This window comes from Leucoraja erinacea, chromosome 3 (assembly GCF_028641065.1).
Source record: "Leucoraja erinacea ecotype New England chromosome 3, Leri_hhj_1, whole genome shotgun sequence".
Classification (NCBI taxonomy): domain Eukaryota; kingdom Metazoa; phylum Chordata; class Chondrichthyes; order Rajiformes; family Rajidae; genus Leucoraja; species Leucoraja erinaceus.
The window spans coordinates 57,974,904-58,263,261 of record NC_073379.1 but is presented as its reverse complement, the minus strand read 5'-3'; the positions used below and the strand labels follow the sequence as shown (position 1 = coordinate 58,263,261).

At 42.8% G+C, this 288,358-nt stretch overlaps 2 protein-coding genes across 6 annotated transcripts; one reads left to right on the top strand and one right to left on the bottom strand.

Moving 5' to 3' along the window:
• Nucleotides 1-48,301: 48,301 nt before the first annotated feature.
• Nucleotides 48,302-99,689, top strand: LOC129695643 (cyclin-dependent kinase 4 inhibitor C-like). 2 transcript variants are annotated; one of them, XM_055632779.1, is made up of 3 exons: nt 48,302-48,550; nt 96,409-96,555; nt 99,238-99,689. In XM_055632779.1, the coding sequence occupies exons 2-3, from the start codon at nt 96,433-96,435 to the stop codon at nt 99,490-99,492; spliced, it is 378 nt and encodes a 125-aa protein (XP_055488754.1). In that variant the 5' UTR covers nt 48,302-48,550; nt 96,409-96,432; the 3' UTR covers nt 99,493-99,689. The 2 variants fall into 2 exon arrangements, with proteins under 2 accessions (XP_055488754.1, XP_055488755.1); XM_055632780.1 differs by lacking the exon at nt 48,302-48,550 and adding an exon at nt 63,604-63,621.
• A 21,068-nt stretch (nt 99,690-120,757) lies between these two features.
• On the bottom strand, nt 120,758-258,720 carry mtap (methylthioadenosine phosphorylase). 4 transcript variants are annotated; one of them, XM_055632777.1, is made up of 10 exons: nt 258,493-258,718; nt 258,366-258,387; nt 257,841-257,939; nt 232,829-232,915; nt 205,382-205,440; nt 204,792-204,959; nt 153,896-153,998; nt 149,601-149,840; nt 129,243-129,365; nt 120,758-121,344 (listed from the first exon to the last, which is right to left on the bottom strand). In XM_055632777.1, the coding sequence occupies exons 1-10, from the start codon at nt 258,693-258,695 to the stop codon at nt 121,306-121,308; spliced, it is 1,143 nt and encodes a 380-aa protein (XP_055488752.1). In that variant the 5' UTR covers nt 258,696-258,718; the 3' UTR covers nt 120,758-121,305. The 4 variants fall into 4 exon arrangements, with proteins under 4 accessions (XP_055488752.1, XP_055488750.1, XP_055488753.1 ...); XM_055632775.1 differs by having other exon boundaries at nt 258,366-258,720; XM_055632778.1 differs by lacking the exon at nt 257,841-257,939 and having other exon boundaries at nt 258,493-258,711.
• Nucleotides 258,721-288,358: the final 29,638 nt, after the last annotated feature.

Here is a 288,358-nt window from a genome sequence, read left to right as displayed (position 1 = left end):
GGACCTACATTTGTTTTAATTAATCTCTTTCTTTTCACATATCTATAAAAACCTTTGCAGTCAGTTTTTATGTTCCCTGCCAGTTTTCTTTCATAATCTATTTTTCCTTTCCTAATTAAGCCCTTTGTCCTCCTCTGCTGGTCTCTGAATTTCTCCCAGTCCTCTGGTATGCTGCTTTTTCTGGCTAATTTATACGCATCATCCTTCGCTTTGATACTATCCCTGATTTCCCTTGTTATCCACGGATGCACTACCTTCCCTGATTTATTCTTTTGCCAAACTGGGATGAACAATTTTTGTAGTTCATCCATGCAGTCTTTAAATGTCTTCCATTGCATATCCACCGTCAACCCTTTTAGAATTCATTGCCAGTCAATTCACGTCTCATACCCTCAAAGTTACCTGTTTCTGAATTAACAATGTTACTCTCCATCCTAATGAAGAACTCAACCATATTATGGTCACTCTTGCCCAAGGGGGCACGTACAACAAGACTGCTAACTAACCCTTCCTCATTACTCAATACCCAGTCTAAAATAGCCTGCTCTCTCGTTGGTTCCTCTACATGTTGATTTAGATAACTATCCCGCATACTTTCCAAGAAATCCTCTTCCTCAGCACCCCTGCCAATTTGATTCACCCAATCCATATGTAGATTGAAGTCACCCATTATAACTGTTTTGCCTTTGTCGCACGCATTTCTAATTTCCTGTCTGGTACCATCTCCAACTTCACTACTACTGTTAGGTGGCCTGTACACAACACCCACCAGCATTTTCTGCCCCTTAGTGTTTCGCAGCTCTACCCATACCGATTCCACATCCTCCAAACTAATGTCCTTCCTTTCCATTGCGTTAATCTCCTCTCTAACCAGCAACGCTACCCCACCTCCTTTTCCTTTCTCTCTATCCCTCCTGAATATTGAATATCCCTGGATGTTCAGCTCCCAGCCTTGGTCACCCTGGAGCCATGTCTCCGTGATCCCAACTATATCATAATCATTAATGGCTATCTGCACGTTCAACTCATCCACCTTATTACGAATGCTCCTTGCATTGAGACACAAAGCCTTCAGGCTTATTTTTACAACACTCTTACCCCTTATACAATTATGTGGCCCTTTATGATTTTTGCCCTGGTTTTGTCTGCCTGCCACTTTTACTTTTCACCTTGCTACCTATTGCTTCTACCTTCATTTTACACCCCCCTGCCTCTCTGCTCTTGCACCCATCCCCCTGCCACATTAGTTCAAATCCTCCCCGACAGCACTAGTAAACACTCCCCCAAGGACATTGGTTCCATTCCAGCCCAGGTTCAGACCGTCCTGTTTGTACTGGTCCCACCTCCCCCAGAACTGGTTCCAATGCCCTAAAAATTTGAATCCCTCGCCCTTGCTCCATTTTTCAAGCCACGTATTCATCTGCAATATCCTCCTATTTCTACTCTGACTGGCCCGTGGTACTGGTAGTAATTCAGAGATTATTACCTTTGAGGTCCTACTTTTAAGTTTATCTCCTAGCTCTCTATTTTCATCTTGTAGGACCTCGTCCCGTGTTTTACCTATATTGTTGGTGCCAATATGCACTACGACAACTGGCTGTTCACCCTCCCCCTCCAGAATGTTCTGCAGCCGTTCAGTGACATCCCTGACCCTTGCACCAGGGAGGCAACATACCATCCTGGAGTCTCGTTTGCGGCCGCAGAAACGCCTATCTATTCCCCTGATAATTGAATCCCCTATTACTATTGCCCTTCCACTCTTTTTCTCCCCCTCATGTGCAGCAGAACCACCCATGGTGCCATGAACTTGGCTGCTGCTGCATTCCCCTGATGAGCCATCTCCCTCAACAGTATCCAAAATGGTATACCTGTTTAGGAGGGAGATGACTGCAGGGGACTCCTGCACTACCTGCCTACTGCTAACGCTGGCTATTGGCCACCCGTTCCCTTGCTGTCCTCTTGCCTTTTACCTGCGGTGTAACCAACTCACTGTACGTGCTATCCACGACTTTCTCAGCATCGTGGATGCTCCAGTATGAATCCAGCCGCAGTTCCAATCGTTCAATGCGGTCTGCCATGAGCTGCAGCTGTACACACTTCCTGCAAACATAGTCACCAGACTCCCAAATTAACTCTATATTAAATATTAAAAAACACAAAACTTTATCCTTTAAACTTTACTAATAAATACTAATAAATACTGTACACTCAACTCCCAGAGTCCTTAACCTGAAGGCAGAAATGTAAAAATGTAAACCCGGTCCTCTTCCAGCAATCAGAGGCTTCCACCAGAGTCCTTCTCTGGAACGTTGCCGATTTTGGTGTCAGGTCCCTGGGCCTCTGTGAAAGCAAGCCCCGCGATGTATTTGATACTTACAGCGCAGGTACTCCTCCCCTCGCACCAACGGCTCCCTGGGCCTCTGTGAAAGCAAGCCCCGCCATGTATTTTGAATCCCATTTGGATATCAAAGACCATGGGATATCAAGACCATGGGATTTGAACATCAAATCCCATGGTCTTAAACACTGCTACCAAGGTCTGGCACCCCGTGTCTGGCACCCCGTGTCTGGCACCCCCTGTCTGGCACCCTGTGTCTAGCACCCTGCATGTTCTCTCCAAGTCACACACTTTCCTGATGTTAAAAAATATCGCCAGTCCCGCATCCTTCATCTACATCCTGAAATTCTCTCCACATCAACACAGTGCAAAAAGGCAGATCACTGCCATCTCCTCAAGGGCACTGGGGATGGGAAATAAATCCTGGGCTCGTGGGCAATGACCAGATCTTGAAAACTAATTTAAAATATGTCAGGTTCCCCTCCCTCCCTCCCTCTAATGAAGCCGACAGGAATTGTTCGCCTGCTTTTCAAAGCATCACATTTTCCATTGCTTTAATTTATTTTCTTTGCAAAAAATCCATGGAACAGCTTCTTCTCTACAGGTTATCTCATGACTAGATAATTGAGAATGAACTTCAAATATTCCTATTTGCCCTGCATCCAATGATGAAATAGACCATAAAGTAAATTAAAATGGCTAACGTCATTTCAATGTTGCTAGCATTCTTTTTTTTTCCAAGCATCACATTGACAATGCCAGGGTATCCTTCCAGAGAGATTAAATTCAGAGAGATAAAGATGTTCATTCATTTCTTCAACTTTTCTTGACCCTGGTCTTCATCTAACTGTCAGTATGGACCACATTCCTGTGGCTTCATCCTTTTCTCCTTGTACCACCGAGACTATTTACAGAGGTATGTTAACAATCTGCTCCCCAACATAGTTTGCGCATTTTAATCAAGACACCATTTTAAGTTTCTTGTTTTTTTCCTCCTATTTCTATTGTTCTTGACTTAAGAACATATACATTTTTGAGATGTTTTAGATTTTCTAACTGTCTTGGTATGTAGACAGATCATTTCATTTTTCTTTGATCTTTTATAGCTAAAAATAACAAATGGATTTAAAAGGGGATGTCATGGACTAAAAGTCCCTGATAGTTGATTTACATGGTAAATCGTCCTCAGTGTGTAGGATTGTGCTACTATACCGAGATCACTGGTCGGCGTGGACTCGGTGGCCGAAAGTGCCTGTTTCCGCACTGTATCTCTAAACTAAACTAAACTCGGAAAGAAATTTAGTTTAGTTTAGTCTAGAAATACATCCTGGAAACAGATCCTTCAGCCCACTGAGTCTGCGCCTCTCATTGATCACCCATATACTAGTTCTATCCTACAGCCGAGGGACAGTTTTAATAAAGTCAATTAACCCACAAACCTGCATGCCTTTGGAATGTGTGAACAAACTGGAGCATCCAGAGAAAACCTTCGCAGTCACAGGGAGAATGTGCAAACTCCATACAGTCAGGATCAAATCCAGGTGTCTGACACTGTAGGGCAGCAACTCTACTGTTGCGCCACTGTGCCACTGTGTCACCCCAGAATTTCTAGAGATTCTTCCTGTTCATCTGAAATCCGGGAAGAACAAGAAGATAGAATTGGAAGGGCTTAGAAATCTTCAGGAATTTGCAATTAGAAGAGATTAAAGATAGAGAGGGAGGAGAGAGAAAGCAAGAGAAACAACAAGCAAGAGAGAATGAGAGGAAAAAGCCCAGGCCATGAAATTGAATAATAATTGTTTTTAATTAGGGTGCAGCTAGGCCAGAACCAATGCAGGTGAGCTAGTACTGGGATAATAGGTGAGGTGGCTTGGTTCAGTTTTGAATAGCTGAGCAAGGATTAGTTCAGGTTTAACGGGGCACATCCCAGTAAAGGCTGACCAGGAGTGCATTGTAACTACAAATCCAGATCTAGCAAAGCCATAGTAGAGGTAGAAGTTAAGCTGAGGTATTCTGTTCTTTAAAAATTATTCATGGTCCGTGATCATCAATTATTTATTATTTATTGCTAATTCCTAATTTGGCCCAAACAGAATGGCTTGCTAGACCTGATAGCTGTTCAAAGTCAACCACACTGTTTTGTGTCATTTTCAATTGTTTCAGTGTAGGCCTCAGTGCTAATTTAATAACTCTGCAACTATAACCCAAGAAGCAACTTTAAGAAGCAGAAGTGGGTAAAAATGGTTGGGAATATTTCATCAGAAGCTCACTACCGCAGCAAATAGAACTACATACTTTGCCTTGAATTGGAGAATGAGCCTGTCCAGATAATCAGAGCTGCACTGGGAGAACATTTTGGGAACAGTGACGATAAATCCATAACATTAGATAAGGACCCCATGGGAAGGAGGTGAGTGCTAAATTGGAATGAAAGTTAATTGTAATAGTATCTAGCAAAAACTGGGGAAAGTTGAATAAGAGTGGCTGTAGGAAGGAACTGCAGATGCTGGTTTACACAGAAGATAGATTCAGAATGCTGGAGTAACTCAGTGGGACAGGCAGTGTCTCTGGATAGAAGGAATGGTTGACATTTCAGGTCTGAAGAATGGTATCGACCTGAAACATCACCCATTCCTTCTCTCCAGAGATGCTGCTACCTGTCCCGCTGAGTTACTCCAGCATTTGTGCCTATCTTAAGAGTGGCTGTAATTGGGTAAATCCACTTGTGATGTATACGAATCGTTTAAAGGCCAGCCGATCAGAAATCATAACACTCGTGTCTCTGCAAAGATGAGAAGATAAAATCTGGAAGATAAAAAACAACAAGTCGAGGTTCGGGAATGTTGGATTGCATGTGATTGCATATGCTCAGTCAAAAATGCACTTAAGGTTAAGGAAGCTGAAATCAGACCAGCCTCTTAAAGAACACAAAGGAACATAAAGGAAGCAGGAAAGATTTTAAACACGTCCTTGGCAAGAAGGATTGGGGGGAAATCCCCAGACATTTTATGCATACATTAAAGACAAGGGAGGAGCACTCAAAGACAAAGGAGGTCATATATGCCTTGAGTCAGAGGAAGTGGGTGAGCAAAGAGAAAAACATGGATAGTGAGAGCAGAGAGAGGAAGTATGTTGATATTCTAGGGCATGTTGGTATTATCATTCCCTTTTCTGGCTTGTGCCTACTGGGAGAAAAAATACAGGCTTGAAAACCCGGACATCTAGACTGAGAATAGCTTCTTCCCAATGGTCATCAGACTCCTGAATCAACCACCTCTGTTTCACATCCACTCCCAAAGATGCTGCTGCATACTTTTACCTCATTCTGTTATTCCATTACACCTCAGTATTTTGTTTTGTACTACTTCAGATTGCACTACAATCTTTGCACCACCTGCTATCCTGCATTTGTTGTATCTATCATTACCACATTTTATTACTAACGCACTTATGCAAATTTCATCGTACCCTGCTAATCTGAATCTGAATCTGATATCAAGGTGGACTTCCTGTCAAAGGATGGATCTGGGTGCAATATATGGAGTGACACATTGGTGAACCCAATTGATGCCCAAATCAGTACGTTTGTAATATGTGTCTTTTATCTTTCAAATTTAACAAAATTTAAAGTATAAAAAGTTCTTAAGGAGCTTGAGAGGGCTGAAGTTACGGTGAGCTGTACGTGGCTGAAGACCCCGGCAAGCTGCAGCATACCCCGATAGTAGTCCTGCCATGCTCACCATGGAACCAGGACAAGGTACAGCAGGAAGAACCGGAAGGTCTTACCTTCTGCGCCTTCAAGGTCGGCTGCGGGAGACACCCCCGAAGCATGAAGATTGAAGATGGCTGGGTAAGGAGAAGGACAACGGTTTGCAGAATAACTGGATGGAGACAATGGCTGCACCAGGCCTTTAAGGCCCGCTGCAATTGGGATTGTGAAATGGAGCCAAATCCTCGTGACTATTGCTTATAGACTCAGTGGACTGTTTCTTTGCATTAGGCGCTAACTGGGGAATGAACTTACAGTATGTATGGCCATAATGTCACTGATCTATATGCCAAATAAAGAATTCCACTGTACCTTGATGCATGTGATAACAACGGAACCATTGAACCAGTGAGAGGGCAGATGTGGACGATGTTCCTCTGGCAGATTTATCCAAAATCAGGCATCACACTCTCAGGATAAGGACTGGTCATTCAGGACAGAGACAAGAAAAGGCTTCTTCACCTACTAATTTGTGAATCTTTTGAATTAAGTCCTCAACATGGAGGTTCAGTCAGTTCAAGGCAGACATTTAGATATCAAGAGAATCAAGGGATTGTGGGGTTAGTACAGGAAAGTGACTCACCCTTCTTTGTTTTCTGTCCATTCACCATCCATGTCAGTATAATGCACACAATTATTATTTTCTATGCATCCTGATATCATGTCACAAAGATAGATTCCACCTTTTCCCAAATAATGATGGAAGACTAACTGGTCTCGGATGTGTAGTTCTCCATTTACTCTCTCCCCCCCCCCCCCCCCCCCCCCCCCCCCCCACCTCCCTTCTTCATTGGGAAGTTACATTTACTATATTTCAATCTGTGAGGATTATCACTTTAGACCCATTACCTGTTACTATTTCCAGGGTTTACTTGAGTCTTCTTGCTCCCACTAATCCTTTCCTTTTAATGCATCTGAGGAAACTAACAAGTATTTACACGACGCACAATGCTCCTGTATAAATGGGGTTCATAAAATTCTCATGTAAACATTTCTAATGGAAGGTTTAAATAATACCAACTCATTCTGTTTAGTCTTAGCTCAGGAGCATCTCTATAAGTTCCATAAGACCAATCAGCAATGAACATTCTGTTGAAGAGCTCTACTTAATTCTGCTTATGTACGTCAACAGGAAATTGATATTATCAATTGGATATAACTGAATATTATCTCCAGTGTGAAATGAGTGCACATAATGTTGTGCATCAGACCATTAAGTCATATTGGACCACACAAAGACAAGAATAGATTATTGTCTGAAACCACATTAAGTGTGTAGGGTGGATCTGGTTTACATCATCAACAACTTTTAACCTTCTGTTTTTGTTAAATTTAAATGTATTACAAGTGCTCCTGAAAATAAAGTCAGCATTCTATTATAATTAGCAGAACCAGAACGTGTATTTTCACTAGTCTCTGCTATTATTATGCATTAAAATGTCATGCCTTTTATTTTCCCATTTGTAAAATAAGCACTTCTGAGTAAATTAATAACTGCTCTTTTAATACAGTAGTATCTGGAAATCTTATTTTTTTTAAGTTGTACTGTGTGGTAGCCTCAATCATCTGTCCAAATGGAAGCAAAATTAATTGACATACAACTAATTGGAAAAGAAGACCTAGCATTTTGAATAGCAGGCAGCCAGTTCAAAATATTTCCCAGTCTTTCTTATTCCTGATTGCCACAAATCTAAAAGAATAGACTAGTTAGCACAAAAGCAATCAAAGTTAATAGAAGAATTCCTTTACTTAAAACCAGCTGGAGTAACTCAGCGGGTCAGGCAGCATCTCTGGAGAAAAGGAATTGGCGAGGTTTCGGGACGAGACTCCTCCTCAAACCCGAAATATCACCTATTCCTTTTCTCCGGAGATGCTGCCTGACCCGTTGAGTTACTCCAGCTTTTTGAGTCTATCTTCGGTTTAAATAAGCATCTGCAGTTCCTTCCTACCGATAAGTGATAAGTTGGAATACCCTGGGCCCAAAATGTAATTGATATTCACAATTTCACATTCAGCTTTATAAGAAGCACAATTCTATCGAGGCAATAGACAATAGCCAATAGGTGTAGGAGTAGGCCATTCGACCCCGAGCCAGCACCGCCATTCAATGTGATCATGGCTGATCATCCCCAATCAGTACCCCGTTCCTGCCTTTTCCCCATATCCCCTGACTCCGCTATCTTTAAGAGCCCTATCTAACTCTCTCATGAAAGTATCCAGAGAACCGGCCTCCACCGCCCTCTGAGGCAGAGAATTCCACAGACGGGTGTCTCCCTGTGAGAAAAAATGTTTCCTCGTCTCCGTTCTAAATGTTGTTTAGAGGCAATAGACAATATAACAATCTTATATGTTTCAATAAGATCCCCTCTCAACCTTCTAAATTCCAGAGTGTACAAGCCCAGCCGCTCCATTCTCTCAGCATAAGACAGTCCCTCAATCCCGTGAATTAACCTTGTAAACCTATGCTGCATTCCCTCAATAGCAAGAATGTCCTTTCTCAAATTAGGGGACTAAAACTGGTCTTATAAGGCCTTATAAAAAACACATTCTGGGTGAGTGATGATATTCCTTTTCTTGAATTTGTTGCATTCTCAATCCAGGAGGGATCCATGTTGTGCTTCAAGTGAAAAGGGATAGGGGAAAAGTAAGTGCTACTAAAGGTTGCATTGCAAGTTAAGATGAGGGCCTCAGGGGATTGAGGAAAAGGTTGTGAAAGATTTTCTGGGGAAGTTCCTGGAGCAGCCGCAGGTGCCAGCCCAGCACTGGTGCTGACTGCAATAGGCCTTCATTATAAACCAACACCCAGAGACCCTCACAAGTAACAATGTCCTTCTACTCATTCTGTGGGGTCAGTGATAGAACATGAAACATGATCCCAGGTCACATTCAATGTTTGGATTTCCATTGGCATTTCTTTGGAGTGACTTTTATTATGCTACACTTTTTCATTCTCATTCCAAACCAACATACTGGGTCACTGACTAGTGACTCAGATATATTTGTAATATTTTCAAGGTCACATTCTCTTTGGAGGAATTTATTTGTCCTGACTAAAACACATTATGATTCTACTTCATCTATGAGTCTTTCAGGCACTCTCCCTTTCTCATCCCAACCAAGCTCAATTCATAACGTGTTAATAGTTCACATGTCTATAGCTCCTGTTTCCTTTTAGATTCCACCCTTTAAACAATCTGATTATAACTGAAAAATGTTGTTCCAATCATTGTTTGATGCACTTTGCTATGCAAGACTAAGCACACAATATTATCTGGCATGAATAATGTTCTGCTGTTGATTTTAGTGGAGGATGCCACAAGAAACATGCCAAAAGTGGAGGGTGCCAAAAGAAACATTCCAAGGAGCCTCACAAGACATCCCTGAAGCATTCCAGCAATATTTTGGAGACATTGGAGAACCATGGTCATAATGGTTGCACCTAAGAACGCCTCACCCATGTTAAAGTCAGTCAATGAGTGGGTAAACGGCTGAGAAGATGCCTAAGCCGAACCATGGCAAATCTCACAACAGCAGCATATATCTCTCCGTGCAGCAGCCCAAACAGCAATTTTTGCTCAGTGTGACAGATAAAAGTACTGTGGGCAAATTTGGGCCTCATATCTGAGGAAGGGTGTGCTGGCTTTGGGGAGGGTTCAGAGGAGGTTTACAAGAATGATTCCAGGAATGAGTGGGTTAGCATATGATGAGCGTTTGACAGCACTGAACCTCTACTCGCCGGGAGATCAGGTTGGTTAATGCGAACGGAGTGGAGGTGTTGGGCGAAGAGACTGCTCCCTCCGTAACTCCCTGGTCAATTTGTCCCTTCCCACGCAAACCACTCCCTCCCCCGTTACTTTCCCTTGCAACCGCAAGAAATGCTACACGTCGCTTTACCTCCCACCTCAATGCCATCCAAGGACCCAAGCAATCTTTCCAGGTGAGGCAGAGGTTCACCTGCACCTCCTCCAACCTCATCAATTGCATCCGCCGCTCCAGGTGTCAACTGCTGTACATCGGTGAGACCAAGCGCAGGCTTGGCGATCGCTTCGCCCAACACCTCCGCTCCGTTTGCATTAACCAACCTGATCTCCCGGTGGCCCAACACTTCAACTCCCCCTCCCATTCTGAATCCGACCTTTCTGTCCTGGGCCTCCTCCATGGCCAGAGTGAATCCCACTGCAAATTGGAGGAGCTGCACCTCATATTTTGCTTGGGTGGTTTACACCCCAGCAGCATGAACATTGACCTCCAATTTCAGGTAGTCCTTGCTTTCTCCCTCCATCCCATCCCCTCCATCCCCAGCTCTCCCACAGCCAACTATCTCCGCCTCTTCCTTTCTTCTCCCCCCCCCCCCACCCCCACCCACACATCAGTCTGCAGAAGGGTCTTGACCCAAAACGTCACCTATTCCGTTGCTCCATAGATGCTGCCTCACCTGCTGAGTTTCTCCAGTAATTTTGTCTACCTTGGAATTGATATTATGTAATTCCCAAGACATGAATCACTATAATTTAATTTGAAAATGCCTTCAAATATTGGGGAATGCTACAGTGGCCTCCATAATATTTGGGACAAAGACCTATCATTTATTTATTTGCCTCTGTACTCCACAATTTAAGGTTTGTAATAGAAGATAATCACATGTGGTTAAAGTGCACATTGTCAGATTTTAATAAAGACCATTTTATACATAGTCCCCCCATTTCAGGGCACCTTAATGTTTGGCACACAGCAATGCCATGTAAATGAAAGTAGTCATGTTTAGTATATTGTTGTATATCCTTTGCATGCAATGACTGCGTGAAGTCTGCAATTCATGGACATCACCAGTTGCTGGGTGTCTTCTCTGGTGATGCTCTGCCAGGCCTGTATTGCAGCCATCTTTAGCTTATGCTTGTTTTGTGGGGTAGTCACCTTCAGTTTTCTCTTCAGCATATAAAGGGCATGCTCAATTGGGTTCATATCGGGTGATTGACTTGGTCACTCAAGAATTGACCATTTTTTTGGCTGTGAAAGACTCCTTTGGTGCTTTAGCAGTATGTTTGGGATCATTGCCTTGCTGTAAAATGATCCGCCGGCCAATGTTTTGAGGCATTTGTTTGAACTTAAGCAGATAGGACGTGTCTATATACTTGAGAATTCATTATGCAACTACCATCAAAAGTTGTATCATCAATGAAGATAATGAGCAAGTACCTTCGGCAGCCATACATGCCCAGGCCATAACACCCCCACCACTGTGTTTCACAGATGTGGTGGTATGCTTTGGATCTTGGGCAGTTCCTTCTCCCTTCCATACTTTGCTCGTGCCATCACTTTAATATGTTAATCTTCATCTCAACAGTCCAAAAGATCTTTTTCCAGACTGTGGTTGCTCTTTTAAATACTTCTTGGCAAACTGTAACCCGGCCATTTAATTTTTGCAGCTAACCAGTGGTTTGCATCTTGCAATGTATCTCAGTATTTCTTTTCATGAAATCTTCTGCGAACATTGACAAATCCACACCTGACTCCAGATGAGTGTTTCTGATTTGTCGGACAGGTGTTTGGGAATTTTTCATTATTATAGAGATAATTCTTCTGTCATCAGCTGTGGAGGTCTTCCTTGGCCTGCCAGTCCCTTTGTGATTAGTAAGCTCACCAGTGCTCTCTTTCTTCATTCCAAACAGTTGATTTTGGTAAGCCTAAGGTTTGGTTAAAGTCATCAATTTTATTGGTGTTTCTCAATCTCATAATGGCTTCTTTGACTTCATTGGCACAACTTTGATCCTCATGCTGATAAACAGCAATAAAAGTTTCCAAAGGTGTTGGAAAGACTGGAGGAAAGACTTGGTGCTGAGAGATCTCTTATACCTGAATAAGGAGGCAATTTGACACACCTGAGCAATTAAAAACACCCATGACACCATGTGTCCCAAATATTATGGTACCCTGAAATTGGGGGGTGGGGTGCGGGGTGGACTATTTATAAACACAACTGTAATTCTACATGATGAATCCAAAATGTATAAAAATGGCTTTTAATAAAATCTGACAATGTGCACTTTAACCACATGTGATTTTTTTTCTATTACAAATCTCAAATTGTGGAGGACAGAGGCAAATAAATAAATGGGTCTTTGTCTCAAACATTACGGAGGGCATTGTATGTGGATAAAATCAAATTAAATAAATCCTTCTTTAAAAAAAATAAAAATACAAAAAAATGTGAATATCCTTGTACCTGTTTTTCATAATCTCTGCATCCCAAAACATTATTGCAGTAAATTAGTATGTTTTAACTGTTGCAGCATAGAAAATATAGCAGCCAAATTGTCCACACCAAGCTCCTTCAAACAGAAATGGAAACAATTGATGTTGGTAGAGGAATCAATGTTAGTCAAGATGCCTTCCCTTCTGCTGCCATGGGATATTTAATGGCTGCTTTAAAAAGGCAAAGAAACCTCAGTTTAATATTTAATGTTTAATGTTTAAGGCAGTACCTTTGAAGATAGACACAAAATGCTGGAGTAACTCAGCGGTCAGGCAGCATCTCTGAAGAAAAGGAATAGGTGATGTTTCGTGTCAAGATCATTCTTCAGATTGAGTCAGGGGAGAGGGAAACTAGAGATATGAAAAGGTACGAAAAACAAATGAATGAAAAGTATGCAAAGAACAAATTTGTTGAGGATGTAACTAGAAAAATGGGCAGGGGCGAGCCAGTGGATGTAGTGTACCTGGACTTTCAGAAAGCATTTGACAAGGTCCCACATAGGAGATTAGTGGGCAAAGTTAGTGCACATGGTATTGGGGGTAGAGTGCTGACAGGGATAGAAAATTGGTTGGCAGACAGGAAACAAAGAGTAGGGATTAACGGGTCCCTTTCAGAATGATAGGCAGTGACCAGTGGGGCACTGCAAGGCTCGGTGCTGGGACCGCAGTTATTTACAATATATATTAATGATTTAGATGAAGGGATTACAAGTACCATTAGCAAATTTACAGATGACCCAAAGCTGGGTGGCAGTGTTAACTATGAGGAGGATGCTATGAGATTGGGTGACTTGGAATGGTTGGGTGGGTGGGCAGATGCATGGCAGATGCAGTTTAATGTGGATAAATGGGAGGTTATCCACTTTGGTAGCAAAAATAGGAAGGATGATTACTATATAATAGTGTCAAGTTGGGAAAAAGGGGAAGTACAACAGGATCTGGGGGTCCTTGTGCATCAGTCACTGAAAGTAAGCATGCAGGTACAGCAGGCAGTGAAGAAAACAAATGGCATTTTGCCCTTCATAACAAGAGGAATTGAGTAAAGGAATAAAGAGGTCTTTCTGCAGTTGTACAGGGCCCTAGTGAGACCATACCTGGAGTATTGTGTGCATTTTGGTCTCCAAATTTGAGGAAGGACATTCTTGCTATAGAGGGAGTGCAGCGTAGGTTCACGAGGTTAATTCCCGGGATGGTGGGACTGTCATATGTTGAGAGAATGGAGCGGCTGGGCTTGTATACTCTGGAATTTAGGATGAGAGAGGAACATTGAAACATATAAGATTACTAGATTAAGTGGGACCCGTTGGATCCCATGTTCACACCACCAACCATTTGCTGTGCTTTTATTTCAAACCAACCACCACCAACCATTTGCTTTGCTTTTTTTCCAAACCAACCACATTTTTATTTTCAAACCACATTAAGGGCACTCAAGGTCAGTAAAACCACACTCAGAGTTTAGTAGACGTGTTCAGTGTTATTCACAGCTCAGACTGAGAGACGTGACCCTCTCGCTCCCCCATCTTGCAGACTGACTGAGGTGCTCAACACTTCCGGGTTTTATAGTCTCTCTGGAAGGGGCGTGGCCTTCAGGAGAGAGAATCTCAACATTTTCTAAACACCAATAACTTTTATTGTTCATCGATCGGAACAATCCTCTTGTCCTGCGCAGCGGAGGGGGACTCTGAGTAAGATGGCCAAAAATCACAGCCGTAAGTGACAGCTTTTTTTCTAAAATCAATATACAGAACAACAGGAAGTGGTCACGATCAGACTTTTAGTTATATAGATTAATGTTTGGACACTCTAGAGACTGGAAACATGTTCCCGATGTTGGGGGAGTCCAGAACCAGGGGCCACAGTTTAAGAATAAGGGGTAAGCCATTTAGAAAGGAGACGAGGAAACACTACTTCACACAGAGAGTTTGAGTCTGTGGAATTCTCTGCCTCAGAGGGCGGAGGAGGCCGGTTCTCTGGAAACTTTCAAGAGAGAGCTAGATAGTGCTTTTAAAGATAGCGGAGTCAGGGGATATGGGGTGAAGGCAGGAACGGGGTACTGATTGGGGATGATCAGCCATGATCAAATTGAATGGGGTTGCTGGCTCGAAAGGCCGAATGGCCTACTCCTGCACCTATTGTCTATTGTCTATTGTCTATCATCTATTATCTAAATCAAATTGTACTGTCCAACTGTTCAACATTGTACTTCTCAATGTCCAGGAGTTTAAAAGGAAGGATTTTTCATTATTCAACCTTAACATGCCACACATTATAAACTGAAAACATGTCATGCAAACCACAGACAGGAAATATACTTCTGGTTTGATTTACAGGCATTAGCCCACCTTGGTCACTCACTTCCTCCAAGTACTTTCTTGCTGTTCCGTAAATATAACATAATTGGGGTTGAGGTCCTGCCAATGGAGAGCACACACTAATATTTTGTTTCCTTTTAAGCTTTTGCAGTGTGTTCCATTTTTCAAGTGCATTTTTCTGCCATCTGATGCATGGCAATGATCTGAAAAAAATCTTCACCTTCTGCTAGAATAAGTCTAAGTTTAGCATCTACATTCACTCCAAAGGATAAATCCACAGCTCATTCTTCCCAACATTTGAGAGTAGCCAATATAATATTGTGGTGCAGTGAAACACCAGCTGGCACTGCATCCTCACAGCTGACTGTGTGACATTTACACATTCTCCTTGTGATGGTGTGGCTTTATGTGTGGATGTGTGCTTGTGTGTCCTCCCACGTCCCAAAGATAATCTGGCAGGATAATTAGCCATTGTAAATTATTCTTTAGCATAAGTGGTAAAATAATGAAAAGAGGGGTTGATATAATTATGAGAGAGAATAGGGTAGTGAGAAATAAAAAGGGAATGGAGCTGATGGGATAGGATCTGACATGGAACCGGTGTGCTGAATTGCCCCATGTTATTGTAATATTCTTTAGTTTATTTTTAAATTAACTCTGTTCAAAGCTATACCAACCAGGTACTTTTTGCTACCAGTGAAAATATTTCCTTACATTTTCTAAATTAGGTTTATTTAATTAGACGTATAGCATCTCCTTTTAGGAATTCAATACCACTCAAATTATGATCTTTATGTTCTCTTATTCTATTTGGCTAGGACTATTTACTGTATTTCCTTGAAAATAAGCTCCTCAAAAAATTAAGGAAAAATTCAGACACAGCTTAAGTTTATAATTGAAATGTTTTTGATAGAAATTAACAATATTTATGGGTAACTATGTTTCTGTGACTGTTAATTTGCAAGAACTTTTAATCTTTTATTTCATTCTCTTGCCACTAGAGGCAGGCAAAATAATATTTTAGGAATGCAAAAGCTCATCCTGTGATTGTTGGCAACAATATTTACTGGTCTAGTGTTTCAAAACCAAACACTACTTCCTCAAAACCAGTTAAAACTCGGCTTTGAACCGTTGGAATTGTTCATTCGCTGAAGTCAATTTAAAAAAGGGAGCTCGTTTTCGTGAAGAATGAATTTACCAACAATTTAAATTTATTTTTCCTCTCTAATTGTACCCTTTTCCAACAGCTAGTTTCCATTCCTTTCCTATCTTGAATTTTGTTTGTGCATCTGACTAAGTGTCCTGTTCTGAGTGATTGATTTGATAGATTGAAAGGTACAACATGGGAACAGGCCCTTCATCCTAACTAGTCTATGTTGACAATTGATCACCCATTCATGCTAATTCTATGTTATCCCATTTTCACATCCCATTACACACAAGAAACAATCTAGAGACAAATTAACCTATAACCCCACCCTTTGGTATGTGGGAGCTAACCAGAGCACCCAGAGAAAACCCTCATTATCACAGGCAGAACATACAAACTCCACATAGATAGTACCCAAGGTCCGGATTGAACCTGGGTCACTGGTGATAACTGGTGATTACCCTCTGAATTTCTTCCAAATGTACCTCGTATTTAACATTTATTGCTCAGCTTGCAAAGCAAACGGTTATGGAAAAGAACATTGCCACTTGCCATCATTACTCAAACCAATTTCTATAATTTGCACATGCATGTTGAAATAGGAAATCCAGAAGTTGGGTTTACTGATCTCCTGCTTTTTCTCAGCTTCTCAGATATAGTCTAAGTGTATACGGTGACTTGATATGATCTTTGAATTGGATGCACTAATTGTACCATTAAAATAATTGGAAATGTTAAGGCAATACCTCTAAATTGAGCCTATTAGCACCCGTGTTTTCCACACAAATAGCACACCAATATTTAAATTGTTAAAATTAATACGTTTGAAATTGGCCAGTGCAATTTCAAGGGATATTTTCCTGCTGTGATTTGCACAAGTAGTAACATCGCTGCAGTGAGGATATCCCTCATTTGGTTTGTCATAAATTGGGCTCTTAGTTTGACTCACCTACTTCAAGATTCACTCACAATTCCACCGGGATTATAATGTGTTATTCTGAAGTAATTGTCATGATTTATTGGTACATCATTGACACTTGGACATCTGGTTGGCCACTTTCAGATCAGATTAGGTGATTGAAACACACTCCAAAACCAAAATGTAGCTATAATCCTCAAAGATTGGGGCCTTTAAGAGGTTATCAGATAGGCACATGTAAGTGCTGGAAAAGGAAATAAATTGAGCAGGTAGAGGAGTAGAGTACAGCAGAGTAGCCTGGCCTTCTTCCCACAATGAATGTGTAAAACATGATGCCCAATTAAATGTTTTACACATTCATTGTGGGAAGAAGGCCAGGCTCATCTGCTGAACTCTACTATGTTCTATGAATGCCTTCTGTTAGTTTTAACAGCTGAAATGTTCATATGATCTCCAGCCATTTTGGAGGTCTATGTATCCCACATAGACCTCCAAAAGCAGCACCACATTCACAGGATCAAATTTCACAACAGTCATGATGAAAATCCTCCAACATTCCAAAGACATGCAGGTTTGTAGGTTAATTGTCTTCTTTAAATCATCCCTTGTGTGTAAGGTAGAAATAGTGTACGGGTGACCGCTAGTCTGTGTGGACTCAGAGGGCCAAAGGCCGTATTTCCATGCTGTATCCCTAAACTAAACAAAATAAATACTCTTGTGCAGGCATGGAAATCGCTATCAAAAGATGGAGGGACCAGGGGACACAGTTTCTTGGTGGCCGTGCACGCATGCGCACACTCACACACACGCGCGAGGCTTCAGTCGTCGTCCCTGTGGACAGTAATTAGTGACGGATGCCGGCAGTTGCCGAACAAATCGCGTAAGTGGGAGAGGCCCTTTAATTTCCCATCGAGTCTTTAGCTCCCACTAGTCGAGATGCAGGTGCTTTGTGATAAAAGCATTGAAGCTTTTTCCTAAGGTGGATTTCCTTCTGAAACTGTAGCAAACTATATTGATTGTGATTGACTCCAGGTGGCTATTTTATTTCAAGAGTTAAAACGTAATGGCAAGTATTATAAATGGCACATATAAAAGAAAGCTAACAAACCAATGAAGAAACCATCATTGTTGGTATAATGTTCAGTAGCCCTCATCACCTGTTTGTCCTCTGGTTTAGTTGTGAACAGGTGTGTTGCCTTATGGATCGCTGAAATATATTACCTGTTAAATTGAATGTGATTACCAACAATCAAGAACAGCTTTTATAAAGCGTGAATTGATACATTATTATATGCATACCATTCAGTTTCTGGAAAATTAGTTTGCCCCAGTGTCGTGGAATCATAAAGAGAAAAACTATGGGTGACGTTTCTGGTCGGGACCCTTCTCCAGACTTCAACCACTAGCTGCTGCCTCACAGCGCCAGAGACCTGGGTTCAATCCTGACTGTGGGTGCCACCTGTGTGGAGTTTGCCCATTCTCCCTCTGACCATGTAGGTTTCCTCCTGTTCGAACAAGGGTCCCGACCCGAAACGTCACCCATCCATTAACTCCAGGGAAGCTGCCTGATCATCGGAGTTACTGCAGCACTTTGTGTCTATCTTTGATATATACCAGCATCTGCGGTTCCTTCCTGCACACTCGTAGAATCATATAATGGTTGTAACACTGAATGAGGCCATTCAACAAGAGGAGTCTACGAAGATTGTAAGGAAGGCAAATGTAAGTGAGCAGCATAGTGGTCTAATTCTTTTCAGATTCTGAGATAGCTGACCATGCATGCGACTGCGACTCCATAGCACGTTCGGACTGGAACTGACTGTAAAATACATGTTTCACAAAACATGTGGGGGGGGGGGGGGGGGGTCGTTCCCCCATCTCTGAAAACGTGGAGGGGACCCATCCCCCCCAGGATTTCCACCCCTGCTCTTGTGCCAGAGTTGCTCTCTATACTGAGGTCAAGGTCACCAGGGCATAGAGGGGACTTGCACTTTAATCATGGCTGATCACCTACTTGAATGCCAGAGAAAAACAGATCACTTCTAAAGAGGAAAGGTTTGCAAAATTTGCTGACTTGCCTCAAACACAGGCAACTATTGAGGGCACTCATATGAGCACTCATTGAGAACGCCCATGCAAGCTCTCCACAAAAACCCAACTTTTTAATCAACAAAGAAATGCTTTAACTCACTGAACAAAACACCCATCTGAATCATCAAAACTGTATTGTGGTTAATACCTCTCAATAACATAAATGACTTAGTTATGTCTCACTGCAGGAAGTGTAGGCCTTTCTGCTAAACTCAAGTGTGTATCTTTAGAACTGATTACATCATATTTTCTTCCCTCAGTGGGTTAAAAAAAATATGCCACCTTTTCTAAATTATTTCTGATCAATTTATTTTCAGTGAAAAACATGAGCATGGGTGCTGACGGCAGCATCAACTAGTGCAGCAAGTTTGTCACAAATTCTTGGCATAAATTAACTATAATTATTTGTGAACGACCTCTTTACTGAAAGACTAAATTTATTTAATGAAATCCCACACCTCAGAATATTGTAAAACATCCATGAGCCGTTTCGAGCAATCCTGTGTCACTTGTAGCTCAGTCAACAGCAAGGAGACTGAAGATCTGCCTGCAGTCTCTACTGAAGTCCTGTGGCTCCTAATGTCCTGCAGTCCTTGCACCACATGGCCTCATCCCAGGCAAGGCAAGGCAACCATCAGCAGCAAGTAAGACTCTGCCCACCTCTGTCCCGTCAGCCTTTAACAGCTAAAAATCTCCGAGTGCTTTTCTGAATGTCTCTGGCTATCAATGCATGATAATTGAACAACTATAATAAACTAGACTAAGTGGGACCCATTGGGTCCCATGTTCACACAGGAGAGCTGGTCCCCCAACGCATGGGTGTTGTGGAACAAAGGAACTGGTTTCCAGAGGGCTAGTATGGACATTGTGGGCCAAATGGATTCTTGGGGTGGCAGCTCAGTCACTCAAGCCTGATGTGCTGGCAGCTCACTTACGGCTGGTGGGCTGGCAGTTGACTCACGGCTATTCCTTGAAATTCCATTTCAAGCAGGGTGCAAGCCCACAAAATTCAAGTGCAGTTTCTTATCACTTCAAGCAGGGTGCAAGGCCACTGAATTTGTGCAGTTTCCGACCACTTCAAGCAGGGTGCAAGGCCACCGAATTCAAGTGCAGTTTCTTACCACTTCAAGCAGGGTGCAAGACCACCAAATTCAAGTGCAGTTTCTTACCACTTCAAGCGGGGTGCAATGCCACCAAATTCAAGTGCAGTTTCAAACCACTTCAAGCAGGGTGCAAGGCCACCAATTCAAGTGCAGTTTCATACCACTTCAGGCAGGGTGCAAGACAACCCGGATGCTTCACTTCAAACCAACCACCACCAACAACAGCCATTTGCAGTGCTTCACTTCAAACCACATTAAGGGCACTCAAGGTCAGTAAAACCACACTCACAGTTTAGTAGACACGTGTTCAGTGTTATTTACAGCTCAGACTGAGAGACGTAACCCTCTCGCTCCCACATCTTGCATCATAGATTAAAAAAGTATCAGCATAAATGTTAATAAAATTATTTCCATGATTAGCATAATTACCATAATATTGCTTGTACCACAGTGTCTTTGAGCCTTTTGGTATTCAAAAGGTTAATTTCCAAATTATAATGCAATTTATTTTCGTTTAGTTTAATTTACGTTTACGAAGGTACTGTGAAAAAGGTTTTTGTTGCGTGCTGTGCAGTCAAAGAAAAGACTATACATGATTACAATCAGGCTGTCCACAATGTCCAGTTGCAAGAAAACAGGTATAATATTTAATGCAACATAAAGTCCGATTAAAGACCATACAAAGCAGGCACGTGCAGACCATGACTAAAATTATAAAATGGTAATTATTTTATATATATAAAATATATATATCATATATATATATATATATATATATAAAACATATATAAAATGGTCAAAAATAGTAAAGACACAGGAAAATTATGCTTCCCTAAGAGATCGATCTCTTAGGGAGGGATAATTCTCCCGTGCCTTTCATCCGCAGTACATTTAAAACACGGATGTATGTGCTACTCACGTGCCGTCGACGATGCTTCAAGCCATCAGTGGAAACAGTCCGTAAAGGCAGCTAAAATTCTGCCTCTACACCGTGGACTGCGTGCATGTGCTGCGCTGCGCACTGCGCATACACAAGTTTCTTGGCGGGTTTTTCAAAGATGGATAGTGATTACCTGAAGAGTTTCTCGAAGCAAACATATGAGGAAAAGACCAAAATAATTTAAAATGGCAGATCAACGCCGGAACTTAAAGAACTTCAACAGCGCAAAGGAACAAAACTAATTAGAAAATTTAAAACAGCTTGGTACAACAGAAAACAAAGAGAGAAGAATGGATTTTGTGTACAAATAATATGGTAAGTAAATTTCTTTGAGCTATATGGTTTTAAATAGTTTATTACAAGATAGGACCTATTGAAGACAAATTACTTGATAAAAGTCGAGAAAACAATCTGCGCATGCGCGGATTTTTTTAAAGCCGACTGACAGCTCGCCAGGGAGAGAACAATCTGCGCATGCGCAGTTTTCAAGATTTTTAAAAGCCACTGCCTACCCTGACTAATTACTCATGGCACGTGCCTGGTACAAAGGTCTCCAATGAGGTAGATGGGAGGTCAGGAGCACACTCCAGCTGGTGAGAGGACGGCTCAGTTGCTCATGTTTCTCATGCAATCACACAAAATAAAAATTAAGGACATTCACATTGCAGATCTAGTACCGTAAAATGTCCAATTGTCACTAGAGCGATGGCGATTGAGACTCTGACCAGTCTAGACCCAAACTGGTTTGATCTGACAGGATGGAACATTAATCCAAATTGGTTTATAATGCAGCCTTGACTTTTCTCTCTAAATATCGAGAGGATGTTGAACAGGCACTCAGTGGGGGATCATAAAGTGAATATTGGGCATGTGTACAATTTGCTGGCGCTGTTGGACAGATTTGACCAGACCTATATATTGCTGTCTCCTTGAGAACCCTATTCTAAATCCATTAAGATTTAAGATTTAAGATAGATACTGGGTAGTATAAATATTTTTCTGCCTCGCTGGAATTATAGTTCTCAAGTTCCTATGTGCAGCATGATGTCTTTCATAAACTGATCACATTTTCCTGCACATGATCCATATCCCTCTATTCCCTGCACTACCATATACCTATCTTAAAGCCACTTAAAGCCACCTACCTACAGCACTATCATATCTGCTTCCACAACCATCGCCCTGGCAATGTGTTCCAGGCCCCCACCACCCTCAATATTAAAAACTTGTCCCACATGCCTCCATTAAATGTTCCCACTCTCATCTTATAGCTATGCCCTTTAGTGTTGGAAATTTCCACCCTAGGAAAGAGGCTCTGACTGTCTACCCTATCTATTCCCCTCATCATTTTACATACTTCTATCAAGTCACCCCTCAACCTTCAATGTTCCAGAGAAAACAATACAAGTGTATCCAACCTCTCCCTGTTGCTGAAACCCTCTAATTCTGGCAGCATACTGGTAAACCTCTGCATCCATAGTTTGCTAACCATTTTTCAGGATGGTTTCAGATGAATAACTTCACAGTACCTCGTGGCATTCTAACAAGGTGCTGGTGGGGTTGAGATTACAACACAAAATACATTTCTCCTCTCACTCGTCCTTTTCTCTTGGCTTCCCACTTTTCACACTTCTATTTCCCTCACTTGCATTTCAAACTTGTAGCTCACGTCATCATACAAAGTGCTGGAGGAACTCAACAGGTCTGGCAGCATCTGGGGAGGGAATAGACAGGCTGAAGAAGGGTTCTGACTCAAAACATTGCCTGTCCATTCCCTTCCTAAATGCTGACTGACCCACTGAGTTCTAAAGGGCCTGTCCCACGAGCATGCGACCTGCATGTGGCAAGCGCAACCAAACCGGAAGCGCGAAGGTCGAGTGATCCCCATACAGGGTCGATCCCACCAGCATATGCCTGCATGCGGCGAGCGTGACCAAACCAGAAGCGGAGGCCGCGTGGAGGTCGAGTGAGTGACGTGAAGTTCGAGCGAAGTGCGCGGGAAGCTCGCGCGTGACATACAGCATCAAGATGTGCGTATGGCGTTGAGACGCTGCGTATGCCCGTCGAGGCGGTGCGTGAGGGGTCGAGTTGGCTGCGGGCCGGCAGGCCGTTGCCACGCGGAATTTTTGAACACCGTCAGTTTTTCGGAGCCCCGCACGATGTCGGGACCAGCTCCGCACAACTCTATACGGCTCCGGCGATCGAAGTGGGACCGGCCCATGCGAGGCCATACGGCTCAAGTGACCACGTTAGGTCGCGCTTGCCGCATGGAGTCGCATGCTCGTGGGACAGGCCCTTAAAGATTGTTTGCTAAAGATTCCAGCATCTGCAGTTTCTTGTATCTCACAGTATCATGCGTTTTCAGCTCATTGCTAAATTGTGTGTGGTGCTTTCTGTTCCAGAATTAGCCATATCTCCAGCCAAACTATTGCAGTAAAACTACAGCATTGGCATTTATTCACCAATGCAGAAGATTGTCCAAATATATCCTGCCACAGATGGCAGGACAAATCCCCCTGGCAATCTTTTTGCAATCATCAGCAGCACTGCTTGCTAATGCTCCATTTGGTTTCTGCCAAGAATACCCAGATGCAGAACGCATTTTAGTCTTTGTTCAAATAAAAAAGAAAGCACTGACTTCACTCATGGCACCTTTCCCAACTTCAGGACATTCCAGTGATATAATCAATGTGGGGCAATACGGAACAAACAGCACTATTCTGAAGGTTGAATTAAAATGACAGTCCTTGACATCAAGGCAGCTCTTGAATAAATGTGCACAAAATTTCACTAAATTTAGAATTAATAGGAATGAGTTGGGGAAAGTGTTGATTCCCTGATGTTATACCAAACAGAAAGGCAGATAACTTACGCTGTTGGCACCAAGCATTCACTATCAAGATGTGCAGGAATTGCAGATGCTAGTTTAAACCAAAGATAGGCACAAAAAGCTGGAGTTACCCAGCGGGTCAGACAGCATCTCTGGAGAAAAGGAATAGGTGACATTTTGGGTCTGAAGAAAAGTCTCTACCCAAAACGTCACCTATTCCTTTTCTCCAGAAATGCTGTCTGACCCGATGAGTTATTCCAGCTTTTTGTATCTATGCACGATCAAGACATTGCTTCAAGAGGTTCCTCAGGACAGTGCTCTAATCTCAGCAATCTTCATCTGTTTTACCAGTGATTTTACCTTTATTCAAGTTCAATGCAGGAGTGCTTGTTAATTGTTGCACAGCATTCCCAATCACAATCCTTCAGTTAATGAAAATGCCAGCGCCCACCTGTAGCAAGATCTCCATTATATTCAGCAACAAGTGGTAAGTGAAAAGAAACATACAGGTAAATAAGTGTCAAGCAATAACCATCCCCAACAAGAGACAGCATAGGCAATTTCCTTTGACATTAAATGGCATTTGCATACAGCATTTCAAACATCATAATGGTTCTAACATAACCAAAAACTACTTACCATTTTCAGTAAGTCAGACAAAGAATGAAACAGAGTTAATATTTCAGGTCAATGTTCTTTTATCCGGAATAGGCCTGAACCTCATTTGGTCCACTGACATTAATACTAGTTTCAGTATTCCAAAGGCTACGTAGCGTGAAACATGTCACCCACCTTCTACTTCATCAAAGATTTTCCACCATCTGCAAGGCACAAAGTAAGGAAAAGTCAGAGAATTTTACAAACGGCTACTTTTGCACAAAGTAAGGAAAAGTCAGAGAATAACCTTCTACAAACTGCTACTTTCGCATCATTTTTTCCATCGTAAGCATTCACTTCCTCCCACAGTAAGGCACCATCAGTGCAGCCTGTGCAGTCTAAGGGATACAGCGCAGCTAAGGCTTATGCGATGGCACCTGTAAAAAACATAATCTGCACCATTTTGTCGTGTTATCTGCCATTTAGAATCATCCCAGCCTGAAAATTCCCATCCAGATCACAAACCAACCAATGCCTACACTGCCATAACTTTAACGCTGCTGATTCAAAATACATGAACACCACTCCTAATGGCAATGGGAGAATCCATTTACCATAAGGGTTAGGATAGTCCAGGAAACCAATAAAGTAACTGCTTCCCAAAAACAATGAAAGATTGGTTATAAATGTTCATTTTGGTGGTGAGAATTGACAAATGTATTTTTTTTATAAATGGCACAATTATTTTACATGAACAATGTCTTGAATTTTCACAATTGCAAGTTTGATGGAATAGTAGTAGAAAAAATAATAAATGTTTTTTTTTTGTTGCCCAAATATCTCATTTCTTCAGTAGCACCCTAATCTCTTGCAGGAGAAGCACCCTGTGGAATTTTTGAAAATTGATTTCAAAAGCAACTCACACAACAGGTTTCACGTTTATTCTAGACCATCAAACAGTTCTCTCCTGATGAACATGTTTACGTGAACACCCAAGTCCATAAGATCAAGGTTTCTGTGATGTGCTTGAAGCTCTTGCAGTGTCTGGAATCTCAGACATGATCTCACCAGTCTTGTTTGCTATCATTATTGGCACAGACCAAATGGAAAAGATCAAATAATTGCACAATCATCTTACTCAATTGTATGCATCACTCTTGGTAAATTATCTGTAACAGTTTACCTTCCAATTCCATTTCCAAAGTGCTAAACATTTTTTGTTAATCCAATGCAATGAAACATTTCCCATTCCTTCCAATTGTAATGGCTCTATAATAGGCAGGGTTAAGAAATTTAATCTTAAATTTAATTAAGTAAAGTAAATGAGAATTGTTTTTAGAACTTCCTGGAACTTAACCTTTAGATGTTTCAAAATTAAATCAGGAAAATGATGCATCCTGGAATGGCTGTATGGTACTGAACGCCTTTACCTGTTTAAATGAAAACAAAATGTGCTCCAGAACTTGCCAGCTCCAAATATCTCCAAAACCTCAAATCTCCAAAATCTCCAGAAATTGTCACTACAAAGACATACATGTGTGTATTGGTTTGGTAAAATTGTAAATTGTCCCTAGTGTGTGTAGGATAGTGTTAGTGTACAGGACTCACTGGTCAGTGCAGACTCTCGGTGGGTCGAAGGACCTGTTTCTGCACTGTATCACTAAACTAAACTAAAAACTAAACTAATCCAGAACCTACCAGCTCATGGCCAAGCAGTATCAGTAGAGCTACAATTGTGGCATTTACCCAGCAATGTGAAATGTTGCCCGGGAATGTCCTGTCCACGAGGAGCAGGACTAATACAACCCAGCCAATCACTGTCCCGTTTGGTCGACTCTGAATGATCAGCAAAGCGATGGAAGGGATAGCACTTGCTTTGCAACAATCTCCTCATGGAAGATGTTTGGGTTCCACCAAAATCATTCAGCCCCAGTCACTACAGTGTTGGTTCAAATATGGACCAAAGTGCTGAACTCGAGATGAGAAGTGAGAGTAACTGCTCTTGACATCAGGACAGCGTTTGATCACGTTTGGCATCAATGGCCGCTGGCTAAAATGAAGTTAATGACAATCAGGGAAAACTCACTCCCGGTATTGTGACATTTAATGTCAAGGGAACATGGTAAAGCCCACTTCTATTACCATGTGCATTTCCACTGATTGTTGCAGTTTCTTCCCACTTCATGGAGGTGTGTTACTAGATTAATTAACCACTATAAAGTTATCCCTTAATGTGGGATAATGGCAAGAATAATCAAAAGGGGAGCTTGTGAGCAGGTGATGAAGAGAATAAGTTGCAGAGATACAGGAATATGGAGATGATGAATGGGATCATTGGATTTCATCCCTGGAAGATAGCATGGACCCAATGGATTGAATGGCTTCAAAATCCAAGATAACATTGCTTATCCCATGGTCAATTTGGTTTCACCCTATTGGAAACTCCTCTTGACGTTTTACGAGCTTCTTTTGGCTCTTTCCCAATTTTGAGGAAGGATGATTGACCTTAAATATTGACACTGTTTCTCTTCCCACAAATGCAGCCTGACCTGCTGAGCATTTCCAGGATTTTCTGATTTTGTTATAAATCACCCCATGCAACATGAATGGAAATAAAAATCCAAACTCTTTAAACCAATTTTACTCTATATTTGGAAATCAAGTTATCCCCGGGCTTGGAAATGCCAACATCTTCAGTTTTGTAATAGATGTGCATGGTGCATTCATTCCATTGATCTGACATAAGCTGTTTTTCAGCAAAGGACTGCACGTGTAGCTGCGAGTGTCCAGTGCAGGCCACCGAGAACTGCTTTGTACCTCATGCATGTATTTCTACAGCAGGAAAGCAGTGTCAGGGGTGACTCAGATCGCGATCTCAGTAACAGGGCTCCGCAGCTCCTCAACCACACTGAGGGCATAGAATATAGAACAAACTTACAATCATCAATCATCAAGTCGCTTCCTCAAAGCAAGTGAGAGCCCAGCAGAAGATCCTGGTTGCAGGCTTCAGTTCAGAGGATGCTACTTGGAAGTCCTCATCAAATAGTATGTGAAAGGAGAAAGCTTTAAGAAAAACAGCAAGTTAAATCAATTTCATTTATCTTGTCATGATAAACTTGTTTCTTCTCTAATGCTCATTTCTGTAACATTGTCCAAATCAATGGATAACTAATGCTTAATGTTGTTTGTTATGAGCTTCCAACATAGCAATGTCCTGCATTTGGCTTAATATTCATAACTGAAATATTTAATTTATTATGACTGTCATAACTTTTTTCTTACCAAGATAATCCTCTTGAGTTACGTACGTCTGGTACATTGAAATATTTGTGTAACTAAAAATCAAAAAAAAAAAAAATCAGGAATTTATTTCATTTTTTATCTGTGAAAGGAATGTATTGCTTTCAAGATTATTTTTTACCATTTGTGGAGTCAGTGTGCTTGTTTAACTATCTTGAGTATCTGTATAGTTTCAGTGTTCATTTACAGATTCAGCAGGTGGTCAAAGTCAGCTTTAATCTACATTCAATAAGATGATGACATCAGCCAGTAACAATTACAACCATGAGTTTTCATAAGGAGAATGTATTATATTAAACAGTGAACTTTTATTTTTTGGCCAGGTTGGCTAACATTAACACTGGGGTAATTCTATCAGATATGATGCATTTCCCACTTCTGTACACTAATAGCAACAAAATATATTAATCAACAGCAAAAAATAAAGACAATTTAATAATTATAAGAATTTAGTTTCAGAAACCAGATGTTGCCAGCATTAGAGCACTTTAGTTATAGAGAATGATTGGATTGGCTGGGATTATTTACCTTGGAACAAAGGCAGTTTAGGGGTGACTGATAGAGGTATGTAACATAGGTAGGTCGGATAGCCAAAATAGGTTGGAAGGGGTATCAGAAACAAGATGGCATATATTTAAGGTGTGAGGAATTATTTTAAAGTGGATTTGAGAGTTAAAGGTTTTTACAAAATATGCAGTTGATATCTGTGAGTTCTACTGCAAGAAGTGGTGGTGAAATTGCATACAATCTCTATGTTTGTGAGGCATTCAAATAGACACTTAATTAGATGGCATGTTGTTTAAGAAGGAACTGCAGATGCTGGAAAATCGAAGGTAGACAAAAATGCTAGAGAAACTCAACGGGTGAGGCAGCATCTATGGAGCGAAGGAAATAGGCAACGTTTCGGGTCAAAACCCTTCTTCGGATGGCATAGAAGGATATGGTCCTTATGCAGGCAAATCTGAGTATTGTTGGTGGGCAAAAAGAGAAGCATAAACACAGTGGGCCAAAGGGCCCATCCCTGTGACGTACAACTCTATGACTCTGAAACGTAATTTTCTGGATTCTCTAACTGCTTCTGGGAGTTTTTTGTCTTCTGCCCTGAGGACAATATTTTTAAAAGACAAGTCAAAAAGTGCTGCTCTTAAACTCACCAAGTGGCATGACCACAGTGCCTCATCACAGCAAATATTTTAAATAAATGAAAGGAGTGTTTTTTTGTTCCCCAGTGGTGCTCAAGACCAACGCAGTGGCCTTTATATAATTTTGCATCTTTTCAGGCACATTAGAATATCAATACTTCTCTTCCTGATTGAAAACTACATTTGGACAGTGGTCATTATGCCAGAATCCAACAATGGTGCTTAACCTTAGCAGCAAAAGTAATCTCCAGGCAAATTGTGTGGCCATTTCTCCTCCCGTAAATCCAATCTATCATGTATTGTCTTTCCGCTGACTGGTTAGCATGCAACAAAAGGTTTTTCAGTGTACCTCCCTCCGTACACATGACAATAAACTAAACTGAACTGCACTGAACTGATGTATTTTCAGACAACGGGGACAGTTGCTTGAGTAGAGTGCTGGCTTCAAGCTGCTTTTTTGTTTTGTTTATTGTCATGTGTAGCGAGGTACAGTTAAAAGCTTTTTTCTTTTGTGTCATCCAGTCAGCAGAAAGGCTATATATGATTACAATCAAGCTCTCCACCGTGTACAGATACAGATTAAAGGGAATAATGTTTAGTACATGATAAAGTCCAGTAAGGTCCAGTTAAAGATAGGCCGAGGGTCTCCAATGAGGTAGATGGTAGGTCAGGACTGCTCTCCAGCTGGAGATAGCAAGGTTCAGTTGCCTGATAACAGCTGAGAAGAAACTGTTCTTGAATCTGGAGGTTATTTCAGCCTCTAAACTAGCCTAACCAGCAAAGCCGCGAGGAAACTTTGGGATAAGCCTGCACGGAGACACTAGACAATAGGTGCAGGAGTAGGCCATTCGGCCCTTCGAGCCAGCACTGCCATTCAGTGTGATCATGGCTGATCATCCCAATCAGTACCCCGTTCCTGCCTTCTCCCCATATCCCCTGACTCCACTATCTTTAAGAGCCCTATCTAGCTCTCGAAAGTATCCAGAGAACTGGTCTCCACTGCCCTCTGAGGCAGAGAATTCTACACTCACAACTCTCTGTGAGAAAAAGTGTTACCTCATCTTCGTCCTGTAGGGGTTTTGCGTTTCCCTTTATTTCCCTTCGGGCCCAACTGCCCGAGTTATTCTCTCCCTTGTCGGAGGGTCAAACGGCCACCACTCCACTCGAGCGGTTTCCAAGAGAAAGAATACAACAAAAGGGGTTCCCCTAGGTTCTAGACCTCGGAATTATGGTGGGATATGATAAAAGGTTGAATTGACCAGAGTGTGCCGATGAGAGAAAACAGAAACCAAGATGAACTCAAAGCAAGTCTAAAATTTACAGGCTTTATTAAACACTGAGAAATCGAATCTCACCAACACTACATAATACGTGGCTAAACTTATGCTTTAAACTAAGACTATGGACGGAAAACTATCGGGCACGTCGTAAAACTTACTTTACACAATTTTACCCCCCCCCCCTTTCCCTTTATTTCCTCAACCTCTATCCTATTTCGGGAATTTCACCAGGTCACCGGGATACTCAGCTAGGTCGACACAGGCCCACGAGCTGTCCAGCAGAGCAGAAAGAGAGAAAGAGTTCTGGCTTGACTCCTGTTTTTATACCTGAGCTTCATTTGAAACCCCCAGGTGGTCCTCTGGATAAAAGGGTTCTTTTGATGATTTCCAGTTTCGATCTGGCATGAACAATAGGCTTCCGATGATAAGGGGTTTGCTGATGTCATGATCCCTCAGCCTGATCGTTATCCCATCGCCTGGATGGGCTCCTATTGTCTTGATGGATGGGTCATCCAAGATGGTGATTGTGCTTGTGCTGGCCTGTTTACCACCGTCTGCTGAGGCTTGGTTCCTTCCTTTGTGTATCCAAGATAATCTCGTTACCTCCGTCTCAGCCTTTCCTGTCCACATCATTCGCCAAGTTGTGTGAAGCCCAAGTCCACAGGCCAGACAGGTTTGAAACCTGAAACTGCTTCTTTCTGTGGATTGGGGTTTTTTCCGTTGCAGCCAGCAAATCTGTCTTTTTAAAATATCCATGACCTTATCCGAGTTCTTCCATAATTTTGGAGGATTTGCCCCAATAACTTACATGCCCCTACGATACGTCCAGGCTTGCACGGACCGTATCGATTGACAAAGTAGGTGGGCAATCCTCCAGCCTCAAGAGCTGTAAACACTCCTGGTGAGAAGGTGAAATTATGTGCCCCGAAAGCCCCCTTAATTGCTAAACTAGGCCCTCGAAGCACATTAACTTACTCTATACACCTTTTACTTTACATCAATCCCACAAACCATACAGTACCCTCACGACCATTCCCTGAAAACGCAGGGATTACAACATATGCACAAAAACTATTGCACTAGAGTACAGATATTTTACAGTGATGGGGTGTCGTTATGGTGACGTCGGGCGGCTTGATTTACCAGCTGTTGTAATTTGGCCATCCTCCTCCGCCTTTTAAATTTGCAATTAATGCATAGCAAATACAGCACAATTATCATCTGGCAGATGATCAGAACATGGGACACAATGCAAACCCATGCTGGAACTATGATCCAGGACTCCAGGTCCCACCAACTTGGAAACTTGATCTCTTCGATCTCCCTGGCGAGTCTTTTGTTCCAGGGAGAAGAAGTGTTTGTGCGACAACTCGACCGCCACCAGCAACTCTTTTAATTTTTCATTCACTGGGGGAATATTATACCCAAAATGGGCAACATAGTTAAATAAGTCAGTTACATTTTCTCGTACCGAGAGGTGAACCGAAGAAGGTTCTGGGATGGGTAATATTCGCTGCTGTGCCACATGGACTTCTGCCCTGGGTTTAAAGCAGAAGCTGCTGTGTGGTATCGGGCACCACAGCTGTGATCCGTGCTGATACCGCTGGGCACTTGTGGTGACACAGTACGTCCCACTGCCTATATACGCCACCTGTGGAGGGACATGGTCTGCCGCCATCGCCTCCATGGTGCAGTTTATAGGCTGTGCCCCAACAGCCCTGAACCCACACTGAGGCCTAGCCTCAGCGTCCATGTGCTGGAGACATAGGATTACCTGTGCTCCCCGGCTCCGACAACCCAAAAGGTCAATGCCTGTCACAGCTTGCTCCCTCACTATGACATAGGGCGGGACCTTCCCGTAGCGAATATGCACCCCCCCACGAACAACTCCCACGTTCTCCACTCGGTACAGAGCAGCTCAAAATCTATCCCCGCTTGAGATCACACCTTCCCTAGACAACAATGGGTTTACCAGGCACCACCCTATCTGAGCTCAATTGTGTCTAGTCCTGGTGTTTTCTGACCTCCAGCCCTTCATACCATCCCCCCCTCCCTCCCCCCCCCCCCCCCCCCCCCCACCCCCTCCCCCCCCAAACCTCCTACTTTCAGTCTGAAGAAAGAACAGACTCAAAATGTCACCTATCCTTTTTTCCAGAGGTGCTGCCTGCCTGCCTGCCCGATGAGATACTCCAGCACTTTGTGTCATTTCTTTAGTTTTAGACATCTCTGCAAAAGGGAAAATTTATTACTGTTTACATAATCAATGCCTCTCAAAATTGAGTATCAGGTCCCTCCTTAGCAAGCAAACAAAACCCAGTTAATCAAACCTAGTATGGCCTTTTAACTGAGATGCCCCATCCCGGCAACATTCTGCTCCCTCTCCAGTCCTCAGTCCAATAACATCCTTCCAATTGTACAATGACTGGAACTGCACACGGTGCACCAGCTGTGACTTAACCAATGATTAATAAAGTACTATCATAACCTCTCTATTCTTACATTCTATGCTCTCCCTAATGAAGGCACGTATCCTGTATGCGTTCTTCACCACCTTATCTACGTATGCAGAAACCTTCAGGGACCCTTGTATGTGTGCAATCAATTTTCTCTGTTCCTTAATGTTCTACAGGGCTCTATCATTCATTGTGTATATCTTACCATTATTAGTTCTCTTAAAGTGAACTACTTCACACTCATTACATTCCTGACATTGTTCTGCACATTTTACCAACTGATCAATATCATTTTATAATCTTAGACGCCTCCTCTTGTCCTGTTATCTGCAAATTTACTAATCGTAAAATAGTATGTGATGCTGTGATGTGATGTTTATGTTAAATTTTTATGTGGTTGCGTGTTTTGTTGCTTTTATGGTATGACTGTATGGCAAATCAAATTCCTCATATGATTTACATACTTGTTTTGTTTTCATACTTATCTTTCATAACTTTTCATACTTGGCTTTCATAACTTTAATATACTTTCATAATAAAATCAATTACAATTACAATTATATTCATATCCAAATTGGTAATGAATATAAACAATGAGGATCAAGGAGTATGGGGAAAAAGCAGGAACGGGGTACTGATTTTGGATGATCAGCCATGATCATATTGAATGGCTGTACTGGCTCAAAGGGCCGAATTTCCTAATCCTGCACCTATTTTCTATGTTTCTATGTTTCTATGATCCCTGTGGTACACTATTCCACACAGGCTTGCAATCACATCGGCATTATTACTCCATTACCCTCTGCCTCCTATTACTAAGCCAATTTTGGATCCAATATGCTAACTTGCCTTGGATCCCAATAACTCTAACCTTATGAACCTGTTCCCCGGCATGAGGCCTTGTCAAAGGCCTTGCTGAAGACCATGTAAACCGCGTTATCTGCACTGACTTCACCAGCATATTTTGTTTCATCCTTGAATGATTCACCAACATTTGGGGAGCATCGTGGCACAGCAGTAGAGTTGCTGCCATATAGTGCCAGAGACCCAGGTTCTGATTCAGATTCAGATTCAGATTCAATTTTAATTGTCATTGTCAGTGTACAGTACAGAGACAACGAAATGCTACGGGTGCTGTCTGTATGGAGTTTGTACATTCACCCTGTGACCCGCGTGGGGTTTCTCTGGGTGCCCCAGTTTCCTCCCTCACTTCAAAGACGTACAGGTCTGTAGGCTAATTGGCTTGGTAAAATTGTGAATTGCCGTAGTGTGCCACCACGGCATCCCGACACCACGATCTGGTAACATACACAGCCAGACCACCTCCCCTTGACTTACCAGCTAGCGAAGCTACTCTGTCAGCTCTGTGTAGCATCAGCCCCTCCAGCTGGATCGCAGCATCCGTGATGTTCTGATTCAGCCAGGTCTCCGTAAGGACGTAGACACAGCAGTTCCTCACCCTACGTTGAGAAGCTCTCCACACTCTGATGTAGTCCATCTTAGTGTCGAGGGAGCGGACATTTGCCAACATGAGTGTAGGCACTGCTAGTTTGTATGGATTAGCAATTAGCCTAGCGTAGACTCCTCCACGCTTCCCCCGCTTCCGCATCCTGCTGCACCGCTTACGATGATTCCTAGGCATCTGTCAAAGCAAACCCACTGTTCAGTCTGAATGTCTGTTTTTATTTCAATTATTAGGCCTATTTTAGATATGGTAATTTTAATTTTTAAAGCTATATGTATTTATTTTAGTTTTATTAACTGCACTGACGGGAACTGATTGAGAAACATTTTTTTTCGTTTCATCTGTGTATGTAAGTACTCGGTTAAAATGACATTAAAGTAAATTCTGAATACTAAATTGTGTGTGTAGGATAGTGTAAGTGTGTGGGGGTCGCTGGTCTGTGCGGAGGGCCTGTTTCCACGCAGTATCTCTAAACTAAACTAAAATTGGTCAGACAGGATATCCCCGTGTTGACTGTCTTTAATCAATCCCTGCCTTTCCAGGTGTAAATTAACCCTGTCCCTCTGAAACTTTTCCAATAACTTCCCCATCATTGATATATGGTTCACAGGCCTATAATTATCCAACATATCAGTGATGCCCTTCTTGAATAAAGATACACCATTTGCTGTGCTCCAGATGCCTGGCCAGCTATCAGCTTCTATCAAAGTCCAGGAATCATCTTGTACACCTTTAAGCCTGCTAAGATATTTAATACATCTTTCATTTAGATATGAGATGTTTTGAATGTCACCATTCTCCACAAACCCTCAACATCCCTTGAGTCTTTGCCTTTCACCTTTATGGGAACACTTTGACCTAGAACTCTCATTGTTTGACTTTAGTCATTGACATTTTTGTGAACCACCAACGTTTCTGCCTGGGGTTGAAACTCGGGGCACAGCCTCACTGTGGCACAGCCTCACTGTGGCACAAACCTAGGTTTGATCCTGACCTGGGTGTCTGGGTGGAGTTTGCATGTTATTCCTATGGCCATGTAGGTTTCCTTCAGGGTTTCCTTCCATATCCCAAAGCCAAGAGGCCAATTAAACTGTGGGTTTTGCAGGTTAATTGTCCTCTGTATATTGCCCCTGGTGTGCAAATGTACAAGGGTACAAAGGACATTTATTATCACATACACCAATTGCTGTAGTGAAATTTGACTTGCCATTGCAGCACATGAATAAAGATAAGACACAACAATAAAGAATTTAACAGAATTTAACAATAAACATAAACACATCCCCCCACGATGGTTCCCACTGTGGGGGAAGGCAGCAAAAGTCCAGTCCCGTCCCCTGTTCACCCATAGTCAGGCCTATTGAGGCCTTGGCAGTCACCGCTACGGCAGCCCAATGCTTCAGGCCCTCTCGCCGGATGATGGAGTTCTGGCGTCGGGTGAACACTCTCAGCGGCTCAGAGTGTCTGGAGCGGCCGCTTCCTCCCTGGAGACTGCGGCTCCCGAAGTCCATGGGCTGCGCCGGTCCGAGCTCCGACACTGGCGATCTCGGCGTGAGATCCCAGGCTCCGCGGTGTTTAAAGTTCAGCACCGCCCGCAGGCACAGCTCCTCAGATGTTGGAGTCAGCGGTCTCCGCACTCCAGAGCCCACCGCACGGCGACCCGGGTAAGGTATTGCCTGCTCCACGATGGTGCCTCAGCCATGTGCCGCCGCCGAAGCTGAAGTTCTGGCCGGTCCCGGCAGGAAAATGCCGAGGGGCCTGTGGACTCTCCCTCCCCCACACACACACATAAAAGACTAGAAGACCTCCAAAACAAACACCTAAAACTCACTAAAAATTAAAAAAAGGGTGAAAGGACTAACAGCTGCTGGCAGGGCAGTCATACTCGACGGCTCCCCCTACAATGGCGCACCCTGCGGGAAGTGAATGCCGAAGGGTGATAACATAGAACTGGTGTGAATGGTTAATCATTTGCCGGCGTGGACATGTTGAGCCAAAGGCCGTTTCCCTGCTGTATTTTCCAAACAATTAGCATCTAAGAAAGGTAAAGTTAATGTTTTATAAATCCTGTCAGGGGGATTCCGGTGATGAGGATTCTGCACTGTGTCATCTGAGGCCTATTTACTGCTGAGCTCTTCCCGTTCAACCGCAGTGAGTGGAGGGCCAGCAGGGTTGGCTCTTCCTGTCAGGCCCCAATTACTGCAGAGTCACCGGTATGAAAGCAGCAACATTGTAAATGGGACATAACTTAATGAACCATTTTAACATTTTAACAGATATGATAAGAGAACTCAAGGTAAAGGAACCGCTTGGAGTTAGTGATCATAATATGATTAGTTTTAATCTGCAATTTGAGAAGGAGAAGGTTAAATCATAAGAGGCAGTGATGCAGTTGAACAAAGGGGACTATGAAGGCATGAGAGGGGAGCTGGCCAAGGTAGACTGGAAAGGGATCCTAGCAGGAATGACGGTGGAACAGTAATGGCAGGAATTTCTGGGCATAATCCGGTAGACGCATGACGATTTCTTTCCAAAAAGGAAGAAAGATTCTAAGGGGAGTAGGAGGCAACCGTGGCTGACAAGAGAAGTTAGGAATAGAATAAAACTCAAAGAAAGGTTGTATAACACAGCAAAGAATAGCCGGAACCCAGAGCATTGGGAAACTTTCATAGGACAACAGGAGGAGACAAAACGAGCAATACAAGCTGAAAAGATGAAGTACGAAGGGAAGCTAGCCAGGAATATAAAGAAGGACAGTAAAAGCTTCTTTAGATAAGTTAAGGGAAAAAGAGTAGCAAAGTCAAATGAAGGCAGACACGGGTGAAGGCAGACACGGGTGAAATTATTATGGGCAACAAAGAAATGGCAGAAAAGTTGAATAGGTACTTCGGATCTGTCTTCACTAAGGAAGACACAAACAATCTCCCAGATGTACTGAAGGACAGAGCATCTAAGGGGGTAGAGGAACTGAAAGAAATGTCCATTAGGCGAGAAATAGTATTGGGTAGGCTAATGGACTGAAGGACTCCCCTGGGCCTGATGGTGATAAATCCCAGTGAGGTGGCTCTGATGGTCTGCATAGATTTAGGGTCCTCCAGTGAGGTGGCTACCTAAATTCAAATCCACACAGTGCACTGACTACACCGCCCAACATGACTTCCATCTGTATATGGTGATCACCTTTTCCAATGTTCTGTTTTGTTGTTTTTTGTGTAATAGATTTGCACTGAGTATCAGCTTTCAGTTTCACTTCATGTATAGTGTGCATTCGAGGATAGCTAATGGTATCCCACTTTTCAAGAAAGGAGCGAGTGAGAAAACGGGGAATTACAGCCCTGTTAGCCTGACTTCAGTGGTGGGAAAGATGCTGGAGTCAATTATTAAAGAGGTAATAATGGGGCATTTGGATAGCAGTAAAAGGATTAGTCCAAGTCAACATGGATTAATGAAAGGGAAATCATGCTTGACTAATCTTCTGGAATTTTTTGAGGATGTGACAAGTAAAATGGATGATGGGGTGCCAGTCGATGTAGTGTATCTAGACTTTCAGAAAGCCCTTGATAAGGTCCCGCACAGGAGACTGGTGACTAAAATTAGAGCACAAGGTATTGGGGGTAGGGTGTTGACATGGATAGAAAATTGTTTGGCAGACCGGAAGTAAAGAGTAGGAGTGAATTTCAGAATGGCAGGCAGTGGCGAGTGGAGTGCCACAAGGCTCAGTGTTGGAGCCGCAACTGTTTACCATATATATTAATGATTTGGAAGAGTGAATTAGTAGCAACACTAGCAAGTTTGCGAATGAGACAAAGCTGGGTGGCAGTGTGAACTGTGAAGAGGATGTTAGGAGGTTGCAGGGTGACCTGGACAGGTTGAGTGAGTGGGCAGATGCATGGCAGATGTAGTATAATATAGATAAATGTGAGGTTATCCACAAGAGGTTCACAAGATTGATCCGTCTTGTATTCACTGGAGTTTAGAAGGATGAGGGGGATTTTATAGAAACATAAAATTATAAGTGGACAAGCTCCCAATATTGGGCATGTCCAGAACCAGTGGCCAGTCTTAGAATAAAGGGGAGGTCATTTAAGACTGAGGTGAGAAAAAACTTTTTCACCCAGAGAGTTGTGAATTTATGGAATTCCCTGCCACAGAGGGCAGTGGAGGCCAAGTCACTGGATGGATTTAAGAGAGAGTTAGATAGAGCTCTAGGGGCTAGTGGAGTCAAGGGATATGGGGAGAAGGCAGCCACGGGTTATTGATAGGGGGCGATCAGCCATGATCACAATGAATGGCGGTGCTGGCTCGAAGGGCCGAATGGCTTCCTCCTGCACCTATTTTCTATGTTTCTATGTAACATGTGATGGATCTTAGCTCTTTCTGCTCCCATCATCCTGCTCTCCCAACTCTGCACCTTTCTCTGAAGAAGGGTCTGAAGAACTGAAGAACTGTCTGAAGAAGTGTCTCAACCCAAAACATCACCCATCTCTTCTCTCCAGAGTTGCAGCCAGTCCCGTTGAGTTACGGCAGCTTTTTGTGTCTATGTGCTCCTCTCTCTCTGTTCCCTGCTCTCTGCTGCCCCCTCTCTCTCTGTTCCACACTTCTGTTCACATTTCTTGATGTTCCTTGCGCTGTTTCTCACTGTTACTGCTGTCCCGTCTGCTGCTCTTCACTCTTCATTATTCCTCTCATTCCATCCCAACTTTCGACCTACTCCTCCCGAGTCTTTGTGTTATAATTATCTTCTGGAAACATTGTCATTTTTTATCTGATTTTAATCATCTGTCCAGGCTAAAATGCCTTTTGTGGTTAAAATCCACCACAACTCAGCCAACTCCAGTTTTTCTCAACAATCATGTTGTTTTATACCAAGTGAAATCATAAAAAATTTAAACTGTGCATACACAAAATTAGGTAGATTTGCCTTGAGAACTGAATGGATACCAGAAACTAGCTGATTGTGATTGTAAGAATAATGTACATATCAAGTTCAATTTTGAATAACAATTGCAATTATTGTGTAATTTATAATTCATATTAGCCCTTCACGTTTAATACAACCCCAAAAGTTAACATTTGAACTCGATAGATACCTAATGCCTTCAGTTATATGTTCCCTGTGGAGCTAAGCTGGGATGAGCTTCTTTATATATATTAATATATATTAATATATATTAATGATCTGGATGAGGGAATTGAAGGCAATATCTCCAAGTTTGCGGATGACACTAAGCTGGGGGGCAGTGTTAGCTGTGAGGAGGATGCTAGGAGACTGCAAGGTGACTTGGATAGGCTGGGTGAGTGGGCAAATGTTTGGCAGATGCAGTATAATGTGGATAAATGTGAGGTTATCCATTTTGGTGGCAAAAACAGGAAAGCAGACTATTATCTAAATAGTGGCCGACTAGGAAAAGGGGAGATGCAGTGAGACCTGGGTGTCATGGTACACCAGTCATTGAAAGTAGGCATGCAGGTGCAGCAGGCAGTGAAGAAAGCGAATGGTATGTTAGCTTTCATAGCAAAAGGATTTGAGTATATGAGCAGGGAGGTTCTACTGCAGTTGTACAGGGTCTTGGTGAGACCACACCTGGAGTATTGCATACAGTTTTGGTCTCCAAATCTGAGGAAGGACATTATTGCCATAGAGGGAGTGCAGAGAAGGTTCACCAGACTGATTCCTGGGATGTCAGGACTGTCTTATGAAGAAAGACTGGATAGACTTGGTTTATACTCTCTAGAATTTAGGAGATTGAGAGCGGATCTTATAGAAACTTACAAAATTCTTAAGGGGTTGGACAGGCTAGATGCAGGAAGATTGCTCCCGATGTTGGGGACGTCCAGGACAAGGGGTCACAGCTTAAGGATAAGGGGGAAATCCTTTAAAACCGAGATGAGGAGAACTTTTTTCACACAGAGAGTGGTGAATCTCTGGAACTCTCTGCCGCAGAGGGTAGTCGAGGCCAGTTCATTGACTATATTTAAGAGGGAGTTAGATGTGGCCCTTGTGGCTAAGGGGATCAGAGGGTATGGAGAGAAGGCAGGTACGGGATACTGAGTTGGATGATCAGCCATGATTATATTGAATGGCGGTGCAGGCTCGAAGGGCTGAATGGCCTACTTCTGCACCTAATTTCTATGTTTCTATGTTTTCTATGTTTAAGCATTTCTCAAAGACAGTTGCATTGCTTCAAATCACTTCAACTGTTGTTAACTGGATACCCTGCAAAAAATGCCCATAGTCAAGGTTGAATTCTCTTTAGATGCCGCAAACTATTAACATTTAGCCTATTAATACTTCAGTAGGCTGAGGTAATTTGGAGCTGATATCATAGAACAGCTCTGAAAGTACTCAGCAAATGACTACGAGAAAGAGACCAGTGGGTATTTTATTGCTTATCCAGTAATTACAAAATTAAATAAAATTGTCCAAATTCACCAGGTCAATGGATTTGGTATTTGCAGTTTAAATTGTCTTTTGCTTGGTAAAGAAAGCTTTTGGTATGCTAGCCTTTATAAATCAGAGCATTGAGTATAGAAGCTGGGATGTAATGTTAAAAATTGTACAAGGCATTGGTGAGACCAAGTCTGGAGTATGGTGTACAATTTTGGTCGCCCAATTATAGGAAGGATGTCAACAAAATAGAGAGAGTACAGCGGAGATTTACTAGAATGTTGCCTGGGTTTCAACAACTATTACAGAGAAAGCTTGAATAAGTTAGGGCTTTATTCTCTGGAGCGCAGAAGGTTAAGGGGGGACTTGATAGAGGTCTTTAAAATGATGAGAGGGATAGACAGAGTTGATGTGGACAAGCTTTTTCCTTTGAGAATAGGGAAGATTCAAACAAGAGGACATGACTTCAGAATTAAGGGACAGAAGTTTAGGGGTAATATGAGGGGGAACTTCTTTACTCAGAGAGTGGTAGCGGTGTGGAATGAGCTTCCAGTGGAAGTGGTGGAGGCAGGTTCATTGGTATCATTTAAAAATAAATTGGATAGGCATATGGATGAGAAGGGAATTTATGGTATGAGTGCAGGCAGGTGGGACTAAGGGGAAAAAAAGTTGTTCGGCACGGACTTGTAGGGCCGAGATGGCCTGTTTCCGTGCTGTAATTATTATATGGTTATATGGTTATATGCTTCAGAAATTTGTATGAATCAGTTTATGTGCTCCTGATATAACCTCAATATTTAATTTCACAGAGCCACATGAGAGCTTAATTTCCTTTTTTTTAATTTTTAGTGAGTTAAAAGTGTTTGTTTTGGAGGTCTTCTAGTCTTTTATGTGTGTGTGGGGAGGGGTGGGGGGGGGGGAAAGGGGGAAACTATTTTTCTCAGTCCCTACCTGGTCGGAGATGAAGCTTTTCTCCGAGCCGTGTTTTCGCTCCGTCCTCGCGGCCCACGAACAGACTGGAGCGGCATTTTCCTGCCGGGACCGGCCAGAACTTCAGTTTCGGCGGTGGCACAGGGCTGAGGCACCATCGTGGAGCAGGCGATGCCTTACCCGGGTCGCCGTGCGGTGGGCTCTGGAGTGCGGAGACCGCCGACTCCAACATCCAAGGAGTTGTGGCTGCGGGCGTCCATCTTCATCCGGGGCAGTACTTACCATCGCGGAGCCGGGGATCCTTTGCCGAGGATCGCCAGAAGAAGAGCTCCGACCGAGGGGCCTGTGGACTTTAACACCGTGAAGCCCACGGTCTCTGGTAATAAGCGGCTGACTTGGGAGCTCCAAGCTCGGGAGTGATCCAATCTGTCCTGACGCCGGAGTTTCCATCATCTCTGCAAGAGGGCATGAACAGCAGGCCGTCGGCAAAGGCCCCAACCATAGGTGAACAAAGGAGGAAGTTGACTGAACTTTATTGCCTTCCATCACAGTGAGGAATGGTGATTCCACTGTGGTGGATGTTTATTTTTAAATTTATTTTATGTGTTTATTGTGTTCTTTATGGCTGTATGGTAACACAAATTGTACTGTACCTTAGTTGGTTAAGTGACAATAACTGGGAATTGAACGACATGTAAAGTTCAAGTATTATCTGAATAGTGGCCGATTAGGAAAAGGGGAGATGCAACGAGACCTGGGGGTTATGGTACACCAGTCATTGAAACTAGGCATGCAGGTGCAGCAGGCAGTGAAGAAAGTGAATGGTATGTTAGCATAATAGCAAAAAGATTTGAGTATAGGAGCAGGGAGGTTCTACTGCAGTTGTGCAGGGTCTTGGTGAGACCACACCTGGAGTATTGCGTACAGTTTTGGTCTCCTAATCTGAGGAAAGACATTCTTACCATTGAGGGAGTACAGAAAAAGGTTCACTAGACTGATTCCTGGGATGTCAGGACTTTCATATGACGAAAGACTGGATAGACTCGGCTTGTACTCACTAGAATTTAGAAGATTGAGGGGGGATCTTATGGAAACTTACAAAATTCTTAAGGGGTTGGACAGGCTAGATGCAGGAAGATTGTTCCCGATGTTGGGAAAGTCCAGAACAAGGGGCCACAGTTTAAGGATAAGGGGGAAATCTTTTAGGACCGAGATGAGAATAACATTTTTCACACAGAGAGTGGTGAATCTCTGGAATTCTCTGCCACAGAAGGTAGTTGAGGCCAGTTCATTGGCTATATTTAAGAGTTAGATGTGGCCCTTGTGGCTAAAGGGATCAGGAGGTATGGAGAGAAGGCAGGTACAGGATACTGAGTTGGATGATCAGCCATGGTCATATTGAATGGCGGTGCAGGCTTGAAGGGCCGAATGGCCTACTCCTGCACCTATTTTCTATGTTTCTATGTTTCTATGTGAGACCACATCTGGAGTATTGTGTGCAGTTTTGGTCTCCTAATTTGAGGAAGGAAATCCTTGCTATTGAGGCAGTGGGATGTAGGTTCATGAGGTTAATCCCCAGGATGGCGAGACTGTCATATGAGGAAAGATTGGAAAGACTGGGCTTGTGTTCACTGGAATTTAGGATGAGAGGGGATCTTATAGAAACGTATAGAATTATAAAAGGACTGGACAAACTAGATGCAGGAAAAATGTTCCCAATGTTGGGGGAGTCCAGAACCAAGGGCCACAGTCTATGAATAAAGGGGAGGCCATTTAAAACTGAGATGAGAAAAAACTTTTCACCCAGAGAGTTGTGCCTTTGTGGAATTTTCTGCCACAGAGGGCAGTGGAGGCCAATTCACTGGATGAATTTAAAAGAGAGTTAGATATAGGGTTTAGCAGAATCAATGGATATGGGGAGAAGACAGGCATGTGTTACTGATTGTGGATGATCAGCCATGATTGCAATGAATGGCGGTATTGGCTCAAAGGCCAAATGGCCTCCTCCTGCAACTATTTTCTATGTTCTGATGTTTCTCAAATAGTTTCCCTTGAAAAGATGGTGATGTACTGCAGGTGAACATCAAGAACATGCATAAAAGTCAGTGAGTGAAGGGGGTGGTGAAAGAGGTGACCAAAATACTTTAGTGCTCTATATTGGTGAAGTATCAGTAAACTGTTAAAATGATGTGACCCACATCAGTTGAATATGAATGAATGAATGAATAGTTTATGAATGAATGAATTGTTTATTTCGGTCATACATTAAAAAGAACAAAACTTTACAATCTGTGTGAATATGAACCAACACTCTTTCTATGTTTCTAAGTGACTGTGCTGGGGCATTGAGGTCAACAGATATCACTCCGTTACAGCTCTGAGCTGCAACAGGAAGCCAATCAGACTTTAGGCAAATCAGCATCAATGGACCTAAATTTGACTATTCTCTGCTGGATCAACGCCTTCACTCAATGCTTCCTCACTTACCTGACCTTCACGATGGGTCACATGCTTGCTGGCACCCAACCAACAAATCGATTCCTGCACTCACTTACCTATTCTCTTAAAATAAAGGCCTGTAAATCCCAGCAGTTGCAGGAGTAAATGCCATTGAAAGATACTGTCCACACATCCATTTCAACCATGCCTGAACTGCGACAAGTAATACCAGGTCATTTGTTAGATGTGTTAATTAACATTAGAGATCGCTATTATCTCTCGGATAACCTCCAGTAAAAGCTGCCTGTTCTGCATAGGGAAATATTTCTGATTTTTCATGATGTCTGCCTTTGAGCTTCTCCAAAAGCAATTGTTCCTGCAGTTAAGACATATTTTCTCAATGTTGAATAGGGTGAAACCAAAATCAAAGAGAAATCCTAATGAAGATGCTTCAACCATTGCAAAAGCCATGGGAGTTTTAAATGTTGTTGAGTTACATCCAAAATTGTTCACACTTTTATGCTGGTTCAGGATTGAAATCATCCTGAACAGGACTCAACCACAAACAACCGTTCAAATTGAAATAATCTGTTGGTTGGGCAGGTTTGCAAATTTGCCACTGTTTCTTATATACACAGCACCAGCAGGCACATTTTAAAACATTCACATTTCAAATTATTAATAATTTACTCATAGACTGGCCATTGTACACCAGCAAACCCCTTAAAATGGGGAAGGCAGCTCAACCGTGGCTAACGAGGGAAATTAGGGATAGTGTTAAATCAAGGAATGTAGGGACTATTCAGCATTACCCGTTGTCTGTAGCTGTTCAGCAACAACACTCAAGAAACTCAACACCATCAAAAACCAAATACCCATTAAAATCGAAAATATTACCGTAGAAAATTACATTAAATCACTTATTTAAAATTACATTAAAAAAATTAGAAAACACCACATTAAATAATCACTCATTCCAACACTGGCACACTGTGGCAGCACTATGTACTGTCCACACAATGCACAGTAGTTGATCACCTTGAATATGTTGACAACATCTCCCAAATCCATACCGTCTTTCACAAGAAGGACAAAGGTTACAGTTGCATGGGAAGTCCGCCACAAGTTTCCCATTTTCCTAATAACTTGGTTACTTCTAACTATGAAAACTGTTGTTTAGCTTTGCTAGGCCTAAATCCTGGAACTCGTCAACCTTCACTGTACCTTTACTGAGAGGATTGCAGTCATTCAGGGAGCCATCTTCTTAGGGGCAATTATGGATGGACAATAATTGTTGACCTTTCTACCCGTATCCTGTAAATAAATAAAAAAAATATTGGCCAAGATTTCAGAGAATGCCATTATAACAGCATAGAAACTGAACAATACATAGGCCTGCATCATTCCAGTCATGGGTCTGCCATCATACCATTGGGTGGCACTAAAGGTTTAGAACTTCAGCGTAAGCCAAAAGGCACATTATGGATTAAAACATTTTGCTCCTGTTACTGCTATCAGAAAGTGTCCATGTTTTTAGGACCATTCAATCAGTACCTTAGATCATCAGCATCAGAGCAAGTGGCGATAGCAGTGGCCGGTTTGGAAGAGGTAGGTGCAGTTATGAAGGTCTCACAGGTAGGAGGGGTAAGGGATTTGTGAAAATTGTGGATGATGGGGGTGGAGATGGAGGCAGCAAGGTTTACACCACACTAGCAACAAGAAAGAGACATGGGTTACCATTATTGAACCCTTTCCTATTTTCACGTGAAGCTTAGCCTGAGGAGTCAGGAATTGTGACTTAGGGAGCATTCACTGGAGGGTCAAGAATGGCATTTGCATTTGGAGGTTACATTAAGGGAGATTCCTTGTGACTGGGGGCCTGGTGTTTATGTTTGGCAGCATGCGGTACGATTGGGAATCAGGATGGGGAGAGTAATCACGGGTCAGATCTGGCCAGGGTGCAGAAATTCCTTGTGGTGTCCAGCCTGGGTACACATGGTAAATGAAAGGAGAATGTGAGAGTCCCTTCCAGCATTGAGTTTGTTGGTTAACAGTGGCTCCCGGAACAACAGGATTCAAATTGCCACACAGCGATCCAAAATAAACATTGCACGAAAACATTGATGTACTCGATCATATGATCAGCACAAATGTTTAAAATACAGCCAAAATAACCTGGTCAAATTGTTGGCATAACATTAAACAGAACAAAAAATATCTCAACAGCCATTTTGTCATTGACAAAGCCATATTGGATTCAAAAGTGTAAAAGAAGCAGAACAAGAGTTTCTAACGCCTACAGCTTTGTTTTAATGGCACTTACAGTGCAATTTTAAACAGTTACCCACAGAAAAAGGACCTTTCACTTTAATTCAATCTACTGTTTTGTTGTGATTGACTAATTTTCAGCTATGAATTTGGACTATGCTACTTGGGTCCCATGTTCACACGGGAGGGCTGGTCCCCCAACACAATATTCCACCTTTCCACCAATTCCAATATAGGTAGCCAGTGTGGGGGGGGGGGCTTTCTGGAGCGCTAGTATGTGGCTGTGGCTCGCCTGCAGTCCGTCTGTTCTCTTTTTTTTTATCTTGTTAGGAGTATGTTTTTGGGGGGTTTTCTGCTGTTATGACTGCAGGGAACAAAATTTAATTCAAACCTTTGTTTGTTTGAATGACAATAAAGGCATTCCAATTCTAATTCTAATTCTATGGGTGTTGTGGCCTAAAGGGACTGGTTTCCAGAGGGCTAGCATGGACATTGTGGGCTGTATGGATTCTTGGGGTGGCAGCTCAGTCACTCAGGCCTGGTGGACTGACAGTTCACTCACAACGATTCAGAGTGCAGACCACCAAATTCAATTTCAAGCAGAGTGCAGGCCACAAAACTCAATCTCATAGCATTTCAGGCAGAGTGTAGGCCACCAAATTGGCAAACAACTCATTGCATTGTCATTAAGGGCTGACAAACCATTTATTGCAAGTGCATTGCAGACTCACAGCTCAGTTGATTCACAGCTTCCGTCCGGGGTTTTATAATCCGGCGTTACCTTCATCCTGGTGATTGACAGGCGAGAGGACCAATCAGCTGATCTCAAGATTTTTTTCAATACTCATAACTATTTTAATTTTTATCCATTTAAAAAAAAAAATCAATATACACCGCAGACAAGAAGTGGTCAAGATGAGACTTTTAGTTATATAGATATATCAAGGAAGACTTTTTGAGATGACAGAATGAAAACAATTTTGTTCAACATTGTTGCCAGATTCCATTGGTTTATAAAGAATTTTATATTTCTGATTATATGGGGTCCCGACTCACCCCCACAAGCCTCCCAGGAAGCCACGATGGCAGTCGCCTCCTGGTAGGCCGTGGAGAAGCCAGGCAACGATGCCTTCCTGGGCCAATGGAGCCTCGCAACGACAACTGTGAGCCTGGGTGGTGAGCAACGGAGCCTTGGCAGCAGCGATGAGCCTGGGCGGCTTGCATACCATGGGCATGCAAGCACAGAATTTCACTGGTGACAATAGTTTTCTATTCCATACACATTAATGTCAATGAAAAATCAATTTAATCGAGGCATTTTCAAGCTGTTTGGGCGCACTTTTCCACTGGCGATCAAAACAGAAAATCTTATTACTGTGAGTAAAGTGAAATGTAAAGTAATTTTTTAAAAAAAGCAAGGCAGAAGTGTTATCTATGTTATCTTTTATTCTCTGGTGCATTTTGTGATCCCATAATTAATCCCGTTGTCGAGGGAAGATAAACACTGAATATCAGTCTTGAAAAATGGGAACATTTGATGAAGAGAATGTGGTGACCTTTGCAGGATTACAAGTTTTTGGCACCAAGTGCAATGTCACCTGCCTTTGATTCAAGCTGCTTGGCAGACCATCCTACTGTTCATGTCAGCGTGTTTGTTTCGAGTTCAGTGCTCCATGCTGTGTGCAAAACCACACCAAGACACCCAACTCGTTCACCACACAGCTCAGAGTTTTGTGCAGTGGGCACCAATATTCAGGAGGGAGAGATAGAGAGAGAAAGAGAAAGAGAAAGAGAAAGAAGAGAGAGAGAGAGAGAGAGAGAGAGAGAGAGAGAGAGAGAGAGAGAGAGAGAGAGAGAGAGAGAGAGAGAGAGAGAGAGAGAGAGAGAGAGAGAGAGAGAGAGAGAGAGAGAGAGAGAGAGAAGAGAGAAGAGAGAGAGAGAGAGAGAGAGAGAGAGAGAGAGAGAGAGAGAGAGAGAGAGAGAGAGAGAGAGAGGGAGAGAGAGAGAGAGAGAGAGAGAGAGAGAGAGAGAGAGAGAGAGAGAGAGAGAATAAGTGCCAATACTTCCCACACACGCAACTATGGAATCATGCATACAAACACTCTTAAACTACATATATCTGCTCACAGACTGACATAGTATATTAGTATCTGCTTTTAAACGTCAAAAAAAAATCACTAAATAAAGTAAAAAATCATTAATTTGTGAACAGTACAAGTTCAAATCCAGTCCAGTATTTCTGTACACCCCAGGCATTTGCTTTTAAATTCTGATCAGGTAACCTGTGGTGTTTGACTGTGGCTGCTGTCTTTAACAAACTGTGGTTGATATTTTGTGGACTGGTTTGCATGTCGCTTCAACTTGGCGAGCGTTAATGGATTAATCAGCAAAAATGCTTGTTTCCTTTCAATTTGAACTGATCACATGGTTCCAACTGTCATTTCACTGGCTGAGCTGCTTCTGCTGCTGCTGCTGATTCACTATTGCCGACTGACACCCGGCAAATGAAAGCTCCTTCCAGCCATGACTGAACAGTTTCACTGGGAAATTCTCTCAACGAAATCCTGACCAAGATGCAAAGGTAGAGATAGCATTATTTGAGATGTCCTTAACTTTTTAACGATCGTGTATTTTACTGAATATTTTTACTGTGACTATGACTGTTTGTTTCAGTAACATTAATAATGAAACAGCTTCCTTTTCTCACATCTGAACTTCGGGGTGCCTATACAGGCATGTTGCCGATAAAGCAAAGCAAGAACGTTTATTTTCAATAACTAAGGCAAAGTGATTTCCAGCCGAGAGATCATTGAGCATCCTCGTGTATTGTTTATCCAACCGCACAATATAGAAAAGCTGCAATAGCAAAATAGCTTTGCATATCAACTGTAAACCATCTACAGAAATTACATGTTGTAGTAAATATAGCAATTTGACTTTTAACAGAAATAATTATATGACAGAATTAAAGATACCAGAGATGTGCAAAGGACAGGTTTAGGATTTACCTGCTACTCTTTAAGATAAAATGGGAATAGATTATGGTGGGGATGTGGCATGTTTGGGCACTTATTATTTTAGATACCGTAGTCAAACACAGCCAAAGGCATTATGACAAAATGTAGTGACACAGAGAGGGGTGGGTGCCTGGAATGGTTGCCAGGGTTGGTGGTGGAGGCAGATACAATAGTGGTGTTTAATAGTTTTTCGGATAGGCGCATGGATATACAGGGAATGGAGGGATATGGATCACATACAGGCAGAGGAGAATAGTTTAAACTGACATCATGTTTGGCACAAACATTGCGCGCCAAAGGGGCAGTCCCTGGACTGTGCTGTTCCACATTTGAAATATTAGCAGGAGTCAGATCAGGTCGCCTGACGCACATTGCTGCTGCACACAGCGCAAATATAACCAAACAGCAAACAGATATTTTGGCATCTTGCTAGTACAGTGCGGGTCACATATAATGAAAATAAAGTGTCTGGCTGCTCCTCCTCTATCTCTGACAGGAGTTCTGCAACGCCCTCTCTTGCTGCTGCCCCCCCCCCGTGATTCCTCCTGCACTCTGGATCTACGACCAAATTTTAACGCAAACTCGCTACCACAGCCACATGTATTTTCTCAGTGCTTGCCTGCGCCTCCATCTTCTTCCTCGGGGATTCCAACTCCAGTTCCAGTACCTCGTCCCCAACCAGCAATGCACCATTGTGGGCTCCACCTATCCTGGGTGATCGATATAGGCTCTGCTTTGTTTTGTACCTTCTCATACATCTACTTTCCATCTCCCTGACTCTCCGTCTGATGAAATGTCTTGACCCGAAGTGTCATCTATTCCTTTTCTCCAGAGATACTGCCTAAACCGCTAAGGTACTGACCAACGATATTTCTCCTCATCTCCTTCCTAAAAGAACGTCCTTTTATTCTGAGGCTATTACCTCTAGTGCTAGACTCTCCCACCTAGTGCAGGGGTCGGCAACCTACGGCAACCTACCGAGCCGAATGCGGCCCGTAACCTAAAATCATCTGGCCCACGGGCGTATTTTTTTCCAGTAATTATTCTGCCCGCATCATGTCTGGTACCTCTTGGGCCTGAGGCCGCGGTGCCCAGGCGCTGACGCAAGGAGGCCTGCGCTGGCGGCCGCATTGGCAGATCGCCGAGCAGCGGTGAGCTCTGGCTGTACCACATCCTGCGCAAAGCCGCCGGCATGCCCGCGTAGCTTCTGTGTCTGGGCTTCACTGTCGGGATGGGAATTGTCAATAAGTGGGGATGAGTGAGTGCGAGTATTTGAACCACCGCCTTCAGGACAGAGCCAAGTCAATGGACGGTAGGTACGCCACGTTCCCGAGCGCCCTTACCTAGGGGCCAGGGCTCCGGGTGGCGTCCTCAAAGGGGCAGGATCTAGTGAACACGCGATTTGATGCCTGCCATAAGGGGCGGAATGGGGGCGGGATCATGTGCACACTTGATAGATATGGCCCACCATCCACTCTTGTCCACATCCACTCTATCCAAGCCTTTCACTATTCTGTATGTTTCAATGAGGTACACCCTCATTCTTCTAAACTCCAGCGAGTACAAGCCCAGTGCCGACTTATCATATCTTATCATAGGTTAATCTACTCATTCCTGGGATCATTCTTGTAAACCTCCTCTGGACCCTCTCCAGAGCCAACACATCCTTCCTCAGATATGGTGCCCAATATTGCTCACAATATTCAAAATGTGACCTTACCAGCGCCTTCTCGAGCCTCAATATCACATCCCTGTTTTTGTATACAAGCCCTCTTGAAATAAATGCTAGCATTGAGTTTACTTTCTTTACTATCAATTCGACTTGCAGATTAACATTTTGAGAATCCTGCACCAGCACTCCCGTCCCTTTGTATCTCCGATTTCTGGAATCTCACCCCATTTAGAAAATAGTCTACATCTTTATTCCTATAAAAAATAGGCTACACATTTATTCCTAGAAAATAATACTTTATTCCTAATTAGTGACAGATTAATGACATACTTTCACCCAAATGGCAAAGTATTCTCCCGTTGTAGCTAGCTTCTCTGTGAAATAGTTGAGGCCACTGCTGAATGCTGCCAAAGATCACACATGCTATGTTACATTGTGACAACTGCAGGAACTTGTAATGCATCCATAAAGCCCCCGTCCCACTTTCACGACCTAATTGGCGACCTCTGCCGTGTTTGCCCTTGACTCATACTCACAGCATGTTCGCCACTAGGTCGTAGGAGGTTGTAGGAGGTCTTCGTAACTATTCATCATGCTTGTGCACTGCACAGCAGGCACGTCTCCGCATATTCGTGGCCTCAAGTAGGTTGCGGCGTTTTTTCCAGCCTGATAAAAAATGTCCACGAGTAAAAAAAAGGTCGGCGTGGAAAACATTGATACTTTTTACTCGTAGGTAGGTTGTAGGTGGGTCGTAGTAGGTCATGATGGTAGTCAAAGGTGGTCGTAGATAGTCGTAGGTAGTCATAGGTTGGTAACTGGCCCGAGAAAAAAAATGCAAACATGACAATTTTATCATGTGATAATTTTCCACTCCTAGCTAGTCGTAGTTGGTCTTAGATGTGGAAGACTGAGGTCGAGGGGGTCGGGTCGTAGGACGTCGTAGACATAGTCATAGGACGTCGTAGACATAGTCGTAGGAGGTCGTAGACATAATCGTAGGAGGTCGTAGGAGGTCTTTTACTTTGGTGAGTCAACACGACCTTGACATTTTTTTCAGCTCGTCTAGGGTCTTCTAAACTCGTGGATTAGGTTGTCCAAGTGGGACAGGCCCTTAAGGAAGACTACAATGTTGTCAGTATCAAGGTTGTATTGTACAGGGGATCCAGACATGCAAACATTGTAATTAAAGTTCTTGCTTTTTATACAACTTATTTATGCTGAACATCAAGACTGTGTTAATGCCTACAAAACATAGCGTGGAGGAATGTGCAGCATCTTTTTTTAACCGCGGAATGGTAGTTTCCCTGGAAACCTTCAGCATTGTATTCAGATTAGTTCATTGTCATGTATAGCAGGATGCAACAGAATTCCTTGTCCGCAAGAAGCTCACAGAGAAAACAGTACACAAGCAGTAATGATAAATAGAAATGATAAAAATCAATAACGATAAATGATAAATAGAATAATACACACAATGACATGTGCAAAAAGCATGTACACACAATAACATGTGCAAAAAAGCAGAATGGTGCCAGATTGAAGTGCAAAGTCTGAGTAATGCAATATTTCTCAGTATTTCTTAAGAACCATTCTAGATTCAATAGACTGGAAGGCCACTGCCTGCATCCTAAGAATCTCTGAGAAAATGCCCACATGAAGCAAAGATAAAATGGGGATGAATTTCTGTGAGAATTGGGGAGAATGCTCCATGGCCCTTCCGTGCATGGGTTTTCTCCAGGATCTCCGGTTTCCTCCCGCATTCCAAAGAAGTGCAGGTTTGTAGGCTAATTGTCTCGGTAAAAAGTTGTGAAAATAAATAGTCCCTTGTGGGTGTAGAATATTCTTAGACTGCAGGGATTACTGGTCGGCACAGACAGGTTGGACCAAAGGGCCTGTTTCCGCGCTGTATCTCTAAACTAAACTAAACTACTAAAGACATGAACAGCCACCGGTGCTGTCCTTGCATTTTTCATACAGTTGTAGTGCAGTGAAAATCAGATCCACAGTGCTTCTAAATGGATATAAACCACACTATGATTCAGGGAACAGCTCGAGGGCAACTGGGAACACCATGGCAACGACCTTCCCTGTGGCAAGGACTTCTGTTGTTACCACATTTGAACATCTCCTTTCCTGAAGATGATCATGTTTACAACATCTCTGAAGACATTTTGTTGTTGTCCAGGGATAATACAGTAACTGCAGAACAACTGCAATTTTATCTGTGCCAATTCGCCTTTCTCCAGCCCACTCACAAAGGTTTAGGTTTCTGGTGGAATGTTATCAATTCCAGCAGATGCAGAGCAGCCTAAGCATTAACTGCTTGACAGGAAAGCACCATAAATTAGAAGATTATTAACCTGAATAACAGGGCTGCCAACATTGGGTGAGAGTTGAGAGTGAGAAATTGCGAGGAGCGTAGCGACCGAGGGGGGGGGGGGTGGGGGGGGGTTCCCCCTCCCATAGTAGGCTCTGGAGGCGGCACTCACCCGGTCCGCTCCTGGCTCCGGGCCGGGGTTAAAACTCCATGGGGTGTGGACAGAGCGGTCGACGGACATAGAGTTGCCGGAGGTGAGGGCGGGAGGTGTGTGCCGTGCCTCAGGGAGGAAGGGGGAGGGGGGTTGGTGCTGGTAGTTTGATAGCCCTGCTTTAAACCAATCCCCTCTAGTGCTTGTATCACATATCCTGGGAAAAAGACTATGCATTCACCTGATATTCCCCTCATGGTTTTTACTCACCTCCAAAACAATTTTTGCTTTACTTTGAACTTTCAGCACCTGCAGATATTTGAGCGTGAGAAGTTTGTGATCAGCGTGAGAGCATGAGAATTTTGTGAAATGCGTGAGTCTCACGCTCAATGCGTGAGAGTTGGCAGTCCTGCAAATAATGCAAACATTTTATGCAAGTTCCAATTGTTTGGACAAAAATCACTTATTACTGCTTTATAACAGTTAAGTTACTTTAAGACCATTTCAGAAATGATGGCATACAACAACAATCAACTAACAAATTAAAGCAAACTGAAAAGAAATAACATGTTCCCTTTCCTGACTCGACCTCATAAGTACTTTAACGCTGTTAACAGAGCAAAGGGATATTAATCTCAAGAATCAAAATGGGGAAAGTGGGGGCAATTTTGCTTAAATGGTAACTCTAAGCCCATTCAGATCTTCATAGAGTCAGAGTTATACAACATGTACGTGGCTGGCCCAATTTGTCCACAATGATCAAGTTGGCATTCTGCGTGCCCAAGGACTGGCTGCCGTTCCCAGATCAGCTCGCGTCCCAGGGACTGGCTGCAGTTCTCAGGTCGGCTCGCCTGCCCCGACCCTGCGAAAACAAATTGAAAAAAAACGTGGTTTTTCGGGTTACGGGCCGGATTCAGCCCATGTGCCGTAAGTTGCCGAACCCTGTCCTAGATGTTTGGCCTCATTGTGGTCCTTCCACATGTTTTACAACCGATTCACCTGGTTAGTTTTATCTCCGGCTGCTTCATGTTGTCGGCGGCTGCACATTCATCCAAGAAAGAAGAGAAGAGAAGAGATGTCACTCACAGCCGCCAACTGACGCGCTTCCCCTGACCGCACAGATCGTTGTGATATGGCGCAAAAATACAAACTGTGCAGGGACTGAAGACAGCGTGAGAATTCTGTCATCAGCGTGAGAATTGGCTGAAATGCGTGACAGAGTTGGCAGCCCTGTCTAAGGCCAGGATGTGACAACAGACGCACAGGGAGACACATACACAAAGGAAGACACACACACAGAGACAGACACGCACACACACACAGGGAGATAGACACACACACACAGGGCGACAGACACAACACACACACAGGGAGACACACACACACACACAGGGAGACAGACCCACACACACACAGGGAGACAGACAGACACACACAGGGAGACAGACACACACACACAGGGAGACAGACATACACACACACAGGGAGACAGACAGACACACACACAGACAGACAGACAGACACACACAGGGAGACAGACACACACACACAGGGAGACAGACAGACACACACAGGGAGACAGACAGACACACACACCTGTGTGTGACAGACAGACACACACATGGGGAGATAGACAGACACACACACAGGGAGACACAGACACACACACACAGGGACATACACACGCACACAGGGATACACACACAGGGATACACACACACAGGGATACACACACACACACACACACACACACACACACACACACACACACACAGGAGACACACACACACACACACACAGACCCACACACACACACACGGGACACACACACACACACACACAGGGATACACACACAGGGAGACACAGACACACACACAGGGAGACACACACACACACACACAGGGACATACACACACACACACACACACACACCCACACACACACACACAGGGAGACACACACACACACACACACACACACACACACACACACACACACACACATACACACACACACACACACACACACACACACACACACACACACACACACACACACACAGGGATACACACACACACACACACACACAGAGAGACACACACACACACACACAGGGATACACCCACACACACACACCCCACACACACACACACATATACATACATACACACACACACACACACACACACACACACACACACACACAGGGAGACACAGACACACACACGCAGGGACATACACACACACACACACATGGAGACACACAGACACGCACACACACACAGGGAGACACACAGAGACACGCACACACACAGGGAGACACACAGAGACACGCACACACACACAGGGAGACACACAGGGAGACACACACACACACACCTTTCCTTCCCCCCCTCCATCCTCCCCCTCCCTCTTCCCTCCCTCCCTCTCTTTCCTCACACTTCCTCTTTCTCCCCTTTTTCCTTCCCTTCCTTCAATCCCTTACTACATCCCCTCCCCTGTCTCTCTTTGCCTCCATCCCTCCCTTTTTTTCTTTCTCTCTCTCTCTCTCTTTCACCCCTCCCTCTCTTTCCCCGGCCGCCCAATGGGGAGTCTAGCGGGCACGGTGTAGCGTGGATTGGCGGCGCTGGCGCTGCCGTGTGAGTTGAAGGGCAGGAGCAAAGATCCTATGGTGGAGCTATACGATTTTTGGGCAGGAGGGAGGGAGGGAGCGAGGTTGCCGCGGTTGCCGTGGCAGCCGGCAGCGCAGAGCTCGCAGACAGAGCACAAAAGCGCTGACACCCGCTGCCCGGGACCGACGAGCTTCCCCAATCCGTGCAGATCGCTGGCATGTGGCGCAAAGAGACAAACTGTGCAGCAAAGATCCTATAGCTCCGCTTCAGGGACTGAAGACAACAAGTCAGCGTGAGAATTCTGTCTTCAGCGTGAGAGCGTGAGAATTGGCTGGAATGCGTGAGTGTCACGCTCAAAGCGTGAGAGTTGGCAGCCCTGTGAATAAGGATACAGGTCGAAGAAAGGCCCTTGATCAGGCTTTATATCAGATTTGCTGGGCATTTGTCGGTACTGCTGATTTCCCTCTCCCTTGCCCTTGGGTTCAGCTCACATTCCCACACTCTCCCGAAGAACACTCACTGTTCTTCACCCTCTACACAACTACTGAAATAAGCATTGGGTTATTATTAGAGAATTATACTGGTCACAAACTGAAGGTATAGTTTGGGGGGATTCTCCTCTGGCAGACACCATCTGCCACAAGGTTGCTACAGAAAGTTGGCCACTATTCAATTTATCTGCAGCTGAACAGGAATGGATGGAGAATTGATCATTTGTTAGGGGTCTAATTGTAAGTCAGTGCCTCAAGTAAAATTCTGGAAGTGAAATGGATGTTTAGGCTTGTATTCACTGGAGTTTAGAAGGATGAGGGGGCATCTTATAGAAACATATAAAATTATAAAAGGACTGGACAAGCTAGATGCTGGAAAAAATGTTCCCAATGTTGGGCGAGTCCAGAACCAGGGGCCACAGTCTTAGAATAAAGGGGAGGTCATTTAAGACTGAGGTGAGAAAAAACTTTTTCACCCAGAGAGTTGTGAATTTATGGAATTCCCTACCACAGAGGGCAGTGGAGGCCAAGTCACTGGATTAATTTAAGAGAGAGTTAGATAGAGCTCTAGGGGCTAGTGGAGTCACGGGATATGGGGAGAAGGCAGGCACGGGTTATTGATAGGGGACGATCAGCCATGATCACAATGAATGGCGGTGCTAGCTCGAAGGGCCGAATGGCCTCCTCCTGCACCTATTTTCTATTTTTCTATGTTTCTATGTTAAAGGTAAAATATCTATAAACTTTTTTTATCATAACTCATAGGTTCATAAGTCATAAGAACAGAAGTAAGCCATTCAGCCCACTGAGTCTGCTCCACCATTCACTCATGGATAATCTATCTTTCTCACTCAACCCCATTATCCTGCTTTCTCCCCACAACCCTTGACACCCGTACTAATTCCCACATTAAATTGTGGATAATTTCAATCCAGAAAACGGTAGCAAGAGTTCTGGTTGACAGAGCAAACCTTTCAATGCTTTTTGTTGAAAGTGATTTGAAAGGAATTTGCTTGGTATGCCCATGTCAAATGTTGCAGTGGATGACAATAAGCATGCTATGATTGATGCCTTTGGAAGTAGCATACACTAGAATATATCTCAGAATAGAATATTTGCTACTCAGTCCACCTTCAATTCACAAGTGGACATCAACTCGTACACCTCAACAGTTCTGGACTACATAAAATTCTGTACCATAAATGTCACTACCCACAAGGAGATAAAGACCTTCCCTAACCAGAAGCCGTGGATGAGCAGGGAGGTCAGACTCCTACTGAAGGCTCGCGATGCCGCTTTCAGGTCTGGTGACGCTGAGGGATACAGCTCATCCAGGGCCAATCTGAAAATGGAAATTAGGACTGCTAAACTCAATCATAAACGGCGGATTGAGAAGCATTTCCACAACAAATCTGACCCCAGACGCATGTGGCAAGGAATCAAATCCTTTGCCGATTACCAGAAAGTTAACACCCCTCCCCCAGACAACGCCACCCTCCCTGACGAGCTAAACCACTTCTATGCTCGCTTTGACCGGGACAACAAAACCCCAGCCATTAAAGTTGCTCCACCCCCGAATGAACAACCTCTCAGCCTCTCCACCTCTGCTGTACAAGATGCACTGAGCAAGGTGAATGAGCGCAAAGCTGCCGGCCCCGATGGCATCCCTGGCCGGGTGCTTAGGGCATGTGCTGGACAACTATCCCCAGTCCTCGCCGACATTTTCAATCTCTCACTGGCCCAGGGTGTTGTCCCCTCTTGCCTCAAGACATCAACCATCGTGCCAGTGCCCAAACAGTCAGCTACAGGGAGTCTCAACGATTTCCGCCCAGTGGCACTCACCCCTGTCATTGCTAAGTGCTTTGAGTGGCTGATCTTGGCTCACCTCAAAGCCTGCCTCCCTCCCCACACTGGACCCCCATCAGTTTGCCTACCGGACCAACAGGTCTACAGAGGACGCCATATCGGCGGCCCTACACTCTGCCCTGACCCACCTGGACTACAACAACTCCTACATCAGGCTGCTGTTCATTGATTTCAGCTCTGCCTTTAACACCGTCATCCCCACCAGCTTGATCACCAAACTCAGCGGACTTGGCATCTCCACCTCCCTCTGCAACTGGACACTGGACTTCCTCACTAACAGACCACAGTCTGTTAGGGTCAATAACCTCACCTCCTCCACTATAACACTGTGTGCTCAGCCCTCTCCTCTACTCCCTCTTCACCCACGACTGCATCCCAAAGTACGGATCCAACGCCATTATTAAGTTTGCTGACGATACCACGGTAGTAGGACTGATCAGCGACAACGATGAGTCAGCCTACAGGGAGGAGATCCAGCACCTGACAGCCTGGTGTGCCAACAATAACCTCGTCCTCAACTCCAAGAAGATGAAGGAGATTATTGTTGACTTCAGGCAGACCAGAGGAGGCAGTCATACCCCCATCCATATAAACGGGACTGAGGTGGAGCGCGTCTCCAGCTATAAATTCCTCGGAGTACATATCTCGGAGGATTTGTCCTGGTCCCTCAACACCTCCAAGCTGATCAAAAAGGCACAGCAGCGCCTTTACTTCCTGAGGAGGCTCAAGAAAGCCCACCTGTCCCCCCGGATCCTGACCAACTTTTACCGCTGTACCATAGAGAGTATCCTGACCACCTGCTTCACGGTATGGTACAGCAGCTGCACTGCTGCGGACAGGAAGGCACTACAACGGGTGGTGAAAACCCGCGCAGCACATCATCGGTGCCCCGCTCCCTGCCATGGATGCCCTCCACCGAAAACGGTGTCTGAGACTGGCTGGGAAGATCATCAAAGACCCCTCACACCCCAACCATGGACTGTTTGCCCTCCTCCCATCAGGGAGGCGGTACAGGAGCCTCAGGTCACGTACTAGTAGGATGAGGAACAGCTTCTACAACAATACAATCACATTGCTGAACTCGGAGTCCCGCCGATAGATTTCTCCGGTCCCTCCGTCCCCATTGTTTAATTATTCTGTATTTTTTGATTATTCTGTATCTTCTCTCTTTCTATTTTTTTTATTTCTTTATGTACAACTACTACGGACTGACGCAAAACTGCATTTCGTTGTACTCATACTTGTATTTGTGCGATGACATTAAAGTTGAATTGAATTGAATCATCATTGAGCATTGCTCTGAACCTACTTTGCATTGGTCTACAGTAATGCATTAGTTTCAGCGCACTTACTCAGTGCACTCAATGTTTTTAAAGGGTGTAACTGCACTCTTCCAATCAGCAGTAAATAGGACGTACATCCTGTAACTTTAGCCAAATCACTCCAGAGAAATAAAGAAATGAGATCACACCATCACAGATGCCTGTTGATTTACATCACCTCATATCGAGAAAAGGCTGAAAGCATTGGATACAACACAAGTTGGCAACACAGTGGCGCAGCGGTGGAGTTGCTGCCTTACAGCGCCAGGGACCCGGGTTCGATCATGACTATGGGTATTTGTCTGTATGGAGTTTGTTTGTTCCCCCCATGACCGAGGTGGGTTTTCTCCGGGATCTCTGGTTTCCTCCCACACTCCAAAGATGTACAGGTGTGTAGGTTAATTGGCTTGGTATAATTGTAAATTGTCCCTAGTGTGTGTAGGATAGCGTGTGTGTGAGGGGATCACTGGTCGATGCAGACTCAGTGGGCCGAAGGATCCGTTTCCGCACTGTATCTCTAACCTAAACTAAAGTCAAGACTAGAGAAGTAAATGTGTTTCATTGTGATATGTACCAACAACCGCCCAATTAAATTCTTACTTGCAGCAGCTTAACCGGCCGAAAAACACAGCACACATATAGAACTAATAATAGATAGAAGTTCAATAAATTAAAAACCCCAATACTTGTGGGAAAAAAAGCCCCAAATCATTAGTCCAGCCAAAGACAGTCCATATTTCATAGATTAGTGTTGGGCAATCCCTAGTGGGTGTAGGATAGTGTTAATACGTGGGGATCGCTGGTCAGCACGGACCCGTTGGGCCGAAGGGCCTGTTTCCACTCTGTATTTCTAAAACTAAAAATAAAATAACTAAAAAATATTACATTCTGATAGCTTTAGACCATTTAACTGTGCTTTGTAATTAGTCCTGAGTAGATAAAAAGCTGCAGATGCCGAAAATCTGAAATTAAAAAAACTGAAAATACTGAGGACATTCAGCAGATCGAGCAGCATTTCTGGGGCGAATTGATTAAAGGAATATGACCTGAGGTGTTAACCTTGTTTCTATCTCCAAATATGTTGTCCAGCCTGCTGAATAATTATATTTTAAATCTTCCAGAGAGGTTGTTAACCCAGGTGATGGCATAGAATTAGTCATCTGTAATCCAACCATGAAACAAGTTGATTAAGAAGGACCTGCAGATGCTGGGAAATCGAAGGTAGACAAAAATGCTGGAGAAACACAGCGGGTGAGGCTGCATCTATGATAGGGGACGTTATTGGGAAATTGGGAAGTCATTGTTCATACCACTGGGGTACAAACTGCCCAAGCGAAGTATGAGGTGCTGCTCCTCCAATTTCCTGTGGTCCTCACTCTGGCCATGGAGGAGGCCCAGGACAGAAAGGTCAGATTGGGAATGGGAGGGGGAGTTGAAGTGTAATAACCAACCTGGTCTCCCGGTGGCTCAGCACTTCAACTCACCCCCCCCCCCCCCCCCCTCCATTCTGAATCCGACCTTTTTGTCCGGGGTTTCGGCCCGAAAACTTGCCTTCTCTAATTTCAGGTTCTTACTGTCTCCTCCCCTTCTCAGCCCTCCTTCAGCCCTTTGGCTGCTCCTCTTCCTTTCTTCTTCCCAAACCCCCACCCCCCCCTCCCCCCTCACTTCAACCTGAAGAAGGGTTTCGGCCCGAAACGTTGCCTATTTCCTTCGCTCCATAGATGCTGCCGCACCTGCTGAGTTTATCCAGCATTTTTGTCTACTACCTGTGAAACAAGTTGAACTGGTTTTCTTAATGTTAAGGGTAGATTAAAGAGAAGTCTGGCCTGACATCACTAGTTAGTCAAATCCAAGTGTCAAATATGAAATGGAACAATGGACTAGTTGTTTAAAGTATTGTATTAGATACTTTACATATTTGAACTGACAATCAGCTAAGATGCATTAATGTATTTTGTTTATCATGCTTTTGTAACATAGTGATTACCACATTCAAATCCCTCAAAATATTTGGTATAATTAAAGTATCATGAAATACAAAAACTGATTTCATGTGCTACAAGATCATATGTGACAAGCAAATGTAATTTTATATTCATTCGGAATTAGGATTCTGGAGCAAATTCAGCTAAGTTTAAAAACGTAATTTATTTTGCTTTCCATAAGTGTCTCCTTCCTCTACTTTGGGGCAAGGATGCCTTGTATCCAATGGGTTCTGAGGTGACTGATGGGGTCTATGCAGGCTCCACAGACTGCCAGAGGAGGGACATTGTGTTTGATGGGGTGGGTGGTGACTCGGTTCAGGTATTGCACTTCTGCTATTTTTGCTGGACTTCCTCATGCTCTCGACTAAAACACTCTAGATTCCCAGTGCCTTTTGGATGCTCGTTCTCCTTTTTGAATTGTCGCCGGCCAGCGTTTCTCGGAAATCATTGGGGGTGTAACCTTTTTTCAAGGCAGTCAGCCAATCCAGAATCTCCAGTTTTGCATATAGTCATGCAAAGATATAGCAGGAAACAGGCTTTTTAGTACAATAGACAATAGACAATAAGTGCAGGAGTAGGCCATTCTGCCCTTCGAGCCAGCACCGCCATTCAATATGATCATGGCTGATCATCCCCAATCAGTACCCCGTTCCTGCCTTCTCTCCATTTCCCCTTACTCCACTATCTAGCTCTCTCTTGAAAGCATCCAGAGAACTGACCTCCACCGCCCTCTGAGGCAGAGAATTCCACAGACTCACCACTCTCTGTGAGAAAAGGTGTTTCCTTGTGAAAGTGAAACCTCCCTCTTTCCCACCCCATCATTATGTTTTTTAATGTCAGATTCTTTCATAACTCATCTAGCTCCGCAAAATTAAATTCTCATACTTGGTATCTAATCCTTTAGAGTAATTATTTCAAAATTTCACTTTTTTATAAATGTAACCTATTTAAGTTTGTTGACAAAGTCAACACATCTATCACAATCCACATTTGTATGTCCCAATCATTATTTTACTCCCTGTAAAATATTTTAAGTATATAAGAATTATAAGAAAAAACAGCAAATGCTGGAAACATCGAGCATGTCAAGCAGCTTCCATGGAGAGAGACACTGAACTGAAAGATTAAACCTTTTTCTTTCTCCACAACTGATGCCTAACTTGCAGATAATATCAAGAATTTACTTGTTTCAACTCTGATTTCCGGAATTTGAAGCCTACTGCTATAGAATTGAAAGATTTCCACTTCCTTATTTGTTATTGGTCAGAATTCTTCTGATTGAATGCTCAACCTCTCACGACTGAGGTCTGAGTTTCCTCCTACTTTAAAAAGATATCAATAATATTGGTGGCCAAGAAGAGTAAAATGACATGCCCCAATGCATACTGACTGGTGGCACTAACATCCATAGTGATGGAGTGATTTTAGAAGTTGGTTATGGTGCATATCAACTTCCACCTCAGCAAGAAACTGGACCCAATATATTTTACCTACTGCCACAATAGATCAACGAGGAATGCGATCTTGCAGGCTCTCCACCCTGCACTGGACCACTTGGACAATAAGAGCACATACAGCAGGCTATTATTTGTCAACTACAGGTGGGCAGTCAAAACCGTCCTCACTCCGTAATTGTTAGCAAACTCAGGGAACTGGATCTCAGCACATCCCTATGCAACTGGATCCTCAACTTTCTCATTAGCGAATCACAATCGGTACAAATTAACAACACACTTCCTCATCAATAACCATCAGCACATGGATACCTCAAGGTACCCCAACAACCGTCAGAACATTAAACACTACAAACACCAATTAAAGTACAAACTGTCTCAGTTGCAATGGCTTTTTTTTTCATTAATATTATTTTGTAAATTTGTTGAACATTTTTCATTTATTATGTTTTCGATGAGTACCCTTCTTCAGACCACAGACCATAGATATAGCCGGTAAAGAGATGTAGGGGTGAGCAAAGCCTGGAAGTAACAGGTTGATCAGTATCAGTATCAGTATATCTTTATTGTTATTTCCTGAGTACTCACATACCCAGAGGAAACAAAAAAACGTTGCTCAACCAGTGTCCATTCAGTGTGCAGTACAAATAACAACAAGGAAATAGAAATAAAATACATATATCATGAACAAATTAAATTAAACACTCTACTCTCTACTAAACATCAACAGGCGTTCCGATCGACAGCTGCTGCAGTGTGTCCAGGTTGGTGGTTGGTGCGCGATACTTTGGCAGGGGGCTAAGTCCGTTTATCAGTCTTATAGCCTGCGGGAAGAAGCTGAGGAGCATCCTGCTGGTTTTGCAGCTAATGCTCCTGTACCTCTTCCCAGATGGCAGGATGGCGAATATGTGATGCGATGGGTGGTAGGGGTCTTTGATGATGGAGATGGCTCTGTTGATACATCTCTTCCTGTATATGTCCAGCAAGAAAGGGAGTGGAGCACCAATAATCCTGCTAGCGGTCTTCACAATCCTGTCAAGTTTGTGCCGTTCGTACGTCTTGCAGCTCCCGAACCAGGAAGTGATGCCGTTGGTTAATGTGCTCTCGACTGTCCCCCTATAAAAAGTTCGTAGATGTGTAGTGGGGAGACCTGCTTTACGTAGTCTTCGGAGAGGGTATAGTCGCTGCTGGGCTCTCTTGACCAGTGCTGTGGTGTTGGTTGTGGACATCAGGTCATCTGACAGGTGGAGTCCTAGGAACTTCACGCTGCTGACCCTTTCCACATCAGCTCCATCGATGTGCAGAGGTGTATGATGATACAGGGGCGGATGGACTTTGGATGGAGTAAGTGACAAGGGCATGAGGTGAAACGAGACAAAATGGCTCTTTGTTTTGTTTTTACAGAGTTGGTGCCCTCTGTAACAGGTTTCACCACTTTCCTGTTCATTATCTCAGCTCCTTTAATGTACTAAAAGGTCAGAGTATTTCCCCACAGAAGCAACGCAATCACATAACATCTTACTTTAAAAGATCCTAAAAAACGCACATAATTGAAATTACGGGCCAAATAGTGAGAAAAATGGCACAGTGGCACAGCTATTAGAGCCTTTGCCTCCAGCACAAGAAACCCATTTAGTCCCAGCACTGTGGCTGTATGTGTGGAGTTTACATGTTATCCCGAGGGCTGCATGAGTTTCCTCCATGTGCTCCTGTTTCCATCCATATCCCAAAGATGTACAGGTTGATAGGATAACTGGCCACTTGTAAATTGCCCCTGATTTGCAGGTGAATTACAAACATTTTGATGAGAATACGGTGAATTAAAAATTGGATTAATATAGGATGACTATAAATGGGTGATTGAGGTCAGAGCAGGCTTTGTGGACTGAAGAACCAGTCTCCATGCTGCATCTCTCTATGACTCTATCAGTTTAGGAAACAGGGAGATTTTAATGATTCTCATTGAAATCAAAAACAGAACAATGTTTTGCAAAAGGGAATTTAGATCTGAATCCATGGGCAGCAATGGAGCACCGATCACAAGATCTGATGCACAAGAGGTCAAATTTAGTGGAATGCAGAGATGTTGGGCAAGAGGGAGAATTTTATATGTTTTCAGAGAAACATAAACAGTGATAGTGTGTTAACAAGATTTGGTGTGCGTTGAAATACAGATATCTGAATGGGGAAAGAGCCATTGAATCATGGACTTTCATTCTGCATAGGTGTTGGTTCTTGAAACTGGGTTATCCACACTGTATTCCGCCTTTAGTCGCTGAACCAAATTAGAGATGGGATAAATGCTGCTTCCTGCCCATGTTACAAGAACAAGGGAAATAAATGATAGGTACAGAGTAAAACTCTCACAAACAACTCAAAGAATTCCAGAGAATATTTCTCAGTTAGTAACTCAGTTAGTGCTGGGGTTTAAACAGTAAACATTGGATGGACCAATCGACAAGATGTTAGGAATACAAGTACCAGTCTCTATTTTACAAAACTTTGGAAATGCAATTGTTGCAAATATAGGGACTAAGCAGGCATGATATTCTTCAGATTTAAATCAGAATTCCGATTTTTTTGTTTTCCTAGAAATTCATCTGATTTTTCAGCTTGACTAAACCCCTCGATTCGATTAAACCCCTCGATTCGATTAAACGGCACAATTCGACTAAACGCCTCGATTCAACTAAACCCCTCGATTCAGACTAAACCCCTCGATTAGACTAAACCCCTCGATTAGATTAAACCCCTCGATTCAACTAAACCCCTCAATTCAATTAAACTGCACAATTCGATTAAACCCCTCGATTCGATTAAACCCCTCAATTCGACTAAACATCGCCTCGACTAAATTTCACTTCACACTTAAACCTCAACTCACTAAACCTCGCCTCGACTAAGCCTCCCCCCACCTCACAACTAAACTCCACCTCACACCTTATCCCCACCTCGACTAATCACCGCGTCTCTCCCGTTTCCGCGGGGAGGGACTGCGGCCACCGCGAGCGGGAGGGGGGAGGCCACGACATCAACGCAAGTGAGCCCCTCCCCTCCCCTCCCAACAGCTCTCTCGGGCAATGCGCCTGCGCCGCTCTCTGCGCTCGGTCCCTCCCCCCTGGTTGGAGCCGCTCCACTCACGTGAGGCACCTCCAACGGCTGCTATCAATAGCGGGAGCAGGAGAGAGGCGGCAATTAGTCGATGCGCAGATTTGATGTGAGGTGGAGTTTAGTCGTGAGGTGGGAGGTTTAGTTGTTGAGGTGAGTTGGGGTGAGTTGGGGTGAAGGTGTGAGGTGTGAGGGAAGTTTAGTGAGGTGTGAGGTTTATTTGAGGGGCGAGGTTTAGTGAGATACGGTTTAGTCGAGGTTAGGTTTAGGTATGAGGAGAAGTTTGGTAGTGAGGTATCATTTAGACAATAGACAATAGACAATAGACAATAGGTGCAGGAGTAGGCCCTTCGGCACTTCGAGCCAGCACCGCCGTTCAATGTGATCATGGCTGATCATTCCTAATCAGTACCCCGTTCCTGCCTTCTCTCCATATCCCCTGAATCTGCTATTTTTAAGAGCCCTATCTATAGCAATGTTACAAAATTTTCAATTTAAAAAATCAAGTCTTTAATTTATCCCATCAGAATAGAATAGTTTCTTTATTGCCATTGTAACATGAACCATGTACAACGAAATTTAAAAATGTCAGCCAGTCAGTGCACCATTCAAACATTTCTAAAAGCTAACGATACATACAAGATAAAATATTAAAAGATAAACAACTAAAATAAATATCATGAAAATAGCACGCATAAACACCCAACCCTCCATCCTTCTGTCGATTTCACAGTGTACCACAGTCCCTTAGTATGGGACAGATAAAGTAGCAATGTTACAACATTTTGAGATTTTAAAAATCAAGTTGCAATTTATCCCATCAGATAAAGCACAAAAATAAGTTTAATTTCACACCTAATTCACTTTCATATCTTCAGTATTAAAAAAGTTATGGCCATTTTCATACTCGGAAATTGGCATCTTGTTCCCTATTGCTTTTCCATTGACTTAACACAAAAGCTGTGATCGAGAACATTTAAAGGCCGATAACTTTCTTAAAATTTAAGAGAACTGAAAGAAATGTTCAATTATTATAGATTGAAGCATTCTGAAACAAATATGAAACAATCTTACTTAGATGACTTGAAATTAAAGCATATAATTAGTTAGTTAACTAATTGTAGCTAATTACAAAATTCAATCACTAGATCTAAACATCTATCCATTTCTTAAGAATAGATTAACATTTTTAAATAGCCTGTGTCCAAATAACATTCACACAAGAATTCAGAATATAACATAATTTTTAAATCTCATTGTCATGGGTTTATAGGCCAAATGGAAGGAATTTAATGTTTAATACCTGTAAATTAATGGCCATTTAAATCAGCTTGGGAGTGGGTTTTACTGGAACGGGACCATTTAGAACGTTCAGATGCGGTGAATTTATACCCCCATATCTGCAGCAAATACACTGCCGGTTCTTCGGGGGGGGGGGAATCACCGTTTTGCAACGTAAAATGTGAATTAAATATATCTTAAGCAACACTTTTATACATAAAAATAAACTACTTTCTTTTACCTGGTCCTGCATAAAATCCGTCCACGTTGTCGGCATTGACGGCTTCAGAAGCTGCTTTTAAAATCTTTCCAGCGATTATCTTGTCGGGCGCATTTTTTTTAAAAAAACACACAGAACGGCCGTAGGAACGATTCTTTAGCAAAATCTTGCACTCCAACAAATATAATTCAGGACCAGGTCGGGGAAAAAACCCTGTTTTAACCCCTCCCCTCCCCCCCTCAAATGCGCCAAAATCGCGCACACACACGGCCAGAGGCAGAATTACAGCGCCGCTGAAGGTAAGTTTTGTAACATACCTACTATCTAGCTCTATCTAAACATCCAGAGATGCTCCACCGCCCTCTGAGGCAGAGAATTCCACATACTCACCACTGTCTGTGAGAAAAAGTGTTTCCTCGTCTCCGTTCTAAATGGCTTACTCCTTATTCTTAAACTGTGGCCCCTGGTTCTGGTTGTGGCCCCTGGTTCTGGTGGGATTCTGGTGAGGTGAGGGGTTTAGTCGAGGTATAGGTGTGAGGGTGAGGAGAAGTGAGCACAGGTGAGGTGAGGAGAAGTGGGTGTCTGAGTTCAGGAAGGGAGACTGAGGTGCTGCTGAAGGAGATGAGACCACTGCCTTCTGTGGTGGAGAATTCTGTGGTGGAGATTAGTTTGCAAACTTAAAGCACACGGTATTGGGGGTTCAGTATTGATGTGGATAGAGAACTGGCTGGCAGACAGGCAGCTAAGAGTAGGAGTAAACGGGTCCTTTTCAGAATAGCAGGCAGTGACTAGTGGGGTACCGCAAGGCTCAGAGCTGGGACCCCAGCTATTTACAATATATATTAATGATCTGGATGAGGGAATTGAATGCAACATCTCCAAGTTTGCGGATGACACAAAGCTGGGGGGCAGCGTCAGCTGTGAGGAGGATGCTAGGAGGCTGCAAGGTGACTTGGTTAGATTGGGTTAGTGGGAAAATGCATGGCAGATGCAGTATAATGTAGATGAATGTGAGGTTATCCACTTTGGTGACAAAAACAGGAAAGTAGACTATTATCGGAATGGTGGCCGATTAGGAAAAGGGGAGATGCAACGAGACCTGGGTGTCATGGTACACCAGTCATTGAAAGTAGGCATGCAGGTGCAGCAGGCTTTGAAGAAAGCAAATGGTATGTTAGCATTCATAGCAAAAGGATTTGAGTATAAGAGCAGGTAGGTTCTACTGCAGTTGTACAGGGTCTTGGTGAGACTACACCTGGAGTATTGCGTACAGTTTTGGTCTCTTAATCTGAGGAAAGACATTCTTGCCATAGAGGGAGTACAGAGAAAGTTCACCAGACTGATTCCTGGGATGGCAGGACTTTAATATGAAGAAAGACTGGATAGACTCGGCTTGTACACGCTAGAATTTAGAAGATTGAGGGGGGACCTTATAGAGACTTTAAAAATTCTTAAGGGGTTGGACAGGCTAGATGCAGGAAGATCATTCCCGATGTTGGGGAAGTCCAGAACTGGGGGTCACAGTTTAAGGATAAGAGGGAAGTCTTTTAGGACTGAGATGAGAAAATCATTTTTTACACAGAGAGTGGTGAATCTGTGGAATTCTCTGCCACAGAAGGTAGTTGAGGCCAGTTCATTGGCTATATTTAAGAGGGAGTTTTGATGTGGCCCTTGTGGCTAAAGGGATCAGAGGGTATGGAGAGAAGGCAGGTACGGGATACTGAGTTGGATGATCAGCCATGATCATATTGAATGGTGGTGCAGGCTCGAATGGCCGAATGGCCTACTCCTGCACCTATTTTCTATGTTTCTATTCCACAAATTCACAACTCTCTGGGTGAAAACATTTTTTCTCATCTCAGTGCTAGACAAAGAGACATTTCAGGTAAAATGTTTTTTGTAAAGATTTTTTTAGCTGTATGAAGTCATTTATTAAAACATATAGGATTATTAAGGGATTGTTGGACACGCTAGAGGCAGGAAACATGTTCCTGATGTTGGGGGAGTCCAGAACCAGGGTCCACCGTTTAAGAATAAGGGGGACACCATTTAGACGGAGATGAGGAAACACTTTTTCACCCAAAGAGTGGTGAGACTGTGGAATATTCTGCCTCAGGAGGCCAATTTACTTGGGACTTTCAGAGAGAGACAGACAGACCTCTTAAAGATAGCAGAGTCAAGGGATATGGGGAGAAGTCAAGAACGGGCTACTGATTGTGGATGATCAGTGAATGGTGGTGCTGGCTTGAAGGGCCGAATGGCCTACTCCTGCACCTATTGTCTATTGCCTATTTCACAAAATATATATCTTTTGAGGGTTATTTTACTGGTTATGTGTTAGAAAATTCTAAGCTTCTGTTATGTAAACTACCAGCAGAAAGCTTGGGAATCACTTTCAATTGATTGAAAATGCATTTGCCCCCTGAACCCCCACCGGGGCGCTGCCCCTTGACCCCACCAGGAGCCTAACCAGCCTCATGGACACCCGGCCAATACTTCCCACTTTTTTTCTGGAGGTGAATATCATGCCTGACTAAGACAGTTCACATCTGTCAAATCATTTTATTCACATGAAATAAAAGATATTCAAGAAGCAAGCACCATAACATCCATAAGTTATATTCTATATATTTTTTAATTAATTGGTGTAAAAAAGGAGAAAAATACCAAAAGGAATTAACCTATTCCTAGGTGCGGCATGTTGGCGTAGCAGGAGAGTTGCTGCCTTACAGTGCTTGCAGCGCCGGAGACCCGGGTTCGATCCCGACTATGGATGCTGTGTGCATGGAGTTTGTACGTTCCCCCCATGACCACGTGGGTTTTCTCCGAGATCTTCGGTTTCCACCCACACTCCAAAGACGTACAGGTTTGTAGGATAATTGGCTTGGTATAAGTGTAAATTGTCCCTTGTGTGTGTAGGTAAGATGGTGTTAATGTGCGGGAATCGCTAGTCAGTATGGACTTGGTGGGCCGAAGAGCCTGTTTCCACGTTGTATCTCTAAACTAAACTAAACTATGTTAAATCATATTTATGTTAACAAATATTAATCATTGGAAATGCACCAGAACAAATACTCCAAGACTTCAGGGAAACCCCTGGCCTACAAACATTGTCATGTCTTTTTGGACCATGGCATTTTCCCAAAGTCACCATTGAACTGTTCCAGGGAATCAAAGACAGTTGAACTTCTCATCCAGGAAGCAACTCACATCTGGGGAACATTCCATTCATTGATGTGGTGGGGGTGGGATCAGGGAACAAGGGCTGCAAAATTGAAATTAATTTAAACTGGCAGATCTTCTAATCTGATTAGGAGATCAACTACTCATGAATGTATGTTATTAGTAGTGTCATTTGGTAAAGAAATATGCATAACCTCAACCCTGCACATAAATATGCTCATAAATATCAACTGCTGAATATTCAGCTTTACTATTTCCGAACACATTTTTTCGATATTATTTCTCAATTTTCACCACAATTTCACACATTCTCTTTCCACATGTAGCATGTGAAACATGGAAACAGGTCTTTCGGTTCACCATGTCTATGCTAGCCATTGATCACACATTCACACTTGTTCTGTGTTATCCCACTTTCACATCCACTCCCTTCACACTGGCGGGAAATTTGCAGAAGCCAATTAACCTGCAGTCCCACACCGCTTTGAAATGAGTGGAAGGAAATCGGGGAAAAGCCATGAAATCACACAGAGAACGTGTCAGCTCCACGCAGGCAGCACCAACTCCAGCTCCAGTCAGAACCATACCAAGTCTCTAACATTGTTAGGTAGCAGCTCCACCAGCTGTGTCACTGTGCTGCCCGTATTCAATTCTAAGCAATCAATGGAATTGATTTTGATATCTTTATAAAAAGTGAATGAGACTGACAAAACTGCGCTTAATCCCCATCCTCTATCCTAAAAGTGTTTTCTCTTTGTGTCGATATGTTTATAATGATGGGATAAGTAGAGAATGGTCACAGAATGTTTCTTATTGTCCTGGCCTACTGCTCATTGGTCCATCGAGTCTTTTTAAAATGTATTATTCTTAGTGTTGGTGTTTAGACGGGGCGTATAAGAGGACACTAATCATCAATCTTATGTTCTGAGCCAAAGATATAGTTAACCAGTCTTGCAACAGCCTGGCAACTTTAAAAAACAGAAGAACCAGTCTTGCAATGGAAGAACCTAACAGGTTGAGCAGCATCAATTCCATTGATTGCTTAGAATTGAATTAGAGTTGAGCGAAGTAGACTTGATGGGCCAAATGGCCTAATTCTGCTCCTATCACATGATCATATGATCTACCCGTCACCGTTCCCCATCTGCTTCCACCCATCACCTGCCAGCCTCTATCCCACTCCCTGATGTACTGCCATGTACTCAGAATCTCTCCATTTCTTTCTCAATCCTAGTGCAGGGTCGAACTGAAATGCTGAATGACACCATTTGCCTCCACAGACGCTGTTTGACCTGCGGGTTTTCCCTGCATTCTGTTTTTCCAGATTCCAGCATCTTTATATTACAAGCAAATTTCATGTCAAATTTCATGTCAATGCAATCTGTCAGATTCAGCTCATTTGTTACTCATGTACACCATGTTGATCTTGCTAAAAAAATAATCTTCCACATTAAGTGTTCATGCAGCAAAGGGAACAATAAAATAATATTCGGTTACAGCGTAATTATGATTCGAGTACTCTATAAATGGAGAATCTGCAATGTATACCTGCATAGCTGAATAAAAAAGAGCATGTTTGGATTGCATTGACTACGCATTTAAAATATCTAGGAACTTTGCTGTTTTACCAGCCTATGGAATAACTGCTCTGTCTAATATGGACGTTGCCACTTCTTGTAAACACATAAGATATACTTGTTCATATATTTGAAGAACGTTTCAAATTATCTTGCTCCATTTTGTAAGTGGTTGTACTTAGAAAAACCTCCAGGGTTTGTTTGGTTGAACCAACTGATAACATAATAAATTTTCCACACAGTTCTTGTTGGCATGAGGATTGGTGCTCAAAATATCTTCAGGCCTATATTTAAATCATGAGATTCATATCACAACAGATACCATGAGTAATATCGTGAGCTGCTAAGACCAATGTCAGAATTCGGAAGTTGAATTGTGGTCTCAAACATTGTTGCAATTTTGTTTTGGTTATGGAAATGTAAAATAGGAAAAAAAAAACACTTTTCCAACTGTCATTTAATTGAATAGGACCAGAGGTCATAGCCTGAGAATTAAATGGTGCTCTTTTAGAAAGGAGATGAGGAGGAACTTCCTAGTCATAGCATAGTTAATCTGTGGAACTCATTGCCATAGGGAGCTGTCGAGGCCAAGTCTGTGGATATTTTTAAGACAAATTCTTGATTAGAACAAGTATGAAGGGTTATGTAGCAATGTTACAAAATTTTGAGATTTTAAAAAACATGTCTGCAATTTATCCCATCGGATAAAGCATAAAAGGAAGTTTAATTTGACACCTAATTCACTTTCATATCTTCAGTATTAAAAAAGATATGGCCATTTTCATACTCGGAAATTAGCGTGTTGTTCCCTATTGCTTTTCCATTGACTTAACACAAAAGCTGTGATTGAGGACAGACAAAAGCCCATAACTTTCTTAAAAATTAAGAGATACTGAAAGAAATGGTCAGTTATTATAGATTGAAGCATTCTGAAACAAATATGAAACAATCTTACTTGGATGACCTGAAATTAAAGCATATAATTAGTTAACCTAATTGTAGCTAATTACATAATTCAATTACTAGATCTAAACATCGATCCATTTCTTAAGAAAAGATTAACATTTTTAAATAGCCTAAGTGTCCAAACAACATTCACATAAGAATTCACAATATAACATGATTCTCATTGTCATAAATTTATAGGCCAAATGGAAGGGATTTAATGTTTAATTCCAGTAAATTAATGGCCATTTGAATCATCTTGTGAGTGGGTTTTTGTGGAACACGATCGATTGGAACATTGCGATTAGCGGTGAATTTGAACCCCATATCGGCAGGATAAACACGGCTGGTTCGTATATTTACATAACCACATTTTCGCCAATTAAATTTTGATTAAAGTCATCCAAAGAAGCAAGTTTATATGTAAAATACACCATTTACCTTATGTTTTGTCTCCTACGTGAGATCCGTCCCGTTGTCGGCGTTAGAAATCGCTTTTTTATTTTACTCCAGCGATTAAATTGTCCGGCGATTTTTTTTTTACACTTCCAAGAACGCAAGTCGAAACAATTTTTCAGCATCAGCTAGCAGCCCGAGAAAATATATCTCGGACAGGCAGGTGAAAACGGCATTTTAATTCCCCCCCCACCCCCCTCAAAGGTGCTAAAGTTGCGCACACGGTCAGTGCCAGAACTGCAGCACCGCTTTAGGTAAGTATTGTAACATACCTATGGGGAGAAATCAGGAAAATTGGACTAGGATTCAGAGATCAGCCATGATTGAATGGCAGAGTAGATTTGATGGGCCAAATGGGCTCATTCTACTCCTATAAATTGTGAACGAGAATAATGCTGCAATTGCATAGTTTATTTGAATGGATGTAATGGCTCACTGTAATCAGAATGAATACAGCAACACTTGTCAGTTATTGAAGTAATATGAAATTGTTTTAATCTTTGGAAACAAGGGAACAAATATGAACCCATTAATTTTATATTACCATTGAAATATTCCCCAAAATAGTACAAATCTCTCAAGTCACTGAATGCTTCAACGTAAACTGTGAGAGAGAGTATTAGTCAGTTTGCAAAAACCTGAAGAGTCATCCCGGTCCCGGAATTGCTCTGATCCAAATGTTTGCCTTCATGTCTGTTTCCTCCCTGATGCTGATAAGTCAGTTCATGTTAGCCAATGATACCACAGGCAAAAAACATCCCTGTCAGCCAATCACTTTAGAGGAAGCACTGAAAGTAGCAAGGGCTCAGCACATGATCTGGGTCCATCACCATGTGTTGGCTCAGTCACATATCACTGTCTGAACTGGCCGGGACTGAAGGCCATACATCCAGACCGGGTCTGCAGAAGGTAGTGGCTGAGCAAATACCAGAGAAAAATGTAAGGAAGGCTAAAGAAACATTGCCCTTCATTGCAAGAAGGTTAGAGTTTAAAAAAGGGAAACAGTGTTAGAATTATGCAAGGAACTGATGAGGACACACTTGGAAAGTTGTGTACTATTTCAGAAAGGATGTAGTCAGCATTGGAAGCAGTCCAATAAAAATTCACCAGGCTAATTCCTGGGTGAGAGGCTTTTTTAACAAGCATCAAAAGAAATGTGTACTCTATTGAGGAATTGAGGAATAAGGGGCAACCTTGTTGAAACATAATATCCTAAGAGGGCATAAGAAAGTAGATGTTGTGGTATTTCTGCTTTCTACACTGCCTGCTGTACCTGCATGCTTACCTCAAAACTTCCTTTCATGATAGATGGAGACATTTCTGGAATTCTCTCAGAGGTTTGTGGAGGCTACATTATTGGAGTTATTTAAATAGGAAGTAGGTACATTTCTTCAAAGATCAGGGACATGAGGCCTATATATAAATATGAAATAAGGCCTGGAGCTAATAAGAAAGGTGTGCATCCAATGGCAAAGCAGGGATGATTGGCTTATTCCTGCTCTTATTTTCTTCCTTCATCTCACCCATATGTGCAAGGCGGAGAAAATGTTCAGACATGAGCTCTTACTTAGGAGTGGCACAGTGGCGCAGCAGTAGAGTAGCTGCCTGCACCAGAGACCCAGTTTTGATCCTAACTACATGTGCTGTATGGTTTCTTCCCATGCTCCAAAGATGTACAGGTTTGTAGGTTAATTAGTTTCGGTAAGTTGTAAAATCCCTAGTATGTAGGATAGTGCTAGTGTATGGGGTGATTGCTGGTCAGTGCCTGGACAGTAATCATTTTCCTGAATGGTTCCACTGAGATGTGAAAAGTTTATCTGATGTCACACCCCAGAATAATATAACAAATTAAATGAAATATATGATTTGCAATGACATAATAAATGATCCATGTCATATTATAGAAGATAACAGATAAATGCAAAACTATCTGTTCTAAATATTTTTTTCCAATTATCCATTTTCAAATCTGAAACAAAAGTAGTTAACCCAGTCATTGTTTTTCTTTCATACGTTTTGTAATAACAGTTTGAAAAGAATCATTAGAATGGGTATTATTTACCATAATATATTATGGTAAAGAAGCATATGGTATGCTTGCCTTCATTGGTCGGGGCATTGAGTATAAAAGTAAGGAAGTCATGACTCAGCCATATAAGAATTTGATTAGGCCGCAAATGGAGTAATGCATGCAGTTCTCATATGATCATAAGTTATAGGAACAGAATTAGAAAAACACATAGAGTCTTTTTTTGTTTTGTCGATACTTTTACTAAAACTCTCGTATTATCCTCTTCCGGTTTGCGTTGTTTTTAAATTTGCGCAAAAGCAGTACCCTATTTCGCTAGGGTTTTTCACCGCCTTACTCGGAGTTCTCCTCTGCTCCAAGCGCACCAAGTTTTGTTCCGATTGGTGAAATATTAGGAATGTTTTTGGTCTGTTATTCGCCAGGACGGCAACGCCCCTTCCGGCTCCCGCTATCAATCACCGGCCACGAGAATAAAGCTGAAGGAGCGGAGTGTGGGCTGTGTTCGCGGGCGGGGGCTGTGAGCGCGACAGGCGCTGGGGCCAGGAGCCGCTGAGTGAGTCCGGAGCCGGGGCCGGGGCCGGGAACCAGTAAGCCGACAAACCCCCCTCCAACACTGCCCCTCCCCTCAATTCTCCCCCACCCCCCCCCCCCCCCCCCCCCCACACACACACACACACACCCCCACACACACCCTCCCCCCACACCCCCCCACCCCCCCGCCCCCCAACCCCCTACCCCCCCCCCCCCCCACCCCCCCCCCCCAACCCCCCCCCCCCCCCCCACAACCCCCCCCCCCCGCACCCGCGAAACACCCCCCCCCCCCCCTTTTCTCGGCGCCCCACAACCACACCCCCCAACACAGCCCCCCCCCCCACACCCACACACCCCACACACCCCCCCCCCCCCCCCACCCCCCCCCCACCACCCCACACCCACACCCCCCCCCCACCCCCCCCCCACCCCCCCCCCACACACACACACACACACCCACCCCCCACCCCCCCCCCACCCCCACCACTCTGGGGCCGGGAACCGTCGACCAAACCCCCCTCCAACACCCCCCCTCCCTTCTCCCCCCCCCCCCCCCCCACTTCCCCCCCCCCCCCCCCCACGACCAACCCCCCCCCCCCCCCCCCCCCCCCCCCCCAACCCCCCCCCCCCCCCCCACCCCGCCCCCCCCCCCCCCAACCCCCCCCCCCCCCCCCCCCCCTCCCCGCATCCCCCTCTCCACCCCCCCCCACCCCCCACAACCCCCCCCCGCCTGAAGCCGTCCCCACCCCCCCGGCTGCAGAACGCTCCCCCGCCTTTGCATTGGGGTAACAGGTGAGTGGCAGAATATTGCATTGGGGAATGGGTTGCGTTGGGGGACCAGGCCCCCTGTGTCACTGGGACCCAACGGGTCCCATCAGTCAAGTATCTCACTAAAGTTAAAGGGTAAAAATGTATATCTATTGTCGACAGAAATTCAGCGGTCTTATTGTATTTGGTTATAATGGTCCGATATTGAACCCGTTCTCACGTTGAGGGTCAGAGGTGTACGCCAGCGAAACGGGTCCTTAGGTCCATCTCGTCCATAGCGCCAAACGTGCTATTGACGAGATGTTTGTCCCATCTGGCTGCATTTGGCCCATATCCCGCCCATATCCCGCTGTATTCTTCCTGTGCAAAATCTGTCCAAATGTCGTTTAAACATTGTACGCTTCCTTTAGTATCTTATTCCTTATCCATCATATATTAATTGAAAAGTTTTTCCAGTTGTTTGTTACCATTTCAGTAACAAAAATGTTTTAAACTCCACTGAGAACACTGGAAGAAGGCTGACCGAAAATATTTTTGCCCCTCGTAAACGATAGAAGCTATTTATTTGGCAAATGTTCGTAGTTCTAGGTGCAATGGGCTATGCAAATATTTATTTTAATAATGTATTTATGCAAACTAAAGTGAAGGAAGGCACTGCTGAGGGTTCTTTAGTAGATCTGTTGCTACGGTTTCCAGTCCTTTACCGATGACACTAAACAACCAGAACGAGGAGATGGACAAATATTATATTTTGTCTTCCTCGTGATCGAGAACAAACTGTATAATGAACAACGCGGTTCTTAATGTTTGAACCGCGTTAATAGTTCCTTATGTTTGATAATGTATGATATGTAAGAAGATATACCATATGTTCCAGACTTTACGGTGTTTCAAATGTGTCAATTGTTCGCAGAAGTCCGTCTGCATTTTAACCGTAGGGGTAAAATTATTGAATCACACGAAAAAAAAACAATGACGGATTGTGTTTTACAGTGTTCTGTCTGGAAGGATTAATGATTCATTACCTATACCATATGGCAGGCTGCATCGTTTCATTTGCGAATGCAGAAATAATTTTTCTCTTTTTTTAATATTCGAAATAGTGCACATATCAAAATGGTACTTGACAACACAATGTTTGTTGGATACATTGAAATTCGTATATTCTCTCACTTTGAGATTTTATTCCAGGAATGCCATTAATGGCTTTCGCGTTTTAAACCATGTTATTTTGTTAATGTGGTCCATTTTGGAAACGAGAAACTACTTCATTTCTGAAACGAACAGCAACCCGTGTTCGCAATGATAGATCTCATTTGTGTATTGCTTTATAACAGAAATTCTCCTGTAAATGTTATATAGGGCTGACTGGGTAGATAACTAAACACGAGGAATTGGTTACGGGTATTGGGGTTCACCTGCGACAACAACAGAAAGGTCAACTAAAATCAGATGGATTTTGAAGATTTTTTAAGGTGTAAAACGTAGTGCGCCCTTTACGTGGGAAGTTCATACAACTAGCCTTGCGAAGGATCTTCCACCGACGATTGCACAAAATGAAGAACGTTTGGAAACCAGAGATAGGATACATGTGAGATGTGGTGTGGACGGGGCATGGCCAGAAGTCTTTTGTAGAAGGAAAACCAATTGAATGGTGAATAGGTGATTACGAGTTAGTGTTCTTGCATTCTTGCATTTGACTGATGGGAAAGTAATCCCAATAAATGACAATATATTATCCTTATTTTAGAAAAGAGAGACGTAGCGTGGAATGGTAAACTAATGGTGTAGATATTTAATATTAGAATTAGCTTTGAGCATAATACGGGAATATAATATATAATATGTATATAACATTTGTAGGAAAGAACTGCAGATGCTGGTTTAAATCGAAGGTAAACACAAAATGCTGGAGAGAAAAAGAGTCTCGACCAGAAACTTCACCCATCCGTTCTTTCCCGAGATGCTCCCTGTCCCGCTGAGTCACTCAAGCTTTTTGTGTCTATATACATATATAAAACCCGGGAATCTATATGTGCGCGCAAAAACATGTACTCGTATAGATTCCCGTATATGTGTGTGTGTATAATACGGTAGAGGTAAATGTGTGTATATATGGGAATCTATATGTGTGTAATATAAATTAGCACTAATTCATATTATATATATAAAATATAAATGTGCACTAATTTAACAGGCCCTTAGGTCTGATTATAACCAGGCCTAAGGCCCTGTTAAATTAGTGCAAATTTATATTTTTTACTCAAAGTATACATTTGCACTAATTGAACAAGCAGCTAGGCCTGTTTATAGTATATAAAGATAGTATAAAGAATATAAATCATATTATAAATATAATATAAATTTGCACTAATTTATATTTTTTAGATAATATAAATTAGCACTAATTTAACAGGCCCTTAGGCCTGTTCATATTATATTAAACATCAATACCAGCACTCGTTTAACAGGCTCTTAGGCCTGTTTATATTATATTAATAACGCACACGCACACACATATAGATTCCCGTATTGTACTCAAAGTTAATTATAATGTTAAATGCCTAGAGAATAAGATCATCGCTGCACAATTTATCCTTTGCTGAAGTAGGAATAACGTATTGTAATTGACTGGGAATACTAATCATGAATTTGGTGACAGGCTGTATTATTTAATCTGGAAGAAAAAGCGAAATTTTCTGGCGGTTCAACATGGATGGTCTTTTAAACTGGAATTATGAAAATGTCACTCCGATGGCAGATCCATCAGGATTTTCTCTGATATCTATGATATGGCCAATACATGCCTGGAAGTGATCCGTGACGCATGCGTTCCCTTTCAAATTGATTACAAGAACGTCTGTGTTCCGGATGATAGGGCGTTCAAATCTATTTCTGTGGGAATTCCATATTGCTATCCCTTCTGTATTCGCAGTTTAGCATGAGGTCTGCGAAAAGCCTCAGTTACTCGTGGGGTAAGACCTTCAGTGAACTAAGGTTGTATGTTTGCTGTTCATTTGCATTGATGCAAAGGGCTAGAATAGGCAAAGCATTACATACTGTTTCAAAGTATCATTTTGTCGAGGCTTGTTACTACATTAAGGATTGGATTTTGACGGAGTCAACTTCGCCTAAAGTCCCCAAATCATAAGTTTTAGAAACCGCTATGGAAGTAGGGGAAGTCGATTTAGATTTAGATCCCGGCATATCCCCATGTGGAGTTGTACGGGAGTCGTAGAGAAGTCTGGCAAATTCGAAGTAAATCGCGATTTATTTTTATGTGCAGGAAGAAACTGGTTTAAACCGAAGATAGACAAAAAGCTGGAGTAAAATTCCGCGGGACAGGCAGCATCTCTGGAGAGAAGGAATGGGTGACGTTTCGGGTCGAGACCCTTCTTCAGACTTCTCCGCAGAGATGCTGCCTGGCCCGCTGAGTTGCTCCAGCATGTTTGTGTCTACGCGATTTATTTTACCCTCCATAGAAATTAGAATGGTGCGGGTAGCTTCATTCAGGCCTTTTGCGGTGAGGTCTGTGGTGGGTGGCCATTAGGTCCTGTTATATGCGGTTGAATGAAATAATTACATTTTAATGTATAAAAATAACAGAGAGAGGAAAGGAAATATTACCATAATATGTTCAAAGATTGAAATACTATACGGAAAACGGCGAGTTGAAAGCGTAGCTCGTGTTGGTTTTGACTTCATTTAATTACTGACCTACACTCCACGCTATGAATCTGGAGACTTTGGCAAACTGGCGAGGGCACCATAGAATCGCAGTATTCGGCAAGTACAGAAGGTGCCAGCCCCAGTTGATTCTTCTATCGTAATATAATTTCCGATACGTATTGGTTTACTAAATTAATTTGCTAGCGGCCGTCTGTACAATGTGGCCCGCTCCACAAACGAGTTGGCACCACATGCCAAGGGTGGATAAGCATTTTTATTTCAAGCATCTTTACTTCAGAATAAAGAAACAGGCTGGAGTCATTCTGAATTGTCGATATTGTGGCTGCAGGGAGCGTAGTTGTGTGAAATGAATGAAAACACGTCGCTGTTGCTGAATAAGCGCACTCCACCTCTTGCCAACCATCAACACATTCTTTGCTGGCTACAGATTGAGACTGTCACATAAATCCTGCGATCAGAAATTAATTTTCATCTTTTCAATTCTCCGAAAATCTTGTGCATGACTTGGCAGCGTGATTATTGAAGACGAATTTAGAAATGACTTCAGAATCAATAACGTAATTTGGTGTGTGAGGTGGAGTGGGGAATCTCGGTCATTATTGATAAATCATTTCCCAGACAATGAGGATGAAGTCGCCGTTAGGAATTATTGGAAATAGTTTATGAGAATTGTGTAGAAATAACATATTTCGGGTGCTTTTTATTCTGCCACGCTGTCCGCTCGACAGAATATTGTCGAGTAAACTGTATGAGAGTAATAACGAGACCGTTCGTTGCCGGAAACAGCATCAAGCGTGTCCGAACGTGAGTGTTCATAAGAACAAATAACGGAACACTTCACATTAAACAATACTGCAACTGTTATACATTAACATGGCAGCTGCCAGGGGTGGCGGTGGAGGCAGATACGATTGTAGCGTTTAAGAACCATTTGGATAGACACGTGGATGTGCAGATAATTTGGTAGGGGGGGAGGGGGTATTTGCAGGTACATACGAGTTGGCCTTGGCATCATGAACGATGTGGGCCAAAGGGCTTGTTTCTGTACTGTGTGTTCTATGTTCTATCAGGGAGGAAAGGCGGAAAGGCATTAAACGTCACTCAGGCGCGGAGACTCACTTTCAAAATAGCATAACGTGGTTTGTTCAGCCGAGGTTATTGAGATACTTCTGCAAAAGTCTTTGTGTTTCAAAATGAGGAAAACAACCCAGCCCAGCAACTGAGAAACTGATGCTGATGAAATCGTGACTAACCGCAGCAGTGGTGTGAGCCGAACCTGCGGGAGTCTGCCTGAAGTGCAAACAAAATACCCTACGTAAAAGTCAGTTGTCAACGGCCACAAACGACCTGAAATAGTTAGGGTGTTTTTTTTTTTTAATTAAAACATTTTCCCTAACAAGCGCATCGGTTCTTTTTTGATCGATAAGCACTGGAGGGGTTTTTTGTTTTGGAGAGTTGCGTTCTCAAAATTTAACTTTCGTTTTACAACTTAACTTGGGGGCACATTCGCTATCTAATTTCCCTCGTCCAGTGGTGAACCAGCCAATTGCACACGAGGTATTTTGAAAATGAAGTTACGTCAACAAGAAAGTCCTGCTCTTTTTTAAAATCTGCCAAATGTTCTTTTCCATTTTATTTCACGATATGATGGCACACTATACGGTAAGCATCACCAACGTTTCATATTTAGTGTTATATTGGTAGATTATCTGCATTCACAGGCAGCGTTAACTGATATGAAAAATATTTTTTTCTTTCTCGTGTTACAATCAAAACAAACGTTGAAATAAGTCTCAGAAGACTTATTTTCCAACATAATTGAATATTTTTAATTTTTAAAACTTAGTATTTTCTATCTCATTGGAGACAAATGGTTTTACCATTATTTTTAATGGCGGGAAATCTAAGTCAAATAACGTGTACTTTCATGTTTCATCTTTGGAAATAAAATTCAGTGGCTACACATTGAACTTTGTGCACCGCGGTTCCTCGTCAGAACACAGGCATTGGATTAGGTTTCTTTCCCTCCTCAAAAAGTGGGATAACATCCACAGGAACTGATCCCGAATCTATAGAAAACTGGAAAACTATCACCAATGCATCCACGATTTCTAGAGCCACCCCCTTGAGTACCCTGGGATGCAGACCAACAAGCCCTGGGGATTTATCAGCCTTCAGACCCATCAGTTTACCCAACACCATTTCCTGACTAATGTGAATTTCCTTCGGTTCCTCCATCACCCTAGGCCCGTTGTCTCCTAGTGCATTCTTAGTGAAGACAGAACCAAAGTGCCTGTTAAATTAATCTGCCATTTCCTTGTTCCCCATAATAAATTCACCTGTTTCTGTCTTCAAGGGACCCACATTTGTCTTAACTCATTTTTTCTTCTTCACATACATAAAGAATCTTTAACTATCCTTTATATTCTTGGTTAGCTTACCTTCGCACTTCATCTTTTCTCCCCGAATTGCCTTTTTGGTTACCTTCTGGTGATCTTTAAAAGTTACCCAAACCTTTAGTTTCCCACTCATCTTTGCTATGTTATAGGCCATCTCTTTTTTTGTTACTGTCCTCGATTACCCTTGTCAGCCACGGTCACCCCTTACTCCTCCTTAGAATACTTTGTCCTCTTTGGAGTGAAATGATCCTGCATGGACCAGGACACAGTTCCCGCAGGTGTAGTGGTCAGTGACACCAACAGTAACCCTGACTTCCGACACTGCCATCACGCTTAAATATTTAAAGTAAATACACAACAGAATAAGTGTAGCCTCCTCGCCGAAGACTCGCACTTTACCTCAACCATAGCCGCTCCCCTAGAGCAAGCCTTACTTTTATTTGCTGCTCAATTAACTCATTTTACAAATTAGCTAATTTACTAGTTTGCTAATTTAGATTCAGCAGCCAATCCCCGCACTCGCCCCTTCACCGACCCTGAAGACCTGTATGTCGTTACACGATAATCATTTTCTCCACTGATTTTCAAAGGTAAAGTATACTGTCTGTGGCACAACACATGTGCCATGTTAATACAGGCGAATGGAACAAGACCAGTATACCAAGGCAAAACCCAAAGTGCTGGAATAACTGACCGGCCAGACAGCATCACATGGATACGCGACATTTCGGGTCAGGCCCCTTCTTCACACTGACTGTAGTTTGTTTTATTGATTGTAGGTTGTACCAACTTGTGTGTGAACAAGGTGGGCCGAAAAGCCTGTTACCGTACTCTATAGCTCTGAGACATATGCAGTGGCAAACTCGGTATAACATTCAATTTATTGTTAACAGGCATTCCAATGGTCTGTCAGCACCGATTTCACATGTTTGATTCACCTTTAGGTATCAGGCTGCGTTTGTAATATTTTCATTCACGTCGCGAATTGTGTGTGCTGCGTGTTACACATTTCATTCAAACAAAATGCAAAAATGCCAAAAGGTGTGAATCAGTCCAAAAATGTTCTGCAGAAATCAATAAAAACAAAAGTTTAACGATTAGAATCCATGGCTTAGGTCGCATTGCGATTGAATTTAGAATGCTGTGAATATTTACAATTGTTTTGAAACCGTCCGCAGTAATATCCATCGACATCAACGGGCAATGGAGTTAAGTATTCCTAATATGTGGAAAATTGAATGATTGGATCTGCGGCCGAGATGGTAATTTAGTGCTTCACGAAAAGAAACATTTGAGTACTGAACAGAGGTGACGGAGAAAGTATCCTTGTATAGTTATGTTATGTGGATTATATAACTGATATGTTTCATTAATTTCTGGCTAAGGTTATTGATTCAGTTGATCAAATGACAGCTTCTGATTCACAAGAATGTAACACATTTTTATACCAATCCCTGTGTTTCTGAGCGTACTAAAATCGTATTCATGCAGCACGTAAACGAGGCCCTCTGACTAAAGTCAGCGCCGACCATCAAGCAGCTACCTACACAAATCCTATTTTATTCTCCTCTTATTTCCATCAACTTTCTCCGGATTCTACCACATATAAATATTACAGGGACAATTTATAGTGTATAGTGTAACTTTCCTGCCAATCTGTATTTCTGTGTTGTGGGAGGAAACTGGAGCTCCTTTCGGAAACCCATGAGCCAGAGGGAGAAGGTGCAAATGCCACCGGATTTTTGGAGGCCAGGATCAGACCCGGGTTGCTGGATTTCACCGTGCAGGTGCTGTTTTCTGTGGCATTGCGACACACGTGAGCGATTAAGATATTTTATGTTTTAATGATCTGTGAGAGTAATTACAACGAGATAAAGGTGCCAATCACAGACAGACAAAAAGAGTGAGGGGGAAATGGAAAGGTGAATAAAATGGAACAAGTGGTTTAGTTTTTGGGTGTGGGAGGGGGCGGGGGAGGGTAACCCCAACACGAACTTTTCGCATATGCCCACCCCTAGCAATCATTTTAGAAACATAGAAACATAGAACATAGGTGCAGGAGTAGGCCATTCGGCCCTTCGAGCCTGCACCGCCATTCAATATGATCATGGCTGATCATCCAACTCAGTAACGCGTTCCTGCCTTCTCTCCATACCCCCTGATCCCTTTAACTACAAGGGCCACATCTAACTCCCTCTTAAATATAGCTAATGAACTGGCCTCAACTAACTTCTGCGGCAGAGAATTCCAGAGATTCACCACTCTCTGTGTGAAAAGGGTTTTCCTCATCTCGGTCCTAAAAGATTTCCCCCTTATCCTTAAACTGTGACCCCTTGTTCTGGACTTCCCCAAAATCGGGAACAATCTTCCTGCATCAAGCGTGTCCAACCCCTTAAGAACCCCATTTTGAAGTATTCGCGCTGTGTGCATGTGTGTGCGTGTGTGTATGAAAATACTGGGTTTAGAGAACTCCACCAAAAGTAGTCATTGACAGGAACGAAAAGGAAGGAAAGAAACAGAAATAGAGTTACTGAGACTGGGGGAGATCACCATGTGGGACTTTGTCAAATGCCTTTCTAAACTCCACATAGGCAATGTTTGCCATTTCACCCGCATCATTCCTCTTGGTCACCCCTTCATGTTTGAGACCCGATCTCCCACAAACTAGGCCACGCTGACTGTCCCTATCAGTATTACATTTTCCTGTGTAAATTCACCTGTTCTACAGAATTCCTTCCAGTAGCTTTCATACCATTGTTACCGCCTTGTAGTTCGCTGGATTGTCATTCTTCAATTTAGGCACAATGCTAGCCGCCCTCCAGTATCTGGAAAGAGGATTGGGTGGCTTTTCGGGTCGAAACCCTTCTTCAGACAATATGGGTTAAACGCTTGCAAATTGAATTAACGTAGATAGGCACCAAGGTCGGCGTGAACAAGTTCGGCCGAAGGGTCGGCACGGTACGATTCAGAAACATTCTTCCACATAATATAAAATGGCCTCAATAGTGGTTTGTGAGCGTGCTTCGGTTGACGAGGGAAATGTGCTTCTAAATCGCTGAGGGCATTTTAAATTTACACGAGCCTTAGCAATTTAGACGTCTTATATAAAGTCTTCAAAATTCAAACGGTCAAGGCGGCGAATTTGAACAAGCGCCGATTTAATATAGGGATGGCTCTTTTATCCATGTCGGAACAGCGAATGGCTATTTTCAGGTCTGTTTCAGTGAACATTGAATCGCAATGTGTTAACTATGGAACTCTTATTGTAAATGCACAGCCTGGAGTGACTCAGCGGGCCAGACTAACCTATACAGAATCACTTAGAAATTGTCCATTTGTGCTTGAATGAACATATGTATTCACAATTTGTAAGTTTGAATTATGAAATCTATATTGCTCATCGTATGAGCTAATTTCGTCACCGAAAAACTGTAATAAATATGTAATAAATATAACGATGGTGACATGTGAAAACATGTACACATATTATTTACCTAAACTTTTGAAGAATCGAGAAGTTTGTGATCCCCTCACCAATCTGATAGCAAAGCCCTGTCTAGAATGAATTGGTAAGACCTGTGTAGCACTTCACATAGTGATATTTTAGACACAAGTTAAAATATAGATACACTATCCTTCACAAATTATTTAGAACCTTCACAAATTATTTAGACTACTAGTCCAAACTAGTTGAGAGAAAATATGAATAAATACCAGGTAAAGATATAATTGTTGAGTAAACTTAATCAAAGTGAAATATGACAGATTGATAAGAATAATGAGCTCGCGGATTATTTGGATATTAGGAATGCACTTCAAGGAAAGAAAGGAGCGAATGTAGCGACACAAATGACTGCAAAGTGTCGGATACCAGATATGGTATCTGAAATAAATAAAAACAACCTGCTGGCGGAACTCAGTGGGTGGCATATCATCTGTGGAGGAGACAATTCCTTACTCGCCACAGACGCTGCTCGATCCGCTGAGTTCCTCCAACAGTTTGTTTTTGTTTTGATATGAAGAAACAATAAATCTTGGAGGGCAAATATGGAAATCAGTTAAAGTAACAATTCAGCCATTAAAAAAAAAAATGGTAACAACATTTTAACGTTTGTTGCAACTGAAAAGCCAAAAATGTAAATTTGTACGGAGACTTAGTTAGACCACACTTAGAATGCACAGTAAGGATCGCAGCATTGAGAATTCATTTGAGAAGATCTGGGAAAAATAGACTGTTTATTTGAGCCATGACACCAATTAGATAAATGCCGAGCTAGATATGGGAAGATTGCGTTACATAGAACTAGATGGTATGTTTGTATGAATGTTAATTTATCTCCAGATAACTAATCAATGTAATGGTTTTTCTTTTTTTTTATTTGGTAAATGAACCACACGGTCGTATTCCAGTTGTTTTAATTTATTTACTTCTTATTTACCCCCCCCCCCCCCCCCCCCCCCCCCCCCCCCCATCTACTTATTTTTTTTTTTTTTTATTTTGATTGCTGTTTTCTTACTTTGTTTTATTTATGGTGATGCTGTTGCACTGTTTTGAAAATATCTCTTAAAAGTCAACATTTAAGTGGAAAAAAATGCACAGTAAGTATCGCCGCATTAAATGCAGCTTAATGGGTAATATTAAGGTGCAGAGTGACAAATTCCTGATCAGTTCGCGTATCAAGTGTTATGGGGAGAAGATGGGAGAATGGGGTTGAAAGGGAAACGTAGATCAACAATAATTGAATGGCAGAGCAGGCACGATTGGTCGAATGGCCTAATTCTGCTCCTATCACCTATGACCATCTTGGTCAGCATTGTCAATTTTGTACGAAGGGCCTGTTTCTTTGCTGTATGACTGTCTATGACTATATCCTGTTTGGCTATGTCTTTGGTTATTCTCCTATAGCTACTTAGTGTTTCATGTTTTATATTTGGTTCTGTAAAAGACTTGTGGGATTATATTACATTAAAATTCAGAGAGTAGTATTTGTGAATACAATTCTCTATCAGTTTGGTAATAATAGCTGATTTTCACCTGTTGGTTAAATCTGATAATCTCACCTGTACGATTGTGGTGAATCAACATTAGCTTGAATCGGCTTCATTTACACACAACATTTGCAATTACAGCATTGCTTTCTCAGTAATAATTCCAACAAAGCTAAATGTGCAAGGTAAAAAAAAAACAGACAGTAGCTCACGGGAAAGTAAAACATTGGTTTTCTAGCCAATGATTCCACATTTTTCTTGAATGCATACTGAAATTGGATTACCTGTCTTGACAATCCAATGATGAAATTTCGAGACAATTTACTACAATATGAAGAAAACCAATGTTGCTTATCATACTTTATCAAAAAAATAAAAGAGGAGCAATCCTTTTTGCGTGCTGCGATTTTATGTCATATGTTTTGTTGAGGACAGAGTAATAGAAACTGTAGCAATATTGGATACTTTTCCAAGGCATTGTGAGGTGTAAATGGAGTAAATAGTGGGGAGTATGATCTGTATAATCTCTCATCCTATGTCCCCCTTCCCCACCATCACTTCCAGTTTGCAAAATGGAGATGAGTGAAAATGATTTAAAGCCATCTTCCCTTCTTCTTCAGGCCTCCACAACTAATGATGCCTTGCCCTTGGGTTACAGTCATGGTGGTGACGAACTGGATTTTTTTCTGGAATAAAATACTGCCCTTCAGTCCAGCTTCAAATATTGAAAGTAATTCCAATACAACTTCACAGCATTGTCTATCAGAATGACCTCACTTCCCATTCAAACTGAAACAAACCTACAAGTAACAGAGTATGCAGTCACATTGTGTGAATGGGAGTGTTCCTCCTATATGACTCCATATGCCTTCCCATTTCGGTTCTTGGGTCTGAGTTAGTGAGCCTAAGTTAGTAGGCAGCTTTGTCGTTGAGCCTCGTGTTTGTATTCACAGCTCTCAAGATCCTTTACTTCACGTGCATCTCCAACCTTTGCTCAGTTAAAGTTTTTTTTATTTAGTCCCTTTGCCGTTATTCATTTTTACAAAGGGTGAGGTTCAAGGTATTTATCAGCTTCTTAAAGAGAAAGGACAATGTAGCAAAAAAAAGTAATGTTGAGGATGTTAATTGAAGATTTTCAGTGATAGAAGTTATAAAATAACAGATGGTGGTTAATGATTGTTCTGGATTTTTGGTTATTGAGCTATTGGAGTTTTTTTTTGGGGGGGGGGGGGTGAGGGTTGTATTAAATTCATGAGATTTTTACCTTTGATATTGAATAGGAGGCCATTCAGCTCACCTGGTCCATCCCAACTCCATGCAGAGAAAGGTCATCAGTCCCATTTCCCCTTCACTATAGCCTTGCAAGCCATTCTCTCTCATTTCCCTTTAAATCTTTGGCCATTTTTCAATACCGGACAGAAGGATCCCAAAGTCAGGAGTCAACCTGAATCCCTGGAACTGTGAGGCAGCAGTCCTAACTGCGGCACTGCCTTGCTACAATTGACTGTGTGAAGTTTTGGAAATTATTTGGGTTTTGGCTTTGCTCTGGAAATTATGTATGGTATAAAATTCTTAAAGGATTGGACAGGCTAGATGCAAGAAAAATGTTCCCGATGTTGGGGGAGTCCAGAACCAGGGGTGACAGTTTAAGAATAAAGGGTTGGCCATTTAGGACTGACATGAGGGAAAACTTCATCTAGAGAGTTGTGAATCTGTGGAATTCTCTGCCACAGAAAGAAGTGGAGGCCAATTCACTGGGTGTTTTCAAGAGAGTTAGATTCAGCTCTTAGGGCTAAAGGAATCAAGGTATATGGAAAAAAAAGCAGGAACAGGGTACTGATTTTAGATGATCAGCCATGATCATATTGAATGGCGGTGCTGGCTCGAAGGGCCAAATGGCCTACTCCTGCACCTATTTGTTCTGTTTTCTATGATCTTTGGATTGTAGAAACAAGATGCTGTAGATGCTGGTTCACAAAAAAAAGACACAAATTGTTGGAATAACTCAGCAGAACAGGCAGCATCTCTGGAGAACATAGATAGGTGACATTTCGGGTGGAAACTCTTCTTCAGAAGGTTCTTCAGAAGCTGCCTGACCCACTGAGTTACTTCAGCACTTTGAATTATTTGGATTAATTTAAGGTCAGATTTCACATCCCCCAATTTATAGGGCAACCATAAAAAAGTGCAATAAGTTTTGCTGGCACCTGCTGCCAAATCTGCACATTTCTTGTATGTGCGCGTGTGTGTGTGAGTACAGTATGTGAGTGTGTGTGTGCGGGGGGGGGAGGGGGAAACTGTTTTAAATCTCTTCCCTGTCCGGGAGACCCGACTTTTTCCCTGTCGGGTCTCGGCTGTCGTTGGGGCCTAGCACCGTGGAGCGGCCTCCAGCCTGAACGACCCGGGGGCTCGGGAGACTGCGGAGCTGCGGAGCTGCGGACTCACCATCGTCGGGGGTGGCCGGCCTCGGAGCGTGGGGAGCGGCGGTGACTCGCTGCTGCGACTCGACTCCTGGGGCTCGGAGGCTCCAGCAACGCAGCCGCAGGTCCGGTGGACCGCGACATCGGGAGCTCGCGGGTCTGGGAGGAGAGAGAGAGAGACCGTTTCCCGGAGCACCCGCAACGCGACTTCTCCAGCCGGTGTCACGGGGTTGGAACGACCCGGAGCGGGACGAACATCACCCGGCGCGGCTTCATGGCCGTGGGACTCACCATCGCCCGTGGGGGTTCCAACCTTGGACTTTCAGACCGGGAGCGGGGCCGTAAATCGCCCCGCGCGGCCTAAAATGGCCGTGGGACTCATCATCGCCCGCCTGGGGCTTGGACATCGGGAGAGACACGGAGAACAGGGGAGAGAAAAGACTTGCCTTCCATCACAGTGGGTCCACTGTGATGGATGTTTGTGTGAATTTAATTATGTGTATGTCTGTAAGACAGTGTCTTTGTTTGTATGGCTGTGGAAACAACATTTCGTTTGAGTCTCACTGGGGCTCAAATGATAATAAATTTGTATTGTATTGTATTGCATGTGCATTAAACTCAACAATTCAATTTGATAAACATAATTGGCATACTACAAAGATATCACAAATCCCAGTCAAAGTTATAGTCAAATCAGGATGGGCAGCCCAAATAATATTTCTAAACACAATCAAACTTTGAGGAACTAACCCACAGATAAGGTTAAATCCATGAAATGTCTGTCTTCTCTCTGGATGAAAAATATCATATAAGTTGTACTGACAGAAGATTAATTGATTTGACCAAACTCATCCTTCAATTAACACCACAAAAAGCAAATTATCTGGATGTTATTTGATTTAATGTCTGTGGAACTACAGTGCATGCAAATTTATTGCTGTATATTAATTTACAATAAACTGTAGCTTGCCCTTTGCGAGGGCATGATATACATGCAAATTTTTCTTTTTTCTTCTACCTAATTATTTTTTAAAAAGCATTAACTACTACCTGTACAACAGTAAAAAGTCTTGTAATAATTTGTGTATTATCTGGAGTTTGTTATCTGGAAATCATCATGTTATGGTTATGATTAATCTTAAGAGACCTTCCATACCAAATGAATGTTTAATTAATTTACGCTATACACTCATAAGATGTTACAGGAATAGTGAAATATAACCCATGCTGAATCATATCTGATCTGGGGTTTGCAAATACTGAACCTACACATACTTGAATTACACAATTATATTTGAAAACTGCCATTTTCCATAATGCAAGATGCTGCAATCTTCTTAAACACAGCAACTCTAAATACAACATAGAAGTATAGTTCAAGAATGGTAATTGTGTATATAAGATGTTTGGTATTTGAATCCTGCAACTTTTGGGCAAAGCATAAACATATCCTGCATTAAACAAATCTCATCTACCCTTTGTACTTTCTAAATTGATTTATGCACACTTCCATTTCTGATGAAATGCTCTGAATCGTTGACCTTGTTTATCCCCAAGTGGTGAGGCTAAATCAGTTCTAAAAGAAATCTCAAACGGAAAAATAGCCACCAATTTGCACATATGATTTTTTCCCCCCTAGTTTTGTTAAGGCTGAACAAGAAGGGCCCCAACCCAAAATATCACCTATCAATATTCTCCAGGGATGCTACCTGGCCTGCTGAATTACCCTAACATTGTGTGTCTTTCCTTGGTAAACCTACATCTGCAATTCCTTATTTCTACAAGAAAATACACTGAATCAATGGTTCCAATCATATTTCACTTTTGTGGGAATTTATATAATTCAGCAGCTCAGTATTTGTAGACTGCACAACAGGCACATCAAATATTAATGATGCACAGCTTTTGACAAAAATTTCAACCTGGTTACTATGGAATGCAAAGCTACCAAACATAAATATCTCATAATTTTTTCAAGATACATTTTAAGAGCCCATGATGTTTAACCAAGGCAAAACCAAGGCACATAGAACTCAAGCAAGCTCAAGCAAAATATGTGAAGAATGAGGAAGTCATAAAGGGCTTCTCTTATCCAGGAGAAAACAGACCTACAGCAAATCCAAATCTTTCCTTGACTAATACGAATTAATTTGTTATAGGTGCCAAAATGAGTCTATGGGAGTAAAGCATTCAGTTGATATATCTTGTCTAAACAAAGTGCTACGCAATAGACAACCGAATACAAATTAAAATGATAAGTAGCAAAACAGATAAATGGTTGACCAAGTCAGAGAGCAAAGCAGGTGGGCAAAGGGCTGTAATGGGGGGGGGGGGGGGGGGGGGGGGGGGGGATGGATGAAGATACATGTGAAATGGTGGGGACCAGAGGTAACACTTACTTTAAAAATCAGCAGTTGATGATAGTAGAGGGGAAGAAAACACTTGCAAGAAAAAGCTACAACCATAACCTTGTAGAAAATGAAAAAAAGGGAAGGGAATTTACTTTAAATTGTAAATGATAATATTGAGCTTCAAGAGTGCAAATGTGGCCTGATGAAAGATAAAGCGCTAGAGACACAAACGACTGCAGTTGAATGAAGACTTGAGCAAAGACGCAATTTGCTGGAGCAGCTCAGTGTGTCACGCTGCATCTGTGGAGGGAATGGATAGTCGACATTTCAAGTGAACTTTCCTGAAGCTTACGTTGGGCATCGATAGAACAAATCGGAGGACAGACAGAGATTTCAGACAGGAAATGAGACCGGTGACTGAGTCATGACAGATTAAAATTAAAGTTCTACTAATGTAAATGAAACCCATTGGCTAGAGAGACCACTGTGAAATAAAAACTCGAGTGGTTCAAATTAAATAGTTCCCTAGAACAGGAAATTCAGGGGAAAAAATACTGCACAACAATGTGAGAAAGTGAAACTTCCGCAGGTGGTTGAATCTAAGGAGATTCCAAGTAAAGGTGAGAGGGACAGACAATTGGTCTTGCGGATCGAGTTTGATCAGAAACGAAGGGTGAATGTTCGATTGAAGGGCAAACGGCCATTAGTGGCATCATAAGGAAATTTTAATGAACTTTATGTTTCTGGCAATGTACTTTCCCGGACTTTGAATGTCTCCAATAAACTCTGTTACGTTCCATTTGCAATCATTTATACTTCAATTTAAACGTCTGTGTTTTGTGTTGTTTTTTGTACTGTTAACCCACGGAAGATAATAATTTACTTATGTATGAATTCGGTTGTTGGCACTGAAGTTCAGTTCGAATGGTATTCAGTTCGAATGGTACCCCCTCCACCCTCCATTACTATCGCTTAACTACTCTCCAGAGATGCCCCAGCACTTAGTATCGGAAGAAAGTAAATTATAATTTTCGAAAGAAGATAATTTGCCATCCACCTGAAATCATAACACTGCTTCTCTTTCCATCGATGCCCATAGACCCACTGTGTGTTTCCAGGATTTTTAATTTTGAGTTCAGATTCACAATAATTATTTTTTTAGTGACGAAGGAAATAACAATGCGTATGTGCGTTAAATAAATAAGTATATGCTCAGGTGAATATTAAAAGAGAAGTGTTTACATAAAAGCTAAACTATTTGAAAAACGACACTCCAGGATAATTCCACACCCATCCCAGGTCAAATCCAAGACCCCGCTTCCGCCCGGCGTTTGAATGAACAGATCGGTGCGTTTATCTCCAACCGGTTGAAGAAGAGGGGAAGTATTCCAAAGGGTCGATGTGCGGGAGGTGGAATTAAGGCAACAGTTCCACCTGGTCCCAACCAAGAGCGTAAATCCCGGTTTACAGCTGCAAACGTAATGACCTCTCACAGCGAAGCTACACAGTTACAAATAAATATTTTAAAGTACGAATATATTGCTATTAACATTTATGTGAAATGTCGCTTGTAAAAATAGGAAATAATATATTCCACACGTGCTGCCTGTAGCCGGTTAAAGTAAAAGCAATATTATTTCGTGAATGACCCGGCGAGTAATCCCACAGCACTGAGAATGTGTTGTTGAAATCTACATGGGAAGTTTGAGTCTATGAAGTTTTCATGTCCGTATTGTTTTCTGGACGTCCTCTTCATTGCTTTCTGAAAAATATTCTATCTGATTTCCCGTGGCTGGTGTTATCTAATAAATTATTCAGAGGAGAGGAGTTAAAAATTCAAAAAAGATGCATATTTTATAAGGAATATAAAATTGGAGCCGTGGCCGCATAATGTCGTTTTGAAAATTCGCGATCGTCGACATCAATGTCCATGAGGTGATTCTCAGATTAAAGCCACCCTTGTTAACGCAGGTTCAGCAAAATAGTTGTCTATTTTGCAGCCTCGGAACTTGGTTTAGTCATTTCTTAAACGTATTCGTATTATAATTATCTTTCTAATTTTGAGGGGTTTTTTTTGTTACTGTAAATGGTCAACCATGAATCTGCATTTATTATAGAACCCTTCACGGTATTCAGATATCTCAAAGTGCATAATGAACTGTAATGTTTGAACTGTGGAAAATACCGATCAGAGTGACAAAAGGTGCATTTGTGCATGATTATCTTCGTTTTGACCATTCGGGACAGGGCAATGCCAAACTACGCCTGCATATCTTTGGAACGAATTGGTCGGAAGATCGAAATTAAATGCATAGCTAGTGTTACAGAATGGTCATAGCGGATGGGAAAGATATGGGCGCCCACACAATAGTCCCGCCCTGTTTTGTTTAATTGGTTTAAACATGACAGCATGTAGTCGGAATGCCAACAAAATCCAGTGAACTGCATGCTTGAAATGAAGGAAGTGAAAATAAGAGTAGTGAGAAAAGAAACCCCTCTGAGCTGCAAAGGGCGATGTGGGAAAATCCTCTAACCGGCTCCTCGTTCCACTGCGCCTCGCATCCCTGGTGGTGCAGACACCCGCTGGAGCTGACGCTGACACCAGTTGTGTGTGTGTGTGTGTGCTCGCCACGACATGCACTGGTGTGTGTGTGTGTGTGTGTGTGTGCTCGTGTGGTGTGTGTGTGTGTGTGTGTGCTCGCCAACACATTGCACTGGTGTGTGTGTGTGTGTGTGCTCGCCACCACATTGCACTGTGTGTGTGTGTGTGTGTGTGCTCGCCACCACATTGCACTGGTGTGTGTGTGTGTGTGTGTGTGTGCTCGCCACGACATGTGGTGTGTGTGTGTGTGTGCACTATATAATGTGATTATATGTGTGTGTGTGTACACGATAATACACTAATGTGCACTGTGTGTGTGTGTGTGTGCACTGGTGTGTGTGTGAGTGTGAGCTGTGTACGTGTGTGCGTGTGGGTGTGTGTGTGTGCACTGGTGTGTGTGTGTGTGTGTGCTCACCAACACATTGCACTGGTGTGTGTGTGTGTGCTCACCAACACATTGCACTGGTGTGTGTGTGTGTGTGTGTGTGTGTGTGTGCTGGTTTGTTCCCAATCACATTGCACACTGGTTTGTTCCCAATCGCGCGGCACATCTCCGCCCACACGCGCACGCTCGCCGCATCCGGCATTGCCGGGAGATCAGCGGCCGCCCTGTGCGCAGGCGCGCTGCCAGCTGTCCCGGACTCCGCCCCTCACCCCTCCTTCCGAATGCCGTGACGTGCCGGCAGGCCCGCGCAGGCGCGCAGACAAATGAGAGCACATTCGGAGCTGGCGGCGTGTGTCAGTCAGCCCCCTCGACCCGGGCCCATCCTGCACCCTGCACCCCTCTGCACCCCTCTGCACCCCTCTGCACCCTGCACCGGGGGGAGCGAGGGAAGCAGCGAGTTGCACAAGCAACCTGAATCACTCGCTTCAACAGCATCGTCCCAACTCCCCAGAACTGTTCAAATACTATGACCAGGGAGTGCTGTCCATCACTGCAGAACAGGTTGGAGGTCGGAAGCGAATCAAATATTGAATTCATTTTTACTATATTCTAAACAGTGTAGAAGAAATTAGCTGGGCGCGATGGTTGATATCGACACGTTTACAACAGCAGCAGCCAACGGGGACATCAGCAGGGTGGAGCAAATGTTGGAAAATGGAATAGACCCCAATGGTGTCAATAGATATGGCCGTACTGCTCTGCAGGTACTTTTATTATATTTGGCTCAACCGATGACATTGTTTCAATTGTTATACGATATGATTATTAATTTACGTGACAAGTGATCTTTTTTGCTTATTGTCAGGTGTCACATCACCAATGTTAACTCGTTTTGCTGTTTCACATTTTGGAACGAAATTTATGGGAGGGGCTGCGATTTTACGGCAAAAGTATACATTCTTAATTATTTAAATGCTAAGTAATGTTACTAACTGTAGCAGTAAAGGAAAAAGGACCGTCGGTTGCGGGATCCAAGATCGCCCCGACAACGGAAGGTTCGGGTGCCCCGGCCGCGGGGGGACAAAGAAGGGAAGTAGATTGAACTTTTTTTTTGCCTTTCATCACAGTGAGGAATGCGGGGGAGTCATGTTAAACATATATATATGGCTGGCTTGTTGCTCTTTAATGGTATGGCTGCATGGCAATCTGAATTTCACTGTACCTTAATTGGTGAAATGTGACTACAAACTGACCTTGAACCTTGATCGAAAAACCGAACGAAGTTGAACAGACAATACCCTCTAACATCGAAAAGTTATTAATGTTAATGGTAAAACTATATTTCTCTACTAAGTTGCCCCTTTATTCACATATATTTTACAAGGGAAGGCACAAAGTGCATTTCGTTGTCTCTGTACTGTACACTGACAATGACAATGAAAGTTGAATCGTAATCGGAAAGTGCTGGAGTAACTCAGCGGGCGGGGCAGCATATTTGGAGAACATGGATAGGTGACGAAGATAGACAATAGACAATATATGTAGGAGGTGTAGGAGTACGCGATTCGTCCGAGCCAGCACCGTTTTAGCTGGAATAAGTAACTCAGCGGGACAGGCAGCAGCTCTGGAGAGAAGGGACATTTCGGGTGGATACCCTTCTTCAGACTGGTTAGGGATAAGGGATGCAAGATATATGGACGGTGATGTGGAGGGATAAAGAACAAGAATGAAAGATATGCAAAATGTAACGATAATAAAGGAAGCTGTTTGTAGGGTGAAAATGAGAAGCTAGTTTCCTAGAAGGGTCTCGACCCGAAACGTCGCCCATTCCTTCTCTCCAGAGATGCTGCCTGTCCCGCTGGGTTACACCAGCTTATTGTGCCTATCTTCGGTTTAAACCAGCATCTGCAGTTCCTCCTTACACATGGATAGGTGACGGTTCGGGTCGGGACACTTCTCCGAGACGCTGCTTATCCATATTCTCCAAGATTGTCTGACCTTCTGAGTTACTCCAGCACTTTTTTTAATAAACCAGTATCTCCTGTGCTTTGTTCCTATATTTTACAAGGGAATTATATTTCCTTAATTATCACGGATAAGGTGTGGATATAACAGAAGGTATACATTAAAAAAAAACCCTCAATAACCATCTATGTTGTAAACCTGAAACAAAATTATAATTCGCTCTCAGCAAGTTCCAGATCGGTTAACCTTACTGACGTCAATCCATACGCTCCCATAAAACTGCAGCAGAAAAATGTTTCGTCTCATAATCTTTAATTAATGATATAAAATAATTTTAAGAATGCGTATCGCGGGATAAATTTCTAATTATAATTTAAATTCTATAATTTGCTCTCTAACTAGGATAATGACAATAAACGTGCCCTTTAAAAGTAAAATGTTGCCACGGCTTATAGCTGACCGTAGAAAATGCGACTCCCAATCAGTAAGGGTCTGACGGCCGTGCTGAAAGGCGTAGGGGGTTTTGCTTTATATTTCAGAAATCATAAGATATAGCATAGTTAATGTTCCTCCTGCAAAGGAAGTAATTTATCCGCAAATCAATTATTACATGTGTACACCCGTATGTTTGATGTTTTCAACGACCTAAGTAATTTTCCTTGAGCATTATTATATTTGAAATTTACACATTTCATTACAAAATCATGTTCTTTTCTGTAAAGTAAAGGTTTATATTTGAAATATGCGTATGCATTCCAGGCAACTTTAACCGGAATACATATAGACAAATAAACTTGACTTGACTATATATGGAAAATGATAAATATATATACTCATATTGCCGATATTCTCTTTCTATTGGGAATGCAATTGTCCCGCTTTATTATACATTAAAAATGTAAATAGAAACTATGTAAAGATATTTTGATTTCACCATTATTATGCCCCTCTGGCGCTTTGAATGTAATCCGATAACCTGTAAATTTGAGACAACTATTACTTACTAAACCATTGATGCTTTAGGAGATTAAATACATTTATAATTAAATTAACTTTCGGAAACAAAACGGAAAAGAAAAAACGTAAGAAACAATATGTAGCGTACATCTAACATGCGATATAAACTACTGGGGTGGGGGGGGGGGGGGGGGGGGGGGGGGATAAAAGGAAAGAGCATTATTAAATTATTTTAGTATTGTCCATTCATAACTAAAATACAAATGGCCCTAAAATGTAGTATTGCACAACATTGGGAATTAACATAGAAATGAAGCAACCCATATATGCAGGAACTTCCTGTATTATTAGAGTTTCATTCTATACATATGGTGACAAGTCACAGACCCGAACCGTTAACTCTCTTTCCCTCTCAAATGTGCTTGACCAGATGAGTATTTCCACCATTTCCACCACATTTACCAAATTTCAATTTTCAATACTAATTTAAGGCCATTCATTTTTTTCTTCCTCTACCATTTCAGGTGATGAAAATGGGCTGTCCAGATATATGCCGAGTTCTACTGAACTGGGGAGCAGATCCAGACCGTCAGGATGGGTACAGCATCGCACTCATCCACGACCTAGCCCGGGAAGGGCATCTGGATACTCTGAAGGTCCTGGTAGAAGTTGGAAAAGCAAATATTAATCTCCGAGATGGTAACGGTAAAGGAGCCATAGACTTGGCGAGGGAAAATAATTACCCCAATGTAGTGGACTATCTGATTCGGCGAAGCTAAGCGACTAAAGTGGGTGTCTAAAAGCTTATCATTTGTATCGTCTTAATTCGGATTTTTAATTGAAATGTTCTAATCATGTAAAGCGTTTTAAAAACGTAAAAGTGTCAAATGTTAAAATTGTAAAAAAAACTATAGTAAATGCAAATGTATTTTCAACATTAGTTTCTAAAACTATTGAATAAAATAATTAAAATACAAATTCGAGGTATATTCGTGTGCACTACTAGTGTTAGTATATTGCTGAAGCCAGTGAATTCGCGAATGTATCAACGTCAGCTGTTCCTTTATAGTTCTGTCTCACTGGCAGAACATCTCGTTTTCTACTGCCGAGCCTTGGGTGTATTTTACAACAGTATTTACTTATAAAGCATGTTTTAAATTGGTGGAGTGAAGCTGAGACCTTTACCGGGCAACTCACATGACAGCATTACCAATCTCGCCGGGCCTATTGGACCAAATGGCCGGGGTTAGCTCCTTATAGCACTGATTCGCCTTCATGGAAAATTACATGAAAATCAGATTGTTTCTTGATCTAATTCATATTAATTTGTAGGTGAGAAGTGACTGAAACGAAAACCGGAATGTATTCTGTAAAGCGCCATTGGTTCGCTTATTTCGGCGATACTCCACCATGCGGGATATGGGTCAAACCCGGGCAAGTGAAACTAGCATAGATGGGGGAATTTTGTTCGTCATTGACAAGATGGACTAAAGGGTCCATCTTCGTGTATGACTTGTGATTCTGTGACTCCGGCTATCACAATATAGCATATTCTACAGACGATAGAGTACATTATTTGTTTTGTTGGTATGGCATGTGGGCCAGTGACTTTGAAATTTGAGCTCCTGTTCAGATGCAGCAGATATTTTTTTTAAACGGCACAGCATTTGTTCGCTTCATCACAAAGGCAGCGTGTTTGACATTTAAAGTTGAACGGGTAAACATTTCCGAAGTTATTTTGTAGACACTGAAAATTATATCAGTATGTCATAGATCACCATTAACGTATAGTAATTCAATCCAATTAAATGACAAATCCTTCATCATGGCCGATTTTATTTGACATGTTCAAGTTGTACTTGGAGCTGGTACAGGTCTGACCAAGTTTTAGAAGGCTTGTCTGGGTAGCCCTCTTTAGAATTGCCCTTTCCCATACTTATCATTCTCCGGTCAACATTCTCATTAGACGACTGAGTTGAGGAGAATATACTAAAGTGCAATAACGTGGATAATATAAACCCTGATGTCCATAATATTTTTATGACGTTCATTTATTTACGCGGTAGAAACTATCTCCCAACAAATTGCAAACATTCCAAACGGAACTCCTGCAAATACAAGTAGAAACAAAGAACTGCAGATGTTGGTTTATACCAAGGATAAAATGACCCATACCAAGGATGAAAATGAATATTTTATCCTGTTAACCAAAGAATATATTTTAACAAGAGATAAAAGGAATCCTATTACACTGAAAATCTGAAGAGGGGCCGGACCCAAAACATCGCCAATCATTTTTCTCTAGAGCTGCTGCCTGACCTGCTGAGTTACTCCAGCACTACGCGTCTATCTCCTGCAAATACAAATACATTTTAAACATCATAAATTGTGATAGCATGTAGGTATAAACTCTGAAGTCCATAACATTACAAATAAGGAAATGCAGTTGGTTATGCGCTGACATGATTCCGTTTAACATATTTCGTTGAGCATTGAATCGTTGAATCATTGACACATACGCTCCATCACGTCTGCATTCCAGTTTTAATGTCGGATTCCAGTAGAAACCAAATGATTTTGTATCAACTTGCTCCGTTAATACGGGCTAGCATGCTGCAATGGAGATACCTACCTACGCAAATTTATACAACTGAGATTATTGTATATGTTGTTTTACAAATCCGATATGTCGTTATGTAAATCCGATTTCTCCATATAAGTGTTGCTTACAGATAATCACTGAAACTGTCATTTTAAACAGTAGATATACCCTTGATCTGCTGTAATGTGTTTTGTGGACTGCCGCCGAAACAAAGAAAATATGGATACCCTAAACGAAACAGAACATTCAGACATTGCAGCAGCAAATAGAAAACATCAATATATGACAGAAATATTAATTCTTAACAATGTAACCTGAGGTTTCAGGGCATTTTAATCATCACGTGATTCATAACATCAATTTAACACCGTTCCCCTTTAAGGGACATTATAACACGCTAAGAAATAAACTGAATTCACAACGATGACATATTTCAAAACCTAATTCTTAAAAAAGGCATTTCACTTCACGACGGCACGTCCAGTAACTCTATGTTTATTCTATGGAGACTTTCCGAATGACCAATTTAATTTGTCATTACAATAACGATGCTTTAACGAAGGGAATCGGTAGTTTTGAAAGTGCGTTTATCGAATGGGACACGGCACATTTAAATCAGTAATATTTTCAAGGATAAAACGTTAAATTTACCTCGAAATTGTTCCAAAATAATTAGGCACAGATAGTAATTTGATAAATAGAGTTAACGCTCAGCATCATATTTGAATATTTTATGTTTGCCTTTTTTCTGGAAAATGAAGGCTTGACAGCAAATACTATGAAAACATATGGCACTCGCTCGGTTGTGATTTATTTCAACTCATCTGTAGACAGTTCAGTGGAAGCATAAACTGAAATTAAATTATATTTTTTTCGACACACACCGAGCTACAGGTATGACTAGAAACGATTATTAATTTAATCATCTCACTATATTAACTAACTAGTTATTCGCAGATTAGAAAGAATTGAACGGAGTTAGCATGGAACTCCACCGTTATGTTCGTGCGAACCTCTGGAAAAGACGTTTCGTGGTAACGTGTATGTCGAGAAAGCGAAATTAACCTAATTTCACTTGTAGGTTTCATGAAATGTCGTCAATGGGCTGTGACTAATTTTGACATTTCAAAATGATTGTTATTTGCAATTCGCAATTGCACATTGAATGTATTTATTTCAGTGCAGGTTTCATATTCAATTTCTTGGTGAGGTTATGTTGACAATGTCTTATCTTTAAGCACTGTAGCAGCTAAAAGTAGTTTTCTTTCACCGCACAATTCACCGCCCTCACGCTTCCAAACAAAATCAACTGCAGTTTTAGTATTGGCAACCTGAATGAAGGAGGCCCAAAGACAGAAAGACCGATAGCTGGTTTGAACTGAAGATAGACACAACATACTGGGGTAACTCAGCGAGACATGCAGCATCAGTGTGGGAAGTATGAGAATGAGAATGGGAGTTGAATTGGTTGGCAACTAGGCATATACTGACCTTCAACAGTCAGAGTGAGGCCTCACGCAAACTGGTAGAACAGCACCTCACATTTCCCGTGGGCAGCAGAACCTTGCGATGTCGGATATTGACCTTTAATTTCAAGTAACCCCTGCATCCCCCCTCTCTCCGCCCCTTCCCCACCACAGGCGTCCTGCCAGTTCCACTGTTCGCATTCATATATCCCCTCGTTATCACCTCTTCCATCTACCTTACAACTCGGCGGCATGAACATTAAACTCTCATTTTAAGTAAGTTCTATTTACCCCCCCCCCCCCCCCCCCGCCCCCTTTCCCCTCCCTAGTCGTTTTACCAGTCCCACAGTTCTCCACGTTGTTTTCCTCTTGAGATCACACCTCCCCTAGCCAACATCAGGCACTGCCCTGTTTGAGGTCATTTGCGGCAGGCCGTGTTTGGTCCTGGCCTTTTCTTAACTCCAGCTCTTCACACCCCCACCCCCCATTCACCCCTTATCTTCAGCCTGAAGAAGGGTCCAGATCCAAAATGTCACCCACCCCCTCTCTCCAGTGATGCTGCCTGGCCCGTTAAGCTACTCCACCACTTTGTATCTGTCTTTGGTATAAACTATATTTGACATCTAGTTCTTTGTTTCTACATTAAACCTATGTGGTCTGGTGTTCGATTCCATAGTCTGGGTAAAATACTCTATGCTTTCACTCTCTCCCCCACATTATTTTATATACCCCTATAAGATCAGCGTCCAGCCTCCTCCACTCCAAGGAATAACAGCCCAGTCTGCACAAACTCTCTATATAGCTCCAGGGTCTTGAAACCTGGCCACATCCTCATAAATAAAATCTACTCTATGTAGAAAGGATTCACTGGATTCCTTCCACATGATTACCAGCAATTAGTCATAGAGTCATAGAGTACTAATACAGGCCTTTCGGCCCAACTTGCCCATGCCGATCAAAATGCCCCATCTACGCTAGTTCCACCTTCCCCTGCAGCAACTTACCCCTTTCAACCCCACCACCTGTCGCCACCTCCCATCCTGAAGACACGCCGGAGGCAAGGTCGTTTCCGCGACACCCCTGTCATTCCATCAAAAAGAACCGTTGGGCCCAACGTCTAGACCGACCATTGGTCACCCGTACACACTAGCTATGTCGTATCCCTCTTTCGCACCCACTCGAGACACACTAGGGAAATCTGTAGAGCCAAATTAACCGACATTCGCGCAAGTCTTTGGAATGGGGGAGGAAACCGGAGCACCCGGAGGAATTCCACTCGGTCACAAGCTCCACACAGCATGAGGTCAGGGTCGAACCCAGGTCTCCGGCATCGTGCCGCCCTTCTTTTAGACATTGCTTTCAATTATTGTCCATTAGTCAAAGTAACTCATTCTGTCCAATATCATACATGGGAAATGACTGGAAACACATTGCTGCACTTTGTTAACCGAGCAGTTAGTGATTCTTCGCTGAGTAAAATAGCTTGCATACTCTAAATACACTCTGCGGTGTACGTTGCTAGAGAGTTCACAAAGCAGGGAACCGATATTACAGCCCGACCGGTTTGGAGAATCGAAGCATGTCTCTACGCAAAAATAATGACGTCCGCTAACCAGTGGGTATTCAAGACAAACCCCTGGAATGGTCCCAGTAGAGTTGGGGCCTCGATCTTGGTCGCAAGTAATAGTGGTAGTGGTGATGAGTAAGAACTCGTCGATTGTTCTGCCGCCGACAAACTGGTGGCCGGGAGAGCAAAGGCCCAGCGCAAATGATCGGTTTCAGAATGTGTGAGAAGACACGTGGGTCTGAAATATGGAGACATATGGGAGATGAACCCGTGGAGGCAAAATAACTGAAAAGATTGAAGGAGACAGATTTATTTTCACATAAAGTGGCGCGAAGAGACACAGGGATAGATTGACACAGACGATGAAAGATGGGGAATGCTCAAAGGTCCCAACGGTCTACTTTTCTCCTATTTTTCCAATGTTTCCATGTACGGCATACATTTTCTTAACATGGGTGGCGGGAAATAGGGACGAGGTAAAGGGAAGAGGAGTTTAGGAAGGAGATAGAATTAGGGTGACACAATGACACCCTATGGTAGAGGTAGCAGGTAGAGCAGCTGCCTTCCAGTGCCAGAGTCCCAGGTTTGATCCTAACCTTGAGTCCTGCCTGAGTGGAGTTTGTATGTTCTACCTGGGACCGCACGTGTTTCTTCCGGATGTTGCCATTAAGAAGATTAAGATGCATGGGGTTTGGTCATATTGATTCACGACTGGCTTCTTGATAGATGACAGAGGGTTGTGGTGTAAGGGAAGTTGTCACGTCTGATGGTCTGTGATCATCTGCAGCAATCTGTCTGGGATCGCTGTTATTTGTTTGATATATAAATGTCTTGGACATAAATATAGATGGTTTGGTTGGTAAATTTACAAATGACACCAGGATTGCTGGGGTCCTGAACTGTGGGGAAGGCAGTCAAGGTATACAGAGGGACATATCTCAACTTCAGAAATGGAGGGAGAAATGACAGATGGAGTGCAGTGTTGAACTTTGAGAGATCGAGAATTGCAAGATCCTTAGCAGCATTGCTGTTCAGAAGAATGCTGGGCTCCAAGTTCATAGAAATTAGAAGTGGCAACACGAGTAGATTAATTGGTACATAAGGCATATGATATGCTTGCCTTCATTGATCGCAGCATTGAATATGTCACAAACTCATGATGCACTTTTATAGTTCGGCCATACCTGTATTTGGACTATTCCGTGAAATTCAGGTTGGCCCAATACAGGAAGGATGTGAAAGCTTTGGAAAGGGTTCAAGAGGGTCTACCAGAATGATGCCTGGATTAGAGTGTATTAGCTACAAAAAGAGGTTGGGCTGGCTTACATTGAAGGGAGGGTAGAGCTGATAGAAATATATAAAATTATGACAGTTGTTTCACGAACATTTTTCATGAGAAAAACATTTTTCACACAGAGAGTGGTGAATCTCTGGAACTCTCTCCCACAGAAAGTAGTTGAGGCCAGTTCATTGGCTGTATTTAAGAGGGAGATAGATGTGGCCCTTGTGGCTATAGGGATTAGGGGGTATGGAGAGAAGGCAGGTACAGGATACTGAGTTGGATGATCAGTCATGATCATATTGAATGGCGGTGCAGGCTCGAAGGGCCGAATTGCCTACTCCTGCACCTATTTTCTATGTTTCTATAGATAGGGTAGACAAAACATTTTCCCAGGATAGAAATATCAATACTAAAGAACATAGCTTTCAGGTGAGAGAGGGAAAGTTTAAAGGTGATGTATGGGGAAGCATTTTTGCATAGACACTAGTAGATGCTTGGAATGTACTGCCGGGGTGGTGATGGAGGCAGATGCAATAGTGGCATTTAAGAGACTTTTGGATGGGCACATGGATATGCAGTGAATGGAGGGATATGGATCATGTGCAGGCAGATACATGTTGTGATTGGCATTATATTAGGCACAGACATTGTGGGCCAAAGGTCCTGTTCTTCTGCTATATGTTCTATGTTCTATACAAAGCACACCATAACATCTACTTCCTCTTAGGAAATTTGGCATGTTTCCTGTGACTCTTACCAACTTCTACAGTTGCACCCGTTTGAAACATCCAATCAAGATATATCAAAACGTGCTTTAGCAGAGTCTGCAGAAGGGACTTGACCCAAAATATCACCCATTCCTTCTCTCCAGAGATGCTGCCTGTCCCACTGAGTTACTCCAGCTTTATGTGTCTGTCTTCTTGCTTTAGCAACAGCTCTTCCCAAGGCCACAGGAATAGCACGGAGTTGTGGATGTAGCACAGTCCATCACACAAGCCAGCCTCCCCACCTCGAATTCAGCTGCAGTTCACTCTGCCTTGGGAAAGCACCAATATAATCAAGGACCATTTTCACTCTGATCATTCCCTGGTCTCCCCTCTCCCGTCAGGCATTATAAACAAAAACATGAAAGCATATACCACCAGATTCAGGGACAGCTTCTTCCCTGCTGCATAAAGTGTCCTCCCATAAACTAGGTTGTAATTCCGATCTCCCACCTGCCTCAATGTGGACTTTGCACTTTTCTTATTTCCTCTTTCTCTATTTCTGTGATGCTGTAATGCTGTAACACTGTATTCTGCACTGTAGTATTTTTCGCTTTGCACTACAGTACCTTTTGTACTTGTATATGGTTTGATTGTATGACATGCCTGGACTGGATACCATGCAAACATAGCTTCTTCCCATATCACAGTACATGTGGTAATAACAAACTAAAACCAATATCAAGAGGCAATGGTGCTACACTTTGGTGGCAGCATTGACAGGTGAACCTAGGTGAACGGTGGTAACACGTTTTCATACCAGCCTTCACATTCAGCACAGCATTCTTCAACGTTTAACTAGCTACAAATGTGATCCCACCACCAGTGACACCTATCCCTCTCCACTTCTTTCTGCGTTCAGCAAGGATTACTCTCTTTGACTTCTGGGTCCATACATCGTTCCGACCCATCCCTCCTGCTCCTCAGGCATTTTCCCCAGCAACCATAGACAGTATACACCTTTCCCTACACTCTCTCACCTCCATCCAGGGACCAAGGCAGCCCTCCCATGAGGCTAGGGATTCACTTTCATCTCCTCCAACCTGATTTATTCTGTGCACTGATGTGGCTTTTTCAATATGATGAATTGCTATAAAGACTTGCATGGTTTTCTGACTGGAATGAGTCAATTAAGGTTTCAAGGTCGGGTTACTGTCATATGTGTCAGTTAAGGTTCAGTGAAATTCAGATAGTCATAGTCATACCAATAAAGAGCAACAAGCCACCCAAATAATTGTTTTAACATGAACATCCACCACAGTGACTCCCTCATATTCCTCAATGTAGTGGAAGGCAAAAAGAGTTCAATCTTCTTCCCTTCTTTGTTCTCCCGCGGTCTGGGCATTCAAACCTCCATTGTCAGGATGATCTTGGCACCCGCTGCTGGCAGTCGAGCCCTCCTCATTGGGGTGATCAAGCAGCCGCTTCGGGGGGACCACAGCTCCTCACAGCTCTGGCCAGTCGGACTCCCTAGTCGGGGCTGATCAAACCTCCTGCGGCTTGGAGCTTCCCGACATCAGTCTCTACCCGAGACTGCGAGCTCCTCGCTGTTGGAATCCGCAGGTCGCAGTTGGAGCATCGATCCCAGACAAGGGATCACAGGTTCCGATGGTAAGTCCACGACCCCATGGTGGGGCGCAAAGTCAGTCTCCAGCAGAGGCCTCCAGCTCCATGATGTTATGCCGCAGAACGACTGGAGATACGATCTGGAAAACAATCGCATCTCCGGCAAGGTAAGAGATTGAAAAACAAGTCTACCCCCCACCCCCCACCCACATAAAACAAACCAGAGAACATTAACACATACTTTTAAAAACACACTAAAAGTAACAAAAAAGACGCAAAGGCAGGCTGTAGGCGAGGCTGCCATTGCTGACGGTGCCACCTGCAGGCACATCGATCTGGACTGGAGCTCTTCAAATCAAACTTTTATTCTTCAATAGAATGTAAAAATGTAGAAGAGACAAATAAGTTTGTCCCAAACAGCCTCAATGTTATTGCACACAGTGCACAGTGTTCATTCTTTCAGCAGCAATCATGGTGTCAGCCCCTTAGAGGGCTCTTCACTTGTTTGAGGGGTGTCCCAACCAGACTCAGCCCTTCAGTGTTCAGCAGTGGAAAGACGTTATTCTGTGAGCGACCAGGGTGTTTTGTGTAAAGATAGGTGCTAACACCGCCCAGTATGACACCTGCAATATTGAAGTACAGACACAAAGAATTCAATAAGAGTCCTTGCACAGTTTTGGTATTGTTTATATTTTGTTACGAACAAAGTTTATTTTTGAAATTTAAATAAGTAATCATGGAATTGGCTGAGAATGGTAACACACCAGTAGAACTGTAGGGGGTGGGGGTGGGGGGGATTGGAGAGACGTTTGCTGATTCTATAGGCACTAAAGAGGGTTGAGCCAGTCAAGATATACACTTATAGTGTAACATTAGTTTTACCACATGGAATATAAGATATCAGATTAGTAAAGCAGCTGAAATATAGATCATGCTGCTCATTTGCCAAAATGATTGCTGTTTAAAATGTTTTTTTGGTGTTCATTGACGATGGGTTTAATGCGACAGTGTCAGTTGGGGGCTAGTTAAAGGACATAAAAAGGAGAGGAAGATTCATTCTATGGCTTATTTTTAGGTTGACAGACTGTTACTGCTGCTACCACAGGGATTAGTGCTGGGCCTTAGTTATACACAGATATTAATAATTTAAACGAAAAGACAGAATGTAATTTATCCAACCTTATTATTAATGAAAACCTGATCAGAATGTAAGTTTAGCAGGGTGTTGTAAAGGGTCTGCAAAGGGTTATAGACAATTAAATCAGTGCAAGTAAGTCCAGAGGAAATGTGGGGGAATGTGAGGTTATGTCATTTGATAAAATCATTAGAAATACATTATTATTATATACAGATGATCTTGACATGCTGGTTCATGAGACAGAACATAAATGTTCAGATACAATAAGGAATTAAGAAGGCCTTAATTGTTGGCCTTTATTACAAGGGGTAATGTAAGGATGACAAGTCAAAATTGCAAAGTGCTTTGGTGAGACTTCACTGGGATATATTATCTGCAAATTACTCTGTACCAAAATGAGGATAGCCTCTTTGGAACAGTGTGTAGGAAAGAACAGCAGATGATGGTTTAAACTGAAGATAAACACAAAATGCTGGAGCGGGATAGACAGCATCTCTGGAAAGAAGGAATTGGGTGACGTTTTGGGTTGAGAGCCTTCTTCAAACCGGCAGATTGCAAATATGTTATCCCACTTTCGCATCTGCTCCCAACGCAGTTGGGGCATTCTGAAGAAGGGTCTTGACTTGAATCACTCATTCATTCTCTCCAGAGATGCTGCCAGTCCCGTTGAGTTACGCAAGCATTTTGTGTTTATCTCCTCTTTGGAGCAGGATGGGTTGACCAGATTGATCCCTGGGGTGGAGCTGTGGAGAGCCTGAGGAGTGATTATGACCTGCCAATGCTCACAGGATATTAAGAGAATCTGAGGTAATATTTTTCATAAATATAAGATTCTGAGAAGAATTGAGAGGGTTTTTAGACACAAGGGGCCAAACGTTTGGATGAGACACCATGAAGGAATGATGGATAATGGAAACTAGACCATTTAAATCTTTGCGGCAGCCTCACAGCGCCAGAGACCCAGGTTCAATCTTGAGCTTGGATGCGATCTGTGTGCAGTTTGCACATTCTCCCTGTGACCCTGTAGGTTTCCTTCTGGTGCTCTGGTTCCTCCCACATCCCAAACATTTGTAGTTAATTGGACTCTGTAAATTGTCCCAACTGTTTCGGGAGCAGATGGGAAAGTGGGATAACATTTATTTTTTATCTGCACTTTCTCTGAAATTGGTCACTCTGTTTATTTTTCGCTTTTGTACTTCTTGAAGTACCTGCTATGATTTGCCTGAATAGCACCCAAAATAAATTTTTCCACAAGTGTCTCAGTACATGTGACAATAATAAACCAATACCAAGAAATGGACAGAACATTGGCACAATGGAATATTATTTTTGGCAGTGATAACCCTTTCTAGGGCCTTTCTCATCTTTATTACTGCATCTTAGTTAATGTGTCCATAGAAGTTATGTTTTTTTTCTCTCAGCTACCCTCCAGTGTGTGGCCATTCTTTGACTAGTCAGTAAATAAGAACCAGAGTATGACATTGAAGGCTACAATTGTTTGGCATTTGATACTAAAACAGAAGCATTTGTAAGACACAGCACCCAGGCATCATTTATATTAATATGTGGCGGATTTTAATAATTTGGAAATGCTCCAGCAGTTTTTATGTTTGGAGCAAAGAATTGAAAATGGGTCTTTAGGGATTTCACATGTCAGTGTCTACATACTGTAGCTCCGAGCAGGAAACAAACAGTGAAAATAAAGCACATATGGGAAAGCACACATAATATTTGGGCAATCAGCCAACAGTGCCACTAATATAAGGAGTAATCCTTACAGGCAGACAGCCAAGACTAAGGATTCACGCAATAAACTGTAGACCAGGCAACAGTTATTGTTTCCAATCCACCACATTCGGCCCATCGAGCCAGCACCGCCATTCATTGTGATCATGGCTGATCCTCCCCTATCAATAACCCCTGCCTACCTTCTCCTCATATCCCTTGGCTACATTAGCCCCTAGAGCTCTTACAATATATCTTTTAATTTCCACACAGTTCAAGTATTGCTGCAAACTAGCTCTTAAGGTTCAATCGAGTGGTGCTGTGTAGATTATAACATTTCCAGTTGTTTTCTCTTAAATTAATCTTATACTTAAAAGGTGATGAAACTAATCTTTTTGCAATATTGTGAATGCTGTCAGCTTTCTTTCACATGGATGTTCTAAAGATAAAATTGTTCTTCTGTCATCTCTGACCATATACCTGATCTCCCGGTTGCTGGACACTTTAATTCTCCTTCTCATTCCTACACAGACCTCTCTGTCCTACATCTCCTCCATTGTCAGAGTGAGGCTAAACACAAATTGGAGGACAGCATCTCATATTTCGCTTGGGAAACTTTTAGCCCAGTGGTAAGACTAATGATTTATCTCACTTCAGGTAGCCCCGGCATTCTCTCTCTCGCTATCCTTCCCCCCACCCAAGTTGCACTAGCTTCTCATTTTCACCTTACAAACAGCTAACAATGACCTGTTTGCTTTATCATAGTTACTTTTTTGCATATCTTTCATTTATTGTTATATATATGAACATATATGAACAAAGATCTGATATAAACCAATCTGCACTGTCAGCATTGGTAACATTATTTGATGCCACAAGCATAAATAAATCAACAATGCAACCATTTCTCAGAACGAATCTTGAGAACTGATTAGCAAACCATAAAGAATGAAATGTGGTAAAGATACCAAGAACAGGACGAGAAACTTCTGTCCATCAGCCATGTCACCTCTTCAGACAATACATTACTTCACCTGTCACATATCCTAGTTGTGTATATAACCCATGGGTACCATTTCTGTAATAGTTTCCCTAGCCATTAAATTATTTCAATATGGGATTCACTTCTCTTCCAATTTCTAAATTCAGATTCCAACAACAGTGCTTCAGGACAAGGCCTTTCCTGACTCCGAGTCTGAGTCAGCCTTTTAAAGAATGTTCAAATAAATTCCACACAACTATTCTAGTCCCAGGATCCTACAATTTTCCAATACAGCCTTCCTGCACAAATCCTTTTTAAATAATATAATCCATTCTCTATATGGCCAACTGTTTGTGGACACATTCTGAATCCTCACTACTCATACATAAAAAGGTGCAGAATGTTTTGTTTGGTTGTTTTGCCTAGTACCTTAAATCTGTGCTCTCTAGTAATCATTTGGTCAGGAACACCGTGCCTTGATTTACACAAACAAAATATTCCATTGTTTAAAAATTAATTCTCTCAGCCTTCTTCCTCTCAAGAGAATGAATTCAACTTCATCAGCCTGTCCTCACAATTGCAATTGCGCATCCCAAGACCATTCCAGTAAACCTCTTTCATACCTCTCCAAACGTCTTCATGTTCTCCCCAACGTGTGGTGTCTAATATTTCAGCTAGGGGCAATGGCAATGTTTTATATAGGTTTAGTGTAACTTTGTAACTTTTGTGGTGTTTCTTCAAATGAGGTGGTTTGCACACAGGAACACTCGGAGGAGGAATGTATTCTAGGCAGATTTCAAGTTCAAGTTCACATTGATTGTCACATGCACCAATTGAGGTACAGTGATATTTGAGTTACCATACAGCCATACCAGTAAAAAGAACACAATACACGACAGAGTTTAACATCAACATCCATCACAGTGGAATCAACATTCCTCACTGTGATGGAAGGCGATAAAGTTCAGTCAATCTTCCTCCTTTGTCCACCCGTGGTCGGGGCCTTGAACCCTCTGCAGTCACCGTTACGGACGGCCCGATGTACAAGCCCTCTCGTCGGGATGATCGAAACTCCGACGTCGAGACGGATCGGAACACACTCCGCGGCTTGGAGTTCCCAAATTGACCGCTTCTTACCGGAGACTGCGGCTTCACGATGTTAAAGACCACGGGCCAGCGGTCGGTGCACTTCTTCTGGTGATGCCCGGCAAGGGATCTCAGGCTCCGCGATAGTAAGTGCGCGCCATGCCCATGGCTAGAGGCTCCGAAGACTGCTGCAGTCAGGAGGCCCCCGCGGTTGGAGCTCCAACACTGGCGAACATCGGCAAAGGATCCCAGGCTCCGTGGTGGTAAGTCCACGCTGCGCCTGCTGCTGAAGCTCTGGGCCGGTCTCTGGTCTGGAAAGACCGCAACAAACCAGTTGTTAGGCCGCGAGGGGAGCGAAGATGGGACAAGGAGAAAAGTCACATCTCTGTCGAGGTAAGTGACAGCAGTTTCCCCCTATTCCACCCCCACCCCCACATAAAACATACCGAGAAACATTAAATCATATATTTAGACGCACTAAAAATAACAAAAAAAGTCGAAAGGACAGACAGTTATAATGGGTGACTTCAATCTACATATAGATTGGGTGAATCAAATTGGCAAGGGTGCTGAGGAAGAGGATTTCTTGGAATGTATGCGGGATAGTTTTCTACACCAACATGTAGAGGAACCAACGAGAGAGCAGGCTATTCTAGATTGGGTATTGAGTAATGAGGAAGGGTTAGTTAGCAGTCTTCTTGTGCGTGGCCCCTTGGGCAAGAGTGACCATAATATGGTTGAGTTCTTCATTAGGATGGAGAGTGACATCGTTAATTCAGAAACAAGGGTCCTGAACTTAAGGAAAGGTAACTTTGAGGGTATGAGACGTGAATTGGCCAAGATAGACTGGCAATTGATTCTTAATGGGTTGACGGTGGATATGCAATGGAAGGCATTTAAAGACTGCATGGGTGAACTACAACAATTGTTCACCCCAGTTTGGCAAAAAAATAAATCAGGGAAGGTAGTGCATCCGTGGATAACAAGGGAAATCAGGGATAGTATCAAAACAAAAGATGAAGCGTACAAGTTAGCCAGAAAAAGCAGCCTACCAGAGGACTGGGAGAAATTCAGAGACCAGCAGAGGAGGACAAAGGGCTTAATTAGGAAATGGAAAATAGATTATGAAAGAAAACTGGCAGGGAACATAAAAACTGACTGCAAAAGCTTTTATAGATATGTGAAGCGAAAAAGATTAGTTAAAACAAATGTAGGTCCCTTGCATGCAGAAATGGGGGAATTGATTATGGGGAACAAGGACATGGCAGACCAATTGAATAACTACTTTGATTCTGTCTTCACTAAGGAAGACATAAACAATCTGCCGGAAATAGCAAGGGACCGGGGGTTAAATGAGATGGAGGAAGGCCCAGAAACAGTGGATGCAGAAATAGTGGATGCATTAGTGATAATTTTTCAAAACTCTTTAGATTCTGGAGTAGTTCCTGCGGATTGGAGGGTAGCTAATGTAACACCACTTTTTAAAAAGGGAGGGAGATAGAAAACGGGGAATTACAGACCAGTTAGTCTAACGTCGGTAGTGGGGAAACTGCTAGAATCAGTTATTAAAGATGGGATAGCAGCACATTTGGAAAGTGGTGAAATCATTGGACAAAGTCAGCATGGATTTATGAAGGGTAAATCATGTCTGTCGAATCTTATAGAGTTTTTCGAGGATGTAACTAGTAGAGTGGATAAGGGAGAACCAGTGTTATATCTGGACTTTCAGAAGGATTTCGACAAGGTCCCACATAGGAGATTAGTATACAAACTTAAAGCACACGGTGTTGGGGGTTCAGTATTGATGTGGATAGAGAACTGGCTGGTAGGCAGGAAGCAAAGAGTAGGAGTAAACGGGTCCTTTTCACAATGGCAGGCAGTGACTAGTGGGGTACCGCAAGGCTCAGTTCTGGGACCCCAGATATTTACGATATATATTAATGATTTGGACAAGGGAATTGAATGCAACATCTCCAAGTTTGCGGATGACACGAAGCTGGGGGGCAGTGTTAGCTGTGAGGAGGATGCTAGGAGGCTGCAAGGTGACTTGGATAGGCTGGGTGAGTGGGCAGATGCATGGCAGATGCAGTTTAATGTGGATAAATGTGAGGTTATCCACTTTGATGGCAAAAATAGGAAAGTAGATTATTATCTGAATGGTGGCCGATTAGGAAAAGGGGAGATGCAACAAGACCTGGGTGTCATGGTACACCAGTCATTAAAAGTAGGCATGCAGGTGCAGCAGGCAGTGAAGAAGGCGAATGGTATTTTAGCATTCATAGCAAAAGGATTTGAGTATAGGAGCAGGGAGGTTCTACTGCAGTTGTACAGGGTCTTGGTGAGACCACACCTGGAGTATTGCGTACAGGTTTGGTCTCCTAATCTGAAGAAAGTCATTCTTGCCATAGAGGGAGTACAGAGAAGGTTCACCAGACTGATTCCTGGGATGTCAGGACTTTCATATGAAGAAAGACTGGATAGACTCGGTTTGTACTCGCTAGAATTTAGAAGATTGAGGGGGGATCTCATAGAAACTTACAAAATTCTTAAGGGGTTGGACAGGCTAGATGCAGGAAGATTATTCCCGATGTTGGGGAAGTCCAGAACAAGGGGTCACAGTTTAAGGATAAGGGGGAAATCTTTTAGGACCGAGATGAGGAAAACCTTTTTCACACAGAGAGTGGTGAATCTCTGGAATTCTCTCCTGCAGAAAGTAGTTGAGGCCAGTTCATTGGCTATATTTAAGAGGGAGTTCGATGTGGCCCTTGTGGCTAAAGGGATCAGGGGGTATGGAGAGAAGGCAGGTACAGGATACTGAGTTGGATGATCAACCATGATCATATTGAATGGCGGTGCAGGCTCGAAGGGCCTAATGCACCTGCACCTATTTTCTATGTTTCTATTGTTCTCCTCACTTGTTTTCCCTTCTGTTCAGCCTCCTCCGTTCAGATGATGCATTTTCAATGACAACAGAAAATAAAAGACATTCAATATATTTTCCATTTTTCTTTAAATGGACTGATGTCGCAAGGCAACATTTTGTGGGGTGTTACATTCTACGCTTTATTACCAGATTGTCAAGTTGAGAAATGTGTTGCTGTAAGTCAGTGTCAAGTAACAAATTAAAAAAAATTGTTCGTACTCCCATCTAATATGGGAACCTAGAGTGTGAGAGACCAGTGCAATTGTTCTTAGCAATATGAAGTTAACTACGAGACCTCCAATTTATTCCCCTCTTTTGTGGAGTGGTTTTCAACTTCAACCATTTACCTGGATACATATTTTTAAGGGGAAGATCCTAGTTTAAAGTAGCACCATTTACAAACACCAGTGAAGTTCAACAGGAAGTGTAAAATGGTTGCACATGAAAATCTGTATCCAGTTCCGCAACTGATCATTTGTAAACAAATTACTGCAGATGCTGAAAATAATAAATAAGTGCAGAAAATGTAATTGATTTTGGCAGACTTTGCAGAAAGAGAAACCGTTAATATTTCAAGTCTATAAAGGATTAACCCATGTTTATTAAGTATAAGTAAATCTCCTCTGCTGCTGCCTAGTTGCATCATGATTCTGATGAATTTTAAACAACATTGAAACAAAAACCTCCACCTTACTATGTTTTATTTTTTATATCAAATATTTTATTAAACTTTTTCTCTGTTCTGGTTGGGCTAGGCAGCACTGACACATTCAGAAATGAAAAACGGGGACTGGAAAGCATTTGAGTTGGCTGAGCCAGTTAAAAATCAACAATTTCAATCTGTCATTTAATTGCAATGGTGTTATAATTTTATCATCTGAAGGTTTTCAATTTTCCTTTTTGGTTATTTACTTATCTCCTATTGATTTTGAATTCTTGACATCCCCACACAACATTCATCTTGAAAAAGGAAATATCGAGTCTGTGTACAGAATGAAGAGGTATTATTCTATTATTATTTATCAGCAATAGTGCAAGTGATTAAGTATTTTGATCATTTATGTCAGTTTCCCAGTTATTTATTTCATTGATATGTAGAAAGCAACTAGTAATTTCAACTTAGTTATAACTGAATGTTAAGTATTGACAGCCCATTCAACTATCGCTTGACTGTAATGCAAAGCAACAATTATTGAAGCCTGTATAAAAGGGATGATTTATTGGCAATAACTGGAATTTCAATGGCATCAGAAATTGCTGATAGGGAATATAAAGCATAAACATAATACTTGATAACTTGATAAGGGGGGAAGGGGGAAGGCGGGAGAAGAGGAGCGAGAAGTGGTGGAGTTGCTTTGCTAATCAGGGAAAATGCCATGGTGGTACTTATTAGAGGACATAGAGGGTATGTCTACTGAGCCATTATGAGTTGAGTTTTTAAAAAAAGGAGCAATTACTCTAGTGGGATTCTATTATAGGCCACCCAATAGACAGTGGGAGATAGAGGACTAGATATGTAGACAGATTATGGAAGGATGCAAGAACCACAGGGTAGTTGCATTGGGTGACTTTAACTTCCCCAATATTGACTGGGACTTACTCAGGGCAAGGGGATGAAATGGGATACAATTTGTTAGGCGTATCCAAGAAGGTTTCCTTAAACAGAATGTGGATAGTCTGACTCGAGGAAGGGCCATGTTGTATTGGGAAATGAGCCTAGCCAGCTGACTGGTGTTATGGTTTGGAGAAGAGTTTGATGATATTGATCTTTAAGTTTTATGATTGTTTTGAATAGGGACACATCTGAATATTGGGGATAGGTACATAATTGGGGCACGGCAGATTATAATGTCATTTGGCAGGAGCTGAGGAGCGTAGATTGGGACCAGTTGTTATTGGATAAGGCCACAGATAACATGTGGGAGTCATTTAAAGACCAGCTAATCAAAGTGCAGGTTCAGCATGTTACAGTAAGGAGGAGTGATTAGGATTGCAAGGTGTGCAAAGATGGCAAGAACTGTGTATGACCAAGAAGGTTGTAAAATTGCTCAGGAAGAAAAAAAGATGCATATGTCAGATTTAAGGTGGCATCAGAGAAGAGCCAAAAAGGTCCTTGAAATGTCATTGGCGAGACGGATCAAGGGAAATCCCAAAGCTTTTTATACGTGTGTTAAAAATAAGGTGACCAGGGAGAAGGAATGACCACACAAAGATAAAGGAGGGAATCTATATGGATGAGGTACTAAACAAGTATTTTGCATCTGTATTCACCAAGGAGAAGGACTTGGAGGACAGCAAGGCTATTGGGGAGAATACAAATATGCTAGGGCTGTTTGAAACTGAGAAGGAGGTTGTGTTGATGGTCTAGAAGAACATTGATGGGCCTGATGGGATCTATCCCAGATTAATGAGGGAGGCATGAGAGGAGACCTTGTGGGCCCTTGATGAGAATCTCTGTTTCTTCTCTAGCCACAGGTGAGGTCCAGGAGGATTGAACAAGGCTGTTCCTTTGTTTAAGAAAGGAAGTAGAGAGAATCAAGGAAATCATGTCAGTGGTAGGTGAACTATTGGAGAGAGTACTTTGAGATAGGATTTACTCCCATCTGGAAGAGAATGGGCTAATTTGGGACAGCCAGCATGGCTTTGAACATAACTGGCCATGTCTCACTAATGTGATTGAGTTTTGTTTTGTGGTGTCAACTGAGATTGATGAAGGAAGGGTGGTGGATGTAGTAAGCATGGATTTTACTAAGGTTTTTGATAAGGTCCCTCCTGGTAGGGTCCAGATGAAGATGTACAGGATTCTCAATGCCATGGTCATTTAGAATCAGACCTTACCCAGAAATGAGCAGAGAAATGGCAGATGGAGTTTAATCTGAGCAAGTGTGGTTGTTACACTGGGAGATTGAATATAAGGAGAGAGTATATAGTTAATGGCAAGACCTAATAGCATTGATGTACAGAAGGATCGTGAGTTCAAGTTCATAGCTCACTAAAAGTGGCAGCACACCTAGATAAGGTGTGAAGAAGGCATAATGGTATGCTTGCCTTCATTACTAGGAGCATTGAATATAAGAGTCAGGAAGTCATGATGCAGCTCTATAGGACTGTGGTTAGGTCACATTTGGCATATTGCATGCAGTTCTAGTTGCCCCCGCAGAAAAAAATGTGGAGGCTTTGGAGAGGGTACAGAGGTTTACCAGAATGCTGCCTGGATTAGAGACTCAGCTATAGGAAGAGGTTGAATACATGGGCTATTTTCACTGAACGTCAGAGGTCGAGTGGAGACTTGATAGAAGTATGTAAGGGTGGGGGGGTTGAATTAGAGGCTAATAGTGGAACCAGACAATGGAAGGATAAGGGCATGTGGACCCAGGTAGGAGAGAGGATAGTAAAAATGATCCATGAGCAAGAAACCCAGTTATGTGGATGATGGGCAGATGCAATCAGGTGCAAATTGATGGGTGGGGGGGGGTGGGGAAAAGGAGCAAGTCTTGCGTGGACTGGTGATGTTGGGAAAGGAACACTGGGGATTACCTGAAATTTGAAATTTCAATATTCATACAATTGGTTTGTAGGCTACTTATGGAGAAGGCTGAGGGCACATAGGTCAATATGAGAATAGGAAGGAGATTTGAGATTACTAGCGATCGTAAGTTCACAATGGTGCTTGTGGACAGTGCTTAGGTGCTTTTGAAATTGGTCACACTGGTCTGGCCAATGTAGATCAGGCCACATCGAGTGCTGAATGCAGTAGATGATGTTGAAGGAGGTATACATGCATTGCTGCCTCACCTGGAAGGGTTAAATAGGCCATTGGATGATAGTGAGGGAAAGGAGTAGGGACAAGTGATACATTTCAGGGGAAAATTCCAGGGAATCATAGAGTGGTCCCTGTGGAAAGCATAAAGGGATGGGGAGGGGAAGATGAGATGGGATCCCATTGGAGCTGGCCCAAAGGGAAAATGATGTTGTGGAGACTAGTGGGGTGAAAGGTGAGCACCAGGGGAACTTTTATCTCGATCAAATTAGGGTGATTGAACCAAAGGGGGCGGGATAAAAGCAGACATGTTGGAAATGGAGAAATATGAGGGCTCCTTCAACTACAGCAGGGGAAGCCACCTTTTCTGAAGGACTTTTCAGAAGTCCAAGAGTGAAAAGCCTCAACTTGGGAACAAATGCAGTAGAGACAGAGAAGCTGAGAAAAATAGAGGGCGTCCTTGCATAACACTGGGTGTGAGATGTAGTTGAGGTAGCTCTGGGAATCAGTGTGTTTGTAGTAAATATCAGTGGAAAATGTGTCACATGAGATGGAGACAGTGAGATCCAGAAAAGGAAGAGACATTTCAGAAATGGTTTAGTTGAATTTGAGGGCCGGCAAAGATGGGAAAAATGAGTTCTGCCTGAGTACAGGAAGCAGCACCAATGCAATTATTGATGTGAAAGGGAAAAGCTTGTGGAGTGGTGCCCGAGTAGGTTTGGAAAAAGGACTGTTCCACATAGCCAACAAAAAGAAAGACACAGTTGAACCCCATTGCTACACCTTTAATTTGTAGAAGGTGGGAGGAATTGAATGAGAAGTTGAGGGTTGGAACAAGATCTGAGAGTGTTGCCGGCGGGGAGCTGGGTGACTCTTTGTTCCAGAAAGAATTGGAGGACCCCAAGCCCTTCCTGATGGGAGATTGGTGTATCAAGACTGGACATCCATGATAGAGATGAGGTGGTTGAGACCAGCAAATTGGAAGTTGTCAAAATAGTGCAGAGGTGGCCCAGATGTAAGTGGGAAGGGGCTGCGGAAGTGGAGGCAGGACAAGAGATAAGGCATGGAGAGAAAGATTTAGTGAGGTGGGAGTAGGCAGGAACAATAGGCCTAGGACTTATGCAATATTACTAGCCAATGGAGTTCGCAACTTGAACTGGAAGATTATAATCATTCACAATCATTTGTTATTTTACAGAATATATTTTAATTTACCAAAGTTGCAGAATGATACAAATGAAAGACAAAGTACTGCTATTGGCCTGGGATTAAAACATGCAGATATATGTTAATAAGACTTCTTGGCCACACTGTATTAAAATAAAACACTGATCAAATAGAAGGAATGTGTAGTAGATCTCCACAGAAGTTTTACTTTAGCGAGATGCATTTTATATTTGCCCAACTTTCTGCCACATCATGTGATATAACTCACTTTGTAACTTAATACTGCAATATTCTTTAAAGATCAACTGTTTCTTTTTTATGTTTATTGGATGTATTTCAACTGTTTCCAGCTTCCAAGCAGCAGCAGCAATGGATACGCTTACAAGCTTACTTTCTCCACAATTTTATCCGAATGTGTGAGAGTGGGATTGTTATCAGGTAGTCTAGTACTGATTACCAGATTTTATTATTAATGTAACATTATTCATGAAAATTGAAGTGAAGACGATCAACAGGATATGCAAGTATTCTTGAGCAACAGGACCATCTTCAATCACTGGAGTTTCAATGCGGTGGCAACATAACTGATGCTTCCTGAGATGCCTAGAAATCAATGATGATGAGTATTAAAACATGTTCTTTGAACTGCCCAGTGACACAAATATCTAACGTTCAAGTTGTAAACAGAGGGAACAGTGAATTTTAGTAGGAAAAGAAATGTAGATTATCGCATCTTCCCACATAATTGACTAGGATGTGTATCATATTTGAAAGTTACACTAGACTTTGAAATGCTGGAAAATATCAGAATGGTAGCACTAAACTTGCCACTGGATTTTGAAACTTTTTGTTAAGAGGAGGAGGAGCCATCTTGGGGAACGGCTGCTAACCAGCAGCCGTCCGTTTAATTCACTTTCTTTTTGTAGTTCCAGTGAGTCCTGTGTTTTGTTTGTGGGAGAAATAGACTTTTTAATGTGGGGGAAGGGGGTAACTATATTTCTGGGTCCCTACCTGGTGAGGCAGCTTTTTCTCGGTCCTCGTGGCCTACCAGTGGGCAGCCGTTTTTCTCCGCACCTCGGCGGTGGCCCAGTCTGGAGCGTCCTCGTGGCCTACCGGGCGATGGGCGTGGAGCGCCGTGCTGGATCGACGGCTGGGGCTCCGGTGAGCGCCCCGAGTTCACCTCGGCATCGGTGGCGCTGCACAGTGCTGGAGCGCTATGGCGCGGAGCGGGAGCCGCGGTCTCCGGTAAGGAAGTGGCCGTCCCAGGTGGCCCAGCGCGAGGACTCTGCCTTGCCTGGCACTCGGCACGGCCCGCGGGCCTCCGTAGAGGATCGCCTCAATAGGTCTGACTTTGCTGGGGGGGACTGGACATTGTGGTGACCTGTGACCGCCGAGTTCAATACCTCCGGACTGTGGGTCTGCGATCGAATTCTGTCTTTAATTTGTGTACTGGTGGGCAGCGCGATTATATGACTCTTGTTAAATTCTGTAAGGTGTTCTTAGGGAAAGCCATAAATAAAATTGAGCTCTAAAAGTGGAGTATAATTGTTTTAATTAAATTAAAGGTGGGGAGATCGGTCGTATTGGCTTCATGTGAAGTTCCTATTTATTATATCCTTGTGGTCTCCTGTAAGGAGGGTGTTGCCGTCCCAGGTGAGTAATTGCCCAGTCCGCTGATGAGTTTGAGTTACTCCTTTGACTGGCAACACCAGGAGCTGGCAAATGCCGTTGGGATAATTTCAAATGTATAAATGTTATTTCCCAGTCACACCAGCAGAACCCAATTGTAGTTTTTAACCAGGTAGTCTAGCAGGAAATGGCAGTCAATAAATGGTCGGGCAGAGAACTTCAAATTATTTTTAAATGCCTCGGAAAAATTGAGGACATCTGATTGTTATCAAGTTCAGTTTTCCTTTTCCTTTTTAATATTGGCAAAACAGCAGATATCATGGACAGATCTTATAAAATCTAATCAATGGAATTGGATGTTTGGGCTGTTTGTTTATTTTTTCATAGTCCTGGTGCTTACTCTTGTCATATTCTTCATTTGTTGGCATATCTTCCTGGCAACAGGGAATGTTAAATGATAAATCAGGTGTGGTTTTCAATACGATGGGAAGTTATTATAGCGTACAGAGGAAAATCTGCAAATTGGAATACTCAACCTGAAAAAGCTGGTGGAACCAGAATCCAATATTTTTAAGAGGATTTCAGGTGGGTACATGAGGATGTAGAACTTTGAAGGTTTATGGATATAGAGATACAGGGCTACATCTGACTTCTCTTTCATAGCAGAGGGAATGATGGGCCGAATGGTGTACTGCAAATGGCTGGCGCGATTTGCGGTACTGTGCCCCTGCTTTGGCACTCATGGCGGTTTCACAGTTTTGTATTACATTTTAAATAATGCAAAAGTATTTTTTTGTCTTTGGATGAGAAGGTTGACTGTGTTGGAAAATCTTGGTTTTCTACCTGCTGAAATGAATGGAGGTCGAAATTTATCCTCAATACTCTAAATGCACGATTATGGTAAAAACATCGATTAAACATTGGTTTTTGAACCTGGAATCAAATTTTGCATTCAGATGTGCATACTTTACAGGGGTTAGAGGTTTGGCATAGGAAGCACAGGAATGCAAGATTTCTACAGTGGTGGCAGGGTAAAGCAAAAAGGGGAGGAAGTGCATACAGCCATGCATGGAAAAACTAATTACTAACAGAAATAATGAACATTACTGTGTTTGTTTTTCAGATGGAGTCTTTCTAGATATGGCAAAATATTAAACATTAACCTTTGGATGTCAGGGGTTAGGGTTTGGCTAAGTATGAACAAACCTAAAACTATAATGAATCTGCATTTTTGATTTTAGATCAGGAGAAAGTGCTGCAGAATAGCCACTGCATTGATTTTTGTGAACAGAATAGCCATTTGTATGTAATCAGTGCTGAAGAACGTGCAATCACTGAGGTGCTGGCAGGCAGCAACAGATGGTAATGGCAACTCACTTATCTTCGCTGCCAGTGAGTTACATGGATGCTGATAGTTGGCAGGAAACTGATTTGTCATAGGAGTGTCAGAGCCAAGAGGACTATAGAGTACTGGTGGAATGGGTCTTGCTGTGACTGCTGCAGAAAATGCCTAGCCTCAAATTGCTCAGAAAAGGCAGCCCAATGTTTCATTGTCACCAAACAATGTATGCAAGGCCTGAAAGAAGTGACAACTGGTTAAACCTGTGGTCCATTTGCCTTTGATGTAAAGGTCACAGGTTCATTCATTGCAAACATTGGCAAACTGTTCATGCGTTGCAAACTGGAGTCAGCTACATCGAATGGCATTTAATGTACATAAGCAGATGAGGTTAATAATTAATTGATTGCAAAAATTGCAGCATTGAGCATTGATGTGATTCGGAATCTCTCACTCTTTGGGTTGCAATGGGTCTGCTCCAAATGCCCACTGGTCATGTGGGATCAAGCAGCACCAAGAAGCTGAGAGCTCCCACAGTGGACCATGCCAACCAAATACAGCTCTAGCATGGAGAAAGAGAATATTTGGGTTACTGTTCTGTACTCTCTGAGAAGGTGCAGATGGTATGACTGGTTGGAAAGTAAAGTCAAAGTGGTTGACTGTGCAGTTTTGATGCAGTCTGTGGAGAGTCTGTGATGTTTCGGCCAAAAATTTGTGAAGGCCAAAAATAGCAACAGAAAACACCAATGCTTGCTTTCAAAGAGAAAGTAGGACCGATGTTGGACCAATGCTTGCAGAGACTGTGTGAACAAGAAGCTACAAAATGATCAATTATATGAATCTATGAGCCACGGTGAAGTCACACAATGGTGCATGACATCCCCAGACATGGATTTTAACTTCCATTTGGAAATATTATAAAGAATCTTTCAGCAGGATTAAGAGAACGTTAAGAGGGCTTTAAAAAAATGAGGGGTTCAGTTATGAAACAGCATGATGAAAATTCTCAGCAGGTCAGCTAATTTCAGTGAAGATTGAAACAAGAGTTAATATTTCAAGTCGTTGGATGTTCATCAGAATAGTGAGTGTATAAACTTCTTCCAGAAAGAATTGTGGGTATGTTTCCTTCACTATGAGGGAGCAAGTAAAATACAGCACTGTACTGGTAATTAGAGACAATAGGCAGATGGTAGAATCTGACTTTAGGTGGTGCTACAAAATTGTGAAGCATGTCATCAAGCAAGTATGAAGGTCAGTCAGAACAAGATGAGATGTCCAAAAGTGGAGGATTGTCACGTTTGTGTGGCCTACATGTTGAATACCATTTACACGTGGCTTGATAATTTCTGAGTAATAGCTACAGTATATTCGGTATTTGGCAACAAACAATTTAAGAGCATCCTTTGAGTTCTGTTTTGAATGATGCTGAATAACCAATTCACCAGGATGTAAAGGCAAAGTCCAACTACCCAAATCCACTGGAAAGGTTAGAAAGTGGGAGGATCAGCAGAATGTTAGACTAAAGTCCTATGAATTAAAATGATGAGTGAGACTTTGCAGGTCTTGAAAAAGAGTGCCGCATCTATAGGACTTCTGATCTTCGTAAATTGCTTGAATCCAAATCACCAGGATGTCCAGACATAGAGTATATAGTGACAGGGGTGATTTAGAAATTGCTGCAGGAGAGGCTCAAACCCTGTTACAGATCTGCATCCACTGGAATAATACAGAATTTGAAAGTCTGAAGTGGTAAATGTTAGCTTCGAAAGGGTCAAGGGACAATCTTCTTATTTACCTCATTCAAAAGCAAGGCAAAATAGCTTATCCAAGATTTCCAATTTTCACACTTTTCAGATTGGCCTGGGGAAAATAAAAGTTACCCCCTATCGGGAGAAATTCAATTATGCTGACATTTTAAAGGCTGCGCTGTGTAGGTGTCCATTTACTAATCGACTTTCCCTTAAACTAATGCTTGTGGAAGGAAAAACTTCTGTTGAAAAGGTTTTCAGTTCCTTTCAAAACGGGGAATTCCAGATAATTACAGTGTCCTCCATAATATTTGGTACAAAGACCTATCATTTATTTATTTGCCCCTGTACTCCACAGTTTGAGATTTGTAATAGAAAAAAAATCACATGTGGTTAAAGTGCACATTGTCAGATTTTAATAAAGGCCATTTTTATACATTTTGGTTTCATCATGTAGAAATTACAGCAGTGTTTATACATATTCCCCCATTTCAGGGCACCATAATGTTTGGGACACAGCAATGTCATGTACATTAAAGTATCGTATTTCCCACCAATGAAGACGGACTTGCGTTGAAGGCACACCCCCATTTTGATTTGTTAAATTTTGAAAAAAGGCTGGCGGGACATAGAATTTCTCACGCTCCAAAAAATAAAAATTAAGAACGTAACAATTCCATTTGCGCAAGGCTTCCAGATCTCCTCCATTCTGAATGACTGAATGGGTGGGGGATGGAGGGTGACGGCAGGTAGAGAGATGGTGGGAAAAACGGGAGCACACCGGGACAAGTGGAATCAGTTGTGATCTTATTGAATAACAATACTAGTTCAAGGGACCAATTGGGGGGAGAGTTCCTATCACAGCATGTGGGGAGTCTGTGCCCTGGTCAGTACGGGCAGGAGCGTTGAGAAGGAGGGTGTTGGGGATTATGCCAGCAACTCACTAACCACAATCGCGACGCTCCGGGCACGGAGCCACCGCATTGTGGCCGGGGAGGGAAGTAGCTCGGGTGGCTGCGAGTGACATGAGTGAGGCCGCCGAGGGGCAGGAGAGAGGTGTTGAGACGGAGAGCACTGCCAGAGGTGAGCGGCCGGTTCCGCTGTCCGGGTCAGACACCCCACACGCTGTGAAAGGAACTCTCTCCCCCCAGTGGTTTTGTCCTTTTACAGCTGCTTCCCACTTTACAGCCGCTTCCCATCAGCTGTCGGCAATGAGGGATAAACTTGGCTATCCCTCAGTACAGTAACATCATTCTTGATGTTGCTGTACTGAGGGAAAGCCAAGTCTATCTTTCTTGGCTAACAACCTAACCTTCGGCTTCCAAGACGCAGGTAAATTTTCGTGCCTTATTTTTGGGTAAAAAATAGTGTCTTCATTGTCGGGAAATACGGTAGTCATGTTTAGTATGTTGCATATCCTTTGCATGCAAAGACTGCTCAAAGTCTGCGATTCATCAACATCACTAGTTGCTGGGTGTCTTCTCTGGTGATGCTCTGCCAGGCCTGTATTGCAGCCATCTTTAGCTTATGCTTGTTTTGGGGGCTAGTCCCCTTCAGTTTTCTCTTCAGCATATAAAAGGCATGCTCAATTGGGTTCAGATCTGGTGATTGACTTGGCCACTCAAGAATTAACCATTTTTCAGCAGTGAAAAACTCCTTTGTTGCTTTAGCAGTGTGTTTGGGATCATTGTCTTGCTGTAGAATGAACTGCCGGCCAATGGGTTTTGAGGAATTTGTTTGAACTTGCGCAGATAGGATGTGTCGATACACTTCAGAATTTATTATGATACTACCATCAGCAGTTGTATCATCAATGAAGATAATGTGAGCCAGTACCTTGAGCAGCCATACATGCCTCGGCCATAATACCCGCACCACCGTGCTTCACACATGAGGTGGTAAGGGCCTGCCACACTTGTGTGCCATTTGCGCGTCATGCAGGTGGCGAGCGAAGATTTTGCGAATCCCAAAATCCTGGGGCGCTGCACGCGACCGCGTGTCACTGCCTACGTCACCACGCATCATGCATGCGTAATGCACGCCATGCGTGCGTCGTGATGTGTAAATGATGCGCAAATGACGCCCAAGTGGGACAGGCCCTGTATGCTTTGGATCTTAGGCAGTTCCTTCTCTCTTCCTTACTTTGCTCATGCCATCACTCTGATATACAAGACCTTTTGCCAGAACTGTGGTTGCTCTTTAAAGTACTTCTTGACAAGCTGTAACCTGGCCATCCTATTTTTGTGGCTAACCAGTGGTTTTCATCTTGCACTGTAGCCTCTTTATTTCTGTTCAAGAAGTTTTCTGCAGACAGCGGTCATTGACAAATCCACACCTGTAGAGTGTTTCTGATCTGTTGGACAGGTGTTTGGGTTTTTTTTATTATAGAGATAATTCTTCTGTCATCAGCTGTGGGGGTCTTCCTTGGCCTGCCAGTCCCTTTGCGATTAGTAAGCTCATCAGTGCTCTCTTCTTAATGATGTTCCAGACAGTTGATTTTGGTAAGCCTAAGGTTTGGCTGATGTCTCTAACAGTTTTATTCTTGTTTCTCTGTCTCATAATGTCTTATTTGACCTTCATTGGCACAACTTTGGTCCTCAAGTTGATAAACAGCAATAAAAGTTTCCAAAGGTGATGGAAAGACAGGAGAAAAGACTGAGAGCTCTTTAACCTGCATTAAGGAGGCAATTAAACACACCTGACCAATTACAAACATCTGTGAAGCCATGTGTCCCAAACATTATGGTGCCCTGAAATGGGGGGGGACTATATACAAACACAGCTGTAATTTCTACAAGGTGAAACCAAAATATGTAAAAATACCCTTTAATAAAATCTGACAATGTGCAATTTAACCACATGTGATTTGTTGTATTACAAATCACAAATTGTGTCCAGAGGCAAATAAATAAATGATGGGTCTTTGCCCCAAACATTATGGATGGTACTGCAAGTGACTTCCGAACTGGGATTGCCTTGTGGTTTGCTCTTGATCTGGTCTATGGCCGTAAATGCAGCAAATCTGCATAAAAAATACACAAGTAATTTTCAACTTTGAAATTTTGACAAGAAGCCTCACCAAAACATTTACAGAGCAAAATTCTGGTATGATTTCAATTGTGGTTAGACAATTGTAGCTTTAGTTTAGTTTAGAGATACAGCATGGATAGAGGCCCTTCAGCACATCGAGTCTGCGCTGACCAGCGATCCCCACAGACTAACCTTCTTATACTACGGACAATTTACAATTATACGAAGCCAATTAACCTACAAACTTGTAAGTCTTTGGAGTGGGGGAGGAAACTGGAGAAAACCCATCAGATCACGGGGAGAATATACAAACTCCGTACAGTAGTCAGGATCAAACCTAGGTCCCTGGCGTTGTAAGGCAGGAACTCTACCGCTGCACCACCGTGCCACCCTGTAGACTTGTACGCTTGAAACTTTTTTGTATTATAACACTTAAATATACAGCTTTCTGACAGAACAAAGAATCTACCAGTTGAAAAACATGAATAAAATTATTGTCATCTCATAGAAGCTCACATTTATTCACATAATGAAATTCTATTGATTTTCTGTAGTGAAATCCGTTTTAAGAGGTAGATTACAATCAGCAACCATTATTATATGTACACTTTTACTGTAAACAATGAAGGACTACTTCCTACCCTGCTTCAGACAATGTCAGCTTTTAAGTCACTTGCTTTACATTTGAGAAACTGGATGCACACACTTCCACAATTTACCAAATATCAAAATGTTATTATGTTGTATTTTCTTACTTTCAAATTTTTTATGCTTTCTTGCCAATCCATGGATGCAATCTGTGCAACTGCTGCAATAATTATTTGCAATGCCTTGTTCGCATTCTCCTTCATTACTTTGAGGACCATTTCCACAGTTACCTGCATTTTAAAGTAAAAAGGATTATTTGAAGAAAATAATTTACTACATAATCACCATTTCTGGACATAAAACAGAAGTAGGACAACATTAAATATTTGTTCTTGATGAAAGCATTTTGTAACTTTTCATCAGATTGTTGCCATCTTTATATTTATTTGCCCTCCTCCCCCTATCCTGAAAAGTACCCTACAATAAAGCACAAACTGCTTGAGTATTACAGGTGGCTGAGGGCATATTTTGTTATAGATATCCCTGTCAACAATACTAACATCATAAACACATCATAAACCTGAGCGTCCAGGAGCAAAAAAGGCTGCAAAACGTTGTAAACACTGCCCAGTCCATCATCGGCTCTGACCTCCCTACCATCGAGGGGATCTATCGCAGTCGCTGCCTCTAAAAGGCTGCCATCATCATCAAGGACCCACACCATCCTGGCCACACACTCATCTCTCCGCTGCCATCAGGCAGAAGGTACAGGAGCCTGAAATCTGCAACATCCAGGTTCAGGAACAGCTACTTCCCCACAGCCATCAGACTATTAAACACAACTTCAAACAAACTCTGAACTATAACATCCTATTGCACTTTATCTGTTTATTTATGTGTGTATATATATATTCTATAATATATCGACACACTGATCTGATCTGTATTTATGCCTACAATATTCTGTTGTGCTGCAGCAAGCAAGAATTTAATTGTCCTATCTGGGACACATGACAATAAACTCTCTTGACTTGACTTGAGGTGTGGCATTGTGAAAAGCAATAGACGCATTGGGACTTCACTGACTACCCCATCATCGTATGATCTCAATGCTGAACATTTACTTGCCACTTGAACAGCATGCCCAGTGGAATATTATGGATTAGTTTGACTTAGTAAAATGCCTTCACCTTTATGGCAGAAGGGCTTGCTCAAGCTACATTTAAGGACCTCATGTCCTCATTCAAGCCAAGTCAAGTCAAGTCACTTTTATTTCTATAGCACATTTAAAAAACAACTCTCGTTGACCAAAGTGCTTTACATTGGTGGAGGTACTAATGTTATACAACAGTGGTTCATAGATTAAGTACATACATAAATACATACATATAATCCTCCCTCAGAGGACGTCAAGAAAGGCTTGAGAGTAAAGATGAGTTTTAAGTCTTGACTTAAAAGAGTCGATGGAGGAGGCAGTTCTAATGGGAAGAGGGATGCTGTTCCACAGTCTAGGAGCTGCAACCGCAAATGCACGGTCGCCCCTGAGCTTATGCCTAGACCGCGGGATGTTCAGTTAACCCCAAGTCAGCCGATCTGAGGGACCTGGAGGTAGTGTGGTGGGTAAGCAGACTTTTGATGTAGGTGGGGGCAAGCCTGTTAAGGGCTTTGTAAACATAAAGAAGGATCTTGAAATTTATTCGGAACCGCACAAGGAGCCAGTGGAGAGAGGCCAGAATCGGGGTGATGTGGTCCCTTTTTCGGGTGCCCGTCAGGAGTCTCACTGCGACCAGTTTTGGACCAGTTGCAGGCTGGACAGGGAAGATTGGCTGATGCCAGCGTAAAGGGAGTTGCAGTAATCGAGGCAGGAGGAGATAAATGGGTGGATGATCTTTTCGAGGTCGTCAGACAGGAGGAATTGTTTTATTTTAGCTATTGTCCGAAGCTGGAAGAAGCTAGCATTCATATATACTTTAGCACAATGATGATTCAATGTTCATTGTTTGGCATGTTAATGTTCCCCTGTAGTTCAGGAAGGATCAGATAAGCAAAGGCATTTGAAGGTGGAGCAGATTGTGCAGCTCGATTAATGTTTTTTCATCTCAGCCAAGCGCAGTAAAAATTATTTGAAAGGGCATTTATTTCCGATTTGCCCTTTATTGACAACCTTTGTCTCGCTGGCTGTAGTGAATTATTTTAAGGTAATCTTGTTTATGAAGAGAGGCCTTCCCACTTTTGGGATAAAGTATTATCTGCATGCCTGCCTTTTCCAACATTTACAGTGGCTTGCAAAAGTTTTCATACCCCTTGAACCTTTCCACATTTTGTCACGTTACAACCACAAACATAAATATATTTTATAGGCATTTTATGTGATAGACCAACACAAAGTGGCGCATAATTGTGAAGTGGAAGGAAAATGATCCATGGTTTTCAAATTTTTTTACAAATAAAAAACTGAAAAGTGTGGCGCGCAAAAGTATTCAGCCCCCTTTACTCTGATACCCCTAAATAAAATCCAGTGCAACCAATTGCCTTCAGAAGTCACCTAATTAGTAAATAGAGTTCACTTGTGTGTAATCTAATCTCAGTATAAATACAGCTGTTCTGTGAAGGCCTCAGAGGTTTGTTAGAGAACATTAGTGAACAAACAGCATCATGGAGCCCAAGGAACACACCAGACAGGTCAGGGATAAAGTTGTGAAGAAGTTTAAAGCAGGGTTAGGTTATAAAAAAATATCCCAAGCTTTGAACATCTCACGGAGCACTGTTCAATCCATCATCCGAAAATGGAAAGAGTATGGCACAACTGCAAACCTACCAAGACATGGTCGTCCATCTAAACTGACAGGCCGGGCAAGGAGAGCATTGATCAGAGAAGCAGCCAAGAGACCCATGGTAACACTGGAGGAGTTGTAGAGATCCACGGCTCAGGTGGGAGAATCTGTCCACAGGACAACTATTAGTCGTGTACTCCACAAATCGGGCCTTTATGGAAGAGTGGCAAGAAGAAAGCCATTGTTGAAAAAAAGCCACAAGAAGTCCCGTTTGCAGTTTGCCACAAGCCATGTGGGGGACATAGCAAACATGTGGAGGAAGGTGCTCTGGTCAGATGAGACCAAAATTGAAGTTTTTGGCCTAAATACAAAACGCCATGTGTGGCAGAAAACTAACACTGCACATCACCCTGAACACACCGTCCCCACTGTGAAACATGGTGGTGGCAGCATCATGCTGTGGGGATGCTTTTCTTCAGCAAGGACAGGGAAGCTGGCCAGAGTTGATGGGAAGATGGATGGAGCCAAATACAGGGCAATCTTGGAAGAAAACCTGTTAGAGTCTGCAAAAGACTTGAGACTGGGGCGGAGGTTCACCTTCCAGCAGGACAACGACCCTAAACATACAGCCAGAGCTACAATGGAATGGTTTAGATCAAAGCATATTCATGTGTTAGAATGGCCCAGTCAAAGTCCAGACCTAAATCCAATTGAGAATCTCTGGCAAGACTTGAAAATTGCTGTTCACAGACACTCTCCATCCAATCTGACTGAGCTTGAGCTATTTTGCAAAGAAGAATGGGCAAAAATGTCAGTCTCTAGATGTGCAAAGCTGGTAGAGACATACCCCAAAAGACTTGCAGCTGTAATTGCAGCGAAAGGTGGTTCTACAAAGTATTGACTCAGGGGGGCTGAATACTTTTGCATGCCACACTTTTCAGTTTTTTATTTGTAAAAATATTTGAAAACCATGTATCATTTTCCTTCCACTTCACAATTATGCGCCACTATGTGTTGGTCTATCACATAAAATCCCAATAAAATACATTTACGTTTGTGGTTGTCAATTAACGCGAGTTGAAAAAAAGTGTTTATTTACTTGCACAATAAAAGCACCACACAATCAAATTTCAAGGCGGCATGTGTGTAATGGGATCCTGAATGCAGAATGATGTGAAGTAACCACTGGGCTAAGTCTTTTTCTCTCTGTGTGTTGCTTTGCATATGTATTTAGGCATAAACAAAACTTTGCTCATCTCCAATGCAGCAGAAGGTAGAAATAAAATCAGGAGTGTGTGGAGAAGATTGAAGGGGAGGGATGGATTGAAAAGATGGCAGTGTCTGATGAGGGGGGGGGGGGGGGGGGGCAGGGGAAGAGAGAAGATCACAGGTGAGGATTAGAATGTGCCAGAGAGACTCAGTACAATTAGGAAGAAGGTTGTGCTACCGACTACATCTTAATGGACAGCAACCTTACGTTTTAAAAATCAGGTGTTCTGAACAATGACATTCTGCAAATGCATGTGCATAGACATTGAGCATTGATTAAATAAGTTGCCAACACTCAAAGTACTGTAAGGGCACAAGCAACTGTGGATCTTCAGCGGAGTACAGAGAGTAAATGAAAAACGCAAAAAAAGATTGATTTGAATCTCTCTTCCCTCCAAAGCTACATCCTAAAGTTCAGATATCCGCGATTGGTACAGCTTCTGTCTTCAATTGAACATTTCACTGCATTGGCATGACTAAATTAAACAATACAGACACCATTTATTCAGAACTTCATACATTGCTCAACCAGTGTAACACAGAACAAACACAATAGTTTATTGCTAGGTACATCAGGGTTTCCTCAACCAATCATTACTCACCCGCAGCACTCTCTGCAGCACCTAAGTTTGTAAACTGTTTTGTTTTGTGATTGGTTTTTATGGTAGTGTCTATACTTATCCATGTAACTGGCATTGGTACAAAGTGATGAAGTTGACCTCAGTGGAGAATACTGTAGAAGTTTCTCACTATTTAGAAACAGTAGAAAAATAAAAAATTGCCATGGTCCTCTCTCCTTGGATTGAATTTCTTTTAGAGTTCACTGTATCCACCATTGTATCAGTGTCAGAAAGCGCCGCAAGTCCGCCGACCAATGCGGTTCAGAATCAATTTCAAGCTCCTCCTTTATGTATACAAAGCCCTTAACGGGCCTGCCCCCACCTTCATCAGAAATCTGCTAAGCAATCATACTACCTCTAAGTCCCTCAGGTCGGCGGACGTGGGATTACTAACCATCTCGCGGTCCAGGCATAAACTCAGGGGCGACCGCGCTTTCGCGGTTGCAGCACCTAGACTATGGAACAGCATCCCTCTTCCCATCAGAACTGCTCCCTCCATCAATTCTTAGACTTAAAACTTATTTTTACTCACAAGCGTTTCTTGAGGTCCTCTGAGGGAGTGCTGTATGTATGTATTGTTAGATCTATGTACCACTGTATGTAGAACGTTAGTACCTGCACTGATGTAAAGCACTTTGGTCACCGAGAGTTGGTTTAAAATGTGCTATTGAAATAAAACTGACTTTTGACTTGACTTGACATCAGCTTTTCGTTCTAATGTAGCAAACAGCAAACAATGGCCGGTTTCCTTTATCAGTTACTTTTTTGCATATCTATCATTCATTTGTTCTATATCTCTCTACATCATTGTCTATATCTCTCGTTTCCCTTTCCCATGACTTTCAGTCTGAAGAATGATCTTGACCCAAAACGTCACCCATTGCCTCTCCTGCTGAATTACTCCATCATTTTGTGTCTAACTTCTATTTGAACCAGCACCTGCAGTTCCTTCCTATACTATTTAAAAAAAATACAGTTGAAGAGCTCTGGGCCCTCTATACCTATTGCTAATTGGATGCCAGATTAACATTAGATTAAAATAACACACTGATTTCATACTTGTCAGATAGTTGCAATCAAATGTGCTCTTCTATCTCCATCTTCCTGTTTAGAGATATACAATATACCATCAATATGATGGCAGAGATGTTTTTGTTTCAGTTCAACCCACATTCTAATTTTTTTGTTCCGACTAATGTACTGCCCTCTAGTTTTAGAACAAAATAATCTACAACCCTCGTGATTTTATATACCTCTGCAATGTCATTCTTCAGTCTCCTAAGCTTAAGAGAAAAACATCTCAGTCTCTTCTCATAATTCAAGCACACCAGTCCTGGAAACATATTCGGAAATCTTTTCAGATTCCTTTCCAGTTTAATGATATCCTTCCTATATCTGGGCGATCAGAACTGCACACTGAGTTCGGTCTCACAATTTTGTACAGTTAAGAGTCATGGAGAGTCATACAGTGTGTAACAATCCCTTCGATCCAATGTGCCCATGCCAACAAATATGCCCCATCTTATCCTCGCCTCCTGCCTGCATTTGGCCCATATCCTTCTAAAAGGGCTGTCCCACTTGGGCGACCTAATCCGCGAGTTAAGAAGTGTCTTCAACCTTCAAGGTCGAGGGCACTGGCCTGGAAAGCCTCGACAGGATTGTCCTGCCTGCCTGTTTGTCAACACTTGTGTGGGCCTCATTTATACATTGCCACTTGCTCCTACAAAATGCTGGAAATGTCATTTCTACAACAGTGTTATTTCAGATTCCCAGCAGTTTTTTGCTTTGATCTTTCATGTACCATTATTGTATCATCGTACCGCGAGCTGGATCGAACACACACACACACACACACACACACACACACACACACACACACACACACACACACACACACACACACACACACACACACACACACACACACACACACACACACACACACACACACACACACACACACACACACACACACACACACACACACACACACACACACACACACACACACACACACACACACACACACACACACACACACACACACACACATCGCAAAGGCGGGGGCCAGAGAAAGCAGAGGAGCACTGTCTGAAATTCACAACCACAATGAAGAGGAAGGTAAAACGGCTGCACAGTAACGGTAATTCCTTTACAGAGCGGGGGGGGGGGGGGGGGGGGGGGGGGGAGAGAGGGGGAGAGAAAGGGAGAGAAGGGGGGAGAATGGGAGAAGGGGAGGGGAGAAGGGGGGGGGGGGGGGGGGGGGGAGAGAAGGAGTGGAGACACTTTTAAGAAGTATAATAAAATTTAGCGGGCATTTTACCTATCTGTAGGTTTTCCTTGGTCCTGAAAACTCCAATGAGCCAATCAAAATGCCCAGTCAGCGAAGGAGATTGCCTACGGCTGCCCTCGACTGCCTGTAACTAAATAGCGACCCCACTCCACTGCACTATGAGTTCAAAAGAACCATGCTGACCAAATTTTACTCGGCAAATGTTTTCAACATGCTGAAAATCTTTCTGCCACCTAGCTGGGACCACGAGTATTCGGGAACTTCCCTCGAGCATGAAGGAGAGTTCCAACGATCTCATAGGACGTCCTAGGACCACGTGTCGACCATGCTGTGAGTTTGAAGGTCGAAGACACTCTTCTAAACTCGCAGAATAGGTCGCCCAAGTGGGACAGCCCCTTAAACCTATCCTATCCTATCGATGTACCTGCGCATTTTGCTCTGGTATTACATTTCATTCACATGTTCAAACTATAATGCTTTTTTATTCATGTTTAATGTTTTATGTATCATTCTTGTTACTGTATGTCATGTTACTTGGGAGCGGATCACCAAGGTAAATTCCTTGTATGTGTACATACTTGGCCAATTAACATTAATTAATTAATTCATTCATTTATATCTGTCTACATGTTTTTTAAACGTTGTAACAATACCGGCTTCAACTACCTCCTCTGGCAGCTCGTTCCATACACCCATCACACTTTGTGTAAAAAGTTACTTCTTGGGTTCCCTTTAAATCTTTCCCCATTCACCTTAAACCTACATCCTGTGGTTCTTGATTTCCCAACGGTAAAATATCTGTGCATTGGCCTTCCCTATTCCTCTCATGATCTTATACACCTCTATAAGATCACCCCCCAGTCTCCTGCGCTCCAAGGAATAAAGTACTAGCATGCTCAACCTCTCCCACTAGCTCAGGCCCTCGAGTACTGGCAACATCCTCACAAATCTGTTCTGTACACTTTCCAGCTTTACAACATCTTTCCTATAACAGGGTGCCCAGAACTGAAAACAATACTCCAAATGTGGCCTCACCAATGTCTTGTACAATAGTAAGATTAAACGAGAACTTACCAGTTCGAAGTTTGATCGTTATTTTATGAGGAGTACGTTGGGGGAACACGTGAAGAACCCAGCCAGGACGCATGCGTGTCATTCTTCAAAGCAGCGGTGTGAAATCACAGGCAACTGTAATGACTTAAACATAGTAAGATTAGAGAAGAAATACCAGTTGAGTATATGATCATGGATGGGAGCGGAGGGCACGTATTCCCTCAACGTACTCCTCATAATTCGAACTGGTAAGTTCTCGTTTAATCTTACTATTTTACTTCGGAGTCACGTGAGTGACTACGTGAAGATTTCAAAGCTCTGTGATTTCATGCTGTGGAAATGAGTCCATGCATCACATCTGCCTTAATGACTGTAGGAGGAATTGTGTCAACATATTGTAGACATGAATCCGACATTGAAATCCATGAATTGATTAACACAAATTATAGCCCCTATTTATGGGGTAATTAAATTACAGAACTTAAATTGTTTCTGCAAATGTTCCAGGTTTAATGACTGGTTTATGATAAAATAGTTGGAATGTTTTTCCCCTGACCATCCTGCTGCCTTGAGGATTTGGTCCATTGGTACATCCAACTGCATAGCTGCCGATGTAGCTGCAGCCCTGGTGGAATGAGATTTAAAAATATTAGTATCCATCCCAGCCTGTATTAGAACCTGTTTCAGCCATCTTGAGATGGTCTGGACCGTCACTCTTTTGTGTGGTTGCTTATGGCTGACTAAAAGTGCCTTCTCATTGCCTCTGATGATTTTCGTGTTCTCCATGTATAACGACAAATGTCTTACTATACAGAGACGATCATCTGTTGGGTAAGACCTAAATTCTATATTGAGGCCTGCTGATCCCTGTCTGTTCTGCTTTACTAATTCATAAATATGAAACGTAATATTTTCAGATGAAGAAGTCATGTGTCCAGTCTTAATTTATGTAATGAATGTACCCTTTGTGCCGTGACCAATGCAATTAGCATAACTGTTTTTAATGTCAGTCTATGTAGGGACAGAGCTGTTGCTGGAGACCAATTCCTGAGCATCTTCAGGACAATACTCACATCCCATATTTGGGAGTACCTGGTTCTTGGGAGATTGGTATTAAAAATTCCCCTCATAGGTTTTGTTACCAGTGGGTGAGTCCCAGCAGAGTGACGCTCTGTTCCTTGCCATAGATAAGTTGATAAGGCACTTCTGGCGCAGTTGATGGCACTATAACTGAGCCCCTCATCATAATGGAGGCCTGCCAGGTATTCCAGAACAGACGGGATGTTCATATCTCTGTAGGTGATGCTGTTTTTGTGACAATACATCTCCCACTTCTTGATATAGACCAGATACTGTTTTTTGGTGGACTGTCTGTGGCCCGCCAAAATCATGTTCACTGTTCGGTCTGTCAGTCCCAGCTGTAGTAGTGGTATTTTTAAACTCTACAAATTAATAAATTCAAATAGTTATGGCATGGGTGGCTATCCCTTGTTACGGGATGAACCAATAAGTCTGGTCTATTCGGGATGGTGATACATGGTTCTAATACCATGTTCAGTATCACTGGGAACCATGGTTGAGTAGGCCAATCGGGTACTACCAAAATACCAGACGCAGAGTCTTGCTGTATTTTCCTTAATGCCCGACTGATGAGGCAGAAAGGAGGGAATGCATAAATAAACAATTTCCCCAATGCAGCAAAAATGCATCTGTCGTCGCTGCCCCAGGGTCTGGTTCCCACGAAACAGTTTGAAAACTGGTGATTAAGCCTGGATGCGAATAGATCGATATCTGGTGTTCCATATCGTGCTGTAATATCAGCAAATACTTTTTATTCAACATCCATTCGGTGTTTTCATTAAATTTGCGTGACCTGGTGTCTGCCACTAAAGTTAGTTTACCTGGTAGGTAAGTAGCTGATATCCAAATATCTCTCTGGATACACCACTGCCAAATTGTATTAGCCAGATTGTCACATGATGTCGATTTGTTTCCACCCATGGCCGGTGTGGAGGCGACATCGGGCACAGCTGATCCCATTAAAGGTGATTCAAGTGCCGCTGGCAGCTGCTGGCCCACCAGCTTTGTCGCAGCCCTCGTTGGTTTCTTCGACTTTTCCATGCTCCCTACCTGTAATCAGCATGGGAAAACACAAAAAGACCGCAGAGTACTCTTACCTGCAGGTCCTGGTTTAAATTGTTGCTATGGGGGAACGTCGTTCCACCCCGCCTCCTGCCGTTTTCGACTTGTCAAAGTCGACGGCACCATTCTGAATAGTCTCCCGCCCGGCCGTGGTGTTCTGGCCGGCGCGGGACCAAAAGTCGGCACAGCTGATCCCACTTACGGGGCTTGTGCCTTCAGCTGCTGTTGGCTCCCGCAACTTCGCGGTCCTCCCCAGCCTGCTTTACTCGCAGCACTTGTGGACACTAATTTGTCCACCTTCCCCCCCCGTGTAAAAACAGCGCGGTTTCAAACTTACCGCTGCGGGGGAACGCTCCACCCCGCCTGTCGTTTCGCAAGCGTGAAAGCGATATGACACGCATGCGTCCTGGCGGGGTTCTTCACGTAGTCACTCACGTGACTCCGAAGTAAAATTATAACATAATCTCCTAACATCTATACTCAATACTCTGACTGATAAAGGCCAATGTGAATGTGCCAAAAGCCTTCATGACCACCCCATCTACCTGTGATGCCACTTTCAGGGAACTATGTACCCGCACTCTTCGATCTCTTTGTTCTGCAACACACCCCAGAGCTCTGCCATTCACTGTATAGGTCCTGCCCTGGTTCGACTTCCTGAAATGCAACACCTTGCACTTATCTGTATTCATCACCCATTCCTCAGCCCACCTGCCTAACCTATCAAGTTCCTGTTGCCATTTTTGATAACCATTTTCGCTTACCACTCACTTTTGTGTCATCTTAAAAATTACTATTCATGCCTTGTACATTATCATCCAAATCATTGATATGGATGACAACCATTTTTTGGCCTAATAACGTACCTTGAGACACAGTCTGAAAAACCACCCTCCAACATCACCCTCTTCTTGAAGCCAATTTTCTATCCAGTCAGCTAGTTTTCCTTGAATTCCATGCGATCTAACCTTCCAGAGCAGCTTACCATGCAGAACCTTGTTCAATGGCGTGCTGACCTTGTCAAAAGCCTTTTTGTAACATAACATCCCACTCCTGTACTAAATGCTCTCACAGAGTAAGCAAGCATGCCAAACAGCTTCTTCACCACTCTGTTTACCCAAGTTTCCTCTTTCAGGAAACTATAAACCTGCACCTCTAGGTCTCTTTCTTCTACAATAATATCTAGGGTCCTGCTATTTATTGTGCTGTTATCATCTTATTACTTAGTATTACTGATAATTTATTGTATTATTGATCCTTGTACATTTATTTACTGTTATTGCTTGTGCCTGTGCCCGTGCCTGTGAAACTACAGCAAGAATGTAATTGTTCTGTTCCCGTTACACGTGGCAATTAAACATTCTTGACTCTAGGCAAGCCCTGCCCTGGCTTAAAATACCGAAGTTCAACACCTCACACTTGTCCTGCTTTAATTTTCTCTGCCATTCTTCGACCCCTTTCTCCAGTTCATGTTCATAAGTGATAAAAGCAGAATTAAGCCATTCGGCTCATCAAGTTTGCCCTGCCATCCAATCATGGCTGATCTATCTTTCCCTCTTAACCCTATTCTCCTGTTACAGTCTTCATAAAGATATGTGTGGAGGACTGCATCCCTACAAAAACCTTCAGAGTGTTTCCCAATCAGAAGCCTTGGATGAACTCTGAGATCCGCACTCTTCTGAAGACCAGACACCGGGCATTCATGTCTGACAATACAGTGGTCTACAAGAAATCCAGATACGACCTTGGTAAGGCCATCAAAAAAGCCAAAAGGGACTTCTGCTCCAAGCTGGAGGATGAGACAGATGTTCAGCAGCTCTGGCAGGGCCTCAATGCAATCACCCCCTACAAGGCGAAATCAGGAGGTAGCTTGAATGTCGGGGAAACATCACTCCCTGACGAGCTCAATGCGTTTTATGCGCGTTTTGATAGGGTGAACACTGATGTGCCTTCTCGAGTCCCCATTCATAGAAACATAGACATAGAAACATAGAAAATAGGTGCAGGAGTAGGCCATTCGGCCCTTCGAGCCTGCACCGCCATTCGATATGATCATGGCTGATCATCCAACTCAGTATCCCATCCCTGCCTTCTCTCCATACCCCCTGATCCCTTTAGCCACAAGGGCCACACCTAACTCCCGCTTAAATATAGCCAATGAACTGGCCTCAACTACCTTCTGTGGCAGATAATTCCACATATTCACCACTCTCTGTGTAAAAAAGGATTTTCTCATCTCGGTCCTAAAAGACTTCCCTCCTATCCTTAAACTGAGACCCCTAGTTCTGGACTTCCCCAACATCGGGAATAATCTTCCTGCATCTAGCCTGACCAACCCCTTAAGAATTTTATAAGTTTCTATAAGATCCCCCCTCAATCTTCTGAATTCCAGCGTGTACAAGCCGAGTCTATCCAGTCTTTCTTCATATGAAAGTCCTTCCATCCCAGGAATCAGTCTGGTGAACCTTCTCTGTACTCATGCCGTCACCAGAGACTTCAATTGGAACGTCGACACCAGGCCCACCCAACTGACTCGGAATCCCCGAGCCCCACTGCCAACCTGGCCCTGCCCCTCTCCAGTCCCAAAAAAACCCCACCTTCCACCGGCCTTACGGCTGCCTCAGCCCCTCCTATGGCAAGAATGTCTTTCCTCAGATTAGGAGACCAAAACTGTACGCAATACTCCAGGTGTGGTCTCACCAAGATCCTAAACAACTGCAGTAGAACCTCCCTGCTCTTATACTCAAATCCTTTTGCTAGGAATGCTAACATACCATTTGCTTTCTTCACTGCCTGCTGCACCTGCATTCCTACTTTCAATGACTGGTGTACCATGACACCCAGGTCTTGTTGCATCTCCCCTTTTCCTAATCGGCCACCATTCAGATAATAGTCTACTTTCCTGTTTTTGCCACCAAAGTGGATAACCTCACATTTATCCACATTATACTGCATCAGCCATGCATCTGCCCACTCACCCAACGTATCCAAGTCACCTTGCAGCCTCCTAGCATCCTCCTCACAGCTAACTGCCCCCCCAGCTTCGTGTCATCCGCAAACTTGCATGTTGCATTCAATTCCCTCATCCAGATCATTAATATATATTGTAAATAGCTGGGGTCCCAGCACTGAGCCTTGCGGTACCCCACTAGTCACTGCCTGCCATTGTGAAAAAGACCCGTTTACTCCCACTCTTTGCTTCCTGTCTGCCAGCCAGTTCTCTATCCACATCAATACTGAACCCCCAATACCATGTGCTTTAGGTTTGTATACTAATCTCTTATGTGGGACCTTGTCGAAAGCCTTCTGAAAGTCCAGATATAACACATCCACTGGTTCTCCCCTATCCACTCTACTAGTTACATCCTCGAAAAAATCTATAAGATTCGTCAGATTCGTCAACACCTTTCATAAATCCATGCGGACTTTGTCCAATGAATTCACCACTTTCCAAATGTGCTGCTATCCCATCTTTAATAACTGACTCCAGAATTTTCCCCACCACCGATGTTAGACTAACAGGTCTGTAATTCCCCGTTTTCACTCCCCCTCCCTTTTTATAAAGTGGGGTTACATTAGTTACCCTCCAGTCCTCAGGAACGACTCCAGAATCTAAAGAGTTTTGAAAAATTATCACTAATGCATCCACTATTTCTGCGGCTACTTCCTTAAGTACTCTGGAATGCAACTTATCTGGCCCTGGGGATTTATCGGCCTTTAATCCATTCAATTTACCTAACACCACTTCCCGGCTAACCTGGATTTCACTCAGTTCCTCCATCTCATTTAACCCCCGGCCCCTTGCTATTTCCGGCAGATTGTTTATGTCTTCCTTAGTGAAGACAGAACCAAAATAGTTATTCAATTGGTCTGCCATGTCCTTGTTCCCCATGATCAATTTCCCTGTTTCTGACTGCAAGGGACCTACATTTGTTTTAACTAATCTTTTCCTCTTCACATATCTATAAAAACCTTTGCAGTCAGTTTTTATGTTCCCTGCCAGTCTTCTTTCATAATCTATTTTCCCTTTCTTAATTAAGCCTTTTGTCCTCCTCTGCTGGACTCTGAATTTCTCCCAGTCCTCTGGTAGCCTGCTTGTTCTGGCTAATTTGTACGCTTCATCTTTTGTTTTGATATTATTCCTGATTTCCCTTGTTATCCACGGATGCACTACCTTCCCTGATTTATTCTTTTGCCAAACTGGGATGAACACTTGTTGTAGTTCATCGATGCAGTTTTTAAATGCCTTCCATTGCATATCCACCGTCAACCCTTTAAGAATCATTTGCCAGTCTATCTTGGCCAGTTCACGTCTCATACCCTCAAAGTCACCTTTCTTTAAGTTCAGGACCCTTGTTTCTGAATTAACAATGTCACTCTCCATCCTAATGAAGAACTGAACCATATTATGGTCACTCTTGCCCAAGGGGCCACGCACAACAAGACTGCTAACTAACCCTTCCTCATTACTCAATACCCAGTCTAGAATAGCCTGCTCTCTCGTTGGTTCTTCTACATGTTGGTTTAGAAAACTATCCCGCATACATTCCAAGAAACCCTCTTCCTCAGCACCCCTGCCAATTTGATTCACCCAATCTATATGTAGATTGAAGTCACCCATTATAATTGTTTTACCTTTGTTGCACGTGTTTCTAATTTCCTGTTTGATGCCATCCCCAACTCCACTACTACTGTTAGGTGGCCGGTACACCACTCCCACTAGCGTTTTCTGCCCCTTAAGTGTTTCGCAGCTCTACCCATATCGATTCCACATCCTGCAAGCTAATGTCCTTCCTTTCTATTGAGTTAATCTCCTCTCTAACCAGCAACGCTACTCAGCCTCCTTTTCCTTCCTGTCTATCCCTCCTGATTGAATATCCCTGGATGTTCAGCTCCCAGCCTTGGTCACCCTGGAGCCATGTCTCCGTGATCCCAACTATATCATATTCATTAATAACTATCTGCACATTCAACTCATCCACCTTATTACGAATGCTCCTTGCATTAAGATACAAAGCCTTCAGGCTTGTCTTTACAACACTCTTACCCCTTATACAATTATGTTGAAAAGTGGCCCTGTTTGATTTTTGCCCTGGATTTGTCTGCCTGCCACTTTTACTTTTCACCTTGCTAACTATTGCTTCTACCCTCATTTTACACCCCTCTGCCTATCTGCTCTTGCACCCATTCTCTGTGATGGTATTTCAGTCTCAGTCACAGAGGCCGACGTCAGAAAATCCTTCAGAGGGGTGAACCCTCGAAAAGCGCCTGGACCACATGGTATATCTGGTCGTGTTCTAAAAACCTGTGCGGACCCACTGGCTGGTGTTTTTACAGACGTTTTCAACCTCTCACTTCTGAGGTCTGAGGTTCCCACCTGCTTTAAAAGAGCATCAATTATACCGGTGCCCAAGAAGAGCAAGGTGACGTGCCTGAATGACTATCGACCAGTGGCACTAACGCCGGAGGTGTTGAAGTGCTTTGAGAGGTTGATCATGGCGCAAATCAACTCCTACCTCGACAAAAACCTGGACCCACTGCAGTTTGCCAACCGCAACAACAGATCAACGGTGGATGCGATCTCACTGGCTCTCCACTCCGCTCTGGACCACTTGGACAACAAAAACTCATATGTCAGGGTGTTATTCATTGATTACAGCTTGGCATTTACTACAATCATCCCCTCCAAGCTGGTTACCAAGGTCTCAGATCTGGGTCACTGCGCATCCCTCTGCAATTGGATCCTCGACTTCCTCATCCACAGACCACAGACTGTTCGTATTGGTGGAAATGTGACAGCCTCGATAACAATCAGCATGGGAGCACCTCAAGGCTGCATGCTCAGCCCCCTGCTGTACTCACTCTATACTCATGACTGCGTAGCCTGTCATAGTGCAAATTCCATCATCAAGTTCGCCGACGACACCACTGTTGTGGGACGTATCACTGATGGAGACGAGTCAAAGTATAGAAGAGCCGACTGACCATATGGTGCCAGCACAATAACCTGGCCCCCAACACCAGCAAAACCAAGCAACTGATTGTAGACTTTGGAAGGGGTAGGATGGGGACCCACAGTCCCGTTTATAACAACGGGTCGATGTGGAGAGGGTCAAGAGCTTCAAATTCCTGGGCGTGCATATTTCTGAAGATCTCTCCTGGTCCGAGAATACTGATGCAATTATAAAGAAAGCACATCAGCGACTCTACTTCCTGAGAAGATTGCGGAGAGTCGGTATGTCAAGGAGGACTCTCTCTAACTTCTACAGGTGCACAGTAGAGAGCATGCTGACCGGTTGCATCGTGGCTTGGTTCGGCAACTTGAGCACCCAGGAGCAGAAAAGACTACAAAAAGTAGTAAACACTGCCCAGTGCATCATCGGCTCTGACCTCCCTACCATCGAGGGGATCTATCGCAGTCGCTGCCTCAAAAAGGCTGGCAGCATCAGCAAGGACCCACACCATCCTGGCCACACACTCATCTCCCTGCTACCTTCAGGTAGAAGGTATATGAGCCTGAGGACTGCAACGTCCAGGTTCAGGAATAGCTACTTCCCCACAGCCATCAGGCTATTAAACTCAACTGAAACAAAACTCTGAACATTAATAGACCATTATCTATTTGCACTTTATCTGTTTATTTATTCATATGTGTATATATTTATATAATGGTATAATGGACACACTGATCTGTTCTGTATTCATGCCTACTATATTCTGTTGTGCTGATGCAAAGCAAGAATTTCATTGTCCTATCTGGGACACATGGCGATAAACTCTCTTGAATCTTGAATCTTGAATTATTAATATAGAGAACCACCGCACTGGCTGACATTCCTACTATTCTGCTACGTAAAGAGTAAAGACAGATGTGCCAAACCACAAGTGTGATTCAGCAAATACTGACTCATCCAGCAATAAATTTTTCCAAAACCCTGCAAGAACAATATCTGCAGCATTGCCAACAGTTAAATTATACTATGAAATTGTAAATTAAGTCATTTCAAAGCAGAAGGTCATGCCCTGATTTCCTTATAGCCAACTTTCCCTCCCCAATTTAACCTAAATCTTATCCTCCCAAATAAACAAGTTCAACGGGTCGCAGTGAATCCAAGCTATCAACAATACTCAATGGTTCAAGAGCTCAGCTGATATCCGGAAAGCGGAACATTGCCACTATGATTCCGGGGATGGCTAAGTCTTTTCTGGCAAGGATTTCACCAGCAGCTGGCTTAGCAAACACAGGTACAGGAAGTGAGAAGGATGTGGTATCGTTATGAACAGTGAGTTTTAAAAAAAATCAGCGCCTGGGGACATTACCGGGGTCAGTTACAGGAACTGCAGAAACTATCCTTCCCCAGCAAACAAAGCTTGAGTATACTACTCACATTTCACTTGTAGTGGACACAAACACATTTTAATTAATTAGATAAATTAACCAGGGGGGAATCACCACTGCAATTAGAACTTAGAACAATTAATCACAGAAATAGGTCCTTTGGCCCACAATGTCTGTGAAGAACATTATACCAAGATAAACTAACATCTTTTGCCTGTATCCCTCCATTCCCTGCCTATCCATGAGGTTATCTAAAAGCCTCTTAAACACCACTATTATACCTGCCTCCACCACGACCCCTGGCTGCGTGCTCCAGATACCGACCAGCCTCGGTGTAAAAAAAACTGCCCCACAATCTACTTTTATCTCCTTAAATTTTGCCTCTCTTACCTTAGAGGAATGCTTCTAGTCTTTGACATTCCCACCATGAGAAAAAGATTGACCGTCTACCCCATCTACGCCCATCATAATTTTGTATGGTTCTATCACGTTTCTCCTCAACCTCTGGTGTTCGAGAGAAAACAAGCAAAATTTGGCCAAGAAATAATCTCCAATTATCATGCAGTTTCTTCAGAGTGTAAAACTTCATGTAAGAAATAGCTTTCTTGTACAGCACACTCGTTTTGTGAAGTATATATTCCTCTTCTGCTTTAGTTGGGAGCATTCTTGCCTCTGTATTAGTAGGGTTTAGGTTCAAGTCCTACTTGAGTATCTTGAGCATAGTTGAGGGAGTGCTGTGCTGTTGAAGTTCTAATACTGATTTCCCATCTGTTTTTTTGTGTGCACATAACAAATCCCATAATCCAGAGAATGAGCCGGGAAATCATCTCCATTGTAGTTTGCTACACAATAATATTCTCTCAAACAATGTTATTGAAACAGCTTGGCTTATTGTTAACACCTTGTGTTTTCTGGGAGTTTATTGACTGCACAATGGCTGTGGAGTTTTCCCACATTACAAACGTGACCAAATTTCAATTATTGCAAAACACATTATTGGCGCTTAACAGCCATCGTATCAAAACCATCTTGCTACTGGGCTTGGTACAACATTTTTTTTTTTTAATGCTTCTTAATGTATAAAATATCCATGCTGGTATTTTCCCCATTCATTCACAGGGTGCTGAAATTGATAGGATTTCCACTATGTATCATCTATCCCCAATCTTCTCTGAAGTAACAAAGCAGTTAAGAGTCAACCAGATTCGTGGGGCTGGTGTCACATATGGGCTAGATTAAATCAGCATGTCAGATTTCTTTCCCTGAAGGAATTTGGTGCCGCGTTATTTCTTCCAGAAATTTCGTGGGGATGTTACTTCAATTGAGATTTCAACTGATCACTATAATCTATTGCAGTATATGATGCCATTAGATTGAGTTCTTAAGTGATAGTTACCAGATTAATGCCCATATATCATGCTCATTGATTGCAGCTCTTACAAGATCTGCAGCACCTATATAACAATGAGTTTTGTCTCCAAGATCTATCCCCTTTAACATTCTTGGAAAGAGTTTGCAATGTGAGGGTTTCCCAAGGACCAGAGACACAGGGTTTTCCACTATATATCTCCTAAATGTGCTGCAACAAGAAGTGGAATATATCCTATTAAAGTAGTTTGTGAATTTCAATATCCACATCAGAAGATCCCAGGATGAAATACTTTTCCTTTTCCTTTCAAAAAATTGTACTGCATTTGTAAACATGTGATAAATAATTTAAAAAAACAGGATTAAAATAAAATTGCAGTAACTACACAATGATATTTCTGTTGTTTCTGATTTCTTTTTCTATCACAAGGAAAACCATCACCATGATTCTCAATTTCCTTCTAGCGACAGAAGTTCAGCTCCTCAAAATGCAGTGTGGATTTGTCCATCGAGAGGTACAATATGTACAATCTACAACATGTGGAAACTCTAAAAAATGCAGGGATTGGAATCAATCACTATACACACATTCTTCAGCTTTACTTATTTTTTGCCTCTATCAACTAAGAAGGAATGTAGAGAATACTTCTCAAATAGAGAAGGCTCTCAGACATTTGTCTCCATTGTACGTATTGCACATGATAGCACACAAGCCATATTCTAATGAATAGAGCCACAGCAGAGTGGGGTCAAGCAAGGTTAGACAACGCTAACACTCTATTCACATTTTTATGAAAAACACTAATGAAGGTATATGAAAAACTATGAAATAGAGACGTGACTTGTCCATATAAAGTCTGCACTGAGGTCCATCAGTCTTGCATTTATTTGACTTTTCATGATAACTCTCATAACAGAATCATACGGTGGGATTGGGGGGACACTACAACATCCATTTTAATATTCAGCACATCTTTTGGAAAGCTTTTGTGCTTGATAACTTTAATTGACCATTTTCTGACTTGGTTTCTGTTATTTGCATGAACTGTAAAATGAACACAAGGAGTTATGTAAGTTACAAAATGTTTCAGTATCTGGATCCAGATTAGGTCCACCTGCTCATTTAGAAAGCTACCTCTAGACCGAGAATTTTTACAAGAAGTCCTATAGGTTCAGAAATATAAAACAATGGATCAGTTCCAGAACTCATATTATACATGATGCACAGATTTTCTCTGATCACCATGAACAGTCTGTGTTTGCAATAAGGTTATCCGTAGTATAACAGCATTCATTAACCATGTGTTACTATACTATGACAAGATACGATGCTACAGACCACATGCAGGCACTCTGAAGTGGGATTGAATATTCAACATGAGTCTCGGTCCAGGGGAAGAGAAAGAATATAGACAGACTGAATGATGCCTCTTCTATTTTATTTACAAGGTTGGAATTCGAATGTCACCAAAACTATTATCCTTTAAAGTGACTGGCTGTGGCCCTCTCACCTTGCCAACCCATTAGACAAGCCAAGAAAAGTTTATGGAAAACCACAGCAGGGGATAACTTACCCAAGTCAGCAAGTCAAACAGCAGTAACTCTGCCTGGAAGATTACTGATAACTTGATGGAAATATGACACATTGTTATAGACACAATACTAACCACATCTCCACTTTCCTTCCAGCAGTCATAGTCAGTCGCCATGGCAATGCTCACATAGCTGATGCCTGCTTCTTTAGCTAGTACAACTTCTGGAACTGTGGTCATGTTGATGACATCACCACCCCACTGACGGAACATCAGGCTCTCAGCTCGAGAGGAGAAACGCGGTCCTTCAATTGTAACGATGGTTCCCTTAGTATGGTGCTTAATACCCAGCTTCTTCACAACATCTATTAACACCTTGAAATGGAAATTATAAAACAATTAGGAAGCTGAAGATCATCACTCATCAGCAATGTGGATAAAAGCATCACATTTCTGAAAATTTCTAACCAATTGTTTGGATATTACCAGCAATTAATACAAATGTTTTTAATACAAAGGTATGGCTCCACTTTTAATAGTCTCCATTGTTTACTGAGCTGCAGCCCTGAGAACAGGATAGAAGTTATCACATTGGATTGATTTTTCTTTGGGATTCTCATTGGGTATCTGACAAAATGTGTAGGAAGGAACTGCAGATGCTGGTTTAAACCGAATGTGCACATGAAAAACTGGAGTAATTCAGTGGGACAGGCAGCATCTCTGGAGAGAAGGAATGGGTGACGAGGCCCTAGTGGCTCCAATCGGACACGTCGGTGGCTCCAATCGTAGAGATGGGACTCGACCGGCGAGACCGGCATCGGGCAGAGCCCTAGTGGTGGGTGACTCCATTGTCCGAAAGAGCGGACAGGAGATTCAGTGGCGGCAGACAGGACGCGAGGATGGTCTGTTGCCTCCCTGGTGCCAGGGTTCAGGATGTCACGAGCCGAATTCAGAACATCCTCGAGAGAGAGAAGGTGAACAGCCGGCAGTAGTTGTGCACGTAGGCACAAACAACATCGGGAAGAAGAGGAACGAGGTTCTCCAACATGACTTCAGAGAGTTGGGAAGAAGACTGAAATGCCGGACTTCTAGGGTGGTTATCTCTGGATTGCTTCCAGTTCCTCGTGCTAGTGAGGACAGGAACAGGGAGATAGGGGATCTGAATGTGTGGCTGAGAGGCTGGTGCCGGGAGCAGGGATTTAGATTTATAGACCACTGGGATCTTTTCTGGGGTAGGGGTGGCCTGTACAAGGGACGGGTTACACCTTAACTGGAGGGGGACTGCCATTCTGGCAGGCAGGTTTGCTAGGGCTACATGTGTGGGTTTAAACTAAATAGTGGAGGGGAGGGATTGACAAATTGGGAGTATAAAGATGGAGTTGAAGGGGAAGTGGCTACAGGAAAAATTACAGAAGATTCTCGAATTAATGGGAAGAAAAGCTCGAGAATGGACAACAGAGTAAGGTCAGGGCCAATTACGAGCGGTGAGAGGGGGGAAGTGAATACAGAGGTCAAAGTGCTGTATATGAATGCGCGAAGTATAAGGAATAAAGTGGATGAGCTTGAGGCTCAGTTAGAAACTGGCAAGTGTAATGTTGTGGGAATTACTGAGACATGGCTGCAAGAGGGCCAGGGCTGGGAACTGAATATTCAAGGGTATACCTCCTATCGAAAAGACAGACAGGTGGGCAGAGGGGTTGCCCTGCTGGTGAGGAATTAAATTCAGTCCCTTGCAAGGGGTGACATTGAAACAGGAGATGTGGAGTCAGTATGGATATAACTAAGGAATTGTGAGGGTAAAAAAACCCCAATGGGACTAATCTACAGGCCCACAAACAGTAGCCTGGGCATGGGGCGCAAGTTGAATCAGGAGTTAAAATTGGCATGTAGCAAAAGTAATGCTGTGGTTGTTATGGAAGATTTAAACATGCAGGTAGACTGGACCCCAAGAAAGGGACTTTGTAGATTGCCTTTGTGATGGATTCTTTGAACAGATTGTATTGGAGCCTACCAGGGAGAAGGCAATTCTGGATTTAGTGTTATGTAATGAACCGGATTTGATAAAGGACCTTGAGGTTAATGAGCCATTAGGAGGCAGTGACCATAACATGGTCAGGTTTAAGCTAGAATTGGGGAGGGAGAAGAGTGGATCGGAGGTGTCAGTGTTGCAGTTGAATAAAGGGGACTATGGGGCCATGAGGGAGGAGCTGGCCAAAGTTGACTGGAAAGATACTAGCAAGGATGACAGTGGAACAAAAATGCCAGGTGTTTCCAGCAGTAATACAGAAGGTGCAGGATCAGTTCATTCCTAGGAGGAAGAAAGATTCCAAGCGGAGAAAGGGACGACCATGACTGACAAGGGACGTCAGGGACAGTATAAAAATTAAAGCGAAGAAGTACAATGTAGCAAAGATGAGCGGGAAGCAAGAGGATTGGGTATTGTTTAAAGAACAACAGAAGATAACTAAAAAGACAATACGGGGAGAAAAATGAGATACGAAGATAAACTAGCCAAGAATATAAAACAGGATAGTAAAAGTTTATTTAGATATGTGAAGAGGAAAAAAATATTTAAGACCAGAATTGGACCCTTGAAGACCGAAAAAGGTGAATTTATTGTGGGGAACAAGGAAATGGAAGGTGAGTTGAACAGGTACCTTGGATCTGTCTCCATTAAGGAGGACACAAACAATCTTCCTGATATAGTAGTGGCCAGAGGATCTGGGGTGATGGAGGAACTGAAGGAAATCTACATTAGGCAGGAAATGGTGTTGGATAGACTGATGGGACTGAAGGCTGATAAATCCCCAGGGCCTGATGGTCTGCATCCCAGGGTACTTAAGGAAGTGGCTCTAGAAATCGTGGGTGCATTGGTGATAATTTTCCTATGTTATATGGACACAGAATCAGTTCCTTTGGATCAGAGGGTAGCTAATGTTATCCCACTTTTTAAGAAAGACGGGAGAGAGAAAACAGGGAATTATAGACCAGTTAGCCTGACATCGGTGGTGGAGAAGATGCTGGAGTCAATTATAAAAGATGAGATAGCCGAACATTTGGATAGCAGTAACAGGATTGGTCCGAGTCAGCATGGATTTACGAAGGGGAAATCATGCTTGACTAATCTACTGGAATTTTTTGAAGATGTAACTAGGAAAATGGAAAAGGGAGAGCCAGTGGATGTAGTGTACCTGGACTTTCAGAAAGCATTTGATAATGTCCCACATAGGAGATTAGGGGGCAAAATTAGGGCACATGGTATTGGGGTAGAGTGCTGACATGGATAGAGAAGTGGTTGGCAGACAGGAAACAAAGAGTAGGCATTAATGGGTCCCTTTCAGAATGGCAGGCAGTGACTAGTGGAGTACCACAAGGCTCGGTGCTGGGACCACAGCTATTTACAATGTACATCAATGATTTGGATGAAGGGATTCAAAGTAACATTAGCAAATTTGCAGATGACACAAAGCTGGGTGGCAGTGTGAACTGTGAGGAGGATTCTATGAGAATGCAGGGTGACTTGGACAGGTTGGAGGAGTGGGCAGATGCATGGCAGATGAATTTTAATGCGGATAAATGTGAGGTTATCCACTTTGGTAGCAAAAACAGGAGGGCAGATTATTATCTAAATGGCGTCAAGTTGGAAAAGGGGAAGTACAACAGGATCTGGGGGTCCTTGTACATCAGTCTATGAAAGTAAGCATGCAGGTACCGCATGCAGTGAAGAAAGTGAATGGCATGTAGGCCTTTATAACACGAGGAATCAAATATAGGAGCAAAGAGGTCCTTCTGCAGTTGTATAGAGCCCTAGTGAGACCACACCTGGAGTATTGTGTGCAGTTTTGGTCCCCTAATTTGAGGAAGGATATTCTTGCTATTGAGGGAGTGCAGCATAGGTTTACAAGGTTAATTCCTGGGATGGCTGGACTGTCATATGAGAGAATGGAGCAGCTGGGCTTGTACACTCTGGAGATTAGAAGGATGAGAGGATATCTCATTGAAACATATAAAATTGTTAAGGGTTTGGACACGCTAGAGGCAGGAAACAAGTTTGCGATGTTGGGGAGTCCAGAACCAGGGGCCACAGTTTAAGAATAAGGATTAAACCATTTGGAACGGAGATGAGGAAACACTTTTTCTCACAGAGAGTGGTGAGTCTGTGGAATTCTCTGCCTCAGAGGGCGGTGGGGGCAGGTTCTCTGGATGCTTTCAAGAGAGAGCAAGATAGGGCTCTTAAAAATTAGCGGAGTCAGGCGATATGGGGAGAAGGCAGGAACCCCTGATTGGGGATGATTAGCCACGATCACATTGAATGGCGGTGCTGGCCCAAAGGGCCGAATGGCCTATTCCTGCACCTATTGTCTATTTTCTGTTGTCTATTCTGATTCAAATAAATGAGACGGCAGGTTATTCACCTGTGTGATGCTTACCTCTCTGCTTCTCTTACAGAATGGGTCTGCCATTGAAATGTGACAAACTCCAACTGGGTTGGTTGGATTCCCACCATAAAATGTTTGATGTCTTTTTGTAGTTCTGTAATTGAATGAACCAAAATAATATGGGAATTATTAATTTATACTGAAGATATGCAAAAACGATAAACAGATTAAGTATTCTCTTTGGAAAACAAATATCTTTGCCTCAAATTTCAACAATGTTTTGAAAGCATGATATAGACAATTTCCAGAGTTCAAAAATATGTTATCCATGAGCTCACCAGTAAAACATTTAGCAGCAGACAAGACCCATTCTGAATTAGCCTTGCATGGTGAAGAGCATGTCCTTCAGGTCTAAAATAGCTGGGGCCCAATATTGAACTGCATCAATAATTTTGGTGAGGAAACAAAATGTTTCTGAGTTTGGTAACAGAAACTTGGGTCGGATCGTAAGTCAATCCAACACACCACAACAACATTTGCTCCACTCAATAACCACTCAATCTCTCAATATCCATTTGGAACATTCTCCTCCAAAATGCACCAGGCCTTTGTTACCACTCGGCTGGATTACTGCAATGCACTGTATCTGGGGATTAGTCGGTCCTCCATCGCCCGTCTCCAGATGGTACAGAATGCAGCTGTTCGTCTCTTGACTGGCACACAAAAGCATGATCATGTTTCACACCTTTTGGCCTCTCTCCACTGGCTGCCTGTTCAGTATAGGATTCGTTTTAAAATTCTTTTATTTACTTTTAAATCCCTAAGTGGTCTTGCCCCGTCCTACCTATCTGAGCTTCTTCACCCTTATACACCCTCCCGCTCTCTCAGGTCAGATGATCAGCTGCTCCTGATTGAGCCAAAAACTAAACGGAAGCTCAGAGGGGACCGTGCCTTTGCTGTGTCGGCTCCGAGATTGTGCAATGAATTGCCTCTGCACGTTAAACAGGCCCCTTCTCTAGCTGTTTTTAAGTCACTCCTGAAGACATATCTATTCTCCGTGGCCTTTGTAGACCAGTAAGGTGTTGAATTATTTATTTACTTTATTTGCTTGATTTTGCTGCGTGGTTCGTACTCGTGTTTTATGTATTTTAATTTATTGTTTTGGATTTTCGTATGTAATTTATGCGCCTCGTGTTAGCTGTATGTTCTGTTGTTCTGCCTGTTCTATGATGTCTTGCTTGTTTTCTTTTTTCTGTACAGCACTTTGGTCAGCTTTGGTTGTTTTTTAAGGTGCTTAACAAATAAAGTTATTATTATATAATACTTTTTATATTCTGAAGAAGGCTCTCGACCCGAAACGTCACCCATTCCTTCTCTCTCTCGAGATGCTGCCTGTCCCGCTGAGTTACTCCAGCATTTTGTACATATCTTCGATTTAAACCAGCATCTGCAGTTCTTTCCTACACAATATAATACTTTTCCTATTCTACGCTTCTAATTGTACAGGCGCGCAAATGGTGCGGGGGTTTACGAAATTTGCCACTTTTCTAAGTAAGCACCTTAAGTTCTTTAACTTCTTGTTTTGTGTTAGTGGGACTCTTTTCTCTCTTCTTACATTAATTCTGACCATTTAAAAAATTGTTCACCTGGTTGTTTTATTTGCGTTTTGACAGCAATTTATTTGGCCTGTCCTCAATAAACCATCCAGATTTTCCAACTTTGTCTGGTTATACTTCAGATTCTAGGCATTTGCAGTTATATTTTATCAACGCAGGCCATCCTAGGGAAGCAAACAACCTCTGTTTTTAGGACTTCTGCAAGTTAATTTTATCCATTAAGTTGGAAAATACCAAATAAAAGACGATGTGGTAACCATACATCCTCTGCATTTCAATAAATGGCAAAAGCATTTCAGACTAATAAGAACAAATGATTACTAAAAGTAGAGAGAAGAAAGTAGTTTTGCCATTTGTAAGAATAAAAGTTGGATTTTTGCATTTAAGGTTATGAAAACTCACTTGCACGTTTTGATATCAATGAGTCAGGCGCTTGCAATGTGGGAACCGTATGTATTATGATATATAACGAGTTCTAGGCCATTGAATTAGGTCAATAGGTAAAATGCAAGAACAATGCTGAGAGGCTCAGCAGTGTCACAACACAAATGGAATTGTTATCTTAAACAAATAGCAGCTTCTTGGAATAATAAAAGGAAATACAGTGCCTTACATGTTTAGGACAAAGATCCATCATTTATTTATTTGCCTCTGTGCTCCGCAATTTGAGATTTGTAATATAAAAAGCACATGTGTTAAAAGGGCACATTGTCAGATTTTAATAAAGGCCATATTTATCCATTTTGTTTTCACCATATACAAATTACAGCAGTATTTATACATAGTCCCCCCCATTTCAGAGCACCATAATGTTTGGGACACATCAATGTCATGTTAATGAAAGTAGGCATGTTTCGTATTTTGTTGCATATCCTTTGCATGCAATGATTGCTTAAAGTCTGCGATTCATGGACATCACCAGTTTCTGGGTTTCTTCTCTGGTGATGTTCTGCCAGGCCTGTATTGCAGCCATCTTTAGCTTATGGTTGTTTTGGGGGCTCCCCTTCAATTTTCTCTTCAGCATATAAAGGTCATGCTCAATTGGGTTCAGATTGGGTGGTTGATTTGGCCACTCAAGAATTGACCAGTTTTTAGCTTTGAAAAACTCTTTGTTGCTTTAGCAGTCTGTATGGGATCAGTGTCTTGCTGTAGAATGAACTGCCGGCCAATGAGTTTTGAGGCATTTGTTTGAACTTGAGCAGATATGATGTGTCTATACACTTCAGAATTCATTATGCTACTACCATCAGCAGTTGTATCATCAATGAAGATAAGTGAGCCAGTACCTTCAGCAGCCATACATGCCCAGGCCATAACACCCACACCACCATGTTTCACACATGAGGTGATATGCTTTGGATTCTTAAAATAACACAGCATAGTAGCTGGAAGCCAGAGGATTGGGAAACTTTCATAGGACAACAGAAGGAAACAAAACAGGCAATACGGGCTGAAAATATGAAGTACGAGGGGAAGCTGGCCAGGAACATAGAGAAGGACAGTAAAACTTATTTAGATATGTTAAGGGAAAAAGAGTAGCAAAGTCAAATGTGGGACCCTTGAAGGCAGACACGGATGAAATTATTATGGGGAACAAGGAAATGGCAGAAGAGTTGAACAGGTACTTCACTAAGGAAGACACAAACAATCTCCCAGATGTACTGGAGGACAGATGATCTAAGGGGGTTGAGGAACTGAAATAATTTTTCATTAGGCGAGAAATAGTATTGGGTAGGCTAATGGAACTGAAGGATGATGAATCCCCTGGGCCTGATGGACTGCATCACAGGGTCCTCGGGGAGGTGGCTCTAGAAATAGTGGACGCATTTGTGATAATTTTCCAATGTTCAATAGATTCAGGATCAGTTCCTGGGGAATGGAGGATAGCTAATGTTATCCCACTTTTCATGAAATGAGCGAGAGAGAAAACGGGTAATTACACACCAGCTAGCCTGACGTCGGTGGTGGGAAAGATGCTGGAGTCAATTATTAAAGGGGTAATAATGGGGCATTTTGATAGTAGTAAAATGATTAATCCAAGTCAGCATGGATTTATGAAAGGAAAGTCATGCTTGACAAATCTTCTGGAATTATTTGAGGATGTGACAAGTAAAATGGATGAAGGGGAGCCAGTGTATGTAGTGTATCTAGACTTTCAGAAAGCTTTTGATAAGGTCCCGCATGGGAGACTGGTGACTAAAAGGAGAGCACATGGTATTGGGGGTAGGGTGTTGACATGGATAGAAAATTGGTTGACAGACAGGAAGCAAAGAGTAGGAGGGAACGGGTCTTTTTCAGAATGGCAGGCAGTGGCGAGTGGAGTGCCGCAAGGCTCGGTGTTGAGGCCGCAACTGTTTACCATATATATTAATGATTTGGAAGAGGGAATTAGGAGCAACACTAGCAAGTTTACGGATGACACAAAGCTGGGTGGCAGTGTGAACTGTGAAGAGGATGTTTGGAGTTTGCAGGGTGACCTGGACAGGTTGAGTGAGTGGGCAGATGCGTGGCAGATGCAGTATAATATAGATAAATGTGAGGTTATCCACTTTGGTGGCAAAAACAAGGGGGCAGATTATTATCTCAATGGGGTTAGGGGTTAGGTTAGGTAAGGTGGAGGTATAGCGAGACCTGGTGTCCTTGTACACCGGTCACTGAAAGTTGGCTTACAGGTACAGCGTAGGTTCACGAGATTGATCCCTGGGATGGCGGGACTGTCAAATGAGGAAAGATTGAAAAGACTGGGCTTGTATTCACTGGAGTTTAGTAGGATGAGGGGGATCTTATATAAACATATACAATTATAAAAGGACTGGACAAGCTAGATGCAGGAAAAATGTTCCCCATGTTGGGTGAGTCCAGAACCAGGGGCACAGTCTTAGAATTAAGGGGAGGCCATTTAAGACTGAGTTGAGAAAAAACGTTATCACCCAGAGAGTTGTGAATTTGTGGAATTCCCTGCCACAGAGGGCAGTGGAGGCCAAATCACTGGATGGATTTAAGAGAGTTAGATAGAGCTCTAGGGGCTAGTGGAATCAAGGGATATGGGGAGAAGGCAGGCACGGGTTATTGATAGGGGACGATCAGCCATGATCACAATGAATGGCGGTGCTGGCTCGAAAGACCCAATGGCCTCCTCCTGCACCTATTTTCTATGTTTCTATGTTTCTCTCCTCCATACTTTGCTCTTGCCATCACTCTGATATATGTTAATCTTCATCTCATCTGCCCACAAGAACTTGTTTCCTGAACTGTGGTCGCTCGTTTAAGTATTTCTTGGCAAACTGTTAACTGGCCATCCTATTTTTGCAGCTAACCAGTGGTTTGCATCTTGTAGTGTAGCCTCTTTATTTCTGTACATGAAGTCTTCTGCGGACAGTGGTCATTGACAAATCCACACCTGACTCCTGAAGAGTGTTTCTGATCTGTCGGACATGTGTTTGGGGATTTTTCTTTATAATAGAGAGTTCTTCTGTCATCAGCTGAGGGGGTTTTCCTTGGCCTGCCAGTCCCTTTACGATTAGTAAGCTCATCAGTGCTCTCTTTTTTCTTAATGATGTTCCAAACAGTTGAATTTGGTAAGCCTAAGGTTTAGCTGATGTCTCTAACAGTTTTATTCGTGTTTCTCACTCATAATGGCTTCTTTGATTTTCATTGGCACAACTTTGGTCCTCATGTTGATAAACAGCAATAAAAGTTTCCAAAGGTAATGGAAAGACTGGAGGAAAGACTATGTGCTGAGAGCTCTCTTATACCTGCATTAAGGAGCATTTAAGCACACCTGAGCAATTACAAACACCTGTGAAGCCATGTGCCCCAACCATTAGGGGGGCCTGAAGTGGGTGGAATATGTATAAACACCGCTGCAATTTCATTATGGGTGAAACCATAATGTATAAAAATACCCTTTAATAAAATCTGATCATGTGCACTTTAACCACGTGACTTTTACTATTACAAATCTCAAATTCTGGAGTATAGTGGCGAATAAATAAATGATGGGTCTTTGTCCCAAACATTATGGAGGTTACTGTAATTTGTTGAACACATTAATCTATCCCGTGATAAGCAAGGTAGGATTATAGACACATTATGCTATACCTGCCCAGAAATACACTGGTGTAATGCATGTTTTTAAGAAGCACTGAATTGCATTTAACATAAATTCATCCTTTTGGTGAAATCAGTAACCTTTAGCTCATTTAGCATGCTGAAACATCCAATTATACAATTTCATGCATGTAATTCACAGCTCCAATAACCCAGGTTTAATCCTGATCTCCAGTGCTGCCCATGTGGAGTTTGCACGCTCTCCCTGTAACAGTATAGGTTTGTCCCAGATGCTCTAATTTGCACTCACTTCTCAAAGATGTTAATTTAAATTGTTCCTAATGTGTAGGCATGTGATGAAATCCAAATAAATGGTTCCACGGGCTCACTCATGTGATGCTTAGGGAATGCGTCCTTACTTACCTCTTTGTTGTGAAGTTCTTTAGAGATTGAACTGCAAATGAACTGCAGGGATCATTTGGACAAGGCTTTTTTATGTTTACCTGAGAGGTCCTAAAAATTTCAATCCTCTTGCTCAGTGTCTAACTATTCAATTGTGTTCATAATGTCACCATCATTGATGTATGGCTGCTAATTTTTACAGAGCTCTCACTTCACTTTTTTTCTCTGTTGCCAGCCAGGCAACCTAGGCAGCTTTTTATGTTGCCAAATGACAGTTTAGGTAGTCGTTTAAGATGACTTGCATGACGCGTGCGATAATGTGCTCGGACGAAATGCATAGTTACCAGTCAGAATTATGCTCAATGAAGCATTCACATTTTATTTCTGCTTCAATTAAAGTCACAAACTAAACTTATTTACCAATCAAGACATGATATATACCACAATGACATGCAGCAAAATTACAATACAGTATCTCAACTCTTTTTACATGTTGCAATGAATGCAATTTCTCTTATTTCTTTCCACTTCCAAACAAAAATGTGGTTGGATTATTCAGCGTATGATCAACCTCGGTGATTTTCTCCAGTTTTTTTGTCTACCACCCATACACACAAGTTCTGTTATCCCACTTTCCTCACCCACTCCCTACACATTCAGGACAATTTTACAGAGACAAGTTAACCTACAAAGCCAATGCGTCTTTGGGATGAGGAAGGAAACCCACACGCTTGCAGGGAGAATGTGCAAAATCAACACAGGACAGGATCGAACACAGATCTCTGGCGTGTGAGGCAGCAAGTCTACCAGCTGTGCCACTGTATTTTGTTTTCCAACACAGAAAAAGTATACATTGATAACTTTGGTTACTAAAAAAAAAGAAACTATCCATTTTCAGTCTCTAAGTGACGCTATGTCTCCCTTTACAGCTACTGTAAGTTTTAATTCAGTTCAAGACTATGGGGCATTGGCCATAAAGATGCTGCCTAAAAGTGCCAGAGATCCTGAATATGGGTGCTGTCTTTATGGAGTTTGCTCCTTTTACCTTTGATCGCATGGGTTTTCTCCGGGTGCTCTTGCTTCCTTCCACATTCCAAAGGTGTGCAGGAACCTTTTTCAGACCCAACCCAAAACTGATGTACAAGGACCCCCAGATTACTATCTAAATGGCGTTGTTGGGAAAAGGGGAAGTACAACGGGATCTGGGGGTCCTGGAACATCAGTCTATGAAAGTAAGCATGCAGGCACAGAAGGCAGTGAAGAAAGCAAATGGCATGTTGGCCTTTATAACAAGAGGAATCCAATATAGGAGCAAAGAGGTCCTTCTGCAGTTGTACAAAGCCCTAGTGAGACCACACCTGGATTATTGTGTGCAGTTTTAGTCCCCTAATTTGAGGAAGGACATTCTTGCTATTGAGGGAGTGTAGCGTAGGTTTACTAGGTTAATTCCCGGGATGGCGGGACTGTCATAGGCTGAGAGAATGGAGCAGCTGGGCTTGTACACTCTGGAGTTTAGAAGGATGAGAGGGAATCTCATTGAAACATATACGATTGTTAAGGGCTTGGACATGCTAGAGGCAGGAAACATGTTCCATGATGTTGGGGGAGTCCAGAACCAGGGGCCACAGTTTGAGAATAAGGAGTAAGCCATTTAGAACGGAGACGAGGAAACACTTTTTCTCACAGAGAGTGGTGAGTCTGTGGAATTCTCTGCCTCGGAGGGCGGTGGAGGCAGGTTCTCTGGATGCTTTCAAGAGAGAGCTAGATAAGGCTCTTAAAAATAGCAGAGTCAGAGGATACGGGGAGAAGGCAGGAACGGGGTACTGATTGGGGATGATCAGCCATGATCACATTGAATGACGGTGCTGGCTCGAACGGCCAAATGGCCTACTCCTGTACCTATTGTCTATTGTCTATTGTAATATTTTCCTTTTGTCCAGAGATTCTGTCTGACCTGTTGAGTTACTCCAGCTTTTTGCCGGCGGATGAGGAGCGGCCGGAGAGCAGAGACACAGCAGCCCGGACACGGCTGGCGGGCAGATATACGGAGAGTGACAGAGAGAGAGAAAGAGAGAGATAGAGAGTTGAATGGTAGGAGTCCCGGGTGCTCTGAGAGCGGCACCTGTGCGCCAGCAGCGCAGCCGACAACCTAGGCGCGGAGCGGGTCAGACACCCGCCAAATACGAGGGAAATCCCATCCCTGTGCCCAGGAATCCGGGATCATCCCAATCCTGCACCGCAACCACCGGACTGCAACAGTCCCCGTACCTATTCATTAACCCTGCCCACACTCGGGCAATTTTATCCCATTCCCAGGAATTTGCATCTACCTAATTGAGTGATTGATCCTGATCTACTTGATTTTTTTGCTTGCCAAGCCAGGCAAAATGACACGGCTTTTAGGTTGCCTGGCGGGACTTAAAGTGGCCATTGGCAACCATTAATTTTGAGCCCTGTACTACCCCAAGCAGTGCACCAAGCTGCCCAAAGACTTCCAGCAGCAACTTCAGTTGAGTATTATGAGATCCGTGCTTAATGTCAAATGATGAAGTTTCATTTACAATGAGCTCCAACATTATTTAGGATTAATCAGTAAAACAGGCTGTTTATCCAACTGCTTTCCTGCATGTTTACAGGGCATTATTGTTTGTGGTACTCTAATAATAATCTTTCTCCAATATAAACTGCACACAAAATGTGTAAGAAGGAACTGCTGATGCTGGTTTAAACCAAAGATCGACACAAAAAAACTGTAGTAACTCAGCAGGACAGGCAGCATCTCTGGAGTGAAGGAATGGCTGACATTTCAGGTCGAGACCCTTCTTCAGACTGGTTAGGGATAAGGGAAACGAGAGATATATATATATGGCAGTGTGGAGCAATAAAGAACAATGAATGAAAGATATGAAAAAAAGTAACGATGATAAGAGGAAAAAGCCCATTGTAAGCTGTTTGTAGGGTGAAAATGAGAAGCTAGTGCAACTTGGGTGGGGGAGGGATAGTGATGGAGGGGATGCTGGGGCTACCTGAAGTGACAGAAATCAATATTCATACCACTGGGCTGTAAGCTGCCCAAGCGAAATATGAGATGCTGTTCCTCCAATTTGCGTTTAGCCTCACTCTGACAATGGAGGAGACCGAGGACAGAAATGTCTGTGTAGAATTGGAAGGAGAATTAGTGTCCAGCAACCGGGAGATCAGGTTGGTACACGTGGGCTGAGGGAAGGTGTTCCGTGAAACGATTGCCCAGTCTGCGTTTGGTTTCGCCGATGTATAAGAGTCCACATCTTGAACAACAGATACAGTAGATGAGGTTGGAGGAGGTGCAAGTGAACTTCTGCCTAACCTGAATGGACTGTCGAGGTCCCTGGACAGAATTGAAGGAAGACGTATAGCGACAGGTGTTGCATCTTCTGCGGTTGCAGGGGAAGGTAGCTGGGGAGGGGGTGGTTTGGGTGGGAAGGGATGAGTTAACCAGGGAGTTACAGAGGGGACGGTCTCTGCGGAAGGCGGAAAGGGGTGAAGATGGGGAAATGTGGCTAGTGGTGGGATCCCGTTGGAGGTGGCAGTAATTTCAAAGCATTATGTGTTGTATGTAACAGCTGATGGGGTGGAAAGTAAGAACTAGGAGGACTCTGTTGCGACTAGGGGGAGGGGAAGCAAGGGCAGAGCTGTGGGGTACCGAGGAGACATGAGTGAGGGCCTCATCTATGATGGGAGTTCCGTAAAGAATGAGGAATTCTCGGATGTTTTAGTATGGAACGCCTCATCTTGGGCGCAGATGCGGCGTAGACGGACGAATTGGGAGTTGGGGATAGAGTCTTTGGAGGAAGCAAGGTGGGAAGAAGTGTAGTCAAGATAGTTGTGGGAGAGTCAGTGGGTTTGTAATAGTCATCAATCAATAGTCTATTTCTTGTGATAGAGACTGTATGATCAAGAAAGGGGAGGAAGGTGTCGGAGATGGTCCAAGTAAATTTGAGTGCAGGATGAAAATTGGTGGTGAAGTTGATGAAGTCCATGAGTTCTGCATGGGTTCAGGAGGTAGCACCGATGCACTCATCAATGTAATGGAGATAGAGTTCGAGGATAGGGTCAGTGTATGCCTGGAACAGGGATTGTTCAACCTACCCTACTGGGTACCCATAGCTACGTCTTGGACTTGGAGGAAGTGGGAAGAGTCAAGGAAGAAGTTGTTGAGGGTGAGGACCAGCTCCGCTGGTGGAGTCGAGTGGTACTAGAGGGAAATTGGATGGTCCTGCGGTCGAGGAAGAAACAGTGGGTTTTAAGGCCTTCCTGGTTTGGATGGAGGTGTAGAGTGACTGAATGTCCATATTAAAGACAAGGGAGTGGGGGCTCAGAAAGCGGAAGTCATTAAAGGCGACTACGGACTGTCAAAGCTGTCACAGCCAGACATAAAAACAGCTTTTTTCCATGCGTTGTAGCTCTACTCAATCACAAAAATCTGTACCCTCCTTTTGCTCTGGTATTTTATTTTAATTCACATGTTTAATCAATAATGTTTTATTAATGATGTTTAATGTTTTATGTGTCATTCCTAACTGTCACTGTATGTCACGCTGTCACTTGCGGGGGGAGCAGCAAGGTAAATTCCTTGTATGTGAATACTTGGCAAACAAACTTATCATTAATTCATTCATTCATTGAAAGGGCATGAGAGGTATCTTGGATATAGGTTGGGAGAGATTGGACCACGGGGGATAGGATGGAGTCGAGGTACGTGGAAATCATTACCGTGGTACAGGAGCAGCAGAAACAATGGGTCTGTAAGGATTTTGGGGAGAAGGTAAAAATGGGCTGTGCGGGGCTGGGAAATGATAAGGTAAAAATGGGCTGTGCGGGGCTGGGAAATGATAAGGTAAAAATGGGCTGTGGAAGGCTGACAGCCAGAAGTGTGGAAGGCAGACAGCCAGAAGTGATCTGTGAAATCAGTAATGGTGTTTGAGATTAAGGCCTGGTGCTCTTCTGTGGGAACATAGTCCAACCCTTCTTCAGACCTAAGTAGGAGGAGGTGTCTGAGTTGTCACCTGGCCTCAGCCCGGTTCGGTAGACTGGTCAGCGCGCCAGACTACCATGGCAACTCCTTTGTCAGCGGGTTTGATTATAATGTCAGGGTTGCTGCAGAGTGAGCGGGGGACGGTACATTCAAAGGGGGTGAGGTTGGAATAGGTAAGGGGAGTGTAAAAGTTGAGACGGTTGATGTCACGCCGGCAGTTAGAAATAAAGAGGTCTAGAGAGGGTAGAAGGCTATTCTGGGGAGTCCAAGAGGAGGGGGATCGGTGGAGACAGGAGAAGTGGTCATCACTGGGTGGTGAGGACTCTTTCCCATAGAAAAAGGCATGAGGTGGAGGCGACGAAAGAAAAGTTCTACGTTGTGGCTGACCCAGAACTCGTTGAGGTGGGGGGCAGTGGGGAATGAAGGTGAGGACAGACCGTTCCATATCAGAAAGGTGGAGGTCAGGGGGGATGGTGAAGACACGCCAAGAGTGGGAGTTGGGGTCAGAGGTGGGCCGGGGAGTGGACAAAAGCCGAGGCGAGATCTGGTGGGGGAGATTCAGAGAGGATGGGAGACTGAGGACTAAAGAACGGGTGGGGTGTGTCAGGATAACCTGGTTAAAAGAGGGGGAAGGGGAAGACCCATCACTACTGAGGTTCCATGGAGGAGGAGGGGGGGAGAGCAGTAGGACCCAGCCGTCAGATGTTGGACTCTGCATCGTGGAGGCAGTTCTCTTAGCCCTTTCTGTCAAGAACACAAAATCAATTTGTCCTCAGTGCTCAATTACAAGGCATATCATAGTCTTTTTTTTAAATACATAATGTACCATTCAATGAATCCTTGATGTTAAAATCATTATGAATTCGCAATATTTCATACCTAATGGTGTTAAATTACTAATAATAAAAAAGCAATATATGGTCAGCACGGACTTGGTGGGCTGATGGGTCTGTTCACATGCTGATTCTCATAAACAAAAGTAAATTAAGCTAAACTGTATCCAGGAGTCCAGTAATTAGCTTAGTCCAAACATGTTTCAGAGATCACAGTAACCCAATTAGATTTCAAAAAAGGTTTTTTCTTCAGTTGCCATGATTTTTTTCTGCTTACTTATCAAAGGAAAGAACTAAGTTGTAAGACATCTGCCAGCCCCAGTCTTATTTCTTCGCCAATAACTCAGCTCACTGCAACTTTTCTCCTTCAGATAATTCCCACCCAGGCTTCGGCATGCCATTTGTTTATAGCACTGTCTCAACTGTTCAGTTCTATTTCCTTCTTAAACTCAAGTTGCAACTCAGGAGTAATTGTGGAAATGTACAAGTCACCATTTTTTCAGTAATCTTCCCCGATCGAATCTACCTTTACAAAGTTTGTCATTTTCCATGTGCTTGGATTGATTCTGGTAATATAGCAAATGATGACATTGCAGTTTGTGTTTTTTATTGTTCCACCTCATCCCCAAGCAAATGAGGTCATTATCCATAGCAATTGACACTCAACACATCTATATCTATCAATCTATCTATATATTACTAAAACTCTCATCTTGTTTGTTTTATCTATCTATCTATCTATCTATCTATCTATCTATCTATCTATCTATCTATCTATCTATCTATCTATCTATCTATCTATCTATCTCTCTCTCTATCTATCTCTCTATCTCTCTCTCTCTCTCTCTCTCTATCTATCTATCTATCTATCTATCTATCTATCTATCTATCTATCTATCTATCTATCTATCTATCTATCTATCTATCTATCTATCTATCTATCTATGTTTGCTCATGTGATCCTGGACATATGCCAAAACGATACATGATTTTGGACCACCTTAATCACATTGTCCTGTGGTTGTTCTGTGTCAGGTTTCGTTCAGATTGATGTTATATTGAACAAGTTATTGACTTTTTTAGATTTACAAAACCCCATTTTTTGGATCACCTTACTCACGATTGTCCTGTGGTTGGGTGTATCAAGATTCCTTCAGATGTATGTTATACTAGACCAAGGAGAGGAGGGGGGGGGGGGGGGGGGGGAGCGGGGGAGAGAGAGTGCCTTTTTACTTCAACCCAAACCCAAACAACCATTTGCAGGCAGTGCTTTTTTTAAAATCTCTAACCATATTTTCATTTTCAAACCAAATTAAGGGTACTCACAGTGCTGTAAACATTTGTCAGTGTCATTCAGAGTTTTGATTGAGGCACACCACTTGCAGAGACTGATTGAGGAATATTTCATTGGGGAACGGGTTGTGTTGGGGGACCAGGCCTCCCGTTTGACAGGAACCCACTTGGGCTAGTCAAGTATAACATTTTCATTCCTGAGCCACATAATTAAAATAATACCATAAACATATCCTAACATCAGCAGTTGTGGGGACTGGGGGTGACTGTAGAGTAGTGTAATGTATCACTTTTTCTGACTAATGTCTTCTTGTCGGTAAACAAATTGATTTCTGTTGGTATGCAGCCAAGAAAGGACCTACAGCAGTAATAAAGTCTTTAATTTGGCAATTATTGAGCAAATTTTAGTTATTTTGGAACAACACTATATCAATTGCGGTTGTCTAATCTTTTTCACTGGAGAGCACATCAAAATGCAATTCTCAACACATACAAGCGGCTTATTGAATATCACACCAATAACTTCATTAGAGGTCAACATGACCAACTCATAAAAAAGTCCTTTAAAAATAGTTAAATAAAGCAAAAGAAAAGAGACCTGCATTTTTATCACATTATTCACATATCCTTTAAGGACTTTCCGATTTTTTACACAACCAATAAAATGAAATATTCCTTTATCATTGTCATGATAAAGGAAACAGGACAGAGCGGCCAGCTCTCACACACAACAGCATAATATGGGCCAGATACTCTCATTTAGTTTGAATGAATCCATGGGCTTCATGTTTCACCAATCTAGCCATATATGTTGGTGGAAGAGATGCTGCATCTATAAAATAAATTAACAGCAGGAAGAAAAAAAGCACTGCAGAGAGCTGGAAAATTGAGCAGGTTGGACAGTATATGCGAAAAGAGAATTGATGAAGAGTATTTGATGAAACCTTAATTCTGTTTTTCTTTTCACTGAATCTGCCTGATCCGCTGATTGTTTCATATTGTTAGAACAAGTGGGACCCACAGGTCCCTGTCACATGGGAGGGCTGGTCCCCAAACGCAATATTCCACCACTCACCTATAGCCCCCAACTGTGGAGGCATGGCTGACGGGTTCCCGTTGTGACGCCAGAGATCCCCGTTGTGATGCAAGTCATGGCAACCCTCCCTAACTGCGCCTCGCCATTCCGCTTCTTACCCCTATCCTATCCCATTCCCCCTCATCCCCCAGCACTACCTCCCCTCCTCTTGACTGTCCCACTTCTTACCCCTCTCCTCCTTCCCTCCCCCACTCCCTCACCTCTCCCTCCCTCTTCTTTCTCCTATCCTCAGTCACTCCTCCCTCCCGACAATAACTCCTCTCCCCTCCCTACCCCCTTCTCTTCCTCTATCTCCCTGCTCCCCCTTGCGGCTGAAGGCTACCGGTGTGACGCTAGAGATCCCCGTTGTGACACGAGTTATGGCAACCCTCCCCAAGTGCCCGTCGCCATCACTCTTCCTAGCCTATCCTCCACCATTTCCCCTTATCCCCAGCACTTCCTCCCCCTCCTCTTCACCCTCCCTCTTCTTTCCCCTCTCCTCCTCCCCTCCCCCACTCCCTCCCTCACCTCTCCCTCCCTCTCTTTCCCATAGCTTCAGCCACTCCCTCCCTCCCTCCCTCCCTCCCTCCCTCCCTCCCCCTCCCTCCATATCCCCATCCTCTCTCCCGTACCCCCCTCCTCTTCCTCTATCTGCCACTCCCCACTCACCTCCCCATCCCACTACCCCAACTCCCTCCTCACCTCCCCTACTGCCCTCCTCACCCTCTATCCACCATTCCCTACCTCCCCCACTTCCCCCTCCTCTCTATTCCCCCTCCTCCCCGACTTCCTCCCTCCCTCCCTCCATATCCCTATCCCCTCCATACCCAACTTGACATCATTGTGAGGTGGAAGCTGCTTTGTTTTTGAAAAACGATTTTTAAAAAATGTAAATGAGATGCCATTGTGATGTCATTGTGGGGTGGGACACTGCTGACGGACAGTTTATGTAAATGAGATCCCATTGTGAAGTCATAGCTGCAAACTGCCATTGCAGATGGAAGATATTTTTTTCAAAATGGGATTTTGTAGTTAAAATTGTCAATAATGTAAAATATACCATTAATCTGAAGGAAACATGATACAACACACCACAGGACAATGGTGAGTAAGGTGGGAGAAAAATTGTGGCGCTATCGTGTACTGTTTTGGCGTAATGTCAGGATCACATTTTGGACAGACACCCACTCAGATATAGAAATAAACAAGATGAGAGTTAGTAATACATACTGGACCAAGTGGGACCTGTTTGGCCCCGTCCCCCAACGCAGCGGGGGAACGGCATCACATGGGAGGGCTGGTCCCTGAACGCGGCGTCAGTGCTCACCCTGGAGACAGGCATCTCCTGGAGCCAATCACCCCATTACCCGTTCCCCCAATGTAACCCGTTCACCCAACGCAATGTTCCACCACTCACCCATAGCCCCCAACAGTGCAGGGCTGGCTCATTTCCCCTCATCCTCCAATACTCCCTCCCCCTCCTCTTCACACTCCCTCTTCTCTCCCCTCATCTACTCCCCTCCCTCCTTCACCTCTCCCTCCCTCTCCTTTCCCATAACCTCAGTCACTCCCTACTCTCAGTCATTCCCTCCCACCCTCCATATCCCCTCTACCCTCCCTACCCCCCTGACCCGTCGGGCCCCTCATCCCCAACACAATATTCCACCACTCACCCATTTCCCCAACACAACCCATTTCCACCACTCCCCCAACGCAACCTGTTCCCCCAAAGCAATCAATCAATCTTTCCCATGGACTTAACTTTTAGGGGCGGTGGGGGGCCAATCAACCCTCCCCCGTGGGGGGGGGGGGGGGGGGGGGGGGAGCAGAAATCTCATTCTCTCCTTACGCCCCTTGAAACTGCTGATCTCATTGTCTCTCTGTCACCTCTCCCTCCCTCTCCTTTTCTGTACCCTCAATCACTCCCTCTCTCACCTCTCGCCTTTCGCACTCCCCCACTAAGACAATTTTAAAATAACATGTCTTCTCCTCCCATCCCCCACCCCATCAACTCTCCTAGCTTCTGCATTGGCAGCAGAGATCACATTGTGATGTCATTCTTGGTTGTCAGAATGTTCACGGCAGCTTGTATAAATGAGATCCCATTGTGACTGGAGGAGTGTGAGATGCCATTGTGACATCGTCACTGGAAGTTGCTAGAAAAAGTCTCACTCTCACAGTCATTATTATTCTCAACGTTGGGTTTTTTAAACTTTAAATATCAATAACTTGTGAAATATAACATCATATGTGAAGAAACTTGATACGAACGACCACAGGAAAAAGCTAAGTAAGATTCTGCAAAAAATAAATTGCGCTAATGTGTACCGTTTTGGCGTAGCTCCTGAGATTACAAACAAGGCAGACAAACAAGTCGAGACTTTTAGAGATAGATAGATAGATAGATAGATAGATAGATAGATAGATAGATAGATAGATAGATAGATAGATAGATAGATAGATAGATAGATTTATTTGTCTTTCCTTATTTGACATCACTTTGCTTCCATTTCATCTCTAATATTTGTCCATCCATCTGCCATTCAAACCTCGCTTGCATCCAACTATCAACTGCTTTGTCCTGCTCCTACCATTTTTCCAACTTTTTTACTTCCACAACAATCTGTCTGAAGAAACATTCCTAACCAAAATATTGTCTATCCATCCCTTCCACAGATATTGCCTGATGTGATAAATTACTCCAGTACTTTGTGTTTTTAGCAATCTTCCAGTATTTGCAGTTTCACGTCTCAGTATCTTTTCTGTTTCAAGTTATTTTTCATTTCTCTAAACACCAGAAGTTTCAAGGCAAGATTATCCAGCCATCCATCATGATAACCTGCACATTCCAAGAATTAATCTAGAAACCTTCACAAAATTGCTTCAAACGTCCTTCCTCAAATGAAGACACCAATATTTTACATACTTATGTTTTACATGTGGTCTCATTAATGATATCTGATGCATAACCCTGCATTTAGGTGACATTGTTATACGAGAATTTTGCCTGAACAGTCTGTGACCCATAGCGCTAGGTTTAAAGCCCATAGCGCTATGTTTACCCATAGCGCTGTGACCGGTAGCGCTATATTTATAGTCCATAGCGCTGTGGCCGGTAGCACTATATTTAGAACCCAAAGCACCATCAGATGCAGACTGGCGTGTAAAGCAATACACACAGAACTACAGACTTGGCACGCAAATCAATACACACAGCACTACAGACTTGGTGTGTAATGCAATACACACAGCGTTGCCAGTTTGGTGTCCAAAAAACAAAAGTTCATGTACGAGAGGGGTTCACTGACGGGCTGAGTCATGAACAGTGCCGCGGACGGAAGAAGAGAGAGAGAGAGAGAGAGAGAGAGAGAGAGAAAGAGAGAGAGAGAGAGAGAGAGAGAGAGAGAGACAGAGAGATAGAGAGAGAGAGGGAGGTGTGCTGCTGTAGACCGGACCCTGGCCATACCAAGACAAGTATTGTTTTTGTTTTCTTTTGCCAATAAAACTGATTTGTAACAAAACAGACGAGTGAGTCTTTTTCTGTCTACTAGTCAGATCCTTGAACCTGATCCCTTGTAACAATTGGCGTACTCGGCAGGATCTGACGAATAGAATAGAAAATGTTAGGTAAAAAGAAATAGTAAGCAAGATGGCACTGGTGCAGGCCAAGCACCCCTGCAACAAGCTGCTGCCATCGGTGCAGTGGAGTCCATGCTGCATGTGGGACCTATATCTGGCCTCCTCAGCTCCACTAATGCTCTTCAGGCCCTCCCGAGTGAAGAAGGACCATCGGCGTCGGTAAACGTCACTCGAATGGATCAACACTGCAGGATTTGATCAACTGCGATACTTATGCTACATTGAAAGGTCACAATAGAGCAGTGATAGAACTGCATTGTAACACAGATGGAAGCATAATTTTTCCAGCATCAACAGACAAAACTGTCACAGTGTGGAACAGTGCAAGGGGACCCGAATCAAGGCATCGCCCACTCCTTGTGTGATGTTATGTTTATCCGCCCCGAATGCCGGACCCCAGCAGGGTCTGTACAGCGAATCCTATTTGACTAGGGAAGAAGGCTGACGAAGATACGGTTCGGAGAAAAACCGCATCTCTACGAGTACTGGGCAGCAACGTTTTATGAACAAGGGTTAAAATTATCTCTGGTGGTATCGATGACGGCATTAAGGTTTGGAACCTTCGACAAAACAAATTAATTTGTACCATGTATAGTCATACAGACTCGATGACTGGTTTGACCCCTGAGCGGGGTGGGTGAAAGAGAACATCATTAACAACGGCGCACCACCCCCAGGAAGCCACCATCTTTAATGCGAAAGCAAGAAGAGTACCAGAGACTACAAAGAGAGAGGAGGATGGTGTGCCTTTCGGGATAGACCGGACCCTGATACCAAGACAGTGGTGTTTTTGTTTTTCTTTTTGGCCAATAAAACTGATCTTGTAACAAAACAGACGACTGAGTCTTTTATGTGTCGGATTGGCATCCTTGAACCTGATCCCTTGTAACAATTGGCGTACTCGGCAGGATCTGACGAATAGAATAGAAAATGTTAGGTAAAAAGAAATAGTAAGCAAGATGGCACTGGTGCAGGCCAAGCACCCCTGCAACAAGCTGCTGCCATCGGTGCAGTGGAGCCATGCTGCATGTGGGACCAAGAACCTTGAGTCTTCAAGCTCCACTAATGCTTTTAACGGGTCACGAGGAAGAAGTTTATTGGTGTAAATTTCACTCGAATGGATCAACACTGCAGGATTTGATCAACTGTGATACTTATGCTACATTGGAAGGTCACAGTAGAGCAGTGATAGAACTGCATTGTAACACAGATGGAAGCATGATTTTTCCAGCATCAACTGACAAAACTGTAGCAGTGTGGAACAGTGAAACGGGTGAAAGAATCAAGAGAATTAAACGTCACACGTCTTTTGTTCATGTATGTTATCCAGCCCTATGGGGCCCACAGGTGGTCTGAGACATGAATCTATGTGACAGAGAGAGAAGAGGGGAGGGAGAGAGAGAGAGAGAGAGAAAACTCAGAGAGAGAGAGAGAGAGAGAGAGAGAGAGAGAGAGAGAGAGAGAGAGAGAGGAGAGAGAGAGAGAGAGAGAGAGAGAGAGAGAGAGAGAGAGAGAGAGAGAGAGAGAGAGAGAGAGAGAGAGAGAGAGAGAGAGAGAGAGAGAGAGAGAGAGAGAGAGAGAGGTATGTTGCTGTGAAATGGATTGTTTTTGTTATCTCTTGCCAATAAAACTGATATGTAACTAAACAGATGAATGTGCCTTTTTCTGTTCTACCAGTCAGATCCTTGAACCTGTTCCCCTGTAACAGACATGCTTCTCCATTATTTTTCCTACCGAAATAGATAATTTCACATTTCCCACATTAGATCTCATTTGACAAATTCTTGCAATCTGTATTTGTTTCTAGTTACCTTATGCCCTCTTAATAACTTACTTTCTTACTTATCTTTGTGACATCGCCAAATTTAGCAAACATACCTTCAAAAATGTCAACCTGTCTATTTATATGAATAGCATAAAGTGAGCATTGATCCTGGTGACACATCACTGTGTACAATTTGATAACCATCAATAAATACTCATGCCTACTCACTTAAAAAATACTCATGCCTACTCCCTTGTCTCGGGGCTCTGCATTGATGGCAGCCACTGCCCAATCTGTCTGTGTTTCTGTCTTTTTTTTATTTTTAGTCAGTTTTAAAAGTTTGTTTTGGATGTTTCTTTCGTTTTTCTATGTGGGGGAGAGGGGTAGGGTAAGGGGAAAACCGTTTCCCAGTCACTTCCTAGCGAGGACGTGACTATTCTCTGAGTCGCGTCCTCGCCCCCCTCCTCGCGGCCTACCACCTGGATTGGAGCAGCCTCTCCTGCCGGGGACATGGACCAGAGCTTCAACAGTGGCGGCGCAGCGCTGGATACATCGCGGAGCGGGCGATTGCTTACCTGGATCGCCGTTGAAGCTCCGGAGTGTTGGGCCTGCTGCTTCAACATCGGAGCTGTGGTTCATAGAGGTCCCAGCGTGGGCGACGCAGACTTCAACATCGCGGAGTCCTGGGGCCCTTTGCCGAGGGCCGCCAGCGTTGAATCTCCACCCAACGCGGCCTGTGGACTTCGGGAGCTGTGGACTCCGGTAGGAGGTGGCCAATTCAGATGTCCAATCCGCTGGGGATGTCCTCCAGTCCCTACGTCGGACTTCCATCACCCCGGCGAGCGGGCCTGAACATCGGGCCGGCTGTAGCGGCGACTGCGGGAGATTCGGGAGCCCCCCGACCACGGGAGGATAACAGAGGAGGATGACTGAATTTTGGAGCCTTCCCTCACAGTGGGAAACTTTGATCCCACTGTGTGGGGATATCTGTGTTGAAGACTATCGTGTTCTGAGCTCTTTATTATTCATATGGCTGTATGGTGACCACACATTTCACTGGACCAATTGGTACATGTGACAAATAAATGTAACTTGTATCTTATAAATTATGACTGCTCCCTTATTACTCATTACAATTCATTACCTCTATGCTAGGATCTTCAATAACATTTGATGTGCCAACTGATTAAATGCCTTCTAGAAATCTACATTTCCCTTTCATCCAAAGCACATTTACTTCTTCCAGAAACTCCGATTGGTCAAATATAATTTCCTTTTCAGTGAACTTTATTGCCTGATTAGCCTGACTTTCCTGTTATAATTGTCCATTAATAAATGTTAATATTTTCACTATGATATATATTAAGCTAACTGGCCTGTAATTGCCTAACCTGTGGCTCTTACCACTCCCCTACTTCCACAGCCCCTCTTTCAATAAAGGAGTTACATTTAACTATTTTCTGATTTAATGGAACCTTGTTCAAACCTTAATTTTGGAAAATTAAAAGAATGCATCTACTGTTTCAATGATCACTTCTTTTAAGAGCCTTGTATAAAGTCCATCTGGTCCCTGAGGCATCTCAGGCTGCAATTCCAACTATTTGTTCAGTACTACACCCCTGGTGATTTTAATTATTCCAAATTCCTCTCTGTTCCAATTCATAATTCAAGGCTTTTTCCAGGAAATCATCTGCGAGGTGATGCAAACGACCCAAATTCAAGCACCATCTCCTTGTCTTCCAATATTGTTTCCCAGACTCACTTTCATCAGGGCCAAGGCTTACTTTGTTTACTCCAATTTTTGAAATATCTTTAAAACTCTTGCTATCTATTTTTTTATATTTTTGGCAAGGTTTAACTAATGCTATATTTTTTCCTTCCTTGTTAATCTTTTAGTCATTTGTTGCTATTGTACATTCAGACCGATCCGCTGACCGGTTTTTGTCTTTAAGTCTGAAATATCTATCAAAAAGGCAAGAAGTGAAATTTTACTGTTTAGTTATCATTTCAGTTATCTCAAATCGAACCGATGTATTGTTTTCAGTATCAAAGCTGTCCTGTAACAAACCACTGCTACCATTTTCACTCGTTTAGTAGACTCCAAATGGATGTGATATAAACCTTGCCTCTCACAATTGGGAGTAGCGAGGAATTGGGTCCCCCTTTCATGAAGTGCCATGTCTTGAGAAAACCTCCAATGTGTTGAGTGGAAAGAAGCACAAACTAAACATCCAAAGATTTCATTTTAATCTTTGTATTAAAATAACTGTATAAGTTTAGAAAAAAAGGATAGCCAAAGATAGTTTAGAAACATTTTAAACCATAGCAATTTGTCTGAAGGGTTCTGTCCTGAAATTGTGTCAATTCCCTCCACGGATGCTTTGGGTTTCTCCAACAATCTGTTATTTTTGCTCATTAATCAATAGAAGTTAGGCCTTATCAATTTCACAAATGATAGCTTCAGAATTCCAATAACATTTTATGATTTTTAAGCATCTTTTACATCCCCAAAGCACTTCACAAGAGTGAATGCTCTTTAAAATTCAACGTCGAGCCAAATACCATGATCTTAGGACAGATTAGCAAGAGGTGGAGAAGGAGGCAGATTTTTTTAAATATCTAAAAGGAAGAGAAATAATGAAATGAATATGTTTTTATGTGAAATTCACAGCTTGTAGTCTGCGTAATATTGCTGCTGTTGACGATGGAATGATATGAGTTAGAGATATGCAAGTGGTGAGAATTGGAGGAGTGCAGTAAATTCAACTCTGGAGGAAATCTCATTCTCACCACAGTAAAAATACATATTTGGATCTAGAGAAATGTACATAATACTCAACTTACGGCCAACTTTAATTTACTTTTCTCCTGTAAAAATTGATGGGCCTGTTTGCATCTTCCTTAGGACAGGATTTCTAACAACAGAGCAATCGCTCAGGTCAGGCGATAAGAGTGTCAGGATGTTATTTTTATCCTAGAATCCAATGGAGACACACAGGTGAAGCGGGTTGAGGGTAGTGGGAGGTTGGGGATGGAATTAGTAGGCAAAGCCACAACCCTCCTCAATAGATTGCCATGGGTTCACCCAAGGAACTGAGGAAGCTGGGATCAACCCTCCTCAATTGGTTGGCATGGTTATGTTCCAACATTCCCTCGTTAATAAAAATGTGCATGTGCGAGTCTAGCCAAAGGACTGCAATTCTGCATGTCCCTGATGATACACGTCCAATAGAAAAAGGCAATCATCAAACTATACACATTATCTTCAGTATCATTAATAATGGATCAGTCGTCATTTCAACATGGAAAAACGTCCATCCCCATCCCCATAAGCCACAGGCTAATTATTTAACAACTAATTATTTAAACAGTACAGTACAAAGAAGCACTCTCTCAGATCTCGGATGACGCCACCAAGTTCTAAAGGGAAGCAGGCTCAACAAGTCCAGACTAGATTTAATATATTCATACAATAAAACATGCCTGGGCAAGTTAGAATTGACATCATCAGCTCTGAGGTTAGATGGGAGTGCCAAGAAACCACAGAAGAATGAAGGTCAAACTTAAACACTAAAGACCTCATTTTATTAAAGTAATTGTCAGCTCTTTACCTACTTACACCAACATGGTTTTAATAGAGGACAGAATCCAGTGTAATTGTTGTGTGATTTAGAAACTTCTATCAGCAAAATCTATGAGATTTTGTTTTTAGTCTCCTCACCCCACACCCTGACAGTTGGATTAACCGTTGAACCATCTGCAAATTGAAAATACAGTAGTTTGTTCTGAACTTTGCCCTCACCAGGCAATGATGCAGGAATCTGACCTCAATGTTGTTGCCATGGATATAGGTCACGGCATCTGATTTCATCTTGTCATACAATGCACCAAGCAAAATATTTCTTGTAATGTCTTTACCCGATAACTTTTGTAAATTTACTGTGAATATTCCATTCCAAGTTTAATTTTACAGCTTTGGGCTTTCTTGAAAATTGAGTTGATCTGCCCTGAATTTCCCAGACCTCCTGAACATCACCCTAACTTGCACTAGAACTCTTGGGAATTATGATAAGCAATTCCTACAATCTTCCAATACATTTTCTGCACGTCATCCCACTACTTTCTTGTCTCAAGCATCAAACAATCTGGTGGAGAAACTCATTAAAGAAGGAACTGCAGATGCTGGAAAATCAAAGGTACACAAAAATGCTGGAGAAACTCAGCGGGTGCAGCAGCATCTATGGAGCGAAGGAGATAGGCAACGTTTCGGCTCGAAACGTTGCCTATCACCTTCACTCCATAGATGCTGCTGCACCCGCTGAGTTCCTCTAGCATTTTTGTGTACCTAGTGCAGAAACTCAGCAGGTCAACCAGCATTTGCGGAGAGAAATGGGCAGACGACGTTTTGGGTCAGGCCATTTCGTCTGGACGGCAGCTTCTTGTGTCTCTTATGTTTTGTCTCTGCTCTAAACATCAGTTTGGCTATACCTTAAGTATTCTTCCACTGCCATATTGCCTATTTCATCTTTTTGGTGTGCTTAAGGACATGTGTTGGGTTTAATCAATCTCCGGAGAATGTTACGCTCGTGGAATTGCAATGAATGAACATGCAGAGCAATGATGTTATGGCAAACATACTGGATTGTATGCAGTCCAGCAACATTGATTAATCCACTCCATAGTTTTCCTATTTTTTGCTGAAGTTACTTAATTTAACTTTCCATGGAATTCATCACAATTATTTAATTTTGAGCAATAGATGTATAAAGAGGAAGAAGCATAAATGGATCTAGATGTCCAGCCTTTATTGCCCTCAAGAAGTTGGTGGGGAGCTACCTTTTTCAAACTCCGCAGTGAAGGTGTTCCAATAGTACTATTAAATGAGGAGTTCTGGATTTACATATTGTGGCCATGGAAAAAAATAATTAAAAAACTCTACCTGGGAACCTATCGGGAGCACTTTTCGCATACACCTGTTGTCATTTTTCTTGGTTGTAGAGGTCATAGGTTTGGGAAATGCTGTCAGGGTAGTCTGAGTTTGTGTCTCTAGTACACAATAGATAGTGGGCTACGAAATGTGTGGAAAGATGCTGGTTTAAACCGGATAGACACAAAAAGCTGGAGTAAATCAGCGAATCAGACAGCATCTTTGGAGAATAGGAATAGGCGACTGGGATTTTGTAGCCATTACGGAAACCAGGCTAAGAGAGACAGGACTGGTAGCTTAAGGCTCCAGGAAACAGGTGCTACAGATGAAATAGAAGTGAGGGTAAAAGAGGAGGGGGATGTTGCTTTATTGCTTAAAAAGAATGTCACGCCAGTAGTCCGAGATCACATTACTGATGGTTCGTCCAGTGAGGCTATATGGGTGGAGCTGAAGAATAAAAAGGTGACGAATTGTTTAATGGGACTGTCCCACTGTACGAGCTAATTCAAGAGTTCTCCCGAGTTTCCCCTGATTCGAAGTCGGAGAATTACGGTAATAGCCGCTCGTAGGTACTCGGGGCTCTCGTGGACATTTTTCAACATGTTGAAAAATCTTTAGGAGTCTTCACGAGCTACGAGCTTACCGCGTTTCCCGAGTACCTGCCGTTAGCATTACGAGCTGCTAAGAGACGTCCCGAGCTCCGACGTACCCGCAATGTACATTCTACGTGCTTACCACGAGTTTGATTTTTTTTTTTAACTCGGGAGACCTCTTGAATTAGCTCGTACAATGGAACAGCCCCTTAAGAAAGAACTGCAGATGTTGGAAAAATCGAATGTAGACAAAAAATGCTGGAGAAACTCAGCGGGTGAGGCAGTATCTATGGAGAGAAGGAATAGACGACGTTTTGGGTCGAGACCCTTCTTCAGATTGAAGGGGACGGTCACCTTGTTGTGAGTGTACCACAGGCACCTAAATAGTCAATGGGAATTAGAAGAACAGATATGCCAGAAGATTGCAGGCAGCTGCAGGACTAATTAGGTTGTCATAGTAGGACAGTTTCCTCAGGCAAATGTAGAAGATCCTACAAGGGAGAGGGCAAAGCTTAGTTGATTCTTAGAAATTGAGAAGGGCAAGTGACTGAAGAGTCTGTGGGGGAGCTTTTTGGATCCTGCAACCATTGTTCAATTTGATTTCAAATCATAGAAACATAGAAAATAGGCGCAGGAGGAGGCCATTCGGCCCTTCGAGCCAGCATCACCATTCATTGTGTTCATGGCTGATCGTCCCCAATCAATAACCCGTGCCTGCCATCTCCCCATATCCCTTGATTCCACTAGCCCCTAGAGGTCTATCAAACTCTCTCTTAAATCCATCCTGCGACTTGGCCTCCTTTTTGAGGAACAGGACTAATAAGATGCCTCTTCCTTTTTCCTGACCAGAACCGATTTCTCTTTAAGTTCCCACCATTTCATACTCCTCGAGGGCCTCTCCTGTTTTCAGTTCTCTCGACTTGCACAATCTATTTTATTTTCCTTAATCCAATCCTCAATATCCATTGACATCCAGAGATCTTTGGCCTTGCTGACATTATCTTATCAATGGTAATGTTACTATTAGAAATCAGTACCTGTGAACACTCACAGTGGAATGCCCTTTAGACTTTTGTGGAAGATGCCAGATCGTGTCCTATTGAAATCAACCCTCCTCACCAGTTGCGGCACCCCTCCCACCCTCAACTAATTAAAAACCTTAATTTTCTCTTTATCTAGCTTGCACATAAGGCCAATTCATTTGTAATCTTCTCGCACTTGGGTATGTTGTTCATTACATAAGTGGCAATGCTGTGTCAAAGATGTCAGTGAATGGATGTTGGGTGTCGGCTTTGCTTATGTTGATGAAATGAGTACCAGGCCTGGGAAAATTCAATTTCTTTAACACCTCTGGTGGTAGAAATTCATGATAAACCTACAACTTCATTAGTACTCTAGTTAAGGTTTGGTGTCGAAACTCCAAATCCTCCACATTGGCCGACTGGTACTCCTGGTTGCTAACCATTTTCCCCTCCCATTCCCACACTGACCTTTCTGTCTTAGGCCTCCTCCATTGCCAGAGTGAGGCCATACGCAAACTGGAGGAACAACACTTCATATTCCACTGGACAGTGTACAACCCAACATTCTGAACATTGAATTCTCCAATTTTTAGGTAACCTCAAACTAACCCCCCCTCTCTGGACTCCCATTCTGCCCCATTCACTTTCACGCTTCTGTACCTCCTGCCCGACGAGGACTGGAAGAAGGATGGGACAAGTCTTTGATTATGTTGGCTGCTTTTCCGAAGCAGCATGAGATGGAGTCAATGGCGGGGAGTCTTGTCTGACTGATGGGCTGAGCAACATCCACAACTCTCCGCAATTTCTTGTAGAAGTTTGTATGGGTCATTGGAAACGGTAAATGTCCTCAGTCTCCGAAGGAAGTAGAATGACTTCTTGGCTGTCATTTCAATGAGGTTGGACCACAGCAAATTGTTGATAACATGAATGTACTGATGTCAACAACTAGCTTCTACGTCTTGCTGACATCGTGGGAAAGCTGTCCTGACACCATGTTGCCCAACACTAAGTTCTCCATTTCCTCCCAGTACTCCATTTGTGATCTGGTTCACCACAGTAGTATCATCTGCAAACTTATAAATGGAATTAGCACCAAATTTGGACACACAGTCATGAATGTATAATCTAATGTCACAATAGCAGCAGAACAACTGCAGGAAAATGAAATGTGCATTGTTGGGTTGGATGTGATTGGTGTGGGTATAAAGAGACCTTGGGGGTCAATATCATCCTCACCCATAATCAATAAAGCAAAGATATCCTCAGTGTTCAAGAGCAGAGTTCCACATAAGTATGCTGCCACATCACACATTCAGTGCACATAACCAAAGCCGAATTTCTATCTCCCAGATACTTTTCACTGCACGCGTTCCATCCAAGATCTGACCTCTAATCAGAACATGAATTCATTTTCTTCCGATTGGAACTCCTGCCACAATAAAGTTCATATCATGTGAGATCCACAAATCTCTATATGATGCAGCCTGGCATTAGAATTTCACCATCATATGGAACAAATACACGAACATTGCCCAATTAAAAAGACTTCCTATTTTTGCTCAGTCTAATAAACGAAAACATAGAAGTATCAGTGAAACTGCTTTGTTTGCTGATGAATACGAAGAATCTGCAATATTTGAGGCTTTACTTTTACAAGCACTAACATTTTCATAGATTAAATTGTGGAGTGGTTACACAAAAAGGTTTTGATTACAACAAGGAGCAGCAGTCATAAGATACAATTTGTTTACAGTGCATACAATAAGGTGGAGCAGTGACCTGCTCGCACTATTCCAGACATTAAAAACATTGACAACACTAGGCCTACAGTAGAAACGATTTTGCACAAATGTAAACTCTGCATAACTAAACAACCCACATAATCCTGCAGCAAGAATGGGAAACCACTTACAACCCAGTGTATTTGCATTCTGATATAAACAGTGAACAATGCACCCATACACTCGATTAAATAAATCTATCCAATATTGCCCAAGATAATATGAACAAATGGACGATCAATGGGTTTGTATGATGAAAGGGAGATGAGAGAATGGTGTGTTCTCTTATTCACAGAGACATGGCTCACCAGCTCTGCAGTTCTCCACTCAGCTATCCAGCCCAAAGGTTTCTCCAACCATCACATGGATACAACAGAGGGATCGGGGAAAGGAAGAGGCAGTGATGTCTGCCTCATGGTCAATTCTTTGTAGTGCTCACACGTGGCAGCCCTGTCTAACTCCAGCTCCCCGCACCTGGAACACCTAGCGGTAAAGTGCTGCTACTTCTACCTCCCAAGGGAATTTACCTCCATCGTCCTGACCATGGTCTATGTCCCACCCCAGGCTGACATCCAACTGGCACTGGAGAAACTGCACGCCGTGGTCAACAAACACCAGTCAGTGTACCCTGAAGCCGTTACTATCATAGCCGATGATTTCAACAGAGCCAGACTGAAGAAGTCACTCCCCAACTGCCACCAATACTCCCACCTGCAGCACCGGAAGATTAGACACCCTTGACCACTGCTATACGACCATTAGAGACACCTATTGCTCTGTCCCTTGCCCCTTGGGAAATCTGACCATTCAGCTGTGCTACTTCTTCCTGCATATAGGCAGCAACTGAAGAGCGCACCCCCAGCGGTGAGGACTGCACAGAGCTAGTCAACAGACGCAGAGGAATGACTACGGGACTGCTTTGATTCGGTAGACTGGGCGATGATCAAGGACTCGGCAACAGACCTGAAAGAACATGCCACAGTTTTTACAGACTTCATACCAAAATGTGCGGAAGAGTCCGTTCCTACGAAAATCATCCGAGTGTTTCCCAACCAGAAGCCTCTATGCGTTCTACACACTTTCATTCGGAGAACACCCGGGCCCCCGGAGCTCCTGATGGTATTCCAGTCACAGTCACGAGGCTGACGTCAGAATATCCTTCAGGGCGGGTGAACCCTGGGAAAGCGTCTGGACCTGATGGCATACCTGGCCGTGTTCTTAAAATCTGTGCAGACCAACTGGCTGGAGTTTTTGCGGGCATCTACAACCTTTTATTACTGAGGTCCGAGGTTCCCACCTGCTTTAAGAGGGTGTCAATAATATCAGTGCCCAAGAAGAGTAAGGTGACATGTCTCCATGACTATCGAGCGTTGGCACGAACGGCCGTGATGAAGTGCTTTGAGAGGTTGGTTATGGCGTATATCAACTACCTCAAGAAGAACTTTGACCCATTACAATTTGTTTACTGCCACACCAGGTCTAGTCGGTGATCCGCTGTGATCGTACTGGCTCTCCGCTTGGCACTGGACCACTTGAACAATAAAAACACTTACATCAGGCTGTTTATCGACTACAGCTCGGCATTCAGCATTATCATTCCCTCCAAGCTGGTTATCACCCTGTGCGTAGGGGAGAGAGTGGGGTCGAAGAAATCCTGGTTGGGTTGCTCCTGGGCCTGGTCAAGCTGGCCATCCGCGAGTCACAGCGACAGGCGGAAGAGGGCTCTCTTGAACTTCTACAAGTGTACTGTAGAGAGCATACTGACTGGTTGCATCACGGCTTGGTTCAGCAATTTGAATGTCCAGGAGTGAAGGAGACTGCAAAAAGCGGTGAACACTGCCCAGTCGATCATGGGTTCTGAGCATCCCACCATTATAGGAGTCGCTGTCTCAAAAAGGCAACCAGCTTCATCAGAGACTCACACCACCCTAGCCACACACTAATTTCACTCCTGCCATCGGAAAGAAGATGTAAGAACCTAAAAAGTGTAATGATCAGGTTCAGGAACAGCAGCTTCCCCACTGCCATCAGGATATTAAACACTACAGCCTTCAAATAAACTGAGCTACATTGACTTGGGGGCCTTGGATTTCTTTGCACTATTATCAGGTTTTTTTAATGTATGTATGTATGGATATGTAAAACTTTTTTTCAGTTATCATATTGTTTACAGAGTATTATGTTTACATATTCTATTATGCTGCAGCAAGTAAAGCACTCTCGACTCTTGACATTTCACTGTAACTTTAATGGAGGTGTTAAATTGCTCAAAATAGATAGCTCTTGCACTTGAATATTAATGCCAGACAGGATTACTTAAAGCCACACCATAACTTCTTACAGGGGAGGCATTTGTATATTTCAAAAAGGGCGTACTTACTGAGAAGACACAAGGAACTGCAGATGCTAAAATCCTGAGCAAAACACAAAGTGATGAAGGAACTCAGCAAGTCAGGCAGAATCTTGGAGAGAATGAACAGACATTTCGAGCCAGGACCTTTCTTCAGATCGATACTGAAACAGACTCACTTACTGCGGTGCAGACCATCTCAAATGTTATTTCTTGCTGAGGTTCAGCAAGGGGAAAAAAATCACTGAGTAAACAACCACCAATATTGTTTTGGTCACGACTTGCCCACAGATGTCAGAGTGCTGATTAGACACCATTTTTGAAGTGAAAATGAAGTGCACATATGGCCCAACTATTGAAAAAAACAAACCTGGCATTTAAATAGCTAACAGATTAAAGTAAATTTGGCAACTTTGTCAAAATACTGAGATACAATTTCAAAAATAACATTGTGTGTATTTAAAATGCTTCGATAATTTTTAAACTTTATGCCAGTCAATAAAAACAAGTGATTTGTATATTGTACTGAAATTAATATAAATGTTTTTATGTGCACCACACATTACTGTAACTCCTACCTATAACTCCTGCGGCAGCATCCATGGAGCGAAGGAAATAGGCAACGTTTTCGGGCCGAAACCCTTCTTCAAACTAATGCAAGGTCTTGGGGGGGAAGAGGAAAGGAAGAAGAGGAGCCAGAGGGCTGAGGGAGAGTTGAGAAGGGTAAGAAACAGTAAGGGATACCGGAAATTGGAGAAGTCAAGGCTTTCGGCCTGAAACGTTGCCTATTTCCTTCGCTCCATAGATGCTGCCACACCCGCTGAGTTTCTCCAGCAAGTTTGTCTACCTTCGATTTTCCAGCATCTGCAGTTCCTTCTTGAACAATGAATGCATACCTTGCCCTTATCTAAAGAGTAAATCTAAAAGAATCTGAGCATCCGAAAACCTTCTAAAAAATGTGATCATCTCGTATGAGTCACTGGACTGTTGAGGTAATTCACCAATCTGAGTTACAGTATGTGATTTTCTCATCAGCAGTCTGCAGGTTGATAGCTCTTATGACTGTTGATAACTGTTGGATGTATGTTGTGAATGGCTGAGAGCAGTCAACCGTCACATTATTCCCCAGTGGCACAGGATGCATTCGAGACATGATGCAACTGTATCCAAGGACTTTAGAATTTGCTTCTTGTGGTCTCAGAAAAATCTTTGAAAGCCACAATGAGAGTGCGATTGTAACACAAGATTAAAAGCTGAGAGTCTCGGTGGAACAGTATTTCTAACTTATGCCTGCAAACAGGCAGGCGGCAAAGAAAAAAAAGAAACACTGGAAATGTCTTCAGAGCTAACATCGACTATATATGATAACGGAATGCGATCAAATATGTTTTAATTCCCAACGTTATTATTTGTTTTAATACATAAAGATGGATTAATTAAATTGTGAACACCTGAAACATTAAAACAACAGTGTTCAATTGTCACCGCTACCGTTGACACGTTATTACAGAATTCATTTTAATGGTGAATCAATGCTCTTAATATGGATTATCAGTACTGTAGTTATTTACTGAGCAACATTTACAACTATATGTTGGATTTATCCAGGTTTTACTTCTACAGCCAGTCATATACATCACAAATTTGGTCAGGAGTTATTTCAGTGGAAATTTTAAAGTTAATTCTGAAGTGGGAATGATGGAAAAAGCGTTTATCAATAATTTAAAAAAAAAATGGTGCTTACAAACTGTGTATCTTCATTGCTATTCACAACACATACATCTAATCTGAATGTCTGGTAATGTGGCGTCTTGACACCTTTAAATATATTACCTAAAGAACATTTGCTGCACTTATGTCCTTTGGCCATCTCTTGGTAGTTAGTGTAATGTTTAACCTGCCAGATGGGTATAGTCAGTTTTGTCAGCTATTATCATAAAATGCCTTTAGAAAATTCCTTGCAACCCGTATATTTTGTTGTGGATAAATTATGTGGGAAGCGAGAGTGTTTCTGTACCAATAGCAATAACGACCCATGCTATGGCCATGTCATGATAATTTTCGGCCCTTCACAGAAAACATGCTTGCATCAATCTGTAGTGTGCATGGTTAAGCATATATGTTATCAAGGTCCAGGATTTATTGACACAGGTTGATCATACGCTGAATAATCCAAGCACATTTTTGTTTGGAAGTGGAAATAAATAATAAAAATTGCATTAATTGCAATGTGTAAAAAGAGCTGAGATACTGTATTATAATTTTGCTGCATGTCATTGTGGTATATATCATATCTTGATTGGTGAATTTGTTAGTTTGTGACTTTATTTGAAGCAGAAATAATATGTGAATGCTTAATTGAGCATAATTCAGTCTGGTAACTACGCACTTCGTCCGAGCACACGTCATGCAAGCCATCTTAAATGACCACCTAAACTGTCATTTGGCAACCTAAAAAGCTGCCAAGATTGCCCGGCTGCCAACAACGAAAAAAAGTTAAGCGAGAGCCCTGAATGGTTTACATATTCTCTTGTAAAAAATTACTTGTTCTATCTGGGATATATGACAATAAATCACTCTTGACTTTTAACTGAAGTGCATAATCTTGTGCTTTCTCAAATATCCTCCTCTCAACTTGCTTTTCCTAATATTTTTGTATCATTGGCACACTTGGATATCTTGCATTCTGCCCCTCCTCTAGATTATTAATATAAACAGAGGGAAAGAACTGATCCTAAGAATATTCCACCAGTTGCATCCTTCCAAATTGGAGTAGACCCACATCCCAATTTTTCCGATGTGATAAACCATTTTTTAAACCATGCTATTATCATGAGCTCTCAACTTGTGCAACAATCTTATACATGACATCCTGTCAAAAGCCTATTAGAAGTCTGAATACACCCACACGTACAAGTTCTCCTCCATGTACTCCACTTGTTACATCATGTTCCTTGTTTACCCATCAGAATGTTGTTACATTTCCTGTAGTGAGACTAAGATGAATTACATTTGTCTTTATTATGAAAAATATTTGTTCTCCAAGAGGAAGGTATGAACAACTCGCTATGGCGGCTTGTGGTTAAGGCCATCACAGGTATTTGTTAAGATGGGTTGAGTTTTGTCGGCGGGAGTCTGAGCCATTCATCTGTGATCAGGCTTGTTCTCCATCCCTAGTGAGCTCACCAGCTCTTCCCTTCTGCACCTAAATTGTGGATTTATGCAATAAATGCAATCAGTAGCCCCTTGATAACCTCCTCGATTGACCCTGACATACTACTCAATTATGACTGACTAATTCCTTCTCTCCAACCAACTCCAACTCCTCAGTCAGTCAGTGTAGGTTCCACCCTATCCTTCTCCCACTATAGACATTGGCTCTATTTGCACTGACCAATGACTCCCTACCTCTCTCAGCCTTCTCTTCCATCTAATCGTTTCCATGAACGCATCCAATAGTCCCACCTTCCATTTCCCTTGATCCCATTTCAGCTAATTTTCTCCACCGGCCTCCAAGGTAATTTCTCGTGTACACCTAAGGATTTTATCCTTGCTTTCTTTTTCATGTTGCCTTGGGCCTTGTGCCTCATCAATATATTTTTGCTCTGGGGCTTTTCAAAAAAATGATTTTAGTTCCCTGCTCATTGTCATTCTCATTAACCCAATGTTCAATGCCATACAAGTTCTTGCCCATGACCATCTAATGTTAGCTATCAAAAGGGGAGATGCATTTTTGTTGTCTCCTCAATGGCAGTTCATAAATCAGCTGTAGTTGGACAATTGAACAGGGGATGACAATGTGGGAGGACCAAACTTCTCTTGGCACCCACTCCCATTCCCATTCTGACCTTTCTTTGCATGGCCTCCTCCATTCCTGAGTGAGGCCACACCATTGGAACAACACCTTGTATCTTGCACGTGTAGCTTGCTACTCAGTGGTATGAACATTGAATTTACCAATTTTAGGTAACAACAAACAACTCTTCCCCACCCCCTTCCTTGTGCCCCACCTGGGCTCACATCTATTTCTCCCCTCCCCCTCTCCTTCCACTTATTCCTTCCTCAAGCTTCACAATTCACAACCTTTCAATCCTTTTGTGTCACATCTGTCTTTTAATCTCTGGACTTTGTTCACCATCTGCCTATCAAAAACATCCTTCCTCTGTATCAACCTATTATCTGCCAGGCTTTCTCCTGCTCCTCTCTTCCAGTTTTCTTTCCAGCACAATAGGGTCTGGAGGGGGGTGTGTGTGTGTGAATCAGTGTAGGATGGATAGATGGTGGTGGTGGAGGGGGGGGGGGGGGGGGGGGGGTGTGCTTGGGAAGGCAATCGGTGTGGATTGGATGGATTGAGGCAGGGGAATTAGTGCGTGTTGCTTGGAGTAGGTAAAATTGTGAGGGGAGAGCGCGGGGATGGAGTGGTTGACAGTGGGTTGAATGGGGGGGGGGGGGTCTGTGCAGGATGGATGGGGGAGCAGTGCTGGGTGAAAGGGAGGAGCTGTGCAGGATGGATGGGAAGGGGGGGTCAGTACAGGATCAATTGGGGGACCAGTGTAGGATTGATGGGGAGTGGCAGGAGAATCAATGCAAGGTGGATAGGGAGATCAGTGCAGGATGAATAGATGGGGGGGGGGGGGGGGGGTAGATGGGGAGGGGAGCACAGGGGATGTCAGTGAGGACTGAATAGAGGCAGAAATGGGAATCTGTGCGGGATGGAGAGAGGTATCTCAGGATAAGGGGAGTGGCGGGGTTGTACAAGAGAGAGAGAGAGAGAGAGAGAGAAAGGGGCAGAGGAGGTGGGAAACCAGGCCAGCGCTCCTCGGACTGCGCCGGCATCATTGCTGCCTTGGGCATCCCTGTCAGGCACGGAAATTGCTATCAAAATATAGAGGGGACCGGGGGACAAAATATTCGTAGCGATAATTTCAGCTCAAGCCAGCGCTAAATGCAGCTGAACTGTGCCTGTCTCGCCTACAGCCCTGTCTCAATCCAGACAGGGACAGGCAGAGTGAGCTGGGTTTAGCGCTGCTTCTCTGCACTGGCTGTGGGCCTCGGGGCACCGCGCCCGTCTGACTCCCAACGCCTCTGGCCTTTCGAGCCCTGAAACATAGTACATAAATAATATATATATATACACACATACTCAAAAAACAAACAATTATAGTGCAATAATAGTAACAGTCTGTTGTCGTTCAGAGCTTATTTGTTGTCGTGTTTAATCAAGAGCGGATTTTGCTATCAAAACATGGAGGACACAGGGGACACAATTTTTTTGGATGACACGCGCGCATACGCACACTCACACGCATGCGCGCGAGGCTTCGGAGGCTAATTCCAGCGCTAAATACAGCTCAAGTCTGCCTGATTCACCGGGTTAACCTACAGCCCTGTCTGGACTGATGGGACACCAGCGCTGCTTCTCCGCGCTGGCCATATTTCCCGCAAGTCCAGGAAGGGTTGTAAGCTCCCCTGGCGGGACAGGCAGAGTTGAGCTGGGTTTAGCACTGTTTCTCTGTGCTGACCCGTCTGACTGCCGACCAAAGATCCTATAGTGGAGGATCTTTACTGCCGACCTCTCTGGTCATTCGTGGGGGGCACTCAGGAAGGGACAGGACTGCGCCGGAGAGCCGGCCGGGATCAATCCTGGCTGCGGATGAAGCGCAGGTCTGTGCCATGTCTCCCTCCTCCAATCACCACGCTCTATCCTCAGTCCCACCCCTCTCCCCAACTCCTCCCTCCTCCAATCATCGCGCTGAATCATGTCCCGCCCCCATTGCCTGCTGACCGACGTCTCTCTCCTCCAATCGGCGGCCTCGATCACCGGATTTAAAATTCCGTGATTACAAAACTTGGGGGGGGGGGGTGGGGGGGGGGGGGGGGGGGGGGGGGGGGGGGGGGGGATATCCCCCACCTCTCAAAACATGGAGGCGACGTGTTCCCCCCCCCCTCCCCCCCCAGGTTTTCCACCCCTGTGTTTAATAGCCTGATGGCTGATGGGAAGAAGCTGTTCCTGGATCTGGACGTTACAGTTTTCAGGCTCCTGTACCTTCTTCCCGATGGCAGGGGTGAAATGAGTGTGTGGCCAGGATGGTGTGGGGCTCTGATGATGTTGGCTGCCATTTTGAGACAGCGACTCCGATAAATCCCTTCGATGGTGGGGAGCTCAGAGCCAGTGATGGACTGGGCAATGGCCACAACTTTTTGCAGATTTTTCCGCTCGTGGATGTTCAAGTTGCCGAACCAGGCCACGATGCAACCAGTCAATATGTTCTCTACTGTACACCTGTAGAAGTTTAGGAGAATCCACTTTGACATACCGAATCCCCATAATCTTCTCAGGACGTTGAGGCGCTGATGTGCTTTCTTTATAATTGCATAGTGTGCTGCTCCAGGAAAGATCTTTGGAAATATGCACGCCCAGGAATTTGAAGTTTTTAACTCTCTCCGCCAACGTCTCATTGATATAAACAGAATTGTGGGTCCTCATCCTTCCTCTTCCAAAGTCCACAATCAGTTCCTTGGTTTTACTGATATTGAGCGCCAGGTTGTTGTGATGGCACCATTTGGTCAATCGGTCGATCTCACTTCTATACTCGGACTCATCACCATCTCCAATTCGTCCAACAACGTGGTGTCGTCGGCGAATTTAATGATGGAGTTCGCACTATGTCCGGCTACGCTGTCATGGGTATAGAGTGAGTAACGCAGGGGGCTGAGCACACAGCCTTGAGGTGCTTCCGTACTGATTGTTTTGGAGGATAAAGTATTTCCGCCAATTCAAACAGACTTTGGTCTGTGGATGAGGAAGTCGGGGAGCCAATTACAGAGGGATGCGCAGAGACCCAGTTCCGTGAGCTTGGTAACCAGCCTCAGGGGATGATGTTATTGAACGGCGAGCTGTAGTCTATAAACGACAGTAAGTTGTTATTATTGTCCAAGTGGTCCAGTGCGGAGTGGAGACCCAGTGAGATTGCATCCTCCGTTGACCTGTTCTGACGGTAGGCGAACTGTAGTGGGTCGAGGTTCTTGTTAAGGTAGGAGTTGATATGCTCCATAACCCACCTCTCAAGGCACTAACGTCCATGGTGACTTCTTATAGACCTCTGTATCACCAGACTTGAATGCCCGGGATCTGGTCTTCAGAAGAATGCGGATCTTCTCGTTCATCCAAGTCTTCTGGTTAGGAAGGACTCGGAAGGTTTTTGTGGGAACACAGTCTTCCACATATTTCCATATGAAGTCTGTGACGACTGTGGCGTATTCATTCAGGTCCGTTGCCGAGTCCCTGAACATTGCCTAGTCTACTGATCCAAGCAGTCCTGTAATTGTTCCTCTGCCTCCCCAGACCAGCTCTGAGCAGTCCACACCTCTGGGGGTGTGCTCTACAGTTGCTGCCTGTATGCAGGAAGAAGCAGCACTGCTGAATGGTCGGATTTCCCGAAGTGAGGGCGAGGGATAGAGCGGTAGGCATCCTTGATGGTCGTATAGCAACGCTCTTCTTCTTGCATATGGCGTGCACAGCCTAAAGTTGTAGGACAACTTACTCTATTTGATCACTTTGATTGTGCACGCCAGGTTGATTGTATTCATCAAAACAGGGCAGACCACGTAATACTAAAAATGAGTACCAAGTGATCTAGGTGTACAGAAGCATGAAACACAAACAATTAGCAAGCTGGAACGGCCAACAGCCTTGTTAAGAGGGCAAATGAGTCTATAGTCTGTCCTGTATGACCGTCGGCCTTTATTGCAAAAAGGTTCCTGATGTTTGTGAAATTGTGAGCAGCTTGCTGTTCGTCAACGTTTTCGGATACCATGGGGGTGTTGGGGTGAGGTCGCAAAAGCGCTAATGCGTTTAAATGAATACTCCATTTCGAGAGGTAAGCTTGAACTACTATATTTGGTCTCTTTGCTATGTCGCCACTGAAAGAATAGGCGGAGGTATGTGAGCTAGAGCATCATTGGGATCAGACTAAAAAAGATTCACATGGGATGAAGCTGGAACGGGAGAGGGCAAATGGGCAAAACATTGGAAAGCTTTGAGTACAGGGTGTTGGGTGAGGTGTATCCTATGATGGGATCAGACAAAAAGATTTGAGGGTGTATAAGGAGTGATCTTTCTGAAACATGCAAGATCCAAACAAGGTAGATATTTTGACTAGTCCCAAATGTGCGAACATAGTTTCAAGATGGTCATTTAAAATGATGATATTTATTGCAGAGGGTAATGAATCTCTGGAGTTCTCTACCAAGGAGCTGTGGAAGCCAGATTATTATAAATATTTAAAGTGAAGATAGATGCATTTTGGAAACAATGGGAGATTGAAAGTTATGGGGGATCTGGCACAGAGGAGTCAATGAGGGCTGGAGTAGATCAGCCAAGATCACATTAAATAAGCTGCAAGGGCCAGATGACCTACACTTGCTCCTACTCTCTTGCATTGTACTTTTTGGAAGAAGTCTGTCTTTGCTCCGGCAAAACAGGATAGTAAAACCACCGAAGGAAGTTACATGAAAACATTGATCAGGAAATGAGTCAGCTGATTACAATGAGTCAGCCGAGTCAGTCGATGAACTCAAATATAAGTCCAATTTACGGAGCGACATAATATAAACAGCTGCTGCAAAGTGACTGAAGAGAATTGCACTGCAACTTTAACCCATAGTGCACAAGATTCAGAGTACAGAAAGATGCTAGACATTTTAGAAAATAAAATATAGGCCTCTCCTCTTGGTTGCAGTTTTACCGAACATAATGGAAAATGCTCGGGTATTGGGCGTGCTTGGGAATGTGCGGGAATGCATATTCTATTTTCAGTTTGCAAATCATGAAGTCACAAAAACCCTGCAGGCCGCAACCTGAAGGGGAAAGCTGCTGAGCCCGAACCCTGTCCGTTCTCTGAAGACCAGAAACAGAGGAGGGAGCCGGCGGTGACGGCCACGAGGAGCAAGGTTGGTAGGAAAGTGAACCAGGATCTTACCTCGGTTCCATGCCCTCAAGGTTGGCTGCAGAAGGTGCCCTCAGGGCACAAAGCAGGCTGGGCTAGGAGAGGGACATCGGTTCACAGGACAATCCAGACAAAGGCAAAGGCTGGAGACCCTGCAGCAGCTTGTGCGCCACCTGAATCGGGCTTCGCTCCTTAAGACCTAGTGCACAGACTTGACTTTGGAACTTTGGAAATGGCGCCAAATCTGCCGACTGGAAAAATAATTTCACTGTGTTTTGCACGTGACAATAAAGCACCATTGAAAGAGTGATTTTGAAGCCCAGGTGAGATGCGAGGAGGTGATATGAGCAAACAATTTAGAAAGATACCACCTCTGGCCTTAACCTTAACAACAGTTGTCAGAATAATGGCCAGCATTATTTCAAGGGAATTAGAACATGTCTTTCTGCTTTCTTTTGAGTATTCCCTTGTTCTGCTGTGAAGAATAATCAGCTAGAGCTACATAATCTGAGTAAGTGAAAGGCTGTCTTGGTGAACTGCTAAAATATTGAACGCGTACTAGATGCATGCATAATTTTTAGTTTGGAGATACAGCGCAGAAACAGGTCCCTGCAAAGTAATGAATAGCTGACAGGAATCTAAAGTTTCTTGCACCTTGTGAGATGCAAAACTAAAGTTACAAACAAAAATCTATACCTCCCAGTTGCCTCCCTGCCTTCTATCCAAAGGCACCCACCCCCATCCCAGATGTTGCCTCTCCTGCTGACAGTATGGAATGGGAAGTGGAGTTAAAATGATTTGCAACAAGTGCATGGTTTCTTGAAGGTCGAGTCGCAGGTAGATATGGCGGTCAAAAAAGCATTTGGCACAATGGCCTTCACCAGTCAGAGTACTGAGTATAGAAGCTGGGAGGTCATGTTGCAGTTGTATTAGACGTTGGTGAGACCGCATTTAAAATATCATGTTCAGTTCTGGGCACCGTGTTATAGGAAAGATATTGTCATCCAAAGACCTCTGTTAGTTAGATTTACAGTGCATTCAGAAAGTATTCAGACCACTTCACTTTTTCCATATTTTGTTACGTCACAACCTTATTTTAAAATGGATTAATTTTTTTTTTTTTAAATCATCAATCTACACATAATAAAATAATAAAAAGCGAAAACAGGTTTAGAAATTTTTGTAAAGCAATTAAAAATACCCAACTGAAATATCACATTTACATAAGTATTCAGACCCTTTACTCAGTACTTTGGTGAGGTGCCTTTGGCAGCGATTACAGCCTCTAGTCTTCTTGGGTATGACGCTACAAGCTTGGCATACATGTATTTGGGTAATTTCTCCCATTCTTCTCTGCAGATCCTCTCAAGCTCTGTCAGGTTGGATGGGGAGCGTAGATGCGCAGCTATTTTCAGGTCCCTCCAGAGATGTTCGATCGGGTTCAAGTCCGGGCTCTGGCTGGGCCACTCAAGGACATTCACAAGCTTGTCACAAAGCGTTGTCTTGGCTGTGTGCTTAGGGTCGTTGTCCTGATGGATGGTGAACCTCTGCCCCAGTCTGAGGTCCAGAACAGTCTGGAGCAGGTTTTCATCAAGGATCTCTGGAACTCTGGAACTCTCTGCCCAGAGGGTCTGAGGCCAGTTCATTGGCTATATTTAAGAGGGAGTTAGATGTGGCCCTTGTGGCTAAGGGGATCAGGGGGTATGGAGAGAAGGCAGGTCGGGATACTGAGTTGGATGATCAGCCATGATCATATTTTGCTGCAGGCTCGAAGGGCCGAATGGCCTACTCCTGCACCTAATTTCTATGTTTCCTGTACTTTGCTCCGTTAATCATTCCCTCGATCCTGACTAGTCTTCCAATACCTGCCGCTGAAAAACATCCCCACAGCATGATGCTGCTACCACCATGCTTCACCTTAGGTAAGGTATTGGCAAAGTGATGAGAGATGCCTGGTTTCCTCCAGACATGCCACTTGGCATTCAGGCCAAAGAGTTCAATCTTGGTTTCATCAGACCAGAGAATCGTGTTTAGTTGCTTTTTGGCAAACTCCAAGCAGGCTGTCATGTGTAGGCCTGCTTGCGGCCTACACCATCCTGAAGCTGCAGTCTCAGGTGGGGAAGAGCTGATTCTGGACTTACCTGGACTTTTTACCTTGTCCTTTTACCATCTGGACGCCTGCAGCGACGGCTGCGGAGGATTGAGGTCCCGACCACGGGGCAAAATGGAGGAGGACTGGACAATTTTTGTGCCTTCCACCACAGTGATGAATGCTGTGGTGGATGTTTGTGTTACATTTTTAGTGTGTTTGTGTGTTCCTTATCATTGTACTGCTGCTTGCAAATTCATTTCACTTGCACTTTATGTGCAATGTGACGAATAAAACTGTATTGTATTGTGTGTGCCTTTTACTGAGGAGTGGCTTCCGTCTGACCACTCTACCATAAAGGCCTGATTGGTGGAGTGCAGCAGATATAGTTGCCCTTCTGGAAGGTTCTCCCATCTCCACAGAGCAACTCTGGAGCTTTGTCAGAGTGACCATCGGGTTCATGGTCTCCTCCCTGACCAAGGCCCTTCTCCCCGATTGCTCAGTTTGGCCGGGTGATCAACTCTATGAAGAATCCTGGTGGTTCCAAAGATCTTCCATTTAAGAATGGCAGAAGCCACTCTGCTCTTCGGGACCTGCAATGCTGCAGAAATTGTTTTATACCTTTCCCCAGATCTGTCTGGGGAATCCTTTCTCGGAGGTGTACGGACAATTCCTTCATCTTCATGCCTTGGTTTTTGCTCTAACATGCACTGTCAACTGTATATATAGACAGGTGTGTGCTTTTCCAAATCATGTACAATCAATTTAATTTACCACTCGTGGACTCCAATCAAGTTGAAGAAACATCAAGGATAATCGATGGAAACTCACTTTTGACTGTCATAGCAAACGGTCTGAATACTTATGTAAATGTGATAGTTCAGTTATTTCTTTTCAATTACTTTGCAAACATTTCTAAACACCTGTTTTCGCTTTTTTATTATTAAGTATGGTGTGTAGATTGATGATTAAAAAAAACAGAAATGTAATCAATTTTAGAATAAGGCTGTAACGTAACAAAATGTGGAAAAAGTGAAGCGGGTTTGAATACTTTCTGAATGCACTGCAGCTCCTAGGGCTAAGGGAATACAGGAATATGGACAAAAAGCCAGAAAGGTTTACTGATTTTGAGGGACAGTCATGATCATATTGAATGGCGGTGCTGGCTCGAATGGCCGAATGGACTACTCCTGCACCTATTTTCTATGTTTCTATGAAAGGGTTCCAAAAAGATTTATGAGGATGTTGCAAGGATGAAGGTGTGAGCAATAGGGAAAGGTTGAGTAGGCTGGGTCTCTATTCCTTTGAGCGCTGGAGGATGAGGGGTGATCTTACTGAGGTGCATCAAATCATGAAAGGATTAGAAAATGGACTAGGGAGAGCCAGTGGATGTAGTATACCTGCTTTCAGAAAGCATTTGATATGGTCCCACAAAGGAGATTAGTGGGCAAAATGAGAGCACATGGTATTGGGGTTAGGGTACTGACATGAATAGAAAATTGGTTTGCAGACAGGAAACAAAGAGTAGGGATTAACGGGTCCTTTTCAGAATGGCAGGCTAGTGGGGTACCGCAAAGCTCGGTGCTGGGACCGCAGCTATTTACAGGTTGGGTGAGTGGGCAGATGCATAGGAGATGCAGTTTAATGTGGATAAATGTAGCAATGTTACAATATTTTGAGATTTAAAAAATCAAGTCTGCAATTTATCCCATCAGATAAAGCATAACAATAAGTTTAATTTGACACCAAATTCACTTTCATATCTCAAGTATTTAAAAAGTTATGACCATTTTCATACTCGGAAATTTCTCTTGTTCCCTATTGAAATGGTTACAAAAAAGCCTTGGAAACAGCCATTTCTTAGGAAAGATTATGTTGCAATAGCCTAAGTGTCCAAAGATTATTCAGAAGTAATTCACAATATAACATGATTTTTATATCTAATTTACATTAATTTATAGGCCAAATGGAAGGAATTTAGTGTTCAATTGCTGTAAATAAATGCCCATTTAAATCGGCTTTCTAGTGGGTTCATGTGGAACGCGCCGGTTTAGAACGTTGACAAGCGCTGGATTAGTGCCCCACAAAGGAAAATACTGTGGGATATAAAAAGAGAGCTATTCGTTATAGATAATTTGTATTGGGGTTATATATATGACATGAATAGACCTTTAATTGTTTGCTCTATTGGGGCTGCGAGAGCGAGATGAAACAGTAATTTTAAATCTATTAGAACTATATTATCGAGGCCTATAAAACTAATAATACCTTTTGCGACCGGGTCTTGCAGCGATTTTTCGTTAATGATTTACTAGGCTGAACATGTGCGATTAGTACAGCCTAGTAAAAATCGCGTTTTAAACCCGCCCCCTCCAAACAGCGCCAAAATCGCGGGCCTGGCTGAGGGCAGATTCCCAATGGCGATTCAGGTAGGTTTTGTAACATACCTAATAAATGTGAGGTTATCCACTTTGGTGGCAAAAACAGTTGGGCAGATTATTATCTGAATGGTGTCAAATTGGGAAAAAGGGAAGTACAATGGGATCTGGGGGGTCCTTGTACTATGAAAGTATGCATGAAGGTACAGCAGGCAGTGAAGAAAGCGAATGGCATGTTGGGCTATATAACACGAGGAATCGAATATAGGAGCAAAGAGGTCCTTCAGCAGTTATACAGAGCCCTAGTGAGACTACACCTGGAGTATTGTGTGCAGTTTTGGTCCCCTAATTTGAGGAAGGACATGCTTGCTATTGAGGGAGTGCAGCGTAGGTTTACAAGGTTAATTCCCGGTATGGCTGGTCTGTCATATGCTGAGTGAATGGAGCATCTGGGCTTGTACGCTCTTGAGTTTAGAAGGATGAGAGGGCATCTCATTGAAACGTATAAGATTGTTAAGGGCTTGGGCACACTAGGGGCAGGAAACATGTTCCCGATGTTGGGGGAGTCCAGACCAGGGGCCACAGTTTAAGAATAAGGAGTAAGCCATTTAGAACGGAGACGAGGAAACACTTTTTCTCACAGAGAGTGGTGAGTGTGTGGAAATCTCTGCCTCAGAGGGTGGTGGAGGCAGGTTCTCTGGATACTTTCAAGAGAGAGCTAGATAGGGCTCTTAAAAATAGCGGATATGGGGAGAAGGCAGGAATGGGGTATTGGCCACGACGAGATGGAGAGACCAGTGGAAGTCAGCGGAACCATCTAGGCTACACCCCATGGACGTCCCTGGCCAGGACCTGCCCCGAAAGCAGTGGACAAACGTCAACCGCTTGAGGACAGGCGTCGTACGCTACGGAGTAGCGATGAAGAGGTGGGGCCTCGTGGACAGCGCCTCCTGCGAGTGTGTGGACCCAACAGACAGTGGAGCACATAGTCACCAGTTGCCCCAAACACCGGCCACCGAATGGTGAACGAGGTCTGATGGACCTGGACGATGACACGTTGGCCTGGCTCGCCTCAACGGAGCTGCAGGTCTAAAAGACATACAACAAAAGAAGAAGGGAAAAGGCAGGAATGGGATACTGATTGGGAATGATCAGCCATGATCACATTGAATGGCGGTGCTTGCTTGAAGGGCCGAATGGCCGACTCCTGCACCTATTTTCTATTGTCAACAATATGAAGACTAAGGAGCTCATTGTTAACTTCAGGAGAGGAAAGCTGGGAATCTACAGCTTCAAGTTCCCAGGTGTGCACATCCCTAAAGAACTGTTCTGGACCCATCACTTTAATGCAATGAAAAAGAAAGCTCTTCATTGCCTCTGCATCCCAAGAAGATTGAGGAGATTCAATATGTTGATGAATATTCTATCGAATTTCTACAGGTGTATAGTAGAGAGCATAGTAACGGATTGCTTCATGGCCCGGATCGTAACTTGAACACTCTGAAAGTGTTCAACATTTCCTCGTCCATTGCAGGTACGAACTTCTCCACCAATGAAGGGATCTACAGGAGGCATTGCAGCAAAAAGGCAGCTAATATCATCAATGACCCACACGACCCTGGCCAAGCTCTTATTTCACTACAATCAAGTAGAAACATAAAAATTAGGTGCAGGAGTAGGCCATTCGGCCCTTCGAGCCTGCACCGCCATTCAATATGATCATGGCTGATCATCCCACTCAGTATCCTGTACCTGCCTTCTCTCCATTCCCCCTTATCCCTTTAGCCACAAGGGCCACATCTAACTCCCTCTTCAATATAGCCAATGAACTGGCCTCAACTACCTTCTGTGGCAGAGAATTTCAGAGATTCACCACTCTCTGTGTGAAAAATGTTTTCCTCATCTCGGTCCTAAAAGATTTCCCCCTTATCCCTAAACTGTGACCCCTTGTTCTGGACTTCCCCAACATCGGGAACAATCTTCCTGCATCTAGCCTGCCCAACCCCTTAAGAATTTTGTAAGTTTCTATAAGATCCCCCTTCAATCTTCTAAATTCTAGCGAGTACAAGCTGAGTCTATCCAGTCTTTCTTCATATGAAAGTCCTGACATCCCAGGAAACAGTCTGGTGAACCTTCTCTGTACTCCCTCTATGGCAAGAATGTCTTTCCTCAGATTAGGAGACCAAAACTGTACTCACTATTCCAGATGTGGTCTCACCAAGACCCTGTACCATGATACCCAGGTCTTGTTGCATCTCCCCTTTTCCTAATCGGCCACCATTCAGATAATAGTCTACTTTCCTGTTTTTGCCACCAAAGTGGATAACCTCACATTTATCTACATTATACTGCACCTGTCATGCATTTTCCCACTCATCCAGCCTATCCAAGTCACCTTGCAGCCTCCTAGCATCCTCCTCACAGCTAACACTGCCCCCCAGCTTCTTGTCATCCGCAAACTGGGAGATGTTGCATTCAATTCCCTCGTCCAAATCATTAATCTATATATTACTAAAAGTCTGTTCTTGACCGGTTTTGGCTATCTGTGCTGCGATTTCCGAGAGAACGCCGCCACCTACGGCCGTCATTTTTGGCCACCTCGCTCAGAGCCCCCCTCCGCCGCATGTGTGCCGAGGATTTTTCCCGTCGATGATAAATGACAGAGATATTAATGTTTTTACAAAGTTCCCCATTCTCTCTACTGCCCCCGCTGGCGGCAGGGGGGAAGGACTATAAAACCAGGAAGTGGTGTGCCTCACAGTCTCTTCAAGATGGAGGAAGGCAGAGGGTCACGTTTCACTGAGCTGTGAATAACACTGAACACATGTCTACTCAAATGTAAGTGCCCTTAGTGGTTCTAAAATGCTTGCAGAATGTGTCTATTGGTTCTAAAGCTTGCAAAAAAAGTGTCTATTGGTTCTAAAGCTTGCAAAAAATGTCTATTGGTTCTAAAGCTTGCAAAAAATGTCTATTGGTTCTAAAGCTTGCAAAAAAAGTCTCTATTGGTTCTAAAGCTTGCAAAAAATGTCTATTGGTTCTAAAGCTTGCAAAAGGTGTCTCTATTGGTTCTAAAGCTTGCAAAAAAAGTCTATTGGTTCTAAAGCTTGCAAAAAAATGTCTCTATTGGTTCTAAAGCTTGCAAAAATGTCTATTGGTTCTAAAGCTTGCAAAAAGTGTCTCTATTGGTTCTAAAGCTTGCAAAAAATGTATATTGGTTCTAAAGCTTGCAAAAAATGTCTATTGGTTCTAAAGCTTGCAAAAAAATGTCTATTGGTTCTAAAGCTTGCAAAAAAATGTCTATTGGTTCTAAAGCTTGCAAAAAATGTCTATTGTTCTAAAGCTTGCAAAAAATGTCTCTATTGGTTCTAAAGCTTGCAAAAAATGTCTATTGGTTCTAAAGCTTGCAAAAAAGTGTCTATTGGTTCTAAAACTTGCAAAAAAATGTCTCTTGGTTCTAAAGCTTGCAAAAAAATGTCTATTGGTTCTAAAGCTTGCAAAAATGTCTATTGGTTCTAAAGCTTGCAAAAAATGTCTATTGGTTCTAAAGCTTGCAAAAAATGTCTATTGGTTCTAAAGCTAGCAAAAAATGTCTATTGGTTCTAAAGCTTGCAGAAAATGTCTATTGGTTCTAAAGCTTGCAAAAATGTCTCTATTGGTTCTAAAGCTTGCAAAAAGTGTCTATTGGTTCTAAAGCTTGCAAAAAAAATGTCTATTGGTTCTAAAGCTTGCAAAAAAAAGTCTATTGGTTCTAAAGCTTGCAAAAAAAATGTTTATTGGTTCTAAAGCTTGCAAAAAATGTCTATTGGTTCTAAAGCTTGAAAAAAATGTCTATTGGTTCTAAACCTTGCAAAAAAATGTCTATTGGTTCTAAAGCTTGCAAAAAATGTCTATTGGTTCTAAAGCTTACAAAAAGTGTCTCTATTGGTTCTAAACCTTGCAAAAAATGTCTATTGGTTCTAAAGCTTGCAAAAAAAATGTCTATTGGTTCTAAAGCTTGCAAAAAGTTGTGCCCATCCCCCCCCCCCCCCCCCCCTTGAGTGCAGAGGTGGAATATTGCGTTGGGGGACCAGCCCTCCCGTGTGAAGCTGGGACCCAACAGGTCCCACTTAGTCTAGTATATATTGTAAATAGCTGGGGTCCCAGCACTGAGTCTTGCGGTACCCCACTAGTCACTGCCTGCCATTGTGAAAAGGACCCGTTTACTCCTACTCTTTGCTTCCTGTTTGCCAGCCAGTTCTCTAGCCACATCAATACTGAACCCCAATACCGTGTGCTTTAAGTTTGTATAATAATAATAATAATAATACTTATTATTATTATTATTATTATTATTATTATTATTATTATTATTATTATTAACCCCCAATACTGTGTGCTTTAAGTTTGTATATTAATCTTTTGTGGGACCTTGTCGAAACTCTTCTAAACGTCCAGATATAACACATACACTGGTTCTCCCTTATCCACGCTACTAGTTACATCCTCAAAAAATTCTATAAGATTCGTTAGACATGATTTACCTTTCATAAATCCATGCTGACTTTGTCCAATGATTTCACCACTTTCCAAATGTGCTGCTATGCCATCTTTAATAACTGATTCTAGCAGTTTCCCCACTACCGATGTTAGACTAACTGGTCTGTAATTCCCCGTTTTCTCTCTCCCTCCCTTTTTAAAAAGTGGGGTTACATTAGCTACCCTCCAAACCTCAGGAACTACTCCAGAATCTAATGAGTTTTGAAAAATTATCACTAATCCAGAATTAGTACCTCATTGCTGCATTTTTTCCCGCATATTCCTCGTATGTGATGCATACGTATGTGATGCATACGTATGTGATTCCCCCATCATTCTTCCTGACCCGAAACATCACCCATTCCTTCTCTCCAGAGATGCTGAGTTACTCCAGCATGTTTTGTCTACCTTCAATTTAAACCAGCATCTGCAGTTCTTTCCTACAGAATCAAGTGGAAGGTGCAGATTCTCAAAAACCGGATACCCAGGTTCAGGAACAACTTCTTCCAACAACCATTAGGCCCCTGAACACAGCACAACACTAACCACAAATATACTGCAGTAACCATGATCTGGTATGGATTTGCTTTTGGTTTTACTATGCACTTCGGTTTGGCATTATTATAGTCTGGTTACCTGGCCTTAGAGATTATTAATTTATTATGTTAGTTATCTTAGTATATTTATTGCATGTTATTATGTTAATGAGGTAATAAGCTACAGTAAGTAAGAATCTCATAGTTCCATTGCATAGTTCCATTGAATGTGACACTCTTAACTCTTGAAAAGTGAAAGGAATAAAATTGAGCTAATACATTTAAACCACAACAAAAATACATGCAGTATGTAGAATGATCTTTACTCAGGAGGGAGTTTTTGTTTATCTATATAATACTAAAGGTCTCGTCTTGTTTCTATACGTGTGTGTGTGCCTGTGATTGAGATTGTATCTACGCCAAAATGGTACACGGTAGCACTAACATTTTTGCAGAACCTTACTCAGCTTTTACCCGTCGTCGATCTTGTGAAATTTCCTACAGATTTGATTTTATATTTCACAAGTTATAGATATTTAAAGGTTTAAAAAAGCCAACTTTGCGAATAATAACGGACTGTGAGAGTGAGACTTTTCTGGCAGCTTCCAGTGATGATGTCACAATGGCATCTCACAATCCTCCAATCACAATTGGATCTCATTTACATTCGCTGCCGTGAAAATTCAGCCAGCCAAAAATGACTGCACAATGGGATCTCAGCTGCCAATCAACAAGCTATGAGAGTTTTCTTACATTGTTGTCAGGAGAGGGGCGTAGTGGGGGAGATTTAAAAGTTTTAACCCCACTTTGAGAAGGATTTCTTCAAATCTGCACTGGTAGCTAGGCAGTTATGACGTCACAATGCCCGACCGGCTACAATGTTGCTATCCCAGAACACTGAGTCCTTCACAGCAAATGACTTTCAGGGAAAGAATCTGCCAGCCTAACCCAGCACAGCAAAGTTTAATGATTAGATTTGGACTTCAAAAGATGCTCTTGTCGGTGGCACCTACATCACATTAAATCTTAGTGCAATTGCATTTTTATTAAAGTTTAAAATGAGTGAGGGTGAAAAAATGAGCCGACCTACACATTTTGGGGCTATGGGTGAGTGGTGGAATGTCTCATTGTGGGAACGGGTGGTGTAGGGGGAACGGGTAAGTGGTGGAATCTTACGTTGGGGAACGGGTTGCGTTGGGGGACCAGGCCTCCCGTGGGGGTTATGGGTGAGTGGTCGAATGTTGCGTTGGGGGAACGGGTTGTGTTGGGGACCAGGCCTCCCGGGTGACAGGGACCCCAACGGATGAGTGGTGGAATCGTACGTTGGGGAACGGGTTGCGTTGGGGGACCAGGCCTCCCGTGGGGGGCTATGGGTGAGTGGTGGAATATTGCATTGAGGGAACGGGTTACATTGGGGGAGATTGGCGAGTGATGGATTATTGCGTTGGAGGAACGGGGCCCAACGAGTCACACTTGATCTAGTAGTATCTAAAATCTCCCATTTTCAAAACTCACTGGACAACCATGGTCTGCAATTCAAAATGATATGATTATTTTGTATGTGGTCCACATTTTCTCAGAGGTCAATTGTAGGTATTTTTTCTTGAAGCACCCAACCACCCCAATCCAAACCAACTCAACATTTACTAAAACAGTTCAAATTCACAATGTATAATCCAAATAACATGTTATGTAAACTATAAATGCATTTAAATTCTCTCATCATTAAATTCACGATTCCTTTGCCTTGTTTTGCTCCAGCATGTTTTCTCAAACTGAACAAATCGATGCAGGAAAGTGGGGATTGGATAGTATTGAGAAAAAAATGTATAAACAATCAAAGGGATGTGAATATAGTTCAGCTTCTGATAGGATTAGGTATTAATTAGTCTCATTTTTTCCCTGAAAATTTAACGAAACAAACAGACAAAGCACGATGATAGGGAAGGGGAAAATGTTATCGAAAACATGACAGAATATATGCCTACACCTTTGTCACATTTTCTAGAGCATGATTATTAAAATTCATCATTCATTACAACCCAATATGTAAAGTCAACTATTGGTTCCACAGTCAAACTTCGGCATCTACATTTTAAACATAATAAAAAATAACAGTACCTGTCAATAAACTGATCGATAATGACAATATCCCCAGGTTGGATATCTTCTTTCAATGAACCACATGCTGTTGCGGCAATAATATGGGTACAACCTTCATTCTTTAATGCCCAGATGTTTGCTTGGTAGTTGACATTTGTCGGCATAATGGAGTGACCCCTCCCATGTCTATTTCATAAAGGAAAATTAATTATAGAATATCTTATTGAAGTAATAAATACCCTTATGAATTTATAACAATTTTATAGAAAAGAGAAGGAATTGCCATGTAAACCTTATGATAAAATAGTCAGAATAAGCGGAATAGCACATTTCCCCATCACTGCTGTATTGTGTACCATCTGCAGGATGGCTGATAGTAACTTGCCAAGATTTGTTTAACAGCACACAAACGTGTAATCTCTAATACCTCTAAATTAGAGCAGCAATTATGCGCTTTCTCAATCTGGAGTGATGCCACAGATTTTTCATCATCATTGTATCAAAGGCCCGGAGCCAAAGGGCCTGTTTCCACACTGTATCACTCCATGACTCTATGAATCATTAATTTCCAGGAACCAATAAAGGAGACAACACTCGTTTCAACTTACCTTGCAAGGAGAACACAATTAACATTTTTGATCTTTCCCACCACAAGGACATCCGAGGGCTATATAAAAAGGAAATGCATAACATTAGACAAGTAAAGCAATACACATTGATTGGCTCACAACATTTAAACCTTCATTTGTATTCATTCAGGAATATCCTGCATTGATTTTTACAGGAAAAAATCAATGCCCTATGTTAGGGGTCAATTTGGTGAAAGACAGTTGTAGCAAACTAGCAATAACAAGATGAATACTGCAATGAATAGTCTCAAAGAGATTTAAATAAGTACCAAATATTTAAAATATGAGCCAATAGAAGTGGACAATTACAGAGATAAGGTAGACAAAAGTGCTGGAGAAACTCAGCGGGTGAGGCAGCATTCAAGGAGCGAAGGAAATAGGCAACGTTTCGGGCTGAAACCCTTCTTCAACCCTTTTTTGGCCCGAAATGTTGCCTATTTCCTTCGCCTCATAGATGCTGCCTCACCCGCTGAGTTTCTCCAGCACTTTCGTCTACCTTCGATTTTCCAGTATCTGCAGTTCCTTCTTAAACAATTACAGAGATGATAAATTTGAGTGTTCTATCTGACTGTGGCCATCACCAAACAGATTATTGATTCATGTATGACAATTACACGTGGCTTGAGTGCTTTGGAAAATAGCAAGGTTGTTAGCAATTATATTTCATGCATGATTTTCCTTTCAGAATCTGATGAGCCTCAAGCAAAAAACTGCCGGGAACTTCACAGATAAGTGATGGGGACGAAGGCCATGGGATCAGCCTACAAAATTAAAGATGATGGACTGGAGGAATATCCTATTGGGTGTCTGGGATGTGCAGCTGTCCAAACCATCACAATTTGATGCCCAGCATCATCAGCCATGCTTTCATTTCCTTCCTGCCATTCAGAAGGTGGTATAGGTGGCTGAAAACAGTAATGATCAAGTTCAGGAGCAGCTTCTTTCCAAAAAACATCAGCTTATTAAACACTATACCGCCAAATACACGTACATGCATACATATATATGCATATTATATGTACACTGAACTTGTTTACAGATTACTCTGTTTACATATTGTGCAAGTAAGAATTTCATTATTTTGTTTCGGGACACATGACAATAAAACACGCTTAATTATTTGTATTGTGGGTGCCACAGTGGCCAATGGGACACACAGTGGCACAGCAGTAGAATTGCTGCCTTACAGTTCCAGAGACTCGGATTTGATCCTGACTGTGGGTGTTGTCTGCATGATGTTTATATGTTCTCGCTGTAGCTGCTTAGGTTTTCTCCAGGTTTCCTCCCATATTCCAAAGACGTACAGGTTTGTAGGATAATTGGCTTCTGTAAATTGTCTCTGGTGTGTGTAAGATAGAACTAGTAGTGTATGGGTGATTGTTGGTCGGCGTAGATTCGGTGAGCTGAACAGCCAACTTCCATGCTGCGTCACTAAACTAAAAAACTAAACTAAACGATGAAAGTCTTAGATTTATAGTGTCCAATTATAGTGTAATTATATCTTCCTGGTTCGACTTCCCAAAATGCAACACTTCGCACTGATCCGAATTAAATTCTATTTGCCAGTCCTCAGCCCACTTACCCAGCAGATCAAGATTCTGCTGTAATTCTAGATAACCTTCTTTACTCTCTACGATAGCACTGTTCTCATGTTGTCTATAAACTTACTAAGTATGCCAATCGTTGATATGGACGACAAACAACAGTGGACCCAGTACCGGTCCCTGATCCAGAGTGCTGGTCATGGGCTTCCAGTCTGAACAACAACCGTCCACCCATCACCCTCCGCTTTCTACCATCAAGCTAATTATGTATCCAATCAGCTAGCTTTCGTGGGTCTCATGTTATCTAACCTTGCAGAGCAGCTTACCATGGGGAACCTTATTAAAGTCCTTGTTGAGGCCCTTATAGATTACTTCTACCACATTCTCCTCATTGCCCTTCTTCAAAAACTTCTATTAAATTTGATCTCCCATGCACAAAGCTCTGTCGGCTATCCCTAATCAACCCAGTCTTTCCAATACATGCAAGTGTTATCCCTCAGATTCTCTCCCAGTAACTTATCTACCAAAGGTGTCAGGCTTATTGGTCAGTAGTTCCCAAGTTTTTCAACGCAGCCTTTCTGGAATTAAAGCACAGCATTAACCACCCTTGAAGTCTTTCAGGATTGGGCAGTGGTTAACGATGATGCATATATCTCAGCCAGGACTCCTGCAGTTTCTTTTCTAGCTTTCCATGGTGTTCTTAGATAAACCAGACTAGATATCGAAGCTACGTTTATAGTTTTTAAGACATACAGCACCTCCATTATTGTAATGAGGATTAACACACGACATCCCCATTAATGTTCCCAAATTCTCTAGTCTTCATGTCTTTCTCCACAGTAAAAAATAAAGAGAAATATTTATTGAGGAATCTGCCCATCTCCTGCTGCTCGAAACATTGATGTCCACTTTGGTCTTCAGGGGCTACATTTCCTCCCGGGATATTCCTTTTCCTTTAAAATACATGAAAACCAAAGCTATCTCATGCACCCTTTCTGCCTTTCCGATTTTCGTCTCAAGTATACTCCTGCATCCCCTATAGAACTGTAGGGATTCACATCCCATCTGGTTATACTTCACATGCTTTCTTTCCTCTGACAGAGTCTCAATATCTCTTTGACATCTCCCTGGTTATATATCGCTTAAGGAAATTTATCTGAATACACTCAACAAATTCCATCCTATGACCTTAATACTATGGACACCCCAGTCTACATTAGGAAAATGAAAATCCTTGACAATGATCACCTCACTATTCTTGTACCTCTCCATAATATCCCTGCATGTCTGTTCCTCTAATTCCAGTTAACTCATTGTGGAGCTGCAGTACAATCCCCATAAGGTGATCATACCCTTCTTATTTCTCAGCGCCACCCATAAAACCACACTCGATAATCGTCAGTAATTTCATCTCGGACTAAGGCCATAATGTCCTTCTTAATCAAAAATGCAACTCGTTTTCCTCCATCTCTACCTGGTTTGTAGATGCAATATCCTGAAACATTAAGCTGCCAGTCCCATGTTTCTGCAATGGCTATAATATCACAATATCACGTACCTATTCAAGCCCAGAGTTCATCCTCCTTCCCTGTCAAGCCCTTGGCTTTGAAATAAATGCAAATGTATTCCAACAGATCTTCCTCATTCCCTACCATGTTCCTGTCAATCTGATGTTCTGCCTCTGCCACTGAAGGTAGTTGAGGCCAGTTAATTGGCTATATTTAAGAGGGAGTTAGATGTGGCCCTTGTGGTTAAAGGGATCAGGGGATATGGAGAGAAGGCAGGATACTGAGTTGGATGATCAGCCATGATCATATTGAATGGCGGTGCAGGCTCGAAGGGCCGAATGGCCTACTCTTGCACCTATTTTCTACGTTTCTATGTTTCTATGTCTTGTGGGCAGATATTAGGTAAAATCATCTTGAGACTTACCCGAAAGATTATGGCAGTATTCAAAATATAACTTGCCTTTTTCTAAAAAGGGTTCTATTTATTTGCAAGCTCATTTTTCTTAACTGTAAATTAGCTTGTTCTAATTCAACACGATGCAACATCTTCTTATCAATCCAGGTGATCAGGACTGCATGGCAGATGACTTCCTCTTGCATGCCACACTAATGTAACAATGTGGCATCAGCCCTGAACTACACTATTTTTATTCATATGCCACATTACCATTAAGTGCCGTAAGTATCTCCGGAAGGCATAATCTGCTAATAACACTAGTTGAGATCTGACAACCCTAAATTTCTGTGATTGATGGCAGTTAAAGAGGGATAATTATCTGCTACAGATCATAAAACAAGCTGTGAGGTTTTATGCACACTTGGAGATACAAACATCTTAGAAAGGCAGTGGGAAAATTGACTTACAAGACTGTGAAAGAAGAGGCTAAGAATAGCAATGTTACAAAATTTTGAGATCTTAAAAATCAAGTCCCATCAGATAAAGCATAAAAATAAGTTTAATTTGTCACCTAATTTACTTTCATATCTTCAGTATTAAAAAAGTTATGGCCATTTTCATACTCGGAAATTGGCATCTTGTTCCCTATCGCTTTTTTATTGACGTAACACAAAAGCTGTGATCGAGAACATTTAAAAGCCGATAACTTTCTTAAAATTTAAGAGAACTGAAAGACATTTTCAGTTATTATGGATTGAAGCATTCTGAAACAAATATGAAACAGTCTTACTTAGATGACTTGAAATTAAAGCATATAATTAGTTAGTTAACTAATTGTAGCTAATTACAAAATTCAATTACTAGATCTAAACATCTATCTATTTCTTAAGAATAGATTAACATTTTTAAATAGCCTAAGGGTCCAAATAACATTCACACAAGAATTCAGAATATAACATAATTTTTAAATCTCATTGTCATGGGTTTATAGGCCAAATGGAAGGAATTTAATGTTTAATACCTGTAAATTAATGGCCATTTAAATCAGCTTGCGAGTGGGTTTTACTGGAAGGGGCCATTTAGAACGTTGAGGTTGCCGTGTTTTTAGTCCCCCATATCTGCAGCAAATACACTGCCGGTTCTTCGGGGGGGAAAAATCACCGTTTCGCAATTTAAAATGTGAACGAAATATATCTTAAGAAACACTTTTATACATAAAAATAAACTACTTTCTTTTACCTGGTCCTCCATAAAATCCTTCCCTGTTGTCGGCATTGACGGCTTCAGAAGGTGATTTTAAAATCGTTCCAGCGATTAACTTATCGGGTGATTTTTAAAAAAAAACATACAGAAACGGCCATAGGAACGATTCTTTAGCAAAAACTTGCACTCCAACAAATATAATTCAGGACCAGGTCGGGAAAAAACCCGTTTTAACCCAAAGACTTGACCTCACAGAGCCATTAAGGATGCCAAGAGGGAATTCTGAATGAGCTGGAGTCCGGAGGCATTGCCACAGGCATTTATACATTGTAACAAGGCTTACATGTTATAATGTGCTACACAGTGAAATTGGGCAGTATTGATGGTAACAACTGGTTCCACCCCAAAAAGCTTGATGCCTTCTATGCTTATTTTGAACAGGAAGCTGGTGGGGTAACATCATCCGTCCCATCAGTTTCAGGTGCACCTGAACCAATAGTGGCAGACGCAAGATCAGCCTTCCTGACAGTGAATCAGCGGAAAGCAACTGGCGAGGACGGAGTCCCTATCTGCATCCTCAGGTATTCAGACATCTTTAACCTCGTTACTTTATTCAGAATTGATTATTTTTGGAACAATGGAAGCCGGCTCTGGGCTGACTTTGTTCCAAAATTGTCTCCTTAACTATGGCTTGATAACTGCAAAAAAACTTATACTCAAATTCTGGAAAAACGCACCCACCCCAACGCTTAAAATGTGGATTTCAAGCATGTCTGAAATGTTACACCTCGAAGATATTATATTTGTCCTAGCAGGTAAAGTAGACCAATTCCTAAAGATTTGGACTCCTTTTATCGACATTACAAATATATGGTACAACATAACTCTGGAAATTAACTGTTTCAGAACTGGGTGAGGGCTGTGGAAAGACATGAAGCAGATATATCCCTTTTCCCTTTTTTTTTTTTTTTTTTTTGTTTTCTTCTTATTTTTTTTTTCCTGTTTATTCTCGCTTTTTTTTTCTCTTTCTTTATATCTTTACGGGTTTTTTTTATCTATTCTTTCACGAACTATCATTATCACTACTTTACTTAACTTTCTCTTTCCTTCTCTTTTTTGCTCCTGTTACTTTTCTATTATTAATAATAATAATAATAATAACTTTATTTATAAAGCGCTTTTAGACAACATCAGTTACCACAAAGCGCTGTACATGGGAAATCAACAAAAAGTTATTACAAACTACTAAAAACCATTAAGACGACAGGACTATAAAAACAGTAAAAAATTAAAAGACATTAAAAGCACTAAAACAGGAACAATGTCTCAGCCAGTGTCGAAAGCCAGTGAATAAAAGTGAGTTTTTAGGGAGGATTTAAAGGTGGACAGTGAAGGGGCCTGTCTGATCTGCAGCGGCAAGGTGTTCCAGAGTGCCGGGGCAGCAACAGAAAAGGCTCTATCCCCTCTGAGCTTCCGCTTAGACCTTGGTACCTCAAGGAGCAGCTGACCCGCTGACCTGAGGCACCGGGTAGGAGCATATAGGTGGAGCAGCTCAGAGAGGTAAGGCGGGGCGAGGCCATTCAATGATTTAAAAACAAATAAAAGAATTTTAAATTTAAAACAAGAAGTTGTACACAAAATGCGTTATGTTATACACGTACTACTGTACATTGCTTCTAATTAAAATATTTATTCTGAGGTCCCCACCTGCTTTAATAATACCAGAAGGAACATAAGGTGGCATGCCAGAATGACTACCGTCCAGTGGCTTTGATATCCACCATCATGCAGTGCTCCGAGAGACTGGAGTTGATGTACATTAACTCCTGCTTCCCAAACAGCCTTGATCCACTGCAGTTTGTTCATCTTTGCAACAGGTCCTCAGCAGATGCCATCTCCCTAGCCCCAAACTAATCTCTATAACACCAAGACAACGTGGATACCTATGTAGACTCCTATTTATCGACTATAGCAATACCTAAAACACCATAACCCCATGCAAAGTTAATCTCCAAATCCCTGAATCGAGGAGTCTGCAACATTCTGCAACTGAATCCTTGACTTCTGTCCCACAGACCACAATCAGTGACAACACATCCTCCACAATATTCCTCAACACAATGCCCAACAAGGACAAGTGTCCAGTGACACTCCAGTCCCTAGACACTCACTACTGTGCAGCCCAATTTGGCTCTATCTCAATCTACAGGTTTATAGATGACACCACTAGGTGGGTCGGATCACAAACAATGAGACGACAGATTACAGGGAGGAGGTAAATAATTTAGTAATACGCGGTGTTTAGTAATACGCGGCAAGATGAAGGAGCTAGTTATCGTCTTCAGGAAGCAAGACATCACAATGTCTCTACTTCCTCAGGAGACTGGTTAAATTTGTCATGTTTCCAATGACTCTTACAAATATCCACAGATGCACCATAGAAAGCAGGTTGCACCACAGCTTGGTTTGAGAACAGCTGTGACAAAGACTGAAACAGATTGCAAGGTTGTGGATGTTGCCCATTCCATCACAGAACATACTCACCACCACTGACTCCATCCACCCTTCATGCTGCCTCGCAAAAACAGCCAACATAATCAAAGACCTTTCCTACCTTAGTCATTGCATCTTCTCCCTGCTCCTGCAGAGCAGAAGCTTGTAAGCACTCACCACCAGGCTTAGGAACTGTTTCCTCCCCTCTTATATCAGGCATCTGTACCCTTCCACAAGCTAGGGTAGAGTTTGATTCTCATTGTGACATTGTGGCACAATTGTCCTAGAGACAAAGCCCAATGTTGAGAACTATATTCTGTATTTTATCGTTCACTCTACCTATTTCACTCGATCTTGGCTTGATTGTATTTGCATAGTAAGATATGATCTGATCTGATCTCATGCAAAACAAAGCTTTTCACTGTACCTCGGTACATGTGTCAATAATAAATAATGTGTCATGGAAAACATGAAACACCAATTTACTTTTTCATAACACCTTGTGTAAAAATGCTTGGAATATTTTACATAAGAAAACTTCAAGAGAGAGTTAGATTTGGATCCACATACAAGAAGTGAAAAACCCCCTAATACTAGTGTGCATAATCTACAGTGTGAAGCAAGATCATGTGAAAACGGGAAGAGAAACCCAATGTACGTAATGCACTCAGATTTCACAATATTATTAACCAGAGAAAATATCAGATAATAGAAATTGAGCAACATAAACATAAATTAGTGAAAATGTAATGCTTGCAAATATTTTGAATCATGAAATTATCTTGAAAAACGCAATATTTTTAAGGACAACTATCGTCATGGATTAAAGTGCGGGTGGGTACAGATTTGTTGGTGTAAAACAAAGGAACATTCTTCTGGTGGCGAGCTCTCTCTAACTGGCTCCAATTGCATCTTCAAACACAAACTCTGAAAGATATAAATATTGGTGAAATGGGCTGCTAGATCATTTGAAATACCACCACTGCTACGTCCTCCCTTTCAGTTTTTACTCTAGTGGCCAAGTGGGCATTAACCTGGCAGAATCCCTGGTAAAGCTGACGGTGCAAACTACAGCGTTTATTGAGGGGCAACAGGTAGGAAATGGATCAAACTTCCATGGCAATTGGGAAATATCTGCCCTCCTTACAGGTAGATGTAGACCGCTGACTTTAAAAAATACATTTTCTTTTATGTTTTCATCTCAATAGATTGCAGTAATCCCTTTAGAGTTCATAGATTGTTACCGATGTTGGGGAAGTCTAGAACAAGGGGTCACAGTTTAAGGATAAAGGGGAAATCCTTTAGGGCCGAGATGAGAAAAACATTTTTCACGCAGAGTGGTGCATCTCTGGAACTCTCTGCCACAGAAAGTAGTTGAGGCCAGTTCATTGGCTATATTTAAGAGGGAGTTAGATGTGGCCATTGTGGCTAAAGGGATCAAGGGGTATGGAGAGAAGGCAGGTACAGGATACTGAGTTGGATGATCAGCCATGATATTGAATGGCGGTGCAGGCTCGAAGGGCCGAATGGCCTACTCCTGCACCTATTTTCTATGTTTCTATGTTTCTATCTCTGAAATGGTGACCTTCGGTTAGATAATTCAAATAGAAACCCTTTTTCTTCACGACAGGGAACTCAAGTTCCTTTAAAATGAGCATGGAAGATTTTCAGATTCTGAAAATCAGAAACCGAGACAGCAAATGCTGGACTTACTCAAAAGAACATGCAGTGCATGTAGAGAAAAAGAATGTAGGATTACACAGGATATATAGTGCAAAAACAAGCCAATTGGCTCAACCAATCTTTGCCAGTGTTTATGCTGCTTACGAGCTTCTGTCATCCTGCCTCAGCCAAACTAATCAATGTAACCATCTATTCTCCTCTCTCACACATGCCAGTGCAAACTCCCCTTAAATACATTTATGCCATTCACTATAACCACTCTTTTTGGTAGTGGGTTCCCACCTCACCATTCCTTGATAAAAAAAATATTCTTCCAATTTCCTTGTTGGCGTCTCTTGATATTTACATGACTTGTCTAGTTAACATAGAAAATAGGTGCAGGAGTAGGCCATTTGGCTTTTCGAGCCAGCACCGCCATTCAGTATGATCATGGCTGATCATCCAACAAAATCAGTACCCCGTTCCGGCTTTTTCCCCATATCTCTTGATTCCTTAGCCCTAAGAGCCAAATCTAACTCTCTCTTGAAAACTATCTGATTGAGGTGACATTCAGAGTAATGACAGTGAAGAACACAACAATCATATTATCAAGGGGAATAGGTTATCTTCCTTCTTGCAGGAGATACTTATTACCAATCACTTGGGAGTAACATTGCAAATATTGCATGCCATTTATTAGAAGAGTTTGCAGAGAGGGATAAATTATTGCGGAGGAAATTCAAATGATATTGAACATTGCGCAATTATGAGCAAATACCTCCAGTTCTGGCCTTTTATTACAGGATCAAGGTAATTGATAACGCAGCTAATGATGCATAGGTCAATGTTGCTGCCCTGAAGAAATCATGCAACAAGATCTTAGGACTGAGACCGCTGCCTTCCAGCAACAATAGCCATGTTTTATCATGCAAGATATGACTATAGCAGTGCACAGTTCTCCCTCCAACTTCCATTGACTTTGGCTTTGACAAAGCTCAATGATCACACATGCCAAATGCAGCCTTGATGTCAAGACCAACCACTTTCATCTAGAGTTCAGTTCTGTTGCCCATCTTTGGACCAAGGCTAGCAAAACCCAAATGTAGCATCAGTGGCCACATTATTGGTGGGCGAGTGTGACCTGATGGTACTGTAGATGGCACAATCCTTAATGTTCTATCATTGAGCATAGTCCAAATATGCATAGTCAAATGCATAGACATTTCTTCTGGGATAGTGAATCTCTGGAATTCTCTTCTCCTGAAGGTGCTAAGGTCAGATTATTATATATTTATTCAAGATGGATAGATAAATATTTGAAAGATCAAGCAATTGAAGGTTGTAGGGAACAGCTCAGAAGCGGAGTTGAGGCCAGCATAGATCATGCATTATTGTATTGAATAGTGCGGCAAGCTAGAAAGGCTGGGTGGCCTTCTCCTGCCCCAAATCTTTTGTGTTCTTGAGATCTTGCTACTGGCATGCACTTTTACTGTCCATTGAACCAACGTTAGCTTCCTGGCTAGACAGTGTTACAATTAAACATATTTTTCTCACAGCACTTCATGGCTGCCCTGTTTCAAGCTAGTAGTTTTTCTTCGAATCAGTCTTCTTTAAATGTCATAATAGTGCCACAGAATACAGTCCTGTTCAGACATGATGGAGCCATCTGCAAAATTGGCTATGTATAGTTCTATGGGCACAACGAAGTAGTATGGCACTTGAATAGTCTTGCCAGACAACTTTCCAACTCCGCAAATACTTAGTGGAAGTTATGATAGATCAACAAAAATATCAGAGTGTTTACAATAATCAAAGAACAAATAGCAACAAGTTTGTAGGAAAAATCTGCTTTCCCTTTGTACAAATTGCTCCCTTTGTGCCAAACTACCTCTCAAATGTATTCACTAAGTGATCTTTATATTGGCTTAGCCTTCTATTCCTTGCATCAGTCTAATCCCACAGGTCTGGTGACAAATGTATCAATTGTGTGCTGCAAATAGCATCCATCCCCCCACCCACCACCCCCGCAGACTCAGCTCACTCAGCAAGGGTGTGGAACTGACTCAGACGTGCAAACGAATGATAATTTGTATTCATAGTTCTAATGTAATAGCTGCTTTTCAACCAAGATTTTTTTTTAAACTACAGTCATTATTCCATCACCGCCAACAGGCAGGAAAATATAATCTTTCCATAAGAGCCACCAGTGATGAAACAGAAAAGTGTGGGGAAAATTTGCCTGAAGCATTGAAAAAATATTATAAAATAGCATAATCTTTTCCTGAAACAACTGTATTGAAAATCTGATTGGGACACATTGACAAAAATTAACATGACATTGTGTTTGACATTGAAAGTACCTTGCATATTGAGCCCCATCATAATGAAGCTGTCATTAAAATGAGAATAATACGAGGCAATACAAATTAGGTACAATGCCCTCCATAATGTTTGGAACCAAGACCCATCATTTTTTATTTGCTTCTGTACTCAACAATATGAGATATGTAATAGAAAAAAAAATCACATGTGGTTAAAGTGCACATTGTCAGATTTTAATGAGGGTCATCTTTATACATTTTGGTTTCACCATGTAGAAATTACAGCAGTGCTTAAACATAGACTCCCCCCCCCCCCCCCCCCCCCCCCCCCCCCCCCCCCCCCCCCCATTTCAGAACACCATAATGTTTGGGGACACAGCAATGTCATGTAAGTGAAAGTAGTCATGTTTAGTATTTTGTTGCATATCCTTTGCATGCAATGACTGCTTGAAGTCCGTGATTCATATACATCACCAGTTGCTGGGTGAATTCTCTGTTAATGCTCTGCCAGGCTTGTATGCAGCCATCTTTAATTTATGCTTATTTTGGGGGCTAGTTTTCTCTTCAGCATATGAAAGGCATGCTCAATTGGGTTCAGATCAAGTGATTGATTTGGCCACTCAAGAATTGACCATTTTTTAAACTTTGAAAAACTCCTTTGTTGCTTTAGCAGCATGTTTGGGATCATTGCCTTGCTGTAGACTGAACCGCCGGCCAATGAGTTTTGAGGCATTTGTTTGAACTTGAGCAAATACAGGGCTGCCAACATTGGGTGAGAGTTGGCAGTGAGAAATTGCGAGAGACCAAGCCTGAGGGAGTATAGCGACCGGGGGGGGGGGGTGTCCCCCTCCCATTGGTACGGAGCATTCGCATTTTTCAGCTTGAAATTGTGCAATATGGTGCATACTGTGGCGAGTCTTTTAACTTACACTTGAATGCAATATATATGCTTTAAATTGGATTGGAGCGTTTTTGAAAGGGGGGAGGCTGTACGATCACTGATCACTGGCCTTAGGGGTACCCGGTGAGGAAGTGGAGCAACCGAGTGAGGAGAGGGTGTGGAAGAAGGGTGTCCCCCCTCCCAGATTGCAACTTTTTGAAATTTGATGTATTAAAATCATGTTTTAGTGCACTGTAGAAGTATGATTTCAATGTTTTTTGTATGAAGTATTTTTAAGAGGTAACTTTTTAAGGGGTAACTTTATCCACACAAAGGGTGATGGGTATATGGAAGCTCCCAGAGGAGGTATTTGAGGCAGGGACCATCCCAACATTTAAGAAAAAGTTAGACTGATACATGGATAGGACAGGTTTGGAGGTATGGACCAAAAGCAGGTGGCGTAGCTCGAACATGTTGGCGGGTTAGGGCAAGTTGCACCGGGCCTGTTTTCACATTGTATCACTCTATGACTACATTATACCTCCACCATGCATGAATGTTTCAAAATCAAGTGATCGAGTTTTATTGCCATATACTCAAGCATAGAAACATAGAAAATAGGTGCAGGAATAGGCCATCGGCCCTTCGAGCCAGCACTGCCATTCAATATGATCATGGTTATTCATCTAAAATCAGTACCTATTTCCTGTTTTTTCCCCATATCCCTTGATGTCGTTAGCCCCAAGAACTAAATGTAACTCTCTCTTGAAAACATCCAGTGAATTGGCCTGTACTGCCTTCTGTGGCAGAGAATTCCACAGATTCACAACTCTCTGCGTGAAGAAAGTTTGTTCTCATCTCAGTCCTAACTGCCCCCCCCTTTTTTCTTAAACTGTAACCCATGGTCCTGAACGCCCCCAACATCGGGACCATTTTTCCTGCAGTTACAGTAAGTGAAAATCTAGCAGGCAAGCAGGATGCTTTCTCCAACCTCCCCCATTTGAAGTCCACTATCTTCCACCGTTTCTATCCAGTACTTGGTACTTACTTTCAGCAGCCACTGGTTGTCCTCCAGGATGCACCGAGCCGCAGCCTGATCCATGCCGGTCACCTGGGCGAATTCGGCACAGAGACTCTCACGGCAGCGGCGCACCACTTCGACGCCTCCGACGGCCCGGGACTCTTGCACTGAGGCTGCTCCTCACTCCGCTGCACTGAGTGAGCGACTCGCCAGCCCGGCAAACACTCCCCAGCCCCGCTCCCCGTCTGCATCTGTACCCGCCGCTGCTTCCGCTTCCAATACCCGCGGCCCATGCAATTGATATGAGTATTGAAATTTTCGTTGAACACAGAATTTCTCACAACAGAGCGAGAGAAATTAGTGATCAGCGTGAGAATTTGGTGAAATGCATGATTCTCACGCTCAATGCATGGGAGTTGGTAGCCCTGCCTCTCTATCCCCCTCTCCCTCTCTATCCCCTCTCTCTCTCCCCTCTCTCTCCACCTCTCTTTCTCTCCCCTCTCTTTCTCTCCCACCTCACTCTCATCCCTCTCTCTCTCCCTCTCTTCTCTCTCTCTCTCTCTCTCTCCCCCTCCTCCTCTCTCCCCCCCCCTCTCTCCCTCCCCCTCTCTCTCTCCCTCCCCCCCCTCTCTCTCCTCTCTCTCCCTCTCTCCCTCTCTCTCTCTCTCTCCCCCTCTCTCCCCCCCTCTCTCCCCTCCCTCCTCTCTCTCCTCTCTCCCTCTCTCTCTCTCCTCTCTCCTCCTCTCTCTCCCTCTCTCTCTCCCCTCCTCTCTCTCTCTCCTCTCTCTCTCCCCCCTCTCTCTCTCTCCCTCTCCCCCCCTCTCTCTCTCTCTCTCTCTCTCTCTCTCTCCCTCTCTCTCTCTCTCTCTCTCTCTCTCTCTCTCTCTCCCCCTCTCTCTCTCTCTCTCTCTCTCTCTCTCTCTCTCTCTCTCCTCTCTCCTCTCTCTCTCTCTCTCTCCCCCCCCTCTCTCTCTCTCTCTCTCCCTCTCTCCCCCATTTCTCCCTCCCACCTCACTCTCCCCCCTGCTCTCTCTCTCCCTCTCTCTTTCTCCTCTCTTCCCCTCCATCTCTCTCTCCCCTTTGCCCCCCTCTCTCTCTCTCTCTTTCCCCCTCTCTTTTACCACCCTCTCTCTTCCCCCTCTCCCATTCTCTCCTACCCTCTCCACCCCCTCTTCCCTCTTTCTTTCTCTCACCCCCCTCTCTCTCCCCTCTCTTTCTCTCTCTCCCCCCCCCTCTCTCTCCCCCCACTGTCTCCCTGTCTCCTTCCCCCCTCTCTCTCTCCACCTCCCTTTGAGAGTCTGTCCCTTTGGCACAGAGACTCTCGCGGCAGCGGCGCGGCGCTTCCGACGGCTCCGCGGCCCGGGACACTCGCACTGTCCGGAGTGCTCCATGGCCAGAGCTGCAGCGTCAGCCCCGCAAACACTCGACAGCGCCGCAAACACTCACAAGTCCCGGCTCCCAACATCTGTTCCCGCCACTGGTTCTGCTCCCATCCCTCCCACAGCCCCGGCTCTCCAACACCCGCGGACCATGCAGTTTATCCGAGTTTTGAAATTTTCGTTGATCACAAAATTTCTCACTGAACGTGAGAAATTTCTGATCAGCGTGAGGGCGTGAGAGTTTGCTTGAGGGCGTGAGTCTCACGCTCAAAGCGTGAGAGTTGGCAGCCCTACAAATAGGATGTGTGTATACACTTCAGAATTCATTATGCTACTACCATCAGCAGTTGTATTTTGGGGATTTTTCTTGATTATAGCGAGAATTTTTTCTGTCATCAACTGTGGAGATCTTCCTTAGCCTGCCAGTTGCTTTCCGATTAGTAAGCTCACCAGTGCTTTCTTCTTAATAATGGTCCAAACAGTTGATTTTGGTAGGCCTAAGGTTTGGCTGATGTCCCTGACAGTTTTATTCTTGTTTCTCAGTCTCATAATCGCTTCTTTGACTTTCATTGGCACAACTTTGTTCATCATGTTGATAAGCAGCAATAAAAGTTTCCAAAGGTGATGGAAAGACTGGAGGAGATGCTGAGAGCTCTCTTATACTTGCATCAAGGCGGCATTTTAACACACCTGACCAATTACAAACACCTGTGAAGCCACGTGTCCCAAACATTATGATGCCCTGAAATGGGGGGGGACTATGTATAAATACAGCTGTCATTTCTACATGTTGAAACCAAAATGTATATAATACCCTTTAATAAAATCGGGCAATGTGCACTTTAACCACATATGATTTTTTTTTCTATTACAAATCTCACATTGTGGAATACAGAGGCAAATAAATAAATGAGGGGTCTTTGTCCCAAACATTATGAATGGCACGGTAGATAGTTGTGGTAAATAAAAAATATTTGAACAAGTCCAACATGGAATCTATAGGCTTTGGTACAGCAGAGAGGAATTTGATGGGAGAATGTGGGGAACTGGGATGTTGCGCAGTCCTTCTGCTCTTGACTGATGCAGTACATTTAAGGAGAGCCCAGTGTCTATCTGGATCCCTACCTCAAAGCCACACTAGGTCACTTTAAGCCAAGGATTCCCGCCAATCACTGAAGATATTATATTTTCTCCAGGAGGTTTTGAGAATGACACTGAAGCATTTTCTTTGCCCTAGTTGAAATGATTTGCATTGACTGAGCTCTGTGTGGAATGGTTTAAGAGTCTAGGGTTAGACATGCTGACAATGTGATCCATCCATCAGAAATCTGAGAATAATTAGAGCCTCAGTGCTCATTGATATTGATTCACTTACCTCAGCAAAGAATTTGCAAACAGACAAGTAGAGGATCTCTGCCGTGTTTGAAGTGCTGACTATAAATTTCCAATTTCCCCAATGCAAATTGGAGCATGGAGTTCATTGCCATTTGGTAGTTTACAAGCCTGGTTCTGGGTTGAAATTATCCTTGTTTCAACAGATTTCCTCAGGCAGCCAAAGACTGCGCTGATGACCTGGAGGCAATGGTGGATCTAACCCCTACTGAGAGGTGGCTCCCAAGACAAGGCTCATGGCAGCCCAATTTTCATTGTTGATCTCAATTGTTGGGGGTTGTTGTTCTGCAGCAGGGAAGCCTGATGAAGAAATTTGGTCATGTACATTTATTATGACACGGGGACTTCCGGTGGCGCTATGGTGGCTTAGGACGTGCAGCATTTAGCTCCACTCCGCTAAACCCCTGAAAAAATAATCGAAACCTAAACCGGACAGATTTAAAAACACTTACCGGCAGACGTTCAGTATCGCGTAAGTGACGTCAGCAGAACACGACTCCGGTATTTTAAATGACCGGTAGACGCATGCCTAGACAACCATGGAGGGAACGACAAGCAGAAGGCGTGGAAGGCCCCGAAGAAGCCTCAACCTCGAGTATGGAGCACCCCCGAGAGGAAGCAGCAAGGCAACATCTGGGATTGGAGGACATCCGATCACTACTGGGTGAGCAACTTGTGACTGTGAAGGTGGAAATTTCAGCTGGGAAGGCAGAAATCTGTGGCAAGATTGACTAAATAGATGCCCTTATAGAGGAGGTGAATTCCTCCTTGAAAGGGGAAGTCCACAGGCTTGAAACCGATATCAGCCAGAAGTTGGAGCCTATTCTTGCTACTTCAAAAAAACAAAGCAAGGCAATTCGGGAATTGGAGTCTACTACTGCTGTAAATGCCGAGACAACTGAGGTGAGGTGAAGGTGAAGCGTATTTCTAGGTTACTTGCCAAAGTGACAGAAAAATGTCTTGATTTGGAAGGGCGTTCTTAACATCAAAACCTAAGGATTGTTGGAGTGATAGAAGGCAAAGGACATGGTTAAAATCTTCGAGATTCTGTGGCCCAACTACTGCAAGATGTACTTAATTGGATGAAAAACCTAGACTTGACCCGGTCAGGCAGCACAGATCCACCAAGACAGTTGATTCTGAAGGTACATCACTGCCATGTTCTAGAGGACATTATGCAGAAAGTTGCCAACAACAGAAGCCTAACTTTTGAAGGTGAAAACATACGAATCTTCAGAGACTTTCCTGCCAAAGTCGTTAAGAAAAGAGCACTCTTCACCAAGTCAAGAGCTATTTTGAGGGACATAGCAGACCTCCGATTTGGCCTATTATATCCAGCCAAATTGTGAGTTACTTATAAAGCGACTGAATACTTTTTTACCGATCCGGATAAAGCATTCAAGTTTGCCCAAGATACTGCAGGATCCGTCAAGGATAAGTAACTGTGTAACCGAGTTTATGTCATGATGATAATCAAGAGGGTTATACTGTGTTTATACTGAGTTTATGCTGTGTTTATAAATTATTTATATTGTATTCATTTATACTGCGTTTATAATGAATATGTTGTTATAAATCTACTGACCCAGAGTCGGTTAATATGTCAAACAGAGAACTTGAGAGATTGTGAGACAGAGAGGTAGAGAGGGGGAGGGGTAGGGGTACAGAAGCAGAGAGAGAGAAGGAGAGGGAGGGAGGGAGAGGTAGTGAGAGGAAATGTAAGTGAGAGTAAGTTAGAGGAAGTTGTGGAAAGTTTTGGGAGAGAGGGAAGGGAAGAGGAAGAAAGGGAGGGATGGGGAAAAGGGAGGAGCAGAGAGAGGGGGAGAGAGAGAACAAATGTGGGAGACTGGTTGGGAAAGTGTTGGAAAGTGTTGAGTAAGTTTTTGAAAGTCTTGGCAAGTTTAGAGACTGGTTTGGAAAGTTTTGGAGAGGTCGTGGGAGGGAGAGAGAGAGGGAGAGAGAGGGAGATTTGTCTGTGTGAAACGGCATTTGTAATCAATAAGTTGTCATAAATCCACTGACTTTGAGTCGGTTAATATGTCAAAACAGTACTAATAGAAAGCTAAGTAATAAGTGCCATATATTAGTCAAATGACTCAATATTTAACTACTTAATTAGAGCACATTAAGATACTTAACCTCTTGGGAATGCCGACTCCCTGACGGATTTAAATACTGTAAAACCTTTTTGGGGTCTGTTCTGTTTAGTTTTTATTAACTCCGTAAGGTGCGGAGTTACTTAATATTATCTACGGAAGTTTTCACTAACCCAACCACCATTCACCAGCAGCAGGCATTCACCAGCAGCATTTCTATATGCTGCAATTTCCGTTGTTTTTCTTTTTCACTTTCTACTTTTTTTAACTAAATATCTTAACTATTTTTATTAATGCACATTTTTCATGGAGATATCTCTGGGGGATAGGGGAAAAGGGGACGGGGCTCACCCACTCAGCAATTAAAGGAAATATTTCAAATAATGTGTTGGATCATTTGAATCAAAGGAAACCATGTAAGTTTTAAAATGCAAGATGATGTTGCTAGGAAAATTGGAGGAATTACATTTTGTAGTTGAAACGTTAGGGGCGTTAACGAGTCAATTAAAAGGGGCAAAGTACCAGCCCATTTAAAATCTATCAATACTGATATAATATTTCTACAGGAGACGCATCTCAAAAATGGAGCTCACAACAGGCTGAAGGGTAGCTGGATTGGTCAATTATATGCTTACGCTGCCTTAAGATATTAATTAAAGATTCTTAAAATTCTACTAAACTACTTTTTCTTCCAAAGCAAGAGGAACAGCAATTCTAATTCGCAAAGGTATACCATTCCAACACAAATCCACTATAGCCGATAAGGAAGGCAGGTACATTATAATAACTGGGGAATTATACTCAACTCCACTGACTATGGTGAAGTTTTATGCTCCTAATTTTGACAATCCCCAAGTTTTTAATAAAAATATAATCCCTGACTCTTGCCAGCAAAATCTGATAATTGGAGGAGACCTAAATTGTGTATTAGATCAATACTTGGATAAATCTTCACGTCAAAGGAAAAGTACTTCAAAATCAAAATCTGGTGAACTTTTAAATACGTATATAAATAATACAAACATAACCGACGTATGGAGGATTGCCAATCCATCCGGAAGAGAATACTCTTTTTATTCAGGTGTTCACAAAACGTATATACGAATTGATTATTTCCTGGTAGATGCAAAACTTATCCCTTTCACCTACAACCCAAAATATCACAATAATATCATTTCTGACCATTGTCTGGTAACTTTCTCCTTAAAATTGGAAGAAATGTATAAGATTCAACCCACAAATACTAACTGAGGCAAGTTGTGACTATTTGAAGCTACAGATGAAAATATTCTTTGAGACAAACGACACACCAGGTATTTCTGCAGTGTTATTGTGGGAAACTTTCAAAGCCTATATTAGAGGCTGTATTATTGCATACCAAGCTTTTCAAAACAAGAAAAATAAGACTGAACAATTGGAATTAGACAGCTAGACTCAGAAAATGCGATTGACCCAACCACTGCAAAACATAATAAGATAGCCACATTAAAATTTAAATTAAACCAGATTCTTTCTGCAAAAATGATTAGGGTATTTCATTAAATTGAATTTGGTGATAAATCACATAAACTACTGGCACGTCAGCTCTGTAAATTAGAGAAGAATCACACTATTCAAAAAATTAGATCAGAAAAAGGAGAGCTGCTTACACTGCCTTAAGATATTAATTAAAGATTCTTAAAATTCTACCAAACACTATACTCATCAAAAACAACAGCCGATCCTGAAAAGATGAAAACTTTCTTGATAATTGCAATCTCCCATCCCTTAATGAGGAGGAACGAGATAACAACAAAATACATTGTAGAGACTATTAAATCATTGAAAAGTGGAAAAATGCCGGGTCCGGATGGGTTTAGTAATGAATTTTATAAAAAATTTAATGATTTAATTTCCCCACGCTTACAAGCTCTTTATATTCAAGCATTTAAAGAACAGACTTTGCCATAAACTCTTGCCAAATCAACTATTACATTGATTACATTAAGAATCTTGAGGCGCCTGGATCAAATAGGGCAATAGCCCTTTTAAATACAGATCAGAAGATATTAGCTAAGACTTTGGCTCGCAGATTAAGCTTGGTTATTAGTAAACTAATACATCCAGACCAAACTGGGTTTATACCTAAATGACGTTCGTTTTATAATTTGAGATGTTTATTTAATATAATATATTCGCATAGAACAACAAATGAGGATCTAACAATTATTTCTCTAGATGTAGAAAAAGCTTTCGACCAAGTGGAATGGGCTTATCTTTTCACAGTGTCGGAAAAATTCCAATTAGGAGAAAACTTAATTTTATGGGTGAAGCTGTTATACACTAATCCGACAGCCAGAATACAGACAAATCAAATGCTTCCTCTGTACATCAATGCGATTGAATGTAGGGGGGAAATATACAGTTAATGTCCCAAACACAACATCTCATCCTTGCATGGATTAAACTTCATTGTCATTTCCCCACCCATTTCTGTAGCTGATCTATACCCTGCTGCATACTTTGACAACACTTCTCCCTATCCACAACTCCACTAAATTTGGTGACGTCTGCAAATTTACCAACCAACTAATCTACACTAATATTCAAGTTGTATCACAAAAAAACACAGATCCTTGCAAAACTCCACTGGGCAGACTTCCAGCCAGAACAATACCCTTCCACCACAACCCTCTGTCTTCCATGTGTAAGCCAGTTTTGAATCCAGACAAACATGGATCCCGCGTGTCCTAAACTTCTAGATCAGTCTACCATGAAGGGCTTTTTCAAATGCCTTACTAAAATCCAACATCCAATGCCTTATCCTCAACAATCACCTTTGTCAACTCAAGTTCACAAGACATGACCTGCCACATACAAACTCACGCAGTCACAAAGCATTCTTGGAATGTAATCGTGTCATAGAAACATAGAAACATAGAAAATAGGAGCAGGAGGAGGCTATTTTCCCCCTTCGAGCCAGCACCGCCATTCATTGTGATCATGGCTGATCGTCCCCAATCACTAACCTGTGCCTGCCTTCTCCCCATATTCCTTGATTCCACTAGCGCCTAGAGCTCTATCTAACTCTCTCTTAAATCCATCCAGTGATTTGGCCTCCACTGCCCTCTGTGGCACCGAATTCCACAAATTCACAACTCTCTGGGTGAAAACTTTTTTTTCTCACCTCAGTCTTAAATGACCTCCCCTTTATTTTAAGACTGTGGCCCCTAGTTCTGGACTTGCCTAACATTGGGAACATTTTTCCTGCATCTAGCTTGTCCAGTCCTTTTATAATTGTATATGTTTCTATATGGTCCCCCCTCATCTTTCTAAACTCTAGTGAATACAAGCCTAGTCTTTTCAATCTTTCCTCATACGACAGTCCCGCCATCCCAGGGATCAATCTTGTGAACCTACGCTGAACTGCCTCAATCATAAGGATGTCCTTCCTCAAATTAGCAGACCAAAACTGTACGCAGTACTCCAGATGTGGTCTCACCAGAGCCCTATACAACTGCAGAAGAACCTCTCTACTCCTATACTGAAATCCTATTGTTATGAAGGCCAACATTCTATTAGCTTTCTTCACTGCCTGCTGTACCTGTAAGCCAACTTTCAGTGACCGGTGTACAAGGACACCCACGTCTCGCTGTACCTACCCCTTAACTAACCTAACCCCATTGAGATAATGATCTGCCTCCTTGTTTTTGCCACAAAAGTGGATAACCTCACATTTATCTATATCATACTGCATCTGCCACGCATCTGCCCACTCACTCAACCTGTCCAGGTCACCCTGCAACCTTCTAGCATCCTCTTCACAGTTCACACTGCCACCCAGCTTTGTGTCATCCGCAAACTTGCTAGTGTTGCTCCAAATTCCTTCTTCCAAATCATTAATATATATGGTAAACAGTTGCGGCCCCAACACCGAGCCTTGCGGCACTCCACTCGCCACTGCCCGCCATTCTGAAAAAGGACGTTCACTCCTACCCATTGCTTCCTGTCTGCCAACCAATTTTCTATCCACGTCAACATCTTACCCCCAATACCATGTGCTCTAATTTTAGTAACCAGTCTCCCATGCAGGACCTTATCAAAGGCTTTCTGAAAGTCTAGATACATTACATCCACTGGCTCCCCTTCATCTATTTTACTTGTCACATCCTGAAAAAACTTCCAGAAGATTAGTCAAGCATGATTTTCCTTTCATAAATCCATGCTGACTTGGACTCATCCTTTTACTGCTATCCAAATGCCCCATTATTACCTCTTTAATAATTGACTCCAGCATCTTTCCCACCACTGAAGTCAGGCTAACTGGTCTATAATTCCCCGTTTTCTCTCTCGCTCCTTTCAGGAAAAGTAGGATAACATCAGCTATCCTCCAATCCACAGGAACTGATCATAATCTATTGAACATTGGAAAATGATCACCAATGTGTCCACTATTTCTAGAGCCACCTCCCTGAGGACCCTGGGATGCAGACCATCAGGCCCAGGGGATTTATCATTCTTCAGTCCCATTAGCCTACCCAATACTATTTCTCGCCTAATGAAAATATATTTCAGTTCCTCGACCCCCTTAGATCCTCTGTCCTCCAGTACTTCTGGGAGATTGTTTGTGTCTTCCTTAGTGAAGACAGATCCGAAGTACCTGTTCAACTCTTTTGCCATTTCCTTGTTCCCCATAATAATTTCACACGTGTCTGCCTTCAAGAGACCCACATTTGACTTTGCTACTCTTTTTCCCTTAACATATCTAAAGAAGCCTTTACTGTCCTTCTTTACATTCCTGGCCAGCTTCCCCTCGTACTTCATTGTTTCAGCCCGTATTGCCCGTTTTGTTTTCCTTCTGTTGTCCAATGAAAGCCTAGAGTAATTAACAGATTAATGTTTGCATTTGCTGGTCATGGTCCAACAAAAACTTGTTACCCAAGAAACAGATAGTGATCAATGATACAACAGGTGTCACAAAAAAAGTATGTACGGACAAAAATGATTTATGATGGATAGGGAAAAAATTCTAAGCAGGACTTAATCCCACCTTCCTGCACTTGTACAAATCTCACTATCACCTTTAAGGACCATCCGAAGACAATAACAATTTGTAGTAAAGAGTTAGGGGAGAGAATTAATTTATGCAATGTCCACTAAAAGTGGCAGTTCGCAGCTGTATTGGTATCATATATAACAGATTTTTAATGAATTGGCAAGGCGATAAGCGTACGATCACAGCGTAGGGAAGAATGAGACAGTGGCGTGACTGCGAGGACAGCAAAGCAAGGAAAGGGACCCAGGCAAAGCGAGACTTTCAGTCACAGAGTGGTGGACTACATGAGCTTGTCATGGTATGGGAGACGTGGAGATGGATGGTTGAGAGCCGGCTACGACCTGCAGGAGTGGAGCAGATTGGTTAGGCAAAGAGTTAGGTAGACTGTTGAGAGCTGGGTAGAGGTGTGAATGGGAGGTGAATAAGGGAGACTGGTGGGGAGTTGGGTGATGAAGCATATTCGGAGTGATTGGCAAGGCAGACTGTTAGGGTTTGGTTGAGATGTACGAAGTGGAGATAGATCATTGGGGAGACTGTCGGGAGGGTTATGGTCTGAGCGCAGGTATATGGGACTAGGGGAGATTATGTGTTCGGCACGGACTAGAAGGGTCAAGATGGCCTGTTTCCGTGCTGTAATTGTTATATGGTTATATGGTTATATGGGATGGTGGGGCAGGAGAGTGAATTAGGGATGGTTGGTTAGGTAGACTTTTAGAGGTGGAGACTACCTGGAGCGATTGAAGGACATAACTAGCAAAGGGCAATGGGAAACAGCAGACGCGATCACCAAGAAAAAACATTGAAAGTGAAAACTACATATAAGAAGATGGATGCCTAAGGTGCAGCTCTGATCAGGATAAAGGATAAGGAGCAGGCAGCAACCTTTCCATCATGGCCTGCTTAAGAATGCAAGGTTGTGCTGTTCACTGACTTTGCCTGGCTAGAGCAGTAAACATCATCAAGCACATATGGCAGCCAACATCTATAGCACATCACACATTGAAACAAAATCTGGCAGTGAGCTCCTGGTGTAGTAACTACCAAAACACATTCAGTAACATGGTTTTGGATTACATTCCAGTTTGCAGTCAGGAATAATTGATTTCATCTTAAAGAAATTCAGAAATAAGGATTAGATGTGGGTTCACAGCCAATTTCTGCATCCAACAAACGGCATTACTTTTGTAAATATTTATTGCTGTAAAGTGTTTTAGCTAAACAGGTAATTGAAATATACAGCTAAAATTCTATTTGAAAGATCTAGTGCTGCAACAAGTTAAGTTCTCACCAAAGTCCTACAGGATGATGAGATCCTGGATCCTGGATTTGAATCCAGAGTTTCTGCTCTAACGGCTCATAAGGTCATGTGTAGAGCTAGGATGTTTAGGCACGAAAAAAACTGAAGTAGGCAGGCAAAAAGGCAATACAATTACAAAAAAGGCACGAAAAAGTCATTTATTTACAAAAAAGGAATAAAAAGGCATGTATTTTCACCACCAAAATATGGTTAAAAATGACAATATAAAGGTATACTACATTAAATGACCAAAGTTGCCTGGTTGTACATAATTACGAGCATTCTTTTTCAAATTATCTGGTGTTAAACTATGCCGTCTGTCAGACAGAATGTTTCAGTTGTGAAAAACTTCTTTCTACCTCAGCTGAGATCACTGGTGCATAGCTGAAACAAGCTACAGACTATATTCATGTTGATATCTTGTGCATAACAACTACTTTTGAGAATTTTCGCTATGGGTTGTATTTCTTCAAGATCTTTGTTAGCTAAAACAACTCTCTCACATTTTCTTTGTATGTCTTTCCCTACATCGCCAGAAACTTTACGAATATCGTTAGTTACTTTGTTGAAAACCAGCAAGTTATTCACTAATATTTCGCTACATTTCTCAAGGTAAGTGTTAGCTTGTGGGAAGCTTGCAAAATTGGAAGCAATAAACACAAGATTGTGGTGGAGGGACTTTTGCTGCATGATTTCACTGACGATCCTGACTGCAGCAGGTTCTTCTTCTTCTTCAAAACAGGTGACGATTTATTTTATCTTTTCAAAATTTGCAGCATAGTAGAGTACAGCAGAGAGCCATGTACCCCACCTAGGCAAAACGGGTTGAGGAGGTAGCGGAATCTCGGGTGCCATTTCCTTGAACAACTGCGCACGTGACGATGCTTTGAGGAAGATTTTCTTGACATTGGAAACTAGGCGATCGACATTTGGAAACAAGCTACACATGTGCTTGGCAATTCCATGAAGTCCTTGAGCTAAGCAGGTCAAATGCAACATTTTGGGGAATAAAACGTTTAAGAGCACAAGCAGCTTTTTTCATGTACGGAGCTGCATCAGTCACAAACAGAAGAACATTGTCATGTTTTATACCTTCTGGCCAAAGTACAGCAAGTGAAAATGTAAGCAACTGAGCAATAGTTGAGCTGTTTGACTTCTCCAATACTTCCCACATAAACAAATACTCCTTTGATGGTTGACCTAGCTCCAGTGTACCGATGACCACATTGGCAACATATCTCCCCACAGCAATGGTTGTCTCGTCTATTGCGATCCATATTTTGTTGCATGCAATACCTAATTTTCTGCACAACAATGTTGAAGTTGCTGTCAACATAGTTTTTCCGTTATGATGACTCGCTTGGTATATGTTCCTCTGCGTATTTCTCTAAAAAACCTCTGAGAGATTTGTTTTCCAATTTCCACAGTAGAATTCCAGCATCAATTGCTTTGCACAGATCATTCGAAAACTCAGATTTGCAACTGGAGATAGCAGTAAATGTAGTGAGGAGACAAGCTTGGGTATTAGTGATGTACAGCACTTTGTTGCAGCTATGTTTGTTTTTAAAGTGCTCTATAAATAAAATTATTATTATTATTATTATTATTTCGCTTGGGTAGTCTACATCCCAGCGGTATCAACATTGACTTCTCTAATTTTAAGATAGCCCTTGTCTTCTCCCTCATCCCCTCCCCAGCACTCCTTCTAGTCCTACTGTCTCCGCCTCTTCCTTTCTTTTTCCCGCCCTTCCCCCCACATCAGTCTGAAGAAGGGTCTGGACCCGAAATGTCGCCTATTCCTTTTATCCATAGATGCTGCCTCACCCGCTGAGTTTCTCCAGCATTTTTTGGCTACCTTCAATTTTTCATGCATCTGTAGTTCTTTCTTAAACAGATCTTGGAGAAGACTGAACCAGCGGGCAGCGGTACGAACGAATGGACAACCGATGGAGGTGCCCCCGGTTTCGCCCCAGTGGTGAAAATGTTCTTATAATTTATACTATGTAAAAAGGCATGAAAAGGTACATGGCATTTATGGCAAAATCCTGGCTCTTGTCATGTGATAGGAACAGAATTAGGCCATTCGGCCCATCATGCCACCATTCAATCATGGCTGATCTATCTCTCCCTCGTAACCCTATTCTCCTGCCTTCTCCCCATACCCCTGACACCCGTGCTAATCAAGAATCTATCTGTCCCTGCCTTATAAATATCCATTGACTTGGCCTCCACAGCCTGTGGCAAAGAATTCCAATGAAACACCACATTCTTGCTTAGAAATTCCACCTCATCTCCTTCTTAAAGGAACGTCCTTTAATTCTGAGGCTTTGATCTCTTGTCCTAGGCTCTCCAACTAGTGGAAACATCCTCTCCACATCCACTTTATCCAAGCCTTTCATATTCGGTATGTTTCAATGAGGTCCCCCATCATTCTTCAAAACTCCAGCGAGTACATGCCCATTGCTGTCAAACGCTCATATGGTAACCCACTCATAACTGGGATCATTCTTGTAAACCTCCTCTGGACCTTCTCCAGGGCCAGCACATCCTTCCTCAAATATGGTGCCCAAAATTTCTCACAATACTCGAAACACGGCCTGACCTGCGCCTTATAGAGCCTCAGCATTACATCCCTGTTTTTTGTATTCTAACCCTCTTGAAATAAATGCTGGCATTGAGTTTGCTTTCTTTACTACCAATTCGATTTGCAGATTTACTTTTTGGGAATTCTGCACCATCCCTTTTACACCTCTGATTTCTGGCCTCTCTCCCCATTTAGAAAATAGTCTACACCTTTATTCCTACTATCAAAATGCATGACTCCACACTTTGCTACACTTTTGGGATGTGGGAGGAAGCCGAAGTACCTAGAGAAAACTCACATGATCACAGGGAGAATGTGCAAAATCCGCAAAGACTGCAATTGAGGTCAGGATCAACCCGGGTCTATTAGTTTTGAGGCATCAGTTCTACCTGCTGCACCACTGTGCTGCCCTGACTCTCTCTCTCTTTTAAAACTGACAGAGTAATATTAAAACAGCCTTTACAGAGTTGGAAAGATTATACAAGACTTGGGAAGAGGAAAGGAAGACACAAGATGGCATGGAAAGGAAAATATTATGCCTTAGATCCACATTGACATTCACATTTAGGTTAATGATTCAGTCCATGATCCACAAAGAAGTGCAAGTAACAAACCTTTCCAAATGGGGTATCGACATGTTTCTCACACTTTTCCTCCAAAATATCCATGTCATCCAGCCCTGAGCCACCAATAATTCCAATCTGTAATTCGAGAAAAACAGAAGTTGAAATTAATTATATAAGCACCATCATTCAGTGAGAAATGTTATCAATCTGTTCAGCCAAATCTATACAAGTGCCTGTGGAGAGAAGCATGCAGGCGGATAGTTAATTCCTGCATAAACCAGCTTTTCCTTTAAGCAGTATAACAACAAAAATATAATTAACACATAATTGACAGTACATTCTCAAGTTGAATTCATTCATTTTATTATCTACGACTTAAATCCCCTCCCTGAAGTATTTTATGGCGATGCATCACGCAAGGTTCGTTTCATCTAAAGGGACCCTATACCAGAGTGAAGTCACCAAATCTCAGTAGCTGTGCTGCTACATGCAACTGATGCTGGTGTTTACACAAGCTCAGAGCCCAAGTTCCAAACACACTGGCCCTTTTGTTGTAACGTACAAGAGGATGGGCTTCATATTCAACATTCACAAGACCAATATCCTCTACCAACCTGTCCCTGGTGAATCATCCTACCCTCCAACAATATTCATGACAAGTGCCTAGAAAAAAAATAGACCACATCCCATATTCTTGGAGTCACCACCCAGAGAAAGGGTACCTTGATAATGAAATTCACTATCACTTTCAATGTGCCAATAAACCCTTTGGTCTGTAGTGGATATATAAAGCTCAAGACCTTATACATGGCATAAAACTCACGATCTGCTTTGCAGCAGTGATCCCTGGTTTCGCGCATGCTTCTGAGATCTGGGCTACCCGCAACAAGCATCTGAGTGGACTGGAAAAAACATCACCAAAACAATAAGTGTACAATAATCAGCCTGAAGAAGGGTCCCGACCCAAAACATCGCCTATCCATGGTCCTCATGGATGCTGCCTGTCCTGCTGAGTTACCCCAGCACTTTGCATCTTTTTTGTAAACCAGCAGTTCCTCATTTCTACAGTGAACTACCCAGGCTGACGTTGCTGGTATCAAGGCCCCTGTTGCACTCAGCCATTTATGTTGGCCAGGACTTGCTCATCACAAATTCCTGAAATCACTGATCCAATTCCTTGCATTGCATGGGACAGGATGAGCAAGCAAAGAGAGGAAAAATTCAAGAAATTCAAAGTCTTCTGGAAAAAATAAATCCCCACATTCCTGGGAATCCGTGGCTCACACCCTCAAAGTGGTGAAGGAGCATTTAGCATGCCATTTGGAAACATGAGTCCGTACATTAGGAGTGCAGACAGGCTTTGGACACGTGACAGAATGAAAGCACCACCACAAAAAGCCACCTACCTGCTGACCCCACCTGCCCCCTCTGCAGAAGAGCCCATTTCCATAAGGCCCTCACAAACCACTGCAGGACCTATAAACATTGAAGTAGGTCATAATCATACAGCGTGGAAACAAGCCCTTTGGCCTAACTTGCCCGTAACTAACCAACATGTTCCATCTACACTGCATTTGGTCCATATCCCTCTAAACCTGTCCTATCCATGTACCTGTCTAAATGTTTCTTAAACGTTGTGATAGTACCTGCTTCAAATACCTCCTTCGGCACTCGTTCCATACACCCACCACCCTAAGTATGAAAATGTTACCCCTCAGGTACCTATTAAATCTTTCCCCCCTTACCTTAAACCTATGCCCTCTGGTTCTCGATTCCCCTACTCTGGGTGAGACTGTGCGTCTACATGATCTATTCCTCTCATAATTTTATACACCTTTATAAGATTACCTTTCATCCTCCTGTGCTTCAAGGAATAGAGTCCTAGTCTGCTCAACCTCTCCCTATAGCTCAGGTCCTCGAGGCCAGGCAACATCCTCATAAATCTTCTCTGTACACTTTCCAGCTTGACAACACCTTTTCTGATGAATATGGTGCCCAGAAATGCGGCCTCACCATCGTTTTTCATATCTGCAACATAACCTCCCAAATTCTTTAATCAATTCATCAAGACTGATGAGGGCCAATGTTCCAAAAGCCTTTTGACCACCCTATCCACCTGTGGTGCCACTTTCAACGAACTATGTACCTGCACTCCTAGATCCTTCTACTCTAAGACACTGCCCAGAGCCCTACCATTCACTGTGTAGGTCCTGCCCATGTAGGTCTTCCCAAAATGCACCCCGTCACATTTCTCACTATTAAATTCCATCAACCTGACCAAACGAGCAAGTATATTCTGCAATTTTTGACAAACATCTTCACTACCTACAATGCCACCCACTTTTATGTCATCTGCAAACTTGCTAATCATGCCCTGTCCATTCTCATCCAAATCATTGGTATGGATGACAAGCAATTAAAAAGTCCAGCACCAAATCCTGAGGCACACCACTAGTCACAGGCCTCCAGTCTGAGAAGCAACCTTCCACCATCACCCTCTGCTTCCTTCCAAGAAGCCAATTTTCTATCCTTTCAGCTATCTCTCCTTGGATCCCATCAGATCTAACCGTCACGAGCAGCCTACCATGCGGGACCTTGTCAAATGCCTTGCTGAAATCCATATATACAACATCTACTGCTCTGCCCACATGAACCTTTTTGGTCACATCATCAAAAACCTCAGATTGGTGAGACATGACAGCCCATGTACAAAACCATGCTGACTATCCTTAATCAGCCCTTCCAGCTTCGTACCATAGCTAAAATCAAACCATTCCTCCAATTCGATGACCTTGAAAAAAATAATCCATGCATTGACTACTGCAACTCCCTATACACTGGCATCAGCCAATCATTCCAATCCTGTCTGCAATTGGTTCAAAACGCCGCAGCGAGACTTCTGACGGGTACCCGTAAAAGGGACCACATCATCCGATTCTGGCCTCTCTCCACTGGCTCCCAGTATGGTACAGAATCAACTTCAAGCTCCCCTTATTCGTATACAAAGCCTATATCATAAATCTTCTAACCCACCATTCTACCTCCAGGTCCCTCAGGTCGGCCGACTTAGGGCTACTGACTGTCCTGCGGTCTAGGTTTAAGCTCAGGGGTTGCAGCACCCAGACTGTGGAATAGCATCCCTCTCCCCATAAGAACTGCCCCCTCCATCGACTCCTTTAAGTCGAGGCTCAAAACCTTTTTTTTTTTAGTCCCTCTGAGTCCCTTTAGTCCCTTTAGTCCCGCTGTAAACATTTTATGTATGTATTGTTAGGTCTGTGTACCATTGTAAGCAGCACATTAGTACCTGAACTGATGTATAGCACTTTGGTCAACGTGAGTTGTTATTAAATGAGCTATATAAATAAAATTGATTGATTGATAAATGCGTGTTTATCCTGTCCCTAAATACTCTCTATTTATCCCCAGCCTTGAGACGGATGATCCGAAAAGGAAGAGTACAATTATGGTCAGGCATTCTAGCTACAGTAGTCAAAACCTCTTGCTAAGGAAGCCAATACACCATTTGCATTCTTGACTGCTTGCTGCACTGTATGTTTGTTTTCAATGACTGCTGGTCAAGGGAATGCAGAGTCCCTTTTTCATGAACATTTCCCAATTTATCATCATGTAAACAATACTCTAGCATTTTGTAATTCTAATGGATAAATGCATATTTACCCATGAAATTCTGCTTCAGCCAAGTATTTTATCTGCTCACTCGTCTCGTCTAAATCATCTTGAAGACAGTTTCCTCCCCATAAAAACGCATCAGTTTTGAACCATCAGACGAGAATACTGATTTATTCCTATTTCGGTTCTTTTCTGTCAAGCAATTTTAAATCATGCCTGTATATTACTTGAATTCCATGCATTTTAATGTTATGGCATCTTAAAGTCCAAATGCATTATCAATTTCTTTATCCACAAAAATGCCTGTCGGGTTGTCAAACACGATTTCCTCTTCAGAAATCCATGTTGATTTTCCGTTGATATTTTCTAAATGATCTGTTATCACATTCTAAACATATGTGCATTTTTACAATACTGGGTATAAAAAGTGTGACATCATACATAAAACTAAGTTCACAAATAAATTATTTCAACATGTTTATTTCAACTTGCCCAAGCAGTTTGTCCCCACTTGCCTTTAAAGCCACCTCCATCGTGCCAGTGCCAAAACACTCCACTGCGGCAAGCCTCAACGACTTCCGCCCAGTTGCACTTACCCCCATCATCACCAAGTGCTTCGAGAGGCTGGTCCTGGCACACCTCAAAAGCTGCCTACCCCCCACACTGGATCCCTATCAGTTTGCCTACCGCAAGAACAGGAGTACGGAGGATGCCATCTCAACGGCACTTCACTCCGCCCTCTCCCACCTTGACAACAGAGACACTTATGTAAGAATGCTGTTCATCGATTACAGCTCAGCATTCAACACCATTATTCCATCAAAACTGATCACCAAACTCGGTAACCTGGGCATCGACCCCTCCCTCTGCAACTGGATACTCGACTTTCTAACCAACAGACCCCAGTCTGTGAGGTTAGACAAGCACACCTCTTCAACCCTCACCCTGAACACCGGCGTTCCTCAGGGCTGTGTGCTGAGCCCCCTGAAGAGGTTCACCTATGACTGCACACCTGTACATGGTACTAACACCATCATCAAGTATGCAGATGATACAACGGTGATTGGCCTCATCAGCAACAACGATGAGCTGGCCTACAGGGAGGAGGTCCAGCACTTAGCAGCATGGTGCGCTGACAACAACCTGGCCCTTAACTCCAAGAAGACCAAGGAGCTCATTGTAGACTTCAGGAAGTCCAGAGGCGGCACGCACACCCCCATCCACATTAACGGGACGGAGGTGGAACGTGTTTCTAGCTTCAGGTTCCTGGGAGTCAACATCTCCGATGACCTCTCTTGGACCCACAATACCTCTACTCTGATCAAGAAGGCTCATCAGCGTCTCTTCTTCCTGAGGAGACTGAAGAAGGTCCATCTGTCTCCTCAGATCCTGGTGAACTTCTACCGCTGCACCATCGAGAGCATCCTTACCAACTGCATCACAGTATGGTATGGCAACTGCTCTGTTTCCGACCGGAAGGCATTGCAGAGAGTGGTGAAAATTTCCCAACGCATCACCGGTTCCACGCTCCCCTCCATTGAGTCTGTCCAAAGCAAGCGCTGCCTGCGGAGGGCGCTCAGCATCGCCAAGGACTGCTCTCACCCCAACCATGGACTGTTTACCCTCCTACCATCCGGGAGGCGCTACAGGTCTCTCCGTTGCCGAACCAGCAGGTCGAGGAACAGCTTCTTTCCGGCGGCTGTCACTCTACTAAACAACGTACCTCGGTGACTGCCAATCCCCACCCCCCCCCCTCCCCCCCCGGACACTTATTCTTTTTTTTATTCAAATCGTTTGCTATGTCGCTCTTCAAGGGAGATGCTAAATGCATTTCGTTGTCTCTGTACTGTACACTGACAATGACAATTAAAATTGAATCTGAAATTGAATCTGAATTTAGATTAATCAAAAACCCTCACAGCAGGTTGTGACAGGGAGAGATAGTTCATGAAGTTTGAGAAAATTTCAATAATGAACAAAATTCCTTGCATTCATGCGTTCCTATGCGTTTTTTTACACTTTATGTTTGGTGTCCACCATAACAACTGTTACATGAAATTTAGAATGTCATTTTTTCAACAGCATGATAGCTGATTTCTTCACTTTTGCTGTTTTTCAACATATTCCACGTTTATAGGAAGAAAGTACATTTGCATGTGACCATATGAGCAATATTTCTGTTGTCTACTGAAATGTACGTCACGTGCGTTTGGACACCAAAATGAAAGTAGCTCCTGTTTCTTCCAGTATTTCTTTTTTTGTAATTTCTTTCACATGTTTTGAATAAACTTTATGGAAGTAATTGCAATACATAATAAGAGACTGCAGATACATAATTTGATGGAAATATAGCTACTGCAAAATGCTGGTGTTATGCGTGTGATGGTGGACACCAAAAATATTCACTAATTTTAGCATGCAGCAGCTTTTACAGAATCTTGATATTAAGTTTACTTTCTTCTCATAATTTAATTATCTATTGAGTTCTTCAAACTAGAATTTTTTCAATCTCCTTGGGAAGTTCTTTGGTCTTAATTTACCATTGTGGTGTAACGGTGGTTACTCTAAAATAGGGTGGACACCAATAGTAACCACCGTTACACTCTTTGAGATATGGCCATTCAGAGCACTTAATGCCAAATTCGTCAAAAGTTTTGTTTACTACTGTGAAACATGCATCTCTGCGAAGTAACAAACTTGAAAATGTTTTGAATTATAATTAAATTAATGCAGATATTGTCTCTTCATTTCATTGTGTCAAAGCATGTCACATTTTTGGTGTCCTAAAAATTGATATTTTTGAGATACAAACTGGTTGAATCAGGGAATTAATTTAATTCCTAACGATTTTATCTCTACTATCTCTTGCACATTTGAGTAACAATCCGTGAAAAAAATAACACCATACTACTTGAAACAGTGAAAATATTACATTTTTAATGTTCTGTGCTGAAATCTCTCCATTACTACTGATGTAAGGCTAATAGGTATGTCGTTCCCCATTTTCTCTTCCTCTTTAAAAAATATTATTTGCTCACCTCTAACCTGAATAAACAAACCCATAACCTATCGTTTTTGAAAATAACAGGCAATACATCCTCTCTTCACATGGTTGGTTGCTCCAGCATTTTACCTATGTTTATTAAAATAATTTGTTGCAATGTCTACCCAATGTTTTTGCCATCATTATTAACACCAATAGCTCATAGTGCAAAGCAAATAAATGTCCTACAGATTTATTTCTTCAGGGAGTAGGGACTTAGAAGTTAATCTCAGACAAGGGATGGGTGTAAACCAGAACATCTAGAAACTCTTTTGCTGAACATCGTCATCTTTTCATGGAGAAGTGCAATGAGAAAAAAATGACAGATAGCAAAAAAAGGCATATTTTGGACCTCAGGTCTACAAATGCTTCAGATCCATTGTGAAAGGTAGCAGCAGTTTAAATGTGGAATATGTAACAGCAATTTGCACTCAGAAAAATCCTTAAACCATGCTTCTGAAGATTCAAAGCAGCATCATAGCACTGCATGTGTTTCACACATGCTCCATCTGGTGATGAAAGCATCCAATGGTTTAGGCTTAGGATTAACATTACCATTTTAGGTCAAATCAATTGTTTCCAATGCAATATTGAATGAAAGATGTCATCTTAGCAGTACCACTGAGTTTCAAGTACATGCATACATTTTCAAATTTTGACATGGATTCATTCAATCCTGGAAAGAGTAGTTTAAAAAATATTTAAAGTAATATTTAAAAGAACAATGTTTAAAAGAACACCTTGGTTTAGCACTTTCTTATATTTTCATATCAATTATGGTTTTTCTTCAATTTTCTGGATGTTCAGCCATGATCATATTGAATGGCGGTGCTGACTCGAAGCCTACTCCTGCATCTATTTCCTGTTTCTAACTCCATTCGTTAGTCAGCATTACATTGTGATAAAGAATAAAGAGACATTAAATAATTTTGGCTGAATGACTGGAATATTTATCACTAACTGATAGTACAGGTATTGCATTTAGTTAATTGGAAAACAAATCAAGTCCTTGCACGTCTATCGCCCCCAGGTGGTCAGAAAGCCATTCGCTCTCAAACAGAAAATCGAGAAAATGGCCGCCACTGAAATCAATAGAAAATGGAGCCTGTTGTGACGAGATCCAATTGCTGGAAGGCCAATCCTGTATGAATGACAGATTTGATTGAATTTTTCTTGATATTCAGTTCAAATAGCTACAAATCGTGTCTTCAATGACCTTATAACTATAGAGATTTTATGCTATTGCAGAGCAAGGTCCAACACAGAAGTGAAGTCTGTCATTATTGATATTTCATTTTGTTACAAGCAATTAACCGAAGAAAGAACATTCAAGGTGTGACTGCAAACTAGGGGCACCAGTAATCAAGAGTGTATGACGCTGTCTTCCCAGGAGACAATTTTGGAAATACATCCTTAAAGAAGATATAGATTAAAGGCACGAGAATCCCGGATTAGAGAGAATAAAATATCAATTACATTCTTGTTCTCCCCTTCGTGGTCTGTTTAAAAACAGCACAGCATAAACCAAGCTGCTGAGATGTTACATTATGAAGCAAAAGGATACTTTTTTCCAATTTTTCTGTTCCTTGTTCAGTTGAAAGCAATGAACAATCAACTGATATCCAACGAGATTAACAGTGTGCAGAGGGACTGCATATTAACCTGTGATCCTTTCCCCCTCCTAAAAACACACCATGAAAATTAGATGGAATTTATGAATTAGATGGATTGACCAAACCAAATCACAATTGTAAGTGTTTCCTCGTCTCCGTTCCAAATGGCTTACTCCTTATTCTTAAACTGTGGCCCCTGGTTCTGGACTCCCCCAACATTGGGAACATGTTTCCTGCCTCTAGCGTGTCCAAACCCTTAATCTTATATGTTTCAATAAGATCCCCTCTCTTCCTTCTAAACTCCAGAGTGTACAAGCACAGCTGCTCCATTCTCAGAGCATATGACCAGTCCCGCCATCCCGGGAATTAACCTTGTAAATCTACGCTGCACTCCTTCAAAAGCAAGAAAATTGATAAGCTGTAATGCAGGGAAACATAATTATTTCATACGCAGAGTAAAAGCTTATTCTAAAACAGAGCCAAGATGGGAAGGTAAGAGAGCAGCGGATAAATGAGTGAAAAGTTTTGCCGTGATCCAACCCCCACTGCAGCTCTTTGATGGCACCACATCGGACACTTTCCACATGAGAAGTGGAATGAAGCAAGACTGCTCACACTCTGTTCGGCATCTTCCTATCTGCCCTTCTGTCCCTAGCATTCCGGATAGACATGAAAATGTATCTTCACACCATACGCAATGAGAAGTTCTTCGATCTAGCAAGATTGAAAGCCAAGATGAAGGTGAGAACTGTGCTTATAAGTGTATACACTGATGATGCTGCACTCATCGTCCCAACGGAAGGACTGAATTGACAGACTGTCTCATGCTTGCAACAATAACGACTGACAGTAATCATTAAAAAAATGTTGTCATGGGTCAGGGCATTCCACTTCCCCATGAAATCACCCTAAACACCACTCTGCTGGAACTGTCAACAAACTCACCTACCCAGGATCCACGGTGATTGATAGCCTCTCACTGGATGAGGAAATCAATTCACGTTTAGGAAAGGCAGTAACCACCTTCACGAGGCTAACCAAGCAGAGAGATTTAAGAGATTCAAGAGAGTTTATTGTCATGTGTCCCTGATAGGACAATGAAATTCTTCCTTTGCTTCAGCACAACAGAACATAGTAGGCATGACTACAGAACAGATCAGTGTGTCCATATACCATTATATAAAGATATACACACATGAATAAATAAACTGATCAAGTGCAAATAAACAGATAATGGGCTATTAATGTTCAGAGCTTTGTCCGAGCCGAGTTTAATAGCCTGATGTCTGTGGGGAAGTAGCTGTTCCTGAACCTTGTCATTATAGTCTTCAGGCTCCTGTACCTTCTACCTGAAGGTAGCGGGGAGATGAGTGTGTGGCCAGGATGGTGTGCGTCCTTGATGATGCTGCCAGCCTTTTTGAGGCAGCGACTGCGATAGATCCCCTCGATGGTAGGGAGGTCAGAGCCGATGATGAACTGGGCAGTGTTTACTACTTTTTGTAGTCTTTTCCACTCCAGGGCGCTCAAGTTGCCGAACCAAGCCACGATGCAACCGGTCAGCATGCTCTCTACTGTGCACCTGTAGAAGTTAGAGAAAGTCCTCCTTGACAAACCGACTCTCCGTAATCTTCTCAGGAAGTAGAGGCGCTGATGTGCTTTCTTTATAATTGCATCAGTGTTCTCGGACCAGGAAAGATCTTCAGAGATATGCACGCCCAGGAATTTGAAGCTCTTGACCCTTTCCACCATCGACCAGTTGATATAAACGGGACTGTGGGTCCCCATCCTACCCCTTCCAAAGTCTACAATCAGTTCCTTGGTTTTGCTGGTGTTGAGAGCCAAGGTTATTGTGCTGGCACCATATGGTCAGTCGGTTGATCTCTCTTCTATACTCTGACTCGTCCCCATCAGTGATACATCCCACAACAGTGGTGTTGTCAGCGAACTTGATGATGGAGTTCACACTATGAACGGCTACGCAGTCATGAGTGTAGAGTGAGTACAGCAGGGGGCTGAGCATGCAGCCTTGAGGTCCCCCCGTGCTGATTGTTATCGAGGCTGACACATTTTAACCAATACGAACAGACTGTGGTCTACGAATGAGGAAGTCGAGGATCCAATTACAGAGGGATGCACAGAGACCCAGTTCTGCGAGTTTGGTAACCAGCTTGGAGGGGATGATTGTATTAAATGCTGAGCTGTAATCAATGAATAACAGCCTGACATGAGTTTTTGTTGTCCAAGTGATCCAGAGCGGAGTGGAGAGCCAGCGAGATCGCATCCACCGTTGGCCTGTTGTGGCAGTAAGCGAACTGCAGTAGGTCCAGGTCTTTGGCGAGGCAGCATGAAAGAACAGGAAACTCACAATCATCCTAGATAACTCTATAAAGCATGCACCTTGAGCACGTGACTGTACAGCGATGAAGCTTGGACAACTTTTCTAAATCAAGAATGGAAATTGAATAATTTTCATTTCCGCTGCCTTCATCGCATCCTGGTTGTTTCTTGGCAGGACAAAATGGCCAATTAATCTATCCTCTCCCTGACCAACATGCCTAGCATTTCTGCGATCCTCAAGCAGAAGCACCTTCACTGGCTCAGTCATATACAAACGATGGAAAAGATGCATTCCTAATGATGTGCGATATGGGGGGTTGCCAATACACAGATGCCAAAATTAAGACTAAAGCTTTACAACAAAGATACGATTAAAAAAGATGAGATAAATTTTAACATTGGCATTGACAACTGGGAAGTGCATGCCAAGGAACAGGTGAATAAAGAAACTCCAGGTAGTATGAAGCACCACAACAGCAAATGGTTCAAGACCCTGGAGGCTGGGTGCCAACCCCACACAAGGGTTAACAGCAACATCAACACCCTCCCCAATTCAATGGCAAGAGATAACATCACCTGTGGAAGCTGTAGGAGGGTCAGTCTGTCAAGGATTGGCCAAGTAGGAAATGTAATCGCAGATGAAACATTCACCTCTCCAAGCAGGAGAATACCAAAGCCGCAACATCATCTCCTGCAGACGGACATATGCCAACAGTAGGCTGTGGGCCGAGGAGCTTGTTCGTACAGTTTTGTGACACAACTCACAGAACTACATTAAATTTTCACATATTGTGTAAAAATATTATATAAATCATCCCTGAAACTCATCAAGAACAAAGCTTGCACATTGTTATTAAAATAGAGAAAAAATGAAAAATTGTCGGGTATTTTTAGTCCAATCAAAGCATGTTTGACATTGTCGGACGCCAGTTGGCCAATCACGCGCTTTGTTTCAGGCTAGCTAGGCAGGGAGCCCACATCAAGGCTGAGAGTGCTTCTACCGATGCCTGTTTTACTGGAGATTCCGATGAAGGTTCTTTGTAGTTCTGTGGAATACATGTCGTGGAAACTTGCAGCAGGGTAATTGAATTTAGTGAGAAAAGAATGTGCAGCTAAGTGGATAGAAGTGGAACAAAGCCTTGAAACCAAAGTCCCTGCTGAGGCGCTGCAGTCAAACTTTGTGAATCAACTGGAACTGAAAGGTAAGATCTAAAGTCTGAATTTATGAAAATTAATCTGTATGGAATTAATTTAATTGCACCCTTTTATAATGTGAAAAAATGAGATTTGGAGGCTGTACATTCATTCATTCATTCATTCATTCATGCATTCATGAGGGTGGAATGCTGTATAACGTGCCGTCCCTAGATGCCTTTTCCAGGCCCTGACCACGGGAGAATAACGGAGGAATATTCACTGCACTTTATAGGCTTCCATTGGATTGAGAAATGGTCAGAAATAGCTGGTGTAAAAATGAATTGGTGTATGTGAACTTGAACAAACTAATTTATCTATGGTAGTAACAGTGTTATTCTCATTAACATTAATAAGAGGTTGACATTTTATGAACTGAAGTCCATGCAGACTTAATGACTATGAGACTTTTTTTTGTAGCCTCTGCCTGACCCTCCACTTGAACTTGAACTAACTTATCAATAGACTTATCAAAACTTATCAAAAGACTTGGAATCTGATGAAGAATATTCAGATGAAGACCAGATGTAATGTAAACAAATACATTGGGGAAATAAATTATTATATAAAGTTTTATTTTAAAGTCTATCGTTTCACTGTTTATTTGGTCAAATTATTTAAACAATGAGTGAATTACTTATGATAATGGCGATTTCTAGACACATTTTTGATGCTCGGTCCTCAGCCAACAGTGGGTACAGTGAGTGAAAACCTTTGTTTTGCATGCTAGCCAAACAGATTAGATATTCCATACTTAGATACAATGTGTTCAAACTCAAGTACAATAGATAAGAGCAAAGTGGAGATACAGAATACAGTTCTCAACATTGTAATGCATCAGTTCCTTAGACAAAGTCCAATAACCCCACTGGGATAGAGGTGAATCGAACAGTACTGAAGCTTATGGAAGGATAGTTCAGAAACATAATATCAGAGGGAAAAAACTGTTCTCGAGTCTGATGATGCATGAGTTCAAGCCTCTGTACGTTCTGTCGGATGGGAACAGAGAGAAGGAGGAATGACAGGGGTGGGACGTTTTTGATTATGTTAGCTGTTTTACCGAGGCAACATGAAGGCAATTGTGGGAAGTCTTGTCTGTCTGATGAACTGGGTTTCTACGTGATTTCTTGCCGTCTTGTGCAGAGCTGTTTCCAAACCAGGCAGTGATGCAACCCTACAGTATGTTTTCTATAGTGGTATCTGTAGAAGTTTGAAAGAATCACTGGAGACATGCCAAATTTCCTCTGTCTCTTCAAGAAGTATAGGCATTGGTGTGACTTCTTGACTATCGCAACAACGTGATTGATCCACGACAAATATTAACGCAAAGGAACTTGAAGCTCTCAACATCACACCATTGATGTTGATGGAGTCATGTACTCCACTGTGCTTGCTAAAGTCAATAAAGTTAATGTGCTGGTTATTTAAGAGTTGATAGAAGGTAGACAAAAAATGCTGGAGAAACTCAGCGGGTGAGGCAGCACCTATGGAGAAAAGGAATAGGCGACGTTTCGTTTCGAACCCCTTCTTCAGACTGACGAAGGGTCTCGACCCAAAACGTTGCCTATTCTTTTTCTCCATAGAGGCTGCCTCACCCGCTGAGTTTCACCAACATTTTTGTCTACCTTCGATTTTTTCAGCATCTGCAGTTCTTTCTTAAACAATAATGCCCCTGTCCCACTTAGGAAACCTGAACGGAAACCTCTAAAGACTTTGTGCCCCACCCAAGGTTTCCGTGCGGTTCCGTGCGGTTCCCGGAGGAGGTTTTTGTCAGTCTCCCTACCTGCTTCCACTACCTGCAACCTCCGGCAACCACCTGCAACCTCCGGGAACCGCACGGAAACCTTGGGTGGGGCGCAAAGTCTCCAGAGGTTTCTGTTCAGGTTTCCTAAGTGGGACAGGCCCTTAAGAGGTGATAGAGGTTTTTAAGTCATTTCATAGAAAACAGAACCAATTGTTCAGGAAGTGCTAGACTGGAAAAGGAAGAAACCGTTGAGGGAACTTGTAGAGGGTTCTATTTAAGGGTGATGAAGAAAAGTTGGGCAGAGATCTTCTCATACGAGAATGAATGTCAGGGGAAGCACCACCCGCACAACAGGATATTCACACTGTTAATGAGTGGCAGACACACAATAACAAATGGGACATTTGCTGCTAGATACTTCAACCAAAGGGCAGGAGGAGGTAACTCAAGACAGATTAAAGGGGAACTGCAGGAGATTCTATGGGGAAAACACAGGATATTCAATGGAATAAATATTTTAGAAATCAGTTGAGGATATAAATAGACAGTACATATCATCTACTGTGGTCATGATCAAACATTTACAAGGGAAGATGAAGAGACAGAATTTGATCAATGCTATATCAATGGAGTTCATATGGCAGTGATAGCTTACAAAGGATTCCATCCAATATACATGAGGCAATTTAAAGAAAGCAAGTCAGTAAATTAAGATTGTCTTACTGCAGGGCAGCTGTTAAACACAACAACATTAGGAAGTAGGAAGATCTCAGAATTTCCTTAACAGGCAAAAAAAAGGAATAGCTTTCGACCCAAGTAAGCAAGTCATGAACACAACCCTGTCCTCATCAACAATTGCCGTAGAGAAGTTTGACATATTTTGATTCAAGATGGTGGTGACAGCAGATGCAGGAATAGAACAGGTCCAGTATTTGAGCTGGGATAATTACCTCCCATGCCTTCGGAGGCACACTCTTGCCATTCCGAGGCTAGCTGTGGGAGGTATCCCAGGACACGGAAGCTGACCAGTGCCCACGTGAGGTGAGGGACTGTATGTTCACAGCTCGATGTGAACGGATGGAGGCAACGGTGAAGTGGACTGTTAGAGGCCTTGCAGCAGCCCAGAGGTCGAGTGGATCAGGTGCCACTGCTAGCAGAGGATTAAACATGGATAGATTGTGGATTGATGGGTTGAACATGGCCTGTAGTGACAATGTTGATGTTAGACCTTGCCAGGCCGACCCCTGCAACTACAGACCTATGCCACTAATAGGGCAATAGGCCTTTATAGCCAGCTTTTGATTTGAATCTTACAAAATGGCAACACTTGTGTACCATCTCAGTACAATCCACATACGATTGTCTCCTAATCTGAGGAAAAACATTCTTGCCATAGAGGGAATACAGAGAAGGTTCACCAGACTAATTCCTGGGATGTCAGGACTTTCATATGAAGAAAGACTGGATAGACTCGGATTTTACTCTCTAGAATTTAGAAGATTGAGGGGGGATCTAATAGAAACTTACTAAATTCTTAAGGGGTTGGACAGGCTAGATGCAGGAAGATTGTTCCCGATGTTCGGGAAGTCCAGAACAAGGGGGTCACAGTTTAAGGATAAGGGGGGAGTCTTTTAGGACCGAGATGAGAAAAATTTTTTTCACACAGAGAGTGGTGAATCTCTGGAATTCTCTGCCACAAAAGGTAGTTGAGGCCAGTTCATGGGCTATATTTAAGAGGGAATTAGATGTGGCCCTTGTGGCTAAAGGGATCAGGGGGTATGGAGAGAAGGCAGGTACAGGATACTGAGTTGGATGATCAGCCATGATCATATTGAATGGCGGTGCAGGCTCGAAGGGCCAAATGGCCTACTCCTGCACCCATTTTCTATGTTTCTATGATATGTCCCCATTCTTTTGGGAATAGGGGATCCCCTCTTCCATCATAGATGAGGCCCTCACATGTCTCTTCGGTACCCCGCAGCTCCACTCTTGCTCCTCCTCCCCCCAGTTGCAATAAGGACAGAGACGCCCTAGTCCTCACCTTTCACCCCATCAGCCATCACACACATTTTGCCATTTCCAACAGTATCCCACCACTAGTCACATCTTCCCATTGCCACCCATTTCCGCAGACGGCTCCCTCCGCAACTCCCTGATTAACATCGCTTCCCACCCAAACCACCCCCTACCCAGATACCTTCTCCTGCAACCGGAGGAGATGCAACACCTGTGCCTAAACCCCCCCTCCCTCGACTCTGTCCAGAGGCTCTGACAGTCCTTAGGATTAGGCAGAGGTTCATTTGCACCTCCTTCCAACCTCATCTACTGTATCCTCTGTTCCAGGTGTGGACTCCTATATATCAGTGAGACAAAGCACAGACTGGGCGATTGTTTCGCTGAACACCTTCGCTCAGTCCCCCTTGGTCTATGCAATCTCCTGGTTGCTAAACACTGTAACTCCCCCTCCCATTTCCATACTGACCTGGGCCTCCTTCACTGTCAGAGTGAGGCCAAACGCCAATTGGAGGAACAGCACCTCATATTTTGCTTTGGCAGCTTACAATGCCACAGTGTGGAGGCTGTGGAGGCCAAGTCAGTGGATATTTTTATGGCAGAGATAGATTTTTGATTAGTACAGGTGTCAGAGGTTATGGGGAGAAGGCAGGAGATGGGGTTGGATAGATCAGCCATGATTGAATAATGGAGTAGACTTGATGGGCCGAATGAGCTAATTCTGCCATCACATTACCTTATGACCTAAATACAGCAATATATTGCAACCTTGCAGAATATTGATTTCTCTAATTTCAAGTAACCTTTGCATCCCCTCTCTCCCCATTCCTCCCCCACCCTAGTCGTTATACTAGTTTCATTGTCGCCCTGTTGAGTGTCGCTGCCTGTATAACTTGTTAACACCTAGCCCACCGCCAACAATGGACCAGTGTGGGCTCCAGCTTTTCTTGATCGTCCTTGCTTTTTGCACATCTTTCATTCATTTGTTCTATCACTCATTTCCCTTCACTCTCAGTCCGAAGAAAGGGTCTCATCCCAAAACTTCATCTATCCTTTCTCTCCAGAGGTACTGCCTGAGTTTTTTGAATAAATGAATGAATGATATCTTTTATTTCGAAAGATTAAAAAAAAGAAAAGAAAAGATGAAAATGAATAAATAAAAAGAAAATTATATATATACACATATATATACATAAATACATACATATATATACATGTACATATATACATACATATACACATATACACACATACACATATACATAACATATATGTACATACATAAATTTAAAAATCAAAAGCCAATTTCAACATAATACACATTAGACTTGTTCGAAAAGGGATAGGAAGAAGCCTATGCTTGTCAAGTCCTACCCCCATTCTTCACCATTAACAAATGCAAAATTCAATAAAATAAACTAAACAGACAATTCAAATAAAACTACTCCAATCAAGCTATTAAGAAAAAAAGAACAAAAAAAGAAAAGAACAAAAAGAACAAGCACCATTAACATCTGTGAGATTTACATTCTCCTTCCTCATTACTGTACTTTTCAAAGATATATCTTTTGTACATTTTTTAAAATTGCATTATATTCATACTTTGTTTAATCGTTTCGTCAAGACCATTCCACAAAACCACCCCACAAATGGAAATACACATACTTTTTAAATTGGTCCGAGCATAATGCTGTTTCAAGTTTAGTTTCCCTCTAAAGTTATAACCCCCCTCTCTGTCTTTGAACAGTTTTTGTATGTTTACAGGTAGCAGTTTATTTTTTGCTTTATAAATTACTTGTGCAGTCTTAAATTCTACCAGATCCTTAGTGGTTTTGTAGGTATTGCCCCATACTTCCACACAGTAATTTAAATACGGTAACACAAGTGAGCTGTACAGAATATACAGTGCTCTCTCATTCAAAACATCCCTTGCTTTCCCCATCACTCCAATACTCAGTGCTACTTTTGATCTCACATGTTTTATATGGGGTTTCCAGCAGATTTTGTGATCAAGAATCACACCCAGAAATTTATTTTCATACACTCTTTCTATTTCAACATTATTTATCATTACTTTTACTTGTGCATTTATTTTGCGTTTTCCAAACAGCATAAGTTTGGTTTTGTTTAAATTTAATGATAATTTATTCAAATCAAACCATGTTTTTAGTTTACTCATTTCTGCTGTGACCACCTCCAAAACCTGCTGCAAAATGTCCCCATCACAGAAAATATTAGTGTCATCTGCAAATAACACACATTTCAAGAGGTTTGACACCCTACATATATCATTAATATACAAAATAAATAATTTGGGGCCCAAAACCGACCCCTGTGGGACTCCACAAGTTATTTCTAAGCATGTTGATTTGCAGTCCTCTATTTGCACAAACTGATGTATTTTACTTATGTAGCTTCTCATCCACTCTAGTACAACCCCTCTGATTCCATACTTTTCCAGTTTTTTGATTAGCAAATGATGATCAATTGTATCGAATGCTTTTTTTCAAATCTATAAATACACCCACTGCATATTTCTTGTTATCTATAGAACTGGTAATGTCTTCAATTAACTCCATTAATGCCATGGATGTCAATCTGTTTGACCTGAATCCATATTGACTATCAACTAGCAATTCGTGTTTCTCGATAAAGTTATCTAATCTACTCACATACAGTTTTTCTAATATTTTTGAGAACTGAGAGAATAACGACACCGCCCCTATTATTTGTAAATTGATTTCTGCCTCCAGCTTTGTATAGTGGGATGACTGGCATTTTTCATTTTACATGGAAATACACCAGTTTTGAAAGATAAATTGCAAATATAAGTTCAGGGTTTTACAATTACACCAATGACTACCTTGATTAAAGCCATATCAATGTCATTCCAGTCTGTAGACCTTTTCTTCTTACAATTACTAACAATGTCAATAATCTCCTTTTCATCAGCTGCTTTCAAAAACATTGAGTTTGGGTTGCTGTCTAACAAATCCACAACCTTCCCCTCTCCTTCTGACTGTGGATTATCGATTTCTTCTGCCAGTTTTGGTCCCACACTTACAAAAAATTTGTTAAACCCATTAACCACATCATTCATATCGCTTACAGTTGTATCATCGTCTTCAAAATACTGAGGGTAGTTTATATTCATTGATCCATTCCTGATAATATTATTTAACACATTCCATATGCCCTTGATATTATTTTTATTATCGTTTAATATTTTATTATAATCTTTCTTACATATCCTCATAATACTAGTCAATTTGTTTTTGTATCTTTTGTATTTACTTTCTGCTATAGTTCTGAATTTTATGAATTCTTTATACAAGATATTCTTTTTTTTGCATGCATTTTGTAGTCCTTTTGTCATCCATGGCCTATCTATATATTTTTGCTTCTTGTTGTGTTGTTTCAAAGGACAGTGTTCATCATAAAATGATTTAAATATTATCAGGAATGTTTCATATGCTTTGTTGGTATCAGTTTCTTTAAACACTTGTTTCCAATTTTGGGTCAGTAATACATTTCTAAATTTATTTATAGATTCTTCTGTTCTTACTCTCCTGTATCTAATCTTATTAACATCCTTACACTTAACATAATCACAAACAAACATTACAAAAACCGGCAGATGGTCACTGATGTCATTTAGTAGTAACCCACTCTTTATGCTGTTGTCCATACTGTTTGTAAATATGTTGTCTATTAGAGTTGCACAGTGAGATGTTATTCTACTTGGTTTGGTGATAAGTGGAAAAAAACTCATACTGAACAATACATCGATAAATTCATCAGTCTGTTTGTGCTTGTTGGGATTTAAGAGATCTAAATTAAAATCCCCACAAATGAACACAACTCTGTGATCTTTCTTGGCAAACAATCTTTCCATACTATTCTTGAATATTTCAATATTGGAACCAGGTGCTCTGTATACACAACTTACAATTACATTTTTCTTTTTTTCCAGGTAGATTTCTACAGTAACAATCTCCATCACATCATCAATATTAGTTGTCATATTTTCCACTATTTTATAATTTAATCTTTTATCTACATACAAAGTTAAGGGCCTGTCCCACTTGGATGACTTAATCCACGAGTTTAGAAGACCCTAGACGAGTTGAAAAAAATGTCAAGGTCGTGTTGACTCACCGAAGTAAAAGACTTCCTACGACAATGTCTACGACCTCCTACGACCATGTCTACGACCTCCTACGACTATGTCTACGGCCTCCTATGACCCCCCTCGACCTCAGTCTTCCACACCTAAGATCAACTACGACTAGTTATGAGTGGAAAAATCACATGATAAAAGGATGTCATGTTTGCATTTTTTTTCTCGGGCCAGTTACCGACCTACGACTATCTACGAGTAAAAAAGTGCCAATGTTTTCAATGCCGACTTTTTTTTTACTCGTGGACATCAGGCTGGAAATTACTCCAGCATTTATTTTGCCTTCTGTCTGGTGTTCCTCCACTCTTGTACTCAAGACTCTTGGGCTGTCCCCCAATCAGAAGGCTGCAGTGACGTGTCCATAACTCGAGTCGAGGAGGGGCGGGATTTACCAACACACGATGACGCAGGTAATGTAGCTGACGGGTGCTGCGGCCGTTAAACCCAAAGATTATAGAGCAGAGCAAGATGCGCCACTCAGCGAAAAAAAGCGTAGTATGACGTGTGTGATTGTCGACGCCATTTTATAGGGCTTCCCCCACACTGTCATGGCGTCCACATCTACAGCTCGATGTAAATTGCTCTAATCACCGATGTTGACAACTCAACTTGTCTTTCTTCAGGTTCCCCAACAACAAAGAAAGGTGAGGAAATATTATTGTTTTCTGTCAACATTATTCTGTCCTGAAAATGTTATTTTTTGTTCCCCTATCAATACTCATTGGGAAACTAGGTTTGTTGGTACATTAGAAAGTTACTAGATATTTTTTTTAATAGATCTAAACATATCACAATAATAAAGTCAGCAATTTTTGTTCTTCTGTACATTTTTGTTTTTGTTTCTGTACGGCAGGATCTCCAAAATATGGTCCGTAGGGAGAGAGGAAGAGAGAGAGAGAAGGGGCATAGAGAGATGGGGAGAGAGACACATCGGGCCCATCACGAGATTTTAACCTCAGATTCGAGTCGGGGAGAGCAGTGGCCCGGAGCTGCTCTCAGTGTTGTTACCGATTAGATCCCTCGTCAGAGCTGAGACATCACTGGGCCGCCGTGAAGAAGGGTGCAATGGTGCGGTGCGGGGTTCGGCAGTGGTCAGAATGGGACGGCTGTGCGTTATAACGTGCCATCATTCCTCTCTCCCCATCTCTCTCCTCATCTCTCTCTGCCCCTTCTCTCTCTCCCTCTCTCCCTGTTTCTCTCTATCTCGGTCTCTGCCCCATCTGCCTTTCCCTCTCTTCCTCCCCTCTCTCTCTGTCTGTCTCTGCCGGAGAGTTGGCAGCTCTGCTAGTGTCTTAGGATAGAAAGAAAATACTTCAAAGGTCTAGGTAAGAAGTTTTAAATAAGCTCTCCTACATTGAAGGTAAATTGACATAATAATGGCAAAATGCATCTTCAACATACAGGTCTCTCCCCACAACTGAACAATTGCATTTAAGTGATATATCATCCATTCTGCAGATATGTAGTTATAACTACATTTTTTTCATTCTTAATTAATCCTATATGAGATTTTGTGGAATTTCAGATGTCGACAGCAGGTTCAGAATACTCGTGGACAAGATCTCCTCCATCAAACTCTGGTGTACTTGTCAACCACCTGCCGTCTTTGTTCTGAACACTGAACTTAACTAGTTTTCCAACAGGCAGACCAATAACAGGCTAAATTGCAATGCAGTTCCAATGCTATTTGACATCCCAAACACGGCAAAACGTCTGTTTTCCCAACGCTAGTTACTCAAGAGGAAGAATGAGAACCTCCCGTTACCCACACAAAATTGTGCAAATGACGATTTATTTATTATTGTACATGTTGGAAATTTTGTTCTTTGGCGTAAGCATGGGGTGGGGCTATCATTGTCTGAAATATGTTGAATTTTACATCACTTTCAAAACACTGCAACTCCCTGTATATGTCGTGCACAAAATTATGTGAATTATGTAAATATTACATAAATGACGGAAATAAAAAGTGTTTTCCTTGTTTATAAAGTTCAATTTAGAGTTATTTGCAATTTAGAGTTGGTGCAATATACGGCTGACCCACAAATGTGTCATTATTCACATTTAAAAAATCCGTTAAAAAAAGCAAGGTCCCCATATTATTTAGCCAACTTATCGAATGAATTTAAATATGCAGGTATGTATGCACTACATTGTGTTACGCTAATATAGAATGAAAGAATGGAAAAATATTTCGACATTGTGTTCATGGATATTTTATTCACAACATTAGGATTTCATATATATTTTAGATATATATGTGTGTGTATATATATATATGTGTATACATACAAATATGTATGTGTATATATATGTATATACACATATATTGTGATTATAGATATATATATATAGATATATATATATAGTGCGTTGCTGGTCCCGACATCGAGCGGGGCTCCAAAAATCTTTTACTGTCCGAAAATCCCGCGCGCCGGCTTGTCGACCCGCAGGCGCATTGAGGGCGTACGCAGTCTTGACGGGCGTACGCAACGTCTTGATGTCGTACGCAGCGTCTTGACGGCGTACGCCTAGCGCATGGCGTTGTGCGATGACGTCACTGCCCGGCATGCCAACTCTATACAGCTCCGCGCTTCGAAGTGGGACCGGACCCGCGAGGCCGTACGCCTCAAGCGACCACGTTTGGTCGCGCTAGACGCGTGCAATCTCATGCTGGTGGGACAGGCCCTTAACTTGCCTCTCACACACAGGCACACACATCCATATAAATATATTTATAAGTTAAATTTAATTTTGTGTACAATGTGTGTTAAAGCAATACAAGGGAAGCTGCACAAAACAATGCAAGGGGAACTACGCAAAGGTGGGGGTGGGGAGTAAAGATGGGAGGGAATTGGGGGAACAGGGGGAAAACATGTACAATAAAACTAACTGAAATATATGATGTGATAGATGCGCTGTATCAAACACTGTACCCTTCCTTAACCCTCGAGCTGTCTCCTCCCATCCTCCCCCCGCCCTCGGGCTCCTCCTCCTCCTCCCTTTTTCCTTCCTTCTCCCCCCCCACCCCCTATCAGTCTGAAGAAGGGTTTCGGCCCGAAACGTCGCCTATTTCCTTCGCTCCATAGATGCTGCTGCACCCGCTGAGTTTCTCCAGCATTTTTGTGTACCACTGTTCCCTACAACACTGATTACACCAAGGATGATAGAGCGGAGTGTATACCGAAGTCGCATTTGGCATAAACAAATGGCGGCCGTGACGTTCCGTTAAGTACTACACGTCAGTCCATTGGATTTCGGAGGCGTGGTCTATCTTGCTCCTCTAGGATCTTTGGTCAAGATCAAAGATTATAGAGGAGCAAGATAGACCACTCCTCGAAAAAACACGTAGTATCACGTGTGTGATTGTGGACGCCATTTTTTGAGACATTTCTCCCTCTCCCCCCTTTACCCCTTCTCCCTCTCCCCCCTTTTCCCCTTCTCCTCCCTCCCCCTTCTCCCTCTCCCCCCTTCTCCCCCTCTTCTCTCGATCTCTCTCTCCCCTCCTCTCGATCTCTCGCTCCCCTCTCTTCTCTCTCTCTCTCTCTCTCTCTCGCCCTCCCTCCCTCTCTCTCTCCCCCTCTCTTCTCTCGATCTCCCTCCCTTCCCTCTCTCCCTCCCTTCCATCTCTCCCTCCCTTACCTCTTCGTGAGAGTTGGCAGCTCTGCTATGCCTTGGGTCCAAAAGAGGATAGAAATAAAATACTTAATGGTCTTTGTAAGAAGATTTTAATAAGCTCTTCTGCATTTAAGGTAAATTGACATATTAGAGGCAAAAAACATCTTCAATATACAGGTCTCTCCACACAACTGAAAACAATTGCATTTAAGTGATATATCATCCATTGTTCAGGCATGTAGCACTAGGTTACAATAAACTTCCTACATATTCCAGGAATGCATCTGATAAAAATGGGAGAGGCTTAAATGCGTTGTAAAATCATAAATCCATGTTGACTTGGACTAATCCTTTTACTGCTATCCAAATGCCCCATTATTACATCTTTAATAATTGACTCCAGCATCTTTCACACCACCAAAGTCAGGCTAACTGGTCTGTAATTCCCCGTTTTCTCTCTCGCTCCTTTCTTGAAAAGTGGGATAGCATTAGCTATCCTCCAATCCACAGGAACTGATCGTAAATCTATTGATCGTTGGAAAATGATCATATGTATAAATATATATGTATGTGTATATATGCATGTATGTGTGCATATATGCATGTATATGAATATTTGTGTATTTATGTATGTATATATGCATATATGTGTATATATGCATGTATATGTATATGTGTGTATATATGTATGTATATATATGTTTATATGTGTGTATGTATGCATATAAATGTATCCATATGTATGCGTGTATTTGTATGTGTGCATATGTATGTGTATACGTATGTATGTATGTGTATACATGTATGTGTGTATATATGTATGTGTATATATGTGTGTATAAATATAAATATGCATATATATATTATTACTATATAATTATATATATAATTGCCTTTATGGTTTATGTATATCATCTTACAAGACAAATAAATTAATAGTGATTATTTAAATCAAAGTTGCTTCTGATCCATGAGAATAAACTTAATTATCTCTAACTTGCCTCTCACACACAGACACACATTCATATAAATATATAAAATATGTATACGTTAAATTTAATTTTGCGCAGTGTGTGTTAAAGCAATACAAGGGAAACTACGCAAAGGAGGGGGCTGTTCCCGCTACAAGATACTCGAGGATCTTTGCTTTGGATCAAAGATTATAGCGGAGCTCTATAATCTTTGCTTTGGATCACAGCGGGTGGCATACCGGAAATCGCGTGTCGCATTAAGAAATGGCGGCCGTGACGTTGCGTCACGTACTACACGTCAGTCCATTGGATTTCGGAGGCGTGGTCTATCTTGCTCCTCTAGGATCTCTGGTTGGCGGCAAAGATCTTAGAGCAGAAAGATTGGCGGTTGGCGGTTGGCCGCGCGCGCTCGATCGCTCTCTCTCTCTCTCTCGCGCCAAGTGGCGGAGGCGCCGCCGCCGCCTGATGAATGGAACGGCTGAGCCGCGCTGCATCGAGATCAATGCACAAGCATACGGCGCATCGAGCTTAACACACGGTGTACGGAGACCCAATGTACTGCCATATTATATATACACACATTGCACCGACCACTCTAGACCGTGCACCCACAAACACACACACACAGCATCCACAAACAGACACACACAGCAGCCAAGCGAACACCAAAGATATTAGAGGAGCTTTGGCGAACACCAGAGCACACGCCGGCCATACCTTCACCGATGCCATGTTAATTCCGCAAGGCTGGGCTTCCGGTTGCTGAGAAGGCACAGTCACTTTCCGATCCAGTCCGCCAATTGATGCGGTAAGTTCCTGGAGGGAGGAAGACGAGTGGAAGCATTGCAAGTGATGAGAAGTAGTGTTTATTTATGAACGCCCGGGATCTTTAGCTCGGGAAAAAAGAGCGAATAAACCTTCGATTACACCGGAGCCGAAACAAGACTTTGAACGGAACCGAGTCAACTAGACAAAGAAAAGAGGTTTTACGGTTAAATGGTCATGTTAAACCCAAGTACAACTTTTATGATTGCCCCCTATCCCCTCGTTTAACGCGCGCCGCTCGAATAAATGCATTTCGTCAACATTTAGGCAAGAACCTTTAGCCCTGAACAATCACCGACTACAGAATTAAAGTTGGGAATTCAAATGTAGTAGCTGGGTAATCCACCCCGTGCCTGTCTGCAAAAGAGGTTACATGATCTTTGTGATTTTAACTATAACAGAAGTTCAGCGTCTTACCTGCAATTTATTACTCGGCCAACTTCTACAAACGTCTGAAGAAGGGTTTCGGCCCGAAACGTTGCCTATTTCCTTCGCTCCAGAGATGCTGCTGCACCCGCTGGGTTTCTCCAGCTTTTCTGTGTACCTTCTACAAACATCGATTGACCAGGTTTTTTTTGGAACCCGCTGCACATTCAAATGCCCAACCACGTTACAGTTGTAATTAGACGTCAAAAGTACTTCGACTGAAGTGACTTGGAATAGTCTTTCTTTCCGAAAAATGCTACGGAAATGCGCAGTTTTTATCACATTTTCTAATGTAACTGCAATCCTTTGCATTGACAACATAGTGCTGTCAAGAAAAATATGCTGCTTGTGTCATGAATTGGCAAAATCTGGCCTTGAAAATGTTTTTGTTTAAAACTTTTTTGGTAACCTTGTTGCTGGTTACATTCCTTGGTTTTTAAAATATGTTGGCATCAGTTTGATACATTCAGTTTCATAAGTTTTCAGGGTTTTTGTTAGCTTGATATACACTGGATGATCATGACATACTGAAAATGTGAGCACAGTTTCACGTGCAATTAATTTGCCTACAGTCCTGACTTTCCATCCTGGTACTATGGTTCTTCCATGGTGAATTACCTGTCATTTAAAACATCCAATGACAATGGCTGGTATACCCACTCTTCCCTTTGTAGTTTAAAGACGATGTCAGATCTTTCTTAATTATTTTTTTGGTCCTGTCATTTTCTCCCAATGGTCAGTTTGATAAATGTGGGGCTCAGTGGTGCTTTAACCTATGTATTACAGGTAACATCTCTAACCTCTAGTGTGAAGCCTTCACCATCTCCATTGACTATTAATGAAGATCAAATTAATGAAATCCTGGAGAATAATCAGATTAAGAAATGGATGCACAAATGTGCTTTCTGGGCCTATGTTGATACTTTTTATCAAGAAAAGTGCCATCTATTTAGTGCCAGCCTTCTGCTTGTACATCAAAGAACTAAAAATTTTGTCTGCAAATTCTCATTTGAAAGCCGTTTATATATGCTTGCATATTTGACACCTGGAACAGCGGATAAAGTAGATGAGGTTGGAGAAGGTGCAAGTGAACCTCTCCTTCACCTAGAAAGACTGATTGGGTCCTTGGATGGAGTCAAAGGGGGAGGTAAAGGGACAGGTGTAGCATTTCCTGCGGTTGCAGGGGAAAGTACCCGGGAAGGGGGTGGTTTCGGTGGGAAGGGATGAATTGACCAGGGAGTTACGGAGGGAACGGTCTCTGCAGAAAGCAGAAAGGGGTGGAGATGGGAAGATGCGGTCAGTAGTGGGATCCCGTTGGAAGTGGCAAAAATTTCGAAGGATTTTATGCTGTATGTGACGGCTGATGGGGTGGAATGTGAGGGCAAGGGGGTCTCTGTCCTTGTTACGAATAGGGGGGAAGTAAGAGGAGACCCTAGTTGAGAGTCTCATCTATCATCTATAAAGGAAGAGGGGAACCCCCGTTTCCTAAAGAATAAGGACATCTCCGATGCCCTAGTATGGAACACCTCACCCTGGGCGCAGATGCCGCATAGACAAGGAATTGGGAGTAGGGGATAGAGTCTTTACAGGAAGCAGGGTGGGAAGAAGTGTAGTCAAGATAGCTATGAGAGTCAGTAGGTTTGCAATACATGTCAGTCAATGGTCTGTGATGGAGACGGTGAGATCTAGAAACAGTTGGGAGATGTTGGAAATGGTCCAGGTGAATTTGAGTGCCGGATGGAAATTAGTGGTGAAGTGGATGTGAGTTCTCCACAGATGCAGGAGGTAGCACCAATGCAGTCGTCAATGTAGCGAAGGTAGAGTTCGGGGATAGGGCTAGTGTACACCGGGAACAGGGATTGTTCGACGTACCATACAAAGAGGCAGGTTTAGCCAGGGCCCATGCGAGTGCCCATAGCTATGCCTTGGACTTGGAGGAAATGGAAAGAGTCAAAGGAGAAGTTGTCCCTTATTGCCTTTCCAATTCTTTTAACTTTGTCTTCAAAATAAATGTTAAGAAATATGCAGAGCATGTCCAAATTTCTTACACTGATCATCACTGTCATTGTTTCTATTACCTTCTAAGCGTTCTAAATGCCCTTACCCTCTTTTTACTTTAAAGAATGGGATTGAATGGTTTGGTGAAAATTAAAATCTAGTTTGGACCTATAAAAGCCTCCAGTAGTATGTTGATGTACCTGCTTCCCCCTGGGGTTGTTGAAGATGGTAATTGTTGTGAATTAATAATCTGCAAAATGAATGGGTATAAGGAAAATCAACTGCATTGAAAAATAATCCAGGGAAATTGACTAAATATATTTGATGCATGATTCAGTGATTTTAAATAATCGCCCGAGTCATTAACCATTTGCAGTAGAAATGATTTTAATGTACGAGTGGCATTATTTGTGAACGAATCTCGACCCGAAACATCACCCATTCCTTCTTTCCAGAGGTGCTGCCTGTCCCGCTGCGTTACTCCAGCATTTTGTGTTTATTTTCAGTTTACACTCGTATCTACAGTTCTTTCCTACACCACCCATTCCGCTTAGAGCTGAATACAGCATTTGATTTGTGAGCCTTTTCTTGATTAAAAAGTATCAACACAGGCCCAGAAAGCACATTTGTCCATCCATTTCTCAAATCTGCCTGTCAGAAAAGGAAACAAAAACACTATATATCAAGAATTTTTGATAAGTAAACCTTTTCTGCCAATATTAGGACAAAGTTTTTACTTTAAACACGACAAGTCAGGATTTGAATAGTTTTAATATTTTTCAAAATACAATGTTGAAATAGACTACCCTGCTTATTTGTTGAAATAGGTAAAAAATAAAAATGCAACCATGAATTAAAAAAAAATTAATGCTATCACTAAACAGCATTAGTCTGGGGACAACTACTTTGGTCAGAACTTTGTTTGAAGCAGTAGTTGACCTGAACCATTGTATCTCTTTTTAACCTGATCCTTGAACTTCCTCCTCAGTGGACCTCGATCGGTGTGGATCGGTAACATTATCTCTTCCTCACTGACCATCAACACAGGTGCATGTGATGACTACATGCTCCACCCCCTATACTATACCCATGAGTGTGGCTAAGCACAGCTTCAGTGTCAATTATATATTCAGCGTTTATGGGCGTTGGTATCTCGGATGACCTGTCCTGAGCCCAGTAATCACAAAGAAGGTTTGCCAAGTCTTCGACTTCGAAACTTAAATAGATTTGGTACATCTCCAAATACTCTGACAAACTTTACAGCTGTACTATGGAAAGTATCTTAGCTGGTTGCATCATGTCTTGCTATTGCAATTCCAATACACAGGAATGCAATTGTATTGATCCATCATGAGCTCAGCACTGCCCTCTTTCAAAAGCATCTACTTGAGGCAAATCTGTCATCAGGGATCTGTACCATCTGTGATATTCCTTCGCACTGCTACTATCAGGCAGAATTTTTTTTTCCAAAAATAAACTTAATTCAAATTTTTAAAATATACTAAACTAAGTGCAGGCCCATTGGGTCTGCTCCCCCAGCGCAATATTCCACCACTTACTGGAGGAGAAATAAAATCTGGAGATTCAAGAGTGTTTTATTGTCATATGTCCCAGACAGAACAATGAAATTCTTACTTGCAGCAGCACAACACAATATGTAAACATAGTACACTGTATATAATATAATAAACAAGTGAGAAAAAAAGGTTCAGTGTTCATACTCACAATACACATGTATATAGATCATATATGTATGTGTATACTTATAAAACTCATCTTGTATGTGTGTATGTAACTATGTGTCTGTTTATTTGTCAAAACGCTATGCGGTAGCGCTGAAAATTTTCCACATTCTTACTCACATTTTTCTCGTCCACGCTATAATCGGGTTCCCCAGATTTGATGCTATTTCACGTTATTGATGATTAAAGTTTTTTTTAAAGCCTAAAACGACTTCTGAGAGAGAGAATCTTCCAGTAGCTTCCAGTGATGATGTCACAATGCCATCTCCCAGTCCAACAAACACAATGAGCTTTCATGTCCGAAAGCTTTGCTTCGGTATTCACCAAGGAGAAGGATATTGAATTATGTGAGGTAAGGGAAACAAGTAGAGTAGCTATGGAAACTATGAGATTCAAAGAAGAGGAAGTACTGCCACTTTTGAAAAATATAAAAGTGGATAAGTCTCCAGGTCCGGACAGGATATTCCCTTGGACATTGAGAGAAGTTAGTGTAGAAATAGCAGGGGCTATGACAGAAATATTTCAAATGTCATTAGAAACGGGAATAGTGCCAGAGGATTGGCGTACTGCGCATGTTGTTCCATTGTATAAAAAAGGTTCTAAGAGTAAACGAGCAATTATAGACCTGTTAGTTTGACATCAGTGGTGGGCAAATTAATGGAAAGGATACTTAGAGATAATATATATAAGCATCTGGATAAACAGGGTCTGATTAGGAACAGTCACCATGGATTTGTGCCTGGAAGGTCATGTTTGACTAATCTTCTTGAATTGTTTGAAGAGGTTACTTGGGAAATTGATGAGGGTAAAACAGTGGATGTTGTATATATGGACTTCAGTAAGGCCTTTGACAAGGTTCCTGACGGATGGTTGGTTAAGAAGGTTCAATTGTTGTGTATTAATGGTGGAGTAGCAAGATGGATTCAACAGTGGCTGAATGGGAGATGCCAGAGAGTAATGGTGGATGGCTGTTTGTCAGGTTGGAGGCCAGTGACTAGTGGGGTGCCACAGGGATCTGTGTTGGGTCCACTGTTGTTTGCTCTTGAGACAAATTCAGGCAAAGAAGTGTTTTTATTAATTTCATATTCTGCAGAATAGGTGCCTCTCCTCTGATGTCCCCTAGAGGCACACCGAAGATGGAGATGCTTTCTATCTTTATACATTTCATTTCATTATTATCACATCCTCATCCCTCCCCATTGAGCTTCTTCCAATCATAACATAAAGCCCTGATTCCCACGAGAACGTCCGGGAACGCCCACCCAACGTCAAAGACACCTCCCCTATCATGCATCGCATGTGCATTTAAATTAGGCATCTTGTCATAGTAGGTGTGTGTACATATTCATGCAAGTTCATTAGGCATGCGTAGTTGTTTTTAACCCCTCGCCCTTTTCAACTCTGCCTTACTTTTCTTAAAACTTCTACTGAAGTATTTCTATTGCTACTTTTTATCTAGAATTTCTCTCTGTTCTTTATATCGTTACTTTCTCTTCTAGCAGTCTGGCTTCTGCTGACACCTTATTTCTTTCTAAGTTATATTTTTTCTATCCCTAGTCTAAATCAACCATGTCTATTAACTCTTTCCTCACAATCCATCCTTTTCTTTTTGCTACGCACCCTTGATTTACACTATCTCCTCCTTTTCTAATGCTAGCAGCAGATTCTTCACCTCCCTATCCTCCTCTCGTAGGTCATACTGTGTTCTGAGGGCCATTATGGTGGCAGCACTGTTCTTCGTCAGGGCTGTTTCTATCAATCGCTGAGCCAATCCCCGTACGCAGGGAATGATACAACATCCGAACAAACACAATAACCCTACCATGACTATTACTGATGTTAGGGCAGATGTAAAGATGTGCTTCCATTTCCCAAACCAGGAGTCTAGAAACCCGGTCCAGGAGGTGTCTACTCCAGAGTTCTCAGCCAATTCGATAGACAGAGGTGAGACCTGCTAGGGCTCTTGACACTGACCCATCCGGAGCAGTGTTGTTGGGGATGAATGTGCAACATTGTTCGCCAAACATTACACACACCCCTCCCTTCTCAGCCAGTAGCATGTCCAAGGCCATGCATGCGATTTTGCCAGGCCATTTGGCTGGTAGCTGTCAGTTGTTCCGCTAATCCTTCAACTGCATCTCGACTGTAATTTATAAAGTGTTGTTGATTGTAGTATAAGTAGTTGATCCAGTCCACATTTTTATTAATTGTGGACCACCAGAGGAGTATGGACTCAAAGCCCGCAGCTATCTGATTCCTGGCTTTAAATTCATCGGGTACCCCTCTTGGCACCCCTATCGCATCTATATAGATGTGTGTGTCGAATGATCCTTTCACCTTTCTCTTTTGTCGTCGGCTTCCTTTATTGAGTTCTACAGCATGTTCTACTGCTATGGTGAAGGGCATCATCAGTTGTATGAGGGTACAGGTTCCCGTCCATGACCCTGGTAACCGGGGCCACAGGGTATTCTCCCCGCACCACCACCAGACATCGGCTCTACTGACTATCTGCTTTTTCAGCCAGGAGCTATTGAACTGTGGCCCCTGTTCCTCAGCCGTTATGTTATACGTCTGATTGCAGTTGAGCACCTCCCCCATGTCCTGTCCCTCTGGGTTATTTCTTGTATAGCACTCAAACCCCTCCTCCCCAAAAGGAATGGTAAATGGAGCAGGTCGAGGGTCTTCCCTTCGGCCCTTCGTATTGTTGATGCTGGTCGGAAATAGGTAATGATAACTCTGGCATATCGCATTGTTTGGTAAGAGGGGATTCGTGAATAGCTGTAGTATACATGTCATAGCCCTAGGTGTTCTATCCCAATTCAGGGGAAATGGTACTGGGACCAGCTGAGGCCTAGCTCCAGCGCAGGCGTAACAATTGGTTTGTTGCATACTTCTGGCTGTGTACATCATCCAGGCAAGCCAGGTGTTGGCTCCTTTTCCCCCTGTTGGTATTCCCTTCTCATATAACTGCCTTAATCCTGTTTCTCCTGCTACTATCATTATCTTCAGATCCTTAGACTCATTTTCCCTGGTGACATTGCTGACTACTGGTGGTGCTGGTGTTGCCCCGGGATCCCTATTCTGACTGTCATCTATCTTGAACACCTCTCCCCTATCCTCGTATATTACCATCTTCCCATCTCGCTTTACTTCTATCTCAAACTTCAGACATGCGTCCTTCCCTGTTTTATCTGCACATATCCAATACCTACCACTTTCCTGTATTTGGACACTCTGTATGCTCACATATACGCGTCCTGGCAATTTCTCGTTCGGGTTTTGATATACTCTCCACCTATCAGTTTGATAGGTGGTCCGATGCCACCCATATTTTGATGAAGTAAACACCGCGTGCCAATCTTTACAGGGATGGGTGCATACATACATTCTATAGCCGCACCACCATTTTCCTTTACATACATCAAATGGGATGGTGGTGGACCTTCTATTCTGTGGTATTGTGATTTTTATGCATGTTACATTACTTACAAGTTGGGTAACCACCCAACACACGACCCACCAACACGAAATCTTCATTTTTCCTGCGGGTTCTTGGTAAATATTAAAGTCAATGGTTCCACTCCTTTACGCACAGTCCACGGGCTGATATCGTCTGGTTGGGCCTCCACAGGACCCTTAACTCGACTTGCGTGAATCCACCCTTTCTCTTTTGTTCGTACTGCTGTCTCGGTGATTAGTAACACCAGGTAGGGTCCAGTCCACTTAGGTTGCAGCTTTTCTTCTTTCCACGTTTTTATTAATACCCAGTCTCCAGCCTTGACTGAGTGAATCGGGAAGTCCAGTGGTGGGCTCTGGGCCAGCAATCCTTTAATTTTTAGTTCTGCAAGAGATTGGGACACTGCCAGTAAATAGTTCCTCAGGAACACATCGTTCCCTTGTATTGTTGGGACTCCTTCTATCTTCCCTAAGTATGGGAGCCCGAATAACATTTCATATGGTGATATCCCTATGTCTTTTCGAGGTGCCGTTCGGATTCTCAACGGGGCTATCGGGAGGCACTTAGTCCAGGGGAGTCTCGTTTCCTCTATCAACTTGGTGATTTGGGTCTTTAAGGTGCCATTCATTCTTTCCACCTTTCCTGAGCTCTGGGGATGCCATGGTGTATGCAATTTCCATTCTATTCCCAGTGCTTCACATATCATTTCATGTGTTTTGGAGGCAAAATGGGTCCCTCTATCTGAGTCTATTGTTTCCACAATCCCATATCTGGGTATAATTTGTTCTAATAATATCTTGGCTACCACCTGTGAGGTGGCAGTTGCCGTGGGGAATGCCTCTACCCATCTGGTGAAATGGTCCACTACCACTAACAGGTACTTCCATGTTCGTACCCGGGGCAGCTCGGTAAAATCTATCTGTATTCTTTGGAAGGGCCTAACTGCTAATGGTTGTCCTCCTCCTGGGACTGCTCTCATGATTTTCTTATTAATTCGCTGACATATTACACAGCCCCTTATGACTTGTTTGGCCATGGTAAACATCCCACAGCAAGCGTAGGTTCTGAGGAGGGTGTCACAGAGGGCTTGTGTCCCCCAATGGCTTTGTCCATGTAATCACCCTAATAACTCCCTCATTATTTCTTTGTTCAATAGCTGCTTTCCATTTGGTGTCCACCATTTCCCATTTGAAGTACGCTGAGCCCCCATTTCTTTCATGTTTTCCTGTTCTTTCTCACTAAAGATAGGTATATTTTCCTCTGGTTCCCTTAAAGGTATTAGTGACTTCATTTCTACCATCTGTTCTGTGGCTGCTCTTTTTGCAACCTCATCCACTGCCCTATTTCCTCTGGCCTCCAGGGTGTTACCCTTCTGATGCCCTACACATGTGCTATGGCTATTCGTTCTGGTTTTTGCAAGGCTTCCAGTGTCTGTCCTACCAATTGCTCATGCGCTAATTCTTTACCTCGAGTTGTTATCATTCCTCGCTCTTTCCAGATCTTCCCAAAGGTGTGTACTACTCCAAAAGCGTATTTTGAATCGGTATATACTGTTCCTTCCTTCCCCTCCAATAATTCTAAAGCTCTCATTAATGCAAATAATTCACAAGATTGAGCTGACCAACTACCAGGCAGCCTGCCGCTTTCAATTTCCTCCATAGTTTCCCCGTTCACTATGCCGTACCCACTATGTCTTTTTCCATCTATGCACCTGGAGGATCCATCTATGAACCACCGGCTGCCCTCAGCCAGAGGTTGCTCTTCTAAGTCTTCTCTACTTTTTGTCTGTAAATCTATTATTTCACTACAGCAGTGTACTGGGCCCTCTTCCTTGTCACCCTGTTTCTCTGCTGGATACAGGAATTGGGACGGGTTAAGGTTCTTATCCGTAATTATCATCAAATCGTCTTTTTCCATCAGGATGGCCTCATACTTTAAAAGTCTAGAGTCTGTTAACCATCTGTTGGATTTCTGAGTGAGTATGGTTCTTACTGTGTGTGGTGTAGAAACAACCAGAGTGCCTCCAAAGGTTAATTTCCTACTCTCTTCCACCAATATTGCGGTAGCTGCTACCGCTTGTATGCATCCCGGCCATCCCCTGGAGACTGGATCTAATATTTTCGAGAGGAAGGCCACTGGCTGTCGATTTCCCCCTCTTTTCTGGGTGAGTACCCCTAGTGCCACCCCCTTGTCTGAATTTACAAACAGGTGGAAAGGTTGTTCTACTGAGGGCAGAGCCAACACGGGAGCAGTAATCAAACTGTTCTTTAATTTCCCAAATTTCACCTCCTGTTCTGGGGTCCACTGAACTTTGTCTTTTTCTTCTCCCAATTTATCATACAGGAATTTTACTTGTCTGGAGTAATCATCTATCCACAGTCGACAGTATCCTATCAATCCCAGGAATTTTCGGATCTCTTTCTTATTCTTTGGTAGTGGTACTCCCGTGATCCCAGCTATCCTTTCGGGGTTTATTCGTCTCTTTCCTCCACTTATCAGATGTCCCAGATATTTTACCTCTTGTTTCACAAATTGAAGCTTGTTACGAGACACTCTTAACCCCTTCTTTCCCAAGAAGTTTAAAGGAGGTCATCCACATACTGTAATAGTTGCGTTTCCCCGTGACCTGGGAAATCCTCCAATACCTGCTCTAAAATTTGGCCGAATACATTTGGTGATTCTGTAAAACCTTGAGGGAGCACCGCCCACCGGAATTGTTGCTTTCGCCCAGTTTTTAGATTTTCCCACTCAAAGGCGAATAAGTCTCTACTCTCTGTTGCCAGCGGACAGCTCCAGAAGGCATCCTTTAAATCTACCACACTAAACCATTTGTGGCTTGGGGGTATCCGTCCCATGATGGTGTAAGGGTTAGGCACTACCGGGTGTCGGGCTTGGACCACCTTGTTCAGTTCCCTCAAGTCCTGTACGAGTCGAAACGTCCCATCGGTCTTTCTGACTGGTAGGATCGGAGTATTGTAGGGGGACATACATGGTTCCAATAACCCGTCCTCTAATAAATTCTCAATGATTGGTTGTAAGCCTTTTCGTCCCTCGGTCGAAATGGGGTACTGTCTTACTCGTACTATGTCTGCACCATCTTTTAATGCTATTTGAAGAGGGGGTATTTGCAAACCTCCTCTGTTTCCTTCCTTGGCCCATACTTGATCATTAATTCTTTGCTCATCCTCCTCTCTTAGAGCATACAGCTGAACCACTATTCTTCCTTCTATCGGTGCTGTACCTATTCCCAATTGTATTTGTAAATCCCTGCCCATTAAATTTACACCAGCCTGAGGGACTAAGATCAGGTCCTCTACTGCCTCCCGGTGTTCATACCTTACATTTACTCCTCCTATCTCGGGAGCTACCATCACAGTTCCCCCAACCCCGGTAATTTTTATTCTCCCTTGTCCTGCCTCCATACCTGCGGGTACTTTGATTACACTTGATCGCTCCGCTCCTGAATCTACCATAAACACCATATCCTCTCCCTGGGGTCCTATCTTTAAATTTACCAGAGATTCCCTTCTGTATCCCCCTAACCCCAGGGACGGGAACCCCTGACCCCCCTATTCATTTTCCATCATTTTGTACGTGCGGAACTCCGCTACAAGCTCAGGGCATTCCCGTCTGAAGTGTCCTTCTCTGTTACAATAATAACATCTTATAGGTCCCACCCTCCAACGTGGTTCCGTATTTGTCTGCCCCTTCCCGCCATATCCTTCTCCCTCTCTTCTGCCGTATCCTTCTCCCTCTCTTCTGCCATATCCTTCTCCCTCTCTTCTGCCATCCCCTTCTCCCTCTACCTCGGGAGTAATTCCCTCTCCATCCTGTACCTACCTGCTCCTTAACATCTACCACTCGCTTTACAGCCTGCATCATAATCAGTGCCTTCCCCTTCTGTTTTATCTCATCTCTCCGCACGTACACTTTCTGGGCCTCTGTAAGCAACTGAGGTAGTGGTTTCTCATTCCAGTCATCCATCTTTTCTAATTTCTTCCTCACATCAGACCAGGATTTGGTCACAAAATTGGCCCTAAGCAATTGTTGTCCTGCCCCTGAGTCCGGGTCTATTCCAGAATACTGTTGCATGTTCTTCCTGAGTCTCTGAAGGAACACTGTCGGGGCCTCATCTTTCTGCTGTCCATTCTCAAATGCTCGTTCGAAATTCTGTCCTTTGGGTACTGCCTCTCTTATCCCTTTTATAATTATATCCCGCAGGTCCTTCATATTCCGTCGTCCTGCTGCTGTTCCCTTGTCCCAATCTGGCTCTTGTACTGGGAATTTATCTGCTGCCGCTGCATTCTGCTGCCCTGGAGGGTTCTCCTGTTCCCACTTTTTCATTGCTGCTGCCCTAATCATTTGTCTCTCCTCTGATGTGAAGAGATTCCCCATAATGGCCATCAACTCCTCCCATGTATAAGTGTTTGGCCCAAGGAATTGATCTAACTGCTCTGCCAGACCTAAAGGATCCCCTAGGAGGCTTTTCATTTCTCTCTTGAAATTCCTCACTTCAGTACTAGTTAAGGGGACATTAACAAACCCCATTCCCCCTTGGGGTCTTCCCATGGGTACCTCTCTTAGGGGTCTAATTTTTACCGATCTTTTTACTCTGTCTGACCTTCTGACTCCCTCTCCTGGTGACGGGGGATTTAATTCATCTACCCCGACCGCCTCCTGTCTCTTTATTCCCTTTTCTTTCTCACTCCTGGGGTCCGGTAGGTCACTGTCGATGTCATCACTGTCAGTAACATCATCATTAAATTCTTGTTTTACCCTGACCTTTCTCTTTACCACCAGAGCGGACCCTGGTGTCACCTTTTCCACCCCAGTCGCCACGAGTGGGGGCGGGGGTTGAATTGGCGGCGCTACTTCGGGTAATTGATGTACATAGGGAGGAGCTAGGTTCTCCAGTAAATTCCATGAGGGTGCAGAGGAATTTGACTGTTCAACCTCTTCTTTTAATTTCAACAGATTACATCCCGTTTCCCATACAGCGGCATACATGGTTTCTTCTATCATTGGATTGGGTTTATTATTCACATATACATTCAATGCCTGCTGTACCCAATCCTCATCTGACCCATCCTCTGGCCACCAGACCGAAGCTCCTTTTATCGGGTGTTTTGGCCATTCAAAATAACAATACCTTATCATTGTTGTCTTCTCCAACCCCTGGGTATTTCCTGCCCCCCAGCGGTTCAGCATTCGCCCCAACGGACTATTGGGCAGAATGCGGGGATTTGGCTTACGGCCTTTCCCCTCCCTTTCAGGTTTTTCATTTACATTTCCCATTCTCAAGATCGGAATTCCTCTCCGATCTCTTATCAAATTGCCCAGGTAATACTATAATAGTCAAAGTTTCTTACCGGGGTCTCTGCACAGAATCACTCGATTGATTTTTCGCGATTTCCAACTACTTCCACTTCTTTGCCGAGTCTCTGTTTGGTCCGGATACTACTGCTTAAACAGCTGATGGCAAGCAAGGAGTCTGAGACCGCTGAACTCAGCAGGGTGCACCTTCCCTTCGTCCGTCTACTCCCGTCAGCTGTCCAGAGTATTGGATCTCGGAAACCGAGCCCCCAAGTTGTGAGATTCAAAATCACAAACGCTCTTGAGACAAATTCAGGCAAAGAAGTGTTTTTATTAATTTCATATTCTGCAGAATAGGTGCCTCTCCTCTGATGTCCCCTAGAGGCACACCGAAGATGGAGATGCTTTCTATCTTTATACATTTCATTTCATTATTATCACATCCTCATCCCTCCCCATTGAGCTTCTTCCAATCATAACATAAAGCCCTGATTCCCACGAGAACGTCCGGGAACGCCCACCCAACGTCAAAGACACCTCCCCTATCATGGGAGATAGAGGAGATTTACTAGAATGTTGCCTGGGTTTCAGCAACTAAGTTACAGAGAAATGTTGAACAAGTTAGGTCTTTATTCTTTGGAGCGCAGAACGTTAAGGGGGGACTTGATAGAGGTCTTTAAAATGATGAGAGGGATAGACAGAGTTGATGTGGATAAGCTTTTCCCACTGAGAGTAGGGAAGATTCAAACAAGAGGACATGACTTGAGAATTAAAGAGACAGAAGTTTAGGGGTAACATGAGGGGGAACTTCTTTACTCAGAGAGTGGTAGCTGTGTGGAATGAGCTTCTAGTGAAGGTGGTGGAGGCAGGTTCGATGTTATTTAAAAATAAATTGGATAGTTATATGGATGGGAAAGGAATGGAGGGTTATGGTCTGAGTGCAGGTAGATGGGACTAGGGGAGAATACGAGTTTGGCATGGACTAGAAGGGCCGAGATGGCCTGTTTCCGTGCTGTAATTGTTATATGGTTATTTACACAAGCTGCCAAGTGCGACAATGACATCATAATGGGACGTTGGCAACGGTAACAACTGCTTGAAGGAGAGATTGCCAAGGGTAATGGCAGCAGAAGCTTGGAGTAGAATGCTGCGCGCTGCCATCAAGGGAGAGAGAGAGTGAGTTGTGTTGGGGAACTGGTGAGTGTTGGAATATTGTGTTGGGGGTTGCCAACAGTACCAGCAGCAGCAGCAGCTTGAAAGAGAATCTTGCGCGCCACTATCTTCAGTCCGACTGGGCCGCACAAGGGGGAGGTGGGGGAAATGTGTGATGTGAGGGGGAGTGTATGTGGGGGGAGGGGTCGAGTCCATTAATTGACTCAAAGATTGATTGGCGTTTTACAAAAAAAATCCGTAATTTTCCTCCGATGCTGCCCGCAACCCCCCCCCCCCACCCCACACACACACACACACGTCGAGTCCACGCTGCCCGCCCCTACACCCACACCCAGCCCACGCTGAAAACTTTCCAGATTCTTACGCACATTTTTCCCGTCCACGCCATAATCAGGTTCTCTTCAGATTTGATGCTATATATGCAGAGCACCTCTGTTCAGATTTAAAGGGTGATCCTAAGCTCCCAGTTGCCCATTGCTTTAATTCTACATACACATTCCCACTGTAAATTTCACTTCCTACGGTATTCTCACGAGGCCTACCACATCAAGGGGAAAATGCTGTTGACCTATGATTTCGTCTGGTTTTCTCAATGTATGCAGTTAGCCTACAGAGTGTATCCAGCATTCTGTATTATGATTTCATGTTTGCAGCATTTGTTTTTTTTTTAATTTGTTTTTAAATCCCCTGACCAGTTCTGATTGAACATATGTTGTTTCTCTTTCCACAAACTTGGCCCTGACCTATTGGCTTTTCCCAGCATTCTCCTTTCAGATTTCCAGCAACTGCTGAAGTAGAGTTCTCATGGGGGAAGCCAGAAAGATTTGTAGAATACCTTCTAAGACCATGGGATCACAAGACACCTGAAGAATCTTTTGTAATTCTTAGAGGAGCAAACAAGTCTGATGGGCAGGAATAAAATAGTCTCTATCCTACATCTCCCACGTTCATCCAAACCATCTTCCCCCCTCATCCTCTGTCAAATTTCTTCAGCCTAGTAGTCTGGAGGAGAGGTTTTCCTTTCCAAATAAAATGCAGAGTGAAAAGGAAGGAAGTAAACTAACTGGCTAGTCCGTCAGGTAATCAGAAGTATTTGCAAAGGTGACTGCTTGCACCAAATGTTAATAAACCAATTTGCCTTTCTAAATGATGCCAGGAGTTGGTTTAGGTCTGTTTTAAAGGTGTTAAGAAAAGCTGCCGCCACACCACTAAACAATCTAAGTCCTCAATTTCCTCGAAGAGGATAAAGCTTTGCCGAACATCCAGTATATTTTACCTTGTCATGGTTTAAACCCATAGCTAGTTGTCTACTGGCTGTTAAACTAGAAAACTGGAGCAACACAGCTCTTTAATCCATTCCACTTGTTTTTCTTAGAATCTTTTGCTGGTGATGTATAAAAATATACCCTAACAGTAGAATGGCTGTCAGTAATCATGAATGAAGACACAAGAATTCATAATTTTACTTCGGAGTGAAGGCCGTCCAGGCGCACGCGCGTCATCTCGTCAGACGCATTGCGCTGCGACCACGGTAGGAGAACGGACCTCCAAGCGGTGAGTGAAAGAAAACCTGAAGTAAGTATTTTTTACTTTCACTTTCAGGCTGATTTTCTCCGGAGACTGCGTGCAGAGACAGGCAAGTCTTAGTTTATGGAGAAAGGTGAGAGAAATAAGGGAAAGCGCACCGCAGTAAGCACTCAAGACGACAAAATGTCTGAGAGTAGCGGGCGCCCGACTAAAAAGTCGGCAGATAAACCGAGTACTTCTAAACCAGGAGAAAAAAGTCCCGTTGAAACTCCCGCAGGGAGCAAAGCCAAAAAGAAAGCTAATAGGCTGGTAGACTCGGACGAATCTGAACCAGAGATTGTTACAGACAGACTTTCTCAACTGGAATTCCTCATGGGTAAAATGATTTATAAAGGCAAACTCCAGAAGGAGTATAAAAAACCCGGGCTCAAAGAGCAACCGCATGGAACACCCAGAAGAGGTTCTGGGAAACGTTGGCCCAGATTTGAGCCAGCGACCGAAATGCCTGATGATGAAGATGAATATGTGGGCTGGCCTGACACGGAGGCAGCACAAGATATGTCTGAAAGACAATACAGACGTTGGTCTACAGGAGACCCAGAATATGGAGCAGCACCCAAAAGTGGGCTGCCAATATACAGCTCAATGAAGAGCTTGATGTACCCCAAAGAGGGACAAAAAAGCGTAGGCCTATCATAGAGCCATCGCATGTAATACCTGATGATGAAAATCCAGGTGAAACCCATTATGAGGAATATCCAGAATACTCTGAAATGAGATTACAGCGGGTATTAAAATTAATGGGGTCAAGCATTACGGCATTTGCCAAAGATCTGGAAGAAGGAAATGTGACAACGGCACAACAGGATGTGATAGGAATGATGTGTAATGCACATTTTGAAATAAACTGTATTCGTAAATCTGCGATAAGACCTAACATACATCCTAAATTTGCAGGGCTCTGTAAACCATCTAATATACAATTGCCACATTTACTCATTGGAGAAGAGCTTGCCAAAAAACTGAAGGTTCTCAACGAAGAATCAAAAACCATCGGGATGATGAAGCCACCGATGTTTGGCAGCACAGCTAGAAGGCAATATCCATACCGAAGGGGAACTGGTGAAGGAACAAGTCACTCGTACCCGCATACAAGATATGGGCATACAACCCCAGGACGTGGAGGACATGGTATTCCCACAAGGGGCAAGGTACAAAAAGTGACACCAGGAAACCCTGAGGTAGATGATTCTGGTTCTGAAAGAAACATATCAGATGTGTCCCAGTTACAAATTGGGGTAGGTTACAATTCTTTTTAAAAGAATGGAAGCTAATAGCATCTGATGCATATATACTGTGCAGTATAATGGGGTTTAGAATTGAATTTTACCAGAATGAAAATCCCCCTACTCAACATACTCCAAAACAAATACATTAGTATACAAACTTAAAGCACACGGCATTGGAGGTTCAGTATTGATGTGGATAGAGAACTGGCTGGCAAACAGGAAGAAAAGAGTAGGAGTAAACGGGTCCTTTTCACAATGGCAGGCAGTGACTAGTGGGGTACCGCAAGGCTCAGTGCTGGGACCCCAGCTACCTACAATATATATTAATGATCTGGATGAGGGAATTGAAGGCAATATCTCCAAGTTTGCGGATGACACTAAGCTGGGGGGCAGTGATAGCTGTGAGGAGGATGCTAGGAGACTGCAAGGTGACTTGGATAGGCTGGGTGAGTGGGCAAATGTTTGGCAGATGCAGTATAATGTGGATAAATGTGAGGTTATCCATTTTGGTGGCAAAAACGGGAAAGCAGACTATTATCTAAATGGTGGCCGATTGGGAAAGGGGGAGATGCAGCGAGACCTGGGTGTCATGGTACACCAGTCATTGAAGGTAGGCATGCAGGTGCAGCAGGCAGTAAAGAAAGCGAATGGTATGTTAGCTTTCATTGCAAAAGGATTTGAGTATAGGAGCAGGGGGGTTCTACTGCAGTTGTACAGGGTCTTGGTGAGACCACACCTGGTGTATTGCGTACAGTTTTGGTCTCCAAATCTGAGGAAGGACATTATTGCCATAGAGGGAGTGCATAGACGGTTCACCAGACTGATTCCTGGGATGTCAGGACTGTCTTATGAAGAAAGACTGGATAGACTTGGTTTATACTCTCTAGAATTTAGGAGATTGAGAGGGGATCTTATAGAAACTTACAAAATTCTTAAGGGGTTGGACAGGCTAGATGCAGGAAGATTGTTCCCGATGTTAGGGAAGTCCAGGACAAGGGGTCACAGCTTAAGGATAAGGGGGGAATCCTTTAAAACCGAGATGAGAAGAACTTTTTTCACACAGAGAGTGGTGAATCTCTGGAACTCTCTGCAACAGAGGGTAGTTGAGGCCAGTTCATTGGCTATATTTAAGAGGGAGTTAGATGTGGCCCTTGTGGCTAAGGGGATCAGGGGGTATGGAGAGAAGGCGGGTACGGGATACTGAATTGGATGATCAGCCATGATCATATTGAATGGCGGTGCAGGCTCGAAGGGCCGAATGGCCTACTCCTGCACCTAATTTCTATGTTTCTATTCTTTCTCTAAAGAAGAGATTAGAATAATTCAAATAGAAATTGATATTTTGAGTGAAAAAGGGGTAATAGAGAAAACAACTTATCAAAACCATCAGTTTATATCTAGTATTTTCTCTAGACCAAAAAAGGATAGGGGTAGTAGGATCATTTTGGACCTCACATCTCAACCCTTTTGTACAGTATAAACATTTCAAAATGGAGACTTTTACTAATGCTTTGCAATTAATTTCAACAGAATGCTATATGGCAAGCATAGATCTCCAAGATGCATATTACACTGTGGCCGTGCACGTTAAAGATCGTAGATATTTGAAATTTGTCTGGATGAGTCAATTGTGGCAATTCAAGGCATTGCCTAATGTGTTAAACTTCAGCTCCTAGATTGTTTACAAAACTGCTGAAATCAATCTTAGCATTGTTAAGATCTCAAGGCCATTTGATAATGGCTTATTTGGATGACATTTTAATTGTGGGAGACACTGAAGCCATGGCAACAGCCTCAGTTTTAAAAGTAAAACTTACATTTCAAAAATGGTCTTTGTGATTCACCCAGTGAAATCCAGACTGACACCCAAGAAAATAATTCTTACTTGGGGTTCACTATTAATTCAGAGCACATAATAGTGAGCTAACCCAAGGACAAAAAGCTGCAATTGATTGAGGGTTGTAAGGAGCTAATTGCAGGCAAACAACCATCAATCAGTCAAGTAGCAAGTCTACTTGGCAAATTAATTGCTTTGTTTCCAGCTGTTCAGCTTGGACCACTGCATTATCAGCAGTGGATTAAAAATGCGGATTGCTCTTACAGGAATTCTGATTGAATCACCAGCTACCATTTTACAAACAGATGCAAGTGCACTGGGATGGGGAGCTGCGGATGCCATCTCAAACTGTGGAGGTAGATGGAATGCAGAGGAAGAACCTTTGCTCGAGACACATGGCATTAATTATCTTGAATTACTAAGTGTATTGCATAGCTTGAAAGCCCTTTGTCGAAAGGTACAACATTTGCATGCACAGGTTCAGATTGACAATACTACGGCAGTGGCATATGTCAATCACATGGGTGGAATCAAGTCAGAAGCATGTGACAGATTGGCAAACATGATTTGGCACTGGTGCATTGAGAAAGATATTTACCAGGTAAATTCAACATAATTACAGATACTAGGTCAGGAAATTTCAATGACAATACAGAATGGATGTTAAATCGTGACATTTTCCACAAAATTGTGGAAACATTTGGAAAACCTGAAATTGACTTGTTTGCATCCAGATTGAATCACCAGTTACCTCAATATGTTTCGTGGGAACCAGATCCAGGTGCAACAGGGGTAGATGCGTTTACGTTAAATTGGGGTGGAATGTTTTTGTATGCATTTCCTCCCTTTTCTCTGATCAGTAGGTGTCTACAGAAGATCAAACAAGATTATACTTCAGGATTGTTGGTGGTTCCAGATTGGCCCACCCAAACATGGTATCCATTAGTGTTAAAAATGGTGACTTAACCCATTATGCATGTCTTTAGACAAGAAAACCTACTTGTGCACCCTGTAACTGGTGAATTTCATCCTTTACATGATCGTATTTATTTATTGATTTGCAGATTCTAAAAAGACCATATGTTGGAAGAAGACTATCAGATCGCTCTATGGATGTAATTACAGGATCATGGAGGGATAGTACCCAGAAGCAGTACATTTCTTACATTAAGAAATGGGAACAGTTTTGTTCAACACAAAATATTTCTTACCACACTGCAGACGCTTCAGATGTTGTAGTATTTTTGTCAAAATTACATTTTGATGATAATTTAAGCTATAGTGCAATCAACACAGCAAGGAGTGCTTTGTCGGCATACTTATCGAGACCATCGGAATATCAAGTTCTAGGATCACACCCTTTGATTTGTAGATACATGAAGGGCATCTTTATTGCTAAAACTCCCAGACCGAGATATACGGAAATCTGGAATGTGAGGGATGTACTATCACTACTTAGGGATTGGTATCCCATCTCAAATTTGTCGTTAGACAAAATTACGATGAAAGTAGTCATGTTAATGGCTTTAGTCTCAGCCCAAAGAGTACAAACATTACACAAGTTAAGGATAGACAGAATGGGAATGAAAACAGAGGCAATTACATTCTACGTCTATGACCTGCTAAAACAGAGCAGACCAGGAGTCTCGGGGTGTAAATTGTTTTTTTCAGCATATCCTTCAGATCAAAGACTTTGTGTAGTTACATATTTAAAATACAACATTGAGACTACCAAACATCTTGGAGGTGTAGAACCTGCATTATTCATCAGCCATAAAAAGGCACACAAAAAAGTGACAACACAAACAATTTCAAGATGGCTGAAGAAGGTGCTATTGGATGCAGGAATTGATACTGACAAATTTAAATCTCATTCCACCAGGGCGGCGGCAACATCGGCGGCCAAGGATTTGGACGTTCCAATAGACCATATCCTCGCGGCCGCAGGATGGGCAAATGAAAGGATGTTTCACAAGTATTATCACAAAGAAATTGCAGACCCTGGTGTATTTGGTGGTACTGTTTTGAATGCAGTATTAAATGTCCCTAGTGATTAAAATGGGACACATAATGTTTATCATAAAATAAACCATTAATTAATTAAACAAGTATGATGGTTTGCATGTTATTGACTGTTTTCACTCATAGAGTCAAGCAAAATGCAGTGATATGCCGGAACCCAATCTACGGCCTGATATCACAGAAGCTTTAAAATCTTCACGTAGTCACTCATGTGACTCCGAAGTAAAATAGTAAGATTAAACGAGAACTTACCAATTTGAAGTTTGATCTTTATTTATGAGGAGTTACGTTGAGGGACTACGTGCCCTCCGCTCCCACCCTAGTAAAGATCAAAGGTAAGTTAAGTTTGTATCACGTAGCTTACAGCTACGTTATTATGCTTCGAAATATATAATCTGTGATTTCACACCGCTGCTTTGAAGTTTGACGCGCGTGCGCCTGGACGGCCTTCACGTAGTCCCTCGACGCAAGTTCTCATAAAATAAAGATCAAACTTCAAACTGGTAAACTCGTTTAATCTGGCAGCCTCACCATTCATTTCAAACTTATTGTATACTGGAGTGGACTTAAGGCCACATCGCTTATGCCTGTCTATGAAAAGTTGCATACATTTTCAATATTAAGTCACATACATTCCAACTTGCAAAAGGGATACCAATTAAAATATGAATTGAATATGTTCCTTTAAAAAGAAAATCACTATTTTATTCAGAAATTCATTTTTTTTAGGCATGAGCTGTAGTTGTGATCTTTTGCAGATTTGCATTACAGCAATGGAAAGCTACTTTTTTTTTGCAGCACTGTAGGCAGTTAGCCCATTATGCACTGTAGATTTCCAGAACACATTCTTCCAATGTAATTTTTATTTAAACAAAAACCTGTTGAAAGGTGAGTGGGCTGTGGGAAATGTATTTGGTTAAAATTAATGTTTGAGAAGTTAGAACACAGTCGCCTATGTTTCTTATTTGACAGTTTTAGCCCAGAGCCAAAACGTCTCCTTTAAGTTTATGTTGGCACTGGAACAGAGAAACTATTACTCCTCATTATCATCATGACATTCGACTAGTCCATTTATTACCTGTACTGTCTGAATCTGTAAACATCAACTGAAATGTCTTTTATAAAAGTGGAGCCATTTATGCTGTTTAATAATTTCAAAATATCTACTGATGCAAAGGAGTCACTAGCAGTCACCTACTTCATTAAGGCCAATCCATGCAGTACTTTAGGAGATTTGAGATATTTCCATTTGTAATCAGAACTCAAGATCATCCTCTTAAATTGTTATTTTGAGTTCTATGTTTACTTTAAGCATTGCCCTATATATAATTTGCAGTTAAAAGCTAAATCTCTCAAAGTACTGAAGCCAATTTTGTACTTCATAGCTCAGTTTTAATGCATTACAATTGTACAACATCATTAAATTAAATGAATGTACAACTCTACAACAAAACAAAATGTTGATTTGGTGACAAACACCCAAGATGAATTTCCGATTGGAAGTTGTGTGTCAGAAAAGGTGACATTCAGGCTTCAGGTGAAATTTAACAATGTCCAATAATTAATTTTAAAGTATTACTGCTTGCTTGCTGGTGAATGCATTCCCTCTTTACTGACACTCGATGAATAGCTGTTTTCTTGCAGTAAAGGAAAATATGCAATCTGACAAATTGCACTAGAAAGGTAAATAAATATATATTTTCCCTATGTAGAGCTGATGGGGGGGAGACAATTGCTGCATTGAAACTGGTTTAATTGGGAGGTATTTTTTAATATGTTTTAATGTGGAGTAAAAGGGATTTAAGCTTAGAAATGCTAGTTTGATAGCTTCATGCTGGAGGTTCACTGGAATGGAACTCTGCCTCCCAGTCTGTGATAGGCCAATGTGGAATATAATATTTTGGCATTGGTACCAAGAAAGGTCCTGAGAACACTGAATTCAGCAGGTACATCCTGCCATATAATTTCACCGGCTAAATGCTACATGTATGGTAACACAACCCAGGAATCTAGCAACTGTATTAGCTTTGAACTAAAGTTGGTGTTCCTGTTACCACTTTGAAATTACCCATGCTTAGTTTTGAATATCTTCTAAGAACCACCAAGTAAACATCTAGTAAAATATGACAAGGTACTAATTATTACATTGCTTTATTTTATGTCCATTAAGTGAACACAAATTGCAGCAATTATTCTTGAACATGCTATATTTAATTTGAACATTAACAACTCGTGTTTATGCAATACAACAAAACAGTGGATAACCTCACATTTATCCACATTAAACTGCATCTGCCATGCATCTGCCTATTCACTCAACCTGTCCAAGTCACCCTGCATCCTCATAGCATCTTCACAGTTTGCACTGCCACCCAGCTTTGTGTCATCTGCAAATTTGCTAATGTTACTTTTAATCACTTCATCTAAATCATTAATGCATATTCTAAATAGCTGCGGTCCCAGTACCGAGCTTTGCGGTACCCCCTGAGTCACTGCCTGACATTCTGAAAGGGACTCGTTAATCCCTACTCTTTGTTTCCTGTCTGCCAACCAATTTTCTATCCATGTCAGCACTCTACCCCCAATACCATGTACCCTAATTTTGCCCACTAATATCCTATGTGGGATCTTATCAAATGCTTTCTGAAAGTCCAGGTACACTACATCCACTGGCTCTCCCTTGTCCATTTTCCTAGACGCATCCTCAAAAAATTCCAGAAGATTAATCAAGCATGATTTCCCCTTCGTAAATCCATGCTGATCCATACTGCTATCCAAATGTGCCGCTATTTCATCTTTTATGATTGAGTCCAGCATCTTCCCCCACTACTGGTGTCAGGCTAACTGGTCTATAATTCCCTGTTTTCTCTCTCCAGCCTTTCTTAAAAAGTGGGATAACATTAGCTACCCTCCAATCCACAGGAACTGATCCTGAATCTCTGGAAAATTATCACCAATGTGTTCACAATTTCTAGAGTAACTTCCTTAAGTACCCTGGGATGCAGACCATCAGGCCCTGGGGATTTAATCGCCATCATTCCCATCAGTCTACCCAACACCATTTCCTGCCTAATGTGGATTTTGTTCAGTTCCTCCGTCACCCCAGATCTTCTGGCTAGTACATCAGGAAGATTGTTTGTGATCTCCTTAGTGAAGACAGATCCAAAGTACCTGTTCAACTCATCTGCCATTTCTTTGTTCCCCATAATAAATTCACCTTTTTCGGTCTTCAATGGTATAACTTTGGTCTTAACTAATTTTTTCCTCTTCACATACCTAAAGAAGCTTTTACTATCCTCCTTCATATTCTTGGCTAGCTTACCTTTGTACCTCATCTTTTCTCCCCGTATTGGCTTTTTAGTAATCTTAGAAACATAGAAACATAGAAATTAGATGCAGGAGTAGGCCATTCGGCCCTTCGAGCCTGCACTGCCATTCAATATGATCATGGCTGATCATCCAACTCAGTATCCCGTACCTGCCTTCTCTCCATACCCCCTGATCCCCTTAGCCACAAGGGCCACATCTAACTCCCTCTTAAATATAGCCAATGAACTGGCCTCAACTACCCTCTGTGGCAGAGAGTTCCAGAGATTCACCACTCTCTGTGTGAAAAAAGTTCTTCTCATCTCGGTTTTAAAGGATTTACCCCTTATCCTTAAGCTGTGACCCCTTGTCCTGGACTTCCCTAACATCAGGAACAATCCTCCTGCATTTAGCCTGTCCAACCCCTTAAGAATTTTGTAAGTTTCTATAAGATCCCCTCACAATCTCCTAAATTCTAGAGAGTATAAACCAAGTCTATTCAGTCTTTCTTCATAAGACAGTCCTGACATCCCAGGAATCAGTCTGGTGAACCGTCTCTGCACTCCCTCTATGGCAATAATGTCCTTCCTCAGGTTTGGAGACCAAAACTGTACGCAATACTCCAGGTGTGGTCTCACCAAGACCCTGTACAACTGCAGTAGAACCTCCCTGCTCCTATACTCAAATCCTTTTGCAATGAAAGCTAACAGCATCTTCTGTATGCTCTTTAAACGTTACACAATCCTCTGGCTTCCCGCTCATCTTTGCTATGTTGTACTTCTTCTCTTTTATTTTTATGTTGTCCCTGATTTCCCTTGTCAGCCACGGTTGCCCCTTACTCCCCTTGGAATCTTTCTTCCCCTTTGGAATGAACTGATCGGAGTGGCGGCGCGGCTCTGGCTGCAGCGGCTTACCGGCGGTCCCGTTGTCTTTGTGTTTTTTATGTTGTTTATTTGTTTGGTTAGTTTAGTTTTTTGGTTTTAGCTTGTGTTTTGGGGGGGGGGGGGGGGGGTTGAAACGGGGTTTGCAGTCTCTCCCTGCGGGGGAATACGACCTTTTTGTCGTATTCCCCTTCTCTGCCTCCGTCTGCGCTGAGGCCTAAATGGAGCTGACGACCTCGAGGCTCCGGAGGCAGAGCACCGTCAGGAGCTCTGAGCTCGCTCCCGTGAGGGTGGTCCGACTCAGGGCTGGAAGAGGCTGGGACGCTCCCGTGAGGACGGCCAGCCCGAGGGTGGAACGAGGCTCCCGTCGGAGCGGCCGAGCTCGGGAAGGTGCGGCGCTGGCAGCCCGAGGGAGGTTCGGCGCCCAAGTCGGGGCGGCCCGGTCCGAAGCGCCCAAGTCGGGGCGGCCCGGTCCGGGGGGAGAAGCGACGCCCAAGTCGGGGCGGCCCGGTCCGGGGGGAGAAGCGACGCCCAAGTCGGGGCGGCCCGGTCCGGGGGGAGAAGCGACGCCCAAGTCGGGGCGGCCCGGTCCGGGGGGAGAAGCGACGCCCAAGTCCGGGGCGGCCCGGTCCGGGGGAGGTTCGGCGCCCATGTCGGGGCGGCCCAGCCCGAGGCTGAAGACGGCGCAGTACTCACGTGAGGGTGGCTGGGACGGTGTTCTGGCGGCGGTGGCCTGAGTCCGGGGTTCGGCCGCGGGCCAGCAGCTGTTTCTGCAGGACTGGTGGGCGGCAGCTTCAACCACCCCGGGCCGCGGTGTTTGAGCCGCGGGACTGTTCTTAACATCGCCGGGGGGGGGGGGGGGGGGGGGGTATCGCCCCAGCGCAGAGGGAGAAGAGGAGGGAAGAGACTGCGACCTAAGACTTTTGCCTCCATCACAGTGAGGAGATGCTGGGTGGACTCACTGTGGTGGATGTTAATGTGTGTTTATTGTTGTTTTATTGTATTGTATTATATGTATGACTGCTGCAATTTCGTTCAGACTAAGTCTGAATGACAATAAAAGGCTATCTATCTATCTATCCTGCACCTTCTGTATTATTCCCAGAAATACCTGCCATTGTTGTTCCACTGTCATCCCTGCTGGGGTATCTTTCCAGACAACTTTGGCCAGCTCCTCCCTCATGGCTCCCTTTGTTCAACTGTAATACTGACACTTCCGATCTACCCTTGTCCCACTCAAATTGTAGATTAAAACGTACTATATTATGGTCACTACCTCCTAATGGCTCCTTAACCTCAAGTTCACTTATCAAATCTGGTTCCTTACACAACACTAAATCCAGAATTGCCTTCTCCCTGGTGGGCTCCAGTTCAAACTGCGCTAAGAATCCACAAACTCCCTTTCTTGGGGTCCAGTACGAACCTAATTTTCCCTGTCCACCTGCATGTTGAAATCTCCCATAACAATCGTAGCATTACCTTTCCAGGACTCAACCATTTACTGTGTAAGTTCTGCCTTGGTTTGACATACCAAAGTGCAAGAACTCACATGTCAGAGTTGAATTCCATTCGTCATTCAGTGGATTGCCCTCCCAACTGTTGTAAATCTAGATATCCTTTCTTATTGTCCACTATGCTACTAATTTTGGTGTCATCAGCAAATTTGCTTACAATGTTAAATACATTATTATTCAAATCGCTAATGTCTGAAGGTAGATAAGTCACCTCAGGCCCATACGAAGCTTTTCAAAAAGGGGGGTGGCATGACAGGATTACAAAAAAATGAATGTGAAATAGTGTGCGCGCTGCACACATCATGAGCGCGAAGTGTGAAGTCCCTCGATGCCAGGGTCCAGGGCCCTTAAGTGGGCCCTGGAAGCTCTGGGGTTTTAGATGCTCTCTGATGCATTCTGAGCCTTATTTTGGAGCATTTTTGCACAAAATTTATTGAATTGAATTGAATTCCTTTATTGTCATTCAGACCTTACGGTCTGAACGATATTTCGTGCCTGCAGTCATACATACAATAATACAATAATAAACAACAATAAACACAAATTAACATCCACCAATGTGAGTCCTCCAAACACCTCCTCACTGTGGTGGAGGCAAAAATCTTAGGGCTGCAGTCTCTTCCCTCCTCTTCTCCCTCTGCGCTGAGGCGATTCCCCACCAGGCGATGGTACAAACAGTCCCGCGGCTCACCGAACCCCGCGAACGGGCCGGTTCAAACACCGTGGCCCGGGGTGGTCGAAGCCGCCGCACCTCCAGTCCAGCACATGCAGCCGCTGGCCCGCGTCTGAACCCAGGACTCTGGACACCGCCGCCAGAACGTCGTCCCAGCCACCGGAGCACCGTTCCAGGCCCGGAAGATCGCCCTCACGTGAGTACCGTTCCACCCTCAAGTTGGGCCACTCCGACGGGAGTGCCGTTCCTCCCTCGGGCTGGGCCACTCCAGCGGGAGCGCTGTTCACCGTTCCAGCCCCTCACCAGGCCATTCTCACGGGAGCACCGTTCCATCCTGGGCTGGGCCAGGAGCGAGCCCAGGACGAGTCCTGTCAGCTGCCTCCAGAGTCCCGAGGTCGCCAGCTCCGCTAGGCCTCAGCGTAGACAGAGGCAGAGAAGGGGGATACGACAAAAAGGTCGTATTCCCCCGAAGGGAGTGACAGCAACCCCCGTTTCACCCCCCATCCCCCTCCCCACATAAACACAGCCTAAAAAACAAAAACATAACTAGATAAAACGAAAAAAAACAACACAAAAAAGTAAAAGAGAAACGGACTGCAGGCGAGCCGCAGCCGTTCCCAGCGCCGCCATTTCCGGACCAATATTTCAGAAATTAACAGGAATCTGAGAGGTAGCTTTTTCACACAAGGGTGCTGGGTGTATGGAACGAGCTGCCAGAGGAGGTAGTTAAGGCTGTGACCATCCTATTGTTTAAGAGTCATTTGGACACGTACATGGATAGGACAGATTTACAGTAGATGGATATATGGGCCAAACGCGTGTGAGTGGGACTAGTTTAGATGGGACATGTTGGTCGGTGTGTTCAAGTTGGGCTGAAGGGCCTGTTTCGACACTGCATCATTCTATGACTAAAGAGTTAAGAAGAAATATGAATGTAGGTAAGTAGAGCAGATTTGAAAGAGGAGTGAAATGTAAAGGCAGAGAGAGGTTTATGGGTGGAAAGGAACATAGGAAAGGAGGGGGGAGAGTGGGCTTGGGCAGATGGGTGAATGGAAAATAGACACAAAGTGCTGGAGTAACTCAGTGGGTCAGGCAGCATTTGCGGAGAACATGGATACATGTCATGTCACAGAGTGCTGGAGTAACTCAGTGAGTCAGGCAGCATCACTGGAGATTATATTTTGGGTCAAGACCTTTCTTCAGTAATATTCATGATGTGACATGCATAGACATTCCTGAATGTTACCCAAACCATCGTGAGCTACTTTGTTACGATGCTTGCCCTCTCCTATAATGTCTCTGCTGCCTTGGGTGATGCAGGACAGGACACGGGCTTTGGGACATGGTGTGAAGCTGTTGCAGTCTGTCCCAGCCTGGTAAAAACCTGGTTGGAGTGGATGTGGAGAGGATGTTTCCACTAGTGGGAGAGTCTAGGACTAGTGGCCACAGCCTCAGAATTAAAAGACATTCCTTTAGGAAGGAGATGAGCAGGAATTTCTTCAGTCAGTGGGTGGTGAACTGTGGAATTCATTGCCACAGACAGCTGTGGAGGTCGTCAATGGATATTTTTCAGGAGGAGATTGATAGATTCTTGATTGATACGGGTGTCGGAGGAAATGAGGAGAAGGCAGGAGAATGTGTTTGAGAGGGAAAGATAGATAGAGTCATAGAGTGATACAGTGTGGAAACAGGCCCTTTGGCCCAGCATGTCCCATCTACACTAGTCCCACCTGCCCACATTTGATCCATATCCCTCCGAACCTGTCGTATCCATGTACCTGTCTAACTGTTTCTTAAATGTTGCGATAGTCCCCGCCTCAACTACCTCCTCTGGCAGCTTGTTCCATACACCTACCACCCTTTGTGTGAAAAACATACCCCTCAGATTTCTATTAAATCTTTTGCCGTTCACCTTAAACTTACTTCCTCTGCTCCTCGATTCATCTACACTGTGCAAAAGACTCAACCATATCTGTTCAAATTATGATTTTATACTCCTCTATTAGATCATCCCTCATCCTCATGTGATCCATGAAATGGAGTCCCAGCCTACTCAACCTCCCTATAGCTCTGGCCCTCTAGTACTGGCAACATCCTCATAAATCTTCACTGTACCCTTTCCAGTTTGATGACATCTTTCCTATAACATGGTGCCCAGAACTGAATACAATACTCTGAATGTGGCCTCACCACCTTCTTATGCAACTGCAACATGACCTCCCAACCTCCATACTCAGCCTGACCCGCTGAGTTACTCCAGCACTCTGTGAAACGTAACAGAACAGGGCAAGATTAGCAGGTTTGCTGATGATACAGATGTAAGTGGTTTTGCATATAGTGAAGATGGTTGTGAAAGATTGCAACAGGATCAGGATCAATTAGCCATGTGGGCGGAGGAATGGTTGATGGTTGCATGGTCTTGTGGCCAGGTTTTCAGATGATAAGAAGATAATTGGAGGGACAAGTAGTGTAGAGGAAGGAGGGTGTCTGCAGAAGGACTTGGACAGGTTGGGAGAGTGGCCAAAGAAGTGGCGGATGGAATACAGCATAGCAAAGTAAATGGGGAGGGAATTCAGAAATCGGAGGTGCAAAGTGATTTGGGAGTGCTGGTGCGGGATGCCCAAAAGGTTCATTTGCGGGTTGAATTGGTAAAAAGGAAAGCAAATCCAATGTTAACATTTATTTTGAGAGGACTAGAATATTAAAGCAGGGATGTAATGGTGAGGCTTTATAAGCCACGGATCAGACTGAATTGGAATATTGTGAGCCATTTAGGACCCTATACTTGAGAAAAGATGTGCTGGCATTGGAGAGAATCCAGAGGAAGTTTACATGAATTATCCCAGATATGATAGGTTTAATTTAGGATGAGCGTTTGAAGGCTGTGAGCCTGTGTTTGCAGGAGTTTCGAAGGATGAATGGGGATCTCATTGAAACTTACCAAATAGTGCAAGACCTGGTGAGAATGGATGTGGAGAGATACAAGATACAAATTTATTTGTCACATGCACCAACTAAGGGTACAGTGATATTAATTTGCCATGTAGCGATACAATTAAAAAAAGAACACACAATATACAATAGAATTCAACATAAACATTCTTCACTGTGGTGGAAGTCAACAAAGTTCAGTCAGTCCTCCTCCTTTGTTCATCCTTGGTCGGGGCCATGAACCCCCCGTAGTCGCTGCTACGGACGGTTGGATGTACAGGCCCTCTCGTCGCGATGATCGAAACTCCAACATTGGGACGG

What these genes read in the sequence shown, in the direction of transcription:
- LOC129695643 (XM_055632779.1), top strand. Translation starts at nt 96,433, where the DNA reads ATGGTTGATATCGACACGTTTACAACAGCAGCAGCCAACGGGGACATC. An exon ending in ATGGCCGTACTGCTCTGCAG is followed by an intron (nt 96,556 to 99,237) that starts GTACTTTTATTA and finishes CTACCATTTCAG; the next exon opens with GTGATGAAAATGGGCTGTCC.
- mtap (XM_055632775.1), bottom strand. Translation starts at nt 258,695, where the DNA reads ATGTTGTCAATGCAAAGGATTGCAGTTACATTAGAAAATGTGATAAAA. An exon ending in TCGATACCCCATTTGGAAAG is followed by an intron (nt 205,441 to 232,828) that starts GTTTGTTACTTG and finishes CTTTTTATATAG; the next exon opens with CCCTCGGATGTCCTTGTGGT. An exon ending in GGAAGGAAAGTGGAGATGTG is followed by an intron (nt 129,366 to 149,600) that starts GTTAGTATTGTG and finishes TTTAAAATGCAG; the next exon opens with GTAACTGTGGAAATGGTCCT.